General features: G+C 41.6%; 2 protein-coding genes across 2 annotated transcripts; both read right to left on the bottom strand.

Moving 5' to 3' along the window:
- Positions 1 to 37,101: 37,101 nt before the first annotated feature.
- On the bottom strand, positions 37,102 to 134,724 carry ATP13A5 (ATPase 13A5). Its single transcript, XM_038748787.1, has 31 exons — positions 134,662 to 134,724; positions 119,390 to 119,563; positions 115,503 to 115,649; positions 115,114 to 115,184; positions 114,939 to 115,019; positions 111,308 to 111,377; positions 107,596 to 107,730; positions 101,887 to 101,959; positions 101,577 to 101,705; positions 97,990 to 98,160; positions 94,114 to 94,271; positions 93,239 to 93,427; positions 91,284 to 91,345; positions 86,861 to 87,011; positions 82,294 to 82,380; positions 81,853 to 82,009; positions 80,996 to 81,113; positions 74,747 to 74,871; positions 71,704 to 71,864; positions 70,604 to 70,726; positions 69,484 to 69,563; positions 61,468 to 61,510; positions 60,368 to 60,477; positions 57,897 to 57,993; positions 56,721 to 56,793; positions 51,838 to 52,012; positions 48,188 to 48,390; positions 43,042 to 43,130; positions 41,605 to 41,685; positions 39,320 to 39,557; positions 37,102 to 37,187 (listed from the first exon to the last, which is right to left on the bottom strand). The coding sequence occupies exons 1-31, from the start codon at positions 134,722 to 134,724 to the stop codon at positions 37,102 to 37,104; spliced, it is 3,720 nt and encodes a 1,239-aa protein (XP_038604715.1).
- A 22,473-nt stretch (positions 134,725 to 157,197) lies between these two features.
- On the bottom strand, positions 157,198 to 283,492 carry ATP13A4 (ATPase 13A4). Its single transcript, XM_038749077.1, has 30 exons — positions 283,355 to 283,492; positions 251,635 to 251,808; positions 233,035 to 233,181; positions 226,441 to 226,511; positions 226,265 to 226,345; positions 223,828 to 223,897; positions 221,973 to 222,107; positions 219,530 to 219,602; positions 217,726 to 217,860; positions 216,375 to 216,545; positions 214,301 to 214,458; positions 211,339 to 211,527; positions 208,012 to 208,073; positions 203,798 to 203,948; positions 202,009 to 202,095; positions 200,805 to 200,958; positions 199,074 to 199,185; positions 192,336 to 192,460; positions 190,069 to 190,232; positions 187,698 to 187,820; positions 183,917 to 183,996; positions 182,070 to 182,112; positions 179,051 to 179,160; positions 175,899 to 175,995; positions 173,661 to 173,733; positions 173,018 to 173,192; positions 168,038 to 168,237; positions 167,327 to 167,415; positions 161,731 to 161,811; positions 157,198 to 157,899 (listed from the first exon to the last, which is right to left on the bottom strand). The coding sequence occupies exons 1-30, from the start codon at positions 283,472 to 283,474 to the stop codon at positions 157,687 to 157,689; spliced, it is 3,663 nt and encodes a 1,220-aa protein (XP_038605005.1). The 5' UTR covers positions 283,475 to 283,492; the 3' UTR covers positions 157,198 to 157,686.
- Positions 283,493 to 288,358: the final 4,866 nt, after the last annotated feature.

Raw genomic sequence — 288,358 nt, 5'->3', positions numbered from 1 at the left:
GAGAGGTCAGTGAAGATGCTAATGCTGTAGTCAAGGCAGGCAATTATAAGTGCTTCGGCCAGGGCATTAGCAGTTCACATAGAGAGGAAAAGGCAGATTCTAGAGATATTGTGAAGGTAGAACTGACAGGATTTTGTGGCAGATTGAATGTGTGGGTTGAATGAAAGAGGTGAGCTGAGAGTAATGCCACAGTTACAGATTCATGGCTCCATTAAACATCTGAGATGCAGCTGTATTGCCAAGTAGTTATAAAGGAGCAGAGTGCACCATCCCAGTCTGCAGACGTGGAGCTCAAATTATGCAAGGTTCTCTTCCGGTGTCCCTGGATGGATACTTGTGAGGAGAAGTGGTAAGAAAAACTAGCTTGTGTATCCCTCCAGGATGATTCCATCATGTTTGCTCTGTTACATTATTTATCAACCTGCAGTACACCGAACCCATAGCTGGCATTATGCATTTACTTCAACAGCCCTCCTGTGAAATAAGGAATACATTGTTGATGCATTTTGGTCAATGAAGCAGAAATAGGATGCTTCAGAAACTGAACTTTCTTTTGACTCTCATCACACTGTTCTTCATCCACATATTCCTTTTTTTTACTATTCTCACCCCAATTCAGGAACGACTTTCCTTCCACATTTGTCAAACTTGGAAAGGGACTTTCTTTCAGGCCTCATCTCTGATTGGACTGAGTTCATTCATTCATTCAATCGTATTTATTGAGTGCTTACTGTGTGCAGAACACTGTACTAAGCGCTTGGGAAGTACAAGTTGGCAACATATAGAGACGAGTCCTTGTTGAGCTCTAATGGGGGAATGTGTGCTGACTCCATCATCCTGCTATACTCATATATTAAAGCAGTAATAAACTAGATGGCATATGCTTTATACTTTCCAGTTTCAACACAGATTTTGAAGCTGAATATCAAAAGTCCTCAAAATATTAGGACTCATAATACACTACCTTTTTATGGCATTTGATAAGTGCTTACTATGTGCCAGTTACTGTTCTAAACTCTGGGGTAGATATAACTAATCAGGTTGAACATAGTCCATTTTTGTTTTAATATGGTATTTGTTAAGCACTTACTCTGTGCCAGGCACTGTTCTAAGTGCTGGGGTAAATAAAAGCTAATCATTTGGACACAGCCCCTGTCCCACGTGGGGCTCACAGTCTTAAACCCCATTTTACAGATGAAGTAACTGAGGCACAGAGAAGTGAAGTGACTTGCTCAGGGTCATGTAGCAGACAATAGGGGATTAGCATCCTGGATCCGAGTTCCATCCCACAAGCTAATCACAAGCTAATTTAAATGTCTGTCACCCACTTTAATCTCTAAGCTCCTAGTGGACAAGGATTGTGTCTACCAAGTCTATCATATTGTACCCTCCCAAACACTTAATTCAGTGCTCTGCATATAATAATGATAATAATAACAACAATTGTGGTATTTTGTAATAATAATAATAGCATTTATTAAGCATTTACTATGTGCAAAGCACTATTCTAAGTGCTGGAGAGGTTACAAGGTGATCACGTTGTCCCTCGGGGGGCTTACAGTCTTAGTCCCCATTTTACAGATGAGGTAACTGAGGCACAAAAAAGTTAACTGACTTGCCCAAAGTCACACAGCTGACAATTGGCGGAGCCGGGATTTGAACCCATGACCTCTGACTCCAAAGCCTGTGCTCTTCCCACTGAGCCACGCTGCTTCCCATGTGCCAAGCACTGAACTAAACACTGGGGTAGACACAAGGTAATTGGGTTGGACACAGTCCCTGTCCCAAATAGGGCTCACAGTCTCACTCCCCATTTTGTAGATGAGGTAACTGGGGCCCTGAAAGTTAAGTGGCTTACTCATGATCACACAGTATACAGGTGGCTACTTACGTCTCTTTTTAAAGAAATATTAATGCATCTTGGATATTTCTATGTCATTCTTATAGGAACTGCATTTTTGATGTATGCAGAGCACTTGAAAATGTGGACTTTCTGTGCAGTAATCTAGAGCAATATGCACTGGCCTGCCAGGAAAAGGGAGCTAACCTGGGAAAGTGAAGAAAGGAGTCAAACTGTGGTAAGAACTCCAAATGAAGACCTATATTTGAAGAAACTATTTTTGGTCATTTGTGCTGATCTGAAGTTACACCTGTGGATTTGAATCACCACTTCCATGAAGCACAATACTGTGTAGCTGCATGCATAGACTGTGGCATGATTAGCTTAGAAAACATGGTCTGCTGTAGTTGACATTAATATGACACGTATTCAAGTGCTTAAGTAGAATAATTACTTGTAATTGGTTATTAGTGTTAACAGAAGAAGGACACCAGTGTATTCATTTATCCAGATGAGGTAACTGAAGCACAGTTTGTTAAATGACTAGCCCAAGATTAGTCAGTGAGCTGGGGCCAAAACAGAATTAGGACAGCCATGTTTAGTACTGACAAAGTTTTCTGTTCACCTGCCAGTATTGCATACATTTTGTCCTTGTTGTTAGGAGGTTTTCAGGCATTACAGCGTGACCATACAAGGACAGCATTGAGGATGTGGCTTAGTGGATAGAGTACTGGGAAGGGAGTCAGAAGGACTTGGGTTCTCTGCCACTTCTCTGCTGTGTGACTTTGGGCAAGTCGCTTCACTTCTCTGTGCTTCAGTTACCTTATCTGCAAAATAGGGATTAAGACTGTGAGCCTCATGTGGGACATGAACTGTGTCAAAATTGATTAGTTGGTATCTATCCCATCACTTAGCAACACATAGTAAGTGCTTAACAAGTACCATCAAAAAAGATGGAAGGAACACTTGAGTTTCATCTTCTAGTCTGGGGTTTGGATTTCCGTGGGGTGAGAAATGTGTTGTTGGTCTTTTCAGCCTTAGTCTCTGCTGGAAAGGAGGTTAAACAAGTCCATTCCATCTCAGAGATCTGAATGCAGGAAATTGGAAGTAGTATGGCCTAGTGGAAATAGCATGGACCTGGGTTCTAATCGCAACTCTGCCACTTGTCTGCCATGTGACCTTAGACAAGTCACTTAATTTCTCTGAGGAGAAGTTACCTCCTCTGTACAATGGAGATTAAAAGTTTGAGCCCCATATGGGACATGGACTGTATACAACCTAATTATTTTTTATCTACCCTGGCATTTAGTACAGATCCTGGCACACACGGTAAGGGCTTAACAAATGCCACAATAAAGGGGGGAGATTCCTGGGTCCTATTTTTGACCCTGGGGTTGGAGTTTGAAAACAAACTGTATGATCAAACAAGAACCAGCCTTCAAAATTTGAGGGGACGTGCTCTTACCCACAGTATATCTAATACTGGGCATGACATTGTATACATATTTATTAAAGCAGACTTGTGTTCTGCCTCAAAATGGGCTCACAAGTTTTTTCTTAACACTTACCATTCACATTCTCTCTTGAACATTTGGATGAAAGCATTTAATTTTTTTCAATGCTTCCATAACAAACTCTTCATAAGAAATGAAATTTTAATGAAAGCATTTTATTAGTGTTGCTTTCATGATTAATATGATTTCTTAATTATTAATCAAGTCTATCTTAATGGAAAAAGATATTTAAAGAGTCTGGTTTTGACATCAATAATACACAAATTTCTCAACATAAATATTTTCTCTTGTTAATCTAAGAAGATGTCTTTGGGGCATTTCATATACCTTGGAGTTCAACTATAAAAAATGACCTGAGGCACTTTTTAAAAGGAGTTCAGAATGAGCTAATTATATCCTAGGGATGAAGCTCACTAGGAACAAGTGAATGGTAGTACAATTAGGTACATAAAGCAAATGATATTTATTGAAGCTGTAAGAGAAGGACCACTACCTAGCTATGAGGTGATTATTATCACACATGTAAGAGAGAGAAAACAATTCTTCCTCAGTCATCACTGGTGCGACCATTGCAGATGACTGTACAAGCTACATTTTTCAAAAGATGTTGAAAAACTGAAGAAAATCCACAAAGACTTGGAAGTTATCCTGGAGAAAAGAAAGCTAAGAAGTGGCTTCACTCTTCCCCATGTATAGTAGAAGTTATTAGAGAGTTCTCCATCTTCTCAGAGGACTGTGCAAGAGAAAATATCCCTAAATTACAACTAGAACAAGACCCTAAACTCATTAGGGGCAAAGAACTGTGTATGCAGTTCTATACCCACTGACCACTTAAATATTTCATTCCAGCCTTCCACAGGTTTTACAAAATAACTTTAGAATCAGTTGCCTATTTTATCTGTCATCTATTTTAAAGTCTCTTTCCCCTGCAAGTCTGTAAACTCCTTGAGGGCAGTGATCAAGTCTACTTACTCTATTATACTCTCCCAAACACTTAGCATAAATGCTCTGCACACAGTACACACTTAAACCATATGATTTACCGATTGAACATGCCCACTGATTCCCAAGGGTTTAACCAGTGTCCTTCATCATCATCATCAATGGTATTTATTGAGCACTTACACTATTGAGTCCAATGTACAGAGCATTGGACTAAATGCTTGGGAGAGTACAAAATAACACAGTTGGCAGGCATGTTCCCTGCCCACAAACAGTTTATAGTCTAAAGGGTGAGCCAGACATTCATATAAATGAGCCCATTGTTGGGTAGAGACCGTCTCTATATGTTGCCAACTTGTACTTCCCAAGTGCTTAGTACAGTGTTCTGCACACAGTAAGTGCTCAATAAATACGATTGAATGAATGAATGACTATAAATGCATAATTTACTCAGTAAGTCCTCAGTAAAATATCACTGACAGATTGTTAGAAAGACTGAAGCCCTACTCGATTATAGAGTGACCAAATTCAGAAAAAGGCTTCTGGGAGATGTTTTAGAATCTCCATTTCTACTGATTATTAACCAGAGGATAGATACAATCTGTCCTGATGATTTAGCCCTGGCCTTTGACTTGATGGGAGGTAAAATGGACACTTGATTAACCTTGGCTTCCCTGTCAGCTTTGTGATTTTATGAAATTTATGATATTGATATTTATGATATTGAGAAGCAGTGTGGCTCAGTGGAAAAGAGTACGGGCTTTGGAGTCAGAGGTCATGGGTTCAAATCCCGGTTTTGCCAATTGTCAGCTGTGTGACTTTGGGCAAGTCACTTAACTTCTCTGTGCCTCAGTTACCTCATCTGTAAAATGGGGATTAAGACTGTGAGCCCCCTGTGGGACAACCTGACCACTTTGTAACCTCCCCAGTGCTTAGAATAGTGCTTTGCACATAGTAAATGCTTAATAAGTGCCTTTACTATTATTATATTTAGAGGTTGCATCCTATTGTCACATTATCAAGTGAAGCATTGACTCCAAGTTCCACATGCTTTCCATTTTTTTCTAAAACATAAAATATATTTCCTTGATTTTCCTTCTTGTACAATAGGAGTAATAATACCTGTCCTTATCTTCCCCATGAAATGTTAGATAGTACTGTTTCTTAAAAAAGAGGCACTTTATTAATCAAGTTTAATATCTTACCTTTCTTTTTATTTGACGCAAACTCCAACTGTAAATCATTTAAGAAGAAATGAAGCATAGGCATTATTGAAGATTCTGATTGTTAGCCTGACAATTCGAGACACTCCATTACATATACTGAATAACACTGAGGTGGAAGTAACAAATACAGAATATGATGAGGTTTCAGAAAGGCCAGCTCTGACTTCTTCTTTTCATGTCATACAAAACACTTAGTTAAAAAGTGGAAATCCAGTCCAATTTCAAGATAGAGAGTTAATTGCCACCCTTCTAAAATCACATCTCCTCCAAAGGACTTTGACTAAACTCTCATTTCCCCAGTTCACCGTCCCTTCTGTGTCACCTGTGCACTTGTCTCTGGGTCAATTAAGCACTTGATATTCACCCCACCCCTAAACCCACAGCACTTATGTATACATCTTTGTATTCTGTCATTCCTCTGGGAATATATTTAAATGTCAATCACCCACTTTAGACTCTAAACTCCTAGTGGGCAAGGATTTTGTCTACTAATTCTATCATATTGTACCCTCCCAAGCACTTAATTCAGTGCTCTGCACATAATAATAACAATAACAATGATTATGGTATTTGTTAAGCGCTTACTGTGTGCCAGGCACTGTTCTGTGTCCTGTGCAAGGCACTGGGGTAGATACAAAGTAATTGGGTTGGACACAGTCCCTGACCCACATAGGGTTCACAGTCTTAATCCCCATTTTACAGGTGAGGCAATGGAGGCACAGATAAGTGACTTGCTCAAGGTCACACAGCTGACAAGTTGTAGAGCTGGAATTAGAACGCAGATCCTACTGACAAATACCACTGATGGACTGATTGGGTTTGTAACACTAAATCATGGCTGTTAATTTTCTTTTGAAGAATTGATGTGTCCACCCAACAGCAGATACAGCTGTTGTATGCCAGCTTGCCCCGCATCTTGTAGTGATTTAGCAGCTCCCTCTGAATGTGAGATGCCCTGTCTTGAAGGATGTGAATGTCTCCCTGGATATGTTCTCAGAGGTTTTGACTGTGTACCATACTGAGAATGTGGTGCTTCCTATAGCAACGTCTATTATAAGGTATGCATCGAATACTAACTCTCCCCTTTTGTCCATCTAAAGTTTAAGCTCACGGTCTCCTTGTTCACATCTTCTAGTCAGTGTAGCATTTCAGTTGCAATTTTGAAGTTGATATGAATTAATGGAAACTGCATTGAAATGAATTCGCAATTTTACAGAACAGCTGCCTAATAAAACTGGAAATTGGGATAAATAGGTGCTAACAGTGATCCATTTTCATTATCATCACGTCTTGATTTAGTACCTACTTTCACTATGTGCTATGATCAGGGCTGGATTAAAACTACAGTGAGCTCTGTTTTTTTTGTTGTTGTTGTTTTTCTTATTTTGGGGTCCCCAAGTGATTCGTGCCATTATTGCATCATAATATGAATGGAGCAGTGTAGTGATGCCATTACACTTCCTCTCAACCTCAACTCTCTCCTATATTTTCTCCCTTTTGTCTCATCCCTGGAAGGAAATGAGAGGACTGCATCTAAGCCTCAGAGCCAGGGAATGGTTTGGGAATTGGAAGGCCTGCTTCCAAGCAGCCAAATCTAATTTACTGTCCATCCGATCCACTGCAGTTACACTTCCTCTCCACAAGATAGACAGGAAGATCATGCAAGCAATATTTGGGGAGGAGAGGTAAGATCTGGGGTCTTACAAGAAAATCCTATTTGACCAAGGGACACAACTCCAACAGAGAGGAAAAAAATATTATAGTTCACGTTTACTAGCTGAATAAATTTATGTTCTGGACAATTCTTCTTCCTTCACTCTTTAGGCAGGGGATAGTTTCATCTCAGAAGACTGCTCTAAAAAATGTTCCAGTTTGGAAGGTTCTGCTATTTCTTGTTCTGAAATGCAGTGTCAGCAAAATGAAAACTGCAGCATAGCCAATTTCCGCCGTGGATGCTATAGATGTAAGTTACAAATCACCTATATATCCGTGCTATTTTTGAAAGAATAGCAGTGAGTTTAGGAATTTTGAAGTATCCAAGGACACTCATAGCTTCAGAAGCAAATGCTTAAACTCTCCACTTGCTTCTTCATACCACTTTTCTACTTTTCATGCTGTAAATTCAACCATATTAAAAGTTGTAATTTCTGCTCCTTATGTCATATATCAGGCCATGAGATATCGTTTATAAGGTAAACTGGTACAGATACAAAAATCATAAATAAAGACAGAGTATATCTTATCAGTTCCACAAATCTCTAAGACAGAGACTATGCTCTGAGGCTATGGCAAGAGAAAGGAAAGACTACTGTTTGGATGACATTTTGCTAGAGTAGGCCAAGGTAACTAAAAGTATCCCTTTAAAAAAGAATTCCTTGGTCACTTTTCTGATGCTAAATACCTTGCTCCAGGATACTCTATTAATCAGCATAGAGAACTGAATTTTCCACTATTTTGAAAGGTGTATGAATTAATCTTTATGAGGCTCTATGGGCTAAAGTTGTTTTGAATTAGAAATGCAGTTTTGATCTGTGTGTCTCTACAACTTCTGTGCCCTATATATTTACTGTGTAACTGTATATATTCTTGTGGAGGAATCCAGATCAATGTACATTTTGATGAAGTCTCCTCTCAAGAAGGACTAATAAGCCTCTCTGTCCCTGAGATTTCAAGGAATGAGTACCTGCTTGAAGGAATTCATTATTTCAGTGTACAAAAACCTGCTTTTGTCTGCTAGGCACTTTAATGAATGTTGATTTATTTTATCTTTATCTTTACATATCTGCAAATTACGTTATATGCCTAATGAGTTTCCATAGAAATCGTAGCTTTACATAGTGTTATATAGGAATATATTTGACATACTACTACTCTTAACTTTATCCACTCCTTCGTGCCTTAGCTTATCCTTTTGAAAGAAGACATTGAGATTTTTTGTAAGACATTATGCAAGTTCTGGCCCATATTTCATAGACCACATGAAATACATGGGTGAGAAGCTTTTATAAATATATTCTGCATTACATTTGCAATTAACTTATAATTTGTTCAGCGGTTGCTTATCTAGTTGGAGCATTATATAGAACTTTGTGTTTTCTTCCTTCTCCTTATGGTTCTTTTCCTTTTTGGACTTTAATTGTTCAGCTGTCATTTTGCTACTGGTAGCAACTCTCATTAAATATCTGTGAGGGAAAGATATTTGAATTATCAGTAGAGGTAAGTGTTTGTAATATCTGTGCATATCCTGCTCTATAACCACACCAAGAAAGCACTGATCCCCATGTGACACAATTTTGAAATTAGTCCTAGGATTTTAAAGTCCTGTTGCAGGCTTAATGTAACTTAGAACCAGCGTAATTGTGTACTGAAAAGGATAACAAACATGACTTTGAAAAGATTATGTTCCTGTCAGAGTAATCAAATTTATTCTGTCAGAATAGCAAACCTGACAGGCAAAATTGAAAGATATAGCATTTTTGATTTGAGAAAGAATTTGAATTATGTTCCTCATGTCGTACTCAGCAAATTACAGAAATCTAGTAGAAAGTAGAAAAACATGATACGTGGGTCCGTAACTAATGAGAAGGTCACGTTCTAAATTAAGAACAATTGGCAGCATCACACTGGGGTGAGGGTCTTAATTTGTTGCAAGTGTAATTTTAAAGTTACTTTATAAATGGGCTCTGTTTTATTTTTACAATATTCTATGTAACCTATAACAGAATGTAGAAAGAGAAGTAATGGAATAGAAAGCATTTATACATTTATAAAAGGCATCCAGGTAGGGCTTTGGCAGTTAGGCAAAACTTTAGGGAGGGTAGGATTCAAATTTAGAATAACTATGTTCTGATGAAAAAAATACATTAAAATTAACTACAGTGAAGTTTGTTAGAGAACACTTATACAGGATGAACAAAATGTATAAATTCAAGTGGGAGTGTTTTTGGCTTCATGTAAAAGATAAAAGTCTATGGGTCACAGTGGATTACAAGGTGAATATGAGTCAAAACAATTTATTCTGCTGGAAATAGAGTCTTAATATAATAGGATGATTACCTCATTTTTTTTTCAAGCTACCCTATTCATGCATCCAAGAAATTGGTCACATCATAAACTAGAGATTTAACACCTCTTTTAGTTTGAGTTAATCCATTGATCTGTTTCTTTTCTTCCTAGCTGATTCCTGCCTTATAAAATCTTGTATGAATGGGGGAACATGTTCTAAGAATTCCACTGAAACCAACAACTCTTCCAACTTCTACTGTGTATGTCCTGCATCTCATGAAGGTCCTTTTTGTGATATTGAAAAGTCAAAAGGTAAAATAAGTATATATGTATATATATATATATATATATATACACATATATATATACACACACACACTATTTTATATACATAAATAGTTTTGATGTTCACTACAAGGGCCAAGTGTTAATTATAACTGTGGGGCGGGGGTTCATGAATGGTTCTAATTTTCTCTCTTACTACCTATCATAGGTAACACATTGGAAGGGCAATTTAAGAATTTGGGTGTCTATACTAATATAGCACCTAAGGCTATATTAAAGCCCCAATCCCCAACAATAATTACTGAAACTTACAGTCATGAGGAAATGGCCTCATATGCAGTGCAGTAAGATTTATTTGCTAACTGGCAGAGAATCCATGCTTCATGTAACTACAGGATTGGCAATTAGTGAGCATCCAAAGGAAAGCACTCCCAATTCTCAACTCTCCTTTGCATGACAGGGTTTCATCCCCAGCCTGCCCTTTGCCACGTTCTCTAGAGAAGCCAGGGTTGTACTGTCCTGAGGAAGTCTCTTTGCTGGTCCTGAGCCCCACATAAACACCCTGTTATTCTGCTCTCCTTGTTAGCTCCCAGGGCAGATTGTCCTATCTAGAAGATGGTCAGAACATAAGCTTCTTAATGACAACAGCTCCTACTTAATTTTGTTTCTCATGGTCCTAGCCACTCTTTCTCCAGGAAACTGGGATTGTTGGTGTATCCGAAGGCTAAAAGGGTTTTAAAAGGAAAATTGTGTCTTTAGCTAGCAAACACAAAACTCACTGGAAGATAGTAAAGCAATTGTCTACACCCATTGACTCCAGTTCCTCTCCTCCAATTCCCCTCTTGACCCTCTCCAAACTAGATGCTGCCCACTTCACTCTGCAGAAACTTCCCTGTTGAAGGTCACAAATGATCTTCTTCCTGCCAACCAAAGGCCTCTACTGCACCCTAATCCTCCTCGACCTATCAGTTGCCTTTGACTCTATCGACTACCCCCTTCTCCTGGAAACTTCATCCAGCGTTGGCTTCAATAATGCCGTCCTCTCCTGGTTCTCCTCATCTCGCTGGCTGCTCATTCTCAGTCTTTTTTGTGGGCTGCTCCTCTGCCTCCCACCCCCTAACTGTGGGAGCTTCAATACAGCTTCAATACAGAGTCCCCTTCTATTCTCCATTTACTCCCACTCCCTTGTAGAACTCATTCACTCCCATGGCTTCAACTACAATCTCTATGTGGATGATTCCCAAATCTACATCTCCAGCTCTGATCTCTCCTTCTCTTCAGTCCTGCATTTCCTTTTGCCTTCAAGACACCTCTACTTGGATGTCCTGCCAACACCTCACACTACTCATATCCAAAAGAGAACTCCCCATATTCCCACCCAAATCCTGTCTTCCTCCTATCTTTCCCATCACAATAGACATCACTGTGAGCCCATTGTTGGGTAGGGACTGTCTCTATATGTTGCTGAATTGTACTTCCCAAGCACACAGTGAGCGCTCAATAAATACGATTGAATGAATGAATGAATCACCACCATCCTTCCTGTCTCACAAGCCTGTAACCTTGGCATTATCCATGACTCATCTCTCTCGTTCAACCCACATATTCATCTGTCACCAAATTCTGTCAGTTCAACCTTCACAACATCAGTAAAATCCATTCTTTCTTCTCCATCCAAAATGCTGCCATGTCAATCCAGGCACTTATCCTTTCCCACCTTGACTACTGTATCAGCCTCCTTACTGACCTCCATGCCTCCTATCCTTCCCCTTTCCAGTCCATAAATCACTCTGCTGGCCAGATCACTTTTTTGCAAAAATGTTCAGTCCACGTTTCCCCATAGGCTTTAAAGCACTCAATCACCTTGCCCTCTCCTACCTCACTTCACTATTCTCCTGCTACAACCCATCCCACACACTTTGCTCCTCTAATACCAACTAACTCACTCTACCTTGGTCTCATCTGTCTTGCCGCTGACTTCTTGCCCACATTTTGCCTCTGGTCTGGAATGCCCTTGCTGACGATCATTCTCCCCACCTTCAGAGCTTTATTAAAAGCACATTTTCTCCAAGAAGCCTTCCCCAACTAGGCCCTAATCATCCATTTTCCCACTCCCTTCTGCATCACTCTTACACTTGGATTTCAACACTACATTCAGCTTTCCCTCAGCCCCACGGCACTTATGAACAAAAATGTAATTTATCTATATAAGGTCTGTCTCTATCTGTAGGCTCATTGTGGGCAGGGAATGTATCTAAAAACTCTGTTATATTGTACTCTCCCAAACAATTAATACAGAGCTTTGCATATAGTAAGCCCTCAGTAAATAATATTGTTTGATGGATGAATCAGTGAATCAGTCAGTGTATTGTCTGAGTGCTTACTCTGTACAGAGCACTGTACTAAGCAACTGGGAGAGTACAATAGAATTTCTAGACTGTAAGCTCTGTGTGGGCAGGGATTGTCTCTATTGCTGAACTTTCCAAATGCTTAGTACAGTGCTCTGCACACAGTAAGTGCTCAATAAATATGATTGAATGAGTGAATTAGTAGACATGTTCCCTGACCACGAGGATCTCACGGTCTAGCGGGGTAGACAGACATTAATATAAACAATTTATGGTTATGTACATAAGTGTTGTGGGGTTGAGGGTGAAGTGACTCTCAAGTGCTTAAAGGGTGCAAAGCCAAGTAAAAGGATGATGTAGAAGGGATAGGGAGTGGGGAAACGAGGGCTTAGTCAGGTAATGCCTCTTAGAGGAGATATGATTTTAATAAGGCTTTGAGTGGAGAGAGTGGTGGTCTGTCATACATGAAGTAAGCATGTTGTGGGCAGGGAATGTGTCTACCAATGCTGTTGTATTGTATTCTCCCAGCACTTAATGCAGTGCTGTGCCCCTAGGCCGGCATTGGAGGTCTTGAGGAGTGATGTAACATGAACTGAATTTTTTTTAAATGATCCAGGCAGCAGAGTGATGAGAGAACTGGAGTGGGGAGGGAGAAGAGGTAGGGTGCTCAGTGAGAAGAATGATGCAGTAGTCAAGGCAGGAAGTGAAAGGTGTTTGGAACAGTGTTGTAGCAGTTTGGATGGAGTGAAGAGGGTGGATTCTAGTGATGTTTTGAAATTAGACTGAATATGTTGGTTGAATCAGAGAGATGAGTAGAGGAAAAGGTCAAGGCCATGGACTCTTGAGACAAGAAGGATAGTGGTGTTGTCTACTGTCATGGGAAAGACAGAAGGAAGACAGGATTTGGGTGGGAAGATGAGCTCTGTTTTGAACATGTTAGATTTGAGATGTCTGTGAGACAACGAAGGAGTGATGTCCTGAAGCCAGAAGGATATATGAGACTGCAGAGAAGGAGAAAGGTCAGGGCTGGAGAGGTAGATTTGGGAATCATCTGCCTGGGGATGAGAGTGGAAGCCATGTGAGTGAATGAGTTTGCCAAAGGAGTGGATTTAGATGGAGAACAGAGGGGACCCAAAACTGAGCCTTGAGGGACTCTCTCAGAGGGTGGAAGGCAGAGGAGGAGCCTGTGAAAGGAACTGAGGCACAGCCAGAAGACTATAAAGAGAACTAGGAGAGGACAGTATCAGTGAAGCCAAAGTTAGATCATGTTTCCAAATAAAGGGGTGGTTCAGAGTGGCGAAGGCAGCTGAGAGATCAAGGAGGATCAGGATGGATCAGAGTCCATCGGATTTAGCAAAAAAGAGAGGACAGTTTCTGTGCATTGAGGTTGGCGGGGGGACTGATTGGAGGGGAGTAAGGAGAAAATTTAAGGAGAGGAAGTGGAGGCAATGGATATAGACTACTTGCTCAAGGAGTTTGTAGAGGAAAGGTAGCAGGGAATGGGATGATAACTGGAGGGAGCTGTGGGGTCAGGAGGGTTTTTTTTAGGATGGGGATAATAAAAATGACAACAATAATAATAATTGTGGTATTTGTTAGGCGCTTACTATGTGCCAAGCACTATTCTAAGCTCTGGGGAAAATGCTAGTTGATCAGTTCTCAGATGTGGCTCACAGTCTCAGTAGGAGGGAGAACAGGTATTAAACCCCCATTTTGCAGAGGAGAGTATTGAGGCATAGAGAAGTTGTCACTTTCTCAAGGTCACACAACAGACAAATGGCAGTGCTGGGAATAGAACCCAGGTCCTTTGACTCGCAGGCCCATGCTCTTTACACTAAGTAACACTGATTCTCTGGTATATGAGTATGTTAGAACGTATGATCATGAGGGGATACATGAACACGTTTGAAAGCAGTGGGGAAGAAGTCATTGCAAAGTGAATGGTGAAAAGTGAGTGAATGTCATTCATGCAGTGAATGAATGCCAAGACAAAAGGGAGTCTAGTTATCACAGCCTCACTAGGAAGGTAGAATTTGTACTATCCAAATTCCTTGAATTTCAGGTCTGGTCAAAAGTATTTCAGTCTCTTCACCTTTAACTTTACGCTAAATATACGTTTCTTTGATGTCATTTGACCAGGTTTGAGAAAATTATTTTAGTGTTAAAGAAAATTCTACCTGACACATTATCTAAAAGGAAAGAATGTTCAACAGTGAATATGTTTATGTTCATAAAAAGTCAGGGAAAAAGATTTCTCTGGACTGAACTCCAACTGAACTAAAAATATTGTCTTGTCTTAACTGTGCTATTTGAAGCATGGTTAGTAGAAAACCACTGAAAATCCCAATATCTCATTTTAACCAATTGGCTCAGTCTTCCCCGGTGCTACACCTTTTCTCAATAGTTTAACCTGTTTTATTTGTCTTCCTAGAAAATCCCTGAATCGTGTGAAAAACAAAAGTGCCTGGATAATCAACAAACCGAATAACTAGTTCCTGAATGTTCAAGATAGCCAGTTAGATACAAAAGCATAACTGATAGATTTCTATACTACATATTGACATTTTTTATTCTTTCTAGGTGAGTTGAATAATAAAAAGACGGCCCTCTACATTGCTGTGGGAGTGGTAGTAGGGATATTTGTCCTTGGGGCACTTATTTCACCACTTGTGTACCACGTCTGTTCCAGGTATGATTTTTTTTTTCAGTTTTCCCGTAAACTCAAACATAACAAGGACCCTGAATTATCATTTTTCTTTGTGAATAAACCTCAGAAGCATGAACAGGTGGTGTGATCCCTGTGTATCAAAAATGAAATCTCCCCAAATAGTTTTAATTGCCACATTTTCATGAATAATTTGTCTGGATGATGGCCGTGGCAACACTAAGTATGCCGGCCTAAACTCTAAGGAATCCCAAACACGATGCTACACTCACACAAACGGCTTTTCAGTTACCAGTAAATAACCTTGCAAGGAAGCAGAATGGTCTAGTGGAAGAAGTGTGGTCTGGGAGTCAGAGGACCTGGTTTCGAATCCTGGCCCTGCCACGTGTCTGCTGGGTGACCTTGGGCAAGTCACTTCTCTGTGCCTCAGTTTATTTAACTTTAAAATGGGGAATAAATTCCTCTTCTTCTACTTAGTCTGTGAGCCCCATGCCGGACAGGGATTGTATTCAACCTGATTAGATTGTACAGGCCCCAGTGCTTAGCACAGTGTTTGACACATAGTAAGTGTTTAACAATTACCATAAAAAGAAAAACAACCTCAGGAAGCTCAGCTGAACAATGCTGCCAGTTGTCAGCCGTGTGACTTTGGGCAAGTCACTTAACTTCTCTGTGCCTCAGTTCCCTCATCTGCAAAATGGGGATGAAGACTGTGTGTTCCACATGGGACAACCTGATCTCCTTGTATCCACTCCAGCGCTTAGAACAGTGCTTTGCACATAGTAAGTGCTTAATAAATGCCATTGTTATCATTATTATAGCATTATTATATATTATAGAGAAGCAGCGTGGCTCAATGGAAAGAGCCTGGGCTCTGGAGTCAGAGGTCATGGGTTCGAATCCCAGATCCCCCACATGTCTGCTGTGTGACCTTGGGCAAGTCATTTAACTTCCCTGAGCCTCTGTTACCTCATCTGTAAAATGGAGATTAAGACTGTGAGCCCCACGTGGGACAAACTGATCACCTTCTATCCCCTCCAGCGCTTAGAACAGTGCTTTGCACATAGTAAGCGCTTAACAAATGCCATTATTATTATTATTATTATAGGATGAAAATGGTATGTAAGTGGGAAGGATTATTTTCACCCACTTACATTTCTGGGTAAGGAGCTTAAGAATTTTGTTCACTCACAATTTTAGCAGACTTAATTTCCTTCTACTGGCTGACCTAAGAAATAAATAAAGGTTGACACTGATGCAGGGACTGCATGGCATGGTGGATAGAGCTTGGGCCCGGGAGTCAAAAGGTCAAGGGTTCTAATTCCTGCTTTACCACTTGTCTGCTGTGTGTGGCCTTAGGCAAGTCACTTCACTTCTCTGGGCCTCAGTTACCTCATCTGTAAAATGGGGATTAACACTAAGAGCCCTATGCAGGACAGGGACTGTGTCCAACCCGATTTGCTTGTATCCACCCCAGTGCTTAGTACAGTGCCTGGAACATAGTAAGTGCTTAACAAATATCATTGTTATTATTATTTGTGTGGGAACATGTGAGATGGTAGGGAAGGGAAGGACAGTGGTTGTGCAGGAAAAGGAGGGAAACCAGTCTGGGAAATCTTGTCCTTCCTCTTCCCTGCATCCCACATAAATCTCAAAAGGTTCGGTCCCCTACCCCAGCTTCACCTGCATTGCAGAGCTGATATTCTACAGCCCTTTGGTCATCCACTGATAATATTGCTGTATCTAGGGAGTCCCGAAGCCTGTTTCAGTTTGTTTCAAAAACGAGGACTATATTTATCTAAAGTTCAACCTGTAGTGTGCTCCCTATCTGCATAACAGGGTAAACATTCTTTCTGTTTTGTTGTCTTACAGAAAAAAATCCTCAAACAAGGTTTGAAGCCTCTTCCATAAGACAGCCACAAAACCCACCTCTTGCATACCTAGTCCAGCCTGACTATGAATATGTTATCAATGCTGCTTTGGTTTGTGGTCAGTGATGGCATTAATTATTAATTATGACATTTATTAACCTTAATTAGTTCCAGTTTTCCTATCTTTGATCTTTACCTTGTTTCAATAAATATTTTTAGCTTCCAAATATTCAAATGTCATTTAATGACCCTACCTAAGAGTTACCACACTTTCAGAGGTTCCAAACCTACACCTCGGGAAGCCCTGAGAGTTCTGTTTCTGGGCCCTACATCCGACCCCACCTCTTTGCCACCTTCCCTTTACTCCCCATTCTGTTCTTAATGTAGATCTGGGGGTGTCCAATGATAGGATATTGCAGTGCAGTGTAGCGCAGTGGATACAGCATGGCCCTGAGAGTCTGAAGGTCATGGGTTCTAATCCCGGCTCTGCTACTTGTCTCATGGGTGATCTTGGGCAAGTTACTTCACTTCTCTATGCCTCAGTTACCTCACCTGTAAAGTGGGGAATTGAGATTGTGAGCCCCATATGGGACAGAGACTGTGTCCAATCCACTTTGCTTTTATTTACCCCAGCACTTAGTACAGTGCCTGGCACAAAGGAAGCACTTAGCTAATACCATTATTATTATTATTGGGTTTGAAACAAGCTATAAGTGTGTATGAATGGAATGAGAGCAGGAGAGAAGCGAGAGGGTGAGACCAGGAGGGATAAGAGAAGAGAAAGACGAGCAGGAGTGGCAGGATGAGAGAACTGATAACGACAGAATCAAGAATGGGAGTCAAGAATGGGAGGGAAGAGAACAGGACACCATGATCAAAAGGAGTGAGAACAGAAGGAAAAGAGCCACAGGAGAAAGCCGAGTGGGGTATAAGTAGAATGAAGAGGAGAAAGGCAAACACAAAGTAGATCTTAGGTTCTCCATAAATAATTTGCATGTCAGGTAGGAACCCCACAGAACTGTTTAAAAAAAGGTTAAACACACAGTATCACAAAAGGAACCCCTGCCAAAAATCAGTTCCTATCACAACTCAGAGATCTGCTGCACATAACTATTGCTTACACCAAGTTATTTTGTGAGACTTGGAGGCCAAAAACCAACAGGAACAGATGGTGCAAATAGCAAACTTGATTTGTGCAAGGGATGCTCCTTATGCATATGACGAAGACACTGTCAGTTCTGAATTACCTCTCTCAAAGTTACTTGTTTCAATTTTGAGTTTTAAGATTTACCTTTTAAAAGCTGGAATATTGTCTTCATTTATTCTCAGTTTAGTATTTGGTTAGTATGAAGAACAAAGAGATATGGAGTTCCCCCTCAACTCCTTGTGCTGTCTATATCTACCTACTTAGTAATGAGAAGACACTGGACAGCCATTGAGAACATATTAAAATAGAAGCAGCTTGCCCTAGTGAAAAGAGCATGGGCTTGAGAGTCAGAGAACCTGGGTTCTAATCCTTGCTCCACCATTCTTCTGCAGGGTAACCTTGGGAAGTCACTTAATTCTCTGCATATCAATTTCCTCGTCTGCAAAATGGGGATTCAATACTGTTCTCCCTCCCAGTAAGCACTCAATAAATATGACCAGCTGACTTAGAACAGTGCTTTAACACATGGTAAGTACTTAACAAATGCCATTAAAAAGTAACGTTCTCCCTCTCCCTCTTCTCTTTTCTAGTCTGTGAGCCCCTTGTCGGATAACGGACTGGGTCCAATCTCACTAACCTGAATCTACCATAGTGCATAGTACATAGTGAGTGTGAAGCAGCGTGGCTCAATGGAAAGAGCACGGGCTTTGGAGTCAGAGATCGTGGGTTCTAATCCCAGCCCTGCCACTTGTCTGCTCTGTGATCTTGGGCAAATCACTTAACTTCTCTGGACTTCAGTTCCCTCATCTGTAAAATGGGGATTAAGACTGTGAGCACCTTGCGGAACAACCTGATTACCTTGTATCTACCCCAGCGCTTAGAACAGTGCTTGGCACTTGGCACATAGTAAGCGCTTAATAAATACCACCATTATTATTATCATTAACAAATGAAATAATAATAATGCTAATTGATAAAAATGGTTTATTAAATATATCGAATTCTGTCAACATATTTAGGTTATTTCATGTACATTCAGACTCTAGAGCTACAGAGAAGTATTTTTACAGGGATAAATATAAATAGAAGGAGCAGGGGTCATTCTTCCAACTTTTCTACTAAAAAAAAAAGAGATTTAGGGGACCACTAGAGTCAGGAAAAAAATATGTTTTTTCATTACACCCTGAGTTTCTCAGTAATTACATAAAAAACACCTGGTCCTTGCCTGATTTTTATAATCCTCTGTAATCTGTAAATTTATAGCATTCTAACCTACTGAACACTGTATCTCTGTGTGTGTGTATGTGTTTGCACATGCATGGTGTATTTTACAGAACCTTGCAGGTTTCCATGGATACACACATTTTTAGTGTTAAAAAGGCAATTACTATTCCCTTGCGTGCTATTTAGGGGCCTTTAAGGTTTAAGAAGATTTAAGCAGAGATGTAGCACTTCATGAAACTATAAAAATTATCGAAAGTAGTGCACCACTTTCCTCTGGGACAGCAACCCTGAAAATTGCTTTGATTCGCTTTATTTGTCATTTTAATTTGCCTCTTTCAAATAAAACTTTAGACATACACAGGTCATCTTGTCAGCATTAGCAAGTGCCAGGTGTACATGTTCTTGACAAAAGTGAAATCTCATATTATTAAACTATTTATATTCTCAAAATGTGCAAGTAGGAACATGCATGAGGTTTTCTTTATCTTAGTGCAGGAGTCCACAACCTAAGGCTCAGGAGCCATATCTGCCTCTTTGAAGAATTAAATGTGTCTCTCGAACTGGGGCCAAGGGCCAAGGTATTTTTTAAATGGTATTTGTTAAGCACTTACTATGTGCCAGGCTCTGTATGGAGCACAAGCTAATTAGGTTCGACACAGTCTGTGTCCCATGAGAGGCTCAAAATACTAATCCTCATTTTATAGAAGTATTTGAGGCACAGAGAAGTGAAGTGAGATGCCCTAGTGAGATCCAACAGTCAAGTTGCAGAGCCAGGATTAGAACCCAGATCCTCTGACTCCCAAGCCCATGCTCCTTCCACTAGGCCATGTTGCTTCTTAAAATTTAAAATATGTGACATTAGTAATAATAATAATGGCATTTATTAAGCACTTACTATGTACAAAGCACTGTTCTAAGTGCCGGGGAGGTTACAAGGTGATCAGGTTGTCCCATGGGGGGCTCACAGTCTTAATCCCCATTATACAGATGAGGTAACTGAGGCTCAGGGAAGTTAAGTCACTTGCCCAAGGTAACACAGCAGATGTGGTGGATCCGGGATTTGAACCCATGACCTCTGACTCCAAAGCCTGGGCTCTTTCCATTGAGCCACGCTGCTTCTCTATGCCAGTGGCAGAGAAACTTATGCTCTCACAAATGTCTAATACAGGGCTTGGCACTAAATAGGTGCTCAATAAATGCTTTCTATTTTATGGCATATGTTAAGCACTTACTATATGGCAGGCACACAGAGAAGCAGTGTGGCTCAGTGGAAATAGCCCGGGCTTTGGAGTCAGAGGTCATGGGTTCAAACCTTGGCTCCGCCAATTGTCAGCTTTGTGTCTTTGGGCAAGTCACTTAACTTCTCTGTGCCTCAGTTACCTCAACTGTAAAATGGGGATTAAGACTGTGAGCCCCCCGAGGGACAACCTGACCAACTTGTAATCTCCCCAGCACTTAGAACAGTGCTTTGCACATAGTAAGTGCTTAATAAATGCCATTATTATTATTATTATAGATATAAGCTTATCACTGTGGATAATGTTTTTGTCCCACATAGGGCTCACAGTCTTATTCACCATTTTACAGATGAGATAACTGAGGCCCAGAGAAGTTAAGTGACTTGAGCAAGGTCACACAGCAGTCAAGTGGTGGAGCTGGGATTAGAATGCAGGTCCTTTGATCTCCAGGACCATGCTCTAGCCAGTAGGCCACTTTGCTTATCGAATTGAATGGATAACATCTGCATAGTCAGGCTCCAAAAATACACCTGAACCTCTTAAGGAAGAGAGGGCCATTAAGGCATGCAATCTAGCATTGTTTGTTCTGAGCTGATGTTGTCATGGGTTTAATGGACAACTCAATTTTCTGTTTTTCTACCAGTTACATTGAACTTTTCTTAACCAAGCACTCTTTATCATCAATCGTATTTATTGAGCGCTTACTGTGTGCAGAGCACTGTACTAAGCGCTTGGGAAGTACAGGTTGGCAACATATAGAGACAGTCCCTACCCAACAGTGGACTCAGTCTAAAAGTCCTTCTTTACCTGAAGGACTTTTTTATCTGGCAGGGATTAAGAAGTAAAATAAGGTAATATAGTTCATTTTAACTTTATTGTTGAACTTTTAATCACAAATATCCCGAAGTGAAAAGATAATTTATCATCCAATCCTGACTGAATAACTTTCCCCATTACACATTCATGAACCCATAGTGCAGGGAAAACTCTGGTGATTAAGAGCCTGATTAGAGAAAACAAATTAACCTGGCAAACATAATAAATATAGCCCATAACAGAAGGCTTTTTATAACTCTTCACAATTGTTCTCCGGTATAAAATCGTGAGTTGATACTTTTTCTGGCAATTCAGATGAAATAGGAAAAGACTGAAAGCACAAAGAAAGGACTTGAGTTCTAATCCTAGGTCTGCCGTTTGCCTGTGGTGTGTCCTTGTTCAAGTCACTTTACTTCTCTGTCCCTCAGTTCACTCATCTGTAAAATGGGCTTTCAATACCTGTTCACCCTCCTACTTGGATGTGATCCCCATGTTGGAACAGGAGCTGTGTCCAACCTGATTATCTTGTATCCACTCCAGTACTTAGTGCTTGGTACATGATGAGTGCTTAACAAATACCACAATTATTATTATTATTATTACATATCTCTACAAAGGAGCAAAAAACCTCAGGGTCCATTGTAGTTCCCACTAGTTATTCTCCCACCTTTTACATGTCTAGCTTGCAAGCCCATGTCAATGTGGACACTCTGGTGGTCTAGCTGTTAGGATGTTCTGGTTTACTGTCCAGCGAAGCTACTCTACCCTGAATTACCACTCTATTGCAGTTGAATTGGTAGAGAAGAACCCAACTGGTGATTTTAAACAGGAGATCAACTGTGAACAAAAGGTTGGCAAATTCCTCAGTAACCTCATATGGAAAATGGGGATTAAGACTGTGAGCCTCACATGGGACACCCTGATGACCTTGTATCTCCCCCAGTGCATTGAACATTCACTGATGACCATTCACTTTTTTCTCTTGTTCAAAATTTTGAGATGTCCCTGGTTGCCAGGGAAACAGTAGGTACATTTAATATGGAGAAGAGAGACAGAGAAGAGAGTTCCAAAACAGGGGACAACATTGAGCAACATAGCCAAACCCAGCCAGGAACGGAGGATTAGACACCAGGCGGCACACCTGAATATGCAGGTCCCTTGGATTGCTTGGCAGTAGTCATTCAATCAGTCAATCAAATTTACTGAGCATTTACTGCTGGGCAAAGCACTGTACTAAGCAATTGGGAGAATTCAATACAATAATAAATGGACACATTCCCTGCCACAGTGAGCTTACAGTCCAGAGGGGGAGACAGACATTAATATAAATAGATAAATTACAGACCAGCAGGGGCTTAGCCTCTGTTGTCTCCTTCCCCAAAGATGCCACCTACTTTCTTCTCTTCCCACTGCCTCACACCTCCCTTACACCGCATCCTCTGCCTGAATGCGGACTACTCTGTCTGCCAATCACATGCCAAAATAGTCCCTGGCAACAGAGCAGAACTACAGGGAGGGGAGGAAGTTCCACCGCAGGAGGGGCAGAGATGGTACAGGAAAAAATGATCCTTCCAGATGGCACCTTGCATGGCTGAAGGCCACATTGTGAGGTATTTGTGAGATGTGAGCCCTTACCTTAAACCAGCTCTGTAAACTCCATCTGTTATGGACTCTAATTACCTTAACAATGGCAACAGAAAGATTAATGGGTTCTCCATTGATGAAGAATCACACACCATTAGTTTTCTTGAGCAATTCGGCAAAGATAAAAACCTCAGAACACAAAATAATTGGCACACCATCCAACTGGCATCTTATTTGATTTTATTATAACTTGGCAACTATATTTATAGATCTTCTGAAATCTCAACCCTGTACATATTTCTCTGCAGGCTACAGTCATACTCTGGCATTTTAAACTCATATAAAACTTCTCATAAAAGCAAAAACAAAGAACAAGGAACTCTATATATGTATAATAAGCCTCAAAGTCCATTCTAAGTTCCACTACTTCTTCTCCCACATTTATATGTCTGTCTTACAAGAACATAGTGTGGGGCTTCCAGTGCCCTAGCTCTCAGGCTGTGCTGATTTACTGCCCAGAGAGGTTACTATATTCTGAATTATGCCTCTATGTTATAGAATAGAAATAGCAGCGTGGCTCTTTGGAAGGAGCCTGGGCTTGGAAGGCACTTGTCAGCTGTGGGACTTTGGACAAGTCATTTCACTTCACTGTGCCTCAGTAACCCCATCTGGAAAATGGGGATTAAGACTGTGAGCCTCACATGAGACAGCCTGATGACCTTGTATCTCCCCCAGCGCATAGAACAGTGCTTGGCATATAGTAAGCGCCTAACAAATGTCATTATTATTATTATATTATCATGATCAAGGTGCTATGTGATCAAGGTGCTATTTGCATGAGAGGCTCTCAATTGTGTTATGAATAAATCATAATCGCATTTATTAAGTGCTTATTTTGTTTAGCACGAAAAGCTCTTGGAGAGTACAATATAACAAAGTTGGTAGACATGTTCCCTGCCCACAGTGAGCTGACAGGGTGCCCCTATCTTACCTACTTCCTATTTGAGGTGTTGATTTACTACCTGCTAATTAGCCATGTTCCCTCTGATTGACATCTGCCAGTCACAGAGGCAGCATGGCCTCGTGGAAAGAGTATGGGCCAGGGAGCCGGGGGACCTGGGTTCTAATCCCACCTCTGTCACTTGTCTGCTGTGTAATCTTGGGCAAGTCACTTAACTTCTCCGTGCCTCAGTTACCGTGTCTGTAAAATGGGGATGAAGACTGTGAGTCCTACATGGGACAGAGACTGTGTCTGACCTCCTTCCCTTCCTTTTTATTTTATTTATTTTTATGTTATTTATTTCCTTCCTATTTATTTTATTTTGTTAGTATGTTTGGTTTTGTTCTCTGTCTCCCCCTTTTAGACTGTGAGCCCACTGTTGGGTAGGGACTGTCTCTATATGTTGCCAACTTGTACTTCCCAAGTGCTTAGTACAGTGCTCTGCACACAGTAAGCGCTCAATAAATACGATTGATGATGATGATGATGATGACCTGATTATCTTGTTTCTACTCCCATGCTTTAGTACAGTCCCCGGCATATACTAAGCGCTTAACAGATACTATTATTGTTGTTATTATTATTAATCGGATGCAGGCATTGTGACTAGGAATGGCCGAGGCTCACAGTGCTGCACCCTGGCTCCTTGGAGTTGCGGGGAGACTGGAAGGGGGAGAAAGTTATCCTAAGAGCCTCACACAGTCTCAACGCTATGTCCTGGCTCTTCGGGAATTGTCGCGTCTTGCAAGATTTATAGGCTCCCAGGGCCTCCACGTCTCTAGAGAACAGAGAGGAACAGGATGGGGTCTGAGGGGAGGGGACTATACTGCCACTGCTGTCGCTCTTCCAGAGGACTAAGAGGACACTCAGGAGGTTGCAGGGTGCCATTCTCCCTCCCACCCCTCCAGAGAACAGAAAAGAGGGGTGTGGAGGGACACTGAGAGCAGCAGCGGGAAAGAGAGGAGCATGGATCACACAATTCCCCACCCTCCCTTTTCCCTGCCCTGCCCTCTTGTCATGAGGCTGGCAACTACATTATTTAAGCCACCTACACCATCCATGAGGCAACATGATAAAGCTGCTTCTCACTGAGTCATTTTGAAGGACTTCGCCTCGTATACAGGTCACAGGTCAAAATGTGTTAATCCTTTGTGGAACCGATTATGGTTTCTTCACTTCTTCCACAAACTTTGGACCTTGTTCAAGGTGCCATGTGGGCATTGCCTTTGCCTCCAGATATTTCCATAACACTGTGTGGTTCTGTGAGTCTGGTTGATGTCTCATCAGTTTTTTAAATATAGTGTTTCCCAGCAAAATCATCTGTGGATCTAAGTCTTTTGGAGTTCACGGAGATGGTTCAAACTGATTCAGGGGTCAGTACAAAGGATGGGTCTTAAATTTTCTACTGAGCATCTGGAAAGATCTCCCTCCACTTATTACCAGGTTAACTAGGAGGACCATTGCAGTTAAGCTACAGCATTATCATCATCATCATCAATAACCATTTATTGAGAGCTTACTGTAGAGCACTCTACTAAGTACTTGGGAGAGTTCAACAGAGTAAGTGGACATTACAGGGTAGTTCCCTGCCCACAGCTAACATGATCTGGGGAAAATATCACAGGACTAAGAGTTCTGAAACCCGGGTTCTACTCCCAACTCTGGCACTTGCCTGCTGTTTGACCTTGGGCAAATACCTTGATTTTTCTGTAACTCAATTTCCCCATCTGCAAAAATAGTGATTAAATACCTGTTCTTCCTCTCCTTTATACTCCCCATGGGAGACAGGGACTGTTTCTGAGCTGATGGCATCTAGCCTAGTGCTTGGCATGTAGTAAACATTCCACAAATATGGCAGTATTGTAGAATTTATGAATGGAATTGTGAATAATTAATCATCAGTGTGTACAATTAAATGAATTATCCAGAATTTGGGCTCTTTTGCTTTCCATAGGGATTTTAAATGCGATCATTATTTGTTGTAAACTCACTGAGAGCAGGGACTATATACCATGCTTCTATTGTATTGTCCCAAGCATTTAATTCAGTGTTTGGCATGTGGTAGACACTCAATGAGTTTTACTTCATTTGAGGAAAAAAAGTCCACACATTCCCCAGGATACGAGTAATTGCTGCAATAGTAATAATAATAATTGTGGTATTTGGTAAGCACTTACTATGTGCCAGGTACTGTAGTAAACGTGGGGTGGGTACAAGCAAATCATGTTTGACACAGTTCCTGGCCCGTGTGGAGCTAAAAGTCCTAATTCTCATTTTACGATCGAGATAACTGAGGCTCAGAGAGGTGAAGTGACATGACCAATGTTACACAGCAGCAGTGGCAGGGCCGGGATTAAAACCCACTCCTGTCAACTCCCAGGCCCGTGCTCTATCTAGCCCTTTGGTCCCATATCCTTTGGGGGGACGCACGGTGAGTGGCTCTCTTGAACTTGAGCCACTTGTCCCCACTCTCCCATTCTACTTTAGGGGTGGTAGCTCTCTGGGATGGGGTAGGTCAGCAGAGGGGCCAGGGATCTCATGAATGTGGGACCTGGGCTAACTCAAGCCCAGCCACCTGCATCAACACTTTCTTCTCCTCTGCTTCTTCTGCCTCCCCACCCTCCTCTTCCTCCTCCATCACCAACCCCCTCACAACGTTGGCTTGGAAACTGCTTTGAACAAGACTGAAGAGGGCCAAATGAGAGAAGCTCTTACTAGAACCTAAGCGGAGACTACAGCTGCCTTCACGGCTGTAAGGGTTTCAGTCACAGGACTTCAGTAGTGCCAGTATGTCTGTTGCCAGATAAATAATAATAATAATGATGGCATTTATTAAGCGCTTACTATGTTCAAAGCAATGTTCTAAGCACTGGGGAGGTTACACGGTGATCACGTTGTCCCATGGGGGGCTCACAGTCTTAATCTCCATTTTACAGATGAGGTAAATGAGGCACAGAGAAGTTAAGTGATTTGCCCAAAGTCACACAGCTGACAATTGGCAGAGGCAGGATTTGAACCCATGACCTCTGATTCCAAAGCCCGTGCTCTTCCCATTGAGCCACGCAGGTATATTTAATTCTGAGCATGCACTAGAAATAGAAGTGCATGGCAGGTGTGATTTAATGAACTGTTGAAGATGTCGAGCATCAGTAATGATGATTTCCCATTTTGACGTACCAGCTGGAGCCCAGGTGCTGAAAAGGGCATGGGAAGAAATCCAGTGGTCATTAGGCTCATAAGATAAATCTCAGGTTCCAGCTGCAGCTGCAAATTGCTGATTTTAGTGTGTGCAGATGGACCGAGGTAGAACACTTGCCCGGAGCAAAGATAGATTGGTGGAGCTGAACAGCCAACACACTGCCAATACCCTGCCCATCAAGAGAATGGGGCCAACTGGCACAGGTATTCGACAAACAGGGTGGGTATACTGGGCTCTCATAATGATTAGTCACTCCCAGTTTAGTGCTGTTGTATTGTATGCTTGTACAGTGCTCTGCACAAGGAAGCACTCAATAAATACAATTGAATGAATGAATAAATTGACTAGTTTATGCAGTTCTATGATTAGCTTGTGATCAGAGTCAGACTTCTTAACCCCCAGAAAATTGTCATGCTTTTGGGTGAGGCTTCAGAGTCAGACTTCTTAACCCCCAGAAAATTGTCATGCTTTTGGGTGAGGCTTCTACTTCCAGGGATTGCTAATATTTGATGTCCTAAACTGTGAACTCCTTGTGAGTAGGAACTGTGTCTACCAAATCTGTGTCCTGATCTCATCTATTCATTCATTCTGTACTAAGCGCTTGGGAAGTACTATCTCACCACTGACCCCCTTTCCCATGACTTCCCCCTAGCCTGGAACTCTCTCCCCTTCCACATAAGCCAGACCACCACTCTTCCCACCTTCAAAGCATTATTTAGGTTACATCTCCTCCAGGAGGCTTTCCCCTATTAAGCCTTCTTTTCCCTCCTTTCTGTGTCGTCTGTGAACTTGGATCTGTGACCTTTTGGCATTTGATATTTCACCCCACCCCACAGCATTTATGTACATATCCTTAAATTATATATTATAGATTACTTATTCATTTAGAGAAGCAACGTGGCTTAGTGGAAAGAGCGTTGGCTTGGGAGTCAGAGGACGTGGGTTCTAATCTCACCTCCACCACTTATCTGCTGTGTGACCTTGGGCAAGTCACTTAACTTCTCCATGCCTCAGTTACCCCATCTGTCAAATGGGGATTAAAAGTGTGAGCCCCATGTGAGACAACCTGATTACCCTATATCTACCCTAGCGCTTAGAACAGTGCTTGGCACATAGTAAGCACTTAACAAATACCATTAATTTTTTTAGAGGAGCAGCATGGCTCAGTGGAAAGAGCATGGGCTTGGGATTCAGAAGACGTGGGTTTTAATCTCACCTCTGCCACTTATCTGCTGTGTGACTTTGGGCAAGTCACTTAACATTTCTGTGCCTCAGTTACCTCATCTGTAAAATGGGGATTAAAAGTGTGAGCCCCATGTGGGACAACCTGATTATCCTATATCTGCCCCAGCACGTAGAACAGTGCTTGGCATATAGTAAGCGCATAACAAATACTGTTAATTTTTTTAGAGAAGCAGCATGGCTCAGTGGAAAGAGCACAGGCTTTGAAGTCAGTGGTCATGTGTTCAAATCCCGGCTCTGCCAACTGTCAGCTGTGTGACTTTGGGCAAGTCACTTAACTTCTCTGTTCCTCAGTTACCTCATCTGTAAAATGGGGATTGACCATGAGCCCCCCCGTGGGACAACCTGATTGCCTTTTAACCTCCCCCATGCTTAGAACAGTGCTTTGCACATAGTAAGTGCTGAATAAATGCCATTATTATTATTTATATTAATTATATTGTATTTATGTATTATAATGGTTAATTTATAATAATACTTGTTAAGGACTTACTATGTGCCAAGCACTGTTTGATTCAAGTCAATCAGATTTGAAACAGTGCCTGTCCCACATTGGACTCACGCTCTTAACCCCCATTTTACAGACGAGGTAACTGAGGCCCAGATAAGTTAAGTGAGTTGCCCATGATCACACAGCAGACAAGTAACAGAGCCAGGATTCAAACCGAGGTCCTTCTGGCTTTCAGGATTGTGCTCTATCCATTAAGCCACAATATTTCTCTGTCTTCCCCTCTAGATTGTAAGCTCATTATGGACAGAGAAAGTGTCTGGTAATTCTGTTGTATTTTCCCAAGTGCTTAGTGCAAGTGATCTGCACTTAATAAGCACTGAATAAATACCATTGATGATTGATCGATTGACAGGAACAAAGGGAGAAGAGCAGTGGAACTCAATGACTGGCTTTTACACAAAATATCCTCTGATAATATGTAAGATACCCACAGGGGCTACCAGCTAAAATTATAAAGCTCTATTTTTGATTGTCCAGAGAGGAATATAGGTAGTATGCAGCTGGAATTTTCTCCTAGCATGATGAAATCCTGGTCACATGTGCAGTGATAAGGGGGTGAAACTACAGGGGCATTAGCCTTTTGCTTTAATTCTAACTACACATATATCTCATAATTGATAATTCACTTAGGACCTTTAACCACTGATCAAATTGGAGTTCTAAAAGACATGACCAAGGCATGTCCTTATTCCCCCTAGTAATTTTGGTCCCATTCCTATATTGCAGGTGAAATACCCATCTTCAAGTAAAATACATTTCCTTTCACAGCCAGGGAATACTCATACTTCATTTTCGATAGCCAAGTAGCTAAAGATTTCCTGCTGCTTGAAGATTGTTAGGTGGGTGGTTATTTTTTGGATTTCCATGAAGTTTATAGCCTTTTACATCAGTTGGATAGTTTGCATTTGGTGATACCACTTTGATAGTATATTGATTGAAGGATTCAGCACTTGACTCTCAAATACTGTTAAAGACCTCTGATATTAAGAATTGTAAAACAAATGATAAGGCCAAAAAATGATAGCGTTTCCCAAGGTTTCAGTAGATCTATTGTTTTAATACTTTAGATAATTTGGATATTAAATCACTAGTTGGCTTCATTTGTAGAAAAGTAGTTTTTATTCTATCAGAATGAACAGAAATGAAGAGCGGTCTCTTAATTGCAGGGTAAACATTGATTCAGCTTTGTAGCTAGCTATTATTATTTATGTATAAAACCTTCCTTATTTATTTTTGTTTCTCAGCATATGCTTACCCATGTGATGTATTGTCTTCGAATATTACGGCAGATATATATATGTGTGTGTGTGCGTGTGTATGTATATATATACAGATTATGTACATATCTATAGATTACATATTAACACACATGCTGACATATATAATGTAACCTTCAAAATAGCAACCCTTCTAGCTTCTTTTTCGAAATAATTAATCCCAAAGAAATTCAACTCAACCTGCAAAGTTTGTTATGCACTCACTCACATTTACCAGGGCTGCTTCCCAACCCTTATAATGGTCTTAAGGAACTTTTGGATTAAAAAATCAGGCATGTCTCGATGACCCGAAGAAACAAGATTAATCAAAAAAAATCTTGTTTTGTTTCCCCTTTGTCATTATGTTCTATTCACTATTGTATAAACACAAGAGTTTATACAAGTTTACACAAGAGTGTTGGTCAATTGGGGAGAGGGGATATTTTGTAGTTTATATTTTATAGATCATTTTCTATATCTCATAAGACCAAATTCTCCTCTTTCCCCATAATTGGCCCTGGTAATGTGGGGAGACAACATTCAGAATAATTCCAGAAAAAGAATACTATTTCAAATGAATTGGGACTCTAGTACAATGATGATAAACAAGAATAATAAGAAATGAGAAATGAAGAATGAATTTGCTGTCAACAGGCAATATTCAATTCAAGTAATTTGACTAAAATACCACATTTATAATACTCTACTGTAAGAGCAATCAATTAAATGAATTCCATAGTTAAAATCTAACTATAAAATTAACACACTGGAAGACTTACCAGGCCTCAGGGTTCTGGTTTGGATGAAGGAACAGAGATCTATCTCTATCATGCTAGAGAAGTTTTCAGATATATACAAATGATATGATATTTATGATTCATTCTTATTTCTTAGCAATTTCTTAGGTCAACCAGAGGTGTGTACTGCTTTTTTGTAATGGAGATCTACTGATGCCTCTTAGCCTGACATATTGGACTAAGCAGCACAGTGTGGAGTTCAGAGCCTGGGCCTGAGAGTCAGAAGGTCTTGAGTTCTAATCCTAGCTGTGCCACTTGTCTGCTATGTGACCTTGGGCAAGTCACTTCACTTCTCTGTGCCCCAGTTACCTCATCTATAAAGTGGGAATTGAGACTGTGCCCATGTGGGACAGGGACTCTGTCCAACCTGATTTGCTTGCATCCACCCCAGGGCTTAGTACAGTGCATGGCACATGATAAGTGCTTAACAAATACCACAATTAACGCTTTGTTCCTGGGGAGAGGCCTTGGTTATGGGTTATATTTTTATAGTAGGTTCAGTTTTCTTCCTCTAGACCAGGAACTCCATTGGATTTTTTTTTAACATACCAAAAATATTCTATTGTATTATGTGATGTTCTGAGTGATCTTGGTAGGAGGGAGATGGGATGATAATTTGAGATAGCTGCAGGGCCAAGGGAGGGTTTTTTTTTGGATAGACAATAGATGAGCATGTTTGAAAGCAGTGGGGAAGAAGTCATTGGAAAGTGAACAGTTGAAGATGATGGTCAGAAGGTAAGAAGAGAAGGTGTAAGTATTTTGATGAGGTACGAAGGAATGGGGTCAGAGGTGCAGGCAAAAGGGGTAGATTTTGAGAGCAGGATGGAGATTTCGTTGGAATCTGCTGGGAAAATGTGACAGTCAAAGAGGGTGCAGGAGGAGGGTGACCCTTGATAGGAGCCAGGGAGAATTCAGGGAGAGCATGTTTGTCAAGTTCACTTTTCTCAATAAAATACATAGCAAGGCCCTTAGGGGAAAGAGGTGGGGGTGACGGGAAGGCAGGAGGTTTGAGGTGGGACTTAAAAGTCTGAAACTGCTGGCACAGGCAATGGGCACAGGACTCAGTACGTATGGAGAAGGTTGTTGCTGGGTGGATGAAAAGGCAGAGTTAAATCAGATAAGGGTTTATTGGAGATGGATGAGATCAGCCTGGTATCTGGATTTCGGCCAGCGGTGCTCCACCACTCATGCACAAAGGTACAAGAAGTGTACTTTGGAGGTGAGCCAGGCCTCTGGGTTGGTGGTATGAGATCTCCATAAGGATAGGGGAGAGAGTGAGTTGAGTTCAGTGGAAAGGGCAGTGTTGAGGCTGTGGATTTGTGTGCCAAGAGAAAGTAGGTTGCATATGGAGACCAAATGGGATGTGATGATTTAGGAAAATTGGAAGGGGTCGAGAGATTGAACATCTCCGTGGGAGAACAGGATAGATTTTGCATTCAGGCGGCGTGTTGGAGAGAATGCAGGTCAGGATTTAGATATGCACTAATGTTTCATCTGCAAGAAATATTTGTTTGCAGTAGCCGTTAGTATATAGACTTCTTAAAATTTTAGTGAAAAGGAATAATTGATTTTTATAATGAAGCTCATGTCAGTATAATAATTTAACTTAAAACAACTTTAGCATTTCTGCTACCCTGGAAGCAATCTATCACATGAAGTACTGCAAACAGACTGCACTTAATCAGGAACTTGGGGCATTTTATATTCTCCTTTTTGATGGTTACTGATAGAAATAGACAAGTTGACTGAGTGGTTTTGGTGCGCAGAGAAACATTTGAAAGCCACTGCAGAGGGACCTTCAATTTGGAAATAATTTATTCACAATGTGAATTAAAACATCTCCATTTCTTCTATCAGATATTTGAAGTGGTTTCAATTTTTTTTCTTAATGATCCTATTTCATAGTCAGATCTAGCAGATTGGTAAAAAGCTTCAGATATCGGGGAACACCAACCTAAAGAAAAGTTAAAATGACATCCCATATCCTTCAGTAATTTAGTCATAGAACTAGGTTTAGAATTCACAGCAATCTCAATTTCTAAGCCACTGTTTCAGGGACTGAGTCAGGCTATTGCTATCTCCCTAACCTAAATTCTCTTTTGCAAAGGAAGGTGTCCCAGCTTCAATTACAGTGTCAAATCAGTATTCAGAAAGAAGACTCTCATGAGAATGCAGTTCTTGAAGGGTACATTTGGAACTGACAGAGAATTTTTAAAAAATGATGAAACACACCTTTCTCCTTTGGAGAAAATCATGTGATGCAGAGATTTAGTGGGCAAGAAGCATCTAATGGCTGACGTAAGAAGCTTCAACCTGTCATCTTGGAATTTCCATTTTCAAGAAGTCTAGGGTCTGCAGAGGGTAGCTTCATGGTCTGAGCATCAATTTATCGCCATGGGAGCCCAGATCTCACCATTCTTCCCCAGCCTCCCAAGTCCCTCCATTTCCTCTGTCCCTTCTCCCTCCCCAACAATACATACACACACACACATGCACACACAAACACACACCACCACCACCACCACAACCGCCCCCCGCCTCCACAACCTCCATTTCCCCCCATTACCCCAGAACCCAGCAACAGAGTTTGAATTGTGGCTGTTTAAAAGTAGAAGCAGTATGGCATAGTGGAAAGAGCACCTGCCAGGGAGTCAGAAGGTCATGGGTTCTACTCCAGGCTCTGCCACTTGTCTGCTGTGTGACTCTGGGCAGGTCAGTCATTTAACTTCTCTGTGCCTCAGTTACCTCATCTATAAAATGGGGATCGAGACGGTGAGCCCCACTTGGGGCAGGGATTGTGTCCAAACCAATTTGCTTGTATCCACCCCAGTGTTTAGTGGGGATCGAGACGGTGAGCCCCACTTGGGACAGGGATTGTGTCCAAACCAATTTGCTTGTATCCACCCCAGTGTTTAGTACAGTGCCTGGCACATAAGTAGTGCTTAACGAATACCATAATAATTATTATTATTATTATTTGCCTAGTGCAAGTGATCAGGACATTCATTCACTCAATCATATTTATTGAACGCTTACTGTGTGCATAGCACTGTACTAAGCACTTGGAAAATACAATTTGGCAACAGATAGGGACAATCCCTACACAGCAGCAGGCTCACAGTCTATAAGGGGGAGACAGACAACAAAACAAGTTGACAGGCATCAATAGCATCCCCCCCAAAGATGGCTTATTTATTTAACTCTTAACTATCTACTCCTTTGGCCATCAATTATTATATTTTAAACCATCCTATTGTCTGGGATGTTTTTTTTTTTACTTATTCACTTATTTCGCTTTTTTCACTTATTTTTAAAGTGTCTTTTCCACCCCATCTAGATTGTAAATATCTTGTAGGGAGAGAGCGATGTCTGAATGTTTGTTTTTAACCAAATTCTGAACACTGTGCTGAGTACAGTGTTAAGCACAGAGTAAGCACACAGTAGATACCATCATCACTACTACTTGTCAGTACCTGTGAACACTTGGTGCTGCTTTGATAAAGAGAAGTTCTGAGTAGGTAACCAATTTATATTGGAGAAAAAAATACTAGCTTAGAGGTCAATTTCCTGAATGTATGGGGCTATCATCTTCAGAAAGACCCTCAGTATCGGCAGTTGCAGGAGCAGTTATACGAGTTTATTCAAGTTGGACACAGTCCATGTCCCTCATGGGGCTCACAGTTTTTGCTTGTTTGTTTTTAAATAGTATTTGATGAGCACTTACTATGTGTCAGGCACTGTACTAAGTCCTGAGGTAGATATAAGACAGGTTAGACACGGTCTGTGTCCCATACAGGGCTCCCAGTCAATCTCCATTTAACAGATGAGATAACTGAGGCACAGAGAGTTGTGATTTTTTTTATAAGTGGAGAAAAGAAATGTATTTTTCGCAGGTGTTTTATCATAGTTAAACCTGTTTTAGATACCTGTTTGATAACTGGGAAAAGATTGTCTGGACAAAACGTTTTTATGGGTTGGTAAGTATTCTGTACTTTAATACAGAATAATTTACTGAATTTTATTCTACATGGAAATTTCAATTTTACCCATTTCTTGAGAGAAACAGCTTGGCATAGTGGATAGAGCAGGGAGCTAGGAGACTAATCCTGATTATACCACTTGTCCGCTGTGTGACTTGGAAAGGTTATTTCACTTCTCTGGGCCTCAGGTAACTCATCTGGTAAATGGGGATTGAGAAAGTGAGTCCCATGTGGGACAGAGACTGTATCCAACCCGATTTGCTTGTATCCATCCCAGCATTTAGAATGGTGTCTGACACATAGTAAGACCTTAACAAATACCATAATTATTATTATTGTTATTTCTTTTTCCTATTTAAAAATAAGGTAACTGTCTATACATATTCATTAATTTTACCATAGTGGTAGGTTAACATCTCTGAAAACATTGTTGCTCCCTTTGTTCTCGCTCCATATAACAGACAATGTGCCAAGAATAGTTCCAATTTCATTACTAATGCAGTCACACAAATTTGTATTGGCATGCTACAAAGAAGGATGGAATGGCTGAATTAATTCATTTACATCCCAAATGTGGTCATGAAAACACACTCCTTCACTAAGAAAAGTTGTTACAGTTTCATGTTTTAAATTCCAGAGGTCTGCCAAAGTCCATGAATATGGAAAAATGGAATAGAAAAAATTGATTTAAGTATTGTTTAACTTTTATATACATTCCCTGATGAAAACTATTGTTTATGTTTAAGATCTTGGAGTTGAAACATGAAATGATTCAGTTTTTATTAGAAAACTCAATCACAGATACTGTGACAGTAATGAACCCAAATCACATGCCTCAATTATATGTTTTCTATACTCACAGTGAATAAAATAAGCTATCTCCCTTAATATAGAAACAGCCTTAAAGATGCAGCATGTTCTATCAGTTTTAATATGAATTCATTTCTTTGATCAGATGGAACTCAAAATAATTCATTTACTCAAAAAATTCATCTAATTCATCTTAGATGAATGGGGTGATATAAGGCTTAAATTGTAGATTGTATTTTCCATTACAGACTAACAGCAGTTAGTGCCATTGGGTTTATCAGTGCTTTTTTTCTTTGAAGGTATGATTATATGCAAAAATGCAAATAACAAATGAAATTGGGACATAAATGTGGAACACCCTTAATATGGCTAAAGCCAAAATTAGATTAAGCCCATTCGCATTTAGTCTTAACTATAGAAGCTGTTCAGATGACCTGCAGGAGTGTGTAATAATGCAAATTTCCTGGTAGTTTGTTTGCTTAATGGTATTTGTTAAGTGCTTACTAGGGGCCAGGCACTGTACTAAGCACTGTGGTAGATAAAAGATAATCAGGTTGGACACAGTCCCTGTCTCACATGGAGCTCACAGTATTAATCCCCATTTTACAGATGAATACCCTGAAGCACAGATAAATTAACTGACGTGCCCAGGATCACACAGCAGAAAATCAATCAATCAATCATATTTATTGAGCGCTTACTGTGTGCAGAGCACTGTACTAAGCGCTTGGGAAGTAAAGTGAGTGTGGTGAGCAAGAGTATGGTCAGCAAAATGGTCAATAGTAGATTGATATAAAATCATGGACAATCAAGGTTAGTCAGCACGTACACTCTCATAGCCAAAATGTTTGTTCTACTATTAAGCTTGTATATTCAAAACTTTGGTAAGAGAAAGCTGTGTCTTTTCTTCTTGTACAACGGAGACTATTTTGCACTTCGGAAATGCAGGGAGAACCATTTAAATATGATTCAGAAAGAAATGTTGAACACAAGCTGGAGGAGATATCCAACTGTAAAATATTTTTCTAGAAAATATTTTTCTTGACTGTTTCAAGGGAGAAGAAATTCAGTGTGTGGTCATATCCAGTTGTTGGCTCAGGTGTATGAATTAGAGTTTCACCTAGGTACTCAGCTATATTTCTATATGGAATAATGATTATCCTTCATGTACAAAATTTCATTCCAAGTATGTACCAACCAAAAGTCATGAAAGAAGATTTGTGTCCTAAATAGAATGTTCTAAAAAGTGAATGATGATGAAAACAGGGTGATAAACTGAAGAGTTTTCAAAATGTTTCCAGAGATAAAGCCAATTTGCTTTCTAATCACATGCATTGATTTTGTTTTTGAATATATTTCTTCTGTGCTCTTTGGTGTTCTACATTGTTTCTATTTTTGGTAGGCCACTATCAGCAAGCTGCACTAAAAAAAAATTAATTTTCAGTATTGTGTTTTAGCTGATCATAATTAACAAAATACGGTCACAAATGGCCAAGGAACTTTCCTCTGAAGAAAAGATACATACCAAATTGAAATACTATTTTTAGTAATTTGGCGCTGAAGGCCACACAAGCTAAGACTTAAAAAAATGCCAGATGACCTTAATACAATTTTTGCTCAGTTGTGGTGGGAATTTTCTCTATTGAACTGGATTTACATGAAGCTGAATTTAAGGTAATTTGATCAACTAACGAAGAAAAATATATTCAGTTGAGTAAGTAGAAACATTTTGGTATGCATACAAGGGTGTGGTTCACATGCATCAGTAGGACAGTTATATGAAGCTGTGTTTGACTCCATGGGAGTGAATAAATAAAAGCTTAAAGTTTCGGCCTGATGCTGAGGTGAATAGGCAGCTGGGGCCACTTTAGAACAACTTGCTCTTTTGTTAGCTTATGCTGGGTCTTAAAGCCCTTACGTCTTCCAATCAATCAATCAATTACATTGAACAAGCATTTGCTGAATGTAGAGCATAGTACTGTACACTGTACATGTTAGAGAAGCAGCGTCGCTCAGTGGAAAGAGCACGGGCTTTGGAGTCAGAGGTCTTGGGTTCAAATCCCAGCTCTGCTAATTGCCAGCTGTGTGACTTTGAGCAAGTCACTTTACTTCTCTGTGCCTCAGTTACCTCATCTGTAAAATGGCGATTAAGACTGTGAGCCCCCCATGGGACAACCTGATCACCATGTAACCTCCCCAGTGCTTAGAACAGTGCTTTGCACATAGTAAGTGCTTAATAAATGCTATCATTATTATTATTAAGTGCTTGGAAGAATACAATATAACAGACTTGGTAGGCATGTTCCCTTCCCACAATAAGATTACAGTCTAGAGGAACCTCTCCAAAATGACAGGTTTGGGACATCTGCTTTTGTCTACCCCAAGTCCTTGTACCTCTCTATATACCGTAACCCCTCAATTGAAATCCAGGAATGTCCCTGAAGGCAAGGGGGTCACTGGACACCCCCATCTTGAGTGTGGGTTATAGAAAGCTCATGGAGAAAGCATTCCCTTCCATGGCTTCCCAAGCGCTCACATCTCCCCAGCACCCAAAACTTCTCCGCCAGCCTTAACCACAGGCAGACATCAAGATCAAGTGCCTCAATATCGTTTACTAATATTCTTAATTTGGTAACAATAAAGCCATATTCTAGTTCAAACTGCCTTTCCCTAGCTCTAACACTTTCTTCCCCAGGATTCCCTCGCTGAACTTTCCAGATTCCAACATATACATTCCACTGGTCCTTTCTCCTCTTCTCTTGGGGCATCCCAAATTCCAGGCTCAGCCTTCCCAGGTCTTTCAGGTGCCTGGATAGCTAGATGTCATTTCTTCCCCTCAGGGGCAAGAATCTCACTTCTCTGGAATCTAAATCTTCAGAGTTTCCTCACTTAGGATCATCTTCAATCCCTCCCAGTATCCCAAGTCCATCAAGGAAACAGTCACCAGTGGTCTCTGTGTACTGCTCTCCCAGACATACATGAACTCTTGCCTCAAGATGGTCAAGGTTTTTCCTTGACAACTTATGGTCTACTTCTTCCCCAGTCTTTCCTTCTGCTTGGCTGCAAATCCTGTCATGTAATGCATTAATACACTTTCCTCAGGCAAGGGGACCAGAAAGTGACCCTTCATCAATTCCGTTTCCCCATCCTGAGTGTGGAGGGTAGTTGGACTGACCATCACATGGGTGTAAACAAATTATTTTTATATTCTATATTGTTAGGCTTAACACAGTAGTCAATCAATCAATGGATCAAGCAATTTATTTAGCATTTACTCCATGCAGAGCATTGCAGTAAATGCTTGGGAGAATACACTATAGTTAGTAGTTGCGATCCTTGCCCTCAAGGAGCTTACAGTCTAGTGGTAAGGAAATGCTTTAGGATCCTTGGTACATGGATACTTTTGACATTTAATATTAAAATATTCATAGATTGGTTGCAGCTTGGCTTAGTGGATAGAACATGGGTCTGGGAGTGAGAAGGACCTGGTTCTAATCCTGAATCCATCACATGTCTTCTGTGTGACCTTAGGCAAGTCACTTATCTTCTCTGGGCCTCAGTTACCTCACTGTAAAATGGGGATTAAGACTGTGAGCTCCATGTGTGACAGGCCCTGTATCCACCCTGACTAACCTGTACTTACCCCAACACTTAGATCAGTACTCGGCACATACTAAGTGCTTAACAACTACCATAATCATCATTATTATTATTATTATTATTATTATTATTATTATTTTTATTATGTTTATTATGAAAGCACAACAATCATTTTTACTCTAAATTAGTAAATTGATTAAAGCCTGGTCCAAAAATGACCTTCTGTTTCCGGGCCTATGAATGGCGGTTTCAGTGTGTGAGTCTGCTCCGTGTGTTCATAGGCTGGGTTGCTGTAGAATCCATTCTTGTCATCTCCTGAGTAATCTGTTCTGTTTGTGGGAGGCCAGTTTGGGTCCTGTGCCAGCTTCCTCTGCCACTTTCTGTATTGGCTTTCAGAGTAGAGTCTAAACCGCTTCTTCATCATCAGCCAGAATGATCTGTTTTGAAGGATAGCATCCTGAAAAACCAAGTTTATTTATTCACACCAACGAATAAAATGCTTTTCATTTCCTATGAACTACACTGCTGACACGAGTAGTAGTGTTACCCAGTTTAAATCAGAATTTTCATAATTCATACAATGCTCTTCTCTGGAAACATATGAAAGGAGCCAGATTATAGCAACTAACTTGATATTCTGACAGGGGGCATTGGATTAGAGAATGAAGAGCTGTCCTGGGCTTTGAGTGGACAGTGACCAAAATGCAGGAGGGACACCTCTTGGTCAAGTTAGATGAAAACCAGGACTAGTTTGCTTTTTCACTAGAGAGCTAACTCTTGAATAAGAAGCACAGACTAGTTTGCTTTTTCACTAGAGAGCTAACTCTTGAATAAGAAGCACAGCCTCGGGAGCTCTTACTGTACCCAGTACTTACATTTCTCCTTCATCACTCTAATCAACCCAAACTGGGCCCATGCTCTTCTTCTAAAGAGCCAAAGAATTATGTCTAAAGTCCTCTGAGGCAAAGGATGGAAATGGGAGCTGAACATCCTGAAATCTCTGTCTTAATTTCTGGCATGGAGGGGAAAGGAAGAGGGAAAGGAAAAGATCCATCTGCATGAATGAATAAGTGTGCATTCTGGATGTACAAAGTAATGATTTTACATGTTCTGGTCTTAATCATAGCAAACATCAAGCTGTAAAAGCAGAATTCACATAATTTAGCAGCTTGTGATTCACTCAGACATTACTTTGGGAAGTAAATAAAAGTAGTTGGGGAAATAATAATAATTGTGATATTTGTTAAGCACTTACTATGGGCCGAACGCTGTTCTAAGCACTGGGATAGATACAAGGTGCTCAGGTTGGACACAGCCCCTGTCCCACGGGAGATTCTCAGTCTTAATCCCCAATTCACAGATAAGGTAACTGAGGCACAGAGATGTTAAGTGACTTTCCTAAGGTCACACAGCAGACATGTGGCAGATCGGAAATAGAACCCATGTCCTCTCACTCCCAGTCCCGTACTCTTTCCCCTAGGCCACGAGGTTGACCGAGGGAAGAAGAGTTGAAAGAAAAGCAGGATCTATCTTTCCTCCTTCATTATGCTGGTGTTCAGTGGGGAATTGGAAAGCTCTATGGTTCAGAGTGAAGTGGTAGAAAGGGATGATTCTACCTCTTTATTCTGTTTAATTTCTTGCTCTCCTTTTCCTCTCCTCTCCCTTTCTCCTTTCCTTTCCTCTCCCTTTCTCTTTCTCTTTCCCTGTTTTATACCTTTTTCTCTTCCTCTTTTCTCTATTTCCTCCCTTTCCCCCTCTTTGTCTCCTCTCTCTGCCCAGCAGGGAGTTCATTTAAATCTGCAATCAGATTTTATTTCTCCAACCGCTTTCCTCTTTCTTCTCTCTGTCATCCATTTTTCTAAATCACCCTTTCATTACACTGATTCCAGTGTTTCCACTTCCCTGCAGGGGTATCTGCTCCAGCTACATTTACAGTAAAATACAGTATTTGTAGAACTTATTGTACTTCCTTTGCAGTAAAGCCTTGGTCCCAATTATTATGAATTCCCAATTTAGTGTTTAACAAACACAGGATGCTTCACAATAGAAGCCAAATCTTTACCCTAGCTCTTTCCCCAAGACCACAGTCATCTTTCCTAAGTGAAATTGACTGAATTCTCCCTGACCTGCCAGTCGTTGTCACCCCAGGTTTGCTCCCCATTATAAATCTGGCCCCTATTATATTGAAACTTGAAAAGGAACAGTAAATGGGATTGACCTAAAACAAGGCTGTTGGCATTTAGATAAACTGATTTGCTGTGTTTCTGCATAGACATTATGGTGGAGTATTTGGAGGAAGGGTCAGTGCATTCTAAACCAAAAGGGCACTAAGCAAATTTATTTCTTTAATATGGATGGATCCAAGAAAATATGATTATTAAAAAAATATAATTTTGAAAAAGCTATCATTCTAAAGAATGAGGAAGAATAAAACAGTTCACCAAAAACCTAGACTTTTCCCAAAAGGTTTTTTGGTTTTATTCAAAAAGCAGAGATTCACTTACTTCTACCAAGAAGGCTACACAGAAATGAATCACGGCAGACCCCAACACAGAAACTCGCCATGAAGAGCTTGTTGGAATTAACTGCCAGGAAAAAAAAAGGTTGTTTAATCACCCTAAACAAGTTCAGATCCCTCCTATTTCATTGTCACTTTGTTACATATAACTCATTTCCCTCTTTCTCTGGATGGAAACAAGAATTCAATTCTCAAGAACTCCCATAGAATAAAACAGTTGAGATCTGTCATTGTAACATTGAATTGAAAGGCTGATGGTAGTATAACTTTCACTGCCCGAAACTAGACTCTGAAATTGCTAGACTCAAACTTCCAGTTTGGATTTTTCTCCCCCGTTTACATGTAGAATTTCCTTTTTACAGTTGAATTAAGAGGAAGGCTCATTTCAAAGCCATAAGACACTTTTCAATTTGTTTGATATATGCAAACACTCAGCCATATGTACCTAATTTGACATATCACTTTTTAAAAGATGGAAAATACAAGTGGAATAAATGCTTTAATATATAATCAACATGTAGAAATACCAAGCCATGTCCAGCGGTGACTGCATGAGGCAAACCCATGTGCCTCAGTGGCCCTAATGATATTTAACAGTTTAGCTAACCAGTATTAGGAGGATTTCATACTTTTTCCAATTGCACTTCAACATAGGCTGTGAAACATTAGTTTGGAGTGCTTCCTTTTTTTCTGTGAGATTGGCTATGGGGCAAATGCTTGATTAGCCTGAGAGTCCACCTGACAGACAGTTGATTTTCCCCTACACCTGCTGATGTTTGACCCTGGGGATTCCTTTGAAGCCCCTCAGTTGGCATGAGAAGCAGCGTGGCTTAATGGAAAGAGCACGGACTTGGGAGTTAGAGGTCATGGGTTCAAATTCTGGCTCCACTAAGTGTCAGCTGTGTGACCTTGGGTAAGTCACTTAACTTCTCTGTGCCTCAATTACCTCATCTGTAAAATGGGGATTAAGATTATGAGCCGCATGTGGAACAACCTGGTCACCTTATATCCTCCCCAGCTCTTAGAACAGTGCTTTGCACATAGTAAGTGCTTAACAAATGTCATCATCATTATTATTGGTATTAGGGTTAGACTGCCTGAAATTTAAGCAGTTGTATGAACTGGATGGTTTCCAGGGTCAAGCCTGAGGTGATCCTTGTGGCACCTGGCTTTCAACACTTGTTTTATTGTCCAGCACAATCCTCTCTAATATTAGCTTCAAACCAGTTTTGAGATTTGCCCCGTACAGATTTCAAGCATAATCCAGAATTTTCATAGGGAAAATTCCTGTGGAAAAACATTCCTGACCAAAGTAAGCATGACCAATATTTCAGAGTGATCAATGGCTGTCAAACTACTTTTCAAAGTATCTTTCGATGACATTTCAAATTGCCCGTAATTTACTTTTCAGCATAATGCTTACCTGCATTGCACCACATACTACTTGATTGTCAGTAAAGTAAATGAAAATCGTAAGACCCAATGCAGCTGCCAACAGAAATGAAAATATATCTGGGGAAACAAGAGTTGATGGCTCTTTATCTCTTTGGATACCAAAAGTATTTTCATTTAGCATTCACTGCTAGAGCACTTTCCAAGATCATTGATTACATTCTGCGGCATTACACACACCCATCAAGAAAACATCTTTTACTATTAGAGAAATTAGGATGAAAGACTTTATAAAATCACTTTCTCATAATTGTCTTAAAAGATTCAACTTAACTGCTAAATTTCACACAATCTTTAGGTATTATTTGTAATTTTAACAGTAATATCATTGTTGAACCTTGTTCCATAAAAATCCTTAGAACTAATCTACATCTATATAAAATAGAGGCAATGTTGTTTTCAACAGTGAAAATATACAGTATAGAATTAACCAAGCCATACTACCATAAATCCGTATTTCTTCCCATATTTTTCTCTGAGGAAAGTAGAACCTAGACACAACCATCTGTCAGGAGTGTGAAAACAGGGAAAAGAGGACTTGTTTAAAGATGCTAGTCTTAATTGAAGTGTTTAAAGTTTCTAGATGGGTTTTTGTAATGTCTGTTTTCTATCATTTCTATCAGAAGCAGTGTGGCTCAGTGGAAAGAGCACGGGCTTTGGAGTCAGAAGTCATGGGTTCAAATCCCACCTCCACCAATTGTCAGCTGTGTGACTTTGGACAAATCACTTACCTTCTCTGTGCCTCAGTTACCTCATCTGGAAAATGGGGGATTAAGACTGTGAGCCCCCCATGGGACAATCTGATCACCTTGTAACCTCCCCAGCGCTTAGAACGGTGCTTTGTACATAGTAAGTGCTTAATAAATGCTATCATTATTATTATCGTTTATCTGACTTTCAATAACTAAAAACAATAGCAAATGACAACTATACCCAAAGAAAAAGTTTAAGAAAGAAAGTTACAGTAACAATTCAAAACCAAAAATACTATACCATAAACTCAGATAAATGTTTTTAGCCTATTGGAAATTTTGTTAGTTGCATGTTTTAATAATTTGAGATCAATCCATACATCTTCTTTTCATTTTAGATATTTGTACATATATCCTTTCAGAATGAAACTTCATCAAAATTAATTTTTTAAAAATTATATCTTCTATTTGAAGATTCTTTGTAACTGTCTCTAAGCGATCTATTACCCAGTTACACCCAAGAAATCATAGTTTCTTTAGCTTTCTATAGCTCTATAACTAAAGACCAAAATGTTATATAAGATTAGCTTTTCAAGGCTCATAACTTCAAAAGGTTAACACATTTAATTTTAACTGAAGAAATATTAATTTTCATTCACTCATGCAAATACTTTAGTGATTTTATTTCTTATGGAATTAGCCAGGGTCACAGAGTACAACATTACCTTATTACTGCAATTCTAGAATTCTAATATGTTCCACAGCTAGATTATTATTTATTTTCTCCTAAAATCTACCCTCTAATCCAACCCTTCTAATTCATCATTTATGCAGGTTTAAATGGGCATTCAAAAGTACAGTAAAATATAGCCCCCTCTATTAGTCCTAAATGATTGGTGAAGAGGTAGGATTCAGGGAGGTAAATAGCTTGCTTATGTTCCAGAACGAGCCTTGCTAAAACTGAATAATTTCAGTGAACATAGGACAGAATGACACCCAAATGATTACAGCAAAGAGCAGTATGGGCTAGTGGAAAGAGCATGGGCCTGAGAGATAGGGATCCTGAATTCTAACCCCGCTCCATACTTGCCTGTGGTGTGATTTTGGGCAAGTTACTTAAAGCCTCATTTAAGTAAGTAATTCTCTTTTTCCTCATCTCCCATTCTCTTCTGCGTCTCCCTGACTTGCTCCCTTTTGCTCTTCCCCCCTTCCAGCCTCAAAGCACTTATGTATATATCTGTCATTTTATTTATTTGTACTGATGTCTGACTCCCCCACTGTAGACTGTGAGCTCACTGTGGTCAGAGAATGTCACTGTTTATTGTTGTATTGTACTTTCCCAAGCGCTTAATCCAGTGCTCTGCATATAGTAAGTGATCAATAAATACAATTGAAAGAATGAATAATAATAAAAATAACTGTGGTGTTTGTTGAGCGCTTACTAGAAGCCGCTCAATGGAAAGAGCACGGGCTTGGGAGTTAGAGGTCATGGGTTCTAATCCCTGCTTTGCCACTTGTCAGCTGTGTGACTTTGGGCAAATCACTTAACTTCTCTGTGCCTCAGTTCCCTCATCTGTAAAATGGGGATTAAGACTGTAAGCCCCACGTGGGACAACCTTGATTACCTTGTATTCCCCCCCGCCCCAGTGCGTAGAACAGTGCTTGGCACATAGTAAGCGCTTAACAAATACCAACAGTAGTAATAGTAGTAGTAGTAGTAGTAGTAGTAGTAGTAGTAGTAGTAGTTGTTGTTGTTGCCAGGAACTATACTAAATCCTGGAGTGGATAAAAGCCGATCAGGTTGGACACGGTCCCCTTCCCACATGGGGCTCACAGTCTCAATCTGTGATTTAGAGATGAAACTGTTCTCTTTCTTCCTTAAACTGTGAGCCCCAGTTGTGTTACGAACTGTGCCCAAAGTGATTATCTTGTATCTACCTCAGTAGTTAGTACAGTGTGTGGCATGTAGTAAGTGCTTAACAAATGCCACTATTATTAATAATCCTATTGAATAGGAAAAACAGGGGCAAACTTTAGCATTGACCCAAGCAATGCCTTTTTAAGTAGGCATTACAGGTGGGTAAGGATCAAAAGAGTCACAAAACTGCTTTTTGCAAGCCTTGAAATGTAAATATTATAACCAGATGTGCTTGCAGATGAAACCAGAAAAGTAGGGCAATTGGTTGCTTTTGTTGACCCCAACCATCTGAACATCATGTTACCAATAAAGAGGTCTCCAATACCACTCATCAGCCTTCTGGCAGGAATATTCCTACATCCTTTCACAGCCTATTTGGGTGAATATTCAGGTTTCCATCGAAGTGCAAAATGTACCCAAAGCTCATTTTTGTACTTCCCAAGCGCTTAGTACAGTGCTCTGCACACAGTAAGTGCTCAATAAATACGATTGATTGATTGATTTTTGTAACCTTTCCCTTATTGAAAACTACATTTACCAGAATCCTCTGGAAGATTGAAGCCTTCCAGGAGGAGGCAGGCCTAGCCAATAGGAGTAGAGGAAAAATTCAGCCAATCAGCAAGATGGGCAGAGCTTATAAATTAAAGAGAGGGAAAAATTTATTTTTCTTTAGGATGCTTTGTTATGCTGCTGTGTTCTCCACATCATGGCTGAATTTGGTAAGTATGGCTCTTCCAAAGCTTGTGTGATTAAGAAATCTGAGCAATTGTTGGAAGTTGTGAAATGCTTGAAGATTAAGGATGGGGACTTAGATTAAGTTTTAAGTCTTTGCTCTCTCTTTGTACTAAAAACTAAACCTCTGGGTCTGCTACCTTTAGATATGATTTAGGCCTATTCGGAGCAACCACACGTTTTTCTGTGGGCCCTCTTTCAACTATATTTGCCCTGCTTTCATTGAACACCAGCTATTAATCTGTGGTGCAGAGGGAACAATGAGAACAATGTGGTGGAGAATGCAAAATCTAAAATTGAAACAGGCTATAGTTGAAAAACCTCCAGAGAACAGTTTCCACATCCTTTCAATAATCAGTTTATGTGTTAATCCTCCCAATCAGGAAGCGAGTCTCTCACTCCCCTTGTTATATCAGTGTAAATGGAGAACAACTGATCATCACCATCTATTAACTCTTCTATTTGAAGAATTCTTGTAAGTGTCTCTAAGGTACCTAATACCCAGCTACACCTAAATCATTTTTTATGGTATTTGTTAAGCGCTTACCAGGTGCCAGGCACTATTCTTACCTCTGGAGTACATACAAGTTAATCAGCTTAATTATTTTGCAGATGAGATATCTGAGGCACAGAGAAGTGAAGTGATTTTCCCCAGGTCACACAGTAGGCAAGTGGCAGAGCTGGGATTAGAACTCATGACTTTCTGATTCCAAGGCCTTTGCTGTATGCACTATGCCATGCTGATTTAAGTGGCCCGGGACTGAAAGAAACGTCCTCAGCAGCACACTGTTGTTTTTTTTAAAAAATCTGCCAGTTTGGGCATGCTGGTAAACTAGTATGGCTCTGGAAGGGATTGGGAATGCATAGGGGCTGCATTGTGGAAGGAATGGAGGCCGTTGTTGGGTAGGGATTGTCTCTGTTGCTGAATTGTACTTTCCACGCTCTTAGTATGGTGCTCTACACACAGTAAGTGTTCAATAAATACTTCTGAATGAATGAAAGCTCTCCCAAAGCTCCAGTTCCTTAGGCTGATGAGGGCTCGAGTACTGGCTTCAGCCAATTTCCTGGCTTAGTGTGTGCTGATAGTCAGCAGCCACAGCCAACCCCACACTTATTTTTTTTGTGTGTGTCCCCCTCCCATTGAGCCTGAGTCCTGGGAGTCTTCTAGACTATGAGCCCGCTGTTGGGTAGGGATCGTCTCTATATGTTGCCAACTTGTACTTCCCAAGCACTTAGTACAGTGCTCTGCACACAGTAAGCGCTCAATAAATACGATTGAATGAATGAATGAGGCCTTGGAGGAGTTGTATGCCTAAGGTGAATGCGTGTGGCATCACTGTAGGCTTCTTCAGTGGCTCCCAAAGTGCCTTCTGCCTTGGAAGAGTGTTAGAGCAAGTTGGAAAGGGGACCAAGAGGGGTTCACACATCTAACTCTGGATATAGATTGTGCAGCTCTTTTCTCTCACTGCAGACCCTGATTAAAAGCCAAGTAGTGCCTGAACAGGGAAGGGTTGGAGGTTAATCTGAAAAGGGCAAGGTGAGGAGGGAGGAGGAATTGGCTGAAATTTGCCACCTTCTATATAACCCCTGCTTATCATAACTTTCTCCACCTTCAGTGCCCACTTGTCTTCTGGGAAAAGTTAATTTTGGTGGTCGTAGTTGAACTTCCACAAAATGGTCCTCATGATTTCATTACAGTAGACTACCTGCCCAATGCAACAATGTCCCATGTTTGATAGGAAAGGAAGAAAAGCGGAAATTTAGCGAATACTTACAGTTAGTGTAGATGGGTTTTCTGAATGGTCTTCCTTTAGAAAAAATGAATGCTACAGTAATGCAATTGATAGTAGTGATTGGCCACAGTGTGGAACTTTCAAAACTGAGAACTTGATCTGAAGCCCAAGTTGCATTTCCTGTCCAGTTTCTGACCAGGCTGGCATTCGCAGAGTAAATACTTTGGTTTGTCAAATGGCACCCACTGCAAAAGAATCATAAACACTTATGGTGCTTTTCACTTCTGTTCTTCAGGGTGTGACTATTATAAACATAGGGATTCAAATTTACCTCTCTGGTCCCACTGATACACAAGCAAACTGTGTTTTTCTTACATCTCCAAAAAATACTGGAACAGTAATGAACATGAGCAGAATTGCTCTCATGCTGCTGCTACATTAAACTCTGCTGTAGAGAACTATAAAGGACTGAGAGAATTGATTTCATATATTTTATGGGTTTCTCTTCTCTCACATATCTCTAATCATTTTTATTGGTTTGTTTAAAATTCAGCAAATAACCATTGTATATATTTGTGCTTTCCCAATCATATATCCCTTATTTAAAAATTACTTTAAATTCATTTTACCTAACTAGTTTCACAGCAAAGAATACACTGAAGTTCTAATGACCCAAGTGAAATTATATTCTGAGAGCAGATTTTCCCACTGTAAACAACCCTTGAAATTAGAGAGGGGAAAAAACTGTACCAAAAACAAAATGGAAGAATGGGATTATTTGGAATAGGCAAAAGCAAAAAAAAAAAATACTGCCAGATCTATTTGTTGACAGTATGTAATTGAGGATCATCCACCTATCACTTGAGTATCATAAATCAAAACATCACAAAAGTCAGTCTTCATTTTATGATGCTTATTGCACATATACTGATAGAAATAATTCTGCCACTTTGTGATTGGTGCTTCTGATGCTGCTGATAAGACGATAACTCACTTCCTTCGAGGATCATCCTTATATGATCAAAATGCTTTCCATCCTAGAAATATTGCCAAAGAAGCATTTCAGTATCTGTAATAAAGTCAGTAGTCTCATATATTTTATAAGTGCAGTTTCAGAAGGTATATTTTAACCAATTCAATTTGGTTTTCTAAGAATTCACCTAAGAATTTAGAGCAGGGTTTAATTTTTAATTTCAGGAGCTATTTAGCTAGGCTAATGTCCCTTCACTTTAAATACGGTTTCAAGCTTTCTTTTCCTTTTGTACTTTTAACAGCATCAACTATATCAATCAAATACAGAGGCAATCTGTTTTGACTCCAGAAAGACCTTCTCAATGACATAAATAAACTGGGAAAATGTGGTCCAGAACACACAACTAATGAATATTCAACTGGTAAGAGGATCATAGACAGTGGTTATCAGTGGAAGCATCACTTGATGCTTCACAGGAAAGAGACATAGAAATGGTGGAATTTAACATCTGTAAATGGTGAAGCAGAGAGCAGTCCAAACAGTTTTGGCAAAATTCAAAGCTATTGAAGACTTAGAATAGGAAATGATTAACAGCTGAAGAATTGTATTCAGAGTGATGGTGTTTTGATTACAGAGGTGGTCAAGTCCAAACAGATTGATATTTAATTAGCAGTGTGTAATAGTATATCTGAAGAGATAAAACAAACCTCATAAATATAAAATGAGAGGGAATTGCCTATATGTATGAAAGTCAGGAAGAATGTTGGGGGTTATGGGTAAATAAGATGATTACGAACAATAATATAATGCTATAGGGGAAAAAGCAAGCCTGGCCCTGGCTTGTGTTTGTTGGATGGAAGTTTGTAAACTCATGAGATAAGTCTTCCATTAAATGGAAAGCAGTATGGCCTAGTGTAAAAAGCATGAGCCAGGCAGCAAGAGGACTTTGGTCCTAGTCCTGACTTTGCCAATTGCTTTCTGTTTGACCTGAGGCAAATTGTTTAACTTCTCTGTGCCTCAGTTTCCTCATCTGTTAAATAGGGATTCAATACCTGTTCTCCCTCCTACTTAGACTGTGAGCCCCATGCGGGACAGGGACTGTGTCCAACCTGATTAACCTGTATTTACCCCAGTACTTAGTACAGTGCTTGACAATAGTAAGCCCTTAATAGATACCATTATTACTGGTAAGACTAGTCAAACAATGGAATTCTGAGTCCAGTTCTAGGCTTACATATAAATAGGTATAAAGAGACCTGGTAGAGGGTTTGAAAAATTGCAAAGACAATGTTTGTAACATTTTCTCACATTTCATTTTCTATTTGGATAAGACAATGAATAATAAACTTCAGAATGGTAAAGAGCATTTGCAGAAAATGATAACCAGTTACTCCAAATCTCCACTAAGCATAGAATGAGAAATGAGATCATACTTCAGTTTAGGGGATATAAGAACATATTTTTTAACTAAGAAGTATATTAAGCATTGGAATTAATTTTTGAGGGAGAATGTGGAATCTCTTAGGTCTTTAAAAATAAGGGTAGAGTTTCATGTGTCTCTTCGAGCTTAAGTATTACCATGCCTTAAAGCAAGAGAGTGGATCTCTAAGGCCCCTCTGTGGGTATGATAACAGGTTTGGGCTTATTCTGAATACCTCAGAAGACTAGAACCATTTGATTCATATTTTTATTATGATTACTAAGTAAGTGTATTACTGTCAGTTGTGCTCTAGCACATATTTGTTTTTTTTTTAAACAATTTACACATTGCACAGTGGCAAAATACACAAATGTGTTCTGGTACAGCACAATCCACAAACTGGCTCCTACAGATTTGTTTTAGAAGGAAATTGGGGAGGGGTGTGTGTGTGTGTAAGCGACAGATATATAGGTCTAGGTATAACACTGCTACACTTTCCAGGTTCTGTCTGACTGTTCTGTACACACAGATTATATAGTACCTTGGGTTTCTTGTTTTTTGGGGTTTTTTTTACAGCTTGATAATATTTAGAAAACAGTAAATTGACATGATGATGATGATGGTATTTAAGTGCTTGCTATGTGTCAAGCACTGTTCTAAGCGCTGGGTTAGATAAAAGTTAATCAGGTTGGACACAGTCCCTGTCCCACATGGGGCTCACACTCTTATTCCCCATTTTACAGTTGAGGGAAATGAGGCCCAGAGAAGTTAAGTGTCTTGCCCAGGGTCGCACAGCAAACATGTGGCAGAGCTGGGATTAGAACTCACGTCCTTCTGACTTCTAAGCCTGTGCTCTGTCCACCAAGCCATGCTGATTCTCGTGAGTGGCAGGAGGTAAGGCATAAAAAATCATTTTTGAATTTGCATCAAAAATATCTGCTTAGTGATATTTTTAACCAACTACTCCCTAACATGTTAATTTCTCACTGAATGAATAACTACTGTAATACATTTTTTCCATAACATGAGATGGTTCTAAAGTACAGCTAGTGCATTATAGCAGAAATGACTGTTTATTTTAAAATTCAAATGAGGATATACAAATTTCCTTCATTCCATTAAGGTATTTGTTTGATATTAACTATTTTGTACAATAGTCCAATCCTTAAGACTTGAGAGACTTTACTTGGCCATTGGGTTTGATAAGCGCTTAGTACATTGCTCTTCACATAATAAGCACTCAGAAAATGCCATTGATTGATCAAATTATGACCAACACCAAGAAAAAGACTCTTTTACCTGTCGCGATACACTTCACAGTACCAAGACTGCTGTTTCACAAAGAGGAAGGCCCAGATCTGCACAATAGCAGTGAATAAAATGTTCAGCAAAACAGAAAGTAGCAAAGGCGGAGAAGTAAGATGTCCTGCTGGTCTGTATGGAGCCAGCTTTGGGTATGCATGAGTTGAACTCACTGAAAGGAAAAAAATATGTTTTCCTTTTCACTTAGGCAATTCTCTGGCTGAACCAAAAACTCTATTTCATTCATATTCTTTGCCCTCAATTCTCTCTCACTCCTGGTAATTAAAAATCAAGAACGACCAAATGGATTCTTCATTGGCAAGCTATACTGCCGGAAGCTATTCTTTAAAGTGATCCAAATGCATGAGAACATTTCCCCTTAAACTCTGGCATTTCCCATGCTGTCAGCAAAACCTTTTAAAGGAGATAAATCCAGCATATATATAATGTTTTAATTTTACTAGATGTCATTTACACAGAGCTCCTTTGAAATTCCATGTCATCTTAAAAAATACAGCATCTTTATTTGACCTAATAAAAAACAATCTCTACTCAGAATTCTATAATCTTTGAGGTGAAAATGCAGTGTAGACAGTTTGTGCATCACCTCTGCGATGTTCTCTAAAAGGCTTTCCTGCTGTCCAGCACATCCTGGCTAAAACTCCTCACTCTCGGCTTCAAGGCTGTCCATCACCTCGCCCCCTCCTACCTCACCCCCTTTCTCTCCTTCTCCAGCCCAGCCCGCACCCTCCGCTCCTCTGCTGCTAACCTCCTCGCTGTCCTCGTTCTCGCCTGTCCCGCCGTCGACCCCCGGCCCCCGTCCTCTCCCTGGCCTGGAATTCCCTCCCTCCACACATCTGCCAAGCTAGCTCTCTTCCTCCCTTCAAAGCCTTACTGAGAGCTCACCTCCTCCAGGAGGCCTTCCCAGACTGAGCCCCCTCCTTCCTCTCCCCCTCCCCATCCCCCCTGCCCTACCTCCTTCCCCTCCCCACAGCACCTGTATATATGTTTGTACAGATTTATTACTCTATTTTACTTGTACATATTTACTGTTCTATTTATTTTGTTAATGATGTGCATCTAGCTTTACTTCTATTTATTCTGATGACTTGACACCTGTCCACATGTTTTGTTTTGTTGTCTGTCTCCCCCTTCTAGGCTGTGAGCCCATTGTTGGGTAGGAACCGTCTCTATATGTTGCCAACTTGTACTTTCCAAGTGCTTAGTGCTCTGCACACAGTAAGCGCTCAATAAATATGAATGAATGAATGAATCTGAGCAATAATAATAATAATAATGATGGCATTTATTAAGCGCTTACTGTGTGCAAAGCACTGTTCTAAGCGCTGGAGAGGTTACAAGGTGATCAGGTTGTCCCACGGGGGGCTCACAGTCTTCATCCCCATTTTCCAGATGTGGGAACTGAGGCACAGAGAAGTGAAGTGACTTGCCCAAAGTCACACAGCTGACAGTTGGTGGAGCTGGGATTTGAACCCATGACCTCTGACTCCAAAGCCCTTATTCTTTCCACTGAGACATGCTGCTTCTCAATAGGATTGCAGATTTTTTGTGGAGTCAAGGGGAAGGAGGGAGGATTCTAGAAGACTGGTTACCTTGGGGAAGTAAGATTCCAGCATCCTCCAGAAGGCACTAGAGTCCCTTTGGGATTTTGGGATTTTGAATGGCAGTTTGGGCCTGTGAAACTTGATTAGGTTTTTTGGCATCCCCAGCAGCTAGTTTACAAATCGATCCATCAGTGGTATTTACTGAATGCCTGCTATGTGCAGAGCACTGTACTAAATACTTGGGAGAGTGCAATACAAAAGAACTAGCAGACATATTCCCTGCCTATAATAATAATAGTATTTGTTAAGTGCTTAGCATGTGCCAAGCACTGTTCTAAGCACTGGGGTCGATACAAGGTAATCAGGTTTTCCCACGTGGGGCTCATAGTATCAATCCCCATTTTACAGATGAGGTAACTGAGGCACAGAGGAGTTAAGTGACTTGCCCAAGGTCACACAGCAGACAAGTGACGGAGCTGGGATTAGAACCCACAACCTCTGGCTCCCAAGCCTGTGTTCTTGCCACTAGGCCATGCTGCATCTCAAAGCTACTGAAATGAAAAGGCTGAACTCTGTAGTGAGTTTAGGGGACGTGGAGTCAGCCCGTTGTTGGGTAGGGATTGTCTCTGTTGCCAAATTGTACTTCCAAGTGCTTAGTATAGTGCTCTGCATGCAGTAAGTGCTCAATAAATGATTGAATTCTGGCAAGTTCCAGAACCTCACCTGCTATCCCATCATAATAGCCTGTAAACTCTTTGTGGTCAGAGAACATATCTGCTAACTCTGTCATATTGTACTATATTGTATTGTACTCCCCCAAGCTCTTAGTAGAGTGTTCTGTACTTATTAGGCACTCAATAAACACCGTTGATTGATTGGTATTCGTAAAACACTTGTTCTGTACCAAGTACTAGGCTATAAGTGCTAGCAGAGTTGCAATAGAATCAGATGAGACAGTCATTTTTCCACATAGGGCTCATAGTCAATGGGTAGAAGAACTGATATTCCATCCCCAGTGACAGTTGATAAAATGCGTGACCTAGTGGAAAGGGCATGGACCTGGGTGTTAGGTAACCTGGGTTCTAATCCTGCCTCCACCACTTGTCTCCTGTGAGACCCGGGGCTTGTCACTTAACTTCTCTGTACGTCAACTGCCTCATCTGTAAAATGGGGATAAAAACTGTGAGCACTATGTGGGACAGGGACTGTGTCCAACCTGATTATCTTGTATCTACCTTAACACTCAGTACAGTGCTTAGCACATAGTGCTTTAACAAATAGTATTTAAAACAAAAAAGATGAGGAAACTGAGAAACAGAGCAAGTAGGTGACTCGCCTGAGATCGCACAGCAGGCAAGTGGATTAGAACCCAGGTCTCCTAACTCCCAGCCTGGCTAGACTACTTACTGCTGTTCTCTCTCTAATGCATCCCTTTAAGAGATGTCCTCAAAGCTCACAGTAGGGCTCTTTCCCACTCCTCTCTGACTCCTCTCTCTCTTTACCAATCCATCTCTGACTTCCTTCTTCACATATGTTTTTCTGCCATACCTCCGAACAGCTTCCCTGCAGGGCCTCGATCCGATCATTCCTGATACTGTGTTACCATCTGCCAGGAGACAGGTCTGTCTCTCTTTACACAGTCATTCCTCAAGGAAAACGTGGGTACTGAAAGCAGTTGCTCTGCATTGCTAATTTAAAGGCAGAAATACATCACCATGATGCATCACCGTGCCTGGACTTTTTAATTTGAGTCCAATTTTATAATTTTCTTAAAGGACCTTTTAGTCAGTTTTAATTGGCCAACATCATGCCACGTTATGATCTATTTTCCTCACTAACGTGGAGAAAAGCAACCCAAATATTAAGGCAGAAACACCGTGGTGCATATGGGGAAGAGGGATTGCTTTATCATCCACCCTGCATCAGGAAAAGCTCTCAAGTGTAGAGTGCATTTACTCTTAAATAGGCATAATATTTAGAACCCTTGATTTTTTTTTTAAATACACAGAGCTAAAGGGAAAGGGTATTTCACACATAATGCCTGTGAAAATGGGGCTTGGAAATTATTTTAATGACAGTCACTTAAATAAATGAAAAATGAAAGTAACAGGAAAGAAGGTGAGTGCTGATAGGCTTCATCTTATTAGCTAGCACAAAGATAATGATACTGGCATATTTTGCTCTTTAATTTTATTTGCAGTGGTTACAGATAGATCATGAAAAATCCCTCAGAACAGCTGGCACCATAAAATTCTGATTATCAATGTGCAAGCTTATATAGATTAGAGTATGATGTTTATGCGTTTAGGCACACACAAAGTAGGCTCTTATGGAAATCAGTCCGTTAGTGGTTCTGATTGAGCATTTACTGTGTGCTGTGTGCACAGCTTGGGAGAATACACAAAGTTGGTAGACATGTTTACTGCTTGAGTGATGAAACCTTTAAGCTTTCTGAACTAAAAGTTTGTTTTTGCATTTCATGGTATATAAGTGCTTAGAATGTGTCAATCACTGTTTTAAGCTTTGGGAAGCAGCGTGGCCTAGGGAACAGAACATGGACATGGGAAGGGCCTGGGTTCTAATCCTTGTCTGCTGTGTGACCTTGGGCAAATCCCTTTACTTCTCTGTGCCTCAGTTTCCTCCTCTGTAAAATGGGAATCAAGACTCCGAGCCCTGTGGGACAGAGGCAGGGATTTCCTTTTATCCACCCCAGCGCTTAGTTGAGTGCCTGTTACAATACCACAATTATTATTATCATTATTCATTCAATTCTATTTGAGTGCTTCCTATGTGCAAAGCACTGTACTGAGCACATGGGAGAGTACAAAATAATAGACTAAAGGGGGACACAGATATTAAATTACAGATAGGGAAAATGGCAGAGTTTAGGATATGTACATAAAGGGTTTGGGACTTGGGGTGGAATGAATATTAAGTGCTTAAGGGTACAGATTCAAGTAGGTAGATGAGGCAGAAAGGGAGAAGATAAGGGAAATGAGAGCTTAATCAGAGATGGCCTCTTGGAGAAGATATTTAAGTAGGGCTTTGAAGGTGAGGAGAATGGTGGTCTGTAACATATGAAGGGGAGGGAGTTCCAGGTCAGAGGAAGGGTGTGAGCAAGAGGTCAGTTTTGAGATGGATGAGATAGAGGTACAGAAAGAGGTTGGCATTTGTGGAGCAAATTGTGCCAGCTGGATTGTAGTAGATGATCACCGAGGTGAGGTAGGAGGGGGAGAGGTTATTGCTTGCCTTAAAGTACCCAGAATTCTACAGTGAATTATATAGGTGCCAGAAAGCCTTGATTATGATACTTACTTGTCAAACAGACCAAAAGGGTAATACATATATCTTGCATAATATACTGGTAGTTTCCAAAGAGTTGCAGTTGCTGAAAGGAAAAAACAAATAGATGTGAACAAGATTTGGATGGTAAAATGCACACATACCATCATCATGACCCAACAATCCCACCCAATAATTAGGAGGCAAGGATTATTAGCTCTATTTTGTAGGTAGGGAAAGACTAAAGGACTTCCCCACCCAGATAGCCAACAGCAAAAGCAAGTGTTCTTTCTGGCTATAGATGTTGTATTTTTTCTTGTAAATTTAGCACTGATGCTTAACTCTCCCAGGTCAGGCATCATAGTCCAGGTTCCTAGCTTACTAATGACATTCTACCTGGATTTCAGTTTAGACTCCAGAGGAGGTGAATACTCTCTGTGCTTTTATGCCCACCCTTGTGAACGAAATCACAGTAGGTTTTCAGGTCACACTACCTACTTAGTCCCACTAAGATTTCCATGTAGAGGAACAAGTGAATATTCTTTCTAAAATAAAACTGAAGAGCATTTGATCATTTTAATGCTAATAAGAATGAAGACCACCCCACAAGAAGTCTTCCCTCCCCCCTCAAAAGGGAAAACATTTTGACAATTTATAATTGTTTTTCTCCTTAGGAACCACCAAATACTGAAAGATAGTCACTTATTTCTGCTTTTTCCTTGTGCAGCAGACAGCTTTTGCACTGATATAGAAGTAAAGATGGGTTTCATTTTGGCTTTCCAAAAGTTCTGACACAACACAGGCTATTTCTATTTATTTAAAAATGAGTTTGGGCATATGGGGATTGATGTGTATTTAGGAATAACAGCCATTAGGGCCATGATACTGGCTTCATTTTTCAGAGGAGGAAGTAGAGGAGCAGAGGAGAAAATCTCATAGGTTACTGAGACTTTCAGAGAACATCATGAACAGATCCCAAAAGGATACAGTAGTTTATCCAGAAATCCAGGTTAGAACCATCATTAATCCCAGGCCCAAGATTCCCAAATCCCATTTTCCAGTGGCTCCGGATACAGGTTGATATTAGAAAATCATCTTCAAAGTAAAATATGCCACCTTATTTCCTTAAGAGCCACACAAACATACATCCAGGAGGGTGGGGGAGACCTATTTAATTAGCCTTTAGAAAAGATGATCTTAGATTCATACCCAATATAGCAGTGATGTGCCAATAAACTGAATTATGCCATACAACGTCAGATATTTAAAGACGCCAAAGGAAGAAACGAGGGCAGCTCGGCCTTCCCTGTGTAGGAAGAAGCAAAAAACAAGTAGTTATACTTGGCCCACATCTCCCAAACTCTCGTGTTTTTAAAAAGAGATTGACTTCTTAAACCCAGGTCATTTATACCGTAAACGTTTTTCTGTAGTGTCTTGATTGTAATCATGAAGTGGTGATAAAATTTTAATGTATACCTTAGAAAGGGTGATATTTTTGTTTTGGGGGGTTTTTGGGACCAATTCTCACTAAGAATTCTAGGGTGATAATCAAAGATATTGTGAATATTTACAATAATAAAATATATAGTAATAAAAGCAACCACCTTATAGGAAAGAAATATTTTTTCATTAGTATAAGCAGGAGAGACGGTGGATGGCCTAAAGATTACAATTGGGATGGATAGCACAAAATGGGAAAGGGTAATATATCAAACTGTGAAGACTCAGAGACAATGAAATGGTCTACCAGGGGAAAAAAAATGAAAATTCTAGTACTTAGAGCTCAAACTGAGAATGGCCTGTACACAGGGAGAGCACAATCTTGCTAAAAATGAGAAGGGTTTTGATGAATCCAACTAAACAGGGCTGAACCCTCTCTACATTGCATAAATCAAAGAAACATGAATGAAATACATTTCCTTGCAGACTAGCTGCTGATTACTAAAGAACCTTTCTAAAATACCTATAGAGAGGTTGATACTGTAGATACAGGGAAGCACTGTGGTCTAGTGGGAAGAACACGGGCCCAGGAGTGGGAGGACTGGGTTTTAATTCCGACTCCACTCTTTGCTGTGTGACCTTGGGCAAGTTACTTAACTTCTCTGTGCCTCATGTACCTGACCTATAAAATGGGGATTGGATTAAGACTGTGAGCCCCATTGAGGACATGGACTGTGTCCAACCATAAAAGCGCGTATCTATCCCAGCGCTAAGGAGGGTGTCTGTCACATAGGAAGTGTTTAACAAATATTGTAAATAATTCTAAAGAAACCTGATTCTCCACTTTTCAAGGGGAAGCAGGTTGATATCAAACCTTGCTGAAGTCTCATAATAATCTTCTGTTGCTTTTCATGGAGACAGAGGTGACTCCAGCATGGCCTATCGGAAAGAGCATTGGCCTGGGAGCCAGAGGACCTGAATTCTAATCCCAGCTCTGCCACTTTGCTGTGTGACCTTGGGCAAGTCACTTCGCTTCTCTGTGAAGTGTTGCCTCATCTGTAAAATGGGGATTAAGACTGTGAGCTCCATGAGGGTCAGAGACTGTGTCTAACCTGATTATCTTGTTTTTACCCCAGCGCTTAGTACAGTGCCTGGCACAAATTAGGTGCTTAACAAATACCATAAAAAAAATCACTTTAGGACCTTGTGGACTCACTGTGCATCTTCTACTCCATCTGAGACACTCCAAAAGGCAGAGGGGATGAAAGTGGAGGGGAGGAGGAGACAGAACAGTAGAGTGTGTGTGTTTTAAGGGACTGTTAATAGTATTCCCTATTACATAGCTTCAAGGGCCAGCTGACACAGTCTGGATAATCCTAGTATAGTGGGGGATGTAAAGACATGAATTAAACCTAATGTTAAAGAGAATACTGTATTCTGAAGGTTCTTAAGGCCCTGTGGATAGTATGTGTGTGCGTATGTGTGTATATGTACACATTTTCCACTGAAATGTTGTTAATTTCTGCATGGGAACAAATCTACTCTGACTCATCCAAATTCAGAGATTTGATGAATGAAGGGGAAATTGGTGGGAAATTTGAAGCCCCACAAATGCAGACTGCATTTCTGCAATAGTTTCATAACCTGTACATTAGAGAAGTAGCGTGGCTCAGTGGAAAGAGCACGGGCTTTGGAATCAGAGGTCACGGGTTCAAATTCCGGCTCCGACGCTTGTCAGCTGTGTGACTTTGGGCAAGGCACTTAACTTCTCTGTGCCTCAGTTACCTCATCTGGAAAATTGGAATTAAGACTGTGAGCCCCCCGTGGGACAACCTGATCACCTTGTAACCTCCCCAGTGCTTAGAACAGTGCTTTGCACATAGTAAGTGCTTAATAAATGCCATTATTGTTATTATTATTATTACTATTATCAACTTCTTGGGAGGGTTTGAGGGAAAATGAAGTGGAGAACTAAGCAATGACCCTTTGGAACTGATCATCATAGCTAATTTGAAAAATTCAGCCCTAATCCAAACAACCTTTTTAGTCAGAAGCCAGGAGTGTTTTCCTCTTGAATTGCCTGGATCATGGCTACTGTTTACTTAATTGACCATGGTTATTCCCTGACTTGATGTCTTTAAGTGTCTGGAAACATGGGTCGTATATGTCATATGTCAATGATTAGAATTATGGCACAAAATACAGCTAAAATGTAAAGAGAGGAACCCTCTCTAATTTACCTGATGAGGTGGAGCACACATTCTATATTTGAGACTTTAGAGGTGAAGGGGGAAGCTACTGATGCCTCCTGCTCTGACAGTGAGATTCCAGCATGAGCCATTTTCAAAGCCTGAAATGAAAATATCTTTTTTTACACCAGCAAACCCCACGAGCTTCGCTATTCAGTCCTTTCTGACAGTTTACAAATGCACACCATGAAGCCTGAGACATTGAATTACATCATTCAAAGTGCCTGTTTCTCACGCCACATCTCACACCAAGTTGATTTGAAGAAAGCATTCCCCAGGTATTTGAAAGGAGAGGTCAGTATTTTCCTTCTTGAACTTTTCTGTGGGATTCTCTTAAACATGCTTATGTCTCCTCTCAAGCCAAATAACTGGCTGTATAGACCATAGCTGCAATTAAATTAATGACTTTATATAAATGCATCCTTTCATAACAAAATGTTTAACCTTTATATATCTTTATATACTATATATATATACTTTTTTAACCTTTCTATATAGCTCTGGCTAAATGTGGCTGTGTGTGTGTATGTGTGTGTGTTTGTGTCCTTTTGAGCTTATGGATGTTACTAATATTACGGTCTTAACCATTCATGTGAATATGATTGAAAAGATTGTGGTAACTGGCAAACTTCCACTCATGTGAATGTAAGTCATCCTTTGCTCTGCTGATGCACTTGCTCCTTGAAGTACCTAAAATTTTTTCCCAGTGTTATGAATATTTTTATTAAGAATCCAAATGGTGTATTTAAAGTCATCTTAAATATCTTGTTAGCAAAAGCAGTAGTCATTTATCACCCATTTCTGTTATTTAATTGTATGTTAAAATATGAGTGAAATCAACAAATCTAAAACTGGGATTCACCTCTTCACTTCCTTAACTTATTCAAATGTTAGTGATGAGAAACAAAATGGCTGGGTTTGAGTTTCTTCTCTTTTCCTTCTCCTTTTATATTCAGAAAGAACTAATAAATTAAATAACCAAAAGAAGCTTAGCCACAGGGAGTGAGGGGGGAGAGAAAAGCAAACTGCATGAACAATCCACTGAAGAAAAGGGAAATTTAACTAGATTAATGGCAATAATTTTTACTTACCCCACAGTCATTTGCTCCATCACCGCACATGCCCACATAATAGCTTAAGGGAAAGGGACAAGGAAAATAAATCATTCAACTCTGCATTGGTATAATAGTATACTTATTGTTCTAAGCACTAAGGTAGATACAAGCTAATCAGGTTGGACACAGTCCATGTCCCAGATGGGGCGCACCGTCTTAAAGCCCATTTTGCAGATGAGGTAACTAAGGCACAGAGAAGTTAAGTGACTTGCCCAAGAACACACAGCAGGCAAATGATGGAGCCGGAATTAGAACCAGGTCCTTCTGATTCCCAGGTCCATGCTCTATCCACTAGACTTGAACTAGGAAGAATAAAATGTTTGTATAGATTACTGATCAGGAGTAAATTTTTCAGCCACAATTCCAACTACTGCTAGACTATCACCGTCATTGGTGACATCATCCTAAAATTGAAGAACTGAATGCCTGTGAAAGCAAATAAGTATCCAAATTTGTCGTGCCTTAGGAAGATGACACTACTGATTTAGTGAGATCTTTTCCATGAGTGACTGAAAAACCTTTTCACAGGCTGACAATCCATTCCTCGTCATTTGAACCCAGTTCTTGGCCCTGGTTATGTTGTCTGCCACCTGACAGGTCTGTCAATCAATCAATCAATCAATCGTATTTATTGAGTGATTACTGTGTGCAGAGCACTGTACTAAGCGCTTTGGAAGTACAAGTTGGCAACATATAGAGACAGTCCCTACCCAACAGTGGGCTCACAGTCTAAAAGGGGGAGACAGAGAACAAAACCAAACATACTAACAAAATAAAATAAATAGAACGGGGTGCCTAGCAAAGCCTTTGAGCAAGGAGGGCAGCACCTGCTTTCCTGGCTGCTTTGCCTGCAGCTGTAGTCCTCTAATACCCCACTTCCATATTTCACTTTGATAGACTGTGCCTTCCTATGTCTAGGAACATTTATTCTGCTCCCTGTTGTGTATGCATGCCCTTTCAATTCTCCATTCAGCAGCTGGTATCATCCATTCTTTTCACATGTTCTACCCAACAATGCTTGTTGCGATGAACATTGGCTCAGTGAGCTGAGTACTTTCCAGGGTTTTGTTGTTGGAGAATTGTCCTGGCATTTGATGTTGAGTATTGATTGCCAGCTTTCATTTTGAGCCCAGAGTTTCAAGGGTGCATGGCTGGGGAAAAAAATCAGAGTTCTTCAATATAAACATATTCATATGCATTGTGTTCTCCTAAGCCCTTAGTGCAGTGCTCTGCACACAGTGCTCAATAAATATCACTGATATAAAAATAACCAACAAAACAGACACAAAGACACAGAAGTACGGGCACCCGCGAAGATGTATGTAGAGACATACACAAACACACAAGGCCAGGGATGTGGACATAAAGTCACCTGGGTCCAAGAAATTCGACACACATGTATATATGTGCATACGCACATACATGCACACACACACGCAAAAGGTCAAGAAGTTGTTTGTTGAAATATCTACAGGGCCAGGAAGGAACGTGGACACACACACAGAGATGGACACACAAAGAGTGTGAGAAGAACATCCAGAGAAAGCACTGGGTGCTGTTTGGGCTCTAGAGAGCTGTTCTCCACTGAGGCGACTGGGGAGAGAGTCTTGTTGTAGGTTCAACTTCTGGTCGTCCGCTTCTTACTGAAGTGTCCGGGTGGGGAGGATAGGGTGTGCAGCCCTCCCCAAGTTTAGGTTAGGGAAGAGAATAAGAGTGTATGAGAAACACAGTAGCAAGTGACAAATTAAAGACATACATATAATGCTAAGGCATCTGATAGTACACATGGCCAGGAAGATGAGGATTAGTTGTGACTACTTAGGAAGGTTTTGGGCTATCTGTCTGCCGAATACAGTACTAGACATTTGGGGAACATGCAAAGAAAAAAGACCATGATTTCTGCCATCAGGAAACTTAAAATCTGAGGTGGATGCAAGGAAACACAAATGAATAAGTGTGCCATAGTTAATGTGAGAGAATCAATCACATTTATTATTATTAAGAAGAAGAATGGTATTTAAGTGCTTACTGTGTGCCAGACACTGCTTTGAGTGCTGGGCAAGATACAAGATAATCACATTGGAAACAGTCCCTGTCCCACACAGAATTCAGTCGTTATTTCCATTATATAGATAAGGGAACTGAGGCACAGAGAAGTTAAGTGACTTTGCCCAAGGTCACACAATAGACAGGTGGAGGAGCCAGGATTAGAACCCAGGTCCCTCTGACTCCCAAGCCTGTGCTCTATCCATTACACCATGCTGCTTCTCTCTTTATCGAATACTTACTGTGAGCAGAACACTGTACTAAATATTTGGGGGAGAGTTCAAAACAACAGATTTGAAATACATGTTCCCTCATCATGATCATCAATCATATTTATTGAGCGCTTACTGTGTGCAGAGCACTGTACTAAGCGCTTGGGAAGTACAAGTTGGCAACATATAGAGGCAATCCCTACCCAACAGTGGGCTCACAGTCTAGCTTACAGTCAAGAAGGGGAGACAGACATTAATAGATTAAATTATGGATATGTACATAAGTGCTATGGAGCTGAGGGAGGCATGAATAAAGAGTGAAAATCTTAGTTCAAGGGCAGTGCAGAAGAAAGTTGTAGAAGAGATCTAAATAATAAACAGAGATAAATATGTGAGGATGAGGAAATTAGCGGCTGGTATAAACCCAAAGAGTAGAGTAATAATCGATTAGAGAATCCTATAGGTGCAGTGGTTTGGATCCTGCCTCCACCACTTGTCTGCTGTGTGAAGTTGGACAAGTCACTTGACTTCTCTGTGCCTCAGTTTCCTCATCTGTAAAGTGGGGATTAAGACCGTGAGCCTCATGTGGGACAAAGGACTGTGTCCAACCCGATTTGCTTGTATCCACCCCAGCTCTTAGTACAGTGCCTGGCATATAGTAAGCGTTTAACACCTGCCAGAGTTGCTATTATTATCTCTTGTGAAGATGGCTATGTGGCCCTGCCAGCATCAACTTTCTCCTTTGGTTTTCCTTCCCAATCTCCAGCCAGTAACCTTAGAGACCAGTGATGGGTTGGTCTCTACAGGTCCCTGACCCAATCTCTTACCTGCACCCATTGGTGCCCACTCTAAAATGGGGTGGAGCACACTGGATTCACCTTCACATCTTTTGGGGCTCGCTCTTCCCATCTGTTGTAGCCAGAAAGCAGCAGGAGCATAGCAGCTCTATACCTTGCACTGTGGTGATGGGAACGATAATAATATAACAACAACAATCGGGGTACTTGTTAAGCACTTTCTATGTGCCAAGCACTATACTAAACACTGGGACAGATACATTATATACCAATCGGTCCCAGTCGCTCTCCCACCTGACACTCATAATCCCAGGGGGAGGCAGAAGAGCTATTGAGCCAGTGGTGGAGGAAACGGAGGCACAGAGAAATTAAATCACTTACCCAAGGCCACATAGTGGGCAAGTGGTACAGCCGGGATTAGAACCCAGGTCCTCTGACTGACTCCTAGCCCAGTGCTCTTTAATGAGAAGCAGCATGGCTTAGTGGAAAGAGTATGGGCTTGGGAGTCAGAGGTCGTGGGTTCTAATCCTGGCTCTGCCACTTGTCAGCTGTGTGACCTTGGGCAAGCCACTTCACTTCTCTGTGCCTCAGTTACCTCATTGGTAAAATGGGGATTTAAGACTGTGAGCCCCACGTGGGTCAACCTGATCACCTCATATCTACCTCAGCTCTTAGAACAGTGCTTGGCACATAATTAGCGCTTAACAAATACCATCATTATTATTAAGTACTTGCTCTGATGGCTGGCAGGATGCAGCCTCTTTGTGTAGGGGTGGTCCCTCCCTTTGGCCACTGACATGGGGATAAACTGCCCCCTCAGTCCCGCTAAAAGACGCAAGCAATAGCAGTGCTGAAATCAATCCAGAGGAGTTGAAGTTGCCAGACCTCTGAGAAGGGTCTAGGGGCCTGGACTTTTAGACTTTTAGACTGTGAGCCCACTCTTTTAGACTGTGAGCCCACTGTTGGGTAGGGACTGTCTCTATATGTTGCCAACTTGTACTTCCCAAGTGCTTAGTACAGTGCTCTGCACACAGTAAGTGCTCAATAAATATGATTGATTGATTGATTGGACTGGCCATGATGAATCCCAGCACCACAGCACTTATGTGCATACTTGTAATATATTTATTTGTTTATAAATGTCCGCCTCCCCCTCTAGACTGTAAGCTCATTATGGGCAGGGAAGGTGTCCATTTATTGTTATACTGCACTTTCCCAAGAGCTTAGTATAGTGCTTTGCACACAGTAAGAGCTGGATAAATACGATGGAAATGAATGAATGGGTGAGCTAAACATCTGGCAGCAGTGGAAGGTGACAGGACTGCCACTTTTCTGGATCTCGCCAGGGTCTGGGGTGGGTAGTTCCCCTCCATGCAAAGTGGGACGCCATCACAAGGGCCATCTGGGCAGCTTGGGGGCCCTGTATGGATCCGGTGTGCCAGGTAGGGCCCCACAGACACAAGTGTCTGCTCATGTCTGACCCCCATATAGTCATCTGTGGGTGGGGAGGTTGGGGAGGTCCAGTGGGGATCCAGCACCCTGGGAAGAGACCACTGCCTCACTGCACTGCCCAGCAGTGTTTGCCCTGCCCTTTGGGGTTTGGGCACCATGTCAGCTGGCTTTGGATCACGACAGTGGAAGAGACACTCCCTGTGAAAAATTAGGAACAGGGACATGAGAATTGACCGTCTGTACCCAAGGAGCGCCACAGCGCGACGTTCATTGATCCTTCTTCCCAAGTAATCCATGCCAGACCTAACACCTGTCAAAGACCACAAAATGATGGTGGAGACAGAGGCGAAGCATCACTGTACACCTTTTACTTCATTTTCCTCCATCTCCCTCTCTTATGGTATTTAAGTGCCTACTTTGTGCCAGGCACTAGGCTAGACACAAGCTAATCAGGTTGGACACAGTCCATGTCCCATTTGGGGCTTACAATCTTAATCCTCATTTTACAGATGAGGAAACTGAGACACAGAGAAGTGAAGTGACCTAAGGTCACAGAGCAGACAAGTGGTAGAGGCAGGATTAGAACCCTAGTCCATTGACTCTCAGGCCCATACTCTAACCTCTAGGCCACAATGCTTCTCTTTCCCCCTCTAGTTTTCTTCCCTCCAGGCCTCCCCCCAGTTCAAGCAATCCATCAGTCAGTGATATTTCAGTGCTTACTGTCTTCAAATCAATGGTATTTATTGAGTGCCTTCTGTGTGCAAATCAATGGTATTGAGCACTTTCGTTGTGCAAAGCACTGTACTAAGCACTTGGGAGACTAAAACACAGCAATAGTAATGTACCCCCCACCCCACCCCACTAAACTCCAAATGAAAACTAGACATCCCTCCCCACAACTCTGGGTTGATTGTTGATCAGGTCAAATTTTCTCAGGATGGCTCTTGGGCTCTCGGTTAACAAGGCACGCGCCTGACTGGCCATGAGCCTGGAGATGAATGCAACCTCTCGAAGGCTCGGAAACTGCTTGCCACTTTTCACCACAACACGAGCTGCTAAAGCACCAAGCAGTTTCAGTGTCCCCTGCGGCATCTGGGAAATAAATTAGTAGGTAGACACATCCATATATATTCCTACGGCATTTGTACATCCTGGACAATTCGCAAGTCAGTGAAACTGAGAAATTGAACTTCTTCTCATCTGTCTCTAATTTACATACTCAGGCATGAGTAGAGACAGAAGCTTGAAATAGAGCCAGGCACCATTTTCCATGAACTCACATACTGTTTAAAAATGGAAATCAATAAGAACAGCATGTTTTTACTTTCTTGGACAGTTTTGTAAACAATGGTGGGTATTTAGACACAAATTGCACACTGCACATACTTGAATGAAAGCACAAGGTTATAATTAAAACTAATTGATCGAATAACAATCTTTTGTCTCTATTATTCTTCAGTCAATTATATTTATTGTGCACCTAAGGTATGCAGAGCACTGCACTAAGTTCTTGGGAGAGTACAATATAGCAGAGTTGGTAGACACATTCTCTGTTCATAATGAATAATAATGATGGCATTTTTTAAGGATTTATTATGTGCAAAGCACTGTTCTAAGCTCTGGGGAAGTTACAAGGTGATCAGTTGTCCCACGGAGGGGGCTCACAGTCTTAATCCTCATTTTCCAGATGAGGTAACTGAGGCACAGAGAAGTTAAGTGGCTTGCCCAAAATCACACAGCTGACAATTGGCGGAGCAGGGATTTGAACCCATGACCTCTGACTCCAAAGCCCATGCTCTTTCCACTGAGCCATGCTGCTTCTCGAAACTTACAGTCTGAAGGGGGAAACAGACATTTATACATTAAATCTTCACAACATCGCTAGTATTCACCCCTGTCCCACATGGGGCTCACACTCTTAATCGCCATTTTACAGATGAGGTAACTGAGTCACGGAGACCGAGAAGTGAAGTGACTTCCCCCAGGTCACACAGCAAACAAATGGCAGAGTCAGGATTAGAATCCAGGTCCTTGCGCTATCCACTAGGCATATTGTTTCTGGACAGGAGACTCCACCTTCATCTTCTAGTGATTTGCCATTTAGTGCTGGACTAGATTCCCTGACCCCAAATGAAGCTGAATAATTCCCTTAGCAATTATATGTCCACTTTTTGCACACTTCTCCAAAAATGGGAGTTGATGTGATTTATGCTGGCAGCAGAGAAAGGAAACTATGGAAAGAGGAATGATTTGTGGAAGACTTTCAATCACCAATCTTGTTTTTCCCTTATTCTGTTCAGGATTTAGGAAAATATTCTGTAGGAAAATATTTCTCAGGAAAATATCCTGATAAAGTGTTGGTTTGTCCTGGATTCAGTATTTTAATTAGGAGTAGAGGTACTTTCAAAATTGGCATTCAACATGGAGAAAATACTCATACATCCCAAAAATTAGCTCTTTCAAATAATGTAAACTGACAACTTGAGATAAATAGCTACCTGAGTTATTGGCTACCACACCATAAAAAGCAGCCTTTGCAACTTCCCCAAACATTATGAAAAATAATTAAAAAAAAAACCTCATAGGGACATGCATCTGCCAGATGCATCTGCTACCTGGTGGGAGCTTAGCTCTTTCTTTAGCCACATCCTTTGTATTATCAATGGTATTTATTCATTCATTCATTCAATCGTATTTATTGAGCGCTTACTGTGTGCAGAGCACTGTATTAAGCACCTGAGAAGTACAAGTTGGGAACATATAGAGACAGTCCCTACCCCACAACAGGCTCACAGTCTAGAAGATGCAGAGCACTGTACTAAGCACTTGGGAGAGTACAATACAACAATCAGGAAACATTGCCTGCCTATTTACTCATTCAATCGTATTTATTGAGCGCTTACTGTGTGCAGAGCACTGTACTAAGTGCTTGGGAAGTACAAGTCAGAAACCTATAGAGACGGTCCCTACCCAACAACGGGCTTACAGTCTAGAAGGGGGAAGGCAGACATAAAAACAAGTATGCGTTTGCCTAGACTGTATGCCTATAACAAGCACACAGTCTAATCAATCAATCAGTCATATTTATTGAGCGCTTACTGTGTGCAGAGCACTGTACTAAGCGCTTGGGAAGTCCAAGTTGGCAACATATAGAGACGGTCCCTACCCAACAGTGGGCTCACAGTCTAGAAGGGAGAGACGGAGAACAAAACCAAACATACTAACAAAATAAAATAAATAGAATAGATATGTACAAGTAAAATAAATAGAGTAATAAATATGTCTAGAGGATCTTACACTCTAAAGGGGGAGACAGGTGTAGATGCAGTTGTAGGTGTTAGAACACATCTACCAGCTCTATTATATTGAAATCTCCCAAGTGCTTAGTACAGTGCTCTGTGCAAAGTAAGCACTCAGTAAATACAATTGATAGATTGCATAAAGAAACCATTTTCACACAATCACTATTCTGCAAAGGGACCTACTTTAATTTTTGAAATTCTTCCACGAGGCTTGATTTCTGCCCTGGAGACATTCTAGCAAAAATGGTCCCATTCACCAGTATCTGAAAAGAAAAATGCAACATCCAGACTAAGTGAAGACTTGAGAAGGTCCCCATTTCTCCCCCTTTATGCATCACTAGATTGTGTACACCAAATACTAGGAGAGAAAATTAAAATTCCTTGAATATTTCATTCATTGTGCAAGATTTCCAATACTTAATGTCATTCTGAATCGTTGATATTATTCCGTATTTCTAGATCACCACTCCAGAATAAAGAGACCTTGTCAATGCTGTAATCACTAGCAGAAAATGTAGAATGATCTTCCCTCTAAACTGTTCTGGCAGGTACTTCATTACGGCAATAGTAATTATAATCATACTTGTCAAATTGAAGTGCTTATTTTGTGCCAAGCATCATACTGAAAGCTAGGGTAAATGCAATATATGCTGAGTGGATACAGTCCTGGTCCTACCTGGGCTCACAGTCTAAGGGAGAGGGGGAATAGGAATTGAGCCCCCATTTTACAAATGAGGAAACTGAGGCACAGAAGTTATTACAGTATTAGCACTCAGTCCTAGAAACACAGCAGTTCTCCTTTCACCCCTCCCAACCCCATTAAACTCTGGTGAAAATCCAGGGGACTTTTTTTTTTTTAGTTTTCCATAACTAAATTGACTGTTGTACAATGTGTGTTCTGAATGGCTCCCAGCCCCCAAAACCCAAATATAAAAAATCAAGCGAGTGATGGCAGATGCTACCTTCTATTGTTGGCATGATTGTCAACCTGAAATGGGTTTAAACCACGCAAATAATCTGACCCTACCTGGAGCCCTCATTGTTAAATTTTGCAGAGTGGACAGGGATAGGACAGACCTGAGGGTTGCATTGTGTGCCAGGTTCTGAGGTTATTGGTTTCAATCCGGGAGTGCTATATAATCAGTTATTCAGGCTGGAAATCGAGGTGCCAATCTAGACACTGTTCTGCATCTCGTCAGGCATCTTTACCCTTTGGGATCATCCAGTTGGAGCCCTTCACCAGCCTGAATGCCGCTAACTCAGCGAGCAAACTGTAACCTATGATATGTTATCTTGCACTTACCTTTGGGAATAGGCTGCTGAAATGCTGGGAAATCACCTGGTATGATTTGCCACTCATTGCAAAATGGTAATTTTCACTTCCACCTCCAGAATGAGAATCTTCCCTGATATTAATGCATGTTTCCTAAAACCAAAGAGGCATTATGTCTACCCCTGAGTCTTAATATATGCCTGATTACTATGTAGATTTACAGTTTATATTATGCAATAATTAGTATAGGTCAAAATATTAAGTAAATGGATATGCCTTTAGGGTATAATTTGATAGCCTACTATAATTAAGCAAGACCATTAGGGTTTCTCAAAATGATATGTAGCGTGGTCTCGCTAAAAGAGTACTTCACAAAATCTTTACCCTGCGGAAACTACAGAATTTGATTAATCTGTTGGGTATATTAGATTCTGCTAGGTTTAAATAAATTGCTTCAGGGAGCCTAAGGAATGCTCCCAGATTGTTTTTTTTTCAAGCCATTAAACTGTCTTCCTAGATTCTACTGTATTGTTCTAAAATCAAGCTGATGAGGTAGGGCATGTTCTTCATATCATGGTATTCCTTAGTGCAGTATTGCACTTCATATTATAATGCCTCATATTATGATGGAAAAGTCAATTTATAAAACAGCATTTATCAGTGTATTCCTCTTGAGAGCTCTTGTTTAAAGACAGTTCTTCATCTTCTAGTAGTGCCAGTAGTTTTCTGAAGAAAACATATAGATTGTGAGCTCTGTGTGGGAGAGGGACTGTTTCCAACCTGATTATCCTGTATCTTCCCTAGGGCTTAGAACAGTGCTTGGCACATTTATATTTATTTATCAAGTATGCACTTAATAAATACCCCACATTATTATTTATTATTATTATTAATAATGTTGTCCATGCCAAGTCCAATTCTGTCTTTCAAGGGGATACCCTCCCCACTCTCCCTGCACCCTAACGAAACTTATAAGTATTAAGTCAACTAGAGAGCTTTCTGAGAGGTTGCCTAATATATGTTGCCCAAAACACTCAGCTCAATCCTGAAATAAGAGTAGGCAGAAGAAATGTAAAAAAGTGACTTATTGAACATACTTGTTTTGGAGACTGTTTCTCATGATTGCTTACGTGGTCACCAGGGCTGTTATCATCGTTTTCGATGAGCTTCCAGGTAATGGATGCAGGGATGAATTCTTCTGGTTCCTTTGCTTCAATCAGGATAATTTTATTACCCTTAGGAATCATTTCAGAATTTTTTGCAACAGTAACGGCTGTCTGAAGGTTGTCACCTGGATAATACATAGACCATCTTTATTTTGTATGTCTAGTGCAAAAATATGTTGCTATTCGTTTGGCATATGCTGATTCATGGAAAATAGATCTACTCTGAAAAATGACATCATAGACAACTGGGAACCACTAACCCCTCTGATCCTCTAAAGTCCCAGATTTATGAAATACTCACTCATTTCAGAATTCCACTATGACCGTGTTGGCTTGAAAACAGAGGTGGCTAATTTTTTTGTCTAGAGGACAACTTCTTGACTTCCCCAGTGTGGAGATGACTTTGTGGGAGCTCATCTCCTTCCAGTTGTTAAGGTGAGAGCTGGCAGGAGGGAGTGGATAGGCTTAAAAGGTGGAAGAGCAGCCATTTTCACCTATGGCAGTTTCCCCATAGAGCCAAGCTGATCGCAGATTCATTCATCAGCCCTAACATGGTGTGAACTCAATCACAGTCAGGTCCAGGGATTGTGCCCCCTAGTCCCTCCTAATCACCAGTCAAAGAACCACGGATTTTTTTCCTGGAGAAATACAGAAGAGTGGCAGACTTGGGGGTTGTCTAGACTGTAAGCTCATCGTGGGCAGGGAATGTGTCTGTTTACTGTTGTACTGTACTCTTCCAAGTGCTTAGTACAGTGCTCTGCACAAAGTAAGCACTCAATGAATACAGTTGGATTGAATAAATGCATTCAGCCAATCATATTTATTAGTGCTTACTGTGTGCAAAGCACTGAACTAACCACTAAATAATGATAATAATAACAATAATATGGTATTAAGTGCTGACTATGTGCCAAGCACAGCAAAATAATAATAATGGTATTTGTTAAGCGCTTACTATGTGCCAAGCACTGTTCTAAACTCTGGGGTAGATACAAGTTAATCAGGTTGTCCCATGTGGGGCTCACAGTCTTAATTCCCATTTCACAGATGAGGTGATTGAGGCACAGAAAAGTGAAGTAGCTTGCCCAAGGTCACATGGCAGACATGATTAGAACCCATGACCATCTAACTGTCAGGACAGTGCTCTATCCACTAGGCTCTATCCACTAGGCCCCAATATAACAAACACATTTTGACTGATTCCCAAGCCTATGCTCTTTCCATTGTCACACTGCTTCTCTTAAGTACATGGGGCTCACAGTTTTCATTTTCATTATACAGATGAGATAACTCATACCCAGAAAAGTGAAGTGATTTGGCCAAGGACCCACAGCAGACATGTGGCAGAGCCAGGACTAGAACCCATGACCATCTAACTGTCAGGACAGTGCTCTATCCACTAGGCCCCAATATAACAAACACATTTCCTGCCCACAGCGAGCTTAGTCATGTTGCGTATGGAATTATGACCAACTCTGTGGCAAGGTCCGCATCCCTCTTCTGACTGAGGATGCCGCAGACGGGGGATGTGATTTTCCAAACATGCCTGAAGCTATTTTAATGCAGTATCCCTCAAGTCATGCTCATTTCACATTAAACTGGAAGACTTAGATATGTTGCTTGGTGGAGCAAGGGAGCCAGGGGGTCAGAGTTCCCCTTGCTTCTTAGGATGCTGGAGGTTACAGGATAGGGCCTGATTTATCTGGAATTCTGCCTCCCATCACTGGGGTTACTACACCTCCTTCTAAGACTACCAGGGAGGCCACTTCTTCTGGTTAAGGAGAAAGGAAGGCTCCGCCTGTTTCCTTCCGCCCCTGAGCCAATTTCTTCAGTTTCAGGGAGGAGAGCTGGGAGTGAAGTTTGTCTCCCATCTCAGACTGCAGCCTTGGGAGATGGAACCTGAGCCATTTGGAGACTGGTCACTATTCGGTCCTCCTTATCACCCACATCACATGGAGTAGCAATAAATACTGACAGAGAACTCAAGGGAAGAAGCCCATGGAGTAAAAGAAACAAGTGAGGAGATACACTGAAATGGGAATCAGGACATCTGATGCATCTGATGTGGTTTTAATGTGAAATGAGCATGACTTTTAATTTTGGTATTGAAATACTATGTGCCAAACCCCCATACAAAACACTTGGGTAGATACAAGATAATCAAGAGAGAATAGCTGTCCCAAAGAGGCTTACCCTCTAAGTAGGAAGGAAAACAGATATTGAGTACCCATTTTACAGATTCAGAAGCCAAAGCAGAGAACTTAAGCGAACTGCTCAAAATCACACAGCAGGGAAATAGTGGTGTTGGGATTAGGAACTGGGATTAGAAACCAAGATTTGATGTGTCATAACCCTGGTGTATATGGATTTACCATTTCATTTTAGATATCTGGATTGTAATGTTGGTGCTCATATAATAATAATAATAATGATGGCATTTGTTAAGTGCTTACTATGTGCAAAGCACTGTTCTAAGCGCTGGGGAGGATACAAGGTGATCAGGTTGTCCCACATGGGGCTCACAGTCTTAATCCCCATTTTACAGATGAGGGAACTGAGGGCCCGAGAGTTAAGTGACTTGCCCCAGGTCACACAACGGACAACTGGCAGAGCGGGGATTTGAACCCATGACCTCTGACTCCCAGAGTCAGAGCACCAAGCCCGTGCTCTTTCCATTGAGCCACGTTGCTTCTATGAGCCCTGACACTTCTTATAATACAAACTATTGAAGTAAATACATTTGGAGCCCCCACAGCATTTATGGCTCCACTTGATTCCCTCGGAATGTAGCAAATATTCCTTTTGAGGCAGGATCCTAGAATGCCAGCCAAGAACCGTGTATCTTTTCAGTAAAAATTTGCCTATGCGTACTGAAAAGCTTTATCAAAATACACGTGCTTCTTTCTGTTTGTGTCAGTCACTTCAGTTATTGTCCTGTATCTCCATTACAATGGGAATTAAGCATTCTGGACATATTAAGGCAGAGAACTAGGACCCTTTTAGATACCTGTGATCATAACTGTCCGGATCCGAGCACGACTGAGTTCTTGCAAGACTGGCTTGGTCTCTTTTTTCAAGCGATTCTCCATGACCAGAAAGCCCAGGAATTGTAAATCTGATTCCACTTGCTCCCTTAAAATAAGGACAACAGCACTAATTAACATGGATTCCACGTGGTTTCCATATAGGGCCTCAGTGTAGGAACCATTTTGGTCAGTGGGAGAGGTGACAGCGTGTCAGTTTATTGCATCGCAGAACGCGACCTCACATTTCACACTCAAGCCCCAACTTTGGCCATCAAAGAAGAAGATTAGAATTGAAAGTACAGCTTTCTATCCCCACCTCCAAGCTCAGACAAAGCCAGATGGGGTTTCTAGGCTGGGCAGTGGTCTTGCAGTAGTACCACCAGCAGGGTTCAATCATTTATTCATTCAATCCCATTTATCAAGTGCTTACTCTGTGCAGAGCACTGTAGTAAGCACTTGGGAGGGTGCAATACAACAATAAACAGATGCATTCCCTGCCCACAATGAGTATACAATCTACAATATATTGATTAAGCACTTACTTTGTGCAGAGCACTGTACCAAGTTTCAGGGAGGGTACAGTAGACTTAATGGACAAAAAACTTACAGTCTAGTGGATAAATCTTTGGCCTAGACCATGTGCTCTCACTCCCCCCGACCCTCTTTTGTACCAACTTTGGTGGTGGCATCAGTGAGAGGTGGATCAGGTAGGGTTTATGTTAGACCAGTTTGGGGTATGTGCTTTAGATTTAACAAAACATACAACCTCACCTAGAGGTGTAAAATTGAGGTACTGCACCCTGACCTTAGGTTATAAGTCATAGATTGACGTTTTTTTCATAGAATTATAGGGTTAGAAGGGACATCCAATTGTCTCTGGGGTATCGCTTCCATCTTTTGATGAACTTCACCAAGACATGCCAGATAGGTGTAACCTATTGTTTTTAAAAAGCTCTCCAGGGAAAGCTCCTTAACATCCTTAAATAAGTCCTTCAATTATTCAGCAATCTGTATGTTTAGAATTGCAATGATAGATAAAGAAATAGAAAGGCCTGTTCATCCTTTGGGAAACTGTCACAGTGTTGGGAGCTGTGTGATATCAGATTCCAGACCAAACTAAAGTTTTAAAGAGCTGTAGTGTTGTCCAACCTCCCTAATAATAATAATAATATTTTTAAGCTGTACTATGTGCCAAGCACTATTTTAAGCACTGGGATAGATGTTAATCTGATCCCACAGGAGTCTCCCAGTCTAAGTAGGAGGGAGAACAGGTATTGAATCACCATTTTGCAGATGCAGGAACTGAAACAAAGAGAAATTAAGTGACTTTCCCAAGGTCACACAGCAGACAAGAGGTGGGGTTGGAATTAGAACCCAGGTCCTCCAACTTCCAGGCCTGTGCTCTGTCCACTTGGCCACACTGCTTCTCTTGATAACTGTAAGACCTAGACCACATACAAGCACCGTATTGAGCTCCTTAAGCAGTTCCACCAGTGTTCATTTACAGTCCAGGTTCAATGTCATAAGACAAGAGAAGCTCACTAATACTTAATTTCTGGAACACAGACTCTTAGCATCAAAGTTAAGCTTACCTTAACAGTTATGCTGGGTGGGACACGAGAGGAAAATGCAAGAGCAGAGTTCCCAAACAGCTGCTGCTGAATGGAGACCCGAAATCGAGAAACAGAAAGGAAGGAGAGCAGAGGAAGCATTTGCCTCTGGGACAGACCCGTGTGGCACACTGCCATTAAGAAGAGTGGCTTAAAAGCTTCACGTGGACAGAGAGAGTAGGAGACAAAAGAGAAAATCGCAGGGATAGAGAGGGACTGGTGTTGCAAATATTAAGCCAAACACAACAAGGGACAACCCTTTTTGTGTGCCCAATGTGGCTGGTGCTGTGGATCCACCATTGGCCTTTGCATTCATTCAATCATATTTACTGAGCGCTTACTGTGTGCAGAGCACTGGACTAAGCACTTGGGAAGTACAATTCAGCAACAGAAGCAATCCCTGCCCACAACGGGATCACAGACTAGAAGAGGGGGGAGGGACATTAAAACAAGTAAACAGGCATCAATACAAATAAGTAGAATTAGAGTGTGTGTTGCTGTATATTATTATATCATATATAAACAGGCATCAATACAAATAAGTAGAATTATAGTGTGTGTGGCTGTATATTATTATATCATATATAATATATGTATATTATATATATAATAATGATGGCATTTACTAAGTGCTTACTATATGCAAAGCACTGTTCTAAGAGCTGGGGAGGTTACAAGGTGATCAGGTTGTCCCACGGGGGGCCTCACAGTCGTAATCCCCATTTTACAGATGAGGTCACTTTGGCACAGAGAAGTTAAGTGACTTGCCCAAAGTCACACAGCTGACAATTGGCAGAGCTGGGATTTGAACCCATGACCTCTGACTCCAAAGCCCAGGCTCTTTCCACTGAGGCTGCTTCAGTCAACCACACCCACTCACACTTTGCAACCACATGCACACTCATGGGTGAGTTTCACTGTCAGTGGTGTTTTCTTCGAATACACAAGACGACTATATCTACCTTATCTCTATCTAAGAAGCAACGTGGTTTAGTGGAAAGAGCACGGGCTTTGAAGTCAGAGGTCATGGATTCAAATCCCAGCTCTGCCAATTGTCAGCTGTGTGACTTTGGGCAAGTCACTTAACTTCTCTGTGCCTCAGTTACCTCATCTGTAAAGTGGGTATTAAGACTGTGAGTCCCCCGTGGGACAACCTTATCACCTTGTAACCTCCCCAGCGCTTAGAACAGTGCTTTGCACATAGTAAGCACTTAATAAATGCCATCATTATTATTACCTTTAGAACATTTATATTTTACTAATCTGAATCCTTCTACTTCAATTTATGGTCTTTTTTTCTTCAATGGATATGGAAAACAGCTGCTAGCCATATTTCATAGCATACCGTTGACTGCCTCGAAGACTGGGGAAACAATCATAAAACTAGATGTGCTTTGCAATTTAACATTACTTCTCACTCTTTTCAACTATGAAACAATCAAATTGTCCTGCCTCTTACCCCATTAGGTCTATTTCAAAGATGGATAAACTGAAGTCTAGAGCTAAAGTGACTAATTCATCTCAGAGCTGATCAATAAATCATCCGGGGACGAAGTGAGCAATTTGATAGACACAATAGGTGGCTTTATCCCTTGGTTGAGACCAGGTGAGCTGAAACAGGTCATTTACCTGATTCTGGCTTCCAGATGCCAGCAGTGATGTTATGAGGGAGACAGCAATAGTTGCTGTAGAAATATAAAGATGTGTCAGGCTCCTAATTTATACCAACTGAATAAATTACCATAGCTAGCCACATTACTTAATGGCCAATTTACCCCTGGTGATGACCTAGAGGGGCCAGATAATTTTGCATGTAGGAATCTGGTACTGTAGACTAGATAACTGATTTTATTTTGAGAAGCAGAGTGGCATTGTAGATAGAGTATGGGCTTGGAAGTCAGAAGACCTGGGTTCTAATCCCAGCTCTACTACTTATCTACTGTGGGTCCTTGGGAAGTCACATCACTTGTCTGGCCCTCAGTTACCTCATCTGTAAAATGGGGATTAAGACTGTGAACCCCATATGGGACAGGGACTGTGTCCAGCCCAATTTGCTTGTATCCACTCAAGCATTTAGTACAGTGTCTGGCACATAGCGCTTAACAAATGCCACAATTATTATTATTATCATTGTTGTTATTACGATCAACTTTAAATCACTGAAACAGCCATTTGGATTCTCTCAATGGTTGGGGACCTTACCAAGTTTTGGTAATCATTCACTTGGACTACTAGGAAATCATTTGGAGCTTTGCACTTTCACTGAACTAAATAGATCCTTTAGGGGCTAAATGGCCAATTTACCCCCTTGAGCCTGATTAATGACTAATTATCCCCATTGAAGGCTTAGAGGGGACAAATCATTTTGCATTTAGGAATGTGGTATTGCAGACTAGATCATTGGCTTTATTTACTTTTAATTGAGAGAAGACATTCAGTTAATAACAATTATGGCCCCATAGCTCTTTAATATAATCTCTATATTGCTGCTTCTCTTCTTGGAGAAGCAGCGTATCTTAGTGGAAAGAGCACAGGCTTGGAAGTCAGAAGTCGTGAGTTCTAATCCCGACTCTGCCACTTGTCTGCTGTGTGACCTTGGGCAAGCCACTTAACTTCTCTTAGCCTCAGTTACCTCATCTGTAAAATGGGGATTAAGACTGTGAGCCCCATGTGGAATAACCTGATTACCTTGTATCTACTCCAGTGCTTAGAACAGTGCTTGGCATATAGTAAGTGCTTAGCACATACCATAATAATAATAATTATTATTATTATAAGAGACTAATAACCAAATAAAAAGTAGTTAAGGACAATTTCAACATATAGTTACAGTAACCTCTCTCTAGTAATCATTGAAAATGCATCTATTTATCCTTAAAGAACTCAATGTAAGGGTTAGTTTATGCCCTTTTTCCATTCCTTTTGGTCAGTTCTCAGTGGGCCACGCCTGGAGTTCAAGCATATCACTGAAAACTCCAAATCCCCATCCGTTAGAAAAAAATACCAATTACCCACTTGGATAGAAACAAGACAAGTGGGCTTCATTCAGTCCAATTCCTCTGCTGAGCTGCTTGCTTTCCTACTAAATTATGTCATGGCAGACCACACTCGGCTGTGCAAATTGAGCATTTTTTAGGCCCAGCAGGGTGGTGAAATCAGTCAAGGCAGCATGTGTCAGTGTTGCCTAGCAACCAAAACTCAGGAGCAGCAGTGTCAGGAAATGTGACAGATTCTGCTGGCAGAAGCCCAGTTAGGAACAGGGTATCACAGGGTCAGAAGGAAGAGAACTGGACAGGTGGAGAAGGGAACAAAGGAATAAGATGAGTAGTTTCATCAGCATCACATAAGAGCCATATGTATCAGCTGGCAAGGCAGTATCAAAAACAATGACGCCCAAGAAGACTTGCAATTCACCATCATTGAGGCAGTGCTTGTTTCAACATACCGCTGCCGAACGGGTCCAGGAGAAACGATACCCAAGCCGGAGTAAGCGCTCAATAAATACCATTAATGATGGTGATTGATTGCTATTGTATTGAATTCTCCCAAGCTCTTACTACCATTTTCTGCACACAGTAAGCACTCATTAAGTACCACTGCTGTTAATGATGAACTGGTTGAACCCAAATCCAAATTTTAAGTAACCAAGGCCTTGGGTAGCTGTAGCATTGGACACTGGATGTTTCAGACTTCACTATCTCATGGCTGTCTTATTGCTGTCTTCTTGTAGCACTGTTTCACTACTACATATGGAAGACACATGGATAATTAGCTCTTTGAAGTCAGGGATTGGATCTACCACTGTATTGGTCTCTCCCGAGCCTTGGGTATTCACTACGCAGGCAGATCTCAACCCCTTAAACATTTGATATTCTCCCCACCCTTACTTCCACAGCCCTTAAGTACATATCCTATTCTCTCCCACTTCCCCTATCTGAAATGTATTTTACTAGACTGTAAACCCTCTGAGGGAAGAGAACATGTCCGCTGTTTCATTATACTCTCTCAAGTGCTTTGTACAGTGCTCTGTGTACAGTAAGCGATCAATAAATACCACTGATTGATTATTTAGTACAGTAATCTGCATGAAGTACTTAATAAATATCATTGATTGAACCAATGATTAGCCCAGAGCTCTGCACAAAGTGTTTAATAAATACAACTGATTGATTAAGAAAGAGGAGGAAGTGATAAAAGAGGCAATAAGTAGTTCAAAGGACAGTGCTCTGCACACAGTAAGCGCTCAATAAATACGACTGAATGAATGATATGTAACCATGATCAGAAAAGAAAACAAAGTCAGCAGCGAAAGAGAAACTGGGAAAAAATGAAAAAGTGAAAGGATAAAAATGGCATAATGGTAGGAGGCTTAGTTTTAAACCAGGTGGAGCACGTGAATGAGAACTTAATTGGTCAACTCCCAAGTGATTTCACGTGATTATCTGTTCATGATGTTATCTGACCTTGCAAGATATCTGTTGAAAATACAATTCATTAGATGATATTATGGTATGTGTGTAAGTATGAGAATGAGTGAGTATAGCATGGTATTTTCAAAGATGAAGAGATAATCTATAAAGATATAGGAACATTCTGTGTTCCAGCTATATGTCACCTTACCTGGTTAAACCATCCACTTCGGAACTGTTCTTTATCTTCAGATGTTTATGCGCCAGCGCGATGACACGGAAACCTTGCAATGTATAAAATTTCAACACCTTTGTGAAATTCTGGGGAACTGTTGAGATGAATAGGAGAGTGACGAATACCAGGTCATTATGAAGGCTTCTGAGGCTTACGAGTGGCAATTCATGATTTAATCATTCTGATAACTTTTTGATCTGTTACTGATGTTTTCCTTCCCTCTTCATCTGAAAACTTCTCCGACCTCTTTGAAGTACCTATGGCCCCAGCAGTGATGTGTTATAGCTTTTCCTTGGCTAAATACTAGGGCATAAGGTAAGGATTCTTGGAAAATACCATTTGTTCAGAGCTTCTTTGCCTAAGCCTGCAAAGAGGTTCATTCAGAGCAGGAAGAAAAGAAACTGAGAGGTCAGGCTAGAGTTAAAGAGGTCTGTGCATGCACTTAGGTTTTGTGGTGTCATTTTGAGGGAGAAAGGACTGTGGGTTAAAATTGGTTTATTTAACTTTCCTACTTGCTGCCTCATAAGAATGGAGCTCTGTCTGGATTCGAGTCCTTGCTGGGCTGGTGGGAAATTTCCAGAACTTAGTTGAGTGAAGTACATAGACTGTAAACTCATTGTGGGCAGGTTACCTGTCTACCAACTCTATCATATTGTACCCTCCCAAGTGCTTAGTACGGTTCTCTGCATTCAGTAAGTGCTTAAAAAATACGTTTGATTGACTGATATCCTTTAGGTTGTGTTTGTTTTGGGGGAGTTGGGTAAAGAAGGAGTTTGCAGAAAGGTGTTTTGGCCTACAGAAAATCCAAAATCCAGAAAAGAGGATGTTGATACCTGTTTCTGGTCTACAAAATCTTGCCACCATTTCTGGTGCTCCTTTCATATATGCTTCGAAATGATGCTTCCCAATCTCCTGAGTAATGACTGACATCCTCTGCAAGCTTGAAGAGAATGGAAATTGACACAAGATGGCGATTGCTTCTACTGGAGCCTGGGAAAAAGTCCAAAAGGAGGCACTATTGACTAGAATAAATTTTCAGTCCCTCAAAATCCCTGCCTACCAACAACACTGTTTGTTGCATATGAAAAGAAACTATTAAGTTAAATTTAGCATCAGTATTGTATATCAAATCTATTTAACACTTAACGTGGTCATTAATGGTAGGGAAGCCAAAAATAGTTTAGAGTTGGTGAATCAACCAGACTCAAAGAAAATTGATGGTGATCTTATAACGATATACCAGTAATTCATGTTTTCAGTGGAGCAACTCTTACGTGACTGGCTCTTGAGCCTGGTTTTATAATTACACTTGAAGCTGATATTCCAGTCTCATGGTCAGCCAGGCTGGAATCTTCCATTTCCTGTGTAAAAATAGAGAACTCATTTGATGTGCCTTTAGAGAAGAGTCATAATTTTGGAGAGCTGAAACGTTGTTAGCAAACCTATTATAAGTCTTTGAATACTAAACGACAGAAAATGTGTCTCTACTATGTCACTAGGAAGTTACAATGCTTACTAGAGATCTGTTAGCTGAAACGGTTCTTACTGACACATTGTTGACCTGCCTTATGTGACAGTTTTTTTAATGGAAGCACATTTGATCCGTCAGTTTATTAGAAATATGTGGGGCATTCAGAAAATTAAAAAAAAAAAAACCTAGCTCATCTCATTAGAGTTTCTTTCATGTGCTCATCCACTGTTGTTAATAATTATGGTACTTGGGTGTTACTATGTGCTAAACACTGGGGTAAATGCAAGTTAATCATGTCAGATGCAGTCCTGTCCCACAAGGGGAAGGTCACAGGTTAGACTCCCATCAGTACTTGTAGGTGGGGCTCCTTGATCTAAGAAGGCTGCTGGGATGTTGCATTCCAGTTGCATTTCAGTACTGGAGCAGCAGTGTTGCCTAGTGGATAGAGTATAGGCCTGTAAATCAAGGAACTAGGTTCTAATCCCGACTCTGCCACATCTTCTGTGTGACTTTGGGCAAGTCACTTTGCTTCTGTGGGCCTCGGTTTTCTCATCTGTCAAATGACGATTAAAACAGTGAACACCATTTGGGACAGGGACTGTGCCCAATAGGATTCCCTTGTATCCACCAAAGCACTTAGAGCAGTGCCTGGCACAAAATAAGTACTTAATAAATACCTTATATTATTATTATTGTTATTATTAGTGCAGAGGTCTCTTTTTTCCAGAAGCTCGATATTTAGCTTTCTTTATAGTTTGGGTACCACATTCTAATGTATCTGTTGAACTGATAGTTGCTTTTTTAAAGTGGTATTTGTGAAGTGCTTAGTATGTGCCAGACACTATACTAAGTGCAGAGGTGGATAAACACTAATCAGGTTGGTCACCGTCCATATCCCACATGGGGCTTACAGTCTTAATCCCCATTTTACAAATGAGGTAAACAGAGAAGTTAAAAGACCTGACCAAGGTCACACAGCGGACAATTGGCAGAGTCGGGAATAGAACGCAGGTCCTCTGACTCCAGACCTGTGCTCCTTCTCTTAGACACCACTGCTTCTCAAGTTTGTGTTTGGAGAGAATTAGATGTTGTTTAGTCAAGCACTGACACTTGACATGGCTTCAGTAATTTGTGCCTCGTATAAGAGTCCACTGATGATAATGGATGCAGCTCTTGGATGCAGTTCCATGATAACTCATCATTATAATAATAATAATAATGATGATGGCATTTGTTAAGCACTTACTATGTGCGGAGCACTGTTCTAAGCTCTGGGGGGGATACAAATTGATCAGGTTGTTTCATGTGGGGCTCACAGTCTTAATCCCCAGTTTACAGATGAGGTAACTGAGGCCCAGAGAAGTTAAATGACTTGCCCAGGGTCACACAGCAGACTTGTGGCAGAGCCGGGATTAGAACCTATGACCTCTGACTCCCGAGCCCGTGCTCTTTCCACGAAGCCACGCTGCTTCTCATATGCTTCTCATATTATATGTATTTCTCAAATTATAGAATTTGTGCAGTGTGTGGCTTTACAATGTGGTAAAATATCAGTAATATTCTGCAGTTGGGGACATTTTAGACTATCCACCATCCATCCTACTTAGTGACACCTTACTATGAACAGGGCACTGTACTAAGCACTTAGGAGAGTACAATAGATGAATTACTAGAGCCAGACCCTGTCTCAAGGAGCTTACAGTCTAGCAGAGGAGATGGACTTTAAAACAGATTACAGGTAGGGGAAGCAGCCAAGAATAAAGATATGCACAAAAAGGATGAAGTGTGGGGTGACTACATAAATACTGTAGGTTATAACACTACTAATTGTGGTATTTAAGTGCTTGCTTTGGGTTAATAATAATATTGGTATTTAAGCACTTACTATAGGCCCAGCACTGTTCTAAGCACTGGATAAGCACTGCAATAAGCTAATCAGGTCTCACGGTGAGACTCACAGTCTAAATAGGAGGGAAGGGAGGTATTGAATCCCCATTTTTCAGATGAGGTAACTGAGGCATAGAGATGTTAAGTGACTTTCCCAAGGTCACACAGCAGACAAGTGTAGGAGCTGAGATTAGTATCTATGTTCTCTGATTCCCAGGCCTGTGCTCTTTGCTTTATGCCATGCTGCCTTCTCAAATGTGGGGGTGATGCTCTAGGGAGAGAAAATAGGATGGCAGAGATCTGGGATTTCTCAGGGGAGGCTTTCTGGAGGAGATGTCACTTTTATAGGGTTTGGAGATGAGGAGAGTAGTGGTCTGTCAGATGTGTTTATGGGGTGGGGGAAATTCCAGGCAACACTAAGGAACGGAGTTGTAAAATGGATGAGAGAGATACCTTATTAACTATTTATTCATTCATTCAATCGTATTTATTGAGCGCTTACTGTGTGCAGAGCACTGTACTAAGCACTTGGGAAGTACAAGTTGGCAACATATAGAGACGGTCCCTACCCAACAGCGGGCTCACAGTCTAGAAGGGGGAACTAGTGCTTTCCCCCTTCAAAACTCCTTATAAATATCAAGTAATGGATTTGTGATGGAGGAGTGATTTGCATAAAAGACTTTTGGTTGGCTTATGAATGTTTCCCGGCATCCTGTCAAGCCTACCAATCCCTGGTGGAAGGGGTTGAATTATGACCCGACAGGCCATGTCCCCCATGATAGATATCTGCCAAGCATTTAACACAATATGATTCCAGCTGCTCCCCCAGTCCACTCCCTGGTCAATTCCAGAGGTACCACATGTACATCCCCCTCCACCCACACAGTCCCTCCCAGAGGGGCAGGGGGGCCGGGGGCTATGGAAGGGAATGCCCCCCCAGGGTACAGTCCTTCCCGAGGAGCTGGGAAATAACCACTTCGGTTTGTCCTCCACCTCCTCTCTGTGGTGGCACTGGTGGCCTGGATTGGGGGGCTTATTGCGCAGACGTGGCATAGCAGCAGCAGTATCTGGCAAGGAGAGACCTGAATTCCACCCGTCCCACACAGTAGCCCTTTCAGCTCCACTCCCCAAGGATCTAGGGTGGCTGCTGCTGCTTTGATTTTTTCCATCCTGCTTCTACTTTCTGTCCGGGGAAGTTGTGACAGCCAAGACAGTGCAGTCACCTCCAAGCAAAATGACACACCAGAGAATCTATCCCCCTGCCCCTGAGGTCAGTGTGGGGTCCTCCTGTCCACTCCTCATCCTCAGACAGGCTCCATCCCCCTACCCCTGCCATGAGGGATCAACTCCAGAGGAAAGTCCCACCTCCTCCTTCCTGGGTGCCACCCCCTGGTTGCAAGATCAGGCGATTTTATAATTGAAACTATGAAGATAATTGATCAGGAGCTGATATAAATCGCTTGTTTAACAGATCATTTTGAAGGATTTTACCTGACAACGTGCTGGAATGCAAATTGCGCCCATCCATCGTGGAAAGCTCACTGTGATCAGGGAATGTGTCTGTTTATTGTCATATTGTACTCTGCCATGCACTTAGTACAATGCTCTACACACAATAAGTGCTCAGAAAATACGATTGTACAAATGAACCGACATAATCGGTTTCCTTCTCAGATTGGGTTTCAGTAGGACACAAGAGTCTGGAATCTGGGTTCGGACTGAGAATCTCAGCTGTGTTGGGTGAACTGGATCAGAAAATTTGTCCCATGCTGGGCTAGTTTCTGTTGTTAAAGTGACGTAGGAGTTTTTTTGGAAAGCCAAATGCTCCTGGATCGATCGGGGGGGGGGGGGGAATCTCCTTTTGTCTGAATAACCTGGGTTTGATTCTCTAAGCAGCTCTGAACTCACTGAATTATTGTGCAATTTACCATTTCACTTTTGCAAGGTTTGCCTGTCCTAAGGAAATAAGTAAGCTCCAAGGCAATGAAAAAGGGCAAAACACCAAAAATCTTGTCTTCAGCTTCCTGCTTCTGCTGCCTATCGTAAATTACTTGGGTGAATCACTTAATTCCCCTCAATCAATTCTCCATCTGACAAGAGCACAAGAGTACTAGACATTTTAAGAGGCAAGTTCCCTCATTTCTCACTGACAAATTCCTGCCTAACTCATTCTCCATAATAATAATAATATAATAATGGCATTTATTACTATGTGCCAGGGACTGTACTAAGTGGATACTAGCAGAGCAGGTTGGATGCAGTCCCTGTCCCATGTGGGGCTCACAGTCTCAATCCCCATTTTATAGATCAGGTAACTGAAGCACGGAGAATTGAAGCTACTTGCCCAAGGTCACACAACTGACAAATGAATATGCTCTCTGATTAATTGTTAGGTTGTCCAACTGTACTCTTTTAGAAACCCCTTGGAAATTATTTTTCTGAAGGTTTTCCTCAGCTGGAAAATGATTAAATCCCATCCTTACCCAGTTGGTGCCCTCAAACATTTTTAGGTCCAGTGGGTCTCCCTGGATTGTCCCCTCCAGAATGATCAGAGAGTGGCAGCTGGCCATTGCACCACACAGTGGTCCCCAGGGGAGAGCCTTGCCCGAAGTGAAGCGGTGGACTTCCTGGAAGCTGTTGGAAAAAATGACAGATAATTCATTCAGTTCATTCCATCTTATTTATTGAGCACTTACTGTGAGCTGAGCACTGTGCTAGGCGCTTGGGAGGAATTAAGATAAATGATCATTTCTTATCATGTGTCCACATTGTTGTACTCTTCCAAGTGCTTAATACATTGCTCTGCACAAAGTAAGCACTCGGTGGATACCACCGATGATGCAATCCATAAAATACTCAAGTCCTGAAGGATGAGGAAATGATGCTAGTTGGGGGTAGCAATATTTACTATTGAAAATGCAGACTATACTGCCCCTAAAAAGGATATAACATAGCCCTGAGGTCAGTGGAGATTATCCGTAGGTGCTGACACTACGTGTATGGGGAACTTTTAAGAGTTCTTGTTGAGAACATAAGCAGGCTGAGATTTAGACACTGTGTTAGGTGAACAGAATAGGATACTTTACATATTTTTCCTGTATTTGCTATTATCTAAGGTCCCACTGTTTTATTCGTGGAAACAACTGTGGAAAAGTATTATGTCTTGGTCTCAAACCTACTTTTTGTGAAGCTGGCTGACTGAAATCTTCAGAATTTCATTTTTCAGTCTCATTCCTTCTTGTTCTACTTGTTCCTCACTGGCCCATAACCAGTATCCTACTGGCCCATAGTTATGCATTGACAATCCTGTAGCCTTAAAGGACACACTTAGGAACACCCCAGACACCCCTTATTATTTGAATCTCCCATATGATCAGGCTGAGAAATCAACACATTTCCAAGATACCAGACTAAAAGGTTTCAAGGCAGTGAGTGCACTTAAATTCTCACACTCCCCTCTACCTTAAAACATGTACTTATAGCATCATCATCATTTATGTTATTCAGCCCTTACTGTGTACAGAACACTGTACTAAGTGTTTGGGAGAATATGACACAACAGAATTGGTAGACATGTTTCCTGCCTATCAGGAACTTACAGTTACATATCTGATATGCTCTATTACTTCATCCTATGTGTAATTTAGTCCAGTGTCAGTTTCCTCCTCCAGATCATAAAATCTGGGAGACCAGGGATCATGACTACTAATTCTATTGTTCTCCTTCAAGTGCTTAGTGCAGCACTCTGAAGCACTCTGTGTACAGGTGCTTAAGAAAGAAAAACTTAGGTTGTAGTGCATGAATACCGGTGAAGGTCTGTGGAGTGTTTGGATCTGGAAGCAAGCAGTTAACTGTCCTTTCTCCAAATTCCTAGCTTCACAAACCAACATGACTGAAAATAATGATAATAATAATGATGGTATTTGTAAAGCGCTTACTATGTGCGAAGCACTGTTCTAAGCACTGGGGGGATACAAGGTGATCAGGTTGTCCCATGTGGGGCTCACAGTCTTCATCCCCATTTTACAGATGAGGTAACTGAGGCTCAGAGAAGTTAAATGACTTGCCCAAAATCACACAGCTGACAATTGGCGGAGCAGGGATTAGAACCAATGACCTCTGACTCCCAAGCTCAGGCTCTTTCCACAGAGCACGCTGCTTCTTTAAAATAAATGAAAATGAATGGGTAAGGTGTCTGGGGGAGAGCAATCAACAGTAAAGGAGCACCTGTAAATCCTATACGACCAGCTCTTGGGGTGGACAGGAAATGAATAATTCAGGTTAAAGAAGGTATGAATTTCTTTATAAACTGGACATAATCAATGGTATTTATTGAGTGATTACTGTAGGATGAGCACTGTAGTAAAAGCTTGGGAAAGTAAAATGCAACAGAGTTGGTAGACATGTTACCTGCCTGTGGGGAGCTTACAGACTAGTGGGGGAAACAGATAATAAAAGAACTTACTGATATGCACATTAAGTACAGCAGGGCTGAAGGTAGAGTTACTATCAATTGCTAAAAGAGTACAAATCCAATAAATGGGAAAGCAGACTGGAGAAGGGGAAATGAGGAATTTTGAAGGGAAAGCCTGTTGGAGATATAATATTAAGGAGGTTCGGTTGGTGGAATGAGTGGCAGTCTGTCAGATATGAAACAGGATGGAGTTTCAGACTAGAGGGAGGGTATGGGTAATGGGTCAGAGGTGAGATAGTCGAGATCAAGATATGGTTGAATAGGCTGGTATTAGAGGAGTAAATTGAGTGGGCTCGATTGTAATAGGAAGTCAGTGAGGTAAGTAGTGGTGGTGAGCTGACTGAATGCTTTTTAAAGCATTGATATGTGGATGGGCAACCACTAAAAGCCCTTGAGGAATGGGTAAGCATGGACTGAGTTTTCTTTTTTATTTTTTAAGAAAAGATTCAGAGAGCAGAGTCAAGTGTGCACTGGACTGGGGAGAGATAATGATAATAATGATAATAGCATTTGTTAAGCACTTATGATGTGCAAAGCACTGTTCTAAGCACTGGGGGGAGGATACAAGGTGATCAGGTTGTCCCACGAGGGGCTACAGTCTTAATCCCCATTTTATAGATGAGGTAACTGAGGCCCAGAGAAGTTAAGTGACTTGCCCAAAGTCACACAGCTGACAATTAGTGGAGCCAGGATTTGAACCCATGACCTCTGACTCCAAAGCCCATGCTCTTTCCACTGAGCCAGGCTGCTTCTCTAAGATAAGAGGCAGAAGGCCAGTGAGGAGGCTGATTCAGGATAGACAGAATACAATAGGTGCTTAGATTATCATAGTAACAATTTGGAGAGGGAAGGGGGGATTTTAGCAATGTTGTGAAAGTGGAACAAACGGGATGAATTTGTTGACAGGTAGAATATGTGAGTTGAATGAGAGAGATGAGTAAAGGACAATGCCAAGGTTATGGACTCGTTAGACAGGAAGGATGGTTGTGTAATCTACAATGATGGGAAAGTCACAGAGGGGATAGGGTTTGGGTGGGAAGATGAGGAGTTCTGTTTTGGGCATGATAAATTTGAAATGCTGGTAGGACATCCAAGTAGCAATGTCCTGAAGTCAGGAGAATCAATCAATCAATCAGTCAATCAATCAATCAATCAATCAATCGTATTTATTGAGCGCTTACTATGTGCAGAGCACTGTACTAAGCGCTTGGGAAGTACAAATTGGCATCACATAGAGACAGTCCCTACCCAACAGTGGGCTCACAGTCTAAAAGGGGGAGACAGAGAACAGAACCAAACATACCAACAAAATAAAATAAGTAGGATAGAAATGTACAAGTAAAATAAATAAATAAATAAATATTTATTTATCGTATTTATTGTATTTATTTATTTATTTATCTATTTATTAAAGTCGTATTTATTGAGAGCTTACTGTGTGCAGAGCACTGTACTAAGCACTTGGGAGGTACAAGTTGGCAACATATAGAGACAGAGATGCATGACTGAAGAGACGGAGATGGAGAAGTAGATTTGAGAATCATCTGCATAGTGATGTTTGTTGAAGTGGTAGGAGTGAGTGATTTCTCCAAGAGAGTAGGTGTAGATGGAGAATAGAAGTGGACCAAGCACTGATCTTTGAGGGACTCCCACAGTAAGAGTGTGGGAGGCAGAGGAGGAAACTGTGGAAGAGACTGAAAAGGAGTAGCCAGAAAGGAGGAGAACCAGGAGAAGAGAGTGTCAGTGAAGCCATGGTTAGAGATATTGTTTCCAGGAGAAGTTGGTTGTCTGCAGTGTTGAAGGAAGCTGATAGGTCGAGGAGGGTTAGGATGGAGTAGGGTTGGTGACCTTTGAGAGGGCGGTTTCTATGGAGTGAGAGGGCCAAAAGCAAGATTGGAGTGGGTCAAGGAGAGAATTGGAGGAAAGGAAAATGGAGGCAGTGGGTGTAGACGACTCTCTCAAGAAGTGTGGATAGGAATGGTAAGAAGAAGATGAGCAATACCTGGAGGGAAGCAGGCTCAAGGGAAGGAGTTGAAGAATGGGGAATACATGAGCACATTCGAAAACAATTTGGAAGAAACCATTGGAAAGGGAACAGCTGAAGAAGGTCAGGGAGAGAAGAAGAAAGGGGAACATATTTTGATAAGGTGGGAATGGTTGGGATTTGGAGGCACAGGTGAAGGAGGTAGATTTTGAGAGGCACAGGAGATCTTCCTTGCTCCCTTTATTCACCACCCCCTTCCCACAGAACTTAGGTACATATCCATAATTTATTTATGTTAATATCTGTCTCCCCCTCTAGACTATAAGCTAGCTGTGGGCACGGAAAGTGTCAATTTGTGTTGTATTCTCCCAAGAGCGTAGGACAGTGCCCTGAGCACAGTAAGCGCTCAGTAAATACAATTGATTGATATTCAGCAAATGCATCCTACCTGTTGTCTGCAGCAGGGACAGTTCCCCATAGATCCAGCCCATCTTCTGTTAGGGTGCCAGTCTGAAGGAAAATAAGCACTTCTAAATGCAAACATTTACAACTGAGGGCACTTTATTTAAAACATAAAAGCCATTTTAAAAAATGAAGTATGTGGAATTGGAAAAAAACCTATTGACCTTAAGCCTTAGCTTGAGGAAATATTGTTCAGAGTATAGCACAAAAGAATATTTAAATCATCAACATTAGCGTAACAGTTGGGTAGTTCAAGTCAAAAGCATACTTTAGCCTGCACTGCAAGTCAAGGACCAAAGCAAGTAACAGGTTTCAGGATTAAAGGAATATTAGCTCCTATATCAAACTGCTCAGTCACTTAGAATAGGTTGTTGTTCTGCATCCCATAGAAAAAGACTTTCTGTCTTTATTTTTTCCTCCTGAAATTTAAAAACAGCCTCATTGTCTATACACTTCAATTGAATTGTTGTTATTCAAAATTGGAAGTACCATTCCAATATAGAACCAATCTTTTCCTCCCATTGTCATTTCCTTGTTTTCATAAAAAAATCATTTTAGAAATTCAGATGTCTGAAAAAATTATAAACTGACAGAAATAAAATTTAAACTGAATTGATTTAATGTTAAAAGGGAAAATAATGCAGAAGTACTCCAAACAGAGGCCCAGATTCTTATGTAATTAATAGGAAAAAAGTAAGGATTAGTCTAATGAACAGCATATACCAATGTCAATGAGGGATTTTTCTTATTGTAAATACACCTATAGGTCAAATACAGTCATATTTTACAAACCAAAATAATGTGAAAATTTGATTTTTGTCACTTCTGGGTCTTTTAAAAATATAAAATGATGGTTGTGGTTGATGGACAGGTTTTTATACTACAATTAGCAGAAACAAAAAGAATGAAACAGAAGAATGGAGTCAAGTTATTTCTTTTTCTAGTCCAGTCACAATGATCATGGTTAATCAAACCTTTAGTTGACAGCAGTCTAAAAACATGAATTGTTTGGCATTCCCCTATAAGACTTTGAGGCAGAAAAATGTACCAGATCAGCTTTTGAGGTCCATTGCAGTGGTAAAATTTATAGTTAACATATGATTCATTCATTCATTGAATCGTATTTATTGAGCACTTACTGTGTGCAGAGCACTGTACTAAGCTCCTGGGAAGTACAAGTTGGCAACATATAGAGACGGTTCCTACCCAACAGTGGGCTCACAGTCTAGAAGGGGGAGACAGAGAAACCAAACAAAACATATTAACAAAATAAAATAAGTAGAATAAAAATGTACAAGTAAAATAAATAAATAAATCTAATTTGGTTCCTTAAAGTACCACCACTGGCAAATAATATTAAATGAAGGGTTGTGTTTTGGAAATAAGGATTTCACGGACTTATTTGAAACCCAAGCTTTATCTTTCAATTCATGCCATTAAACAGAAAACACATGCACTACTAATGAAAAGCATAGTGGTGCCACATAGAGAAGAAACACAGCCTCCTGGGAGTCAGAGGATGTGGGTTCTAATCCCAGCTCCACCAATCAATCAATCAATCAATCATATTTATTGAGTGCTTACTGTGCGCAGAGCACTGTAATAAGCGCTTGGGAAGTACAAGTTGGCAACATATAGAGACAGTCCCTACTCAACAGTGGGCTCACAGTCTAAAAGACTGTCTGCTGTGTGAGCACGGGCAAGTCACTGAACTTCTCTGTGCCTCAGTCACCTCATCTGTAAAATAGGCCATAAGACTGTAAGCCCCATGTGGGATGTGGACTGATTAGCTTGTATCTACCCCAGCTCTTAACATTGTGCCTAGCACATTGTAAGTACTTAGCAAATACCGTTCTTTTAAATCTATTTTTTAGCAGATATGACCGATTTCCAAGCCACAAGAGCAAAAGAACCATCCCCTCAAAAAAAAAAAAGTCATACTTTGTCAAAGCAAACAAGGTTTATTTGTCCACACATATTGATCCTCTGTGGGGAGATGCAGAAAATTTTCCTTTTCCTCAGTCTCTTTTGAGCATAAAAAATTCCTGTCGTCAAAGCAGCTGGTAACACCGGAGGAAGGGCGACAGTGAGAAGAAGCAGGGACATGGTCACCGTCTCCCTTGCTGACACCTGTAGAAACAGTACCAGACAAATGGCCACTGTCAACAGGCAGCTGAACACAAACCGTGCATTGAAGTGGTGAAATCAAGAGCAATCAGGAAAAAGAGAGAAATGAGAACTCTACTCATGAGGCCTGATTGGGACTGCCTTTGAAGATTCATTTTTACTTTGCTCATCAATGCAGGTAGAAACCACAATTATGAAATTTCCACTTCCCAGTGTGAAACACTGTGTCACAGTCGGTCTTAGCAACTGTCCTGGGGCTCTTTGTCTCTGCCACCCTTTCTGTGCTTATCGCCTGCCCTCCCCCATACTGACCATGTTCTAAAAAAATCATCTGTTCCTTTCTTCCCTGCCCAATATCCACTCCCCAACAGAGTGAGTCTTGGGAGACAGGGTACATTGTGAGGTAAATTATCAGTATGGTGGAATGGTTGAGGGGTGGGGCAAGGGAGAGGTCAGAGAGGGCAAAGTGGTCAAGTGGGACATCAGGAACAGAGGAAGAGACTAGCAGAGGGCCAGAAAAGAGGACTGAATTTGGAGGGATTCTTTTTCTACTTTTAAAAAGAGATTTGGGAAAGGAAGGACGGGGGACTGATGCGATTCAGTCCTATTTGGTATAGTACCAGGTTTTCGAGAGTTCATATGTGACATTATCCAATAGCTGGCAAATAGATTCTGTCTCTAGTACTCACTTTGTTATACATATATATTCCAAGAGCGTAGAAAAACCCAGCAACACCAAGTAAGGCCAGGAAAATGATGAATTTGAAGGCATCGTTGTACAATTTAAAATTCAAGGGCCGAGGATAAAGGATGGATCTCACCAAGTCACCTTTGGCCGTATTGAAACCTAAATGAAAATAATTGCAGGTTGAATGCATTCTTTAATGACAGTATTCCTTTTAAAAAGTGTAGACGGCAGTTAAGGGAATCATTTGAGCAATCTGCATAACAAAACAGAATCAATCAATCAGAAACATCTGTCTTCCAAAACTGTTTTATCAACTGTTTTTATTACAGTGAAAGTTTATATGTGACACTTTGTCAACTGGAGAACTTCTGACCTCATTTCTGATATCCCCCAGTTCAAATGCTGAAACTACAAAGTGCAATTTATGCACTTTGGTATTCACCCTAGCCCCACAAAACTTATGTAAATATCTTTATACTCTCCCACTTCCCCTATCCATAATTGATTTCAATGTTATGTCTCCCCCTGTAGACTGTAAGCTCCTTGTGGGCTGGGATCACATCTACCAACTCTGCTCTATTGACCTTTCCCAAGCACTAAAAGTACAGTTCTCCGCATTATAGTAAGTGCTCACAAAATGCCAAACGTTGGTTGATTTATTGAGACTGATGCCAAAAATCATTTGCTACTGAAGTATTTCTGAAAGCAGACTTGGCTAAATAAATTCCTTGTGGAGAGCATCTTTTTCCAGTGGAAGAAGGAGTGTATAATAACCAGTTATATCTTTGAGTCGCCCTGGATGCTAGGGAAGGAACTGCAAAGTCAACCTATATATGCCCCCATAGTTCACCCCGATACTATTCCCAGCATGTCCTAGCAGGGCTGCTTTAGGCAGCTCAAGGACCAAGCAGACAGTTCTTCCTCTGCCTTCACTCAAGTCACCAATGTCTCCTTCTTTGGCTGGTCTTCATCAATCAATGGTATTTATTGAGCGCTTTTTGTGAGCAGAGTACTGTACTTAGCACTTGGGAGAGTACAATATAATAGAGCTGATAACACTTTCCCTGCCCACAAAGAGCTTACAGTCTAGAGGTCGTCCACAGGCAACTCTAAGCCTGCATGGCAGAGTCTGCCACACTCACAAGCCCATTGCTGATTATTCCTTGTAGACCTTCAGTGGTTTCTGTCAGGGATTAATTAGGGGATTCTCTCTATGCAAAGGCCCATCCTTGTCGTGTTTTGTTGAGGAAATAGATGCAGTGACCACCTTGAAGGAAGCCCGCTCTGATGTAGGCCTCCCTGACCAAATTCAGTCTGACATGCTGGGCCATTCACCATGACACTGAGGAGTTCGCTCAGTGGGCTTTGTTCTGAAGGAGTTTGAATTTCTTTAGAAGGTGAAACATGAGAAACAAATTTAGAAACGGTGAAAAGGTTAGACCTGTTCTGTTTGTTTGGGGAATGTTAAAATGGGCCGGTTTTATCCCAAGTTCTTTAGAAGGTGAAACAGGAGAAACAAATTTGGAAAAGGTAAGACCTGTTCTACTTGTTTGGGGAATGTTAAAATAGTCCAGTTTTACCCCAAGTTCCTACCCCCTTGCTAATTCCCCTCGGCTGGTGATCTAGACTTCTTTCATTTATTCATTCAGCAGTATTTATTAAGTGCTTACTGTGTGCAGAGCACTTTACTGAGCACTTGGGAAAGTACAATATAACGCTAAAGAGTGACTGGATTTAGGGCAGAGCGCCAAAGTACTTTAACAAATAATGGCCTGATTTTTCCTCCTAGGACCCGTGAGGTGGTGAAGGTATGAGGAAGAGCTGTTGGGTGGAGATAATTGCAGGAAAAGCTAATATTTGGGTTTCATCAACCTTTAAAACTCCATGAAACCTGAACCCAACCCCTGATTTCTACCACCACTTGGGGGACCAACTACCCTGGATCACTGATGTATCACTAGAGCAAAAAGAAGTCTTTGTTACAGATAGAATGATGGAGAGTAATGCAGCATGACTGCTCTGTCTGGAGGAAATGCCAGTTGGCTGCATAGATGATAATAATAGTGGTATTTGTTCAATAGTAATAATAATATTAATGATGATGGTATTTGTTAAGCGCTTACTATGTGCAAAGCACTATTCTAAGCGCTGGGGGGGATACAAGGTGATCAGTTTGTCCCACGGGAGGCTCACAGTCTTACTGTTTTACAGATGAGGGAACTGAGGCTCAGAGAAGTTAAGTGATTTGCCCAAGGTCACACAGCAGACATGTGGCAGAGTCAGGATTTGAACCCATGACCTCTGACTCCAAAGCCCATGCTCTTTCCACTGAGCCATGCTGCTTCTCTGATCTAATCTATGTTCAAAGATTAATGTGTGCCAAACACTGTATTATTCACTGTGTAGCTACAAGTAATCAGGCCGGTCATCATCATCATCACTTGTATTTATTGAGCGCTTACTATGTGCAGAGCACTGTACTAAGCGCTTGGGAAGTACAAATTGGCAACATATAGAGACAGTCCCTACCCAACAGTGGGCTCACAGTCTAAAAGTAAGTTTAAAGCTAGTTACCATTTACTTCATTGTTTACATGGTCTAAGGAGTGGGAGGTCAGGTTTATGATTGAGGAAACTGCACAGAGCAGTCAAACGATTTGCCCAAGGTCACTTAGAGAAGCAATGTGGCCTCAGGGAAAAAGAATGGGCCTGGGACTCTAAGGACATGGGTTCTAATCCTGGCTCTGCCATTTGTCTGCTGTGTGACCTTGGGCAAGTCACTTATCTTCTCTGTGTCTAGGTGACCTCATCTGTAAAACGGGGATTAAGACTGGGAGCCCCATCTGGGACATAGCGTGGCTCATTGGAAACAGCATGGGCTTTGGAGTCAGAGGTCATGGGTTTGAATCCCAGCTCTGCCAGTTGTCAGCTATGTGACTTTGGGCAAGTCACTTAACTTCTCTGTGCCTCAATGACCTCATCTATAAAATGAGGATAAAGACTGTGAGCCCCCACATGGGGCAACCTGATCACCTTGTAGCCTCCCCAGCGCTTAGAACAGTGCTTTGCGCATAGTAAGCGCTTAATAAATGCCATCAAAAAAACAAACAAACAGAACACATAGACTGTGTCGAACCTGATTATCTTGTTTCTACCCTAGAGCTTAATAGAGTGCCTGGCACATAGTGAGTGCTTAACAAATATGATTGAAAAGTCACATACCAATCAAGTGGCAGAGCTTGGTTCAGAACCTGCCGCTAACCTCCTCACTGCCTCGTTCTCGCCTGTCCCGCTGTCGACCCCTGGCCTGGAATGCCCTCCCTCCGCACATCCGCCAAGCTAGCTCTCTTCCTCCCTTCAAAGCCCTACTGAGAGCTCACCTCCTCCAGGAGGCCTTCCCACACTGAGCCCCCTTTTTCCTCTCCCCCTCCCCATCCCTCCAGCCCTACCTCCTTCCCCTCCCCATAGCACCTATATATGTTTGTACAGATTTATTACTCTATTTTACTTGTACATATTTACTATTCTATTTGTTAATGATGTGCATCTAGCTTTACTTCTATTTATTCTGATGACTTGACACCTGTCCACATGTTTTGTTTTGTTGTTTGTCTCCCCCTTCTAGACTATGAACCCATTGTTGGGTAGGGACCGTCTCTATATGTTGCCAACTTGTACTTCCCAAGTGCTTAGTATGGTGCTCCGCACACAGTAAGCGCTCAATAAATGCAATTGAATGAATGAATGAATGAACTTGGGTCCTCCAATTCCAAGGCCTGTGCTCTTTCCACTGGGCCACATGGGCTCAGATTGTGAGACCAACTTCCCTGAAACTCAAGTACATACAGCTGAATTCAGTTGAAGAGAAATCTACTGACCTGTTTGCAACACCACAGCTCGCACTGGTCCCTGCCCTGATGGCCTGGTCTGGATGACCTCTGTCCCACAGAAAAGGACATGCCTCCGATAATCCTCAAGGCTGTATGTCTTCCAGGACTTAGTATTCTCTGCATGGGGCAATGGGGTCTTGGTCACGGGAATACTTTCTCCTAGAGAAGATTATGATTCATCAATTTGTTTGGGTCCTCAAGTAATTATTATTATATTATATTATTAGTATTTAGTATTCACCAATTTCAAAGTAGCAAATGAATTTTACAGTTGTTCCTACCAGATAAGTAAAACTGTTACCGCAGAACTAAGCACTTTAAAGGAGAACAGCAGCAAAAGGCAAATTCTTTGCCTTCAAGAAGCTTACAATCTAATGGAAGAGGTGGGCAGACACAAATTATTTGTAAATAGTAGGAAGAGGACAAAGAAGACTATGGTACATGCTCCGATATATATCACATGTACTGATATGTATCACCAATTGAAATAGTAGCCTATTCATAAATCTTAGACCGATGAAATAGTACAGTAGTAGGTTTTGCCCATTGTAATAATAATTGGGGTATAAGCACTGTACTGTAGTAGACTCTGGGCAGAATGTAGTATAAGCAGAAGGCAAAAGATGATGGAAAAAAAAGATGAAGAAAAAAATAGGATAAGGAGAGGAGCCAGAACTGGAGGAAATAAGTTTGTCAGAGAAAACTGAACTGCTGTGTAACAGAGTGGATGAAAACATAAAGCAAGGCAGAAATGAGATAACGTATGTTTTGTCAGTTGAGAAGGTTGATAGCTGGACTTTTCTGAATGTTAGAATTATTCATTAGTTCTCAGCATTTTTGTATTTTGTTATTTCTCATCCAGTGTTTTGAATGCTGTGTTCCCGACAGCCTCAGGCTCTAACCTTGGCCTAGTGGACAGAGCATGGGGCTTGGGATTCAGAGGTCCTGGGTTCTAATCTTGGCTCCGCCATTTGTCTGCTATATGATGTTGGACAAGTTACTTACCTTCTCCGGGCCTACCCCTAGATTGTAAGCTTATTGTTGTATTTCTAGACTGTGAGCCCATTGTGGGCAGGGTTTGTCTCTGTTGCTGAATTGTGCTTCCCAAGTGCTTAGTACAGTGCTCTGCACACAGTAAGTGCTCAATAAATACTATTGAACGAATGAATGAATGAATTATACTCTCCCAAGCACATAGTACAGTGCTCTGCACAGAGCAAGAACTCAGAGAAAACGATTGATTAATTGACTGATTTCCTTATCTGCAAAATGGGGAGTAAGACCGTGAGCCCCATATGTGACAGAGACTGTATCCAACTTGATTAGTTTGTATATAGCATTTAGTATGCATAGTAAGAGCTTAATAAATACTATTAAAAAAAACTGAGCTCCAGAATCTTGTTTCCCCTTACAGGAAAAAATCCCACAACTTAAAATGTAATAGGAGACGTTATGCATTATTCATTCTTCTGTGACATAGTGACTTTTGTCGTACTAAGGTGCACTAGAGGTCTTGGTGTACAATGGGTGATGGGCTGTCTTTTCAATCAGATGAAAAACTGCAGTTATGGAGTTTTTTCAGATCAAACAAAGGACTTTTGTAATGGTTATGTCCCCGGAACTCTTGGTTAAGTCAAGGAGACCTTTTGAGAATGCCAAAGGTAGCGCCGCACCCAGTTCTGCTACAAGGAAGGAGAGTGGGGGAAAAGAAGGCAGGGAATTAGCTGGTCTTGCTTTAGCAATTTTCCCTTAGCTTCATTTTTCATTTTCTGCCAGTCAGGTCATTGTTCATCTTCCATCTCTGCAGACAAGGGGAACTCTGAAACTGGAAAACTGTTGTACTTTTTCAGCATGGGCTTTTCAGTGGAGACTGAAGTTGCTTTGGGGTCTCTGGTTGATATTGGCAGGTTCCATAGCAATATCTTGAATGGAGGGTATGATGAATATGCAAATCTTAGTCATTACCATTATGAGGTAGTTAGATTTCAGAACATTAAAGGGCTATTTTGTAATTATACTGAAGATTTGTACATTTACTGCTTTCCCTTTTCTCAATTTGAAATTAAGCAAATCCATTTTTAATGTGAAATCTGGTTGTGTGAAACATTTTTGGAATAGATAATGAGCATTTCTTATGCTTTAGATGATGCAAATATTTGAGTAGCATTTTTTGTCTCCTTTTGACTACTTGGATATGGGAAGATTTCACAATTTGTGGGCAAGAAAGACCAACTGTTTTAATAACAGTGTTGTTATAAACTTCTCCTTCATTATATGCTGTTTAGATACTGCTTTTCTTTGACTGTTTGAACAGTTATATTGTATGTTAATTCCCACAGTACAGGGAATCAGCAGACTTAAGTAGAGCAGTCACATTAACAACAGTCAGCAGTTGCTCTCTAATTCTCTCTGGGAAGATTGATTTAGTGGAAGGAAGATCATCATGGTAGTGACCATGTATTCCTTTTGGTCCTAGAATGCTACAGCTTCTGAAATCTTGTTGGAATTGGTGAACTGAATGTTTGGGGGGAGATAGTTATAAATTGTTATTTTTTAAATCAGAAATGACAGCGAAGTAGTAAGGTAGTCACCAGGAACCAAAGATGTGTTTAGGTGCAATTGCGTTTCCTGCAGAGAAGAGAGAGCCATTAAGTTTGGGGAAGCTCACTGTGGGCCGGGAATGTGTCTCCCAACTTTGATATATAGCTATATTGGCATAGGAGAGAGTGAAAGGTGAATACTCAAGTTTACTGCATGGAAGGAGGCCATGGTAAACCACTTCCATATTTTTACCAAGAATATGCTACCAGAATGATTGCAGATGGAGTTGGGGTGTTCCGGAAGAGATGTGACCATGGCGTTGCTATGCGTCAGAGACAACTCGACAGCAAAATACAAGACAAGACCTTCCCTAGTGCATAGTAGAGTGCTCTGCACACTGTAAGTGCCCAATAAATAATAATAATGGTATTTGTTAAGCATTTCTGTGTGCTAAGCACTGTTCTGAGGGCTAACATAGATACAGGGTAATCAGGTTGGACACAGTCCCTGTCTCACATGGGGCTCACAGTCTTAATCCCCATTTTACAGAAGAGGTAACTGAGGCACAGAGAAGTTTAGTGACTTGCCCAATATCACACAGCAGACAAGTGGCAGAGCTGGGATTAGAACTTTTGTCCTCTGACTCCCAAGCCTGTGCTCTTGCCATTAGGCCATGCTGCTTCTCCCAATAAATACAATTGATTGATTGAAAAGGTAGTGAGGAAATAGGATTTGATTCCCTTAGATGCTTAGTCATTACCGTAGACTACCTTTCTCTCTTCTGCCATGAGCAAAACTGCAGGACTGTTGAGAGGGTGAGGGCAGGGTTTTTGAGAGTGCACACTGGCCATCCTTCTGACCTCTGAGTGGTTTCCAAAGATAATCATGGAAGAATGTAAAGAATATGCACTGTCAATAGTATTGATAGCATTTAGTGAGCACTCATTGTGGGCACTGCACTATACTAAGCTCCGAGGAAGAATAACCAAGTGGGGATAAGGCACGGTCCCCGTCTCTTGTCCCTCGCCTCATACCTGTTAGCATGCCTTCATTTATTATGCAGCTCCCATCAATCAAGATGGCATCGCACGGCAATGAAAGTTTTCCTTGAATAATAAAGATATCACCGGGAACCAAACACCGTGACTCCAATTCCTGTAGACCTAGGGAGTAGTGAAAACTAGATAAGGATTTGCTACTCTCATTTTATTTATTCTCAATCTGCTGAAGAGCACATTACCATTTACTAAGAATGTTTTTTCAAGTAAATTTATGGTACAAGTAGGACCAAACTCCTAATAAAAATGTTAGAACACTGACAGAACAGTGTAAACTAGAACCCACCTTGATCCTTTACACAGATTGTAACCTGCACTTTGTTGTGATCCTCAACAAGATTGTGCAGTTTTACTGATTGCTGTAAATTACAAAATCAAAAATTAAAAATGGGAAACTTGCACATTAGCATTCTAAGAAATAAAATCTAGATCAGCGACCTAGTAAAATCTGGCAGAATTGTTTTTTCAGGTCCCCACTTCCACTCTATTTTCCTGTCTCAAATGCACTTTTTACCAAGTCACCAGTAGCAGGAGAAAGGGACTCCAGAAAGAACCAAGAGGAATGCTTTTCTTTAAAAAACAACTACAACGAAAAACAAACAAAAAACAGATGAAGTCAACAGGCAGTCCAATGTGATCTGACAGAGAATCACCTAAAAACAAAAGTCTTTTGCAAAGGAAACGTAGAATTCAAACTTAACATTGTTATTATTAATAGAGACAAAATATAAGATGCCAGAGTCAGCCCCTGGTTGACTAGAATGCCTAGGAGGCTTGAGGTTCATCTTCTTATCTTGTCTTCATAATAATTGTCATATGTTGTTGTCATCTCCGACCCACAATGACTCCATGGATACATCTCTCTGAACGCCCCACCTCCATCTACAGTCATTCCAGTAGTGTATCCTTAGAGTTTACTTACTCAAAATACGGAATTGGTTTGCCATTGCCTCCTTCTGCACAGTAAACTTGAATCTCCACCCTTGACTCTCTCCCATACTGCTTCTGCCCAGTGTAGGTGAATTTTAATTTGTAATAGATTGCCTTCCACTCACTAGCCACTTGCTAATCTAGGAATAGAATGGGTATGCCTCTGGTTGACTCTCCCTCCCATAGCAGAGACTGGTAGAGTACTGGAAACTCTCTAGGAGTGAATGATAGTAATTGTCATATATATTAAGCTCCTATGTGCCAAGAACTGTACTAAGAACTCTGTTAAATATAAGATAATCATCTCTGACAAGGTCCCTGTCTCACATGGGGCTCATAATCTGAATATTCAGATCCTATCTAGGTGTACACAACTCCCAAATTCCAACAATTTGAAACTTTTTTCAAATTTGAAACTTTTTTCAAATTTCTGAAATGTTCAGTTGGCTTCAAAAGGGCACCAGGAAGCTTTCATGATACAACACAAGAATTATTTGTTTAGATTAAATTTCCTGGACAGGTGAGGGTAGGCCTCTTCTGATTGGGTCTGGTTTCTACTGTTCAAGTGGGAAATATTTATCATAGGTATGCAACTGCTTTGTACTGGAGTCCAGAGGCCTTTGGCAATGGTTGTGCTTTGGAAAGTATACTAAATAAGATAAATAGTTCTTAGATGAAATTTCATATATTCATGAGTCATCATAGGATAAACATAAACTTTGAAAGAGATGTTATTATTGTACATGATAGAGTGGGTAATTGAATATATCAGATTTCAATGATAAAATTTTTGCCAAATAAATATTGGGGGTTTTGGCGGGCTGTTGATTTTGGCTGATGTTGCTTTTCTGATTTGAAAGCTCAGCTGAGCTAGTGGCCTGAATTTTCATGATTGATTTTTTTCCTCTCCTGGTTTAGCTGCCTGATTTGCCAAAGAAAGCAACCTCCAAATGTACACTTTCTCCCACGCATCCACTTCTCCCTTCTGCAAAACCAATCTCATCCCTTTTTGGGACCTCACATCTTCACACACCCTCGACTTACCCCATGTCATGTCTGCCCTATCTTAAAAAAAAAACCCTTCCCTTGATCCTGTTGCTCCTCCCCTGTTCTCTCTACCTCTCTCCAAACTCACATCTCCTACTGCCTTCAGGACATCTCTACTTGGATGTCCTCCTGTCACCTAAAACTCAAGATGCCTGAGACAGAGCTCCTTATCTTCCCTCCCAAACCCTGTCCTCTCCTAAACTTTCCCATCATTGTGAATGGCACAACCATCCTTCCTGTCTTACAAGACTTGGTGTCATCCTTGACTTCGCTCTCTCGTTCACCCCACATATCCAATCCGTCACCAAATCCTGCTGGACTCACCTTCACAACATCGCCAGGATCCTCCCTTTCCTCTCCATCCAAACCACTACCACATTAGTACAGTCACTATCCCAACTGGATTACTGCATCAGCCTCCTTTCTGACCTCCCAACCTCCTGCCCCCTCCACTTAAGTCCAGACTTCACTCTGTTGCCTGGATTATCTTTCTACAGAAACATTCAGGGAATGTCACCCCCCTCCTCAAAGATCTCCAGTGGTTGCCTATCAACCTCAATATCAAACAAAAAGTCTTCACTATTGACTTCAGTGCTCTCCATCACCTTGCCCCTTCTTACCTAACCTTTCTTCTCCTTCTACGACCCAGTCCGCACACTCCACTCCTCTGGTACTAACCTTCTCACTGTGCCTTGATCTCACCTGTCTTGCCGCTGACCCCTGGCCCACATCCTACCTCTGGCCTGGAAAGCCCTCCCTCCTCAAATCCACCAAAAAAGCACTCTTCCCCCCACTTCAAAGCCCTACCGAAGGTGCACTTTCTCCAACAGGCCTCCCCAGACTAAGCCCCCTTTCCCTCAACTTCCCCTTTCTTCTGTGTCACCGTGCCTTGCTCCTTTTGCTCTTCCCCCCTCCCCCATCCCACAGCACTTATATATATATACATATTTATAATTCTGTTCATATTGATGCCTATTTACTTGTTTTGATATCTGTCTCCCCCCTTTTAGACTGTAAGCCCGTTGTGAGCAGGGATTGTCTCTCTTTATGGCTGAATTGTACTTTCCAAGAGCTTAGTACATTCCTGTGCACACAGTAAGCGCTCAATAAATATGACTGAATGAAGGAATGAATGAATGAATATCCAGTTATTGGCCCATCTCCTTCCTAACATTCTTCTCCAAACTTCTTGATTGAGTTGTTTACACCCACTGCCTCAAGTTCCTCTCCTCCAATTCTCTCCTTGACCCCTTCCAATCTGGCTTCTGTCCCCTTCACATTACAGAAACCACCTTCAGAGGTCACAATCTCCTTCTTGCCAAATCCAATGGCCTCTACTCTATCTTAATCATCCTCAACCACTCAGCTGCCTTCAATACCGTCGACCACCCTCTTCTCCTCGAAACATCATCCAACCTCGGCTTCACTGACATTGTCCTCTCCTGGTTTTCCTCCTATCTCCCTGCCAGCTCATTCTTAGTGTCTTTCATGGACTCTTCCTCTGCCTCCCACCCCCAACCTGTGTTGTCCCTCAAGGTTCAATTCTGGGTCCCCTTCAATTCTCCATCTACAAGCACCCCCTTGGAGGATTCATTCACTCCCATGGCTTCAACTACCACCTCTATGTGAGTGATTTGCAAATCTCCATCTCCAGCCCAGATCTCTTACCCTCTCAACAGTCTCACATTTCCTAATAATAATAATAATTCTGTTATTTGTTAAGCACTTACTATGTGCCAGGCACTGTATTAAGCACCGGAGTGGATATGAGCAAATCAGGTTGGACACAATCCCAGTCCCATGTGGGGTTCACATCTCAAACCTCATTTTACAGATGAGGTAACTGAGGCACAGAGAAGTGAAGTGATTTGTCCAAGGTCTCACAGCAGGTAAACGGCAGTGGTGATAAGAACCCATGACTTTCTGACTCCAAGGCCTGTTCTGTATCCACTACGCCACGCTGCTTCTGCTGCTCCTTCCTTCAAGACTCTCCACTTGGATGTCCTGCCATCACCTCAAACTTAACATGACCAAAACAGAACTTCTTATCTTCCCACCCAACCCCTGTCCTCCCTCTGACTTTCCCACTGTAGACAGCACCACCATCTTTTCTTTAACAAAACCCCACAACCTTGGCATTATCCTAGGCTCAATTCACTGATTCAACCACATATTCAGTCTGTCACTAAATCCTGTCAGTTCAACCTTCACGACATTTCTAAAATCCTCCCTTTCTTCTCTATTCAAATAGCTACCATGTTAATCCAAGCATGTATCCTCTCCTTCCTTTATTAATGAATCAGCCTCCTTGCTGACCTCCCTACCTCCTGTCACTCTCCATTCCAGTCCATACTTCGCTCTCCTGGCCTGGGTAATTTTTCTATAAAAACATTCAGTCCCTGTTTGCCCACTCCTCAAGAATTTCCAGTAGTTGCCTGTCCACCACCGCATCAAACAGAAATGCCTTACCACTGGCTTTAAAGCACACATTCACCTTGCCCCTTCCTACTTACCACACTGCTCTCTTAGTACAACCCAGCCAGAGCACTTCACTCCTTTAAAGCCAACTGACTCACTGTGCCTCGATCTTGTCACTGACCTCTCACCCGTGTCCTGTCTCTGGCCTGAAATGTCCTCCCTTTTCATATCGAAGAGACAATTACTCTCCTCACTTTCAAAGCCTTACTGAAGACACCTCTCCTCCAAGAGGCCTTCCCTAAGGCCTCATTTACTCTTCTCCCACTCCCTTTTTCATTGCCCTGATTTTCTCCATTTATTCACCTACCCCCCTTCAGCTCCAAAGCACTCGTGTACATACACCTAATTTATTTATATTCATATCTTTCTCCCACTCTTGACTGTAAGCTCGTTGTGGGCAGGGAATGTGTCTACCAACTCGGTTATATTATTATATTGTACTCTCAAAAGCATTTAATATACACGCTCAATAAATACAGTTGATTGATTGTCAGTGGCTGGTAACAGTAGTGCATGACTACATGCAGCCAGTCAGAAAGAGATTATCAAAGATTGCCACTGAATGTGTGAATGTGTTTCCTACCGACAGTTTCTGATTGCATAGTCTCTTCAGTTCCTGGGGGTTACAATCTTCCTTAAAGCACTGTAAGCTCTTTGAGAGCAGGGATCATGTCTACCAATTGTACTGTACTCTCCCAAGCACTTAATACGAGCTCAGCACAAAGTAAATGCTCAGTAAATAGCACTGATTGATTTCTTACTGCCTTATGCCAGGCTGGCATATTTGCTGCTGCTGTCTTGAAGCTATCCACAGCCATTTCACCTTGTCTGAGGTTTTGTTTCACTATTTCTTTTAAGATTTTCTTTTGGCTTCCACCTCAGCGCTTAGAACAGTGCTTTGCACATAGTAAGCACTTAACAAGTGCCATTATTATTATTATTATTATTATTAACATTCACCCTTACCACTCCTGCCCCACTCAGTTCACACTCAGCAGGTACTGGATATTCTGCTATTTTGCACTCTCCTCACATGTCCAACAGGGCACAGATATAATGTGATTAACATTGATTCAAGGCTGATGAATTTGCTTGTGATCCTTTCTTGCCATTTGATTAAACTGTGCAATGTAGGTGGCACCGATGTTATTGCATTGCTGACTCCTGTCCAACTATTGGTTTCCCTCTGACCCCTAGATATTGATCTTCCTGGGTTTAGCTAGACATTAACTCTCTTCAAACTGTACAGTTTGGCCACCCTCATCATGTTACTCTGCACAGCAGTGTCCTTTGATAAGAGAGAAAGACTAGCCCACATGTCTAATAGCCCACAAAAAATCATGCATATCAGAGCAGTAGAATGAGAAACAAAATTTGAATTATTTCTTGCGGTTAGAGCATTATTACATGAATTTGCAGAAAACATTTTTAAATGGAGCAGCTGAAAATTGAGAGGGTGCCCTAAACCTCACTTCCTGATCTTGGATTAAAGCAGATACCTGGACAAATACAAAATAAACAACTTCTGAAAAGGACTTACCTGGCGGAGATCATATACACTTAAAACGATAGAGAGGATGGACAGGATGATGATAGCCATGGAATATTCAATATAACCTTGAGACAACCACAGAGTCAAGGTGAAAACTTGAAACACATAAAATGGATTTAAAACCTGCAAGCACAAACACACTTGTCATTTTGAGAAGCTATCGTTATCGCTCAACCAAGTCCCAACAGTCAAAAAGAAACATCACTTTTGTAAAGCATTTCTGAGGTTCCTTAGCCATCTAGAATGTCTCAGATTTATTATAATTCAATTATTCAATCATATTTATTGAGTGCTTATTGTGTGCAGAACACAATACTAAACATTTGGGAGAGTACACCGCAATAAACAGACACATTCCCTGCCACAATAAGCTCACTCTTAAAACTTCTCAGTACTTGTTATCTACGTGGGACAAATAAATGTCCTTATTGAGACATCATGTGGTCTAAGCAAAATGATTGACAAGCTGTCTTTTTCAATCAAGCAGAAAAATTGAGTTTTAGAAATCATTTGTCGAATGAAACAAATTTGCCATAATTGCTTAGTATTTTGTATTTTCTAAGCAGCAATGCACAAAAATGACAACCCTCTCCTTATGGGCTTTCTCAAATTCCTTCTAACAATTCCATGATATTTGCTTTAGGAAGTGCAGATAGGACTTGTCCTTGCTCTCCCTTTGGTCTGAAACTCTCCCCCCCGCCACCATTTCATATACAACTCTCCCCACCTTCAAAGTCATCATCATTATCATCATCAATCGTATTTATTGAGCGCTTACTGTGTGCAGAGCACTGTACTAAGCGCTTGGGAAGTACAAATTGGCAACATATAGAGACAGTCCCTACCCAACAGTGGGCTCACAGTCTAAAAGGGGGAGACAAAGTCCTACTAAAATCATATCTCCTCCAAGAAGGCTTCTCTAAGACTTCACTTCCCCTACTCCCTCTCTTACTTCCATGTTGCCTGTGCACTTGGATCAGTACTTTTTAAGCACTTGATAGTCACCCCACCCTCAGCCCAACAGTACTTATGTGCATACCATAATTCATTTTAGTGTCTGTCTCCCCCTCTAGACAGTAAGATCCTTGAGGGCAGGGGGCTTGCAGGTGAACTCTATTATATTGCACTCTCCCAGGCGCTCAGTACTGCACTTGGCACACAGTAAGCGCTCAAGAAATACTACTGATTGATTAATTGACATTTTCTTTGAAGGAATTTCTAACCCTCTTCTGACAAAGCCCCAGGCTACTCACTTTTAGGGCAAGATATGAAGAGGAACTTCCTACTTGATCTACCTAGATGGAGTGGAACTATCAGGTGGTCTGTTTGTTAGTATTGCTGATGATTGAACTATTTTAATCAATCAATCTTATCTATTGATCACTGTGTACCTGTATTAAGCACTTGGGAGACTGCAACATAAGAGTTGGTAGACACTTTCCATTCCCACTGGGAGTTTACAGTCTAGAGGGGAAGCTACAGATTTTATTGTTTACACACTGTGCTGGACACAGTTTTAACAAGCTAATGACCACTGTACCTTTCATTTAAGGATATTGCAGTCTTTTACACTACTCTCACTAGTCAGTCAGTCAGTGGTATTTATTGAGTGCTTACTATGTGCAGAGCACTGTACTAAACGCTTAGGGGAGCACAATATAACAGAAACATTCCCTGCCCACAATATGTTTCCAGCTTAGAGGGGGAGACAGACATTAACATAAATAAATACATTTCTGCAAAACCCATAGAGCCCAGGCCTAATCACTATTCCAACTGAATAGGTGGAAAAATTGAGATCCCTGGAAGTTAAATGACTGAAATGACTCTTTCTAGGGCACCCAGAAGCAGGAGTCCCTCTCAAATTCCAGACTCCTCACCCCCATTGCATATATATCCCATCAACTATTGTCTCATTATATCTCATAATTTCAAATCATGAGTAAATAGTAGATCATTTATTATTCATTCTGTCATCTCTATGGTCTAACTATACATCTTCCCAGGTTTTTACTATCTTCCCCCAACCCAATCAATCTCACCCTTAATTATTTCACCCTCCCTCTGCAATTCCAGTAAAGAGAACATAACTAAAGGGAAGGTGGAGATAGAAGTCCATAGTGTGAGTCAAAAAGCTCATTCAGAGTTCGTTAAGAGATTTCATCTTAGAAGATGTCTCTTGGGAATGATAAATGGAATGAAACATCAGCTCAAGCCAATTTTTCCCCCCTTTATAGTCTTCTAGTCATCTAGAGTGTATAAATGAAATTCTATTTTAATCTTGGCGTGCCCTGACATCTGGATATCAAGCTAATAGGTTCTTGAACACTCATTATCAAGCTGCTTTTTTGGGAAAAAAATATTTTAAAGCATGCAGATATTTTTCTTTTTCTATTTTTAGTCGTTTCAGAGCAGTAACCTATGACATTGTTTCAGCATTAACATATTTTACTGACAAATGATAGCTGTTCTGTTGGTGTAGTACAAAATCTTCTAATGGAACTAGAGAACATGAGGAGAAGAACTTGTATTCTGATTTTCTGTGTCCTTGGTAGCACATTGAATCAACACTAACTCAAGGGAAGAGCATTCCCTAAACCAGGAGCAGGATAGGCAAGATTGAGGTATTGGTGAATAAATTGACATTAGAGGAATGAAGCGAGCATTTTGGGTGGTTGTAGGAAATCAGCGATGTAAGATAAGAGGGGGCAAGCTAATTGCTTTAAAGCCAATGGGAAGGAGTTTCTTTTTGAAGTGGAAGTGGATGGGCAGCCACTGGACTTTTTTGAGGGGTGGGGAGATAGGGACTAATTTTTTTTTTTTTTAAGAAAAGTGATCCAGACAGCTGAGTGAAGGGAGGCTGATGCATTTGTCAAGATGGGCTAAGATAGGTTTTTGGATCAGCATAGTAGCAATTTGGATGGAGAGCAAAGGGCAGATTTTAGTGATGTTTTGAAGGTAGAACTGACAGGATTTGGTAACGGATTGAATGTATGGTTGAATGAAAGAGATGAGTCGAAGATAATGCCAAGGTTATGGGCTTGCGGTTCATGGAGGATGGTGGTGCTGTCTACAGTGATGGGAAAGTCATGGAGAGGACAGGGCTTGGATGGGAAGGTGTGTTCAGTATGACTAATGATAATTGAGGCATTTGTTAAGCACTTACTATATTCCAAGTATTGTACTAAGTGCTGTGGTAAATTCAAGATAATCAGGTTGGACACAGTCCCTGTCACCACATGGGGCTTACAGTCTCAGAGGGCAGGTAAAAAGGTATTGGATCTTCATTTTACAGATTAGGAAATGGAGGCATAGAGAAATTAAATAATTTGTCCAAGGACACGTGGTAGGCCAATGTCAGAGCTAGGGTTAGAACCACTGGGGCACATTGGCAGCAAATCTAGTGGCATCTTAGTGGTCTGTCAGAATTGGTGTAGCTTCCTAAGGAACCTGATTTATAATCATGGAAAAGCTAAATCAGGGGAAGCATTTTGCTCAACAAATAATTTCCAGAGGTTCTCATTTTCAGGAAATGACAAAAATACAATGCCTGGCCTCACTACTTTTGTTCAACAAGCACTACAACAAGTTTGCCCTGAAAACCCATAGTGAAGGAATCTTTAAAGAACATTTTTACACTGATTCAAGCTTTTAGGCAGAAGGGTTATCCCTCTCTCAATGGCCCCTGTAAACAGGTTACCTGTTTAAAAAGTAACTTCCAAATAGGTTGAATTTCAACCTCAATGGCATTTGGTCCACAAACAAATCTCCTGCAAAAGATGGTCAAATTATTAATATTAGAAACAAAGCTATTGAATTTTTTATGATAGGTGTTAAGCGCTTACTGTATTTCAAACACTGTCCTACACTCTGGGATAGATTAAATAATAATAATAATAATAATAATGATGGCATTTGTTAAGCGCTTTCTACGTGCGAAGCACTGTTCTAAGTGCTGAGCACTGTTCTAAGCGCTGGCTAAATAGGTCAGACCAGTCCCCATTCCAATGGGGCACTCAGTCTAAGAATTGAAAATGCTAACTAAATAATCATGAAGAACCACTGTTTCCTTGTTAATCCTTTGACACTATTATTGAAAATTATGTAAAAACTCCTTTTGCCTATCAGATCAAGCCTCTAATTTAAATCAGGGTCAGGGAGTTGAGTGTAGAAAATAGTGAGGATAACTGAGGTAAAACAGAGTAATTAATCAGTAGTATATATTGATTCCTTACTGTGGGCAGAGCCTACATAAGATGGAGGAGAGTAGAAGAGGGTGATCTGGTTTGAGGAAGCCTCACGAGGTTGGAACTCTGGAATTGATGATCAGGAGTCTAAAACTGATATGTGCAATGACTAACAACACCCTTGAGAGAGGGAAGTGATACAATTTGATTGTCTTCAAAAGAGAATTTCTTCTACTAGAGATGAAAATGGATTGGAATAAGGAGAAAATGGAGGTTGGAAGACCAGCTCCTTTACAGGCAGTCAGTCAATCATATTTAAGGTATTTAAGCTTGCATGGAGGATGGTAGCTGTGTAAATAATAATAATAATGGTATTTGTTAAGCGCTTCCTATGTGCCAAGCACTGTTCTAAGCACTGGTGTAGATACAAGGTAATCAGGTTGTCCCATGTGGGGCTCACAGTCTTAATCCCTATTTCGCAGATGAGGGAACTGAGGCACAGAGAAGTTAAGTGATTTGCCCAAAATCACCCAGCTGATAAGTGGCAGAGCCAGATCAGAACCCACAAACTCTGATTCCCAAGCCCGTGCTCTTTCCACTAAGCCATGCTACTTCTTAGATATAGATTTGTAAAATATTAGAGGAAACATCAACACCACTTTTGAGGGGCAAAAGATTGCTCTAAGATTGAGAGCATGAGGGCAAGGGAATATAGGACCAACAGCCATGGTAAAGTAAGTAAGGAGCGGGAATTCTGATGAGATGAGGATCACAGTTTTAAACATGTTGAACCTGTTTCTCTCCACAACTAGATGAAAAAGTTTCCGCAGTTATGAAGGGAAAGGGTAACGTTTCCCCCAGTATACCCTGGGCTACACTCTGTCAGAACATCATGAACCTAATAGGTAGTGTAGATATTTAAAATAATAAATATGGAACACACACAGATCCCTGACATATTTCTCCTGCAGCTGTGGAAATTATTTATCTGGTGATACCTGGGAACAACTGGGATGGGACCTACTGCTTCCAGAAGCTACCAAAGACTAGAAGCTGGCAATGATGACCCACCCCTTAATGACAGTAGAGTGGCAAGGGAAAAAAAAATCTTGGGTACTCCTAGGGAAGGTTAAAAATCTGATAATCTCTGAGCACTAGCATAACAAGGCCATCCAGTAGGACGTTGATTGTTTCTATGTGGTTTCCATCACCAAGTTTCAGGGATAGATGAATTAAATGCAGGTCCATATTTTCTGGATCAATCATTTGAAATAGTAGGCCTACTTTTACCTGTAATTATTTTGTACTTTCTACACTTTTGAACTATTTATTTATGTATGAAGTGTTACATGCATCATCTTCTTGGCATGTTGTGTGTAGATAGTCAAAGGATCCATTAAGGGATAGGTTGTTGAGTTATCATAAAATGGTAAAAATTGAAGGGTGTTTGATATTCAGCTCTTGAAGCTGGTAACTTGTGTCCTTGAAAGATGAATGTACAGGTTTTAGGGCATGTCTATCATAAGGTTGAGGCTGAATTGAACATTAGCTCCTCTCTAGTCTGTAAACTCCTTGTGAGCAGGAAATGTGTCTACCAACTCTGTTATATTATACTCTGCCAAGTACTTAGGAGAGTGTTTGGCACAGAGTAAATGCTCAGTAAATATGACTGGCTGGTTGATTGACTGAGGATGAATTTTAAGGCTCCAGGAAAGAAAAAAAATGCCAGTCTCCTTGTTGACCAGAAAGAACTAACTTCTTAGCAAATAGTTATGTGAGCTATGAGTTGGGATATGCCAACTTTAGCACTGATCCTTAGAAGTGGCATTTCATCAATTTCAGGTTTTTCTAGGGTGTCATTTCTTCATGAACAAAGTTGAAACATTATATTTATAAATACTCTCAATCCAGATGAAGGATTCAGTGTGGATGTGTCAGGTTATGAGTGGATTACAAATGCTACAAATTCCTGACTGCAAGGTGGGGATGGAAAGGCTGGAAAAAGCTGTTTAGGAATGGAGATTTGAAAGAGAGATCACATTTTGAAAAATTCTCTCCTCATTTTTTTTGATAATGCCAGGAGATTTACCCATGATTCTCAAAAGAAATGTGACAAGAAGGAAACTACATGGAGGCTACTTGGACTAGTGGTAAGAGCTTGGGTCTGAGAGTTAAAGGGCCTGAGTTCTGATTCCAGGTCTTCCACTTGTCTACTGGGCGACCTTGGAAAACTCATTTAACTTCCTTGTGCCTCAATTTTCTCATCCAAAAAATGGAATGAAATACCTGTTCTCTCTCTCTGTCAAACTGCGAATACCATGTAGGACAGGGTCTGTATCTGACTTGATTATCTTGTAATTGCCACAGTGTTAGTACAGTGGTTAGCACATAGTAAGCATTAAACAAATAGCCCTGTTATTATTAGTGAGGAAAGCATCTTTCAAATGTTACATTCAGCCCAGATTTTCCCTTTGGACTCGACAGTGTTAAAATAACGTGTCATTCTGGAATGCTCTGAGTGTTGTAGGGAAGAGAAAAGGAGAAGGGAAGGAAAAAAAAAGGATGGGAATTGATGGGAAAAGGGAAAAAAAATCTATTCCACACTTGGATTTTCTCCAACAGCTTGGTTATTGCTAAAATGCAGCCAGAAAATCGGTAATATCCCTGTTCATTAGCTTTAAGCAACTGTCACCCTCTAACTCACCCAAAAAGTGGTGTGTTAGTGAGGCTGTTTTATGGCCACAGAAAGGCCATTGAACACACCCCAGAGAAAACCCTGGAAATCATTCCTGCTACCTTTGTCCCCTTCCTGCCTCTGTTCCTCTTCCTTCTTTGGTCTTTAGGGATAATATTTGGGCATGGGAATGATTTTTAGAGATTCTACGCCTGTATGTGCAGATATGTGATGCATGAGAATATCTGTATTTTACATCCCTGAAGGAAGCAAGATGCAATGCCTGAAACACTAGCCCATCCTTTTGCCCAAGCCAAGTGGGAAGATTTGGGTTATTCTATTCAAAGCATTCAATGAATTGAGATTAATCCTGGTTGAGGGAAGATTAAACCCTGAACAACAAATATCAGCTATTACTCGCATCTAATTCATCCAAAGCGCAAACTTTCAAGAAGTGCTATGAACTGTACCTAATTTCTTGCTCTTCACTGGTCAGACCAGCTCCAAACATATAATGTATATCATAACAGGAGTAGCTGTCATTTAACAACCTAGGAAGATAGAAGCAAGAAAATCTCAGCTGACGGCCTTCCAAAATTGGTGGGTGTTCCCCTGCCACTATAGCAAATAATCACAGAAACTCACCCAACTTTCTGAAACTGTTCCTCGGAGGTGTTCCAAACATACCTGATTTTCTGCACCTGAATGCATCGCACCTACAAAAACAAATATTATAGCACTAATGTTATACAATATTTAAAACTTGTATGTAGTAACAAAGGGAGGTTTTTAATAAATCGATCAATGGCATTAACGAAGTGCTTACTACATGCCGAGCACCGTATTAAGTGCTTTGGAAAGTGCAATACAACAGAATTGGTAGACATGATCCTTGCTCACAAGGAGCTCAGTCTAACGTTTTTCACTTGCAAACATGTTCTTGCCCCTTGATTTCTGACAATGGCAATGACAAAGGAGCTTTCAACCTCCCAAGGTCAAGATATCTTGAATGACAGTTAATCGAAACCACTTACCTTTGATTCTGGATTTGACATGATTTTGTTTATGATAGAGTGCTGGTCAGTAACCAGAGACTCATTTTCATTTTTGTTCCTAAGAGCCTTCAGCGTAGACAAGTCGAGGTAGATCACTTTCTTCCTTGTGTACTTCTGAAATTCATCCTAGGAAAATACCATCCATCCAGGTGAACTATCAAGGCTTCTTTGTATAGTGGTGTGAACAGATTTTTTTTATGGTATTTGTTAAGCACTTACTATGTGCCAGGCACTGTTCTAAAAGCGCTGGGGTAGATATAAGTTAATCAGTGCATGTCCCACATGGGGCTCCCAGTCATAATCCCCATTCTACAGATGAGGTAAATGGCAGGGAATTTGTGTCTTCCCCAAGGTCACACAGAGGACAAGCAGTGGAGCCAGGACTAGAACCCAGGTAAAAATGATAATAACTATGGTAATTGTTAAGTACTTACTATGTGGCAAGCACTATTCTAAGGTCTGGCAAAGATACAAGTTAAACAGTTTGGACACAGTGCCTGTACCATATTGGGCTCACGAACGTAATTCCCATTTTATAGATGAGGTAACTGAGTCCCGGAGAAGTTGACTTTGCAAAAGTGACACAGCAGAAATATGGCAGAGTTGCAATTAGAACCCAAGTCCTTCTGACTGCTAGGCCCATGCTCTAATCACTAGACAATGCTGCTTCTCAATGCTTCTCAAGACATCAACAGACTTCCTGCTTCAGGCAGAACAGAAACACTTGTAATTTAGGGGACTTCCTCTCATCCCACAAAAGGCCTCTGACAGGACCCATTTGAGTCCCACTTTCAGTCAGAGTGGCAGGAAATTGTTTCCACTTGCTCACCTTCATTTCTCTCTCCTTTTTTTTCCTACTCTTTTTTGGTGGCAGCAGCAGTTGCCATGATGCAAATCAACAGACCCCTTTCTTGGCATGTTCACTGCATCATGTCTCTATTGAGACAACCTTTGAGAATCCTCTGAGAAATGTCCTGATAAATCAATCAGTCAATCAATCACTGGTATTTATTGCATACTGACTGTGTGTAGAGCACTGTACTAAGCACTTGAGATAAATTAATGGCATTTATTGAACATCTACTGTGTGTAGAGCACTGTACTAAGTGCTTGGGAGAGTGCATTGCAACAGAGAGCATTGCAATGAGATAACAGTTTAGACAGGGAAAAAGACATTAAGATACATTATGTATATTTGCATAAGGGTTTAGTATAGTGTTCTGCATGTAATAAGCACTCCATAAATAACACTGATTGATAAATATTATGGGGCTGGAGATGAGATGAATAACAAGTGCTTAAAGGTTAGAGATTAAAGTGCATAGATGATGCAGAGTAAGGGAAATGTGGGATTCATTGGGGAAAGTCTCTTAGAGGAGATATGATTTTAGTATGGCTTTGAGTTGAGGAGCATGGTGGTTTGTCATATATGGAGGGGGAGGGAGTTTCATACTGAAGGAAAGATTTGGGCAAGAGGTCGTTGGTGAGATACATGGGAATGAGGTACAATGAATAAGTAGGTAGATGACAAATGAGCGAAGTGAGTTGGCTGGTTTGTAATACAAGATAAACCAGGTCAGGTAGGAGGGAGAAAGCAGATTGAGTGCCTTAAAGCTGGTGGGAAGGAGTTTCTGTTTGATACAGAGGAATTGGCAACCAGTGGTATATCTTGAAGAGTGCAAAGACATGGACTGAATTTTTTTTAGGAAAATGATCAAGGCAGCAAGATGAAGAATGGACTGGGGAGAGGAGAGTTAAGAAGCAGAGTGTTCAAGCAGGAAAGCTGCTGTAGTAAAGATAAGGTAGCCGAAGTGCTTCAATCAGTTAGGTATCAGTTTGGATGGAGAGGAAGGGGTGGACTCTTAGAGATGTTTTGAAGGTAGAACCAACAGACTGAGTAATGGGCTTGAGTGAGAGCTACGAGTCAAGGGTAATGCCAAAGTTATATAAGGGCTTGTGAGACAGGGAGAATGGAGGTGTAATCTACAGTTATGGGAAAGTCAGTGAAATGACAGAATTTAGGTGGGAAAGATGAGGAGGCCTGTTTTGGACGTGTTCTGTTTGAGATCTCAGTGGGACATCCAAGAAGAGTTGTCCTGAAGGCAGGGAGAAATGTAAGGCTGAGGAGAGGAGAGCGGTCTGGACTGGAGAAATAGATTGGGGAATCATCTGCATAAAGATGGTAAATGAAACCATAGGAGCAAATGAGTTTTCCAAAGAAGTGTATGTAGATGGAGAATAGAAGGGATCCAGAACTGAGTTCTGAAGTACTTCTACAGTTATAGGGTGGGTGGCAGAAGAGAAGCCAGGAAAAGACCAAGACAGAGTGGCCAGAGAGTTAGGGGGAAAGGGAAGGGTTAGTGATGCCAAAGTCAGATAATGTTTCCAGAAGAAGGGGGTGCTGAAGGAAGCAGAGAGGTCAAGGTGGATTAGGATGGAATAGAGGCCTTTGGATTTGGTAAGAAGGAAACCATTGGTGATCTTAAAGAAGAACATTTTTCCTGAAGTAAAGGGGGCAGAAGCCAGGTTGGCAAGGGGTTGAGGAGAGAGTTGCTCTGCACACAGTAAGCACTCAGTAAATATCATTGATTGATCGATTGAGAGTTGGAGGAGAGGAAGTGAAGACAGCAGGTTTGGACTACTTACTCAAAGAGTTTGGATAGAAATGGTGGGAAAAAGAAGCAGAAGCAGCATTGCTTGGAGGATGGAGCATGAGCCAGGGAGTTGGAGGACCTGGGTTCTGATTTCAGCTCTGCCAATTGTTTGCTGTGTGACCTTGGGCAAGTCCTTTAACTTATCTGTGCTTCAACTGGTAGGTGTGGATTAAATACCTGTTCTCTCTCCTGCTTAGCCTGTGAGCCCCATGTGGGACCTAATTAATTTTTACCTACCCTCGTGCTCAGAACAGTGTTTTGACACATAGTAAGCACTTAACAAATACTATTATTTTTAAAAAAGCCCACCTTTTTCTAATGGTCAGGGCAGACAACAGCACTTCAGTCACTGATTGACTCAGTTGATGGGGGCATGGGATATGATGGTGATTGGCAGCCACTCTCTATTTTCTCCTTATTTCCAACTCTCCTTTTAACTTCTCTCTGTCCGCCCAACCACACTCAGTCCTTGCCTAACTCCTCCCTTTCTTTTTACCTCTCCCTTTTCTTTTTTTGTTCCCCTTTCTCCCTCATGAGCTTCAAAGAAACTGACCACCTTATTTTAAATTCACAGTGGAAACATTCAAATAAATCCTTCAGTAAGGAATTGACACCCCTGAAATGGAGTCAGGGCTTAACACCAATTTTGTTAATATGTTTTGTTTTGTTCTCTGTCTCCCCCTTCTAGACTGTGAGCCCACTACTGTTGAGTAGGGACCGTCTCTATATGTTGCCAACTTGTACTTCCCAAGCGCTTAGTACAGTGCTCTGCACACAGTAAGTGCTCAATAAATACAATTGAATGAATGAATGAATAAGTGCTTCTAGAATGGAATCGTTCCGAAAATACCAGCTTAGAACTGTCCTTCTCACCCTGGAAAATTCTTACCCTAATCATCTTTCACCCTTTGTCTCATTTGGCTTTATAAACCTATGAAAATGTTAACTCACTGTGGGCTGGGAATGCCTAGCAACTGTTATACTGTACTCTCTCAAGCACTCAGTACAGTTCTCTGCACACAGTAAGCACTCAGTATGACTGATTGACTGAATTTGGTGAAAGAGAAATGCTGATGGCTTATCTCAGTAAAGCTCAAACATGGAAGAATCTCTACAATGCTTTGTAGTATTTCTGCTTATATGCCCCCCAAAATGATCGTAGTGGGAGCACATTCGCAGCATTGTAATAGAAAGTTAAAGGGGAAAACCCACCGTTGTCCTAAGCAATACAGTGTCTGCTTCTTGCAGTGGACATGGAATGCATTGTGCCCAAACATTCCATTCCGGTCTCCAATATAGAGCCAGGAGAAGAATCCCACAGGACAAGATGGATCCAGCCATGCATAGGGCTTTCCGGAAGCATTGTGTTTGATAACCAAATACCTCCTATGGAGCAAACAATATGTGTATTGTCATAAATGTGTATATATATATATAAAATACACATATATTTAAAAATGAATTGATTCCCCAAAACACGAGTTAACCGTGGAAGCAAATCTGTTAGGAGAGGAATCTGGGATTTAGCTTACTAGGAGTTAATAGCTGTCAGCATATCTAATTAACATAATAATAATAATGATAATGATGGTATTTGTTAAGCATTTACTATATACCGGTCACTGTCTAAGTACTAGGGTGGATATAAGGAAATCAAGTTGGACACAGACCCCTGTCCCATTTGGGTCTCTCAATCTCAATCCCCACTTTACAGATGAGGGAACTGAGTCACAGAGAAGTGAAGTGACTTGCCCAAGTTCAAGCAGCAGACAAGTGGCAGAGCCAGGATTAGAACCCATGACCTTCCGATTCCCAGGCCTTTGCAACAACATGTTGCTTTTCACAATAATAACTGCGGTATTTACATGCTTATTATATGTCAAGCATTATACTAATGTGTAAGGGTAGGTACAAGATAATCAGATCAGGCACAGACCCTGCCCCATGTGGAATTAGAACATGAATCCCTATTTTACAGATGAGGAAAATGAGGCCCATTGAAGTTAAGTGACTTGTATGAGGTCAAACAACTGCTGAGCGACAGATCAGGATTAGAACCCGGGTCCTCTGACTCCCGGGCCTATGCTCTTTTCACTGAGCAACTCTAATTCTCCTTGAAAGTTTCATATTATTCTACTGGTACAGGGAGCTATACACAAGGGAGAGCAACAGAAGTTGCAACTTGAGCTCCAAGTAAAAATACTTGCCAGAGTTTTCCCAACAACTGCTAAACATGAGCGAAGTAACCAACACTAAAGGTGCTTTCTTCAGGGAAAATTTCTTTACCCTGGCCCAGCTCAAATTTCCCCTTGATCTGTAAAGCCTAATGGCGTATAATCCAAATTGAATGTAAACTAAGGCACAAATTAGAAGAAATTATAAATGTAGAATGAAGGTTAGAATTTCAAGTTTTTTTCCCATGGGTGTAAAGTTCCCTGGATGCTGAAGGCATCTGAAAATGGGACAAGAAGGGTTTATTTATTTTGGAGTTTAACTCAATGTTCAGATTTTGAATGCCACATCTTTTAGTATATTCATTATTATTAACAAAAGAGATGATCAGAACTCATTCTGCCATGTTTTTCATGCTCTCTCTTTCTCCTTTCCACCTATGGGAAATCTCTTCAGACCCACTTCTGCACCTCCCACCCACCCTAGGTAGGGGTATATCTGTGTAGCAGTGGCAATACGGTCCCAAGAATGTGGTGACGATCATCTGGGCTACGTTTTTCTCTCTGTCCCAACCATCCCTTGAAGATTACCAGCAGCTTTTCCAAATCTTCAACTCTGTGTTAAAGATGCCAATCCTTCCACTGCCTGTTCCTAACCCTGATGATCTTGCCAACTACTTTGTTGATAAAATCGAAGCCACAAGGAGCCAACTTCCCACTGTCTCCCCACCACCAACCTTCTACTGCTGCTGCCTCCTTTTTCCAACACTTCTCAGCTCTCTCTCAAGAAGGGTCACCTTCCAGCTTTCTAAACCAATGCCCTTTATCTACATTCTTATTCTAGCCCTATCCACCTCCTAAAATCAATACTTTCTAATCTCCTCCCCTCCCCTGCCTCTATGCCATTTTCAGTCTCTCACTCTTCTGGCCATTTTCCTCTGCCTTCAAACATGTTCGTCTCACTCATATTAAAGAACCTTTTCCCCACTCCAAGGTCACCTCCAGCTATTGTCCCATCTCTCTGCTCACATTACTTTCCAAAATATTTGAACAGAACCTCTACACCCATTGCCTTTATTTCCCCTCCATCACTTCTTCTTGCCCCGATTTTGCTACCAAGAGTGAATTCTCTAAATGACTGCTATGATCTCCTTATAGTCAAGTCCATAGGGCTATTCTTTGTCTTGATTCTCCTTGACCACTCAGCTGCTTTTGACACAATGGATCACTCTCATCTCCTAAATCATTATCAAGCCTTAGTTTCAGTGGCATCATACTAACCTAGTTAGTTACCTCTCTGACCATGCCTTTTCAGTTTGGTTTACTGGCTCCTCCTCTACCTCTTGTCCTCTTACTGTGGCCATCCTGCAAAGCTCTCTTATGGGTCTCCTACTCTTCTCATTCTATTCTGCTGTTTGTGAACTATCCACTCACATAGCTTCTGCTATGAACTCTATGTGGACAACTCCCAAATCTATCTCTCTAGCCCTGACTTCTCATCTGATCTGAAATCCTATATTTCCTCTTGCCTCCACAATATCTCCACTTAGCTGTCATATTAGAGCCTCAAACTCATTATGTCTAAAACATCTCATCTCTTAGAGAAGCAGCGTGGCTCAGTGGAAAGAGCCTGGGCTTGGGAGTCAGAGGTCATGGGTTCTAATTCTGGCTCCACTGCTTGTCAGCTGAGTAACTTTGGGCAAGTCACTTAACTTCTCTGGGCCTGTTACCTCATCTGTAAAATGGGAATTAAGACTGTGAGCCCCAAGTGGGACAACCTGATCTCCTTATATCCCTCCCAGCACTTAGAACAGTGCTTTGCACATTGTAAGCACTTAACAAATACCATCATTATTATTATTATCTCATCTTTCCTCGCTAAACCTACTCCTCCTAACTTTCTCTTCTCAATCAATGATACTTCCTCATTCCCTCTCCCAAAAGCCCACAGCTTCAGTGTCATTTTCAACCTTTCATTCTAATTCAACTCACATTCAATCTACTGCCAAATTCTGCCAGTTCTTCCCTCACAAAATCTCCCCATATCTAATCCTTCCTCTCCCCTCAAGAAGCTACTGCTCTGGTACAAGTGCTGAACGTATCATGGTAGGAGTCTTGGATCATCCTTCTCACTAGTCTCCCTGTCTCTAGCCTCTACCATCTCCAGTCAAAACAACATGCTGCTTCACAGGTCGATTTCTTAAATAATACTTGTCACACATCTCTCCTCTCCTTTCAGCTCGACTCCTGTGTCCCTCCACATCAAACATAAATTCCTCGCAATTCACTTTATGGCTCTGTACCAGCTCAATCATGTCTGCCAACTCTATTATATTGTATTCTCCCAAGTTTATTATGGAGAAGCAGCATGGCGTCGAGGATACAGCACAAGCTTGGGAGTCAGAAGGTCATGGATGCTAATTCCAGCTCTGCCACTTGTCTTCTGTGTGACTTTGGGAAAGTCACTTCACTTTTCTGGTCCTCAGTTACCTCATCAGTAAAATGGGGATTGAGATTGTGAGCCCAACATGGGACAGGGAACTGTATCCACCCCGATTTGCTTGTATCCATCCCAGCACTTAGAACGGTGCCTGGCACATAGCAAGTACTTAAAAAATACCATTATTATTATTACTATTAATAATAATAAAGAACTCTGTACACAGTAAGCACTCAACAAATGCCATTGATTAATTGATAGATCAATCCTACTATTAAAACTTCCAGATCCCTGTGGTCTCTGTGGTTAGTGCTGAACCTCTACCCCTCAGCAACATGAAAGAGGGGATGAACTTTTCCAATCTGTGCTCTTTGCTCTCTTCTGGCCATTTTCTAATTAGCGAGAGAACTTTCCATTTGGAATCAATGCATTGTCAAGCTACCGAAACTGAGTTGCAAACAAGTGCAGCTCATAGGAATCACAGCTGATACTGCCAGATGTACTTTCAGTCACTAAATTCAGCTGCAGATTCTTCTCACTGGTACAGAGAGGCCTTTTATCCTGTGCTGCTTATTGGTAAATATGAGTGCTTTGGAAATGTTTGCACTATTGAATGACTCATATTTGAAGGATATAATAATAATAATAATGCTGGCATTTATTAAGTGCTTACTATGTGCAAAGCACTGTTCTAAGTGCTGGGGTAGATACAAGGTAATCGAGTTGTCCCACGTGGGGCTCACAGACTTAATCCCCATTTACAGATGAGGTAACTGAGGCCCCAAGAAGTGAAGTGCCTTGCCCAAAGTCACACAGCTGATGTGGCAGAGCCGGGATTTGAACCCATGACCTCTGACTCCAAAGTCCGGACTCTTTCCACTGAGCCACGCTGCCAAAGTCCGGACTCTTTCCACTGAGCCACGTGGGCACTGGAGTAGAATATTATAATTTTAATGCAACCATGTACATTTTTAGGGTGATACTGCACAAACGCTTTAAACAACTATTTATTGAGCTCCCACTGCTTATATTTAATAATGATGGCATTTGTTAAGCACTTACTATGTGCAATGCACTGCACTTTACTATATAATCCAGGTTACTGAGTTAATCGCAAATAGAAAAAATAGTTCAAAATTCCTGAAAAAGTACAGAGCTTAAATAAATTATCCCTCTTTGGGATTAGCTGGACTGTGTCACTCAGAATGGAAGATAATTTAATATCGAATGTAATGTTGCCCTTTCTTTCTGCCTGTCTTGAAAATGCTATCTTTTTAAATATACCAATGATAACTGATATATTGAGTCACATTCTGAGTTATTTATATGGTGCTTATTACCAAAACTCCTAAATATTTTAGCTAAAAAAATTACATTTAACACATGGAAAATATTGGTGGGTGGTGGGTTTTTGCATGGCTATTAGATGGGATTAATAATTCCTTGATTCCTCTTTCAGACTGCCTAGTTACACAGTCAGAAAGACTGATACTATCACCTTTGGATCCTTGGCACCTTGACCTAACAAGAAGGTAGAGGGTTCATAGAAGCAGAGGAAGATAAATGGAAAGGGACAGAGAAACAGAGACTCAAAAGGGAGAAGAGGGGGGAAAATATGGTATTTGTTCATTCAATTCATTCACTCAATCATATTTATTGAGCATTTACTGTGTGCAGAGCACTGTACTAAGCGCTTGAAAAAAAGCCAGGTTCCACGGAGATTTGAATTCGGATCGCTGAATTCAGAGTTCAGAGTGCTAAGCATTATACCATGGAACCAGCACTTACTATATGATGAGCACTGTTCTAAGCCCTGGGATAGATACAAGGTAATCGGGTTGTCCTACGTAATAATAATAATAATAATAATAATGATGGCATTTATTAAGTGCTTACTACATGCAAAGCACTGTTCTAAGCACTAGGGAGGTTACAAGACGCTCAGGTTGTCCCACGGGGGGCTCACAGTCAATCCCCATTTTACAGATGAGGTAACTGAGGCACAGAGAAGTTAAGTGACTAGCCCAAAGTCACACAGCTGACAACCGGCAGAGCCGGGATTCGAACCCCTGACCACTGACTCCAAAGCCCGTGCTCTTTCCACCGAGCCACGCTGCTTCTCCACATGGGGCTCATAGTCTTAATTTCCAGTTTACAGATGAGGTAACTGAGGCACAGAGAAGTTAAGTGACTTGCCCAAGGTCACACAGCAGACAAGTGACAGAGCTAGGATTAGAACCCGTGTCCTTTGACTCCCAAGCCCGGGCTCTTAAAGAGAACAGGGAGAGGGATTGGGTTGCTTACCATCCACCATGCTCACTTGGCTGCTCTAACACCAATCTACTCATTGCACATCAGTCTTTTCTACCTCACTGCCGGTCCCGCAGCCATGTCCTCCCTCTGGTAGCATGGCCTAATGGATAGAGCATCCTCCTGGGAGTCTGAAGGACCTGGGTTCTAATCCCAGGTCACCACAGGAAGGGAATATGAAGTGTAATGGTGAGATTCTTGCTCATTTGCAAGACGCAGTGCTGCTTTGTGAAAAGAGCACAGTCCTGGGAGTCCGAGGATGTGGGTTCTAATCCCGGCTCTGGCAGTTGTCTGCCGTGTGACCACGGACAAGTTCCCTCAACTGAAAAATGAGGATTCAGTGCCTGTTCTTCATCCTACTTGAACTGTGAGCCCCATGAGGACTGTCCAACCTGATTAGCTCGTATCTAAGTTAATAGAGACAGCGTAGAATAGTGCTTGACACATTTGTAAGCACTTAAAAAATACCCTAATGAATAAGTTAAAAAAATTGGCTCCTAATATTTAAGGTAAATCACTCAAGAACAATTATTGGGAATTGGTAATATTCGGAGATCCTCTCACTGGAATAAGGAAAAGAAAAAGAATAATTGGCATTTTGACAAAGTATATAAACTTAGATTATCTGAGACTCATTGTTCAGTGAGAAAAAAAATGTTGGGAACAGTACTTTCACTTAAGCGCATTTACATATTTATTATTGTAACATTCCTTTCTGCCAAATATAATGTATCATTTTTCACAGGAATTTGTAGCTTCAGATGAGAGTTTGGTTGCTTGACTAAGAAAGCCTAAATATGGTGGATGCATATGGGGTCTTTTGAATCCATATTCTAATTAAATGATGACATTTGCCTAATTAAATATTTTTTATAATGGTACTAATTTCTGTTGCTCTAGTCATTAGATTATTTCAATCGTGTCAGTCTGTACTTTCTACAGATTGACTGTTATATTGGGATACACTAACAAATTCACCCGCATCACAGGTTTGAACAGAAAGTGGACACTGTCTGGATTTGGCTGTCCTGAGAAATTCTGGGGATTTATAAGCACAAAAAAGCAAATTCTAGAGCAAAAACATGCAAGCCAGGGTCAGTCCGGAAATTTTACAAAGCAAGGTGGAGGCAGTAACCAGCTCAGAGTGCTTGAGAAAATTAGAACAGTGACAATGGGTTTAGGGGGCCAATCTAGGAAAATGCTAGGAAGTGTCACCTGAACTCTAAGACTGAACAGGAAGAACTGCGAAACTGGGATGACCTGAGAAGACATACTATGAGGAGAAGAGAAGGAAAGGGGAGGAAGGAGGTAGCATTTGAGTTTCTCCTTCAGGGAGCAATGAAGGGAGAGGTTGGGAAGAGGGTGTATGGGGGAAAAAAAATGTCTGCATGATGACCGATGGCAATTCTGGCTTTTGCCTGGGGGGAATTGGTCAGCTAAGGAGTGGGAAGAGTTGTTCCAATGGGTTGTTCCTTAAATGTCAGTATGGAAATGAATCAGAGAAACATGGATGATCATTTTGAAGTCAGTTTTCACTAAATAATGGTCTATGAAGGCAGGTATCTATTGTACTTTCATTCAATTGGATTTATTGAGTGCTTACTGTGTGCTCCTAAGCACTTAGAACAATGCTTTATATGTGGAAGATATTCAATAGTTTTAATAGATTTTAATTGATTATAATGCAGAGATTGCCTCCGTGAAAATACTACATTAAGGAAAAGTTCCATTATGGTACACCCTAAATGGCACTGCACACATGCACACAACTATTTCTACCCTCAAGGCCTTGTATTCTACCCAGACAGACATAACTTGTCTGAAGAACGTTCCCTAATTCCTCTATGTCTCTCTATAATGCAGAGTAAAGGTATACAGTAAAGGAAGATAAACTGTATATGTTAAAAATGAACTGGAGAGAAATGAGCAGTGGAAATATTTCTGTCCCATAAGACTACCAGTCAATCAATAGTATTTATTGAGTGTTTACTCTGTGCGAAGCCCTGTACTAAGCACTTGGGAGAGTAGACACAATCTCTCAATTCTGTGGGGAAGACAGATGCTAAGAAAAATTATAGGTAGAAGGAAGACGTGGCATATAAATCTATGTAATAATATCAATAATTATGGTATTTGTTAAGCGCTTACTATTTTCCAGGCACTGTAATAAGCACTGGGGTGGATGCAAGCAAATTGGTTTGGACATAATCCCTGTCGTGCAGAGGGTTCACAGTCTTAATCCTCGTTTTAAAGATGAGGTTGCTGAGGCACAGCGAAGTCAGGTGACTTGCCCAAGGTCACGCAGCAGATAAGTGGCAGAACCGGTTTTAGAACCCATAACCTTCCGACTCTCAGGCCCATGGTTTTATCCACTATGCCATGTAGTTAACTCCTCCTGGAGAAGGAGTGAGTATTCAGGTGTTTAGGTGAGGGGAAAGTGTTGAAGTAGCAATAAAGAGGGAAATAGTGGAGAGATGCAAAATTGATGAGGGAGGGTTTTCTTCTAAGGACCAAAGCAAAGAGAAGCAGATGTTGATAAAACCTAAAAACAGTTTTGGCTTTACTACTATTTAAACAACACTGTTGCATTGCATTTGACTATACCTGATGTGAACCTAAAGTTGTGTCCTTAAAGTCCACTTTCAGAGTTAATCATAAAAGTATCATTATCTGCCCCACCCATTTAAACAAAAATTAACAGTATAAGAAGTTTTATTCTTGGGAATTATTTGATTAATTTAATCTCTTCATTCAAAGTGGAATGAAACTCCTGATAATAAGAAATGGCAAGGGGTTTTAGAATCCTATTGTCATATTTTCTGCCCATGCACTAACTCTGTTAGGTCTTTCAACTTCATCTGCCTCCTTCTTGTGAGTTCTTAGAGGCTCAGTTAATTGCTTTTAACGGTTACCTGAAGATATTTTAAAAAATAGGAAGAAATTGAACTTGAGCATCAGGAGATGTGGGTTTTAGTCTCCGGCCAGATTAACTGTGTGATCTCAAGAAAACCATTCAACATCTTTAGTCCTCAGTTTCTTCATCTGTAAAATGGGGAATGTGATATCCATGCCTCCCTCACTTTCAGGGATGTTGTGAGAATTAAATGAGATTATTGGTGTTAAAATGATTTGGAAAAATGAAATTGTCATAGAAATTTAGGTTAATTTACTAAGGGCACAAGGTATTTTCTACTAGACCTTATCTTTAATTCAGGGACATAATTCATTCATTCATTCATTCAATCATATTTATTGAGCGTTTACTGTGTGTAGAACACTGTACTAAGCGCTTGGGAAGTATAGTCTGAGAGGAGAATACTGAAAATAAAATAAATGTATCTATCACTCAACTCCAAAATCAACAGCTGTTTTTTTAAGAGGTCACCCATTTAGTATGCCGTTGATGGCATTTGCTATATGAAGTCATCTGTATGGGGATAAAGCAGCTTATGTTACCTTGACTTGAAATAAAGTCCTTTATCTTTAAGTTAAATAGAAACCAAAGTTTAAAAAATATTGGTATATAAAAGGTTTTCTCACAGAGCTTTCTCCCGCGGGTAAAAAAAAAAAAAAGCAATGACAAAAAACGGCTCTATCCTCTTTATCAGTATGAGCTCCAAAGCATGAGCCTAGTATTTACTTTTGCCCTATGCATTTTAATAAGCTTTTCTGATTCTACAGTAACAAAGATGTGTTAAAATTCCTGGGAGGCGGGAGGGCGGTTGGCTGGTCACTGGGAGCATTTCTTTGCTTGGACTCTTTGAGATTAACCAACACAAAAGATCTTGATTGTGTCATTAAAAAAGAGCAAAATAAACTAAACAGTGAACATTCAAGAAAACAGATTCTAGCCCCAGCTCCAAAACTCATTCACTTTCAGACCCCAGGGAAGTCATCTACTGCTCATGTATTAGATTCTGGGCTTAGTATGTTCCAGAATTTAGTGGGACACTGCCCTCTGGAAATGGCCATTGATTCATTCAATCGTATTTATTGAGCGCTTACTGTGTGCGGAGCACTGTACTGAGCGCTTGGGAAGTACAAGTTGGCAACATATACAGACGGTCCCTACCCAACAGCAGGCTCACAGTCTGGAAGGGGGAGACAGACAACAAAACAAAACAGATTAACAAAATAAAATAAATAGAATAGTAACTATGTACAAGTAAAATAAATAGGGTAATAAATCTGTACAAAACCTGATAACCCGTATAGACTGTGAGCCCATTGTTGGGTAGGGACCGTCTCTACATTTTGCTGACTTGTACTTCCAAAGTGCTTAGTACAGTGCTCTGCACACAGTAACTGCTCAATAAATACGATTGAATGAATGAATGATAACCCCACTACCTCTGGGTCTGACAGTTCAAACCTCTGTCATCCCTGTGATTGACAGGTCATATCCCTGTAACCTCTGAGTTTGGGCAGGTCATAGCTCTGCCACCTCTGGGATTGACAGTTCATAGTTCTGTCATAGTTCTGGCAGTTCAAGGCCTTGAGAAGCAGTGTGGCCCAGTGGCAAGAGCCCTGGCTTGGGAATCAGAGGACATGGGTCCTAACCCTGGCTCCACCATTCGTCCGCTGTGTGACCTTGGGCAAACCACTTAGCTTCTCTGTGCCTCTGAGAAGCATCGTGGCTTAGTGGTAAGACCATGGGCTTGGGAGCCAGAGATCGTGGGTTCTATTTCCGGCTCTGCCACTTATCTGCTGTGTGACCTGGGGCAAGCCACTTAACGTCTCTGGACCTCAGTTACCTCATCTGTAAAATGAGGATTAAGATTGAGGATTAAGGGATTAAAATGAGGTGAGGCCCACGGGGGATAACCTGATGACCTTGTACCTACCTCAGTGCTTTAGAACAGTGCTCGACACGTAATAAGCGTTTAACAAATACCATCATTATTATTTATTATTAAAACCCTGTCACTTCTGGAATTGACAATTCATAGCCCTGTCACCTCTGGATTCGACAGTTCCCAGTCCTGTCACCTCTGGATTTGGCAGTTCATAACCCTGTCAACTCTCAGTTTGGCAGTCCATAGCCCTATCACCTTGGAGATAAATCTCCAATAAAGTTCATAGCTCTGTCACTTCTGGATTTGGCAGATCATAGCTCTGTCACTTCTGGGTTTGACACTTCATAATCGTGTCACCTCTAAATTTGGCAGTTCTTAGTCCTGTCACCTCTGGTTTGGCATTTCACAGCCTTGTCATCTCTGGGGTTGGCAGTTCAAAGCCCTGACATCTCTGGGACTGACTGTTCATAGTCGTGTCACCTCTGGGTTTGGCAGTATATAGCTCTTTCACCTTTGGGATTGTTAGTTCATAGCCTTGTAACCTCTGGGTTTGGCCATTCGTTGCCCCCGAACTCAGGGTTTGTCATTTCAGTTATGAAAGTAAAATTGAAATATTTAGTTTAGATTAAAGATCTTAGATACAGTATTATACTAGTGGGCTGATCTTATAAATAGATAAGTATATTGTTATGATTGTGTATACTTCAGTGTTATTGCCCTTGATAGTAATGATAATAATGCCAGATATTCAATGTCCTTACAGATTTTAAAGGTAAGGTTAAGTTATCATTTAAGCCCCAACCCACTTTTATTACAACTTGACCATTGCTAATCAATCAGTCAATCAATCAATTGTATTTGTTGAGTGCTTATTGTATGCAGAGCACTGTATTAAGCGCTTAGAAGAGTACAAGACAACAATAAACAGACACATTCCATGCCCACAATAAGCTTACACCCTAGAGAGGGAGACAAACATTAAAATAAATAAATTACAGGTACATATATGAGTGCTGTGGGGCTCAGGGGTGAATAGAAACTGTGAATTCACGTTTCAAGAGTCTTCTCCCAAGACAATTCATGTTAATAACTAGCACAGAAGATAGTGCAGAGAATATCAAGAAAATGACTGTCAAACAGTTGCAACTTGGAATGAATATTAGATTGCTAATGATTTTGTTTGTTTCTTGGAAGAAAGGGATATGTTTCTATTGAGAAGCAGTGTTTCCTAGTAGAAAGAATACTGTCCTGGAAGTTAGAGAACCCGAGTTCTAATGTCGTCGACTTTGCCATTTGCCTACTGAGTAACCTTGAACAAGTCACTTAACATCTCTGAACCTCAGTTTCTTCTCCTGTAAAATGGGAGTTAAATGCAAATTCTCTCCCCAACACAAATAGACTGTGAACCCTTTGTGTCACAGGAACTGTCTGACCTAATGATCTTGCATCTACCCCAAAACTTAATACAGTGCTTGGCATATAGCAAGCACTTAACAAAACCACATAATTATCTAATTTTGATTAGCCTGACACTTAGAAATCATTGGTTCTCTTAGTTGCCTTCCAGTGTTGCCTCACACACAACTGATTCCTTTAGGTCCAATTTTCTCTCTTTGAATTCGTACCACCGAAGTACTTGATCTTGAGCACAAAGTGGAAAGAAAAAACTAGATGAATCACTTATGCAGATTCCTGAACTTCAGAAATTGGTGTGAGATCCCTGAATCATTGCTTGCTTGTTGAAACATCTTCAGAAATTATAAAGAGGTCTTAAACTATGGTGTTAAGTTCTTCTTAACAATGGTCTGAGGTACCTAAATATGAGAAACTCGGGCCACTTTCAAACATGATCTAATTGATCCTCATAGCACCTGTGGAAAGGCAATAGGGAACAGGTGATTCAATCCCCTTGCTGCTGAATAGGGAAAATGAAACAAGATATGGTCAGAACTGATAAATGCCTGAGGTAGCTTGTGGGCACCAGTATAATTTTTATTCCTCCAAATAAAAAGGTAGCCCTCTCCACCTTCTGGTTTGTTGGCTGCAGAGCCATAGGTCTCTTATCCCAGAGACAGGAGTCATTGACTCTTGATTTCTAGCTCCCTCTAGACCGTAAACTTATTATGGGAAGGGAACGTGTCTGTTAATTCTGTTGTATCGTACTCTCCCAAGTGCTCAGTAGATCAGCACTAAATAAGATGGATGGATGGTGTTCATTTATTCATTCAATCGTATTTATTGAGCACTTACTGTGTGCAGAACACTATACTGAACACTTAAGAAGTATAAGTCAGTAACATATAGAGACAGTCCCTACCCAACAAGGGGCTCACAGTCTAGAAGGGGGAGACAGACAACAAAAACATGTAGACAGGTGTCAGAATTGTCAGAATAAATAGAATTATAGCTATATGCACATCATTAACAAAATAGAATAGTAAATATGTACAAGTAAAATAAATAGAGTAATAAATCTGTACAAATATATATTCCCAGACTGAGGGCTCAGTCTGGGAGAATGAGGTAGGAAAGGGGGGATTGGGAGGAGGAGGAGAGGGAAAAGGGGGCTCAGTCTGGGAAGCCCTCCTGGAGGAGGTGAGCTCTCAGTAGGGCTTTGAAGGAAGGAAAAGAGCTAGTTTGGTGGATGTGTGGAGGGAGGGCATTCCAGGCCAGGGGAAGGATGTGGGTCGGGTGTCGATGGCAGGGCAGGCGAGAACGAGGCACGGTGATGATGTTAGCGGCAGAGGAGAGGAGGTGCGGGATGGTTGTAGAAGGAGAGAAGGGAGGTGAGGTAGGAGGGGGAGAGGTTCAAGTATTGTCACAGATTGCTAACTAGATGGCTCTTTGAAAGACACAAAAATTTCTCTCCAAGGTAGTGATTTTTTTAGGTCCACCGCCTTATTTTCTCCAGGAGGGTGTACAGGTTAACAAAACTTTCACAGTGGATATTCGTGTTTTGTGTGACTAATAATTGTATTTGCTAATCGCTTACTCTATGCCAGGCACTGTACTAAATTCTGGGGTGGGTGAATACCAGCAAATTAGGTTGGCCCCGGTCCCTGTCCCACATGGGGCTCACAGTCTCAATCCCCAGTTTACAGATGGGTAACTGAGGCACAGAGAAGTGAAGTGACAATCTTATGACTCCCAAGACCGTGCTGTATCTATTAAGCCATGCTGGACTCTGACAAATACAAGCTAGGACTATACAAGGAAGGAGCTCCTTCTAACACTCATTCCATCTGCTGTTTTCAGAGACAACGTGTAAGATATCCTGAAAGAAAATACTGTTCCTTCTGGACTAGGTGTCTGGCAAATTTATGCCATGCCATCTTATCTATGCTGTAGATTATTTTTTATCTGTTGAAGGGAAGAAACACCTGGTCCGTGCCTTTCCTCTTATATGTTAGGATTTCTCTATGCCAGTTTATGCCATGTTGTTTACTGTTTGGGTGATTGTAAAACGTTCACGATTGAAAGCCTGAGGCAAAAGATTTTATTTCTTCTAGCTTGCTGTCAGAATTTGTTTAAGTTTTCTGAGAAGAGAAAATGTGCTGGGTAAGAATGTTTACCTGAAGACTTGATATTACACTTTAACCCTAGTGCTATCCCTCACCCCGCTCTCTCATTCCAACCTTAGTTCATCCAAGGTGGGCTCAGGACTCCAGCCCTCTCTGTCACTCCAACCTTAGCTCTTCCAAGATAAGCTTAAGGCTCTGCTTTGAGCCGAACGCTGCTCCCCTCCAGAGTTTGGCACTAGTTCCATTCCTCTCTCCCTCTTGGTCGACTGGCCTCACCACCTAGGTTGTCTCCCCAGTCTTTAATAACAGTAATAATAATGATAATTTTGATATTTGATAATCGCTTCCTATGTGCCAGGTAGTGTACTAAGTGTTGGGGTGGATACAAGCAAATAGGGTTAGGCACAGTCCCTGTCCCACATGGGGCTCACGGTCTTAATCCTCATTTTACAGTTGAGGGAACTGAGGCACAAAGAAGTGAAGTGACTTGCCCAGGGTCACACAGCAAACTAGTGGCAGAGCTGGGATTAGAACCCAGGTCCTTCTGAATCCCAGGCCCTTGCTCTCTCCACAAGGCCACGCTGCTTCTCATGTTGCTTTGGTGCCTGCTTCCACAGAATGCCATCAGCGCCCGGTACGACTCACCACTGACTACCTTTTCTTATGACTACCCGAACTAAGGATTTGTGGAGGAATAGAAAATGTTTATAAGGAGGTTACTGCTTCGCGTGTGCTGTCCAATGCACCTGGAAATGCCAGACAGACACTCTTCTGTTATTACCTTCGATTTTAAAAGCTCCGTCTGCCACGGGCTTAGCATTCTCAAACAAGGACAGAAAAAAACAAACACATTATTAATGCACTGAGTAGGCTATTTTTCAAATACGTTGCTCCTCCCCCTCCAGAGGCATTACAAAATGATTAACAATCAGAGAAACACACAATATATAAAAGTTAAAGCATTGTTATATATTTAAGATACCCTATTATCTCTGAGTTGATGCTTCATAGTGCCGTTAATGAGTGCAGAGACAAAGGGAAAGCAACATTTCCCCCTTGTTAAAGCGTCTACAATATTGGTCCCCTTAGTAATTGAGCTCAGGTTAAACCCCCACAGACTTGTGAATTATCCCTTTTAAGTACAAACTTTAGAACTATCACCTTTACAGAATCTTCTGGAGATTTAACTGTTCCATACAACAATGAACATTTGCCAAAAGAAAATATAAATAGGGCCAAAACTTACCAATTCATCACCTTCTCCTTTGTTGAGAAATGTCCAGTGGTTCTTCTTGCCATTTTCCTCCATCTAAAGTTTTGCTTTTCCCTTTCAGGATCTTCTCCCAAGTGTTTCTGTGGAAAATAGTTGTGAGCTACCGGGATTAATTTGAATTTAGAACCGTAAATAGCTTTCATCATTGCTCTCCAGTCCTTTTAAGATCTCCCAGAGCACACCTTCCTTATTAGACTAACAAAAGAGGGAGGCAAATTTCCTTGTCACAGCATATTGACTTAAGTGATGTATCTATTTCACACTCTTTAGTTTCTTAGCCAGATCAAAATACCTGACCAAAAAACTAATGAAAGAATGACTGAACTGGAAAACAAATTTTCATATATATTAAAGGATGACTCGATGTTTCAGCTTAAGGGAGGTGACAATAAAGAAGAAGAAGCAGCGTGGCTCAGTGGAAAGAGCCCGCGCTTTGGAGTCATGGGTTCGAATCCCGGATCCTCCACATGTCTGCTGTGTGATCTTGGGCAAGTCACTTCACTTATCTGAGCCTCAGTTCCCTCATCTGTAAAATGGGGATGAAGAATGTGAGCCCTACGTGGGACAACCTTATGACCTTGTATCCCCCCCGGCGCTTAGAACAGTGCTCTGCACATAGTAAGCGCTTAACAAATGCAATCATTATTATTATTATAAAGGAAACTTCTCAATGAAAGAGATGCAATTCCTTGGGTGGAATGGGGGAAAGGAAAAGTGAGGAGTGACAAAATGAATGGTGATTGGTTAGACACCCCTGTCACATGAAGGGATGAGTAGCAAGGAGAATAGGAGCCAAAAGTTCTTTCTTGTGCCTGTGTCTTTCCATCCCTTGGCTTTGTTTCTTTCCGGATCTTTGGCACTCTCTCCCCAACTTTCACTATGTTCTGTTGACCTCTTTGCTCGCTGTCATTCTCCCTTGGCTCAGACCCCTCTCTTGGCCTATGTCCATAGCAAAACTCTTTATCTCCCATCATCTCTCTCCTTTCTGACCTCCCTGCCTCCTGCCTCTCTCCATTCCAATTCATATTTCGCTCTGCTGCCTGGATCATTTTTCTACAAAATCTATCAAGAAATGTTTCCCCACTCCTCAAGAACCTTCAGTGGTTGTCCATCCACCTCCATATCAAACAGAAATTCAGTACCCTCGGCTTTAAAGCACTCAGTCACCTTGCCCCCTCTTACCTCACCTCACTACTTTCCTACTACAACCCAGCCGGCATGTTTCACTCCTCTAATGCCAACCTACTCACTATTTCTGGATCTCATCTATCTCGTCGCCAACCTCTCGCCCACATCCTGCCTCTGGCCTGGAATGCCCTCCCTCTTCATACCCAACAATTACCCTCCCCGACTTCAAAGCCTTACTGAGGACATATCTCCTCCAAGAGGCCTTCCCTGACTAAACTGTCACTTCTCTTCTTCCACTCCCTCTATGTTGCCCTTGCACTTGGATTTGCTAACCTTTACTCACCCCTCCCTCATCTCCACAACATGATGTACATTTCTCTAATTTATTTCTTTACATTTTGTCTGTCTCCCCATCTAAGCTGTAAGCTTGTTGTGGGTATGGAACACATCTACCAACAGTTATATTGTTTCATTGTAGTCTCCCAAGCACATAGTATACACAGTAAATGCTCAATAAATAGGATCAATTGACTGATTTTCATTTCCCTCCTTCCTCTCTCCCCCTTCATTTCCCACTTCCTTCTTCCCCATCCTAACTCCTAGAATTCTCACCCATTGGTCCCCACATTTAAGATGAACTGTTGGCACTCTCCCAAGTGCTCGGTACAGTGCTTTGTACATAGTAAGCACTCAATAAATACTATTCATTGATTATCTCCCACCTGGATTGACGTTTCTGCTCTTCAAATTCATCTCCTCAAAGAACCCATCATCTACCTCCAATCATTCCTTTACTCTTCTTGGTGCTTGGACATCTCCAATCCTGTTTGTATTCTGTAGCTCCGGTAATGAGGGAAGTAAAGAATAACCAGTGGATATAATAATGATAGTAATAATGGCATTTAAGTGCTTACTATATGCAAAGTACTGTTCTAAGCACTGGGGCGATGCAAGGTGATCAGGTTGTCCCACGTGGGGCTCACAGTCATATCCCCATTTTACAGAAGAGGTAACAGGCTCAGAGAAGTGAAGTGACTTGCCCAAGGTCACATAGCAGACATGTGGCGGAGCCAGGATTAGAACCCATGACCTATGACTCCCAAGCCTGTGCTCTTTCCACTGAGCCACGATATGTAACATATGTCAGTAGAAAGTATCAAGGGAGAAGACACCTATTCTCATTCATTCATTCATTCATTCATTCATTCATTCACTCAGTCGTATTTATTGCATGCTTACTGTGTGCAGAGCACTGTACTAAGCGTATAGAAAGTACAATTTGGCAACAGATAGGGACAATCCCTACCCAACAACAGGTTCACAGTCTAGAAGGGGGAGACAGACAACAAAACAAAACAAGTAGACAGGCATCAATAGCATCAAAATAGGAAAATAGAATTATAGCTATATGCACATCATTAATAAAATAAATAGAGTAATAAGTATGTACAAATATACACAAGTGCTGTGGGGTGGGGAAGGGGTAGAGATGGGGAAGGGGTAGAGCAGAGGGAGGAAGTGGGGGTGATGGGGAGGGGAGGAGGAGTAAAGGAAAAAGCGGGCTCAGTCTGGGGAGGCCTCCTGGAGGAGGTGATCTTTCAGTAGGGCTTTGAAGGGGGGAAGAGAGCTAGTTTGGTGGATGTGAGGAGAGATGGCATTCCAAGCCAGAGGTAGGACATGGGCCAGGGGTCGAAAGCGGATCAGGCGAGAAACGAGGCACAGTGAGGAGGTTAGTAGCAGAGGAGCAGAGTGTGCGGCTGGGCTGTAGGAGAGAAGGGAGGTGAGATAGGAGGGGGCAAGATGATGAAGAGCTTTGAAGCCAATAGTGATGAAGTTTTGCTTCATGTGAAGGTATGAAGCAAAAGATAGGCAGAAGGAGAGCCACCTGGCCTTTTCCACTACAAAGCAACTTTTTTAGATCCTCTCTCCATGTCCCCCTGCCCAGGCAAGTCTTTGGGATCATTCTGGTTCAGGGATCTTTTATCTCTGTCCCCTTCTTCCACCCAGACAGACTGATAATCAAGGGCTCAAGACCTTTTCATTTGAATACAAAATGCACTATGCCTATCTCTGTTTATCTCATGTAATATATTTATGACTTTGATTATTCCAGTTCTTAAAAGCATTCCCTGGTCATTAGCTAGCAATTCACTCCTTTGGATCATTAATGGACCATTTAATGCCTTGAAGTAGTGTTTGCACAAGGTAAGCACAGCTTAGCCAATCATTCAATTGTACTTAGCCATTACTTACTCCATTAAGAGTGTTTGATAAAATAGAATGGCAATAGCTATATGTTCCCTGCCTTTGAGGAGATTACAGTCAAATGGGGGAGATGGTCAGTAAAATCAATTACAGATTGGGTAAGCAACTAAGTTTAAAGATATGTACATAAGTAAGGGGTAAGCAGCAGGGAAGAATATGGGGTGGGGGAGATGAGTCATTACTCAAGGAAGGCTTCCTAAAGGAGATATGATATTAGTAAAACTTTGGAGATGGGGAAAGGAGTGGTCTGGCAGTTGTGAAGGGTGAGGGATTTCCAGGTATGAGAGAGAAAGTGAGCATGTAGTCAATGACAAAATAGCTGAGTGAGGCACTGCGATGAAGCTATTTTACAGAAGTGGAGTGAGTTGGGTTGTAGTGGGACAGGAGCAAAGGTAATGAGGGGCAAGAGCTAAAAATCCTGCTGGTGAGGAGTTTCATCTTGATGAAGAAATGAATGAGCAGCCGTTGGAATTTTGGGGAAGCATAGATCACTGTTTTAGAAAATGGATATGGGCACCAGTTTGAAGTATGAAATGGAGAGAGGAGAGGCTGGAGGAAGGTGGTCAGTGGAGACTGATGCAGTAGTAGAAATGAGTTCGGTTTTGCACACTTGGAATTTGAGGTGACTGTGTTACATCCATGTAGAGATATCCTGAAGGCAGGAGGAAATGTGAGGTAGCAGAGAAAGATTAGTGCCAATTTGATTTATGACCCGTTATGAATATTTAAATGTTGGAATTTGATTGCATCAAATGATAGGCAGATGAATCAAGTGAATCAGATCACCTCTGCAGGAAGGAAGCAAAGGACATGGCTCACTAACTTGTACTAAATCAACCCCTTCAGCTGGATGGAGGAAGATCAGATAGGGGTGCCCAAACACATCCTTAATCCAGTCAAACTCCCTTTAGGCAAATATCTCATCTATTGGGCACCCAGAGAGAGGTCAGGGCTGGAGAGATAGATTTGGCAGTCATTTATATAGAAATGGTAGCTGAGAAATCAAGAGGATTAGTAAAGAGTAAAGCCCATTAAATTTAGTAAGGGGGAAGTTATTGTTGACATCGGGGAGAGAAGTTTCAGTGGAGTGGAGGAGCAGAAGCTGTATTTCAAGGTGTCGAGGAGGGAGCTGGATGAAAGAAAATGCCTGCAGTGCGTGTAAATAACTTGTTCAAGGACTTGGAACAGCAGTGCATAGGCAGCAATACACCATGGAGGCTGTTAGGTTTCTGAAAGAATGAATGTTTCTCTCTCCCAAAGTGACTAACTTACAACTATACAGTACCTAAAATGTCAGGAGAATTGGCCTCCCACTTTTTATTACATTAGGGTTTTTATGCTATTTTATTTTTGTCTTGCCATCCTTTTTAGACTCAGCAAATCCTCAGGGGCAGGAATTAAGTGGGTTTTTTTCAGGATCATCATCAACAGTATTCACTGCGCGCCTACTTTGGCTGAGAACTGCACTAGATGTTTGAGAAACAGAAGTAAAAGATATCATCCCTTTCCCTGATTGGTTTATAATCTGGACACCTCACTACAGTATCTCGTTTAAGTTATGTCTTCTGTTAGTGTCCAATAAATATTTGCCGATGACTATTGTTGAAATGTGGTGTTGGAGAAGGCTTTTGCAAATACCATAGTCTGCCTGGAGAACAAACAAATGGGTTTTGGGGCAAATTAAGCATATTTTGGGCACATCACCTGGACTAATTCTCTGGAGAAAACACTAATTCTAGGAAAAGTCCAGAGAAAACAAGGAAGAGGCAAATCAGTAGCTAAATGGATAGAAACCACAACAGAAGAACCATTGGCAAGGTTACGGATTATGGCAGAAGATAGGCTGTTCAGGAGAAACTATATCCATAGCATCACCATGAATCAGAAATGACTCAACGGCATTTGATAATAATAATAATAGTAATAATGATTTTGTTGATCAGTCAGTGGTATTTATTGAGCACTTACTGTGTGCACAACACTGTATGAAGCACTGGGGAGAGTACAATAAAACAGAGTTGATAGACATGTTCTCTGCCCATAATGAGTTTACAGTCTAGGGGGCAGACAGACATTAATATAAATAAATAAAATACAGTTGTATACATAAGTGCAGTGGGGCTGAGAGTGGGAATTGGGTGGGGTGAATATCATCTAGATTCTTGAATCATTTGTTAGAGGCATCAGAGAATAAGAAATCTCAAGAACATGATTTTCAGTAGATAGGTGTGAAATTAGATGTTTGTCCAAATATTCTGGGCAAATTCCTCTATAGTGAGGAATTGGAATGGAGCTGCAAATCTATCAGTCGTATTTATGGAGTGCTACTGTGAGCAGAGAACTCTACCAAAGCACTTGGGAGAGTAAAATATAACCGTATTACAGAGTTGGTAGACAAAGCCCCAGCCCACAATGAGCTGACTGAGAAAGGTGTGAGCAATGATCATTCGGCAATATTTCACATCCCTAGCACGTGTTCCAATAATTAGGGAAGTCTAAGAAAATGGGGACAGGTAGCATTCTAATTGAGTTTAAAATATATAACGGTAATAATGTTTGAGTAACATATGCCAAGCACTAGGGCAGTTACAACATAATCAGTTAGACACGGCCCCTATACTTTATGAGGCTAACAGTCTAAGGAGGGAGAACGGGTATTTTAATCCTTTTTCCCCAGATGATGAGAGGTTAAGTGATTTGCCCAGGGTCACACAGCCAGCCAATGGAGGAATCAAGATTGAACCTGGTTGTTTTGACTTAGTTCTGTGCTCGTTCCACCTGGTCACTCTGCCTCTAAAAAATCGAGAGGGTTTTAAGTTGGGTAACCTTGTTGGAGGAAATTTCTGTTCTCATTTGTCTTTTGTCTTTACACAGCTGGGCAGAACTAGGAAAACACTGTATGTATGCCACTGGCCGGATATACAGAGAACATTCTCCCAGGTTTGCAAGGAGGACAAAAATATTTTGCTCCCAATTAATGACTTTGCTGTGTTCTATTTTTATAAATGAAGTAAGGGTTTTCAGGCAGAAAACAGATTTCCCACACAAGAAACAAATGTTCTCTGAAAACCTGAGTATTTCCGACATAATGTAGGCCCTTTGGTAGTGATCGTGAAAGGAAAAGAATGGAAGAAATGCTGGTGTTCAGCTTTTGAGAAAATAGTTGGCCACGGGTAGTTTCAATCTGCTGAATACTTGGATTATAGTATATTTACTGTGCATCAAGGAAGCCTTCAGGATCCTTCTCATCCCAAATTTAAGTCTGAGATGAAACGAAAGGTTCAAATGAGCAGAGAACTGTAATATTAGATCCACTGTGTAGAGAGCGGGAGAATAAGACAAGGAAAAGGCTGGGCTCTGAGGCCTCAGCAGTGACAGCATCCAGTTGTAATTGGTCACAAGTCTGGACTTTCCTCCTGTGACTGCTGTGGATTTTTGGATCCTTTTTCTCCTCATTTGTAAAGCTACTATGTTCTCTGGAATTTTCAGTTCAGTTACAGGCCTCCCATATGTAGCTTTGTGGCCTAGTAGAGAGAGCATGAGATTGGGAGTCAGGAAACGAAGCAGCGTGGCTCAGTGGAGAGAGCACCAGCCTGGGAGTCAGAAGGACCTGGTTTCTAATCCAGGCTCCGCCACATGTCTGCCACGTGACCTTGGTCAAGTCCCTTCATTTCTCTGGGCCTCAGTTACCTCATCTGGAAAATGGAGATTAAGACTGTGAGCCCTATGTGAGACAGGGACTGTGTCCAACCCAATTACCTTATAACTATCCCGAGCACATAGTAAGCACTTAACAATGCTGCAATTATTATTATAATTAATATAATATATAACAAATAATATATTATTAATCATATAATGATAATTAATAATAATAATAATCCTAGCTCTGCCACTTGCCTGATGTGTGCCCTTCAGCAAGTCACTTCCCTTCAGTTTCCTCATCTGTAAAACAGGAATTCAATACATGTTTGTTTTTGTTTTTGTTTTTTTAATGGTATTTGTTAAGCATTTACTCTGTGCCAGGCACTGTGCTAAGCACTGGAGTAGATCCAAACTAATCAGGTTGGACAATGTCCCTGTCCTAAGTGGGGGTTTCACAGTCTTAATCCCCATTTTACAGATGAAGTAACTGAGGCGCAGAGAAGTTAAGTGGCTTGGCCAAGGTCACACAGCAGACAAGTGGCCGAGCCAGTATTAGAACACAGGTCCCTGTGACTGCCGGTTCTCCCTCCTACTTAGACTGTGAGCCCCAGGTGGAACAGGGTTGGTATCTGAACTGATTAACTGTATCTAGCCCAGCACTTGACATGTTCCAAGAGTTTCTGCTCTTTGTGAAGTGCTTGGCACAGAGTCCTTAAGCATTGAAGAAATACCACTATTGCTATTATTATTATTATTATTATTAGTAGTAGTAGTAGTACTACTACTACTACTACTACTACTAGTGGTAGTTGTAATGGCAACTTTACATGTTACCTCCCAACTCTGGGTCTATCTCTGGGAAATACTTGGAATATCCCCCTTTAAAAGTGTGGTTACAATCCATGGCCTTTGAAATAGAGAGGAAAAAAAACAAAGAAAAGTTTCACTTGAGACTACTATTCTGAGGGCAAACCCTTCAATGTCAGACTTTTACTTTGTCACTTTCTTCCATACCATGAGTTCAAGTGCTTTACAAATTCTAGCTCATTGAGCTTTCTAGTATTCCTGTCAGGTAGGCCAAAGTTTTTAAAAGTCTCAATTTATAAAAAGAAGTAGCAGGCAGAGAGGAGATCAAGAGATGTGTCCAAAGTTTCAGCGCGGGGCACCAAGGCAGATGAAATTGAACTTATTGGTTTTGATTCAGTTCAGTGGTGAATCTCCTGAATTACTCAGCACAGAGAAGGAAGAAACACTCTTCAAGAAATGTGATAACTGTTCTAGACTGTGAGCCTGCTGTTGGGTAGGGACCGTCTCTATATGCTGCCAACTTGTACTTCCCAAGCGCTTAGTACAGTGCTCTGCACATAGTAAGCGCTCAATCAATACGATTGAATGAATGAATAACTGGAATTTCTTTCATGCAGATTAAACCCCCAAGTGTTTTAAAAACCAAACAGGAGCCAGTAACCCATAAACCAACTAATCTCCCCTGCTGGCCCAATGCCCTGTTGTTTCATTTATATTTGAGAAACGACTTAACTCTTTTGTTAAACTGTTCCAATCATTCCCAGGACAAAAGAAGCAGCGTGGCTCAATGGAAAGAGCATGGGCTTGGGAGTCAGAGGTCATGGGTTCAAATCCCGGCTCTGTCAATTGTCAGCTGTGTGACTTTGGGCAAGTCACTTGACTTCTCTGTGCCTCAGTTACCTCATCTGTGAAATGGGGATTAAGACTGTGAGTCCCACGTGGGACAACCTGATCACCTTGTATCCTCCCCAGAGTTTATAACAGTGATTTGCACATAGTAAGCACTTAACAAATGTCATCATCATTATCATTATTATTATTAAAAGGGTTTGGGTGAATACCAATAGGCTGAAACTTTTAGTCAATCAAGCAGTTCCCTAGTGTCACACAACAGCCACCATTTGAGCCAGAAGAAGTACCCAGTGCATGAATTCTGAAAACTATAGTTCTACCTGACAGAAATGAATCCAGAGAAAGAAAATTGTATAGAGTAGATACTCAATAAATAATTATAATAATGATATAGTAAATCAATCAGTGATACTTATCGAATACATACCTAGTGATTGTGAAGCACCGTACTAAGCAAGCTGCTGAATTCAACAGAACCGGGGGGTGCACCCATCCTTCAAGGAGCTTGCAATCTAATGGAGGGGACAATTACAAATATATAGAGGCATGCCAAGAAGTAGTCCATATTTTACCAATAAATCTATGGTATTTATTGAGAACTTACTGTGTGCAGAGCACTGTACTAAGCACTTGGGAGATAACAATATAACAGAGTTTGTAGATCATCATCATCATCAATCATATTTATTGAGCGCTTACTGTGTGCAGAGCACTGTACTAAGCACTTGGGAAGTACAAATTGGCAACATATAGAGACAGTCCCTGCCCAACAGTGGGCTCTCACAGTCTAAAGATGCATTCCCTGCCCACAATAAGCTTACAGTACCAAGGTGAAATAGCAGAATAATTAATTGAATATACCCAACTGGAGGCAGGTGTGCTTTTTTTTTTTTTCCTTTGTTACCTCCCATTCCTCACTGACTGTTCTGGAGATGATGAAGTAATGAAGCAAAGCATGGCATAGTGGATAGGATATGGGCCTGGGAATCAGAAGCTCATGGGTTCTAATTCTGACTCTGTCACTTGTCTGCTGTGACACTTTGGGTAAGTCACTTCACTTCTCTGTGCCTCAGATACCTCATCTGTAAAATGAGGATTGAGACTGTGAGCCCCAAGTTGGGATGGGACTGTGTCCAATACAATTTGCTTAATATCCACCCTAGTGTTTAGTACTGTGCCTGGCACCCATTAAGTGCTTAAAAAAAACCACAATTATTATTTTGAATTTTGATAGCCCCGACCTCAAAATCATCCTTGGAAGTATCAGCTCTATTTTACAGCTGAAGAGATGGAAATCCAGAGAGATTATTTGAGCAGGGATATTTGGTGCCTGGCTCTTGTAGAGGAAGGAGAACCAGTGTCTGCTGTATCACTTTGCTTACTCAACTAAAAGCTGCTAATAAAAATACCACAAGCCTCTGTCTCCTTCAGATGTGGAAAACATTGCTTTAAAGGCATGTGTCTCTATTTTTGGCTTACCCACCCAAACAGTGGACAACCATCTTGTTTGAGAAGCAGCATGGCTTAGTGGAAAGGGCACGGGCTTGGGACTCAGAGGTCATGGGTTCTAATCCTGGCTCCTCCGCTTGTCAGCTGCGTGACTTTGGGCAAGTCACTGAACTTCTCTGTGCCTCAGTGACCTCTTCTTTAAAATGGTGATTAAGACTGTGAGCCCCACCTGGGACAACCTGATTGCCTTGTATCTCTCTCAGTGCTTAGAACAGTGTTTGGCATATAGTAAGTGCTTAACAAATACCATTATTATTATTAGTATAATGTTTCACTTATTGTTTGCCTTGATTAAAACTTTCCCATCCAGGGATCATAATTTTGGTTCTGCTAAACTATTCTGCCTAAGGTATCAGATCTCTTCCAGTGAAACGCAATAGTACATTTTGTCCAGCCAAGAAAAGCTATTACCTATTTTCAAATACTTTCAAAATGGCATTGTTAATGTTTCATCTCCTTAAGCCAAGTGTGTTGAACTTTATATGAGCACATTATTTGTTCTACTACGTGAAAGGTTTGAACAGTGAATAAAATCACCGTGCTGATTGCCTTACTTATTTGAAAAGCATTGACATTTGTCACCATACAAGTTGCCCCACTATCTCTAAGATGGTTTGTCATCATGAGGGAGCTCCGGACTCAGCGCAGCCCCAAATATTGTGGAATGCAAGCTCCGGGAGACTTCCCTTTCCCCTAAATGGCTACACTGACTGTGGCCCTTTCTTGGGGAGTGGATGTCTAAACCAAAGAAGGTCTGGGAAATCTACTCTCGTTTGGGAGAAATCTGTCCCAGAACCAGTTCAGCAGACCCCCAGGAAGTTGCAACATTTTTCTGACTGCTCTCGGGGTTCAGATCTGTTCTGGGATGCTCTGAGATGTCCTGAATCAAGTCCCAGGTCCCTCATCAAAAACAATGAATTTGAAACAAGTGGTCCATGGGATTTGGGATTAGCTTTGACTTCAGACCAGCCATAACCCCGGAACAGGGATGTTCCAGGCCTCCGGAGACCTCTCTTGATAGAATAATAATAATAATGATGGTATTTGTTCAGAGCTTGCTATCATCATCATCATCATCATCAATCGTATTTATTGAGCGCTTACTATGTGCAGAGCACTGTACTAAGCGCTTGGGAAGTACAATTTGGCAACACATAGAGACAGTCCCTACCCAACAGTGGGCTCACAGTCTAAAAGGGGGAGACAGAGAACAAAACCAAGCATACTAACAAAATAAAATAAATAGGATAGATATGTACAAGTAAAATAAATAAATAAATAAATAGAGTAATAAATATGTACAACCATATATACATATATACAGGTGCTGTGGGGAAGGGAAGGAGGTAAGATGGCGGGGATGGAGAGGGGGACGAGGGGGAGAGGAAGGAAGGGGCTCACTATGTGCCAAGCACTGTTCTAAGCGCTGGGGTAGATACAGGGTGATCAGGTTGTCCCACATAGGGTTTACGCTTTTAATCCCCATTTTACAGATGAGGTAACTGAGGCACAGAGAAGTGAAGTGACTTGCCCAAGAACACACAGCAGAGAAGTGGCGGAGGTGGGATTAGAACCCACGTCCTCCGACTCCCAAGCCCCTGCTCTTTCCACTAAGCCACGCTTGTCCAAATGCTTAGACAGACCATGACCAGTGTAGATTTAATTCTATTTGTTTAGCTTTAATTGTATTTGTTCTGACAACTTGACACCTGTCTACATGTTTTGTTTTGTTGTCTGTCTCCCACTTCTAGACTTCACAGTCTAGACCATCTCTATATGTTGCCAACTTGTACTTCCCAAGTGCTTAGTACAGTGCTCTGCACACAGTAAGCGCTCAATAAATACGATTGAATGAATGAATGGTAGTGACTGTAGAAGTAATTGGGAAGCAACGTGGCCTACTGGATAAAGCACTGGCCTGGGAATCATAAGGAGCTATGTTCTAATTCCGGCTCTCCCGCTTGTCTGCTGTGTGACCTTGGGCATGTCACTTCACTTCTCTGTGCCTCAGTTATCTCCTTGGTAAAATGAGGATTAAGACTGTTAGCTCTTATGGAACAGGGACTGTGTCCAACCCAATTTGCTCTCATCTACCCTAGTGCTTAGTATAGTGTCTGGCACATAGTAAGCGCTTAACACAAATATCACAATTATTATTATTATTGTTATTAGTATTGCTATTAGTATTTAGGTGTTTGTTTTATAGTATTTGTTAAGGGCTTTCTATGCTTCTAACACTGTTCTAAGCACTGGGGCAGGTATAAGTCAATTAGGTTGGACACAGTCCTCATCCTGCTTGAGACTCACAGTCATACGTGGGGGGGGAGAACAGAACAGGAATTAAATCTCCATTTTTCAGTTGAGGAAACTGATGCACAGAGAAGTTAAGTGACTTAGCCAAGGTCCCACAGCTAGCAATTGGCAGAGCAATTGACAGAGCTGGGATTTGAACCCAGGTAGTAATAATAATAATAATAACAATAATAATAATAATAATAATAATATTTTTAAGCACTTACTATGTGCCAGGCACCAATCTAATCAAAGCACTGGGGTAGAGACAAGCTAATTGGGTTGGACACAATCCCTGTCCCACATAGGGTTTACAGTCTTAATCCCCATTTTACAGATGAGGGAACTGAGGTCCAGAGAAGTGAAGTGACTTGCCCAAGGTCACACAGCAGACGAGCAGCGGAGCCGGGATTAGAACCCACGTCCTTCTGAGTCCCCTGCCCACGCTCTATCCCCTAGGCCATACAAGTCCTCCGACTCCCATCTTTCCACGAGGCCACGATTACTTCCCAATGTACTAAGTGCTTTTGGAAGTACAAAGCAGGCAAATAACACATCATCCGCCCTCAAGAAGCGTACAGTCTAATAGGGAGAGATAGACATGAAGTATTTGAAATAAAATAAAAAATTGAAAGTACAAATGAATCAAAGTGCAGAAGTAAGTGCTGAGAGTGGGTAGATGGCAGTCCAAGAATTGACTAGTAGGTTTTTGTGAATTGAGATACTGAAAATTGATTGGAGGAGGTGGGCTGTCACATTCTCATCTCCCTCCTGACCTCCTCCTTGTCTTCCTCCTTCCACCCTCACTCTCCTCCTTAGTACCTTTTCCTCTTGACTCAAGGAATGATTGTCTGGGGGAGAGGGACCGGGGAATTGTGGTTTGAGAACTCTGGGGCAGGAAGAGAGGAAGGGAAGAGGAAGCTGTAGCTTCTAGACAATTTCTAGTCACCCCGAGAATGTCCCTTTTCCCTCATGTTTGGATTGACATGTCCTGCAAAGCTCTGCCCCTGTTTGTTAGGCATTCAGCATCATCAGAGAAGCAGCATGGCTCATTGGAAAGAGCCCGGGCTTCGGAGTCAGAGGTCACGGGTTCAAATCCCAGCTCCGCCAATTGTCAGCTGTGTGACTTTGGGCAAATCACTTCACTTCTCTGGGCCTCAGTTCCCTCATCTGTAAAATGGGGATGAAGACTGTGAGCCCCCTGTGGGACAACTTGATCCCCTTGTAATCTCTCCAGCGCTTAGAACAGTGCTTTGCACATAGTAAGTGCTTAGTAAATGCTATCATTATTATTATTATTATTATTATTATTATTATTATTATCTAGCTATGGACCCAACAGCCATTTTCCGCTATGCAAACTTTTACCAGTAAAAAATACTTTAAAGCCCATAATGATTTTCATAGTGTCTTAAAAATAATTCTCAGCATTTGGCCACCTTATGTGTGAGTGATTCGGGGCTAGAAGTTGGTAGTGTGAAAGAGATCAAGGATAGGGGATGGAAAGAGAGTTGAGATTGGTGGAGAAGGCAGGGTTCATTCATTCATTGTCATTTATGGAGCACTTACTCTGTGCAGAGCTCTATACTAAGCGCTTGGGAGGTACAAGTTGGCAGCATATTGAGACGGTCCCGACCCAACAGCGGGCTCACAGTCTAGAAAGGGGAGACAGACAACAAAATGAAACACGTGGACAGGTGTCAAGTCGTCAGAACAAATAGAATTAAAGCTAGATGCACATCATTAACAAAATAAATAGAATAGTAAATATGTACAAGTAAAATAAATAGAGTAATAAATCTGTACAAACATATATACAGGTTCTGTGGGGAGGGAAAGGAGGTAGGGTGGGGGGATGGGGAGGAGGAGAGGAAAAGGGGGGCTCAGTCTGGGAAGGCCTCTTGGAGGAGGTGAGCTCTCAGTAGGGCGTTGAAGGGTTGAAGCCATTTGTGTTCCCATCAGCAATGGGGAGGAAGGGAGAGAGTCCAGACTGGAATAAAAGGAATGGGCCTAAAGCACGGAGGTTGCCGAAGAGGGGTTGTGGTGAGTGGGCTGATTAGAGGGTTGGGGTTAGATTGTGGTAAATCAGAGCTGCTGAGGCTGGAGATGATACAGTGCTTTGAGATGATTAGTACTTATATGTGTTTGCATTTCCATGTGGCCGAGGTGGGGTGAGAGGCAATGTGTGGTTGGGAGGTCACAGAGAACACCTCTAGACTCTAAGCTTGTTGTGGGCAGGGAATGCCATTTACCAACTCAGCTCTATTGTACTCTCCCAAGTGCTTAGTACAGTGCTCTGCACACAGGGAGCACTCGATAAATGCTATTGATGGAAACATCAAAATAGGGGCTGAGATGATGTAGGATGAGGGTATGAGAGGGGAGCTTTGTAAACAGGGGAGGGGGAAGAAGAGGAGATGGTCATCAAAGATGGAAGGTAGAGTGAGTGTTCCACAAATGACAGGGGAATGGAACTGGGCAGGGAGGGTGGGGAAGGGAAGGGAATGTGAGGAGAGTGAGGAGTGGAGATTCAAGGGAGAGGTGAGAAGTACAAAGGAAATGTGGGAGGTCTGGGAAGAACAGGGATGAGGAAACAGGGAGAGGACAGCATGGTGGGGTAGACCATCCTGTACATGATCATGAAGCAGTGTAGCCTAATGGAAAGAAAATGGGCATGGGTGTCTAATCCCACCTCTGCTATTTCTCTGCTCTGCAGCTTTGAGTAAATCACTAAACTTCTCTGTGCTTCAGTTACTTCATCTGTAAAATGGGGATTAAGACTGTGAGCCCCATGTGGGACAGGGACTGTGTCCAATTAATTATCTTGTATCTACCAGTGCTTAATACAGTCAGTGCCTGGCACATAATAAGTGCTTAAGAAATATCACAATTATTAATATTGTGATCACTCCTTCCCCAGCAGTCCAGCTGCTAACTGCCGCAGTCCCCTCTCCGCACCTCCCAACCCCCTTACAACTATCAAAACTATAGGATGGGTTTGGTCACTGGGCAATCTGCGATGCCCTTTCTTCATTTAAGGGAGAGTGGAGATGGAACAGCATATCTTCTGGTAATGGAGAGAGGCGTAGTAAGTTCACCAGGGCATTGCTTATAGGATTCATCTTTCTGGGGAATGTCTGGTCAGTCAAGAGGTAGACTGGAAGGTGAGAAATTCCTTTGACTTCACCTGCCCAGTGAGTGTGTAATACTAGCTAATGGATAGTCATCAGTATGTTGTGTAGCACAGGGTAAAGGACCTTATGCTAAAATACCCATTGTATCCTCATCACTAGATGACATCCATGGTGTTGCTATGTAACTCCACAGTATAAGACATGATGTGACGGTAGAGTTAGTAATCATGACCCTGGGTGGCGGAAGTGTCTGCTGTATTGTACACTCCCAAACGCTTAGTAGAGTGTCCTGCATATAGTAAGCACTCAATAAATACCAAGGATGATGATAGTAAATATGATTGATCCCTGCCTTCCAGGGTTTTGTAATATCACACAAAAGAGAGTCACTGTATATAAGGGTAAGCAATATAGTGTAAGGAGATGTGTCTTAAGTGCACCTAAAGGAGGTGCTTAGGTGATGCAGAATCAATCAGTGGTATTTATTGAACATTTACTTTGCAGAGAGCACTGTACCAAGCACTTGAAAGAGCACAATGCAACAGAGTTGATAGATGCATTCCTTGCCCGGCGAGCTTACAATCTAGAGAGACAGACATTGCTATCAATAAATAAATTACTAATATGTACATAAATGCGGTGGGCCTGAGGACTGAGTGAATTCCGAGTGTCCAAAGGGTACAGATCTAAGTGCAGAAGCAGAGAGCTGAAGGAAAGGAAGGTGGGAAGATGAGAACCCCCGGAAGACATAGTTTAAAATCCACGGCCAGGCAACACTTATCCCCCCTCCACTTTAACTACATTCAATGGACTAGCCCCGGATGCAGTCTAAGTAGATTTAATCCCTGCTCTTAAATAGATTTGGAGGAAACTGGCTCAGTAGCAAAAGCTTAGGTCTTTGTACCATTATTCTCATTGTGTGTGTGTGTTTGGTGGACAGGTGTGGAGTAAGGTTTGATTCGAGGGAGGGGGTAGGGGAAGTTTAAAAGGGACAAAGAGAGAGATGTATTAATTTAGGCTTGTTGTTACATGGATGGATTTCACTGGATAGATCCCGGCAAGGTAAATGAAAACCTGAAGGGCTGGCCTAACCTAAATTCTTGATAAATGAATAACTCCAAAGGAAAGATTCTCAGCCTTTTCCTTTGCCATTGGGTGCAACTATAATACCCACATTAAAACGTGATTAATTCTACATCCATGGTGGTCTGGACCCTTTTTGTTTCACCTTGAGAAGAGGGTGGGGAAGAAGGGAAAGCAAGTTTTCTCTTCCTAGTTCTGTGGGAAGAAAATATTTGAGAAATTTTTTTTGCTCAAGAATTCATTCATTCATTCAATCGTATTTATTGAGCGCTTACTGTGTGCAGAGCACTGTACTAAGCACCTGGGAAGTACAAGTTGGCAATATATAGAGACGGTCCCTACCAAACAGCTGGCTCACAGTCTAAAAGGGGGAGGCAGACAACAAAACAAAACATATTAACAAAATAAAATAAATAGAATGAATATGTACAAATAAAATAAATAAATAAATAGAGTAATAAATATGCACAAACATATATACATATAAACAGGTGCTGTGGGGAGGGGAAGGAGGTAAGACGGGGGGATGGAGAGGGGGACGAGGGGGAGAGGAAGGAGGGGGCTCAGTCTGGGAAGGCCTCCTGGAGGGAGGGAGAGATAGCAGGGGCAGAGATGTAGATTTGGGTGTCATCAGCGTAGAGATGATAGTTGAAGCTGTGGGAGCGAATGAGTTCACCAAGGGAGTGAGTGTAGATAGAGAACAGAAGGGGACCAAGAACTGAACCTTGAGGAACCCCTACAGTAAGGGGATGGGAGGGGGAGGAGGATCCCATGAAGGAGACAGAGAATGAACAGCCAGAGATAAGAGGAGAACCAGGAGAGGACGGAGTCTGTGAAGCCAAGGTTGGATAGTAAGGGGGTGGTCTACAGTGTCGAAGGCAGCTGAGAGGTTGAGGAGGATTAGGATAGAGTAGGAGCCATTGGATTTGGCAAGCAGGAGGTCATTGGTGACCTTTGAGAGGGCAGTTTCTGTGGAATGTAGGGGACGGAAGCCAGATTGGAGGGGGTCGAGGAGAGAGTTGGTGTTGAGGAATTCGAGGCAGCGCGTGTAGACGACTCGTTCAAGGAGTTTGGAAAGGAATGGTAGGAGGGAGATAGGGCGATAACCAGAAGGTGAGGTGGGGTCAAGAGAGGGTTATTTTAGGATGGGAGAGACATGGGAATGTTTGAAGGCAGGGGGGACAGAACCAGTGGAGAGTGAGTGGTTGAAAATGGAAGTTAAGAAAGGGAGAAGGGATGGAGTGAGAGATTTCATAAAATGAGAGGGAATGGCTCGCTGGGATTGGGATTGCCATGTGACTTGCCTGATTGTGGATTTCACTGAAACTTTCAGGGAAATAGTGAAAATCTTTTCTAGAGGAACATATAATTTTTCTGTACATCAATGAAGACCTCATTGCTTTAGCATTGAACCTTTTAATAGCATTAATTTTCCAATCTTTTACGTGACCGGCATGTTGAAATATGGTCATTCATGTCTTCATTATACTCTGCCACTTTCCCTTTCTGGAATTTACTTTGATGTTTGTCCCCTGCACTAACTGCAAGACCCTTGAGGGCAGGAATTGTGTCTACCAGCCCTATTGTACTGTACTCTCCCAGTTGCCTCGTACAGTGCTTTACACACAGCAAGCAATGAAAACCATGGATTAATTGATTGATCATTTTGAGCCTATTGGGTAGGGTCTAATTTTCTACAGGGAATTGCATTTCTTGCAAAGCTGTGTGTTGAGAAGCAGTGGGGCCAAGTGGAAAGAGCATAGGCACGGGAGCCTGAGGATCCGGGTGACAATCCTTCTAGGCTGTAAACTTATTGTGGGCAGAGAATGTGTGTTATATTGCTATATTGTACTCTCCCAAGTGCTTAGTACAGTGCTCTGCAAACAGTAGGCAATCACCTGTCTGCATGTTTTGTCACCTGTCTACATGTTTTGTCACCTTTCTACATGTTTTGCTTTGTTGTCTGTCTCCCCCTTCTAGACTGTGAGCCCATTGTTGGGGAGGGACCATCTCTGTATGTTGCCGACTTGTACTTCCCAAGTGCTTAGTACAGTGCTCTGCACACAGTAAGCACTCAATAAACACAATTGAATGAATGAATCAATACAATTGAATGAATGATTGTTAATCCTGCTGTGCGAATTGCTTGCTCTGTGACCTGGGGCAAGTCACTCAACTTCTCTGTGCCTCAGTTTCCTCAACTGTAAAATGGGGATTAAAACTATGAGTCCCATGTAGGACAGGCAATGTGTCCAACTTGATTAACTTGTTCTATCTCAGCACCTAGAACAGTGCTTGACATAGAGTAAGCACTAAACAAATACCAATAATAATAATAGTTTTGAAAGTAGCGAGGAGTGCAGCTTTGGTTTTCAGACAAGATGCAGATAATCAGAGGTAAAGTGTATTATGTATTTCAATGTTACGATGATAACGGAGAAGCCAGCTAATTTTTACTCTGAAAATGGGCAATTTGAGAAAGCAGGCCAACCATGTTTCATATGTTTCAAGCAGCGTGGCTCAGTGGAAAGATCACGGGCTTGAGAGTCAGAGGTCCTGGGTTCTAATCCTGGCTCCGCCACTTGTCAGCTGTGTGACTTTGGGCAAGTCGCTTAACTTCTCTGTCCCTCAGTTCCCTCATCTGGAAAACGAGGATTAAGACTGTGAGCCCCATGTGGGACAAGCTGATCACCTTGTATCCTCCCCAGCACTTAGAACAGTGCTCTGCACATAGTAAGCACTTAACAAATGCCATCATTATGTTTCCCAATGCCAGGAAGATCACCCACCCTTGTTTCAACCCCAGGAGTTGTACCCTATGGGCCAGAGATGTCACCCCCGCCATCACTACTTTGGTTCCAGTACAATGTAATAAAGTAAACATACTGAAGAATTCCAGGAAAAATATTACTCCAGCTCCTGTTTATCTGGAATCAAGTATGGGCTGAGGGCATGATCAGAGGGCACAGCACATTTATTGAGGTTATGATAGAAATAATTTGCAGAAGTTTTGTTTTTCTTTTAGGAATTTATTCATTAATATTCACAGGAATTCAATGTTGCCTATAGAGAGAAGAAGCCCATTAAAGGGAGTGAAAAATAAACCTGCCTTCCATTTCACAGTATGGCTTAGTGAGCACAGACCTAAGAGTCAGAGGACTTGAGTTCTGAAGCAGCGTGACTCAGTGGAAAGAGCACGGGCTTTGGAGTCAGAGGTCATGGGTTCAAATCCTGACTCTACCAATTGTCAGCTGTGTGACTTTGGGCAAGTCACTTCTCTGTGCCTCAGTTACCTCATCTGTAAAATGGGGATTAATACTGTCAGCCCCCCGTGGGACAACCTAATCACCTTGTAACCTCCTCAGTGCTTAGAACAGTGCTTTGCACATAGTAAGCACTTAATAAATGCCATCATTATTATTATTATTATTATTATTATTATTATTATTAATCCCAGCTCTGCCACTTGCCTGCTATGTGACTGTGGGTAAGTCACTTAAGTTCTTTCACCTCAGTTTCCTCACTTGTAAAATGGGGATTAAATACTTCTTGTCCCACCTACTTAGAATGTGGGACACAGGGACTGTATATGACCTGATTACCATAGTGCTTGAAACATGGTAAGTGCTTAAAAAATACAATTAAAGCCAGGGATCAAAGAATGTAAAATCTCTTAAAATCTCCTAGAATCTTAGCTCTGGTACCTTCTTAAGTGCAGGTAGAAGAGGCTGGAAAATGAGTCTGCAGTGGCAAAGAGAAGAAGAAGGGGGCCTCTTCAGGCCCCCTGTCCCTCTGTCTCCCTCATCCCTTTCCCCCAATGACCTGGCCACCTATTTTACTAAGAAAATTGCCTCTATCAGGTGTGAGCTCCCTAAAATCGCCCCTGCTCTTCCTCAGTCCCTCCCTGCTTCCAGCCCCCTCTTCAATTCTTCCATCCTTCCCAGCAGTCTCTCTAGAGATCTCCTGCCTCCTCTCAAAAGCCACCCCATCCACCTGCACATCTGACCTCATTCCTTCGCACCTTATCAAAACTCTTACCTTTTCCCTTCTTCATTGAATCATATTTACTGAGCACTTACTGTGTTCTTCTTCCCTCCGTAACAGCCATCTTCAATTGCTTTTCTCCAATGGCTTCTTCCCCACTGCTTTCAAACATTCCCATGTCTCCCCTTCCTAAAAGAAAGCCTCCCTTGACTCCGTGGCTGCCTCCAATTATCACCCTCCTACCATTCCTCTCCAAACTCCTTGAGTGAGTCATCTACACCTGCTGTCTCAAATTTCTCTCCTCCAAATCTCTCTCCTTGATCCCCTCCTATCTGGCTTCCATCCTCTTCACTCCACAAAAAACACCCTCTCAGAGGTCACCAATGATCTCCTTCTTGCCAAGTCCAGTGGCCTCTACTCCATCCCGATCCTCCTCTACCTCTCAGCTGCCTTCGACATGTGGACCACCCCCGTCTCCTGGAAATGTTATCCAACCTTGGCTTCACTGACTCTGTCCTCTCCTGGTTCTCCTCCTGTCTAACTATTCACTGTCAGTCTCCTTCATGGGTTCCTCCTCTGCCTCCCACCCCCTAACTGTGAGAGTTCCTCAAGATTCAGTTCTAGGTCCCCTTCTAGCCTCCATCTACACCCCCTCCCTTGGAGAACTCATTCATTCTCACGGCTTCAACTACCACCTCTATGCGGATTATACCAAAATCTACATCTCCAGCCCTGATTTCTCCCAAGCACTGAATACAGTGCTCTGCACACAGCAAGTGCTTAATAATTACGATTGAATGAGTGAATGGAGCTATGCAGTTCCTTTGCATTTTGAAGCTCCAGTCACTAGCGTGGCTCAGTGGAAAGAGCACGGGCTTTGGAGTCAGAGGTCATGGGTTCAAATGCTGAGTCCACCAATCGTCAGTTGTGTGACTTTGGACAAGTCACTTCACTTCTCTGGGCCTCAGTTCCCTCATCTGTAAAATGGGGATTAAGACTGTGAGCCCCAAGTGCGACAACCTGACCACCTTGTATCCTCCCCAGTGCTTAGAACAGTGCTTGGCACATAGTAAGCACTTAATAAATGCCATCATTATTATTATTATTTGTCTTTGAGCATTAATTACCAGGGGAAGAATCTGTAATACAGCAATAAACTATTCAGGAAGACTAGTTGTTGCAGGTAATGATTGTTGTATGATTATTTGGGTGATGTTAAAAAAGTGTTCAGTTCTGTAGAAATCTCATTAGAAGTAAAGCAAACCTATCTCCAAGTCCTTAAAGAGGGAGAGGAGGAAGGGTTCTCATAGAATTGAGTTGAGGGATAAAAAAAGCAGGAAAGAGCAGCCATGGTCTCAACTCTGTCAGCCCCACATCTTCCATTTGTGTCACCCCAAGCATGGCCCCTAACTTCCCTCACACATCTTGGACACAAGGACACATGTGAAATCACATTCAGAAGAAACAACATGGTGGAGGTGGATAGATCACAGGCTTGAATGTCAGAACGTTGTGAGTTCTAATCCTGACTCCACCACCTGTCTGCTGTGTAACCTTGAGCAAGTCACTTCACTTCTCTGCCTCAGTTATCTCATCTGTAAAATGGGGATTGAGACTATGAGCCTCACATGGGACAGATTTTGCATCCAACCCAATTTGCTTGTGTCCACCTCAGCACCGAATACAGCACCTGGCACACAGTAAGTGTATAACAAATATCACTATTATCATAATCGTTATTATTATTATTATTATTATCATTATTATTATTATTATTATCATTATTATTATTATTATCTGTGAAGCTGGGAATGGAACCTAATGTATTCAGGTCCTCTGCACTGTTTTTTAACCCCTGCACAGTGGGGCGACATCTGAACTCCTGTTAGAATCCGGCCTGCATCTGATCTATATCCTAGATGCAAGTGTGGTTACAGACAAACTAAGGGAGCAGCCTACTCCTGGAGATAAATCTGTTTCTGTTTTTTGGGGGAAGGAAATTAAACTTATCTCTACTTGTTGAAGAATCTCCTTCTGAAAAGATCTTTCAAATCAGCAAATATTCTGTCTGGGATGGATAAGGATCCCTAGCTAAGGGCAACTAGGTAGAGATAAAGTGGCCAAAGGAAGGGAGAAATGATAAAGAGAGGGTGGAGATTGCCTAGAAGATTTGTCATGGGCCTTTACAATTCAGAGAGATGATTTTTCTTGGCATTGGTATCTAATTAAGAATACTTTTGCAAAGTAGTGAATTCCCTTTCTTTACTGTCTTTCTGTTGAATCTCTATGACCAGTTTCCTCATGATGTTTCTTCATTGCTCTCAAACACTGGGTTGCTGTACGACACGTCTTCGTCATCCTCTGGCATGTTAGAAAAGAATGTTTTGTTTAGCGGCGGCCAGCTTGGGTCATTTGCCAAGGCCCTCTGCCATTTTCGGTACTGACTTTTTGACTGGTACCCAAAACATCTTTTCAGTAGGATCCAGAGGCCACGGTTTTCAACGACGACCTTCTGCAAAACAAAATAATGGTTAGCACTTGGGGAAAGAGATTCTCCCAGCTCTTTTCCTCTTCCATGGAGGTGATTTGTGCAATTTTTAATTATCCCCTGACTCTTAGAGGCCATTAGAGTACCATTTGCTCTTTGGCAGTAACCTGCTTTGTAGACAATTAATCTTGCTTTAATATTAATTCGGTCCTCTATTACTGCCTTTGATAGAGATAAAAAGAACGTGATCCCTCATCTGTAAAATGAGGATTAAATAACTGTTCTCCCTCCCCTTTAGACCGAGTCCCACGTGGGACAGGTGACATGTCTGACCCGATTATCCTGCATCAACCCCAGTTATTACAGTGCTAGACACCTAGTAAACACTTGACAAATACAAAAATTATTATTATTTTTACTGTTCGCGACATGCCTCTAAACTGTAAACACTGTCTTCTCTATCCTAATTTCTCCATTCCAGCTATTTGGCTATCTTAATGTTGCCCATCCTTCACTTCTGCTGAATCCGGTATTCAGCAAAATTCAATACCTCTGTGCTCCAATGAGATTATGGAGATGCATAGTTAATGCATTCAGTGGACAATTTAGGAGTCCGCTGACTGGGAATTCTCCCACAGTGAAGAGCAGTGAGATCCCAAAACATTTTTAATGAGTGATTAGCCTGCCATTTTACAGTTGAAGATAATGGTTTCCATGGTGGGCAGGGAATGTTTCTATTATACTGTTGTACTGTACTCTCCCAAGCACTTAGTACAGTGCTCTGCACAAAGTAAGCGCTCAGTAAATATGATTGATTCTTTGGAAGTCTGTGGCATTTCCTCAGGAGTCCCTAAATTGAGGCACCAATTGAGTAGGTTCGCTTTCTGGTTGTATTGGCCATTTGGTGGGAGAGCTTTGCCATGTTTCATGCACCTGACTAACTGGTGGGTTCATTTAAAGTTGAAGTAAGTTATGGTTTGGTTTTGGTTCACTGGATGGAGACGTGTCAGTTGCTTATAATGGGAGTCTCCACCATTTCACCAAGGAGCAGTTAACTCTTGCAATAATCTCTTGCAATCTGTTGTTTGAGATTATTATTGTTATTATTATTATATTTGTTAAGCACTTACTATGTGTCAAGCATTTTTAAATGCTGGGGATGATAGAATTTGGACACAACCTGGCCCCATATGGGGCTCTCAGTCTAAGTAAGAGGGAGAACAGGCATTGAAACTCTATTTACAGGTAAGGAAACGGAGGCCCTGAAAAGTGAAGTGACTTGTTCAAGGTCACACAGGAGACATGTGGCAGAGCCAGCATGGTTTAATGGAAAGAGCCCGGGCTTGGGAGTTAGAGGTCGTGAGTTCTATTCCCACCTCTGCCACTTATCGGCTGTGTGACCTTGGGCAAGTCACTTAACTTCTCTGTGCCTCAATTACATCATCTGTAAAATGGGGATTAAGACTGTGAGCCCCACGTGGGACAACCTAATTATCTTGTATCTACCCCAGTGCTTAGAATAGTGCTTGGCACATAGTAAGTGCTTAACAAATGTTGTCATTATTGTCATTATTATTATTAGAGCTGGGAATAGGACCCAGGTCATCTGACTCCCAGTCCTGTGCTCTTCCCACTAGGCCATGCTTCTTCTGATTGAAGTTAGGATAAACTTCATTTTTTGACAAGGTGAAAATCTGCTATTAATGCTCTTGGATTTTTATTCTAATCAGAATAGTTTTGGAGTTTGCAGCCAAAAGCATTTCATAAATACACCCATTTCAAATGGTGCTTCCTGCTTTGATAAGACGACTAATACTTAAAGATTGTTAAGCCATCTTTCAGCCAAATGTCCTCAAGAAGTTCACTGATGCTCAGGAAGCCTGGCTTTTCTAAAATAATAATGATGGCATTCGTTAAGTGCTTACTGTGTGCCAAGCACTGTTCTAAGTGCTGGGGAGGATACAAGGTGGTCAGGTTGTCCCACTTGGGGCTCACAGTCTTAATCCCCATTTTACAGATGAGGTAACTCAGGCACAGAGAAGTTAAGTGACTTGCCCGAAGTCACACAGCTGACAAGTGGCAGAGCCGGGATTTGAACCCATGACCTCTGACTCCCAAGCCCGTGCTCTTTCCACTGAGCCACGGTGTGAGCCTGTCTTCTAGACTGTGAGCCCATTGCTGGGTAGCGACCGTCTCTGTATGTTGCCAACTTGTCCTTCCCAAGAGCTTAGTACATCATCATCATCAATCGTATTTATTGAGCGCTTACTATGTGCAGAGCACTGTACTAAGCGCTTGGGAAGTACAAATTGGCAACATATAGAGACAGTCCCTACCCAACTGTGGGCTCACAGTCTAAAGGGGGGAGACAGAGAACAAAACCAAACATACTAACAAAATAAAATAAATAGAATAGATATGTACAAATAAAATAAATAAATAAATAGAGTAAAAAAAATATGTACAAATATATATACATATATACAGGTGCTGTGGGGAAGGGAAGGAGGTAAGATGGGGGGGATGGAGAGGGGGGCGAGGGGGAGAGGAAGGAAGGGGCTCAGTCTGGGAAGGCCTCCTGGAGGAGGTGAGCTCTCAGCAGGGCCTTGAAGGGAGGAAGAGAGCTAGCTAGTACAGTGCTCTGCACACAGTAAGCGCTCAATAAATACGATTGAATGAATGAATGAATGAATCAAATGACTCATCAGCTTCTTTCTCTTGAGGCTACTTAATAAATATGAGGTTAGATACTCCTACCAATCAGCGGCTGAGTCTGTCTATGGCATTTTCATTTTTGAGAGGATTTTTTCGCAGGAAGGTTTCCTTTTGGACTAATATCTGATCCAAGAAAAATCTAATGCCTAGTGCCAAATTAATACTGATGGAGAGATTGCTGCCAGCCGACAAGACAAATGTTTACAGAGCCACATGAGAATTTACCCAGGGAACTGTGGCATCAGGACAGTCGGTCACCCAACTGACAGAGCAGTTCAGCCCCATTTCCCCATGGTGCCTATCAGTCTGAACTAAATCAAGATCTAAGAAACCAGAGTATCACCCACAGGCTGGTAAATGGACTCATCACAGGAGACACTTGGCCCTATACCCTTGCGCATCTATTAACTGGGGAAGTAACATGGCCTAATGGATAGAACACGGGCCTTGGAGTTAGAAGGACCTGGCTTCTAATCCTGGCTCTGCCACTTGTCTGTTAAGTGACCTTGGTCAAGTCACTTAACTTTTCTGTGTCTCAGTTACCTCATCTTTAAAGTGGAGATTAAGACTGTGAGCTCCATGTGGGAGAGGGACTGTGTCCAACCTGATTAAATTGTATCTATCCCAGTGTTTAGAACAGTCCCTAATACATAGTGAGCGCTTAACAAATACCATTTTATATATATGTAGCTCAGTGACTCTTATGACATTGCTGTTCTGGACAAAAATTGCCCCAGTAGAGCATGGCTAGGTATCTGTTTATTGTTGTATTGTACTCTCCCAAGTACAGTGCTCTGCACACAGTAAGTGCTCAATAAGTGGTGAGTGAAGAGGGAGGAAATGGAGTTCAGAGAGGCATATGCTCCAGAAAGGAAAGGAGTCAGAAAATTATGCTGTAGGAAGAAAGGAGGGGATCAGGAGGTTGGGGATGGAGGGGGCCGAGAGAGGGAATTCCATTGTTCAGGAAGCAACAGAGCCTTGAACGGTTTCTGAGATACAGAAGAAGAACTGCTTTTGGAGAGCAATCGGGAGAGGGGAGCTCCAAGACCTTGAAGCCAGTTCTGACTGTCCAGGACTTTCTCTTTTTTTCAGATATTCCCTGAGGGAACACTTAATGGCTAGTTACTCAAATCCACTTACCTCGAAAATCAAGGACACAGCAAAATTGACAACGAGCATAATTGTAATGTACAACCTCCATAGGATGGGAGTGCATACAAGCTAGGGAATAGGAAAAAATGAAATTAAGCAATAAGCTGTGATTCTCATCTGTCTACATTGGACTTCTTTATTGGTCAGTGCGTGACACTAATGAAATGCTTATTCTTCTAAGGCTTGGTACTGTATCGAATTAGAGCCGACGGCAGAATGCCAGGACAAGAGTGATGTGGTGTCCAAAGATTTGTACAAGTAATAAAATTACAAAGTGGAAGGAGGTCATCTTTCTTTCTTCCTCCTACACCATGCTTGAATCTCCTTGTTATCCTTGGCTATCGTAAAGACAAGCAAATTTTGCTCCCTGAATTCAATTCATTCTGTCAGTGGCTGGGTAGAAGTGAAAATGACTCCATATTACCTTCAAGCTTCATTCACTAAGATGCCTCATTCTTCCTGAATGCTTTAGGTCAACCCTGTTGCCTAGATGACCCGTGGTCAGGGCTACTACTAAAATCATGTTTTGAGGGAATCCACAAACAAAAGGCATTTGGTCAACCTTTTCAACCTTGGTGGAGAGGGAGATTCATTAGCATCTTGACCTTGGGTAAGTGATTTAACTTCTCTATGCCTCAGATTCCTCATCTGTAAAATGGTGATTAATTATCTCCTCTTTCTCCCCTCCACTTCGGCTGTGAGCACCATGGAGGAGAAGGGCTTTGTCTGACCTGATGATATTGAATCCACCCTAGTACTTAGCACATAGTAAGCACTTAACGAATACCACAATTACTTTTATAATCCAGTGTTCATTAACCATCCAATCTAAATTCCTCAGGATGGTGTATACCCCTGTATCTTTTTGTCTACTTTTCATGGAAATAGAGATTGGTGGATCTTCAGCATCTGGGAAAGTACTCTCACTGTAGTTGATGACAGCTATGAAATTGTCTCTCAAGCCATCACTCTCCGAGCTCCTAACCATCATAGTTCTCTGGGCCATTCTGTGCCCCAAACTCAAAATGCTGAGCTCTGGTCAGATTAATGTGAATGGAGTTGTTTAGTCACATGGTAGTAGCAAGTGACAAAAAAGTGGGTCTCACTGTCTTAAATGTAAATTGCAGCCTGAAGTGAGGCCTCACACCATCTCGATTTTCAGAATCTCACCTGAGCTATCCCTGCCCCGGCATGGTCCAAATGGAGGTCCAGCTCACCTAACCTCCTCATTTTGTAAAACATGCTGGCCTTATGAAGAGAGACAGGAGAGCGGAAAGGTGGAAAAGGGGTCAAGAAAGAGGACTTTACCGTCGTTATTCTTATTGTTATTTTATTTGTTAAGCACTTACTGTGTGTCAAGCACTGTACTAGATTCGGGGATGAATACAAGTTAATCAAGTAGGAAACAGTCCCTTTCCCACTTGGGGTTGACAGTCTAAGTGGTAGGGAGAACAGGGAATTTTCAGAAGAGGAGAAGGGAAGAGTGTGGTAGCAACAGCAGCCCTGACTGAACTAAACTGTGTGATTAGGTTGTTGCTGCTGCTTTCACCTGAATGGCACAGTAATAATAATAATAATAATGATAGCATTTATTAAGCGCTTACTATGTGCAAAGCACTGTTGTAAGTGCTGGTAGCAATGCTGGCAGTGGTGGCTGTTTTGGAAGTGGCAGTGGCCCAGATTAGGATAGGCCAGAGCTATGGCCACCATAAGCAGCTCCTAGGTGACACAGTTAACATGAGGCTGAAAATGGGAGTTTCTGGTCATGGGAGTTACAACAAGAAAGGAATGATGTGACTTTCAGTCACTTGGCTGAAAGGGTCAATTTATTCAAGAAGCAGCATGGCTCAGTGGAAAGAGCCCGGGCTTGGAAGTCCGAGGTCATGGGTTCAAATCCCACTCTGCCACTTGTCAGCTGTATGACCTTGGGCAAGCCGCTTAACTTCTCCGTGCCTGTTACCTCATCTGTAAAATGGGGATTAAGACTGTGAGCCTCACCTGGGACAGCCTGATCACCTTGTATCCCCCCCCAGTGCTTAGAACAGTGCTTTGCACATAGTAAGCGCTTAACAAATACCATCATTATTCTTATTTATTGAACACTTTGTGCAGAGCACTGTACTAAGCGCTTGGGAGAGCACAATAAAATAATAAGCAGGCACATTCCCTGCCCACAATGAGCTTGCAGTCTAGAGGTCATCACAGCTGTGGTAGCAGTAATGACATCCTCTTCCTCTCTCCTGACACCTCTCCCCCCTGTAGTGTCAATGGGTCAGGGGCACGGACTTTTCATTTTGAGCATGTGGATGAATGTGGAGATGGAGCTTTGAAGGGCCAGTCATTAGGGGTAGGGCTTTGGGGAAACGGAAAGAGGATGGGAAGCAGGAAGAAAGAAGGGAAGGAAGAGGAAGTAAAAAAGGAGGACTGCCTTCTCCTTCATCACTGCCTCCCCCTGGCCCTCCCCTGGCATCAGTGCCCAAAAACTACGACTCCCTTCACTCCTGCCCCTCTTCTGAATCTATTATCTCGGGAGGACTCCCAGCCCACACCAGCCTCCATTGCCCCCAGCAGCAGAGCAACAGACAGAGACACCCACTTGGCTCCCTCTCTGATAATTTTTCAAATCCAAGGATTAAGCAAGCTATCTCTGCTGCACGCTTCCTGCCCTAAAAGCTGTGGGGGTGAAGCCAATGGTGTTGCCTACCAAATGCCAAGCCTTTGTGAGTGAGCATCTGTGGGCAGGATAATGATAATTACGGTATTTATTAAGCACTTTCTATGTACCAAGCACTCACCTAATCTCTGGGTTAGATACCATACCATCAGGACAGACACAGTCTCTGAACCACAAGGGGCTCACTGTCCATGTAGGATGGAAAACAGTAATTAATCCACACCTTTCCAATGAGAAAAGTGAGGGAATGAGAAGTTAAGTGACTTACCCAAGGGCATACAGTAGCCAATCAATCAGTAGAACCCAGGTCCTCTCAGGCCTATGTTTATTTTTATTTTTAATGGTATTTGTTAAGTGCTTACTTGGTGCCAGGCACTGCACTAAGCACTGGGTTGATACAAGCTAATCAGGTTGGACCCAGTCCACGTCCCACATGGGGTTCACAGTCATAATCTCCATTTTACAGATGAGGTATCTGAAGCACAGAGAACTTGTGACTTGCCTAAGGTCACCCAGCAGATAGGTAGGTGCTAGAACCAGAACTAGTTTACACTGCCTCATCGCCCATTGCCCCAACCAAAAGCAGATCCTAACCTAGATCCTTCAAGTGACACAGGATAATGACATTAAAAACGTGCATCCCCGTTTTGATATGTCTGATCTTATTAGTCAGGAGCAGCAGTTCTGTTTAGTTAATGGAACTGATAAAGTCATGACGCTAGGACCTTGTTTCTCTTGTTAAGGTAAATGTATGCTGAAGGAACGAGTCCGCATCTTAAAGAAACTTACATCTAACAAACACTGAAATTTAATAAATATCAAGCAACCCGGTTGATGAGGCCCAGAGAGGTGAGGTGACTTGCCAAGGTCACAGAGCCGGCAAGTGGCGGAGCTGGGATTAGAACCCATGACCTTGTGGCTCCCAGGCTCATGCTCTATTCACTAAACCAGGCTACTGATGGGTTGTTAGGATTTTAATTCTTTCATTTATTCATTCAATCAAATTTGTTGAGTGCTGACTGTGTGCAGAGCACTGTACTATGCACTTGGGAAGGTACACGATGGGGGCAGGGAATGTGTCTGTTTATTCTTATATTGTACAATATAGAGTAGAGTACAATGTAACAATAAACAGACACATTCCCAGCCCACAGCGTGTGCTTTCCCAAGCACTTTGTACAGTGCTCTGCACACAGTGCTCAATAAATGCAATTGGATGAATGAATGAACGGAAGTAGTAGACGTACCCTCTTCACAATGAGTTTACAATCTAGGGGGGAAAAGGGCATTAATATAAATTAATAAATTACTGCTATAACAACAGATGTGGTACTTGTTTAGTGCTTACTATGTACCCAGTGCCTGGCACATAGTAAGCGCTTAACAAATTCCATTATGTGCCAGGCACTGTACTAAGCGCTGGGGTGAATACAAGCAGATCGGGATGGACACAGTCCCTGTCCCACATGGGGCTCTCAGTCTGAATCCCCATTATTCTGTGGGGCCGAGGGAGGGGTATATAAAGGATCCAAGGCCAAGTGCAAAGGTGACACAGAAGGGAGAGGGAGAAGGGGAAATGAGGGCTTAATCAGGGAAGGCTTTAATAAGGCTTTACTACTTGAACCTATCTTTACCAGCAATACAATATTTTTAATTTCCTTAGATGAAAAGGAAAGCTTAGCAGTCTAGCAGGCAGGGATCGTGAGAAGCAGCGTGGCATAGTCGATAGGGATTCAGGTTGTGGTTTCTAATCCCGGCTCTGCCACTTGTCTGCTGTGTGTCGCTCGGCCTCAGTTACCTCATCTGTAAAATGGGGATGGAGAATGGGAGCCCCATGTGGGACAGAGACTGTGCCCAACCTGATCTGTTGGTATCCACTTCTAGACTGTGAGCCCGTTGTTGGGTAGGGACTTTCTGTTGCCAAATTGTACTTTCCAAGCGCTTAGTACAGTGCTCTGCACACAGTGAGCGCTCAATAAATACGATTGAATGAATAAATGTGATTGAATGAATAATAATAGAATGATAAAACAGGAACGATTTTTTTTTTTATTCAAGTGCCATCTAGTGACTAGTTTCTGTCACTGAGGGTTGATAATGTACTAGATGGACGCAATTAGTATTCTGAAGGTTGTCTGAAATTTGAAACACTTTGCAGCTATATGTTTTGCAGCAATTAAAGCTCAGAGCCTACCATAGGTCTTCAGTATGTTCCCTGACTATTGACTCAAAGATTATATATCTCGGTCGGATTTTCATTTAGGGTAACATTAAATTATTTAAACTGAAACCTCGATTATGAGTTGAAAATAAGAGCTTATGCTTTGCCGAGGTCTATACTTATTACATATTTGTATTTTCTAGCCTCCAGGGTGCACATGTCTGTCCTAGTATCGCAAAATATGTCATTCTTTTTCAAAGAGCAAGTGTATTAAATAAGGCCCCATGGAATCTAAAATGTCCTTCCAAAGTCAATTTTGGTTATGTTAAGTGGAAGCTAATCGGAAACATACGAATGTATTTTACCTTGAAGTATATGTGGCTTTGAAAATTAATAGATGTGCTCTAGGCAGAATTGTTTTAAACTGCTTCAGAACACCATTTGAAAAACAGTTTGTCACATCTATAAAAGATAAAATGTCACTAGATATGTTCATTCTTATAAGGATTCTTAAAAATGAAAAATGTTCAGTATATCCAGGTAGGATCAGTTCTGTTTTAGTAAAGCAAACCCATGTCAAGTTTAATTTCCCGTCTAATTTAATAAACAATATTGATGATCAGCATGCTATTTGTCACCGGCATCCAAAAAAGCGAGGTTTTGTTAAGGCGAAAATCAATTACAGACAAAGGATGCACTTTGGAACAAGGTTTTGCAAACAGATCATGCCACCATTAAACAATACTTACATCCATCCTGTCGTACAAATCCGGTATATCAGCAAAGAGAAGAAATATGCACACACCCAACTGTATCCCCAGCACAAGGAGAAATATATCTGATGGAGACAAAACAGAAGTCAATTTTGTATCCTGGTTATTTAAAATGATGAATTCATTGATTAGGGGACACTGAATGACTTTTCATGCAACATTCATAGCATTAAACCCCTCAACAGATTGACTATGGGAGGGAAAATCCATCACCATTTTAGTTATTTCTATTTCCTTTGTATTAAGTTCAATTTATTTGACACAGGAATTTCTTGAAATGTGCATGTATATTTTGAAAATAACTGTTCAACAAAATCAGTTAAAGTAACAGATTAATATTTACATAATACCCAATACAATACCCAATGAATTTCATGTAGTCAGGGAATTGAATTATCACCATCATGTTTGCTGTAAATGATTTTAAGTGCAGTGAACAGGCTTCCCTCAAAACTCAGGTTGGGGTAAAAAAAAGTTATGTATTATCTCGATTTTATTGATCCATGTATATACATATGCAGACAAATTTATCAATATACATACATATATGCACATATATGTATATTGATAAATTTGTCTCACTGATTAATCTTCTCATCTAGGTTCTTCTGTCTTCCCTATAAAAAATCAGAATGACAATGGTTCTTCATATGATTATAAATGTTAACATGTTCATGTGGTACTCACAATTAGTATAGATTGGTTTCCTGAAGGGTTTTCCTTTGGAAAACACCAGAGCTAACATGATGCAGTTGATTGTGCCTAAGAACCATATTGTTGTGTTCTCATAGCTTTTGAAAGCGTCATTATCATTTCTTGCTACAGACTCCGTGATGTTTAGAGCAGCAGGACTCTCAGAGCTGTTTGTCTTTTCCACGGAGCAAGCCCTTAAAAGGAACAGAAAGGAGAAAGTTATGGGAAAAATCATATAATTACATTGTGAAAGTATGATACTTACATAAAAAAGTAAATTCCCCCCATCCCTGAAGATTTCAGTTGTATTTTCATAGTTCCTCTTCCCAACATGCTTCCTCAACTATTATCTTATTTTGTCAGGCAGTCAAATGGTATTTATTGAGCACTTACTGTGTGCAGAGCTCTGCACTATGACCTTGGAATGTACACTCAAGTAAGTAGACACAATCCCTGCCTTCAAAAAGCTTCTTCTAAACAACTTCTCAGAGAGATAGTAAGAAATTGATATTAACATCTCCATTTTACAGGTGAGGAACAGCTTGACCTAGTGGAAAGAGCATGGGCCTGAGTCAGAGGAACTAACTTCTAATGCTGTTCTTATCCATTGCCTGCTGTGTGACCTTGGGCAAGTCATTTAACTTCTCTATGCATTAGTTTCCTCACCCGTAAAATGGGGTTACATACCCGTTCTCCCTCCTACTTAGATTGTGAACCCCAATGGGGACAGGGACTGTGTCCAACGTGATTAACATCTATCTACCCCAGTGCTTAGGAAAGTGTTTGGTGCATAGTAACCATTTAACTAATACAATAGTAATGATTAATGATAATAATAGTAGTAATAATGATTAAAATATGGTAAATGAGACTCCTCCTCTCAGGATCGGACCTGGAGAGTTTCCAGTACAGTTTCTACTACAGAAGGAAAAGTCAAGCAGAGGCATTCCCATTCCATTCCTAGCTTGGGCATTGGCTAGCGAGAGGAAGGTAATATCTGCTACAAGTTAAAACTCACCTGTGCGGGGTAGAAGAGACACAGGAGAGAACTGAGGGCAGAGACTCGAGTTTACCATGTAGAAGAAGGCAATGATAAACCAATTCTGTATTTTTACCAAGAAAACTCTAAGGATACACTACCAGAATGATTGCAGACAGGGGTGGGGCGTTCTGGGAGAGATGTGCCCACGGAGTTGCTATGGGTTGGAGACGACTCAGCAGCGTAAGGCAAGACAACACAAATTGAGACTCATAGAGGATAAATGATTAGCTCAAAGATAGAGTCAGAACTAAATTTGAATCTCATGATGTGTAGCTCTTTCCATTATAGTTTGCTCTCATCCACTCTCACATACACTGGGGAGCCTTATAGTTTCCCAGAGTACTATGCTCAGTATTGGTCATGGACAATTTTATTATAGTTAAATCTAGCGCAATAGATTTGAACCAGGAATAGAGAAATTTAGTTTCTAATCCTAGTGGGTGACTTTTGACAAACCACTTTACCTCTTGCTATCTGGTAAATAAGGATAATTAGAGCTATAACAGGAAATTCTGTAAGCAGTTAACTTAATGAATTGCTCACCTTTCTTCCCATTTCCACATAAAGTGGATTTAGTCAACAGACTCCTCTGAATGATATTTCTCTGCCTGTTAATGTTGGATTACTTCTTCCCAACTAGGAGGCGAGAGAGAATGTCTGTGATTGTATGGAGCACTTCACAGAGCTGTGGGTAGTGTGATTTTCCGCCCTCGTCAGCCCACCCAATACTGCTCAAAGAGTCCGTGACACGGGAGGAGAGGGGGATTATGAGAAGTTTTAGCACAAATGCAGAATTGTACTCCCGCCAATCAGTCAAAAAGTTCTTGGAGGAATTGAGTTGTATTCCTTTTGCTCCTCAAGGGCCCGACTCAAGAGTAGTAGCAGCAGTCATAGATAAAGTGAAGCTAGCTTGCCTCTAGCTTAATAGAAACAGCTTGTAACATCTTTGGAGTTTTGTGTGAACTTTGCTTAAACTCTTAGGAGTTTAAAGTTGTATCATGTTATCTAAATACATTTTCCTAGGTCTTTATAAAGTTATGTTTGACAAATATTAGGGCAAAAGTTCTTTATTAATCTGTTTCTTATATAGGTTCCTCTTTTTTAATGTTATTTGTTAAGCACTTACTATGTGCTAGGCACTGTATTATGCTCCAGGGTAGATACAAGGAAATCAGCTTGGACATAGTCCCTGTCCCACATCTCAGGATTAATCCTCATTTTACAGATGAGGTAACTGAAGCACAGAGAATTTATGTGACTTGCCCAAGATCACACAGCTGACAAGTGGTGGAGCCAGAATTAGAACCCAGGTTCTCCTGACTCCAAGACCCATGCTCTATCCACTAGGCCACCCTGCTACTCTAGAGCAGTGGTCAGCAGCCTTTTGGTGCAGAGGAGCCAAATCAAATGAAACCCTTGAGCAACTGGTGTGCAGAGAATCAATTATATAATTAAAATAAACATGAATGTTATAATGTTAAGGTTTTAAATAACCCATCCTCCACTTTGTCATCAACATAATAATAATAATGTTGGTATTTGTTAAGCGCTTACTATGTGCAAAGCACAGTTCTAAGCGCTGGGGTAGATACAAGGTAATCAGGTTGTCCTTCCTGGGGCTCACAGTCTTCATTCCCATTTTACGGATGAGGGAACTGAGGCACAAAGAAGTTGTGACTTGCCCAAAGTCACACAGCTGGCAAGTGGCAGAGCCGGGATTAGAACCCACGACTTCTGACTCCCAAGCCTGGGCTCTTTCCACTGAGCCATGCTGCTTCTCCCTGCTTAGTAGCAGTTGGACTGGATTAACCATCTCCCTTCTCCCCCTCTATACTGTGAACTCACTGTGCACAGGGTATATGTCTGTTTATTGTTCAAGTGTACTCTTCCAAGCTCTTAGTACAGTGCTCTGCACACAGTAAGCACTCAGTAATTATGACTGAATGAATAAATGACCTATACTGGGGAAGGACCAGGACTACCTGGCCTTCTGGGATTCCCCAGGTGACATAATAATAATAATGATAACAGTAATAATGGGTATTTGTTATGCACTTACTATGTGCCAAGCACTGCTCTAAGCACTGGGGTAGATACAAGATAATCAGGTCGCCCCTCCTGGGGCTCACAGTCTTAATCCCCATTTTACAGATGAGTTAACTAAAGCACAGAGAAGTTAAATGACTTGCCCAAGATCACACAGCAGACAAGTGGTGGAGCCAGGATTAGAACCCACGTCCTCTGACTCCCAAGCCCATGCTCTTTCCATTAAGCCACACTGCTACTCATGTGATGAGTGATATGATTATGTCACGCAGTGCGATGACATCATTGCACCACGTTTATAGTGCCTTATAGCAACCACAATTCATAGGAAAGGAAGTCAGTATTGGAGATAAGAGGATGGTGGGGAAGAGTAAGGAGGGCTAGAGAAGAGCAGCGTGGCTCACTGGAAAGAGCACGGGCTTTGGAGTCAGAGTTCAAGGGTTCAAATGCCGGCTCTGCCAATTGTCAGCTGTGTGACTTTGGGCAAGTCACTTCACTGGGCCTCAGTTTCCTCATCTGTAAAATGGGGATTAAGACTGTGAGCCTCCTATGGGACAACCTGATCACCTTGTAAACTCCTCAGTGCTTAGAACAGTGCTTTGCACATAGTAAGTGCTTAATAAATGACATTATTATTATTATTATTATTATTATCTTGATGGACTAGTACAAGGAGAGGTTAGTCCCTCCCCACAACGCTGTTCTCTCTCTCCCCTACCCTCATCTTTCCTCACCCCAGGGATGTGAAAGGGCAGTTCCCACATGGTGGGAATGGGCAGCAGATAACAGGGACCCTCCGTCACCACATGGACCCCCGAGTGGTGAGCCAGGTTCCCTTACCTGCCCCAAAGGGCCTTGCAGTAAGGTCTGTGGGACAGAAAGGTCCAACTCTCCCCAGTTCGATTCAGGGCATTATTTCTCCCCACTCCTTGCCCAGTGACGTGTTTTAGCTGTGCTTTTCCAGTGTGGGAACAGGGGAAAGTGTTCCCAGGGCTAAGTCCTGCCCCTGCTCTGGCCCCTGCTCCAGCTTCTCCTCTTTTTCTGTCTCACAATCCCTCATCACCCTCCTTCCCTCCTGGTGCTGGAGAGCTACCAAGCCTGCAGGAGCTTCCAGAGGGTTGAGGATTCTCCTCCACAGTTCCCCTTCTTGGGGAACTCCCTGACTGAATGGAACAAAGCTTGGATTTCCCAATCCAACTGACTCAGAATGGGCAGTTCAGGGCGTGGGTCTGGCCACACTCCAGGGCCCTAGAGGTCAATAACCAGGTCCATAAACTTCTGGGTTTTGGTACCAACCTGCCCCATCCCGCAGAGTGTTGACTGTTGCTGACAGAAGGGTCAGGGGGTCCTGTTGCTGATTGCCCTATTCCCCAGTGGACTGGATAGAGCCTAGACACTCCCCACCATCTGCTGTGGCTTTTAGTCAGTCAATCATATTTATTGAGCATTTTCTGTGTGCAGAGCACTGTACTAAGCACGTGGGAGAGCACAATATAACAAGAAACAGACACATTCACCATCCACAACGAGCTTACAGTCTAGAGGGGAAGACAGACATTAATAATTTTATTGGATACAGCGGTGTTGCCATGCCCAGAAATGGTATGGTTGTGGGATCTTGGGAAGGGCTCTCCACCTTTGTCCAAGGCCCGGGATGGCAGTTTTAAATGCCTCTCTCTTTGGCTCAAGAACCACATTTGATGCTAAGAGCCAGACATGGCTCTGTAGTCACAGGCTGCCAACCCCGGCTGAGTCATCCCAATTCCTGTGAGAGGCACGCCCTCTCAGAAGCTTAAGCAATCATGCGTCTGCCCTTCGAAATGTCCATCCCCGTTTATTGCAAGATGACAATTGTCTGAGGTTGAAATGTAGACCGGGGGAAGTACCTGTAGATATCAAATGAGGAATACCACGGCTGTTTCTGGACAAGCACAAAACCCAAAATTTGCATGGCCAGGCTGAAAAGGACATTGAGGATCACAGATAACAGCAGAGGTGGGGAAATCAGTCTCCCTGGAGGTCTGTAAGGGACCAGCTTGGAGTAGGCACCATTCAAACTCACTGAAACAAAAGAACAAGGTGTCAGGTAACTTGTGATGCAACTGAGATACTGGAAATATAATACCGAATTTGCCCCATAGACACCCTGAAGCTACTGCTGTCCATAAGAATGTTCTTAACTGCCAAGAGTATAGCTTTATTTCACCACACAGGTAGTGACTATTGCCTGTTCAGGTGAAAATAGAGAAGACCTATTTTCCATGTTGAAAGCTGCCAAATGACTCAACAGGACGGCAAGTCATTTGGTCTTGGGTTCCCTTCTTCCTCCCTTTCTGATTTCTGATCTTAATCTCTTATTTCTGCAATTTAAAGCCAAGATCTCCACCCCATTGGGAACTCTGGAGACACACTATGCAAGTTTGATTGACTCTTGATTTTGTGCTGACCTAAGGATTTCCGTGTTCTTTTAACTCGGGAAAATGAGGTGTGGCTTTGACCTATATTCCCGAAAAGATTTGCATTGCTTACTTGTTACACCAATTAGAGTAGTAATAGCGAGATCCTGGAACAAAAATTGATAATTTGTAAGGCTGTTAATTTCCTGAAAGAAGACACAGAAAGAAAGAAAAGTTAAAAGAAAGAAAAGTAAAAAGTAAAAAGAAAAGTTAACTCTTTTCACTAAAGATTCAGTTTTAAACACTCTTAATTCAGTTCAGTTATTTCCTTAATACCTAGTAATATATTTTACTCAAGTCTTTTGGTCCCCCAATCATTTATTCAGTCATTCATGGAATCATATTTATTAAGTACTTACTATGTGCAGAGCACTGTACTGAGCACTTGGGAAAGTACAATACAACAATAAACAGACACATTCCCTGCCCCAATCCTGGATTCTAACTTAGTTTGGACATAAGCCTTGGTCTAAGGAGAGAAGCTGCTTCACATTTTGTATGTAGAGGTCTACAGAACAGAGAGAAGCTAGTTACATGCATTCCCTGCAGGCTTTCTGCCCCTCTTGCAGTCTTTCTCCCCAGTCCCTCCTCTTTTCAGTGATATTTGTTAAACACTTATTACATGTCAGACACTGTACTAAGCACTGGGGTAGACACAAAATAATCAGATAGGACACAGCCCATGTCCCTCATGGGGTTTACGGTCTTAATCCCCATTTTACCAATGAGGTAACTGAAGCACAGAGAAGTTAATAATTTGCCCAAGGTCCCACAGCAGAAAAGTGGGAGAGCTGGGAGTAGAAATCAGGTCCTCTGCTCTCAGGCCCGTGCTTTTTTCCACTAGGCCACATTGCTTCTCGAGCTGGATTGTGAACTCCAGGTGGGACAGGGACTGTGTCCAACTCGATTTGCAAGTATCCACCCAAGCACTTAGTATATTGCCTGGAAGAAAGTAAGTGCTTAACAAATATCATCATTATGTATTAAGGTTCTCCACCACGGAAGGAAGATCAAGTTCAACATCCATTTTTTGTTCATTTTGCACTGTGGAGATCCAGTGAGCACTGTTCAATTTTGAATCTCAAGTTATGCAACTTTAAACCAGAGAAGGAACAGTGCAGTCAAAGAGGACTCGAGATCTCCGAGTGTTATTTTTTGGTAGCAATACTGATAATCAACTGTGTTAATTAATCTCTACTATATTTAAAGAGGAGACACCTATAACTTTTCAGTGTAAGCAGATTCTTGTGTGGGATTCTCAGGCCCTGAGATGTAACCCTGTCAAGATTGGAAAGAAATCCTTCGTTTAATGTGCTCAACTAAATTCTATTCTTATTTCCGTTACAGGTTTGTCCCATAATACTGGGAAAATAGTTCAACAGCTTAGTAAAGTGCCCTCTATTTAGCTGGTTCTCCATAATTGTTCCCTGATGATGAAGATGGAAAATCATATCAGCACCTACTTGTTTCACTAGGCTGTTGTTAAACCCAATTAGAAAATGTCTATAAAAGTTCTCTGTAGCCCTTAAAGAAAAGTACAATATGAAGAGAGAATATTATTCTCAAAACATTCCTGATTTTTTTCTTTTTTAGATTCACTTTTTCTCTCTCAACACTACAGACAATAATTGAGTCTCACATTTTAGAAAAGGGGACTTATAGTTTCCCTTTTGACCAAATAGTAGTAAAACAGGCTGCAGATAATAAATACAATTCTTCAGAAAAATTCAACCGTTTAGAATTGAGATGTATCCCAAAATGTCCAACCCAACTGAGCTAATTCAAAGTGCAGAAATATGCACACATTAAGTTCAAAACCAGTATGTTCCACTGTATTTAACACACTTCTGCTTAATGCTTTGGTGAACATAACAGTAACTTGATTTCCAGAATATTTAGCACCAGGAAGCTATATACCAATGGAAACTGGGACCTACACCAACGGAGTTTGGTAAATATAGTTGTATAAATCAGTCTGGTGGAGAATAGGGGAATAAATATTGAGTTCAGTGATATTTGTACTTCAGGGTGAAAAGAGATAGGATTGATCCAAGACATTTTTCTGATCCAATCTCATCTGATTATAGTCTTTGTTTAAGAAGACTATAGAAAGAGGAACAAAGATTTTAATGTTCTGCTGGAAATATTTGTCCTTTCTGGTTGAACAACATTTAATGTTTAAGCACTTAATACAGTACTCTGCACACAGTAAGTGCTCAATAAATATCATCGATTGATTATTCAAGATTTGGGCCTGGTTGCTCATCTGTTTTCCTTCTCACTGACCAAAAGACTAGTTTCTAAGTCATACCCAGTAAAGCAGCAGAATACCATGATATTGAATCATGCTGTACAGAGCCATGTACTTAAACATACAAAATGAAGTAACGAGAGCAGCACGTCCTTCCCTGTTTAAGGAAAAGAAATGAGGGCAATTAGTCCGGGTGATTTTGTTGAACCTGTGAAAAAAATAAATTTGTGTGGAACTTAGATCACGATCCAGGTGACATTTTTCCTGACCATTTTGGAAAACTCCAAGTAATGGGGCATAGGAGTCAAGGATCTAACTGACTTTACTTATAGTCTCTCAGAAGAAGTGGTATTCCCCAAAAAGAAATGATTCTGAATTTGTTCATTTATGGATACCATGGGCCCTGATCTGTAACTGATCTATGGATCTTTTTTACCACAGGAGCTATTTATGTAATAATAATGACTGTGATATTTGTTAAGCACTTTCTCTAAGCTGAAGGGTAGATACAATTTAATCCTGTCTGACACAGACCCTGTCCCACAAGGGGCTCACAGTGTAAGTAGGAGGGAGAACAGGTTTTGGATTCCATTTTACAGATGATGAAACTGGGACATAGAGAAGTTAAGTGACTTGCCCAAGGTCACACAGCAGACAAATGGCAGAGGCAGGATTAAAACCCAGGTCATCTGACTCCCAGGTGCATGCCGCTTATCAGCTGTGTGACTTGAGGCAAGTCACTTAACTTCCCTGGGCCTCAGTTACCTCATCTGCAAAATGGGGACGAAGACTGTGAGCCCCATGTGGGACAATCTACCCCAGTGCTTAGAACAGTGCTTGGCACATAGAAAGCGCTTAACAAATACCAACATTATCATTATTATTATTGTGCTGTTTCCACTAGACCATGCTGCTTCTCTAATGTACTTATATTCATTTCTCAAGGACTTTCTTTTGTTGGGGAGAGAGGAAGGAAAATCTGCTTTTGGGGAATCCAGAGACTAGGACATAAGAAAGAAATGCATAGCCCCCTAGGCAGTATTTTTTCCTTCTTTAGACCAATAATAATTATAGCAATAATAATAATAATAACTGTGGTTCTTGTTAATCACTTACTAAGCACTGGGGTAGATACAAGGTAGTTGGGTTGGACACAGTCCTTATCCCACATAGGGCTCACAGTCTTAATCCCCATTTTCCAGATGAAATAACTGAGGCCCAGAGAAGTGAAATGACTTGCCCAAGGTGACATAGTAGACAAGTGGCAGAGCTGGGATTAGAGCCCAGGTCCTCTGACTCCCAGGCATGTGCTCTAGCCACTAAGCCATGCCATTTCTCTGAGATATGAACATGTCAGGCCGCCAGTTCCTGGGGGAGTGCGGCTGCACGTTTGCTTCTTACCCTTGTTACCGCAGAAGTAATCCTGTCTCGGGTAGATTGCACAGGCAAACATTAAAAGAAAAAAAAAAAAGACACCTCATCCCTCTGTAATAAGACCATTCCCCTGCTTCCCACTTATCCTTTCCCCACAAGGATGTGAATGCAGTGCACAAACAGGTCTGCCTCTTTCTCTAAATGGGACAAGAGCCAGGAGGTCACACCTATAAACAATATGGTAGGTGAACAGACTGTAAATGGGCTAATTTCACCACAGTTATACATCTCTCGTGTTCTTAATTGAAATGCTATGTTTTGCCAACACTAGATCCAACAACTCATTGTTGAATTACATCAACCAGCCAAAGTCTGTGAATAGCCCAGTGCTCTGTGCGGGTGAGTGGAATTAATTTCTCTTTCTAGGTTAGTACAACAGCATCGCTGTCGCACAAGTACTCTGAAATGGAGCCAAGCCCTTTCTTGCGTGGTGTAACATTGCATTGGCAGAATAGGTATAGCACTCAATCAGTGGTCTTTTTTGAGCGCTTACTGTGTGCAGAATATAGCTTTAATTCTATTTGTTCTGACGATTCTGACAACTGTCTACGTGTTTTGTTTTGTTGTCTGTCTCCCCCTTCTAGACTGTGAGCCCGTTGTTGGGTAGGGACCGTCTCTATATGTTGCCAACTTGTACTTCCCAAGCACTTAATACAGTGCTCTGCACACAGTAAGCGCTCAATAAATATGATTGAATGCAGAATCCTAGGAAGAGTACAATAGACTGGAAGATAATGATACTAAATTATACATTTGCAGAGCTGCTCTAAAACTACATCAGAGAATAATTAATTTACTTTCTAAAATGTATGTTTGCGTGATCTGTTATCTTGTGTGAACTCTCCTGCTTCTGGGATTACTCCCATTCTGCTCTTTATATTGACATTTTGGTTAAGCCGACACTGTTCCAAGCCAGCTGCTAGAAAGCTCACCCATCTCCTGAAACAAACTGTACTATTCATCTATCCCTTCAGATAGGGAACATGGAAAAGATAGCTCACCCCTTTCTTTGTATCCAGTGACAGTAAACTAACACTGTACTTTTTAATTAAGTTTTCAGGTTGGTTGAATTTCAAATCCGTAGGCCCAATTCTGCTCCTATATAACTCTTTAGGGGATTACTATAGAATTATGTAATGTCTCCTACACAAGGAATTTGGGAGGGTGACACAGGATCTTGCCAAAAGGCATACTATCTAACTCAAGTAAAATGCTAAAGCTTGCATTTCACAAATACCACAGTGATTATAAGGCAATGAGAGATCTCTTTGTGATGGAACCAGAACAGGTTTCAAAAATGAAGATGGGGAAAAATAAGTACACTAGTGGGCAAAATAGGAGGGATAAAGAAGAAAGATTTAGGGAAAGGAATGAAGCAAGTCTTATCTCCAAGTATCTAAGTAAAGGGTTGAGCAGAGAATCGGCATTTTTTCAAATGGAAGGAATGATGGGATTTAAATTGTTGACCAAATAATTACCATTTTTAGCTTTCTATCTTATTAAAAACTCCATTTGATGTGGATTGTATGCCTTTTCTGCCTTTCATAGCTCTTTGATATCAGTGTGTTCAAGCAGGACAGTTGGTTTGAAGAGCCTAAGTATTTCACTGCAATCCATTGAAAAGCAGTTTTTCAGCATCACTGCACAAGTGATTTAACTACAGTTATTTAAGCAACTTCTTCTGCTCAGGTTCTTGCTCCTTACCACACAAAACTGCATGGATTCTAGCTCTGAAGTGTTAAAGAAAGTAATGGGGGTCTGTGAAGGTGCTCACTTACTTGATGAGGTGTGGCACACACTCTATGTTGGGGGTTTTGGAGGTGAAAGGGGAAGCCACAGACGCTTCTTGTTCTGACAGCGAGATCCCAGCATGAGCCATTTTCAAAGCCTGAAATGCAAGCATCCTGCTTAGTACTTGTGCATTCTTGGACTGTTTCTGCACCATTTCTAGTGCATATATTGGACAGACAAACCGGCCTGGTCATTTCACCCTTTACCGTTTTTATCTTTCATTTCATGACTAACAAGTTGGGTGAGGACAGGACACTTGCATTCAGCCCTGAATTCATCATTGACTCACTGGCCATTCCTCCACAGGGAAAGGATATTCTTGGAAGGAATTTTCCAGAATCCCCCTGCCTTTCCCATCATTGCATTCTGCATCACCATCCTCCCTCTCTCACAAGCCCATAACCTTGGTCTTATCCTCGACTCATCATTCTCATTCAACCCACATATTCAATATGTAACCAAATCCTGTCAGTTCACCCTTCACAATATCCCTAACATTCACCCTTTCCTCTCCATTCATACTGCTACCATGTTAACCAAAGCACTTATCCTATCTGACCTTCACTACTGCAACAGACTCCTTTCTGACCACCCCATCTACAGTCTCTACTTCAGTCCACACTTCACTCTGCTGCCGGATCATTTTTATACAAAAAAGTTTATTCATTGTTTCCCCACTCCTTAAGAACTCCAATGGTTGCTCATCTACCTCCACATCAAACAGAAACTCCTTCCCATTGGCTCTAAAACACTCAACCACCTTGCCCCGCCACCCTTACCTTACTTCCCTGATTTCCTACTACAATCCAGACCTCACTTCACTTCTTTAATGCCAGCTTACTCCCTGTACCTCAGTTTTGTCTATCTTGCCACTGACCTCTCTCCCATGTCCTGACTCTGGCCTGGAATTCTCTACCTCTTCACATTCAGCATACAGTCACTCTCCACACCTTCAAAATCTTATTGAAGACACATCTCCTGCAAGAGGCCTTCCCCAACAAGGCCCACATTTCCTCATCCCCTTCTCCCTTCTGTTAGCCCTTATTCTTGGATTTTCACCTTTTATTCACCCCTCCCTCAGCCCAACTGCACTTATCTACATATTCATTATTTATTCTTTATGTTGCCAATTTATAAATATAAATATTTATATTTATGTTGCCAATTTGTACTTCCCAAGCGCTTAGTACAGTGCTCTGCACATAGTAAGCGCTCAATAAATACGATTGATGATGATGATGATGGTTCTTTCATATTAATATCTGTCTCCCCACTAGACTGTAAGCTCAGTGTAGGCCGGGAACATGTTTGACGACCCCAAACGCTTAGTACAGTGCTCTGCTCAAGGTTGAGTGCTCAATAAATATGATTGAATGGTTGATTGAAAGGAATTTTTGAATGGAATTTTTTTTTGCCTTTATTCTGGCCAGGGTGAGCTTAACTTTAGGTGTCAAACTTAAGCTTAACTTGTGTCAACTTTAAGTATGATTGATACTCCTCCTCAGCTCAAACTTCTCCAGCCCAAAGTCTGGTTCCCTCACCATACTGCCACCCTCAGTGATGGAAATCCTTAGGCACAGCTCACAACCAGCTGGATAGTTTTTAAAGGGAACAGGCAGGTAAGTCTTGAAGCTTGGAGGTTGACCTCCGTCCTCCCCAGCTCTTTTATATGGATTCAGAAACTAGGTAGTCTTGTGGCAAGTTGAGGGATAGAGCACAGACACCCAGTCTTCCTGAGCAGTAATTAATCAATCGTTCAATCAGAGGTATTTATTGAGAGTTGTCTGTGGGCACAGCATTGCAATAAGCGCTTGGGACAGTACAGTACAATAAAGTGGAACAGGCGTGATTCTTAGTTAATTTGGAGGCCCATATCCACGATAGGACTCAATTTTAAGAACACATTCCCTTCCCTACTTAAGTGAATGCTTTTAGATTGCTTATGCCTAATTGTGACCAAAAGGACTTTATTATCTAGTACCTTCCCAACTGTAAAGTGCAGTTTAAACGTTATCTATCATACATGGCCAAACGTGGCCAATTGATCACTTGTGGAACGGGTATTTGTAAATATTTGGGTCTTTCCTGATGAATAGGCAATTCTCCTGGGACATTTGTGCAATATTTCTGCTAATCTGTTGAGCAAGCCATTTCAAATCACCAATAAATTACTGAGTTTTCTCTCTCAGCTAATGCCTGTTTTTCCCACTTCAAACTGAATGGGTGCTTCATTTTGCTATTTTGAGTCTTCAGGGTAATTAAACTAAGTCCCTTAAATCCTAGCAGGGCTAAGTTTTCCTCAAATGTGACACCCCTCTCCTAGTGTTGCAGACATCCTTTGGGTTTTTGGAGGGTTTTGTCAAACATTTTATGTGATAATACTGCGAGGCAGTCATGGCTCTTAAATTAGAAGCCTTCCCTGATTAAGCCTCTTCCCTTACTCCCTCTCTCTTACACGTCTCCTGTGCACTTGGAGTTATACCACTTAAGCATTTGATATTCATCCCACACTTATCCCCCACAATATTTATGTACATATCCATACTGTGTTAATTTATATTAATGTCTGTCTCTCCCTCTAGACTGTAAGCTCCTTGTGGGCAGGGAACATGTCTACCAACTCTGTCCGAAGCACTTAGCACAGTGCTCTGCACAAAGTAAGCACTCAATAGATGTCCTTCATTGATTGATAGCAGATCAGTTTTTATAATTGTACCTTTCCTTTCCCCAGGATTGCAGGATAACAAGGATTTTAATATAATTGTAACTATGCTATTCATATTGCATAAATGTTTAAATTTGACAGTACGGTTGTCCTGTGAAATGCAAATAGTTTGTGACCATGGTCAAATCCCTTCCCCTCTTTGAATCCCAATTTCTTCACCTGAAAATAGTTACATAACATTCACAGGATAATGTGTATAAAGGGTTTTGAGTACAAGTATTTTTAAGAACAAAATATATCAGTGATGAAAATCATTTCACAGAATTGCAGTTTCGACTTACCCCGCAATCATTTGCCCCGTCACCACACATACCTACGAAATAACTTAAAAGAAATAACATTGAGAGATGGTTAAACAAAGGAGCAATATCGGCTACATAGCCTTCAAATGAAAAAGACCTAAAACCTGGAAACACATTTTGAAATACATCTTGACTTCCTCCATGGCTTTACTCATTGTGTGATTTGTTTTAAGGGAAAGAGTTGCTTGAGAACCTTGTGTTGATAAGCACTGTGGCTCACTAGACTAAGCAATTATCAGTGGGTTCAGATTCAAATTTTCCACTTATTTTATATGTGACTGTGTGGGTCTCAGCCTCTTTGGTTTCAAGATGGGTATCCTAAAATATAGTCTGAGAAGCACAGTCCAAGAGGAATGGTCTCTTTTTAATTACAATGATTCCATATTGCAACTTAAGTGACGCTTAAGCTAAGGGTCCAATCATTTGAGAAGCAGCGTGGCTCAGTGGAAAGAGCACGGGCTTTGGAGTCAGAGGTCATGGGTTCAAGTCCCACCTCTTCCAGTGTGACTTTGGGCAAGTCACTTCACTTCACTGGGCCTCAGTTCCCTCATCTGTAAAATGGGGATTAAGACTGTGAGCCCCCTGTGGGACAACCTGATCACCTTGTAACCTCCCCAGCACTTAAAACAGTGCTTTGCACATAGTAAGCACTTAATAAATGTCATTATTATTATTATTATTATTATTATTATTATTATTATTTGAACAGAAACCCAGCATGCCAGGATAGCTTGAATGGTGTTACTCCTGATAGAAAAAGTGTATCACATCATGACTTTTTGATCTCTTCCTCCCTTCAAAGCCCTACTGAGAGCTCACCTCCTCCAGGAGGCCTTCCCAGACTGAGCCCTCTCCTTCCTCTTCCCCCCACCCCACCTACGCCCTACCTCCTTCCCCTCCCCACAGCACCTGTATATATATTTGTACAGATTTATTTCTCTACTTATCTTACTTGTACATATTTACTATTCTATTTATTTTATTTTGTTAATATGTTTTGTTTTGTTGTCTGTCTCTCCCTTCTAGACTGTGAGCCTGCTGTTGGGGTGGGACCCTTTCTATATGTTGCCAACTTGTACTTCCCAAGCGCTTAGTACAGTGCTCTGCACACAGTAAGCGCTCAATAAATACAATTGAATGAATGAAGGAATGATTGATTGAATTTTCCATTGCCCTAAAGACTCCATTATGTATAAAGAGAAATTTGTTTGACAGCATCTAAACAATTTGATTTGTTTTTCCACACAGATACCATTTAAAGACCAAAACTAATTTTCCTGGTTTTAGAAGTATATGGCAAATTCTGTGTTTTTGAAGGTGGGAGACAGGGTACCTACTGGACTGGGCAAGTGCTTAGTACAGTGCTCTGCACATAGTAAGCGCTCAATAAATACGATTGATTGATTGACTGGGAGAGTCAGTGGGAGGAAGGTGTCTAGTAGACAAATGTTGGATCTGGTGCTAGAAGTGCAAAAAGCACCTGACATATTTTGAGGTTTTATTAAACGTTAAGTAGAAGGACCAGCATGGTGGGTTGCTTTGGGATTACCCAGTTTGTCAATCAAGACTTTGGGATTAATGTATTCTCTGCAGGTTGTCTGGTTTCTTACTGGGGAGGGCACATGTTTGACAAAATTAATATCTGAGTATTTGAAGGTCCAAAAGACTTGGATTTCCCTACTCGCTATTCTTCCCCTTTAACAGCACTTGCTACCTATTCAAATAGCAGATCCAGAATGAATGATTGCTCAGGAAGGTAATATCTCAGACTCAACTGACTTGCATCCCCTCATCCACCTGCAAGCCTGTATTTGCAAAGAACCTACTCCAATTTCTGAAATTCTTCTACCAGGTTGGATTTCTGCCCAGGAGACATTCTGGCAAAAATAGTTCCATTCATCAATATCTGAAAGGGAATCAAAAACAAATGAATTCCTTGTGAAAGTGATAATATTCACATTACGGATTTTATGCATCACAAAACTAACAGGTTAATGAGCACAGATAGGAAGGAAGGAAAATTTTCCGGCTCCATCACATGGTACTTCACAAGGATGTGAACTCTGTGGCCTGGTGGAACAAGCATCAACCTGGGAGACACAGGACCTGGGTTCTAATGCCAGCTCCACCACTTGGCTGATGTGTGACCTTGGGCAAGTCACTTAACTTCTATATGCCTCAGTTCCCTTATCCGCAAAATAGGGATTTTCATTTATTCATTCAATTGCATTTATTGAGCGCTCACTGTGTGCAGAGCACTGTACTAAGCCCTTGGGAAGTACAAGTTGGCCACATATAGAGACGATCCCTAACCAACAGCGGGCTCACAGTCTAGAAGGGGGAGACAGACAACAAAACGAAGCATATTAACAAAATAAAATAAATAGAATAGTAAATATGTACAAGTAAAATAAACAGAGTAATAAATCTGTACAAACATATATACAGGTGCTCTGGGGAGGGGAAGGAGGTAGGGTGGGGGGGATGGGGAGGGGGCTCAGTCTGGGAAGGCCTACTGGAGGAGGTGAGCTCTCAGTAGGGCTTTGAAGGAAGGAAGAGAGTTAGCTTGGCGGATGTGTGGAGGGAGGGCATTCCAGGCCAGGGTGATACCTGCTCCCCATCCCACTTGAGCCCACAGTTGGGTAGGGATCATCTCTATATGTTGCCAACTTGTACTTCCCAAGCGCTTAGTACAGTGCTGTGTACACAGTAAGTGCTCAATAAATACAATTGAAGGAATGAATACATACAATTGGGGGAAGCAGTGTGGCTCAGTGGAAAGAGCCCGAGCTTTGGAGTCAGAGGTCGTGGGTTCAAATCCCGGCTCTGCCAATTGTCAGCTATGTGACTTTGGGCAAGTCACTTAACTTCTCTGGGCCTCAGTTCCCTCATCTGTAAAATGGGGATGAAGACTGTGAGTCCCCAGTGGGACAACCTGGTCACCTTGTAACCTCCCCAGCACTTAGAACAGTGCTTTGCACATAGTGAGCGCTTAATAAGTGCCATTATTATTATTATTATGAATGAATGAATGACTGTGAGCCCCTTGAGAGGCCTGACTGCCTTGTATCTAACCCAGCACTAAGTACAGCGCTTGGCATACAGTAAGTGCTTTTTTTTTTTCCAATTTTAGAGAAGCAGTGATGCATCTAATGGATAAAGCATGGGCTTGGGAGTCAGAAGGACCTGGGTTCTAATGTCAGCTCTGCCACTGTGTCTTTTGCTTGACCTTGAGCAAGTCATTTAACTTCTCTGTGCCTCAGTTACCTCATCTGTAAAATGGGGATTAAGACTGTGAGCCCCTTGTGGGACATGGGCTGTGTCCAAACTGATTACTTCGTATCTCCCCAAGGGCTTAAAACAATGCCTGGCACATAGTAAAAGCCTAACACAAACAATAAAAAAGAACAAAAAAGAGTGGAGGTGAGAACTAGCCAACAACTAAATATTGCTTAAACATTCATACTTTAAATTCAACCACCTTTTTGATGTCCGTGCTTTAAGATATGGGTGGATACAGAAGATAACAACCTGGATTTTCTCAATTATTAGGAAAATAGTAAACCCCCTCAGGCCTGTAAAATATGAAGCACTCTTGAAGTGAGTGAAGTGTAAAATATGTGTAAAATATAAGCACTCTTGTGAGCACATGACCTATTGGAAAGATCACAGGGCTAAGAGTCAGAGGACTTAGTTCTAACCCCAGCTCTGCTACTTGCCTGTAGTGTGGCCTTGGGCAATTCACTTTATTCTCTGACTTCAGTTTCTTCATCTGTAAACTGGGACTAAATTCCTGTTCTCCTCCTTGCTTTGATTTTGAGCCTCATGTGGGAAAGCGACTTTTTATCTTGGATCTACCCAATTAATCAATCAATCATGTTTATTTAGCTCTTACTGTGTACAGAGCACTGTACTAAGCACTTAGGAGACTACACTATAACAATGTAAAGAGTTGGTAGACACATTCCGTGCTCACCTTCCCCGCCCACAACTGAGTTTACAGCCTAGCTCAGTGCTTGGCACATAGAAAGCACGTAATAAAAACCGTTATTATCATTCCTTCCAGACAAATTCTGCTAATCAATCAATCAACCGTATTTATTGAGCGCTAACTGTGTGCAGAGCACTGTACTAAGCGCTTGGGAAGTACAAGTTGGCAACATATAGAAACAGTCCCTACCCAACAGTGGGCTCACAGTCTAAAAGAAGGTGGACCCAAGGTGTAGGTGAGTACTTAATAAAGAATACCATTCTTTGTTAATGACATCTAGCTCTCCAGTGGAACTACTAAATTGGCTGTAGTCTCAATAGGGAGAAAAGCGGGAAAATCGATCAATCCCTGCTATTTGTTCAGTGCTTATCATGTGCAGTGCACTGCTCTAAGAGCTTTGAAAAGTACAAGAGTTGGTAGAAAAGATCCCTGCCCATAAAGAGCTTAAAGTTCAGAAGAAGTGAAGAGCCTCTTTGCTGAGGTTGCAAAGTAATATAGAATAAGAGAGTCAAAATATCAGCAAATTCTCTCCTGGTTGTGTTAAGAATGAGGATGATTGCAAGGCTCTGTTTACAGGGAAATAGATGGGCATGTAAGGAACCATGGAGCACTGTTACTCCCAGACAAACAGCTTGGTTCAGTTGAAAAAGCACGGGGTTGGGAGTCAGAGGTCATGAGTTCTAATCCTGACTCCGCCGCTTGTCAGCTGTGTGACTTTGGGCAAGTCACTTAACTTCTCTGTGCCTCAGTTACCTCATCTGTAAAATGGGGATTAATATTGTGAGCCCCACGTGGGACAACCTGATCACCTTGCATCCCCCCAGTGCTTAGAACCGTGCTTTGCACATAGCAAGCGCTTAACAAATACCATGATAAAAAAGAAAAAAACCCTATTGATCAGGAGACGTTAGGTGTCAAAATAGACCCATCAGGAGTCTCTATGAAGGACAGTGATATGCAAAATAATGAGTATTCCTGAAATGCCAGAATGCCAACCAAGTAATGCAGAGAGGCTCAGTAGAAAGAGTCCGGCCTTGGGAGTCAGAGGTCATGGGTTCTAATCCCGACTCCGCCACTTGTCTGCTGTGTGACTTTGGGTAAGTCACTTCACTTCTCTGGGCCTCAGTTACCTCATCTGTAAAATGGGGATTAAGACTGTGAGCCCCACGTGGGACAACCTAATTACCTTGTATCTACCCCAGTGCTTAGAACAGTGCTTGGCATATAGTAAGCCTTTAACAAATTCCATCATTATTATTATTGGTGATAGTAAATCTACCTTATCTGGCCCAAATAGGCTCTTCTGGGGATTTTTTTTAAATCTCATTTACATTTCCATTTGGCCATAGGGGGCCTCAAACAGAGGCAGATAAAAAGAAATAAGGAAAAGCAGAAACTGAAAAAAGCTTGAGTCCAAAATTGTCAGATAGCATGAGATGATTTGCAAGTGTATTCTAAAGTCATGTGAATTATTTCAGTGTATCTCATTTAAAAAGTCATGGCCACCAAAATAGCAACACATATAAGCCCTGCAAAATTTTTCCTGGAAAACACTCCTTTAAAGTGGTTACTGCTGCAAACTGAAAGTGAATTATTCATTATGCTATGAAACTTACTTTGGGCAGCAAATGGCTGAAATACTGTCCTATAGTCCGATAGGATTTTCCACTCAGAGCAAAATGGTAATTTCTTCCTCCATCTTCAGTGCTGATTTCTTGCTCCACATTAATGTAACTATCCTATAAAACAGATCATGAATATTGCTTGACTTAAAACATTCGTAGAAAGGTGCGAGCTTTCAAAGAGAAAGAAGTTGGACCAAGTAACTGCAAGATTGTCTTAACAAATACCATAATGATAATAATAATGATTAGCCACACTTCCTAAGTAACCACTATTTCCTTGAAGTGTGACTGTTATCATGTCCTGTTTTCCCACTGCCAGACCTGATTTAATCTGGACCAAGCAGTAACCTTGGGCAAGTCACTTAACTTCTCTGTGCCTCATCTGTAAAATGGGGATTAAAAGTGTGAGTCCCACATGGGGCACAATCTGATTTCCCGGTATCTACCCCAGTGCTTGGAAAAGTGATTGGCACATAGTAAGCACTTAACAAATACCATTATTATTATTATTATTATACCAAACTCCTTTTACTTACGTTATCAGCAAAGGACCCATTTCGAGAGATTTTAGACAAACCAGATTTTAGAAGCAACACATAATCTTTCTGTTGCAGGATATTGTTTACAATAACTTGAAAAAGGAATTTTGTGGCCCAAGAAAGCATCTACCCTTTCCTCTCCATCCATACCGCTACCCTGCTCATTCAAGCTCTCATCCTATCCCGTCTGAACTACTGCATCAGCCTTCTCTCTGATCTCCCATCCTCATGTCTCTCTCCACTTCAATCCATACTTCATGCTGCTTCCCGGATTATCTTTGTCCAGAAACGCTCTGGGCATATTACTCCCCTCCTCAAAAATCTCCAGTGGCTACCAATCAATCTGCGCATCAGGCAGAAACTCCTCACCCTGGGCTTCAAGGCCGTCCATCACCTCGCCCCCTCCTCCCTCACCTCCCTTCTCTCCTTCTCCAGCCCAGCCCGCACCCTCCGCTCCTCCGCCGCTAATCTCCTCACCGTACCTCATTCTCGCCTGTCCCGCCATCAACCCCCAGCCTACATTATCCCCCGGGCCTGGAATGCCCTCCCTCTGCCCATCTGCCAAGCTAGCTCTCTTCCTCCCTTCAAGGCCCTGCTGAGAGCTCACCTCCTCCAGGAGGCCTTCCCAGACTGAGCCCCTTCCTTCCTCTCTCCCTCATCCCCCTCTCCATCCTCCCCATCTTACCTCCTTCCCCTCCCCACAGCACCTGTATATATGTATATGTTTGTACATATTTATTACTCTATTTATTTATTTATTTATTTTACTTGTACATATCTATTCTATTTTATTTTGTTAGTATGTTTGGTTTTGTTCTCTGTCTCCCCCTTTTAGACTGTGAGCCCACTGTTGGGTAGGGACTGTCTCTATATGTTGCCAATTTGTACTTCCCAAGCGCTTAGTACAGTGCTCTGCACATAGTAAGCGCTCAATAAATACGATTGATGATGATGATGATGATCTACCCAAGAAGCCCATCAGGCGACACTTGTGAAATGAGAGAATTTGATTCACTGAGCCAGTTCTCCACAGTTCCTAGATCGCTGCCCGGTAACAGCCCTTACTGCTATAGGTCCTAGAATACTTCCCTCCTGTCCTGAAGGAGTTAATCAAGGAGTTAAAGCTTTTCCATAAATACATGGCTGTGCTTTGGTCTTCCCACATCTGTAGAGCAGCACTGAAAGTATCTTTTGAGCCATGCTACCCCATTAGGTGGTGACACCTAGACTGTGAGCCTGTCTTCTGGACCGTGAGCCCGTTGTTGGGTAGGGACTGTCTCTATATGTTACCGACTTGTATTTCCCAAGCGCTTAGTACAGTGCTCTGCACACAGTAAGTGCTCAATAAATACAATTGAATGAATGAATGACACACTTGGCATCATGGAGCAATAGTGATGAGAATGGAGAGGGGGACTGTTACCATGAACAGCTTCTTGAACACCCTACTAAGCAGGAGCCCCTCACCCTGGGGCTTATTTTTATGCACTCGTGCCCACCTGGGTGGTGGGTATTAAGCCTTGGGGAAGAGCTCAGTGATGGGCACCTCTAAGTTATGGGTAGCACAGGAACTTTATAGGACTTAATCAACTTCTATTTACTCCTTCACTTAGTACAATGCTTGGCAAACAGTGAGTTCTTAATAAATTCCACTGTTATTATTATTATTATTGTTTTTATTAAACACAAAGTAGGCTCTCCCCTCCCTCCACATTAGACTGTGGGAGGCAAACTTTCATAGACTGCTTGTCCTAAAATGTCTCAACACAATGTAGACGATATTTAACTGATATTCCCGGCATAAAAAGTCTTTTTATACATACGAGACTTCTATATTCAGAGGGCTTTCTTTCTTCGACTACTTTCCAGTTGATGGACGCTGATGAAGATTCTGCATTTTCATTTGCTTCAATGAGAATGACTTTCTGATTTTCAGAAATCATCCCAGATTTTCTGGCTACAGTAACAGCTGTCTGAAGGTTGTCACCTAGGAAAGTCATCAGAGGGATCGTGTGGCATTTACATTCTTAGTCAAAATGAGAGTGTTCGAGGCAATCCGTGTCTGACTGATGGTTTGTAAATGTCTATTTGGGATTGAAAATGTCCCCTTTAATAGTATGTCTGATTGTGACAATGCTGTAAAATGGTTTCAGGCTCATTTCTAAAGTCCATAATGGACTCTGTCAGTGCTTAAGATTTATTATTCAAAGAAAAAGAAATATCTGGAGATTGTTATTAACATTTCATATTCACAAGCAACCTCTGATTTATTGTAGAGCTGGATATCCAGTGTGTGAACTATCCAAATCTTTTGTTTCTCTTCCATTTCCTTCCGGCTGCCTACTTTTTGGGACTCTGACTGCAAATTCACACCTATTTCAGCATGAATATTAGAAACATAAAGAAGTAAAACTCAAACCAGACATTTTTATTATTTGCTAGCACTTTTGCTAGAATGTCTGGAATGGGAAGAAGTTGAAGCACTAGAATAAAATGAGAGTTTGGGATTTTAATCATTCATGCTCTCTCTGTCCTTGATTACCGTGAATAATCGTGAATTGATTATAGTTATTGGCCTCATTCCTGGCTATTTCATACCTTATGTTCCTTTGCCTCAGAGAATTCATATAATCAGGGTTTCATATTATCAAAGCTAAATGCGAACTGCAAAGCAATGAACTCCAGTCTATGGACTCCCATCCTCAATGAACGTTGTCCACTATAGTAGGAAGTGTAACACAGTTTTTTTCTTCTGCTTCCTGATCTTAATAAAATAGCAATATCCCCTTAGAATAGCTCCTGAGGGAATCCTTACTCTTTTCATTTATTTCCCTTCTCATAGTTCCTGTCTTGCAATCAAAGGTCCCAGAATAGAATTTCTTAACTTGGAGACTGGGACTCCTTGACAGTTTGCTAGAGAATTATTCGAAGAGGTCACAGAGATAGAGCTGCAGCAGCACCAACCCGATGTTTGCTGAAAACAGTGACAAACTGTGGCCTTATGAATTGGGTGACCTGACCAACTGACCCTTCCCCATAACCCTAGAATGGGAAGTAGCATGGCCTGGAGTCAGAGAACATGGGTTCTAGTCCCAGCCACGCCACTTGTTAGTTGTGTGACCTTGGGCAAGTTAAATCACTTAAGTTAGGTCACTTAATTTCTCTATGTCTCAGTTCTCTCATCTGTAACATGGGGATTAAATCCTTCTCCCTTCTTCATAGATTGTGAGCCTTTTGATGGACAGGGACTCTGTCCCACCAAATTATCTTGTATCTACCCCAGTGCTTAGAACAGTGCCTGGCTCGTAATAAGTGCTTAGCAAGTATCAAAAAAACAACAAAAAGAAAAACCCTTCTTCTTCCTTCTTTTCCTAATGGCCCAGTGGAATGAGCATGGGTTTGGGAGCCCCAGGTTCAAGTCCAAACTTTGCCACTAGCCTATTGTGTGCCCTTGTAAATGTAACTTAACCTCTCCGGGCTTCAGTTTCTTCACCTGTAAATTGGGGGTAAAATTGCTTGTGAAACATGCGTGGGACCGGAACTGTATCAGATCTCATGACTTTGTTTCTGCTCTAGAGGTTACCAAGCTATCAAGTAATGATATTTATTTAACACTTACTATGTGCAGAGCACTTTACTAAGTGCTCGGAAGAGTACAATGCTTAGTAAATGTCACGGTGATGGCTAACATTATGACTGTATGTTACAATGCCAGAATAGAGATTTTAAACAAAGGAACTCCCCAAAGCTATTTGGTAATAGCTTTAATTGCAGGAACGTTTGTTTTTTCCCTTTCTTCAATTAATAGGTGATTCATGCTAATACTGGAGGTGGGGAAGTGTCCATGTGGATGTGGCCTAAAGAAAGATAAAAATTTTTGTCCAGGTGTAATTGGTGGGGTATTATAACCAGAGTCCCATATTTTAATACATATTTTAATGTAACCAAAAATAGCCTTTACATGACATTGTTTTTAAAGTCCATTTTTCCCTGACCAGTATTGAGAGCTTTCTAACTCAGCATTCGTCAGTTCACGGTATCTCTCCCTTCTTTTCTTTCTACATCAAAAAGAGGAAACTGTATTCTATACCTGTGATCATGACTGTCCTGATCTTGGCAGAGTTAAGTTCTTTCAAGACTGGCTTCGTCTCTTCCTTCAAGCTATTTTCCATGATGAGAAAGCCCAGAAATGTCAGGTCTGACTCCACCTTCTCCCTTGGAGCAAGCAAATGAAAGAATAAAAGTAATGAAATAAAACAAGCTGGGTAGTTAAAGTATTTCATGTAAAAGCATTGCAGAAATATAATCAGGGAGAGAGTAATAATAATAATAATGATTGTGGTATTTGTTAAGGGCTTGCTATGTGCCAAGCATTGTGCTAAGTGCAGTGGATACAAGCAAATCAGGTTGGACACAGTCCCTGTCCCACATGGGGCTCACAGTCTTAATCCCCATTTTACAGATGAGGTAACTAAGGCCCAGAGAAGTGAAGTGACTTGCCTAAGGCCACACTGCAGACAAGTGGCAGAGCTAGGATTAGAACCCATGACCTTCTGACTCCCAGGACCATGCAGCAGCGTGGCTTAGTGGAAAGAGCACGGGCTTGGGATGTGTGCTCTAATCCCAGCACTGCCACTTGTCTGCTGTGTGACCTTGGGCAAGCCACTTAACTTCCCTGGGCCTCAGTTAACTAATCTGTAAAATGGGGATTAAGACTGTGAGCCCCATGTGGGGCAACCTGGCTACCTTGTATCTACCTTGTATCTATCTTTAAGTTTTCATTAAAGTTAGGCACTTTTGTCTATTAGGTCTGGGTGTTGTAAAAGAAAACCTTTCCAGATTGATTTCACTGAGACCTAGGGACCTCGAGCCGAGATAGGAACAAAACATCCCCTGCTGCAGAACACTTCCTGAAATTCAGAGAGTAGCAGGGAAGAAAGGGTCATTCACTCCTGAGCTTCTTTATGCGGCATAGTATGGACAACAGGGGTGAACAGCACTCCTGCTCCTGGAGAGCTGCCATATTTGTTGCAATAACATAAAATGTGAAGTGTCACGGTCTAGCAGATTCGTTCAGGCCTACAAGTAGGAACCCTGGGTTCTTACCAGTGTTTAATTTGTTCTGGGAGAGATGCCAGAGTGCTAAAACTAACCAACTAGCACCTCTCCTGCTATCGAGTAAATTTTCTCTCAGGCAGAGCGCTTGGAAGGATGAGGGAGATGAGAGGAAAATTGAAGAGCCGACGCTCTGCTCCTTTCACTTACTGTGCCTCTTTGGTCCAATCTCCAGGAGACTGACAGGGCCAGCAAAGGCCAGTGAAGACATCGCCCACTGCAGTTAACCCCCAAAGTGCTGCGATTCCTCCTAGATGTGCCAGGGCTCTGCCCACAGGTGCCAAGAATGAATCCTGGTGACCCCTGGCCCAAATTAGCACTGGGCCTAATCCCAGGTCTCACCCTGTTGGCCAAAACAACCCAGAGAAAATCCTCACACCTCCCAATACCTTGGGAATTTATTCGTAAAATGTATGGGTTAACTCCTCTATTGCTCTGTAATTAAGGTGAAGTTTGGGGCCTAATTTTGGCCCTTCTCTTAGAATTAATAGGTGTTTAAGAAAATGACACTACCCTCAGCCACATCATTAGATTGTAAACTATTTTATTGTGGCATTTATTAAGCATTTACTCTGTGTCAATCACTGTTCTAAGTGCTGGAGAAGATACAGGATGATCAATTTGTACTTCCCAAGCGCTTAGTACAGTGCTCTGCACATAGTAAGCGCTCAATAAATATGATTGATGATGATGATGATGATCAGGTCAGACACAATCCCTGTCCCACAGATGGCTCACAATCTTAGGAGGGAGAAACTGAATCCCCATTTTAATGGCTGAGGAAACTGAGGCACAGAGAAATTATGTGATTTGCCCAAGGCAGCGAGCACTTGGCAGAGCTGGGATTAGAACCCAGGTCCTGTGACTACCAGGCAAATGTTTTTTTCACTAATCCAAGCTGCTATTTGGAGTCAGAAACCGTTTCTTCTACTTTTATTGCATGCTACCCAATACCCAGTACAATTCAGAGCATTGCACATGTAGGCATTCAATAAATACTGATAGTGATCATTACCAAGGCGGTTGCCTCCCTTTCCCTACTCAGTTTGAGGTCCTTCTTTGTGTGGCTCTGGGCCACTCCCAGGCTTTGTGGGCTATGTAGGACAATAAAGTCTCTCTACTCACTCCCTCACCTTGCTCCTCTCCCACTACAACCCAGCCCACCCACTTCACTCTTCTGAAACCAACCCACTCATGGAACCTCTCTGTCATCTGTCACACTTTCGACCCAGTGATCATGCCCTCCCTGCTTCTCAGAACTTACTCTGGCTTCATATCTGACAGACCAGCATCTCATCCATCTTTAATCAATCAATTGATAGTATTTAACGAGTGCTTGGTAAGTGCAGAGCATTGTATTAAGTGCTTGGGAGAACATAATACTATAGAGTTGGTAGACACATTCCCCACCCACAGGGAACATAAGTCTGGAGGGGGAACCCTACTACAGCATATCCCCTCCAGGAAGCCTTCCCTGATTAAATTCTCATCCTTCTACCCTGTTTTCCCTCTCTTCTTATTCACGTCTCATTCATGCATTTAGTCCCATCACCTAAGTCTTTAGGTACTAACCCCACTCTCACAGCACTTATGTATGTATCCTCATCAATCAATCAATCCTTTTTATTGAGCATTTACTGTGTGCCTAGCACTGTACTAAGCACTTGGGAGAGGACAATAGAACAATTAGTTGATGCATTCTTTGCCCACAAGAAACCTTACTATAATTTATTTCAATATCTGTCTCCCTCATTAGACTGTAAATTCTTGGAGAGCAGGGATTGTGTTTGCTGTACTCTCCCAATGCTGTGCACCGAGTAAGCTCACAATAGATACCACTGATTGATGGATTGGCACTCCATTGTTCTAAATCAGCTCTGGGATTATTTTGAACTGTGCATGGCTTTCTGATACAGCTTCAAGCCATGGACAGATCAACCGAAATCCATATTGACCAAAGTAGCTGTGAGAAGGCTTTGAACTCCTTGCTAGGAAAGAGAGTCACTTGGATCAAATGATCCAGGGAAGACTTCAAACATTGAAGGAGAGCTCAAAATCCACTTTGGGACTTGATTTCTTTTCGTTGTGATTCCACACACTGAGAAATTCAAAGCTTGCTCTCAGTAATTATTCTGTTTATTCTCCTGCTACTACTCTCCTGTTAATTTCAAAAGAAAGAAGAGTAGTAGCAAACAGTGTGTGAATGTGAGAGCAATTGCATGTGTGTTGTATATGCTTAAGTGAACTCTTCCAAAATCGTGTTTCCCGGAACTAACCTCTCACCTCCACGTCCATTACTGTCACTCTAGCATCCATGCACTTGAGTCTTCACTCCTAAGCACTTTTGGTACTCACTTCTCCAGCCCCCATAGCACTTATGTACATATCTTTAAACGCTGTTGTTTTCCCCACCTGTAATTTATTTAGTGTCTCCCAGGCTGGACTGTATATTCCTTGAAGGTATATTCCTTCCTGGACTATTTATTTCTTGATTGTGTCTACTAACTCTCAGGTGCTTTGCACTGACTAAGCCCTCAAAAAATACTCTTGATTGATTGATAGGTTGGCCTCCTGAAAGTTAGGGAAGGAAAGAAAAAAAGTGAGTGGGTAGGTTGCATTGAGTCTGTGAAGAAGTGTGTACGAGTATAACTATATATAGGAGTACAGGTGATTTGTTATAAAAAAAGTTTTTCATTCAGAAGCATGAAATGTATAAGGAGGTTGTCTTTCTTTTGGGATTATGTTGGTTTTGGAAAAGTCTAATAATTGATTTTTAGTAACTCATGAGGGAAAAACAGCACTGAAAAGGCAGTTCATGTGATCATAGGAAACAGGGTCATCACATTGTCCTATATTGGAAAATATCTGCTGACTCTTATTCTTTAAGGCATTATTTCAGAGTGGGATTTGATCCCAGCCAAGAAATTTTTTTTAAAAGGCTGAAGAGAAAAACTGGAGTAAAGGAAAAAGAACTCTTCAAAGGATCTGGAATATTACAATAGTGTATCATATTTCCTTTTGTCCTTTTCTTATTAGTCATTCTTTTGTGCAGCTCTTAATGCTTTTATGCCAACTCTTAATGTGTTTGAATATATCCAGTAGAGAGTGGAGCAATATTAAAGATGTGTTATCTTCCCTGTTTATGCAGTTAACACCCCTAGAATTCATATGACTTTAAAAGGGGTGAAAGTGGAGTGAAATTGCATATTACCTTAAATGGATTTGTAATTTCAGTTCTGGCATTACACCGGGTACCATGAGAAACAGAGTATTTAATGCCCCTTTCCAGTCACAAAGCTAGAAGAATTAGACTAGCTGGAGATACATTTTTTATTGATTTAGTAATGCCTGTTGTTGGGTAGGGACCATCTCTGTATATTGCCAACTTGTACTTCCCAAGCGCTTAGTACAGTGCTCTGCACACAATCAGTGCTCAATAAATACGATTGAATGAACAAGTGAATACACAAATACAAGAAAGAGGAGGAGAAACCTAATAGCTATTAAAATTTCCTTTTGAAACCTCTCTTGCCACTAAGGCATATCATTGGCTTTAGACAACTCTGTTCCCCTCTAGACCTAGGCTGGACTGTTCCTAGAGCATTTTTTTTTTTGTAGCTCAAGGGACTTTAGACTGCTCTTACCTGGCCTGAGCTGTCTCAGGGGATATTTTGGATGTGTGCAGGGCCCATGAGATATCAGTACACATCTAACTTCAATTTTAGAAGTGTATTGTAATCTCTTGACATCCAAGCATTTTATCCTCCTCACCTCCTCCAGGAGGCCTTCCCAGACTGAGCCCCTTCCCTCCTCTCCCCCTCGTCCCCCTCTCCATCCCCCCATCTTACCTCCTTCCCTTCCCCACAGCACCTGTATATATGTATATATGGTTGTACATATTTATTACTCTATTTATTTATTTATTTTACTTGTACATTTCTATCCTATTTATTTTATTTTGTTGGTATGTTTGGTTCTGTTCTCTGTCTCCCCCTTTTAGACTGTGAGCCCACTGTTGGGTAGGGACTGTCTCTATGTGTTGCCAATTTGTACTTCCCAGGCGCTTAGTACAGTGCTCTGCACATAGTAAGCGCTCAATAAATACGATTGATTGATTGATTGATTATCCTTTCCAGTAATAGTGAGAACCAACCTAGTGGGGAAGCTAGGGGGAAGTCAGCGGAACCTCTTTCTGGTTGCCCACAGTCAGATCTCTTTCCAGGCCCTTGGCTACTTCTCCCTGAATTTTCCCCAGGCCAGCTTTCTCCCCATACCCCACACCCTTCTGACACTGCTTACCCATTACTCAGAAACTCCTTGTACATGCACAACAGTTTCAGAGAGCTAATTAATATCGTTACTGAAATACTGCAGTAGAGTGTTTTGTAGGGAGACAGTATGGACTAGTGGGAAGGGCATCAGCCAGGAGTCAGGAGATCTGGGTTTTAATCCTGGCTCCACCACTTATTGCTTTTGTGACTTCCGGAAAGTCAGTTAGTTTCTCTATATGTCAGTTTCCTCATCTGTAAAATGGGGATTAAATTCCTGTTCTCCCTCCTACTTAGACTGTGAACCCCATAGGGGACAGGGACTCTGTCTGACCTGATTGTCTTGTTTTTAAGCACTTGGCACATAGCGAGCACTTAGAAAATCCCACAAATAATATCATTGTAATGTCATTGGCAAATAAGGCTTGACCAGCTCCGTAGCATAAATCTGTTTGATCTGTGGACACTGTTCAGGGCTTGAATAATCACGGAGATTTATGTGTGGTCAGATACATCAATCCAAATTCTACAGTGTGTAAAATACTCTCTGAGAATCAATTAGGCATTTTTGGAAGCTGCATGAAGTCTTTCAGGCCATTACATTATCATTTAGGATCCTGAGGCAATAAAAAGTGCTTCCTAGTGCTCTCTGCTTCCACCTACTACTCCATTTGTAAGCTCCACCAGGGCTGAGAAAAACTGGCATGGCATTTCTTCATGAATTATGGCAGGAAGGGCAAGAGAATGTTTGAGAGGAAAAATAGACCTTAGAGAACCCAACATATTCAAGTCACCCCAATTTACTTTTTTGGTACTTCTCTTTACCTAGTCACGCTCCTGCTACTTCACTTTCCTTCATTCTTTACCTCTTCTTTTGACCCATCTTATTTTAAACTGTTTAAATGTTAGTAAATTGTGTTCAGGTTAGAAGTCTTAAGTTTCTCTGAAGCTTATCCAGAACATTATTGCTGCTTAATAAACCTTAACAATCAACCAAACATTGATATTCATGTGCAGCAGTACAGTAGTGGCTAAACTGAAAAGGCTTTTGAAGTTATGCAAGACTGTTAATGATTAAATTAACTAGATCTAATAGAAATAATTTTGTACAGGAAGTGGATACTATTTTTTGCCTTTAAATACCCCAATTTCAAATTTTCCAGTTTAATAACAATCTCTCAAATTGTCTCTCATGAGCCTTCCTGGGATTGTGAAAACCCATTACCTAGATTTCTTTTGTTAAACAAGGTAGGCATATTTGTGTAATTCATTATTTTGTAATTGTTTTTAGGGAGTTTGTATGCAGATAGCGTGTTGCTTTTTTCATAAGCATACTAAAAACAACGTACTCAAGAAAGAAAGCTTGTGAGTAGCAGTATCCGAGGTTGTCTGCTGGCCCACTTAGGTTTCCATGGAAACATATGAAAATAGCCTGATGTGTTTACCTTGTTAAGGAGATTCCTTGGGCGTCTATCTCCATTCTTTTGTACGCCAATCCAATGACCCGAAACCCTTGCACCGTATAAATCTGCAGTTCACTTGTAAAAGTGGTTGGTACTACAGAAGAAAATAGAGACCTATTAATGACATTCATTTTAGCCAAACTGTCTGCTAAGTACTATAGAAAACACAAATGAATATAGTTTGGGCTGTATTGATTCTTAACCAATAGACATATTTAAAGAGAATGCTGGAATACTATTAGACTGTGAGCCCACTGTTGGGTAGGGACTGTCTCTATATGTTGCCAACTTGTACTTCCCAAGCACTTAGTACAGTGCTCTGCACACAGTAAGTGCTCAGTAAATACAATTGATTGATTGATTGATTGGAATCATTCAATTAGTAGCATTTATTTAGTACGTACTACATGCAGAGTACTGTACTGAGCCCTTGAGTAGCCTCAATGACTGTACAATCTAACTGGTGAGAGAGACACTAAAATAAACTATAGTTAGGCTATAGTTAGGAGGGAGGACTAGAGTATATGCAGCGTGGCTCAGTGGAAAAGAGCACGGGCTTTGGAGTCAGAGGTCGTGGGTTCAAATCCCGGCTCCGTCACTTGTCAGCTGTGTGACTTAGGGCAAGTCACTTCACTTCTCTGGGCCTCAGTTCCCCCATCTGTAAAATGGGGATGAAGACTGTGAGCCCCACGTGGGACAACCTGATTACCTTGTATCTACCCCAGCGCTTAGAACAGTGCTTTGCACATAGTAAGTGCTTAACAAATACCAACATTATTATAAGTGCTACAGGAAGTTGTCAGCCCTTCAGGAATAAATGTCAAGAGAGGTCTGTCTCCCTCTCTAGACTGTAAGCTTCTTGTGGGCAGGGAATGTGTTCACCAACTCTACTGTATTTTACCCTTCCGAGTGCTTAATACAGGGCTCTGTACAGTAGTAATCAATCAATCGTATTTATTGAGCGCTTACTGTGTGCAGAGCACTGTACTAAGCACTTGGGAAGTACAAATTGGCAACATATAGAGACAGTCCCTACCCAACAGTGTTTGTACATATTTATTACTCTATTTATTTATTTTACTTGTACATATATATTCTGTTTATTTTATTTTGTTAATATGTTTGGTTTTGTTCTCTCTCTCCCCCTTCTAGACTGTGAGCCCACTGTTGGGTAGAGACTGTATATGTTGCCAACTTGTACTTCCCAAGTGCTCAGTACAGTGCTCTGCACACAGTAAGCGCTCAATAAATATGATTGATTGATTGATTACCTCCTTCCCTTCCCCACAGCACCTGTATATATGTATATATGCCTGTACATATTCATTACTCTATTTATTTATTTATTTTACTTGTACATACCTATTCTATTTATTTTATCTTGTTAATATGTTTGGTTTTGTTCTCTGTCTCCCCCTTCTAGACTGTGAGCCCACTGTTGGGTAGGGACTGTCTCTATATGTTGCCAACTTGTACTTCCCAAGCGCTTAGTACAGTGCTCTGCACACAGTAAGCGCTCAATAAATACGATTGATTGATTGATTGATTGATAGTAAGTGCTCTATAAATACTATTGATTGAGGTCTTCTGGGTTCAGATCAGTCTAGAGGGGTTGGATGGGGAAGATTCAATCATGCAAAGTGGTGAAGGTGATGACTTTTTCTGATATTTTGTCAAGTGGATCAGCAATCTTATCTCACCAGTCTAAATCACCTGTTTCTGGTAGGCAAAAGCTGGCCACCCTCTCAGGAGCCCCCTTCATATATGCCAGATAATCTCCTCCCACCTGCTTGACAACAACAGACATTCTCTGCAAGGAAGAAGAGAACGGGAACTGGTGTAAAATGATCATCCCTTCCACCGGGACCTAGAGGAGGAGGAGAAAAGTTTTCAGTGCTTGGCATATGACAAGCTCAACTTTAAAAGATGCGTTTCTCGCTCCTCATTTAAGGAGGAAACCACAAGGAATTGCCAGAAGTTGTTCAAAGCATGAATTAGCTAAAAGACAAAATAAGAAACAAAATCCTTCACCCTAACCAGGATCCTTCATTTCTGCAGTAGTCACTCAGGAGGCATCCTCACTAAAAGACCTGGAGTCCCCAAGCAGTTGGTTGAGTGTTCTAAGAGGGAGCCGGAGAACATTTGTGCCTTGGTTTTCCATCTGCTTTGCAATCCTGTAGAAGTTGCCTGTGCCATGTGGGAACTAAAAGCTAATTCTATCGGATACCCATTCATCAACTCCCAGAACTCTCATGCCAATCGACCAAACTGGATGCTTCTGTCCAGAGGAGGGTCCCATATCAGAGTTACAGAGGATCCTGAAATTCAAGATGAAAGAACCCTGATAGAGCTTGAAATGGCCTCTTAGGGCTTTTTTTTTAACCAAAATTTTCAGTGTTTCTTCATCCTCTGAGATCTATGGCTTCCCCCCAATGTACTGCTCTATTTTCTTTTAAAAAAATGGAAGAATAACTAGCCAAAAATTATGATCATAACCAAGCTTTGCTACTAGCTAAGAATAGTATGTAAGAGTCCTTGTCCCAGAAAGAAGACTGTTAATATTTCCTAATTGAGAGTTTCAGAAGCTACCACAGACAATACTCTTATAGCTACTGGGAAACTACACCAAGGACAAACATCTCTTCTGTTTCAGTCCACATCTTCACACTAGAGTCAGTTTCCGGCTGGTGGGTAAAACTGGTATTTGCAGGACAGGTTTTACCTGAACCTATTCCCTACCCCTCTCCTGTGAGGCTCATGGGAAAGGGAATCTTGGGATTAGGCTTGCCCTGAGATGTTGAATTTCTTACTACTTAAATAAAAGTGGCATAGGGTAGGAAGAACCACCAGACAAATATGGGAATTATGGAAACTGATATGTTGACTTACATGCGATATAAATCAGAGTAAAGCTTACCTGAGTGGCTGTGTGACCCGGTCTAACGACTACGGCTTGTGAAGTCACTTCTTTGCAGTTGGGATGACTCCGGTAATTGTCTATTTCCTGTTTCAGAAATGGGATGGATTTAATGCACAGGATTTAAACTTTGGCTCGGGCTTTTGGCACCTTCTAAATACTCTCAGTGAACAGTCCCAGATGACAACTAATGTGTGTTGGCTGTCTCCTCTTTTTTAGTTATGGAACTAAATTGGCTTGAGGTGAAATGGTTTAATCCTGTCAGAAAAGCTGCATTAACAATGCTGTGGAATGCAAGAGTAGACATTCCTGAATTATTCATGTAATTTATTCCTTTTTCTGTAGGGGTGACGTTTGTGAAGACTCTGAGTTTCTGAATAGTTTGACTGAGATAGGGAACACAAATGACCATTTTTTTTCCACAGACTACCTTTAGCATTTTATATATTCCCACATCCTTCCCTGGTATAATTGGTCTAATATGGATTGTAAGATCACTGGACAGGAAGATGGTAAATAAATCTCTGTTCAATCGTAAATACATCTTTGATAGTGATTAATAATGATGGTATTTTTTAAGGACTTCAATGTGCTAAGGACTAAATTAGCTACAAGCTAACTAGATCAGACAGAATCCCTGTCCCACAAAGGGTTCACAGTCTGAGATGGAAGGAAAATAGATATTTTATCCCCATTTAACTAATGAAGAAATGAACCACCGAAAATGTGGTTACTTGTCCTAGGTCACACAGGAAGCAAGTGGTAGAGAAAGAATTAGAACCCAGGTTTCCTGATTTCCAACTTCATGCTCTTTCCACTAGCCCACACTGCCTAGTTATTGATAACTTGGAACTCTAAGCCACAGGGGTCAGAATGCTTTAATAGGTATCTTGTTAGCGTTTCATACTCCCCTGAAACTGGATCTGATCAAAATTGTCATTCTGTAGTTGGGGCTCTGACAACTGTCAGCTGTGTGACTTTGGGCAAGTCACTTAACTTCTCTGTGCCTCGGTTACCTCATCCGTAAAATGGGGATTAAGAATGTGAGCCCTCTGTGGGACAACCTGACTACCTTGTAACCTCCCCAGCGCTTAGGACAGTGCTTTGCACATAGCGCTTAATCAATGCCATTATTATTATTATTATTATTATTATCTTCTAGACTGTGAGCCCACTGTTGGGTAGGGACTGTCTCTATATGTTGCCAACTTGTACTTCCCAAGTGCTTAGTACAGTGCTCTGCACACAGTAAGCACTCAATAAATATGATTTATTTATTTATTTATTGTTATTATTATTGTTATTATTATTATTATGTATTAGGGCAAGCAAGGAGGAGTTCCCAAGTAACCCAAGATAGAAGCAAATTAATGGTGATTTGCCCGATTCTTTTTGTACCTTCATTCCAGGTTTCTTTCATATTTGGCCCAGACGTGGGGACAAAATAATAATAATACTATGTTGCCAACTTGTACTTCCCAAGCGCTTAGTACAGTGCTCTGCCCACAGTTAGCGCTCAATAAATACGATTGATGATGATAATACTCCCATTTTTTTTCGTGTTGTACTTCCTTCCAAAATGCCCAAGTCCTTTAGCCCATTGTGTTTTCTTTCAGCCTCTACTGTAGATATGTCTTCAAACGGGACATTACAGATGGAAAAAGAATGGAAAATATTTGAGACCTCTTATTTAGTGAAGAGGCCCCTTCAGTAGCTATTGCCTTTCTTCATCATTCAGCAGCTCCGAGGCTCTTCAGTCAGTTAGAATGGATACAAACTAAAGAGTTACCCAGTTAGTGGCTTCAAACATTTTGAGGTCCAGAGGGTCTCCCTGGATTGTCCCCTCCAGAATGATCAGAGAGTGGCAGCTGGCCATTGCACCACACAGTGGTCCCCAGGGCAGAGCCTTGCCCGAGTGGAAGCTGTGGACTTCCTGGAAGCTGAAGAGAAGAGGGAAATAGCTTCATTTCTGAAATACACTTATTATTCATCTGGGGAGACTAAGAATTCCCATGTAGGAGGGACAGAGTAGTAACAGTATTTATTGAGCTCACGCCTTGTGTTGAACCCTGAACTAATCACAGGAGGAGGAAATTTTACTTGTTAGATGATTTGATCCTTCGCTTTCACTGGGGCCCCTCTAAACTCCCCTTTTTTTGCAGTACTTCTCTGTCCCTGAGGAATACATTCAGTAGTCCAAATTCATTGGAGAAGCAACGTGGACTAGTGGGTAGAGCACGGATCTGGGAGTTATAAGGATCTGGATTCTAATCCCGGGTCCTCCTCATCTGTTCTATAACCTTGGGCAAATCACATAACTTCTCTGTGCCTCAGTTATATCGTCTGGAAAAGGGAGTTAAGACCGTGAGCCCCGAGGGACGGGGACTGTGTCCAACCCGATTTGCTTGTATCCACCCCAGTGCTTAGTACAGTGCCTGGCACATAGTAGGTGCTTAACAAATACCGCAGTTATTATTTTGCTTCCTATTAGCTATGAACCTATCATTTCACAGGTAAAGGAAAAACTTTGCCTGCCAAATGTCTATTCCACAGGCTATTCCCTAGCCTAGGATTCTGTGAAATGCTGCCTGATTTATGCTGCAATGAGCAAAATCAAATTCGTAGTATAAGAAGGATGTTTTTTCTTCTGCAACTGGGTTCCACCCCTTTGACACACATAAAGTGCCGCCCTTCTCGTCGAAACTTCCCTTCCCTGCTCCTAGAATTTCACTGTGTTTGTCAAATATTAATCCTAACTGTCACACCTATTAGAATTCAGAAGATTCTGAATGCATTTTTTGTAATGGAATTTGGTAAACACTTACTATATGCCAAGCACTGTAGTAAGTGCTGGGATTGATGCAAGATAATCAGGTTGGACACAGTCCATGTCCCAGAGGGGCTCACAGTCTTAATGCCCATTTTACAGATGAGGGAACTGAAGTGTGGAGAAGTTATTTTCCCAAGTTCTCTTGAAGCTCATCAACTAACCAAATGCTTAGTATGGTGCTTTGCACAAAGTAAGATTTCAGTATATACTACTGAAAGCGTTTCTATAAGAATTTAATGGGAATGAATAGCTCCAGGTGGAAAGCAAGCATATTTTTAAAGTGTCAGTTCACCAGTTTTTAATTTTGATTTTCTGAAATCCTCTGGGAAATTTCAGGACATTCAGGATTTAAAAAGACTATTGTTGGAAGGGTAAATCTTAAAGTTCTCATTCTAATTCTCCACTGTACTTTCTCCATTTGTAATTTCTAGGCAGCAACTCCCAATTATTGAATTCTATGTCCTCAGATGGGTCCTTCCTGGACATTTTTAGGTTCATCTTCAGCACAAAAAATAATTTCTCAGTCTATTAATTTGAGGTTATACTATTCAATAAGGAATGAATGTTCCCCTTTATTGGCTTCTGTAATGGAAAAATTGAGTTGAACTCTTTTTCATCTTTGGTGCTTTGTAAAAGTAATCCTACCTATGGCCCAATACACTAGACCATAAGCAGGGTGTAAGAAGGACGAATTAATTCCAATCAGTCTATAGCATACACTTACTGTCAATTTTTTAAGAGTTGAAAAGTTACTTTTGTAAAGAAGTTTTCTTTATACAATATTGATACCAGTGAATAAAAGGAATTAATTTTTAAGTCTATGAGTTTTAGCATATTCCCCTTGTTATAACAATATATATGACATATATATGATATATATATATGTATGTCATTGTCCATGTCCTTTATATTGCTTTTGTATTTTTATTGTTTTATTCTTTAAGTGTCTATCTTCCCCCAATCCCCATATTGTAAACCCTGTGGGGGCCAGGGACTATGTCTAATTTTCTCAGTGCTCTGTTCCTGCTCAACACAAAGTGCTTAATAAATTCCATTACTATTACACAACGAAGAGCAAACTACATTAAGATTAGAGAAGCAGTGCAGTCTAGTGGAAAGAGCACAGGCCTAGGAGCCAGAGGAGTTGAGTTCTAATCCTGACTCTGCCACTTGTCTGTTGTGGGACCTTGGGAAAGTTACTTAACTTCTCTGTGACTCAGTTACCTCATCTGTAAAATGGGGAATAAGACTATGAGCCCTACATGGGAAAAGGACTATGTCCAACCTGATTATCTTATACCTACCCCAGTGCTTAATGTAGGGCCTGGCACATAGTGAGCACTTAACAAATACCATTTAAAAAAAGGTACTAACAATGAAGCCAGTGTTAAATAGCACAAAATGTATCTGTAGTGTGGAAGGAAAGGAATAATTCAATTGTGCTTAACTCTTGGGAATGTTATTTCCTTTTAGAAAATGAGACAAGAATATATACTATATATATATATATATATATATATATATATATATATATATATTTCCATTTCCATGGCTATTATTTAACAGTAATCAATCAGTCATATTCATTAAGTGCTTACTATGTGCAGAGGACTGTACTGAGCACTTGGGAGAACACAGTATAATAGAGTTGGAAAGCCTGGCTCTGCCACTTGTCTGCTGTGTGGACTTGAGCAAGTCACTTAACTTCTCTGTGCCTCAGTTACCTCTTCAATAAAATGGGAATTGTGACTATGAGCCCCATATGGGATAGGGACTGTGTCCATAGGCTATAGTCCTGTTCTTCCGTAGTTGAAGTCTAAAATTTTTAAAGTAAGGAAAAACCTATGGAGAATAGAACAGAGGTAACATGATACCCCCAATTGATAGTTTTTAAGTTATTTAAGGGTTTATAGTATGCCAAGCACTGTTCTAAGCACCACAGTAGAGATACAAGTTAATCAGATAGGTCACAGTCCATGTCCCACACGGGTATCACAGTCTAAATAGGAGGAAGAACAGGTATTGAATCTCTATTTTGCAGTTGAAACTGAGGGAACATGAATTGCCCAAAGTCACGCAGCAGGCAAGTGGCTGAACCAGAATTAGAACCCAGGCCTTCTGGCTCCTGGGCTAGTGCTTTAACCACTAGGCCATGCTGCTTCTGGATATTGAAAGCCCAGGGCAGAAGAAATAAATTTTTACAAATATCTAGTTGGTTAATGCCAGAGCAGATCTCAATTCAATTCTCAATTCAGATTCAGATCTCAATTCTCCCCCTCTCCACTCCCCCATCTTACCTCCTTCCCTTCCCCACAGCACCTGTATATATGTATATATGTTTGTACATATTTGTTACTCTATTTATTTATTTATTTATTTTACTTGTACCTATCTATTCTATTTATTTTATTTTGTTAGTATGTTTGGTTTTGTTCTCTGTCTCCCCCTTTTAGACTGTGAGCCCACTGTTGGGTAGGGACTGTCTCTGTATGTTGCCAACTTGTGCTTCCCAAGCGCTTAGTACAGTGCTCTGCACACAGTAAGCGCTCAATAAATACGATTGATGATGATGATGATGATGATGATGAATTCAACTAGGAACGAGGAGATTAGGGATAGCTGGGAAGTGTTTTCATTTTATAACATCTGTGACATCAGAATTCCAACCAATTTTTCATAAGCTTTCCTTTTCCCAGAGCCCAGGAGTTGGTTTGTTCACTCAAATTCAGGTAATGATTTCTTGGGCATTTACTTAGGCTATAGCATGGGATTTTTTAGATCCTGAAAGGCAACAACTCAGTGTTTCTCAGTAAATTATAAAGATATGATGCAATTAACCATTTATTAACATGTTGAGAGTGAATTATGTTTTAACAGTTATTAAATGTCAGGCTCACGATGGTTTGCCTATCATGGAGGATTAGAACTATAGCAGGAGAGATAGATCATTGAGCAAATATTGAAATTTCTTACTAGACTGCATTCCTACAAGTTAGGAAAGAGATAAAAGGGAATAACAATTTGACAAGAGCTGTTTTTGTGAGTAAGATTCAGATTTGGCTGAGTAATATACTGAGCAATTTTCTTCATTAATAGTAAGCCATGGTGAGGTGAATAATTTTGAGAGAGGATTGCTCAAACTATAAATCCTACTGGTTGTCCAACATACCTACCCATTTCTATCACAGGGTACCACTCCCCAAAGATCCAGACCATCCTTGGTTAAGGTGCCTGTCTAAATGGAAAGGAATGCTTACATTAATTCAGTTTGTGAAGAGTCGAGGGCTCCAAGAAGAACAAAACAGAGACAGATTTCATCAAAAGAAATGAATATCATGTTTAAGTGATGATGGAGTCATGGTTCTAAAATCAACCTACTCCCTGTTCTTTGTTCTCATCACTCCCATCTCTGACTTCTTGCTCACACTCTCCCTCCTTCCTGGAACTCACTCCCTAGTCTCATCTGACAGACCACTCTTTCATTCAGTCATATTTATTGAGCACTTACTTTGTGCAGAGCATGTACTAAGTGCTTGGGAGAGTACATTATAACAATAAACGGGCACATTCCCTGCTCACAACGAGCTTACAGCCTAGAGAGGGAGGCTCTCCAATTCTGATCTCCATTGTTCTCCACTGATCTCCAATTCTCCAAGGCCCTTCTGAAATCACATCTACTCCAGGAAGTCCTCCATGACTAATGACTCTCATTGTCCAGACTAAATCCTCCCCATCCCCACTTCTCATTTAAGTACTTCAGTGTCTCCAAATCATTTTCCTTTCCTCTCTTCAACCCCAGCCCCAAGAGCTCTTCAACCCCAGCCCCAAGAGCACTCCCTTCAAGGCCCTACTGAGAGCTCACCTCCTCCAGGAGGTCTTCCCAGACTGAGCCCCCTCCTTCCTCTCCCCCTCGTCTCCCTCTCCATCCCCCCGTCTTACCTCCTTCCCTTCCCCACAGCACCTGTATATATGTATATATGTTTGTACATATTTATTACTCTATTTATTTATTTTACTTGTACATATCTATTCTATTTATTTCATTTTGTTAATATGTTTGGCTTTGTTTTCTGTCTCCCCCTTCTAGACTTTGAGCCCACTGTTGGGTAGGGACTGTCTCTATATGTTGCCAACTTGTACTTCCCAAGTGCTTAGTACAGTGCTCTGCACACAGTAAGTGCTCAATAAATATGATCGATTGATTGATACATATCTTTAACTCTATTACCTCTTCCTATCTGTGATTTATTTTAATTTGTCTCCCCAACCAGATTGTAATTCCCAAAGGGCAGGGATTATATCTACTAATTCCGTGTACTCTCCCAAACACTTAGCACTATTGTTTTATTGATCTGTTGGTAAACAAATATTTATAAACATTTATGCCCCAGAAATAACAAGGCTTAGGAAATTTGTATTATGACTCAAATTTTCACTGACTTTAGGACTTTGCTGAAAACCTTTGCCATTTGACAGCTCTTCAATATGATTAATTGGGGATTAAAGTTAAGTTAATCTCCCACATTACAACTGTCCTTTTAGTTGACAGTACCAGAAGTGAAAGGGTCACAGATACTATTTTTCCCATTCATTTTGGCCCCATCTTATAATAGCGGGTGCTGCTAACTTTCCCTCTCTGAAGCCCCTCGTTAGCAACTGGAGAGCCAATTTTGCAAATAATAATAATGATGATCGTGGTATTTGTGTAGTGCTTACTGTGTGCCAAACACTGGACTAAGCATTGGGGTAAATACAAGATAATCAGATCTCTCTTGGCATTTATAATCTAAGTAGGAGGGACAACTGGAATTGAATCCCCATTTTGCAGATGAGGGAATGAGACACAGATAAATTGAGTGACTTGCCCAAAGTCACACAGCAGACAAGTAGTGGAAAAAGGATTAGAACCCAGGTCCTATGAGTCCCGGGGCTATGCATGCTGCTTCTCTACATGTAACCACCCTTACCACTCACCATAATTAAGTACAGGTAAGCTCTGGAAGGAGACAGGATCGTCTTTTCCTAGATTCAAAATTTGTTTCATTTTGTCTGAATTATCACTCCTTTTTTGAAGTATCCAACAACTTCCCTGTAGTTAAATGCCTTTTAATTAAAGTACTTAATGAAGGTTTTAAAACTGCCAATAAAAAAATAAAAAATTCAGTGGGCCTTGACAGATTCAGTAGCTTGGCTCAGGTGAAAGAGCGTGGGGTTTAGAGTCAGAGGTCATGGGTTCAAATTGCAGCTCAGCCGATTGGCACCTGTGTGACTTTGGGCAAGTCACTTCACTTCTCTGTGCTTCAGTTACCTCAACTGTAAAATGGGGATTAAAACTGTGAGCCCCCCGTGGGACAACCTGATCGCCTTGTATCCCCCCGTGCTTAGAACAGTGCTTTGCACATAGTAAGTGCTTAATAAATGTCGTTATAATTATTATTATTATTATTATTCAGATATATGTGGGGCTTATCCTATACCATTAAGGAGTGGTGAATGCAGGGTTGGCTCTATGTTTCCTAAAGCTTTCATGGGGCCTCTCCCAGATCTGTTACATCCTGGGTTCTGATCTGGGGGTGTTAAATGACCTTGCTAATTTAGAAGTGTGTCCCAAGTGGCACATGAAAGCCCCAAAGATCAACTCCTTGCTTACACCCCTATCACCCAAAAAGAAGAAGGGGCAGGAGAGAGTTTTAGAGGGGTGGGAGGAAGTCGAGTATCCTTGGAGTTTCTGCAGTACCACTTCTGGTTCACTCCATATTCAGTTCTGGAACCCTGGAGAAAAATAAATAGATCCTGGGGAGCTTGTTTCTTTTTTTTTATGTGAGGAAGTTTGACCGTGAGCCCCAAGTGGGTCAGGGACTGTATCTGACCTGATTAACTCGTATCTACCCCAGTGCTTGACCTGTAGTAAACACTTAAACAAATACCATAATAATAATTATCATCATCATCATCATCAATCGTATTTATTGAGCGCTTACTATGTGCAGAGCACTGTACTAAGCGCTTGGGAAGTACAAATTGGCAACATATAGAGACAGTCCCTACCCAACAGTGGGCTCACAGTCTAAAAGGGGGAGACAGAGAACAAAACCAAACATACTAACAAAATAAAATAAATAGAATAGATATGTACAAATAAAATAAATAAATAAATCAATAGAGTAAAAAAAATGTACAAACATAAATACATATATACAGGTGCTGTGGGGAAGGGAAGGAGGTAAGATGGGGGGACGGAGAGGGGGACGAGGGGCAGAGGAAGGAAGGGGCTCAGTCTGGGAAGGCCTCCTGGAGGAGGTGAGCTCTCAGCAGGGCCTTGAAGGGAGGAAGAGAGCTAGCTTGGCGGATGGGCAGAGGGAGGGCATTCCAGGCATTCCATAACAAGTATTATTACTAGTATTATTAAACGGGGAGGGAAAGGAAGACCCTGTGCCCCAATCTCTTGCTGTACTGGCATCAGTGCAGTATAATGAATGATGGCAATGCTATATACATACTTTATCAAAGCAGACAAGATTTAACTGTCCACATATGTTGATCCTCTGTGGACTGATGCAAAAGATGCCATTTTTCTTCAACCTCCTCTGAGCGTAGATGATCCCCGTCGTCAAAGCAGCAGGCAGAGCTGGAGGGACGGCAATGGTAATGACATCCAGTGCTTTCTTCACTATTTCCTCAGTTGGTTCCTGGCCAATAATGAAGGTGGTGGTCATCGGGAAGACAAACTTTATTTTTTTTAAAGTGGATTTGGTTGTAAGAAGCAGAGCTTTAAACTTTAACTGAATAAATCCTTCTCTGAGGTATTCCTTTTGACTCTCTGAAAGTGCTCATTTTTTCTCACTTACCAAAATCAAGACAGCAGGCAAGTGCTTTGATTTTCTAAAGCAGTGTAAACTGAGATTAGACCTATCTCTAGGTGATTGGGTCTACCTTTCTAATCTCCTGAAATTGATATAGTCTAAATGCCTATTGCAATTGTCCTTTAATATTGCTGGAAGAAGGAATGGAAAATAGCGGACTGAAGTGATCAAATTTCATTTTCCAGTTCCTAGAAAGCACCTGGAAATAAGATTAGTCAGCCATTCAAAAATATTTATTGAGTTTTCATGGTTGGCCTAGTTCTAAACTAAGCATTATTTTTTCCGAAAAGGAAACTTGTGTCAATGAAGTCCTTGAAGCAGTGTGTCCTACTGGAAAAAGCATGGGCCAAGGAGAGTCAGAGGATCTGGCTTCTAATCCCAGCTCTGCCACTTGCCTGCTATGTGATCCTGGGCAAGTCACTTAACTTCACTATTCTTCAGTTTCCACAACTGTAAAATGGGGAGTCAGTATTTAGACTGTGAGTCCCATATGGGTCAGGGACTGTGTCCAATCTGATTACCTTGCATCTACCTCAGTGCTTAAAACAGTGCTTGACACATTGTTAATGTTTTAACAAATGCCATTAATGGAGATTTCTGTGGGCAGAGAATGTGTCCGTGTTGTAGCGTACTCTCCCAAGTGCTTAGTACAGTGCTCTGCACACAGTAAATACTCAATATATACCATTGATTGAAGAACTACTATTTCGATGATGATGTCTGTGGTATTTGTTAAGCATTTACTATGTACTAAGCGTTAGGATGGATAGAAGCAAATCAGGTTGGACACGGTCCCTGTCCCACATGGGGCTCACAGTCTCAATCCCCATTTTACAGATGAGGTCACTGAAGCACAGAGAAGTGAAGTGACTTGTCCACTTCAGACACAGCAGACAAAGTGGTAGAGACAGGATTAGAACCCACAACCTTGTGATTCCCAGGCTTGTGCTCTTTCCACTATGCCATGCTGCTTCTCATAGCCAAGAAGTTTCACAAAGCTCTGCCGCCAGTCCCCCACAACCATAGTAGGTTTTCTACCTCTCCTGTCCGCTTGCCTTAATGCCATCATTCATTGCCATGGGGACCCTGGGCCCTGTTCCAGAACAATTTCTGGAGGCAACACTACTGTGGGGACAGGATTCATTCTGCTCTGGAACATAAACAATGTCACAGTGTTCTGGATATCGCCTCCGGCCCTGAACAATTCTCCAGTTGTTTCTGTTCTGAGGATTCTAAGAATATTCATATATACATACATAAATTATACCTGGGGCATATTCCCCGCATCACTTATAAAATGTGGATAGTTTAACAAGGGACTCACAGATGCAAAGTGTGGTGGATTTTTTTTCATTGCAATATGAATTTTAAAATAATTATGTTAAATTCAGCTTCTGGTCTCTAAGCTATTCCTTTGCCCTCTTTTTTATCTGTTTTGTAAGTTGTTTTTACTCCCCAGTATTTTTGCCTTATTTATCATCCATTCATTCAGTCGTATTTATTGAGCGCTTGCTGTGGGCAGAACACTGTACTAGGCACTTGACCTTATTGAACTTAACTCTGTTAACCACTGACTACTTTTACATCTGACCCAACATCATTTTGAATTTTAATTCTAGCCATTTATTTCTCCTAATCATTCATGTTATTTCATTATAACTGCTAATTCAAAAGAGTCCGTTCTCTAATCCTTTTTTGTTTATTGGTACTTCTTAAGCACTTACTATGCGCTAGACAGTACTAAGCACTGGGGTAGATACAAGATAATCAGGTTGGCCAAAGTCAGCGTCCCAAATAATAACAATAGTATTTGTTAAGTGCTTACTACTTGCCGATCACTGTACTAAGCGCTGGGGTGGACACAAGCAAACAGTGTTGGACAGTCCCTGTCTCACATGGGGCTCGCAGCCTCAATCCCCATTTTACAGGTGAGGTAACTGAGCCACAGAGATGTTAAGTGACTTACCCAAGGTCACCTAGTAGACAAGTGGTGAAGTTGGGATTAGAACCCAGGTCCTCTGACTCAAGGCCAGTGTTCTTTTCACTAGGCCACACTACTCCTTCAATCCAAATCAATGAGAAAATAATTCTTTCACTCCTGAGAACAAGCATTTATAGAATGCCTCTCTTTGTGAGTCCCCAAACTCTGTATGGTCTATTAATAACTGCAGTATGGCTAAATCTAAACAGCTGAAGGATTGGTCAATTATGACAGTCAAGAAAGCTCAAGACAAGTGGATATTTGACAGGTTTCCATTCTATTTACTTTTTTTGTGTGCCCTGATGCCATATCCTCTTCAAAGCAGAGTAGTCCTTGGTGAGTATCAAGGTAACCTTTTTATCTACAATTTTTTTCTGAATGGTCCAAATGACCATCCATTCAGACCTAAACCAAATTAATCAGTTGCCAAACCTTCGATTCATTTTAGGCTATATGAGCCCAGACAATGAATATGACTTTCAGTAGCTACTGTCTATAAACCAAATATTGAAAATGTTAGGAAAACAAAACAAAACAAAATACCGATCATTTTGGACAAGCCAGAGTGAATCTGAATGTCCCGTTCTGTACATTCATTTACACTCAGAAACAACTTACCCCACTTTTAACGTAAACACATATGGTGTAGATCATTCCAATGGAGGCAGCCCCTACGAGGCACAAAAGGAACCTTATAGCATCCCTGTAGAGCTTGAAGTTCATGGGCTTTGGGTAGAGAATGGACCTCACCAGATCTCCCTTGGCTGTGTTGAAACCTAAAATGACAAACACCAGTCTCACTCCCTTCCAACCAGCATTCTGTGCTGAGCTGTTTTTGTTGTTCCTTGGGATATTTTGGTGATAGTTGGGGAATACAGATTATACCAAAGATAAAATTTGTTTATTCTGGGCCATTAATTTTTAATAAAATATAGTCTTTTAGAATGTAAGCTCCTCTTCTGGACTGGAAGCTTCCTGAGGGCAGGGAACATGTCTACAGGCTCTGTTGTTTTGTACTCTCCCAAGCACTAGTATAGGGCAGTGCACACAGTAAGCACTCAAATAAATATGATTGATTAATTGAGTGAAACTTTAAAGAACAAAGAAAAAGAGATCCTAATGCCTGTTACCTTGGAATTGTCATTGACTCATTCCTTTCATTGAATCCATATATTCAATCTGGGCGCAGATCACTGGTGGAAAAAGCCCAGGGCTTAAAGTCAGAGATCTTGGGTTCTAATCATAGTTCCATCACTTGCATACTGTGTGACCTTTGAGCAATTCACTTAACTTCTCCGTGCCTTAGTTTCTTCAATTGTAAAATGGGGCTTCAACACCTTTCCTCCTTCCTAGTTAGACAGTGAGCCCCATGTGGGATAGAGACTGCATCCCGCCTGTTTAACTTGTGTCTACCACAACACTTTAGAAAAGTGCTTGACACATAGTAAATGTTTAACAAATACCATAATTATTACCCTATTATCTCACGAGCCCGTAACGTTGGTATTATTCTCGACCCGCCACTCTCATTCAATCCACATATTCAATCAGTCACCAAATCTAACATCTCTAGAATCCACCCATTTCCTCTCCTTCCAAACTGCTAACACGCTGTTCCAAACACTTATTATTTTCCACCTTAATTACGGCATGGGGCTCCTTGCTGACTGCCCTGCCTCCAGTTTCTCCCGTCTTCAGTCCATACCACATTCTGCTCCCAGATCATTTCCCTGAAAAAACGTTCAGTCCACATTTCCCCACTCCTCAAGACACTCCAGCGGTTGCCCATCTAACACTGGACCAACAAAAACTCCTTGCCATTAACTTTAAAGTATTGGATCAGCTCTCTCCCTCCTACCTGACCTAGCTTATTTCCTACTATAACCTAACCAGAACACTCCACTCCTCTAAAACCAACCAACTCTCTATACCTCAAACCCATTTATCCCGCCACTAATCCATAGCTTACCTTCTCTTTTGGATCTGGAACTCCATATCCCTTCATATATGACAGTCCACCCCACTCCCCACCTTCAAAATCCTCTCAAAGTCATCTCTCGTCCAAGGGGTCTTCCTCATTGTGGGCAGGGAATGTGTCTGTTTGTTGTTATATTGTACCCTCCCAAGCGCTTAGTACAGTGCTCTGCACACAGTAAGTGCTCAATAAATGTGATCGAATGAATGAATGAAGATGGAACCAGTCTGACTGGCAACCAAAATGCTATGGCCAAAGCATTCTTCTCTGAGGAAACCAATCCTCATCCCTTCCCCATCCTGTAATGTTTGTTTTGCTGCTTTTTCCATGGATGGACCATATTTTAACAGAGCCTCACATACTGTACATGTTTACATATTTACTATTCTATTGTATTCTATTGTACATATTTACTATTCTATTTATTTTGTTAATGATGTACATCTAGCTTTACTTCTATTTATTCTGATAACTTGACACCTGTCCACATGTTTGGTTTTGTTGTCTGTCTCCCCCTTCTAGACCGTGAGCCTGGTGTTGGGTAGGGACCGTCTCTATATGTTGCCAACTTGGACTTCCCAAGCTCTTAGTACAGTGCTCTGTGCACAGTAAGTGCTCAATAAATATGATTGAATGAATGATTACTGTGGCCTGAGTTTCTGAACCTCTAGAAGGGCACTGTAGCAGCTCGAAAAAGCAAAGGCTAAGCACACTAACCCGTTTGCAGTACCACAGCTGTTACTTTCCCTAGGCCAGCTGCCTTGGTTTGGATCACTTCAGTTCCACAGAAGAGAAGATGCCTCTTGTAGTCCTCTACACCATGAGTTTTCCAAGGCATGGAATTATCGTCCTTCGGCAATGGAGTCTTGGTGACCGGAATGCTTTCTCCTAAAGAAAAGAGCATTTCATTTGTGCAACTGAATGGTGTTTGGAAACCCTAAAATGGTAAAGAATCCACACGTTAAAAATGGCTGCCTTTTATCCCACCAGGAACCACACTCTTTTGGAAATAGATATTTAGCATCTCTAGAGCGCTAAGCATCAGATACATTTCTGAGCCTTTAAAATTGACCTGGGTCTTCAGAGGCACGAGAAGCTGGACTGCTAAGCTTGAAATCTCCTGCCTCATGAATGGAAAGGAAGTATAGCCTACCTTTCTGTTACACTCTCCTGAATCACGAATTGGAAAAGTTGGATTCTCTTCCAAATCATGTCACCAGATTACCACAGAATGAATAGGAACAAATCGATTTGCCTCCCAGGGTCTACAATTTTCCTACTGTAAAATGGTGATGATATCTCTTGTCCTGCTCTGTCTCACAGCATAAATGTCAAGTGAACTGCTCTCTGGGGATACCGTATACAGTCTTTTATTCAGCAGGGCCTGCATGCCCGGCACAGTGTTTGTTTTTTGTAAGCGAAAGAGTTCACAACTTGTCTCACTGTAAAATCACAGGGCACCCTTCAAATTTGTCAGAGGGCAGAGGATCCAGTTTGGGAGGCATTCTAAGTCCTTTGTATGTGCTCTTCACCCAGTAAGTACCCAGTGAATACTGAAAAATTCAGTGAAAAATACAGTGAAATTGATTTGTGGAATGTACATTATATAAGTAGCCCACATTGATATTATGAAAACTACCTTTTCAGACAAAGCTTGCTTTTTGTGAGGGATATTTTCTACTGTTTCCAGTGTACATTTTATTGCAGGGGAAGTGCACTAAGAAATAGAAGTTAGGGCATATTCACTTTATCAGGGCACTGAAACCATGTTCATTTAAAATCGCTGATCCAGGCCTATACTACTGTAGATCTTATTCCTCACTTAATGCACCATCACAGTGGACTCTGTTTTCTCCACACTCCTTTAGTCTTCTCATCATCCCTCTTTCTTTTTCCTCTTTCTTTCTCTTCTCTGGCCATCTACACAGTCGCCTTCCAAACTTTCTTAGCACTGCAACTGGAAGTTGTAGGATTGGAATGGCGTTTATTGTAAGTTGTGGGGTGACAGAGGAGTCTGAAGCGATGGCAGCATTACACAGATTTACTACTGAGGAAACAGGAGTCCTACCTGTCAGCATGCCTTCGTCTACGACGCATCCCCCGTCAATCAGGATAGCATCGCACGGTAATTGCATTTTGTTCCCCAACAGAACTAACAAATCTCCAGGTACCAGGTAGCTTGACTCCACTTCTTGGAAATTTCCTGGAAAGGTGATTAGACAGGTACTGGGTAAAAATGTATCTTTTCCCCACAAAGGCAATCCAAGTCCCTACTAATCACTTGACCTGAGACTCAGTGTAACTGGAGCTTTACAAAACAGAAAAAAACTTACATTCCTCTTCATGGTTTAGTCACAGTAAATGTTCAATAAATATGATTATTATCAATAATAATAATAGTAATGGCTTTGATCCATTTTTATGGGAAGATATATTAGATATTTATTTATATAAATGTCTGTCTGCACTCTAGATTCTAGGCGTATTGTAGGCAGGGAATGTATCTACCAACTCTCTTGTATCTTACTCTCCCAAGTTCTTAGTACACTGCTCCGCACACAGTAAGTGCTCAATTAATACCACTGATTCACTGATTGATTGGAAGACTGTCAAATAGTTTGGAGACGGTATGAACTAGAAGAAGGAGCATGAGACTGAGAGTCAGAAGATCTGGGTTCTTCTCCTAGCCCTGAAACTGGCCTGCTGGGTGACCTTGGGTAAGTCACTTCGCCTCTTTGGGCCTACGTTTTCTTATCTGTAAAATGGAGACAAAGTGGATTCTGAGTCTCTTGTGGGACAGGGACTAGGTCTAATTTGATAAACTAATAGCAATTCCAGTCCTTTAACACATAGTAAATACTCAATACAGGCCAAAATTAAATATGAAAAGAATGGAAAAATGAGGGAGGGGGCCATGTCTAATTCTAATCAGACATGTCTGCTTCTAATAAGAGAAGCAGCACAGCAAAGTGGATAGAGCATGGGCCTGAGAGTTAGAATATGATGGGTTCTAATCCTGGCTCTGCCACTTGTCTGCTGTGTGACCTTGGGCAAGTCACTTCACCTCTTTGGGTCTCAGTTTTCTTATCTGCAAAATGGAGATAAAGTAGATTCTGAGTCTCACGTGGGACAGGGACTTGGTCCAATTTGATAAGCTAATATCTATTCCAGTCATTTAACGCATAGTAAGCGCTCAATACAGGCCAAAATTCAAGATGAAGAGGATGGAAAGATGAGGGATAGGGACCGTGTTTAATTCTGATTAGACATGTGTGCTTCTAATTAGAGAAGCAGCATGGCATAGTGGATAGAGCGTGGGCCCGGGGGTCAAAACATCATGGGTTCTAATCCTGGCTCTGCCACTTGTCTGCTGTGTGACCTTGGGCAAGTCACTTCACATCTCTGTGCCTAAGTTACCTCATCTGTAAAATGGGCATTGAGATTATGAGCCCCACGTGAAACAGGGACTGTGTCCAGCTCGATTTGCTTGTATCCGCCCCAGAGCTTAGTACAGTGCCTGGCACATGGTAAGTGCTTAACAAATACCATTATTATTATTAATTCCCACTTGCCTATTCTTTCCCAGTGCTCATTATGCTACTTTGCACGCAGTAAACTTTCAGTAAATACTTTAACTGCTATTACTATGATATATGTTGCCAATTTGTACTTCCCAAGTGCTTAGTACAGTGCTCTGCACATAGTAAGCGCTCAATAAATACGATTGATGATGATGATGATGACTACTACTACTACTACTAGAATGGAAGAAAAAACTAACCAACCCTCAGATTTCAATTTCTTCTTACCTAAAGTCCGTGTAGTTAAATCAATTGAATTTGGCAGTTGAAATGGAATAGACTGGAACTCACCTTCTTTTCTTCTGCACACCTTGACCATGACATTATTATGCGATTCAACTAAACGGTGGAGTTTTACTGATTGCTGTAAGTGTGAAGGGGAACATAGGGAGAAATGCTCAAAACGTCAGGATCCATGGAAAGAAACATACATTTTCTCATTCATTCATGAAACAATTCAATCCCAGCTACTTAACTGGAATCATGACTGTAATGGTGACTCGGTCATTCTCGAGTATATTCAGGGTGGGTCTTTGGAGAACAGGAGAGGGGAACCGGAGGGGGATGATTTTGCCCTCTGTGGCGGGAGAAAGTGCATAGCTACCACCACACTCACAGATGCAAACAGGATAATCAAGCTCATTATGCTCAAGAATAAACCCACAATATTAGGTTTATATGATTTAGCCTAACAACTATTGCTAGAACACTTGCTGGTTTGACTGCTACCAGCAGATGAGTCAAATTCCAGTGGGAAGAAATACCAATATTATTTGAAATCTGGGCAAAGAAAAAAAAAATATGCATTTCAACTGCTGGAGAATGCTCTTCCTAGAGAGAGCTTCATTCTGGGAAGCACCGTGGCCTAATGGAAAGAACACAGGCCTGGAAGAGAAAAGTACCAGGGTTCTAATCCTAGTTCCACCTCTTGTCTGCTGTGTGACCTTGGACAAATCACTTCACTTCTCTGTGCCTCGGTTCCTTCATCTGCACTGTGGGAATTCAATACCAGTTCTCCCTCCAACTTTGAGCCCCATGTGGGTCAAGGATCCTGTCCAACCTGATTAACTTGTTAACCCCAGTTAGTACAGTGCTTGGCACATAGTAAGTGTTCAACAAGTACCGCAAGTATTAGTACACCACTGGGAGATCAGTATCCCTCACTGTTGATAATAGGGGGGTCTATATGGACTAAAGTTAATGGTAAGTGAAAAAAAGTCACATAATCTGTCTGTGTCTTATTAAGGATATCAAAGTATGGGGATTTCTTGCTAGAACATTTTGTTACAATACATTATGGAAAGCTTTTGTGAAGCGATAAGCTGTAGGGTACTCTTCTGTGAAATTGCATTATGTTTGTATGTTTATGTTTGTTTGTGTTTGTAGTGCCTCTTCAGTGGTCTGGAGCCACTCAATTAACCTACTTAACAGGTCCTGCCTGGAGTGGCTAACAGTTCTGGAAATCTCCCCCCATCTCATCTTCCCACTTCCTGGGTTTCTGGGGATTGCCTCGAGGAAGGAAGCCTGCTGAACAGGAAAGAAGGAGATGGCTACAGGTGGAAAAGCCAGAAATTCAATCTGCTTGCCAACTGGATAGCATGACACTTAAGAGTCCTTGGGTTAGGTTGGTTGTAGGTTTAGTGGCTCTAAATTTATTGACTCTATCAGCACAGTCCAGTATCGACTAACATTAGGTTGGCATGTCATGAAGTGCCACCCTTTACAGATTTATCCCCAAGTAGAATTTTCTACAGGAAAGTGATCTTCAAAAAATATTCCTAGAGTATAGTTAATATAGGATCTTTTTCTTATCCCTATAAGGTAACGGTTGAGAAAGAGAATACCTAGGAACACCCTTTAGTTGAGCATTTATGGGCCTATGTTGCTTAATCATTTAATTTCCTCCAGTAATCTTGGCATAGAGTTGTTAGGTTCTTGACTGTGGGTCCCCAGCTGGAGGAACGTTATGGAGATTGGAGTTGTGATGGAAGTGGAAAGAGGTGAAGAGTGCTGGGGTGGATGAGTTTAGAAGAGGAGAGGCCAAAGTTCAGTGAAAAACCCACTTGTGTGGAAGAGCTCTGCTGACCTCTAGCTCAGGCACATTCAGAAGAGACCTGGCTTCTCTGCTGTGCTTTTCTCCAGCAAGCCTACCATTGTTCTCCAGTGCTTTCCAAAATACAGGTGTGCTCCATCTCTCTTTCTCTCCCCCTCCCTACTCTTTCTCCTCCCTCTCTCTATCTCTGTCTCTCACTCTATATCTTTCCTTCTCTTTCTCTTTCTCCTCCCCCCACCTCTCATTTTCTCTCCCTGTATTACTCTTTTGCTATCAATTTCTCACTCTCTTTTTCTCTCTCTTTCTTCTTCTCCCTTTATACATTGAACTTGGATAAGCAACCAACCTCCTAGACTTATTGATACAGGGGATTTTCAGTTTTAGTCTCTCAGCAAAGAGAAAACAAAATACACTCATAAGAAGTATGAAGTTGGGTTTTTTGTTCAAGAAAAGATGTCTCTGTTAGTGATTAATTTTCCTTTCACCAATAGCATTTTCCAGTGAAATTAGTAGTCAAATTATGTTGTTGCTGAATGAAGATAACCTAGTTCTCAGACTTCTTTATGCTCTAGAACAGAAGGTAATAACAGCATCTCCTCATCTTCTCCCCAGTAACCTGACATTCAGTGATGAAGTCACTATCTTTCATTTTCTTAGGACACACATTTTTGAGGGACTAACCTGTCTGAGATCATAAACAGTTAAGGCAATGGAAATAAGGGACATGATTATGATGGCAGCAGCGTATTCCTTGTAGTCTTCACCAAACCACAAGCAGACACTGAAGAGTTGAAACACGTAAAATGGGTTTAAAGCCTGTTGAGGAGAGGAGATAGGAACAATATTTAAAATGTGGTTTCTATCCATTCAGTGATTCATTCTACCTAATATTTTCATGTTCGAGGTCGACGTTTAGGCATGTAACTAGATGGTAACTACATGTTCTCTTTAAAATTTGAGTTGGGAAATACAAGGATTAGTCTGGATTCTCAATAAATATTAAAATATTGTACTATAATAATCCCATTTCTGCCACCCATATTCCTCATACCTTCAAACTACAAATTAAATCTTATATTCTTTTGGGTACACATTGTTAGATTAAGATAGTTATGCTTCCCCATTAAGTACAAAAAAAACTCATTATGCATCTAAACCATTTCTTCCATCTTTATGTTTGTACATATTTATTACTCTATTTATTTTACTTGTACATATCTATTCTATTTCTTTTATTTTGTTAGTATGTTTGGTTTTGTTCTCTGTCTCCCTTCTAGACTGTGAGCCCACTGTTGGGTAGGGACTGTCTCTATATGTTGCCAACTTGTATTTCCCAAGCGCTTAGTACAGTGCTCTGTACACAGTAAGGGCTCAAGAAATATGATTGATTGATTGATTGATCTTTCATGCCTGAAATCCTGTGGAAATTATTTGATAGAGAAAGGTTGACCTATTACATTTGAGGCACTGAAGCAATGGCTTGGGTTAAATGCCTCTGGGCACATCAGTCAATCAATCTTATTTATTGAGCACTGCCACAGGTAAGTGCTTGATAGAGTACAAGTAGTTGTTCCTTGCCCACAACAATTTTACTCTAATGTGGCTTGAATTCTCTCCCTACAAAATAAGGGATGGAAGGGGTGCTAGCTGGAGAGTGAGATGCAAGTTCTGTTTCAAACAGGGCTTCTGATTTGGTAGTGAGATTGTAGAGCTGTAACAAGATGCAGCGTGGCCTAACATGAGACTGGGAGTCAGAAGGACCTGGGTTCTAATCCCAGCTCTGCCAATTGTCTGCTGTGTGAACTTGGGCAAGTCATTTAAGTTCTCTGTGTCTCTGATCCCTCGTCTGTAAAATGGGGATTAAAACTGTAAACCCCATGCGGGACATGGACTGTGTCTCTGTCTCTGTCTCCCCCTTTTAGACTGTGAGCCCACTGTTGGGTAGGGACTGTCTCTATATGTTGCCAATTTGTACTTCCCAAGCGCTTAGTACAGTGCTCTGCACATAGTAAGTGCTCAATAAATACGATTGATGATGATGATGATGATGTCCAACCTGATTAGCTTGTATCTAGGTAAGTGTTTAGTACAGTGCCCGGCACATAGTAGGTGCTTAAACAAATACCATAAAAAAGTCTAATTAAACAGATTTCTTGTTTCCTGTTCATATTCTGTTGACCGGAGTACTGAATCTATCTCTCCTATAACAAAGGATGAATTGTTCTTTATAAAGATTTCAGCAGCTTAGAACAGGTTGAACCACATAGTGTGGGAAAAAGGAACCCAGCTCTCAGCAAATAACCGAAGAGTATTTACTAAGCAGCCACTTGCAGATGACACCTCTGACTCTATTTCATAATGCATGTACTAATTGGGCCCTAATGTAGAATGTACAAAAAAATCTATTTTTTAACACTCCCTCTGATTTCCAAACTATAAATCTATGATTCATTTAAATGATCAAGTTGCTCCTCAGATCTCAATCTCACTGATAACCTTTCAGAAGGAAGTAAAAACAATTGAAAATCTAGATTACCTCCTTGGTGAGAAGCTTCCAAATTGGTGTAACTTCAACATCAATAGTGTTGGGCCCACATACTAATCTCCTGCAGGAAGGAAACATGAATCAATTACTACTAATAAAGGTTTCCTCACTTCACACATTCATCTGAGGCCCTAAATTGTCTTTAACATATTATTTTACAATGTGGCTCCTTTTCCCAAAAGATGAAATAGCCTATGTTAAAGGAGAACAGAGCACAGTTAAACATTCAGACATGAAGTTTTGTAAAATTTATTATTCCTCCCAGGGGGAGAGGCAGAACAAGTTGTCAAAACCTGAAGAAATCCCCTTCTTGGAATTACTTGAGGAGGTGGGGAGTTGACAAAAATATTCTCCCATCCCCTATGACAATCATGCCAGAAAAAGAGGCTGGGCCTAGGTTGGCCGCTGAACAATCACTCAGTCAATTGATACTATTTATTGAGTGCTTACTATGTGGAGAGCACTGTACTAAATGCTTGGGAGAGAGTACAGTACAACAGAGTTGGTAAACATGTTCCCTTCCTACATGGTTACAGTCTACAGTGGGAGACACATTAATACAAATAAATAAACTAGGAATATGTATATAAATCCATTGTGGCTGAGAATAGGATGAATATCAAGAGCTTAATGGCTACAGAGCCAAGTGCATAAATAATAAAAATAATAATAATGATGGTATTTGTTAAGCACTTACTATGTGCAAAGCACTGTCTAAGCACTGGGGAGATAACAAGGTGATCAGGTTGTCCCACGGGGGCTCATAGTTTTATTCCCTATTTTACAGATGAGGTAACTGAGGCACAGAGAAGTGAAGTGACTTGCCCAAAGTCACACAGTTGGCAGAGCCGGGATTTGAACCCATGGCCTCCGGCTCCAAAGCCCGTGCTCTTCCCCCTGAGCGACGCTGCTTCTCAATGACCTAGAAGGGAGAGGGAGTAGGGGGAAAGAGGGCTTAATTGGGAGAAAGCCTTTTGGAGGAGATGTGTTTTTAATAAGCCTTTGAAATTGGGGAGAATGGTAATAAGCCATTTATGGAGGAAGAGGAGGGAGTTCCAGGTCAGAGGCAGGACATGGCTGAAAGGTCAGTGGGAAGGTAGATGAGATCGAGGTACTGTGAGTAGGTTGGCATTAGTGGAACAAAATGTGCTGGCTGGATTATAGTAGGAAATTACTGATGGTAAAGTAGGAGGGAGCGAGCTGATTGAGTGCTTTAAAACCATCGGTAAGGACCGGGCTGTGCCCCTGTTTCCTCTTCTGTAAAACAGGGACTAAATATCTGTTTTCCCTTGTTCATTCATTCAGTTGTATTTACTGAGCACTTGGGAGAGTATTAAGCACTTGAGAGAATACAATATAACAATAAACAGACAATTTCCCTTCCCACAATGAGCTTACATTCTAGTGGGGACTGTCCTCAGACTGTACCTGGAACATGGTCTGATATGATTGTCTCAGTGCTTAGCACAGTGCTTCATACAAAGTGCAGAAAAATATTATTGTTATTATCATTATTATTATTATTGTTGTTGGGAACTCCTTATCTGCCCACCTAAACCCTGCCCTCCCCCTGCTTTTCCCATCACTGTAGACAACACTAATACCCTCCTTACTTCACAAGCCTATAATCTTGATGTTTTCCTCCACTCATCTCTCATTCCACTCACATATTCAATCTGTCACCAAATCCTGTCAGTTCTACTTTCACAACTTTGCTAAAATCCTCCCTTTCCTCTCCATTCGAAGTGCTACCATGCGGATCCATGCACTTATCCTATCGCCCCGGATTACTGCACCTGCCTCCTCGCTGGTCTCCTGTCTCTCCCCACTCCAGTCCATACTTTACTCTGCTGCACCGATCATTTTTCAACAGAAGCGTTCGGTCCAGTTCTCCCCACTCCTCGAGAACCTCCAATTGGTTGTCCATCCACCTCTGCATCAAACAGAAAGTCCTTACCTTGGCTTTAAAGGACTCAATCAACTCGCTCCATCCTACCTCACCTCTCTGATCGCCTATTACAACCCAGTCCGCACGCTCCGCTCCTCTAGTGCCAGCTCATCTATCTCACCATCGACCCCTTTCCTGTTCTTCCTCCAGTTTGGAATTCCCTCCCCGTGCTTGTACACCAGACCACCACTCCCTCCACCTTTGAAATATTATTAAGGTCACATCTCCTACAAGGCAATCAGCGCTCAGTGGGAATTAAGACTGTGAGCACTATGTGTAACAGAGACTGTGTCCAACCTGATTAGCGTGTCTCTACCCCTGTGCTTAGAACGGTGCTTAACCCATAGTAAGTGCTTAACAAACACTATTATTATTATTGTCATGGTTATCATTATTATTATACATTTCTACCACATTAACTGTACTGTTTTGGGTGGAAACAGCTGTTGATTCTGCTTCTGCTGCTGCTGCGTGCTGTACCTGAGCTCTTGCTCTTTTCTGGTCAGACCAGCTCCAAATTTCAAGTGTATCTTGGCAGCAGTGAGGTCATCTTCCAAACAGCTAAAATAAAAGAGGGAGTTTTTCCAAACCATGAGTATTCTGAAAAAAAACTTCTTCCTACACCATTTGTGCAGCTTGCTGGTGGCTAAACTCACCCAATTTTCTGGAACTCTTCCTCTGAATTATTCCAAACATACCTGATTTTCTGCACTTGTATGTATCTCACCTGAAAAATAAAAGCATCAGGACTGTATAGAAGGTACAGTGTTTGATATGCCTTTTAAAGTAAGCATGGCAACTGAGATTTCATGTATGATGACGCCGATAAAGATTTTGATCATAAACTTGTATTTTCTTCCAAAAAACAATGCAGAATGACAATTCTCTTAGCCGTTCAGTTTTCACATGTAATGTTGTGATATACTCAGGTGATTTGTATGAACAAGTCTGCATATGATGCTTCAGGTTCCCATTACCAATTACTTTGAGCCCTTTGGAATTATACTGTACACTCCCAAGCGCTAAGTACTGTGCTACACACACAATAAGCGATCAGTAAAACATGAGTGATTGAATAGATTAAGGATGCTAGGTTTCTACCAAGATTTATAGAATCCCTCATATGTCAATTATCAATTGCATTTATTAATCAAAATATATTGAGAATCATTGCTTATCATTATGTGGTAGTCATTTTTTTTATTTCCTTTCAAAAATTGGGGTAGGGCGATTATGCAGCAAAGGCAAATTTACTGTAAACTTAGGGTGGGCAGGGAACATGTCTACCTACTCTGATACATTGTACTCTCCCAAGTGCACAGTACAGTGCTCGGCACACAGTAAGCATTCAATAAATATGACCAATTGACTGACTCATTGATTAATATGCAAGTTAATGTGGTGCTTTGAAAATAGAAAAGGCGAGACTCCGAAGTAGAAGAGGAGCTTTCGACTGTATAACTAGAAATAGTACTCCTGTCTGCTGTTCTAGCAACTAAACTCTGACGTTTAGAGAATTAGAAAAACTTGTACATTCAACTAGGTATAAGAGCCCACAGTTAAGTAATTTCCATCATTCCAACAAATACTTTGACACAATTTTAATACACAATTTGGCTTTTCTGAAGGGAGTTGTGCCAGAAAAACTGCCATTAAGATTGAGGGACACTTTTAAGAGTAAGGAGATTTTAGAGGAGTCATGAAGATCAAACATTACCATAAAAGTGAGAGTTCAGTAAAGATAAAATTACAAGCCTTCAGTGAGGCCTGGAGCTGCAGAACTCTGAAGTATATTGGCCATCTCAGATGACAGGCAGTAGCGTGGTAATAACAATGGACCTATTGATTGGTCTGTAAGCAGAGCTTTTTCAATCACTCTGGATAACTGGGCAGTCATGGTGACCTAAAGCTCCCTCCCTTGACGGTGCTTCACTTCTGGGTTTTCTGGTTGTTCTGTGAACAAAGTAGGTCACAGTGAGGAAGGGAGATTTCCTCAGACTTCTAGAGTGTTGATGGGAAGCCAGTCGTCAACACTCAAAAGGTCAAAGAGCTACAATGAGGTGTAGGTAGTTTTTTTAATTATTATTATTCTCTCTGTTGCTTCTATATTCCCCTCCCCATCTTATTTAGGAAATGCACACGCCAAAGGAAATGTTCATGCCTCTAACACTAACCCATAATTGGGGCAATCCAATCTGAGAACTCAACAGTTGAGAAACTACTGATGAGCCTCACTTTAGTCACTACATTAACACTTTAACATGTGTTTATCACTGGGCCTCACTACTCTTCTAGCCCTTGTTTAGTGAATGAAGTTCATTAATTCCCCTGGACTAATCTCCAATCTCTACGCATATACTCCCAACTCTAACTCAGAAAACCCAATATTTATTTTGCTAGCCAATCTCTCATTTCCTCTAGCCTTCAGATTATCTCATCTTCCCTCCAAAATCCATTCCTGTTCCTAACACCTCCATGCCTGTTGTCAACACCATTATTTCTTCCTATCCCAGAAGCCTACAAAGAGGACCTTACTCTATTAACCTTCACATCCTGCTAGTTTTCTCCACAATATTTCATAGCTATCCCACTTCTTTACTATCCATGCACTTGATTAGATTACTGTGTTAACCTTTTTAAAGGCCTCTCTGCTCTCAACCTCCACTCTCTTCGGTTTATACTGCATACTGCAACCCAGATTACCTTCCTCGAACCTTGTCCGGCTCACATCTGGTGACTCATTTCCTTCCACAGCTGATTCTGGCAACCCATTTTCCTCCACATCAAGTCAAAACACCCGACCATTGTCTTCAAGGTTTACTTCCAGTTCTCTGCTTCTTATGTATCTGTCGTCTTTGCTATTCTCCAGCCCATGCCCTGCACCCCTCACAACCAAACCTTCTCCCTGGGAATTGCTCTCTCCTCTCTCCTTTAACCATCTCCATCTAAATAGAGATGTCCTGAAGGCAGGAGAAAAAGCGAGACTGCAGAGAAGAGAGAGATCAGGCCTGGAGATGTGGATTCAGGAATCATCCACAGAGAGATGATAGTTGAAGCTCTGGGAGCAAATGAGTTTGCCAAGGGAATGAGTGAGATGGAGAATAGAAGGGAACCCAGAACTGGCCCCTGAGGGACTCTTATAGTTAGAAGGTGGGAGGGAGAGGAGGAAAGAGACTGAGAATGAGCAGCCAGAGAGAGAGGAGGAGAACCAGGAGAGGACAATGTCAGAGAAGCCAAGGTCGGATAATGTCTCCCGGGGAAGGGAGTGACCCACAGTGTCAAAGGCAAATGAGGAGGAGGAGGATTCGGGTAGAATAGAGGCCATTGGTTTTGGCAAGTAGGAGATCATTGGTGACCCTTGAGAGGGTGGTTTCTGTGGAGTGAAGGAGGCAGAAACTACCACTAAATTGTTAGGTCCTTGAGGGCAGGGACTGGGTCTACAGATTCTACTGCACTGTAAAAAAAAATATAGCATTTGTTAAGTGCTTTCTATGTGCCAGGCACTTTACTAAGCCCGGGGGTGGATACAAGCAAATCGGGATGGACGCAGTCCCTGTCCCAGGTGGGGCTCACAGTCTCAATCTCCATTTTACAGATGAGGTAACTGAGTCACAGAGTTCCTACAGTTCCTACCTGTGCTTCTGCTGTCTGAAGCACTTAAGAAGGTGCTTTACATATAGAAAGTAATAAATAAATGCCTTTTATTGATTGGTTGAGTGGGAGTAGGGCAGTGAGAGAGAGCGCTGAAGGCCAAATGTTTACAGGTTTCTCGGGGCCACTCTGTGGTTCCCTGTGCACCAGGGCAAATGCAACTGCCCTCCCAGTCACAAAAAAAAAATGCTATGCGAGAGGACCTGCTGCAAAGCCAGAAAGCAGTAGAGAGCAGAGGGTGGACTCCGTTTCTAATCTGATTGCTCATGCCATATGGAACATAGCTTGGACTCTCAACTAAATCAATATTTTCAAACCATTTGGTAGGGCTTTTGATGCATTCTTCCCATTTACTGGTGTCAAAGGGCTAAAATCTTGCCCAGAACTTTCGATATTCATTCAGTTCATTTAACTGCCAACCTCACCCTACAGCAACTCAGTAATACATTTCCACAAAGAGAAATTTCTCAGATGGTAAGGGGATGATAGCACTGGCTTTGAGGGAGAGATATGTGACCTCTGAGGGATTTAACTACTTGTTGCTAGTTGTTTTAGAAATTTAGTATTGTGAAGTCTGGTCTCTCTCCCCGACAGGAAGGGAAGGAAGTGGATTTGAGAGTATGCTCTTTTCATCTTCCTTCCCTCTCCCTCCCCCTGACTTGGGACAGGGGTTGCTTGCCTGGAGCGACAGGACAAATCTGGAACAGAACAGTAGCTGAGACAGAGGCAGGACTGGAGAGTGCATAATAATAATAACAATAATAATAATAATGATGGTATTTGTTAAGCACTTACTATGTGCAAAGCACTAGGGAGGATACAAGGGGAACAGGTTGTCCCACATGGGGCTCACAGTCTTAATCCCCATTTTCCAGATGAGGTAACAGAGGCCCAGAGAAGTTAAGTGACTTGCCCAAAGTCACACAGCTGACAAGTGGTGGAGCCAGGATTAGAACCCATGACTTCTGGCTCCCAAGCCCGTGCTCTTTCCACTGGACCACGCTGCTTCTCTATATATCCCCAGAATCTTCCTGCACGTCTTCTTTGGTTCTTAGATTGCTGAATGGGGCTGCCTTCAGTCAGTGGTATTTATTCACCATTTACTTTGTGTAGAGTATTTTTATGGTATTTGTTAAGTGCTTACTAAGTGCTGGAATATCATACTAAGCGCTGGGGAGAGTATGCTACAATAGAGCCAGGTGGACAAGCCCAGGCTTGGCAGTAAGAGGCCCTGGGTTCTAAATCCAGCTCTGCCATTTGTCTGCTGTGTGACCTTTGGCAAATCACTTAACCTCTCTGTGACTCAGTTACCTCTTCTGTAAAATGGAGACTAAGACTACGAGCCTCATGTGGGACAGGTACTGTGCCCAACCTTGAATCTACCAACAGTACTTAATACAGTTCCTTTTACATGGTAAGTGCTTAACAAATACCACACACACAAAAAAGATTCCTACCCTCACGGAACTTTCTAGACTGTGAGCCCGTTGTTGGGTAGGGACCGTCTCTATATGTTGCCAACTTGTACTTCCCAAGCACTTAATACAGTGCTCTGCACACAGTAAGCACCCAATAAATACGACTGAATGAAAAAGGATAGCATTGCCTTTGTACACAAAGAAGGTGCCCGGCCCTGTGATAGCCAGACATTTCTTCCTTGCACAGGGAGTAGTAATAATAATAATAATTGTGATACTTGTTAAATGTTTACTCTGTGCCAGGTATTAAGAGCTGGGGTGGATACAAGCAAATCTGTTTGGACACAGTCCCTGTCCCACATACGTGAGAGAGAAGGAATAGAAGAGGGGGGAGGCAAGGAAAGCAATGGAGCTCTTCACCCTTCTATATAAAAATAACATATATTTCTTGATGAAATGAAGAGCGTAGAGCTAGAAGTCTCCAAGAGTTGGAAGGGACTTTGAAAAGCTAACCATGTTGGGTAGGCCTGGAGTCAAAGGTCGTGGGTTCTAATCCTGCTCCTCCACTTGTCTGCTGTGTGACCTTGGGCAAGTCACTTAACTTCTCTGTGTCTCAATTCACTCATCTGTAAAATGGAGATTAAGACTGTGAGCCCCAAGTGGGACAACCTGATTACCTTGTGTCTGCCCCAGCGCTTCAAACAGTGCTTGGCATATAGTAAGTGCTTAACAAAAACCATCATTATTATTTTATTATTATTACTAAGACTGGAAGCCCCATTTGGACAAGGACTGTGTCCATTCTGATTGTCTTGTATCTCCCCCAGTGGTTAGTGCAGTGCTTGGTGTGTAGTATGTGGTTCATGAATACTATATTAGCTCTTCAATCCATCAAACACAATTATTTATTGAGGGCCTATTGTGTGTAGAGCACTGAACTAAATACTGGGGGAGAACAATGGAATTAGTAGGTGTAGCATTGACAGTTTGGTTGTGGAGATAGACACTAAAAGAAATTTCAGATAGGGGAAAGTAATAACATATTTAGAGCATGTGGAGTATAAAGATATGTACACAAGTGTTATCCTATGGTGTACCCCCCTGATTCCTGGTTGCATATGACATAAACCACCCTAAAAAGATAACTGTATATGCTTTCTACTTAAAAATCTCCAAAAAAAGTTCCACAGCTTCCTTTGGTAGTTCATTCCAGTATGATTTGCTGCATTGGTCTATCCTGTGGCTATTCATCATTGTTTCACACAAGACTGAAGACAAAATTAGCAGCGTGGCTCAGTGGAAAGAGCACGGGCTTTAGAGTCAGAGGTCATGGGTTCAAATCCCAGCTCTGCCACTTGTCAGCTGTGTGACTTTGGGCAAGTCACTTAACTTCTCTGTGCCTCAGTTACCTCATCTGTAAAATGCGGATTAAGACTATGAGCCCCTCATGGGACAACCTGATCACCTTGTAACCTCCCCAGCACTTAGAACAGTGCTTTGCACACAGTAAGCACTTAATAAATGCCATTAAAAGTTAAAAAAATGTCTGGCCAAACTGGAAACTCTCATGAATGGGCCCAAAAAGTTTCTCTAGACTGTAAGATCATCCTCTAGACTGCTAGCTCATTGTGAGCAAGGGACACTTTCACTATCTCTGTTGTAGTGGACTCTCCCAAGTGCTTTGTACAGTGCCCTGCACATAGCAAGTACTCAATAATTACACCTGATTGTTTGACTCAAAGATGGGGGTCGGTAGCAGCAGTCACAACGGTGATGTCTGCTGAAGAGGAGGAGGAGGATGAAGAGGAAGAAGTCGAGCAGCCTCTCTATTCATCCACTCCCTTTCCTCTTGCTGCAGTGTCACTGCACTTCCTGCTTTGCTGTTGGCATTTTCCAATGCTTAAAAGTGTACCGTAGTATCCTAATTGTCCTTTGATTTTTAATTTGATCTTTACGTGCAAATTTGACTTCCTTCAGATAACTGCATCCCCAGTTGCAATCACCTGAATGAAAGGAGACGATATTAGCTCTGTTTTGCTGATTATGAAGTGGGGAGGGGGAAGGTTTGCTGAATTGCCAACGGTCATGATGTAAGTCATAGCAGTGAGTGAAACCTATAATAAGTGCCTATGTGGAAAAGGTTGAGATGCCTACATAATCTTCAGCTATAATTTGGCTTACCTTTAAATCAGGCTTGATTATGGCTCTATTTATGATGCAGTCTTCATCCATAATGAGTGGGTGGTCAGGGGTGAGACCAGATGAGCTGTTTAAAGCTGACAGGTAAATCCACATCACCTTCTTGCGAGAATAAATTTGAAATTCATCCTGAGAAAATAGATGGGATGAAGCAATCAGCAACAGTTTAATCGGTTCTCACAGCCGTCATTTACAAACGGGTTTGGGGGATTTTCTTGAGATCTTTGTCTAGAGCGGACTGTGGACTTGTTCCAGTTGGTGGATGATATGGAGAGCACCAGAGAATAGATTATCCTTATCTACTGGAGGAAATGGTCGTAACCATTAGCGGTAGGCATTTACCCAAACCACCAGTCTTAACAAGTTCTAGAACTGAGGCAATGATGTCTTCATGGCCCTCTCAAACCTTGGCAGGCCAACAAGACTCTCTCTCTTGGCAGACGATTATTACCATTCCTGTTAAGTGGTATTTTCTCTGCCATTTTCTATTCGGCAAAATTGCTTTTCATCGCAATAATCTTATCAGCGTTGCTATCCTCGTTTTAAAGATGAAGCATAGATAGGGAAAGTAATTTGCCCAAAGGTGCCTAGTAAGGTGATTGCAGCATCAGATTCTTCGTCATCCTTAGGCCCTTCCTGGATTTTGCCTGGTCCCTTATCTACCCTATTTCTCTTGGTCTTGTAGCATCTAGCCCTAAGAGCATCCTGCCACGTAGATACCAGGAAGGGAGATGGTTTTCTGAGTGACGCCGACTTCAGAGATCTATTAGAGGCCAAAGGAGGGCTGCCATCCCATAACAGCAGGGGAAGACTTGCCCAACAATCCCCTTGGTCCTGTTGCACAGAAAGCTGCAGCACTTGAAGATCTGAGAGCAGGAGTCAAGAGGTGCAGGGTGGGGACTCTTGAACGAATGCCAGGGCACCCCTTAAGGATTGAGGTCTGTGGGAGGGGCCTTGTCAGGAAGGGCCACACCTGCTATGATTATTGCTATCTTGGCTGGGGATCGTCTCTACCACACCCGGGGACATTCTAGCCACCCCTGGGTTCACCACAAAATAAAACTAGAGGCAAGAGGACTCAGGAACAGCGAGCAGCTTCTATGACAGGGGTTGGTACTCTTTGTTGAGGACAGCACCATCCCCTCTGGAAAGGGCTCTCCTCCAAGAAGCCTCCCTCCAAGAGGCTTTCCCAGACTAAGCTCTTTATTTCCGCCATCTGCCCTCCCTCTGTGCCAACTTTGCACTTGACTGGGCACCCCTTAAGCACCTTGATACTCACCACAGCCCTATATTACTTATGCATATATCTCTACTAATTCTCTGATCCCTAATCTATTCGACACTCCTTGTGGGCAGGGGTCACATTCATTCAATTGTATTTATTGAGCTCTTACTGTGTGCTGAGCACCACACAAAGCAATTAGGAGAGCACAGTATAACAATAAACAGAAACATTCCCTGCCTAATAATAGTAATATTCAATTGTATTTATTGAGCGCTTACTGTGTGCAGAGCACAGTACTAAGCGCTTGGTAATAGTAATAATAATTATTATGGTATTTGTTAAGCACTTACTAAGTGCAAGGCACTCTACTAAACGCTGGGCTGCATACAAGCAAATCGGGTTGGACAAAGTCCCTGACCCACATGGGGCTCACAGTCTTAATCTCCATTTTACAGAGGAGGTAACTGAGGCCCAGAGAAGTGAAGCAACTTGCCCAAAGTCACACAACAGACACGTGGAGGAGCCGGCATTAGAACCCAGGACCTTCTGACTCATTCAGTCATTCGTTCAATCGTATTTATTGAGCGCTTACTGTGTGCAGAGCATGGTACCCAGGCCCACACTGTCCCCTATACCATGCTGCTTCTCACAATACAATGTTGTAGAGCCTATAATCAGCTCTACCCGCTTTGTTGTACTGTTCTTTCCCAAGCACTCAGTACAGTGTTCATGCAGTAAGTGCTCAGTAAATACCATTGAGTGACCGAAGAAGGTGGCTGGGATCCAAAAGCTTGTGTTCTACAAATGCCTGGAGTCATGATGATGATTTGGATTGTGTCCCCTCTCTTCTCTCCTTACCATCTCCCCAGCTTTTTCTGAACTGTGCAGGCACTAGGAGTCAGGGGTAGCTGTGTTGCAGCTGTAGGATAGGAGGGAAGGTTGACCAGCCAAAAAGGGAAAAGAGGGGGAAGAGACACAGAAAGAAGCCCTTCTTTGTCTTCCCCCACATCTTAGCTCTGCCTCTACTCTGTAATAATACCAATAATACTTATGGTATTCGTTGAGTGCTTACTATATGCCAAGAACTGTTCTAGGCACTGGGGAAGATTCAAGTTAGTCAGGTTGGACCCAATCCCTGTCCCACATAGGGCTCACACTCTTAATCACCATATTGCAGATGAGGTAACTGAGGGCCAGAGAAGTGCAGTGACTTGCCCAAGATCACACAGCAGATATGTGGCGGAGCAGGATTAGAACCCATGACCTTCCCAGGCCTGTGCTCTATCCATTAAGCCATGCTCACAGCCTTCTACTCCAAGGGGACATAGAAGTGGAATGCCTTCAGTTATCTCCTCCAAGTTTAGGGAATTTTAGGGTCCACGGGCCCCAATTGTCCCAGCTCCTGTGCTGTGCCCCCACAGTTATCATGGCCACAGTTGCTATAGAGTATCTGGGAAGACATTTTGTTGACATGAGCCAAGATTTTTATCCCACCAGGTGCCTCCGGATCACCGGTGCCAGGAACTTTCTTGGACTCTGGGGATGAGAGCAGTTTGTGGTGACAGGAACTGTGCCTCCTCCCATCTCTCTCCTTCCCATGCCACTTCCATAACAGACCCGGGAAGGATAGGAGGTGAAGACTGCATTGGTCCATGCGGTGGAAAAGAGTGCAATACTGACTCCTTCTTCACGAAGGAAAAATTAAGGTGTGTATCCTACGCTATAACTATTTTATTTTTATTCGAAAGACTAGTGCTAAATGAGAATAAGAATAATGATGTTAATTGTGTTAATTGTATGCTAAAGCACCGTGCAAAGTGTTGGGGTAGATACACGAGAAATCAATCAGATTTTGTCTCTGTCCCATGTCTGACTTGCAGTCTAAGAGGTAAGGAGAGTAGGTAACTTATCGCCATTTTACAGGTGAGAAAACTGAGGTACAGAGAAGTTACAAGAGATTTTCCCCGGGTCACACAGCAGGCTAAGAACAGAGTTGGGATTAGAGCCAGGGGTTCCTCATCTTCAGCCCCGTGCTCTTTCCATGAGATCATACAGTCTCCGTAGGTGATAGAACTATCCCATCTCCCAAAATATAGGCCTGAATCATCCTCCAACTAGATAACCAATTAGTGGATAATTGCCATTAATTTTGCCTCTCAGCAGAATTCTTATTTAGATCATATAGTTCATATCAAAAGGAAAATATGGTCGCCAGTCATCCAAGCCATGCTTTTATCAGTGATACACAAATTCATTCTCTTCCCTTCTCAGTCTTGTCTTATGCTGTCTAGTCGCTTCCGACCCATAGCGACCCCTCAGACACGTCTCTCTCAGAAGGCCCACTCTCCATCTGCAATCATCCTGGTAGTGTATCCATAGAGTTTTCTTAGTAAAAATCCGGAATTGGTTTACCATTGCCGCCTTTCACACAGTAAACGCGTGTCCACCCTCAACTCTACCCATCTGCCAAGCTAACTCTCTTCCTCTCTTCAAGGCCCTACTTCAAGGCTCACCTCCTCCAGGAGGCCTTCCCAGACTGAGCCCCTTCCTTCCTCTCCCCCTCGTCTCCCTCTCCATCCCCCCCATCTTACCTCCTTCCCTTCCCCACAGCACCTGTATATATGTATATATATTTGTACATATTTATTACTCTATTTATTTATTTTACTTGTACATATCTATTCTATTTATTTTATTTTGTTAGTACGTTTGGTTTTGTTCTCTGTCTCCCCCTTTTAGACTGTGAGCCCACTGTTGGGTAGGGACTGTCTCTATATGTTGCCAACTTGTACTTCCCAAGCACTTAGTACAGTGCTCTGCACACAGTAAACGCTCAATAAATACGATTGATATGTATTGATACGCTCAATAAATACGATTGCCCAGCATGGGTGAGTTTTGACTTGTAGCAGATTGCCTTCCACTCGCTAGCCACTGTCCAAGCTAGGAATGAAATGGGTAGGCCTCTGCTTGACTCTCCCTCCCGTAGCCGAGACTAGTAGAGTACTGGAAATGAGAGGGTCCCTTCTCAGTACCAGAAAGTAAATATGTGCTTTTCAAAAGAGCCGGTGATACCTGCACTTTTGCCCTCGAAGGTAAACAAAAGCAGACCACAAATACGCTTTTTATTAAGAGTCACTATTGAAGAATTCTACTTCAGAATCTTTGCAAAATTTCATTTCAGAAAGCTTAAGGTATACAAAAGAATCTCTTTTGGACGTGACTGTAAGGAACAAGTAAGAAGGAAGCAGATTCTATCTCTTACCTTCCTTAAAACATATCTACTGTGAACAGGACTGCACTTTCTGGAACCTGAAATACCAGCTAGTTAAACAAGTGTGTCAAACAGATGAGGTTTGCAAATTAAATGCCTCAAGCAGATGAGGTTTGAAAGTTAAATACCTCAAGCGGATGAGGTTCTCAAATCAGAATCCAGCTTGTTATTTGGAAGCTTCAGATATTTATTTGCCCTTACTGAGCTTCAAAACGAGACTGCGATATCCCTGAATCAGCTACTAACGGTAGGAAAAAGGAAACTTCTGCGTGGAAGACCATGGGACTCAGAAGTTCAGGGCTACTCTGTTGTACTCTGCCAAGCACTTAGTACAGTGCTCTGCACCACTGATAATGAACTGGTCTCACATGTTTCTGTGCTTGATCTTTATGTCCTTTTGCATGTTTTTGTTATGATTTTGATATGAGCCCACTATTGGGTAGGGACTGTCTCTATATGTTGCCAAATTGTACTTCCCAAGCGCTTAGTACAGTGCTCTGCACACAGTAAGTGCTCAATAAATACGATTGATGATGATGATACGTTGTTGATATGCCACATACTAAGAGATTAAGCCATTCTTCATCAAATTTAAAAGGCCCCAGACTAAAATAGATTCTGATTCTGGTTCAAGGAGCCTTGCCTCGTATGGGTATTTCCAAGTCCTTCCCGTCCCCTAAATGGCCTCTGGGAATGGATGTGAAAAGCCTGGCTGAAACCCTTATAGAACACCCATTACCTGGGCCTGAAGTGGCCTCTAAGGTTCTCTTTTAAAAATAATAATAATAATAATAATAGTATTTGTTGCACACTTACTATGTATCAGGCACTTTACTAAGCACTGGGGTAGATACAAGATAATTAGGTCCCACATAATAATAATAATAATGTTGGCATTTGCTCAGAGTTTACTATGTACTATGCACTGTTCCAAGCGCTGGGGTAGATACAAGGTAATCAGGTTGTCCCACATAGAGCTAACAGTCTTCATCCCCATTTTACAGATGAGGTCACTGAGGCACAGAGAAGTTAAGTGATTTGCCCAAGGTCACACAGCTGGCAAGTGGCAGAGCTGGGATTCGAACCCATGACCTCTGACTCCCAAGCCTGGGCTCTTGGACGACAGCAGAGAAGCAGCATGGTCTAGTTGAAAGGGCATAGGCCTGGGTGTCAGAGGACCTGGGTTCTAATCCCTGTATCTGCTAGTGACCATGGGCAAGTGACTTCTCTGTGCCTCAGTAACCTCAGATGTAAAATGGAGATTCACTCCTACTCCCTCCTATTTCGACTGTGAGCCCCATGTGGGAGAGGAACTGTTTCCTACCTGATTAACTTGTACCTACCCTAGTGCTCAGAATCAATCAATCAATCAATCAATCAATCGTATTTATTGAGCGCTTACTATGTGCAGAGCACTGTACTAAGCGCTTGGGAAGTACAAATTGGAATAGCGCTTGACACCTAGTAAACCCTTGACAAATATAATGATAATGATAAAAATAGGTATTGATAAGTACACTAGCCCTGCAGCATTTATTTACAGAACCTCATATGCTATTATATTTCCTCTATAATTTATTTTAATGTCTGTCTCCTCCTGTAGACTTTAAGCTTCTTGTAGGAAAGAACCATGTCTATCAACTGCTGTACTTTCCCGAACACTTAGTACAGTACTAAGCACACAGTAAGCTCTCAGTAAATACCACTGATTGATTGATTGTCTGAGAGCTCACCTCCTCCAGGAGGCCTTCCCAGACTGAGCCCCTTCCTTCCTCTCCCCCTTGTCCCCCTCTCCATCCCCCCATCTTACCTCCTTCCCTTCCCCACAGCACCTGTATATATGTATATATGTTTGTACATATTTATTACTCTATTTATTTATTTTACTTGTACCTATCTATTCTATTTATTTTATTTTGTTAGTATGTTTGGTTTTGTTCTCTGTCTCCCCCTTTTAGACTGTGAACCCACTGTTGGGTAGGGACTGTCTCTATATGTTGCCAACTTGTACTTCCCAAGCGCTTAGTACAGTGCTCTGCACACAGTAAGCACTCAATAAATACGATTGATGATGATGATGATGATGATGATGATGATGATGATGTGGACTAGACGAGATAAATGAGTCAGTGGAGGAGCCAGGAGTTCAGAAGTGTTTAGTTGTATAGAGGCCAGGGTGTGGTGGAGACTTGGGGAAAAGCTGCTGTAATAATTGTGGTATGAGCCCACTGTTGGGTAGGGACTGTCTCTATATGTTGCCAACTTGTACTTCCCAAGCGCTTAGTACAGTGCTCTGCACACAGTAAGCGCTCAATAAATACGATTGATTAAGTAATAATAATAATGATGCCATTTGTTAAGCGCTTACTATGTGCCAAGTACTGTTCTAAGCGCTGGGGGGAAACAAGGTAATCAGGTTGTCACACAGCAGGTACGTTGCAGAGCTAGAATTAGAACCCAGGTCCTCGGATTTCCAGGCTCGTGCTCTTTTCACAAGGCCACACACTGCTGTATGACAAGGCCCCTAGAATCAGTGATCCCCCTTAGCATTTGAATACATTGAGGACCTTTACTCCCCTGACACCTCAAGGTCAGATCCCTTTTAAGTCATGAGCCTTGTGTTGAATATTTATTTATTTATTTTACTCCTACATATCTATTCTATTGATTTTATTTTGTTAGTATGTTTGGTTTTGTTCTCTGTCTCCCCCTTTTAGACTGTGAGCCCGCTGTTGGGTAGGGACTGTTTCTATATGTTGCCGACTTGTACTTCCCAAGCGCTTAGTACAGTGCTCTGCACACAGTAAGTGCTCAATAAATACGATTGATGATGATGATGATGAATAGGGGCTAGGTCCAATCTGATTACTTTGTATCTTCCCCAGATCAGAAAACAGCATGCAGCCCTTCCTGAGCACTTAAAAATACCATAGCCACCCAAACAAGTAAAATTCATATCTCCTGAATTCCCATTTATTATATCACTACCCTTAGATATCTTAGTTTATTTTGGCAACTCAGACCTCCTCAACAGCAGTATCCATCTGCCTCAGCTTCCAGAATGTCTGGCATCCATTTATATCAATTTTAAAAATATGCTTCTGGTATTTTTCCAGGGCCTAATATAAATTTTCAACATGCATTTCTTTCTACAACACCTTTGTTTACTTTAGATAGAAACCTGTTCTTAAGGGGTGGTTCTGTGGCTGTCCCTATTCATGGCAAAGTGAAATGGAAAATTAAGGTAATTACCTTGACAGTTCAATTCAAAAAACATTTGCCTGAAATACCTGGATAATTGAGACCATAGGGTACTTTCGATCTATATTATCCAGGAAGCGGCGTGGCCTAGTGGAAAGAGGATGATCCTGGGAGTCAGAAGGACGTGGCTTCTAATCCCAGCTTGGCCACATGTCTGCTGTGTGACCTTGGGCAAGTCACTTAACTTATCTGTGCCTCAGTTACCTCATCTGTAAAATGGAGACTGTGAGCCCTATGTAGGACAGGGACTGTGTCTAACCTCATTATCTTGTATCTTCCACCATTTTTTAGTACAATGTCTGGCACATAATAATTGCTAATACCACTGAAATGAAACAAATGAATTTTGTAGGCAATGATCACATCTACTAACTGTTGTATTGTGCTTTCCCAAGCACTCAGTACAATACTCTGCACACTAGAAGAACCAGCAAGGCCTCGTGGTTAAAGCATTAAAGCCTTGGACTCAGAGGAACTGCATTCTAATCCTGGATTTGCCACTTGTCTGCTGTGTGACCTTGGACAAGTCACTTCTCCGTGCTCAGTTACCTCATCTGTAAAATGGGTATTAAGACGATGAGCCCCATGTGGGATATAGATTGTGTCCAATGTAATTATCTTGTATCTACCCCATTTGTTCAGGACAGTGCCTGTCATATACTAAGTGCTTAAGTATATATATATAACTTTTATATATATATATAACTTTTATATATATATATAACTTATATATATATATAACTTTTATATATATATATAACTTTTATATATATATATATATATATATAACTTTTATATATATACATATATATAAAAGTTAAGCGCTTAATAAATGCCAATGAATGATTGAATGTGCCTGGTTCCCCTTTAATTCTCCTTCTACACCCACTCCCTTGGAGAGTTTATTCTCTAGCATGGCTTCGCTACCATCTCTCCCCACCTTTCAAGCCTTATTGAAGGCACACCTCCTCCAAGAGGTCTTCCCTGATTAAGCCCTTCTTTCCTCTTCTCTCATTCCCTTCTGCAATGCCCTGGCTCATGCATAGCACTTTCTGTAATTTATTTATTTATGTTAATGCCTGTCTCCCCCTCCAGACTGTTGAGTTAGTTGTGGACAGGGGAATGTGTCTTCCAACCCAGTTACATTGTACTCTCCCAAGCACTTTGTAGAGTGCTTTGCACACAGTAGGCACTCAGTAAATATGATTGATTGAAACAGATGTGTTCTCTTAGCTCAGTGACAGAGGGAGCAGCAGGAATAAGGAAGGCCTGACCACAAAGAATGGAGAAGAGAAGAGTGGGGTAGCATATGTTGCTGATTTGTACTTCCCAAGCGCTTAGTACAGCGCTCTGCGCACAGTAAGTGCTCAGTAAATACAATTGAATGAATGAATGCATTTGGAAATGAGGGAAAGGAAATGTAAATTTCCCAGGAAAAATGGAATTTTTGTGGCCTAATGATATTAAAAACATTTTGTAAGGCTGATTAGTAAAGAATGAGTGTGGGGGACAAAGTTGGGGGACAAAGAAGGGGGAAACAAATAGAGTGGGGCTTGGAAGCCACAAGCAGGCTTCAAAAAACTATGAGAATTGTGGGATTGTTTAGGGAGAAGTCAACCTGCTAGATTGTAAACTCCTGGAGGACAGAGATGTTCTCTACTCATTCTGTCATACTCTCCCAAGCACTTAAAACAGCACTCTGCACAGAGCAAGCATTCCATAAATACTGTTGATCACCTGATTGATGATGGGAATGTTATGAAAAAAGGACAACGGTCCAATGGCAGCAAAATCATCAAAAATAAGGAAAAGCAATGCATTTTTATTGAACATTTAAATGTCATTTAGTTTTATGAAATACTTTTTAGCAGATGGTTTTTATAAAAAACAAAAGGGAGAAAAACTTCAAAGAACTACGGTATCAACTCCAGTAGTCCGGTAGTCTGGACTTCAATCCACATGGAGTCTCTCAGAGCAGAGACTGATCAGAAACCGGGGATTCATTCAATTCATTCATTCAATCGTATTTATTGAGAGCTTAGTGCATGCACTAAGGAAGTACAAGTCGGCAACATATAGAGATGGTCCCTACCCAACAACGGGCTCACAGTCTAGATGAGCAAGGAAGGCCTGTTCCATAAACTATGAAAGTAAAAACAGGAAGTTTTACCCTCATAGCCAGAAATCCAATGTCAGTGGTGCCTATGTTGATTATCAAGCGATCAAGCATTGGTATTGATTGAGTGCTTACTGTGTGCAGAGAACAATACTAAATGCTTGGAAGCATATAATGAAGTTGGTAATCTCCTTGTGGGCATCTTCCAACTCAATCATTTTGTACTCTCCCAAGTACTTGCTATTTTGCTCTGCATGCAGTAAATGCTCAATAAATATGATTGATTTTTAGGTAGATATAATGATAATACTAATAACGGTATGTATTTAGCGCTTACTATGTGCCAAGCACTTTACTACGTGGTGGGATGGTTACAAGCAAATAGGGTTGGATTCAGTCCCTGTCCCACGTGGGGCTCACGGTCTTGATCCCCATTTTCCAGATGAGGCCCCGAGAACTGAAGTGACTTGCTCAAGGTCACACAGCAGACGTGTGATCGAGATACGGTCTCTGTCTTCAAGGAGAGTACTTAGATTCTGCACCTACAATCTCTGCGGCCCAAACTCTTCCAAATGTGAAGCCTTAAATCCTAACAGTCATCTGTTAAAGTCTAAATCTCACATCATGTGACAAGCGTAACAATATGAAAAATACCTTGTCGTTCTCATCATGTGACAAGCTTAACAATATGAATAATACCTTGTCGTGAGCTACACACTACAGCGTGAACTGGAAATATTAAATGAATATTTAATTTATTTGTACATATCTATTCTATTTATTTTATTTTGTTAGTATGTTTGGTTTTGTTCTCTGCCTCCCCCTTTTAGACTGTGAGCCCACTGTTGGGTAGGGACTGTCTCTATATGTTGCCAATTTGTACTTCCCAAGCGCTTAGTACAGTGCTCTGCACATAGTAAGCGCTCAATAAATACGATTGATGATGATGATGATGATGATGATGAAAGATAGGCAATATTTTTGTAGGTTACAGTAAAGCAAAGTCACAAAAATAATCCAATTACCTAGGACATAACACCGTGCTATAATAATTGCTTAAAATTCAAATGGACAGGAATAATGAACAAAATGCTATTAAAATTTGAAAATAAAAATATAATTACAGCATCCCTTATCCTTTTGAAAAATCTGACTCTTGGAGTTATTTAATTTGGGAAAGGGAGCAGAAAATGATTTGGGTATTATAGACTTTCTGTTCAATATGGACTTTTTTTGGTGGAAGTGATTTTGTTAATCAGAATCTGTGATAATGATCAGTAATCTTTTCACCATGGGGTTGATGATAAATACCAAATGCTGATTTTACACATGAAAAAGAGATATTCGGTACTTTTACTGATAAACATCTTTCAGGCCTCATTAATGGATTCTTCACAGCCCAGCTATTGTAGTAGAATCAAATAAAATGCTCCTTCCAAAATAGTGTCATTTTAATGAAAATAACCTAGTAGGGAACTTTTAAGCTATCAGTGCCCAAAGCATATTTTTACCTAAAGCTCCGATAATAAGAATTCTAGAAATAATTGAGTCCTCCTCTAATTACATAAAGGCTAATTTAGAAAGTCATTTATTTGGAGAGTATTTGGCATAGCAAATCCATTGAAAATGACACAGGAGAGCAGGTAATTAAAAATTAAAGCTGAAATAAAGATTAAAAAGGCCAGATTAAACTTGGTGCATGCTGTTCTGATTAGTCGAAGGGGGAGAGTGGGGAACCTCGGTAGATTTTTCTGGGTTGTAACTGGAGGAGCTGGTTGGATAGAGCTCAGTTCTGCAGTCTTCTAAGGGGCAAAGCTTCCATTAGCATCAACATCTTTAAAGTGTTTCCAGAATTCATGCTATATACCGAGAAGGCCCTGTCTACATTAATAATAATAATAATAATAATAATAACATTTATTAAGCGCTTACTCTGTGCAAAGCACTGTTCTACATTAGAGGAGTGTATCAGATTCCCAAAATACGTGTGACACTGTAGAATTATTTTGCTTCTGTTAGAAGCCCAGCATCATCATTCCAGACACTGGCATCTTGTGGCCCAGTGAAAACTGTCCCTCTGAAGTGAAAATAAAGCCTCTGGGCATATTCCAGTTCTGAAGGGATATAGTGTTGACTAAATGGATGCCATTAAAATGAAAGCCAAGGTGACATGCTCAACTCATGGCTGGCACAGTGACTACCTAATCAATCAATCAATCAATCAATCAGTGCAGCAACGCTTAGTGGATAGAGTACCGGCCTGCGAGTCGGAAGGATCTGGATTCTAGCACCAGCTCCTCTACTTGTCTGCTGTGTGACCTTAGGCAAGTCACTTTACTTTTCTGTACCTCTGTTACCTCATCTGTAAAATAGGGAGTAAGATCGTGAGCCCCATGTGGGACAGGGATCGTGTCCATCCAGATTATTTGTATCTACCCCAGCGCTTAGCACAGTGCCTGCCACATAGTAAGTGCTTAATAACTACAACAGTTATTAGTTACCTCATCTGTAAAATGGGGATGATGACTGTAAGCCCCACGTGGGACAACCTGATCACCTTGTATCCCCCCCAGCGCTTAGAACAGTGCTATGCACATAGTAAGCGCTTAACAAATGCCACCATTACTATTATTATTATTATTTATTGGGCAGTTACTATGTGCAGAGCACTGTACTAAGTGCTTGGGAGCCTACAATACAAGGGAATTAGCTGACCTGTTCCCTGCCTGTAACAAACTTACAGTAAAACTGTCAGCAACTCCGAGATAATAATAATAATAATGGCATTTATTAAGCGCTTGCTATGTGCAAAGCACTGTTCTAAGCGCTGGGAAGGTTACAAGGTGATCAGGTTGTCCCATGAGGGGCTCGCAGTCTTAATTCCCATTTTACAGATGAGGTAACTGAGGCACAGAGAAGTTAAGTGACTTGCCCAAAGTCACGCAGCTGACAAATGGTGGAGCGGGATTTGAACCCATAACCTCTGACTCCAAAGCCCATGCTATTTCCACTGAGCCACGCTGCTTCTCTAAATAATAATAATAATAATAATAATGATGGTATCTGTTAAGCCCTTACTATGTGCCAAGTACTGTACAAGATTTTGGGCCCACTCCAGGACTACACTCCTGACAGGTCCTATCCTGCCTTCCGTCTCTTCTTCTCTCCCTGACTGCAATCTTCAACTGCTAACTTTCCTTCCCCACTGCTTTAAAGTATTTCCACATATCCCCTGTCCTATTAAATCCCTCTCTGGACCCCATCACCCCATCTCCCTCCTACCATTCCTCTCCAAACTCCTTGAGCAAACTGTCTACACTTGTTGCCTCCAATTGCTCTCCTCCAAATCTCTCCTCGACCACCTGCAATCTGGCTTCCGGCCCTTCCACTTCATGGAAACAGCCTTCTTTAAGGTGGTGGTGGTAAAGACTTATTGGATAATATCTGGAAAGCCTCCTTGATTCTGAATAAATTAGGAACCTCCTATTATGTACTGTGACAGCCAGATCAGGGTTATTGGATAACATCTGGAAAGCCTCCTTTCAATCTGTATAAATTATGGACTTCCTACTAGGTAGTGTCCTAGCCAGGTCTGGGGTCCGGAACTAACAGCAGATCTTCAGATTCAAGGAGTGTTGCACTGACCAGTTGCACATCTTAGAAAAAAGAGCAAAGCTAATGTGATGGCTTTGAGGCCCACCCCAATGCTTGGATTTCTTTGTCAGCTCAGCACAACCAGATTGACGGGCCCACTCTGGAGTAGTTTTAGAGAAAGTCCAAGGGCTTTAACTGGTGGGCAGCTACTGGCCAAATCTACTGGCCACTACTGCATCCTAATCCTGCTTGGCCTTTCGTCTGCCTTCGAAAATGTAGACCACTCCCTTCTCCTAGAAACATTGTCTAACCTTGGTTTCGCCGATACTGTCCTCTCCTGGTTTTCCTTCTATCTCTCTGACAGCTCCTTCTCAATCTCTTTCGCAGGCTCTCCCTTGGCCTCCCACCTTCTAAATGGGAGGCTTCCTCAAAGTTCAGTTCTGGGTCCCTTTCTGTTCTCCATCTGACTCCCTTGGAGAACTCATTTGTTCCCACGGCTTCAACTACTGTCTCTACACAGATGATTCCCAAGTCTGTCACTCCAGCCCTGACCTCTCCCCTTCTCTACAATCTCTCATTTCCTCTCTTTCATTTCCTCTGTCTTTTGGGACAGTTCTCTTGCATGGTCCTCTGACGCCTCACTAAACATGTGCAAAACAGAACTCCACCTCTTCCCACTCAAATCCCATCCTTCCCATGACTTTCCTATCACTGTAGACAGCACTGTCATCCTTTCTGTCTGAAAAGTCCATGACCTTGGCATTATACTAACTCCTTTCTCTCATTTCACCCACACATTCAATCTGTCATGAAATCCTGTTGATTCTACCTTCACAATTTCTCTAGGATCTGGCCTTTCTTTTTTTTTTTCCTTTGGTATTTGTTAGGCACTATGTACCGGGCACTGTATTAAGTGCTGGGATAGATACAAACTAATCAGTTTGGATACAGTCCATGTCCCACGGGGCTCACAATCTTAATGACCATTTTACAGATGAGGTAACAAGGGCACAGATAAGTAAAGTGACTTACCCAAGGACATACAGCAGACAAGTTGTGGAACTGAAATTAGAACCCCGGACCTTCTGACTTCCAGGTGGACTGACTCCTGCTGGACCACCTCCATGGAGTATAATGATGAGGAATATCACTTTTTCCATGTCATCTTCCCGATTTTACTCACCTTGAATATGTGCCTATCTAGGGTCCATCCTCTAGACTTTAAGCTCTTTGTGGGCAGGGAGCATGTCTACCATTTGTTATGTTGTACTCTCCCAAGTGTTTAGTACAGTGTTCTGCACACATTAAGATCTTAATAAATAGGATTGATTGATTGCTGGATCCAGTTATAATCTACTGAACCCATGCAGGAGGGATAGTGACAGCATAAGCGAGGAAGAGGATTAAGAAGGCAGTCAGCCTTAAGGAGCTGAAGGAATGAGCAGCAATGGTCCATAGGGTGGTTAATTCTCTTCCTCCTTCTTGGACAATGTGCAGGTAGAGTGTACTACCCAAGAGAACATTCAAGTATTTGTCTTGCAGTGATAAGGTAGATGAACTTTCTACATTTTTCTGGTGGCTATGTAGGGAACAACCGCACTTACATTGTACCACTATGATGGCCCCAGTTCCAAGAATACTTGCTCTGAATTCAATTTTTTATGGTATTTGTTAAGCACTTACTCTGAGCCAAGCATCGTACTAAGGACTGGGGTAGATACAAAGTTACCAGATTGGACACAGTCCATGTCCCTCATGGGGCTCAGAGTCTAAATCTCCATTTTACAGATGAGGTACCTGAGACACCGAGAAGTCGAGTGACTTGCCTGAGATCACACAGCAAACAAGTGGCTAGTGATTGGAACCCAATAGGCCATGCTGCTTCCCATTAATGGTCAGATATCTTGGGACTTCGATCTGGTCTAAAGTGTTGTTATAGTTCTAGTAATAATAATAACAATAATAATCATAGTAATAGTGGCATTTGTTAAGTGCTTACTATGCACGAAGCACTGTTCTAAGCACTGGGGGGGATACAAGGTGATCAGGTTGTCCCACGTGGGGCTCACAGTCTTAATTCCCATTTTGCAAGCGAGGTAACTGAGGCTCAGAAAAGTTAAGTGACTTGCCCAGAGTCACACAGCTGACAATCAATCAATCAATCGTATTTATTGAGCGCTTACTGTGTGCAGAGCACTGTACTAAGCGCTTGGGAAGTACAAGTTGGCAACATATAGAGACAGTCCCTACCCAACAGTGGGCTCACAGTCTAAAAGACAATGGCAGAATGGGATTTGAACCCATGACCTCTGACTCCCAAGCCCTGAGCATGAGTTAATTGAGGCCTTTCAGGGTTTCCTCAACAGTTCATAATGGGGAGAACATACTTCTTCCTCTTTAAGATATCACATTCCCCTGATATAAGGAAAATACCAGGTCAATCATTCAATCAATTAGTGGTATTCACTGAGCATTTGCTGTGTGCAGAGCACTGTACAAAGTGCATGGGAGAATACAACAGAGTTCGTAGACACATTTGCTGCCCACAACGAGCTTGCAGGCTAGAGGATGAGCTTACAGTCTAGGCCGGCAAATAATTAATAATACAATCACACTGTAGTACTGAGAATAATAATAATAATAATCATATGCATACTAAAAGAGTCAAATGAAGTACTGTCCAACATATCCAGACTTAAGGAAATCAATGTATACCAAATTTGAAATGGAATACATCATTTTTTGTTTCTCCTATTCTTCTTTGCTTGTATTTGTTGAAGACAGATGCTGACCTCTCTTGATTTATTGATTTGGTTAGTAATAGTATGAGAGGGTATGGCGTTGGTCAATATAAATGGGGTTAATGCATAGTTTGAAAACAAATCAGGTCATGTGCAAGGATATGCTAAATACTGCTTTGCCCTCGCATAAGTCTGCCTTCATGCTGAAACTTGTGAAATAATTAGGGTTTAAGTTAAGCAAGAAAGGACAAGCATAATCCTATTTACCGACTGTAGGGGTTCTAATTGAGGAGAGATGCAGCGTGGAGAAGCAGCATGGCTCAGTGGAAAGAGCAAGGGCTTTGGAGTCAGAGGTCATGGGTTCAAATCCCTCCTCCCCCACTTAGCTGTGTGACTTTGGGCAAGTCACTTAACTTCTCTGCACCTCAGTAACCTCATCTGTAAAATGGGGATGAAGACTGTGAGCCCCCCGTGGGACAACCTGATCACCTTGTAACCTCCCCAGTGCTTAGAACAGTGCTTTGCACATAGTAAGTGCTTAATAAATGCTATCATTATTATTATTATTAGATGAAAATGGTATATGTGTGCTGGGAGAAGCAGACTCCCCTTTCATCTTTGAAGGACAATGAACAGATGGGTCACAGGTTTTTTCACCTTTCCAAGCGAAGGACCCCAAAATTTAGCATAATGTCAGCCCTATGTGGGTTAGGGCTGCAAAGCCTGGGCTTTGGAGTCAGAGGTCATGGGTTCTAATCCCAGCTCCTTCACTTGTCACCTGTGTGACTTTGGGCAAGTCATTTCACTTCTCTAGGCCCCAGTTACCTCATCTGTAAAATGGGGATTAAGACTGTTAGCCCCCCATGGGACAACCTGATCACCTTATAACCTCCCCAGCACTTAAAACAGTGCTTTGCACATAGTAAGCACTTAATAAATGCCATCATTATTATTATCATTATTGATTGACAGTTAGGATCTTCTTTCGGGATGCAGGTTTAGAGTTTAAGTCCATCTGAGGCAGTTTCATTTTCCCTGGTGGGGAAAGGCCTAATATCTGAATACCAGGAGGCAAGTGTGGTTTTTCAAAGACTACGGAATCATTAACCAACTTACCTCACCTCCAAGGGATGCTAGCGGTAAAACTGAACACCACAGAGGGAAAACTGGGGATAAATTCTTGTGATTTATGACGGAGTTGAATTTGTTTTCATTTAGAAATGTCTCTGGAATGCTTGCAGCCTTCTGAAACAAGGTCCCTACCGTACAGCAAATAAACCTTACCAAACTTCACCTAAAAGCGCTTAGTACAGTGCTCTGCACAAAGTAAGCACTCAGTAAATTCGATTGGATGAATGAATTACTGCTGAATTTGAACACTGGGGATGGCCACTTACTGGGGAGTCCTTCACTCACCAAGCTATGACAAGTTTACCGGGAGAAATGAATATTTAAGTTTAGACATGGTGAGTGTGGGTAGGGCTAGCCAACCAAGACAAGATGAAAATCCCGGTGATCCCTGGATAGTGGAAATCCGGGGCCCGAGGGTGGGGAGGGGCGCGGAATTGGATCCTTTCATCCTCCCCCAATCAATCAATCAATCAATCAGGGGTATTTATTGGACGTTTATTGGGTGCAGAGCACCGAACTAAGTGCTTAAGAGAGTACAACAACAGAGTTGTAGACACTCGCCCTGCCCAAAGAAAATGTGCTCACTTAATACTGTGGGCTCCCTTCCTTCCCCTATGCTTTTTCACATCCCGAGAACTCAATATGCGCAATAGATACTTGATTAATTGTAAAGGGGAAGTGTGGGGGATGAGTGATAAGAATAGGAAAGTTGGGAATAGTTGTGGGACTGACTAGGCAAGGTCAGATGATGCCCTGACAGGGGCTCCAGTAAGACTGAGACTCTGCTGAGTGCATTCTTCCCATTGGCTGAAATGGCTTCCTACCGAACATTTGCTTTACTCAGTAGCATTCTCAAACCCAAAGAGATGTACTGAGGGAAAGATTGTGTACATTATTTATGAGAATCATACAAATGCAGCTTGTGCATTTTTAATCTAGCGTCACCAGAAGTGTGCTGTGTCTGCGAAATGTATTTTCCTCTAAATATTCCATTTACTGACTCCCACTATGTTCAAAGTCAGTACGTATAGATGGACGGTTGAGAATAAAGACATGGAATTGCCCTTTATACATTTACATCTAAGGAGAGAATCTTGAGAGAGCTCCATCTAAGACATTTTCCTTAAATGATGCTTAAAGCAACTGGTGCTTGCCATCTGGACTTTGAAAATGAACAACCCCAACTCTTTGAAGTCTGTACATAATGAACAGGAATAAGTACAGCCCAGAGTGCACTTACCGTGGTCCTAAGTAATATGACATCTGCTTCTTGCAAGGTACATGGAATACATTTGGCCCAAACGTTCCAGGCCGGTCTCCAATAAAACACAAGTGGCAAGATCCCACAGGACAGTATGTATCCAGCAAGGCACAGGGCTTTCCGGAAGCGTTGAGTTTGGTAACCAAATATCTCCTGAAAAGCAACAAAAAGACACCAGAATTATTCTTCAACTTTCAAAATACGATATTTGACAAATCAAATATCACTCTCTAATGACTAACTCTGCCATCTTGTTTTATTTTTATGGTAATTGTTAAGCGCTATGCACCGGGAAATCTACTAAGCACTGGGCTAGATAAAAGGTAATCAGGTTGATATAGTCCATATCCCACCCCCATATTCAACCCCCAGTTTACAGATGAGGCAACTGAGGCACAGAGAAGTTAAGTGACTTGCCCTAGGTCACACAGCAGACAAGTGGTGGAGTCAGAACACAAGTCCCTCTGACTCTCAGGCCCAAGCTCCATCCACTAGGCCACACTGCTTTTTCTACTTCATGCTGATTAGGCAAGCATGAAAATCATCAGATGATAAGACATCGATTGGTCAAATATCACCACCTCTAATTAATGAACCCTCAAAAGTCACTCGAGTTAATTGTTGAACCTTTCCCTAACACAACTCCCTTTGAGCCTCGTATCCACCTTCTCTCCCGTATAAATTGGCTTTGATCCTATGTAGAGTTACAGCCTTTTCTCTTTCTACTACTCAGGCAGATAATCAAATTTACCATTCTTAATCCTAGCTTTAAACCTAATCATAACCCTAATAGAACACTTTGCTGTTATGGAATAATAAACTTTGGGATTTGATAATGATTTTATAATTTTGGTAACTAATTTTGCATCATCCAGAATGACATGTTGGACTGTTTGCCCCTCTACCATAGCAGGGGGCATACAAGGGGCGGTGCCAGACCTGGACATCTGGAAGATATCCTGCAGTCCCGTTTCCTCCTGAACATCAGAGACTACCCTGCTCTCTCCTCTGCAATGAGATGCGGATGAAGCGGCAGCCTGCATTCTACCGTCTTGGAATATCAAGGTTGGTTGCTGTGGCTTTTGTGACTGTTGGATTCCAAACATCCTTCCCTGGGCAGTGAGGAGGATGAAACAACTCCTTTAGTTAATCAGCCAATCAACTGTATTTACTGAGTGCAACTACTGTGTACATAGAACAGTACTAAGTGTGTTGCAGAGTAGAACTAGTAGATATTCATTCATTCATTCGATGGTATTTATTGAGCACTTATGATGTGCAGAGCACTGTACTAAGCACTTGGAAGGGTACAGTATAGCAACAGACACGCATTCCCTTCCCTCAGTGGCTTACAGTCTCTACCGCCCATATAGGTAGATGCAGAAGGACAACAAGAGAAGGCTAACAGATCCACACAGACACAGACACACACACACACATGCAATCAATCAATCGTATTTATTGAGCGCTTACTGTGTTCAGAGCACTGTACTAAGCGCTTGGGAAGTACAAGTTGGCAACATATAGAAACAGTCCCTACCCAACAGTGGGCTCACAATCTAAAAGACACACACACAGACACACGCACACCCTGTGTCTGTGTTGGTATCTCTGTGATTGTCCACTCTATGTGTCTTAACAGAAGCACAAACACACAGATTCATTCATTCATTCAATTGTATTGATTGAGTGCTTACTGTGTACAGAGCACTGTACTAAGTGCTTGGGAAGTACAAATCAGGAACACATAGAGACAGGCCCTACCCAACAGCGGGCTCACAGTCTAGAATGGGGAGACAGGTGTCAATACCATCAGAATAAATGGAATTATAGCTATATACACATCATTAATAAAATAAATAGAGTAATAAATATGTACAAATATACAAAAGTGCTGTGGGGAGGGGAAGGGGGGAGGGCAGAGGGAGGGAGGGGGGCGATGGGGAGGGGAGGAGGAGGAGAGGAAAGGGGGGCTCAGTCTGGGAAGGCCTCCTGGAGGAGATGAGCTCTCAGTAGGGCTTTGAAGGGAGGAAAAGAGCTAGTTTGGCAGATGTGTGGAGGGAGGGTATTCCAGGCCAGAGGAAGGACGTGGGCTGGGGGTCAATGGCGGGACAGGTGAGAACAAGGCACAGTGAGGAGGTTAGTGGCAGAGGAGTGGAGGGTGCAGGCTGGGTTGTAGAAGGAGAGAAGGGAGGTGAGGTAGGAGGGGTCGAGGCGATGGAGAGCTTTGAAGCCGAGAGTGAGGAGTTTTTGCTTCATTCGAAGGTTGATAGGCAACCACTGGAGATTTTTGAGGAGGGGAGTGACAAGCCTAGAACATTTCTGTACAAAGATAATCCGGGCAGCAGAGTGAAGTATAGACTGAAGCGGGGAGAGACAGAAGGATGGGAGATCAGAAAGGAGGCTGATGCAGTAATCCAGTCGGGATAGGATGAGAGATTGAGCCAGCAAAGTAGCAGTTTGGATGGAGAGGAAAGGGCGGATCTTGGCGATGTTATGGAGGTGAGACCGGCAGGTTTTGGCAATGACACCAAGATTGTGGGCTTGTGAGACGGGAAGGATGGTAGCACCGTCCACAGTGATGGGACAGTCAGGGAGAGAACAGGGTTTGGGAGGAAAGATAAGGAGCTCAGTCTTGGATATGTTGAGTTTTAGATGGTGGGCAGACATCCATGGAGATATCCTGAAGGCAGAAGGAGATACAAGCCCACACACACACGTTGCCTGTCCCCTTCTACCTCAGTCTCCCCATTGGTCCCCCACTGGCCCCCAGCCTCCTTCCACCAATGCCAGGCAGGCTGTACATGATCCCTGCTCTCAAGGTTCTTGCTATCTAGTGGGAAACAAAGACACTAAAATATATAAAAACATATAAAATAAACTACCGATAGGAGAAAGAAAGTAGTGTATAAGGATACGTCCATAAAAGCTACAGGGGTTTGTGTGCACTTAACTGTATATATGACTCAAAAGGGCAGAAATGGTAATTGGTTGGATATAAGATGAGAGTATTGGAAATTAATTAGGAAAGGCCTTTAACCATAGTTTTCTATTGCTCCTATGGTATTTATTCTTGTCCTTGCCTTTGTATGCTTATCTTTCAATGAATGCTTTATCGTTTCACCTTTCCTTATGAGTCAAAATTCAAACCTGTCCATCCTTTGTTTTAGATTATGACCCCCTCAAGAGACAGGGATCATGTCTAACTCTTCTCCCACCACCTACTTTTTCCCATCGCTGAATTCAGCACTTTGTACACAGGAGATGCATGACACAGAGGATTGTGGTTCTAATCCCAGCTGTGTGACCTTGAACCGGTCACTTAATTTCTCTGTGCCTCCGTTCCTTCATCTGCAAAATAGGAATCCAATACCTGTTCTCCTTCCTTCTCAGACTGGGAGTCCCATGTGGGATCTGATTATCTTGTATCTACTCCAGCCCTTGGTACAACGCCTGACACATAGTCAGCATTTAAAAAATACCACAATTATTATTATCATTATTATTAATAACAATAGTAAATACTATTCCTACTATTACTACTATTTGTCAGAGAGTAATTGATAAATATGGAAGGAATTAATGGCTCATTCTTAAAGTATCATATTTGTTCCCCAGTTCATTAGCTGACTAGTCTAGCACAAAGAAAACTTTCAATCACAAACGTCTCGGGATTGTTCATGCCACATTGCAGTGATATATATGAGCCCCGAAGAGACTAAAGGACCAGGTCACCCAATCACTTTCATCGGAACATTAGAGTACATTAGTTAATGAAATCTAACTTGAATTTTCTCTTTCATTTATTAGCATTTAATAGAGGGCAGCTATAATGCCAATATTTCTATCAACGTTCAAGTTCTCTCTTTTAGCTGTGAGCTTAGAAATGCATGATGTTAATTCCACTGACCTTTCTCGCCTTGTGAGAATAAAGCATAATAGCCTCATGATCCTCAAATGGAAGCTGCTACTTATATAATGATAACAGTTTCACTATAATTCGCAGTAGGTTCAGAAAGAATAAACGGATTCCTTTGGTGCTGTTAACATGCGATGTTCCAATATTGAAACTGTACCTACATGTTCTATCAAATGTCCATGAGGTATAACTAGGATGATACCACCATTAGTCCCAGCACAATTCTTTTTCAAAAATATTCCATTGTGGAAGAGGATACAAAGACCTATAAGAAAGCTTCATTTAGCAAGAAGTAGTCGATCCAGGATGTAAAACATGTTATTTATTGATCATGCCTACAATTTCACATGGTAATCTGACAAGTCATTGTCTTTCTCTGTTATCACAGAGGCTTGTGATTAAAACTGGTCAGGGCTGTAAGGTTGGGGATCCTGAGGAAGGCATTCCCCCAAAATCTATTTTTGACAGGGGGGAAGGAGGGGCAGGAGAAATCAATCAATCAATCATATTTATTGAGCACGTACTGTGTGCAGAACACTGTACTAAGCGCTTGGGAAGTACAAGTTAGCAACATATAGAGACAATCCCTACCCAACAGTGGGCTCACTGGAGTGGAACTCCTGGGTGCAATGTTAGTTGCTGTCAAAGGAACTTGACCGGTATCTTGCCCTGGGAGTCACAAGGTCATGGGTTCTAATCCTGGCTCCCCCACTTATCTGCTGTGTGACCTTGGGTAAGTCACCTCACTTCTCTGTGAGCCCTATGTTGGACAGGGACTGTGCCCAACCTGATTTGGTTGTATCCACCCCAGCACTTAGTACGATGCCTGGCACATTATAAGCGCTTAACAAATACCGTAATTATCAATCATTATTACTATTACTATATGGTCTTTAACCAACTCAAAAAATCATTTTAATCTGCGCTAGTCTGCAGTCCTGTTTCTTACTATTATTTCTGCTGCATTGTTTTAAAAGACAATAATAGTAATTGTGGTATTTTGCCTACTGTGTGCCAGGCACTGTACTAAGTGCTGTGGTGGATACAAGTAAAACAGGTTGGATACAGTCCCTGTCCCACAGAGGGCTCACAGAGAAGTGAAGTGACTTACCCAAGGCCACACAGCAGACGAGTGGCAAAGCCGGGATTAGGTCCCGGCTCCGCCAGTTGCCAGCTGTGTGACTTTGGGCAGGTCGCTTAACTTCTCTGGGCCTCAGTTACCACATCCGTGAAATGAGGATAAAGACTGTGAGCCCCCCGTGGGACAACCTGATCCCCTTGTAACCTCCCCAGCGCTTAGAACAGTGCTTTGCACATAGTAAGCGCTAAATAAATGCCATCATCATCATCCCATGATCTTCTGACTCCCAGGCTCGCCATGCATATAACCAGACTTCCTGCAGCATGCTTTCTCCTTGTCTAGAAGTTATTTCCCCAGTGATCAATCAATCAGTGGTATTTATTGAATGTTTATCATCATCATCATCATCAATCGTATTTATTGAGCGCTTACCATGTGCAGAGCACTGTACTAAACGCTTGGGAAGTACAAATTGGCAACATATAGAGACAGTCCCTACCCAACAGTGGGCTCACAGTCTAAAAGGGAAGTCTAAAAGTCTAAAAGTTTATTATATGCAGTGTTTCTAGACTGTGAGCCCACTGTTGGGTAGGGACCATCTCTATATGTTGCCAAATTGTACTTCTCAAGCGCTTAGTACAGTGCTCTGCACACAGTAAGCGCTCAATAAATATGAATGAATGAATGAATGTTTGGGAGAGTACAAAACAACAGATAATAACTGTTGGCAATATTGGGAAGCAGGGTGGCCTAGTAGATAAAAGCACAGACCTAGGAACCAGAGACCCTGGATTCTATTTCTGGCTCCGTCACTTTCCCGCTGTGTGACCTTGGGCAAGTCACTTAACTCCCTGTGCCTCAGTTTCCTCAACTGCAAAGTAGGGAATCAATACCTGTTCTCCCTCCTGCTTAGACTGCGAGCCCCATGTGGGTCAGGGACTGTATCTGTCCTGATTACCTTATAACTACCCAGTGCTTAGAACAGTGCTTGACACATAGTAAGTACTTAACAAATACCATAAAAATGGATTACAACAGCCTTAAAAAACTGTGAGATTTCACCCGCCCCAATATCCCTGTGATCCCATAATTTCCTTAACCTTATCCTTCTGTACTTTTGCCATAGTTCTTTTAAAGCAGAATTACTGAACATTTTCCAAGGGAGAGCTGGACATTTTAATCTATTTTGAGTCCTGACAAACTCCTTCTCTTTTTGTCTATTTTGGCATGAGTTTCTTAGATGCTCTTTGAGAGCGTGTGGTCAATCTTTGTAAATGTTATATTTGTTTAATGACATTTGTTAAGCTCTAACTATATGTCAAGCACTGTTCTAAAGGTGGGATTAGAACCCAGATCCTCTGGCTCCCAGGCCTGTGCTTTAAACACTAAGCATCACTGCTTCCTTGAGTTATTCTGAGTTGGCCTGTTTCGAGGTCATCTACATGCAGTTAAAGGCCAAGATTTAATATTGAATGTAATGGAATCTCCGTCGAGAACAACAGATGAGTTTTGCCTGTGACAACTGAGAACTTGGATGAAGGAATGGATTATAATATGTTTCTGGTGCAATTTCACTTGCGTTCCTTCTTCCCTGCTAGTAAATCCAATCAGCAAGTGGGAGAGCAGGTGCATCGTATTGTGAAAAAGCTTTCTTACAAGCAAATCTTATTTAAGGATAAAATGCCATATCACCATAATTCAGTAGGCAGCAATTCTTGATTCTGCAATGACTAAAATACACATTGTATCCCGTGGAACCAAGCAGTGATCAAGGTTAGAACTGAGTTCTCACACTGAGTGGATTAAAATGAGATTGTGGTAATCCAGTAACATTAACCCTCTTCACATGTTAAGTAAAATGATTTTAATTTTCCCTCCCCCAAGCCAGAAACTATCCAGCACAAGAAGGAACAGCACATGACTGTAATTAAAGGCAATGAATAACTAAAATACAGGAGATATGACTATGATTTATGCAGCTTAATTCATAGAGAAGAATATTTAGCCTAATTTCCTGTGGAAAGAATATAAAAGACATGTAAAGTATCAGATTTTTTGCCCTCTTGAACTCCTTTCTCATCTCATAAATCCTGATTGTTCAGGCTAATTTCAATCAAATTTGAGGAAGAACAAAGGGAATTGAAAGCCCAATAAGTCACCTATCAGAAGTCTATTTAAACACTTTCTAGAATCTAAAATTTCTTTCATCTAAAACAACATACGTCATCCCCCTTCTGCAGAAGAAACAATCAATCATAAACACAAGCACAGTTCTACTTATCTCATTAGGTTCACTTCTTTAAATTAAAAAAATAAAAATTGAAAGTATAGTTTCATTGAACTAGAGTTAAAATTTAGTTTTATGAAGCAATTTTATGAACATTTGCTGATCACTGCTACTCTCCTTCCTGGGCTTTGTTGCCCATTAGATGTACTGAATTGACTTATTATCTAGTTAATATAGATGTAACTTTCCACTTATCGTATTTAATCACCATTTAAAGTGAATTTTTTTTCCAGGCAATGTTCATTGTTCATCCATTAAAAAGCCTTTAAAAAGATGCATCACTAGCCACACTCTATACAACCACACCTGAAATTCTTGAATTTTCCTTTCCAATTCTGCAAAGAACTCAGTCATCAAAATAGTCTCTTTTCATTCATTCATTCATTCAATCGTATTTATTGAGGGCTCACTGTGTGCAGAGCACTGTACTAAACACTTGGGAGGGTACAGTATAATAATAAACTGACACATTCCCTGCCCACAGCAATCTCACAGTCTAGAGGGGGAGACGACACCAATATAAATAAATACATTACAGATAAGTACATAAGTGTTGTGGGGCTGGGAAGGGGGGATGAATAAAGGGAGCAAGTCATAGTGACGCAGAAAGTAGTGGGGGAAAAGGAAAGGGGAACTTAGAGAAGTCCTCCTGGAGGAGATGTGCCTTCAATAAGGCTTTGAATGGGGGAGAGTAATTGTCTGTCGGACTTGAGGAGGGAGGGCATTCCATGCCAGTGGCAGGATGTAGGTGAGGGGTTGGTGACGAGATAGATTAATTCACTCATTCAATCAATCGTATTTATTGAGCACTTACTGTGTGCAGATCACTGTACTAAGCATTTGGGAATTACAAGTTGGCAACATACAGAGACAGTCCCTACCCCACAACGGGCTCACAGTCTAGAAGGGGGAGACAGACAACAAAACAAAACATGTGGACAGGTGTCATCAGAATAAATAGAAATAAAGCTAGCTGCACATCATCAACAAAATAAATAGAATAGTAAATATGCGCAAGTAAAATGAATAGAGTAATAAATCTGTACAAACATATGTACAGGTGCTGTGGGGAGGGAAGGAGGTAGGGTGGGGGGGGGGATGGGGAGGAGGAGACAAAAAGGGGGCTCAGTCTGGGAAGGCCTCTTGGAGGAGGTGAGCTCTCAGTAGGGCCTTGAAGGGAGGAAGAGAGCTAGCTTGGCGGATGTGCGGAGGGAGGGCATTCCAGGCCAGGGGGAGGACATGGGCCGGGTGTCGACGGCGGGACACGCAAGAACGAGGTACAGTGAGGAGGTTAGCAATGGCAGAGGAGCAGAAGGTGTGGGCTGGGCTGTAGAAGGAGAGAAGGGAGGTGAGGTAGGAGGGGGCGAGGCGATGGACAGCCTTGAAGCCGAGAGTGAGGAGCTTTTGCTTGATGCGTAGGTTGACTGGTAGCCACTGGAGATTTTCGAGGAGGGGAGTAACATGCCCAGAGCGTTTCTGCACAAAGATGATCCGGGCAGCAGCGTGAAGTGTTGACTGAAGTGGGGAGAGACAGGAGGATGGGAGATCAGAGAGGAGGCTGATGCAGATAGATGAGATGGAGGTACAGTGAAAAGGTTAGCATTAGAGGAGTGAGGTTGTAGTAAGAGAGTAGAGTGGTGAGGTAGGAGGGGACAAGGTGATTTACTGCTTTAAAGCCAATGGTGAGGAGTTTTTGTTTGATGCGGAAGTGGATGGGCAACCAAGGGAGTTTCTTGAGGAGTGGGGAAACGAGCCCTGAACATTTTTGTAGAAAAATGATCCGGGCGGCAGAACGAACTATGGACCGGAGAGGGGAGAGACAGGAGTCTCTCTTTTGCCAGCTTAGTTTGTTGAAAGTGATTCCAAGATAACTGGGGTCAGCTTTGGTGAGATTATGTCACCCTGGTTGACTCCTCGGCTTAGATATATACGAAGAGTGCTCATTATGATTTCCATTATACAATCACCTTTGCATTTCAGCCAACAGGCCTATCTAAGCCGAGGTGTTTCCGATTCCATGGAAGCACACTGTAGGCTGAAGAGAATCCCAGGGTCGAATGCACTGTTGGAATTTATATATAGGGACCCCAACTCTGTAGGAAAGGAGGCCATCACTTCTGAGGGATTGGCACTGTGGAAGTGAAGCCATTATCTCTCCTTTTTTTATAGTATTTGTTAAGCATTTATTATGTGCCAGGCCTGGTGCTAGGCGCTGGGATAGGTACGACTTAGGTGGTATATAGTCCATGTTCCACATGGAGTGCCAAGTCTTAATCCCTTTTCACAGATGAGGTAACTGAGGCACAGAGAAGCTAAATGACTTGCCCAAGGTCATACAGCAGTCAGGTGGCACAGCCGGGATTAGAACCCAGGTCCTTCTGACTCTCATGCCCATGCTCTATCCACTAGGCCATGCTGCTCCTTTTCCACAGCCTTTGGAATAAGGTGGAACATGGAGTTAGATGAGCCTGAAAATGGAGCCTAGAGGGTGGAATCAACTTGGCCGAGGGTCCAGAGCAGAGGCCAATGTTCTCAGGTACCAGTGTAATAATAATAATAATGGTATTTGTTAAGCGCTTAGTATGTGCCAAGCACTGTTCTAAGCGCTGAGGGGGATACAAGATAGGTTGCCTCACGTGAGGCTCACAGTCTTAATCCCCATTTTCCAGATGAGGTAATTGAGGCACAGAGAAGTTAAGTTACTTGCCAAAAGTCGCACAGTGGACAAGTGGTGGAGCGGGATTAGAACTCACGACCTCTGACTCCCAAGCCCATGTTCTTTCCACTGAGCCACACTGCTTCTACTGTAGAGGCTCAGGGCCTGGACCACAGCTGGCACAGCAGCAGAGGATGACCTACCCACTGCCCTCGCTCATTTTTATCCCTCTCTTTTACCCTCCTCCAATTTTTTCTTCCTCTTTTTCACCCTTTGTCTTCCTTTTTTCACCTTTTCCATCCTTGACCCTCTCCCCGTTCTCTCTTCCACTCTGTCCGTCCACCCTTCCTGCGTTTCCTTTCTCCCTCTGCTACCTAGGCAGTACACTCCCAAGGATAAGCAGATAGACAAACCGTAAGCTCACTGAGGGCAGAGAACGTATCCACCACCTCTGTTATAGTGAGAAACAGCGTGGCTCAGCGGAAGGAGCATGGGCTTTGGAGTCAGAGGTCGTGGGTTCAAATCCCAGCTCTGCCAAGCAAGTCACTTAACTCCTCTGTGCCTCAGTTACCTCATCTGTAAAATGGGATTAAGACTGTGCACCCCCTGTGGGACAACCTGATCACCTTGTAAGCTTCCCAGTTCTTAGAACAATGCTTTGTACATTGGAAGCGCTTAATAAATGCCATTATTATTATTATTATCAAAGAGGCCTACAGATCCACAGCAATGGATGTGTGGCATTTACAACTTTTTACATGACTAGGCTGACTGGAAAGTGGCACCTAAACAAGAAACTTGTAGCTTTTTCATTAGTTGTATCATCCTCACTTGGAAGTCATATTCAGTTCTGAATGGAACAGCAAGATCTGACAATGAGGTCAGTTGACAAGGATTGAGGCAATGCTAAGCCATAACACAGCTGGGCTGAGTGGGACATGTGAGGAGAATGAATTATAGCAGGATGCTATGTGGTAAGATGAAACGGGGGAGGGAGGGCAGGAAAAGGAAAAATACACAAAAGATGTAGTAAAGCATAGTCTCAAACAGTAGGGGAAGGAGCATGGCCATGGGAACAGATCCGGGACCTGCGAGTCAAAGGATCTGGGTTCAAATTCCTCCTCTGCCATTTGCCTGCCGTGTGACCTTGGCATCTCTTGGTCCCAGTTTCCTCATCTGTAAAATGAGAATGAACTCCCTCCAACTGAGACTAGGAGCCCCATGCGGGACAGGGACTGTGTCTGATGTGACTATCTTGTTCTACCCCAGCAGTTAGTACTGGGCTTGACACAAAATAAGTGCTTAACAAATTATTATTAATGCGGTCTAGCAGCAGACAGACCAGTCTGGAAGATGGCACGCATAGATAGGGTGGCTCTTCTAGGGAAGAGACTTTTGGGACACTGAGAAATGTTGTTAATATGTTTTGTTTTGTCGTCCGCCTCCCCCTTCTAGACTGTGAGCCCGCTGTTGGGTAGGGATCGTCTCTAGATGTTGCCAACTTGGACTTCCCAAGCGCTTAGTACAGTGCTCTGCGCACAGTAAGTGCTCAATAAATACAACTGAATGAATGAATCCCCCCGCCCTTCCTCCTTCCCCTCCCCACAGCACCTGTATATATGTTTGTACAGATTGATTACTCTATTTTGCTCGTACATATTTACTATTCTATTTATTTTATTTTGTTTATATGTTTTGTTTTGTTGTCCGTCTCCCTCTTCTAGACTGTGAGCCCGCTGTTGGGTAAGGACCGTCCCTAGATGTTGCAAACTTGTATTTCCCAAGCGCTTAGTACAGTGCTCTGCACATAGTAAGCACTCAATAAATACAATTGAATAAATGAATCCCCCCTGCCCTACCTCCTTCCCCTCCCCACAGCACCTGTATGTATGTATATATGTTTGTACGTTCTTATTACTCTATTTATTTACTTATTTTATTTGTACATACTTATTCTATTTATTTTAGTTTGTTAATATGTTTTCTTTTGTTCTCTGTCTTCCCCTTCTAGACTGTGAGCCCGCTGTTGGGTAGGGACCGTCTCTAGATGTTGCCAACTTGGACTTCCCAAGCACTTAGTACAGTGCTCTGCACCCAGTAAGCGCTCAGTAAATACGATTGAATGAATGAATGGGAAACATTCATTTATTTATTTAATTGTTGCTAGTGGGTTTTTTTTTCATCTGTGCCCGAATTCTTACATTTTTGCCTATTGTCTGTTGGGTTACTTATGTAGGCTTCCCTTTCCCATTAAATTGCAATTTCCTCGAGGGCAAGAGCCATGTGTTTCTCTTCTTCGGTGTGTTTCTAAGTACTTGGTGCACGTTTAAAAATATGTTTGGTTTTTTCTACACTCTAAGCTTGTCGAGGGAAGGGAAAGTGTCTGTCAACTCTGTAATAATGTAGTCTGAGACTCAAGCACTTAGTACAATGCTCTGACATAGTAAATGCTCAATAAATTCCACAGAAGGTGATTCAGTGCTCTGCCTAGAGAAGATGCTCAATTAAAGCTGCTCTTTTAGCTACCTGGCCATTTTCCATATTTTCCATTTTGAACCGTATTCAGTTTCTTCCAAATGAATTTCTTGAACTGATTATCAGTTTGTTCTTGGCTGCAGGAAACTTCCTGTGACTTTTGAAGATTAGAGGCCATGGTAGAATTTAGCACTTACGATTCTTCGGTCAGCCTCGCATTTCAGCTTTTTTTCGTAATGGTATCTCTTGAGCTTTTACTATGCGCAAGGCATTGTATTAAGCATTGGGCTAGATATAAGCTAATCAGGTTGGACATGGGGATCACAGTTTTAATCCCCATTTTACATGTCTTTCTTCAAGCTTTCCAACTCTTCTGCTCCTTTCGAGCTCTTCCTTCCTATGTTTTTGTTATCTTTATAAATAAAATTCCAAACATCTTTACAAATCATCTTGATTTGGCCTGTTTTTCAGTAGCTGTTGGGCATGCCCTTTGCTCTATTCACTTTTGCTGTATTTGCCGATGATGTTAAGAGTGTTAAAATCACACTCTTAATCACTGTCTATTTCTCTGCAAGAGTCATAATCGAAGTTCAATTTGTGCACACACTTTGCTAAACTGGCACTTTGTGGATTCTTAAGCCTTTAATTTTACAACTTTCTTTGTATAATAATAATAATGGCATTTATTAAGCACTTACTATGTGCAAAGCACTGTTCTAAGCGCTGGGGAGGTTACAAGGTGATCAGGTTGTCCCATGGGGGGCTCGCAGTCTTAATCCCCATTTTACAGGTGAGGTAACTGAGACACAGAGAAGTTAAGTGACTTGCCTAAAGTCACACAGCTGACAATTGGTGGGGCCGGGATTTGAACCCCTGACCTCTGACTCCAAAGCCCGGGCTCTTTCCACCGAGCCACGCTGCTTCTCCAGTCACTTCAGGTCTTGTGCTCCAGTTTTCTTAACTGTAAACTGGGATTCAATACCTGCTCTCCCTCCTTCTTAGACTGTGAGCCCCATGTGGGACAGGGACTGTGTCTGACCCGATTAACTTGTATGTACCCCAGCGCTTAGAACAGTACTTGGGCAGTAGAATGGCCTAATGGAGAGAGCCAGACATGGGAGTCAGAAGGACCTGGGTTCTAATCCTGGCCCTGCCACTTGTCAGCCGGGTAACCTTGGACAAGCCACTCGGTTTCCCGGTGCCTCAGTTACCTCGTGTGTAAAATGGGGACTGAGACTGTGAGGCCCACGTGGGACAGGAACTGTGACCAACCCGATTAGCTGGTATCTACCCCAGCCCTCAGAACAGTGCCTGAAACAGTGAGCGCTTAACAAATACCATCATCAACAGTATTATTATTATTCATTCATTCAATTGTATTTATTGAGGGCTTACTGTGTGCAGAGCACTGTACTAAGCGCTTGGGAAATACAAGTTGGCAACATATAGAGATTATTATTATTATATTATTATTTATTATTATTATTATTTATTATATTATTATTATTATTACTTGATATATAGTAAGTACTCACAAATACCATAAAAATGTGGTTTTCTGCCTCGCTTAGAAGTCAAAGAAACTTCAAAGTGCATAATTTTGGAAATGCTGATGGGTTTGCTTTAAATTTTGTACACAGAAAAAATGTGATTTGTGTTGTGGAGGGACAGAGCCTCCCAAGAAGCCTCCTGATGCATTTTCCCCACTAGTGCTCAGTCGTTCAGGATCGTCCGTTGCCCACTAGACTCAGCACAAACCTGTGCTATCCCATCCTACCTCCGGAAGAGAAAGACAAAAGGCCATTCTTACTAGACATTTAAGGGCAAAGGGCAAAATAGGGGTAAGAAGCAGAACTAGCTAAACTAGCTGCCTGTGGCTACAGGGGCCTGCCAACATTCCTTCTCCGAGCAGGTGCAGATTTTCTCAGTCTAGTTAGCGGTCTGCAGGCATCGAGGTGTACTTCACTTTAGGACAAGTCAGGGCATTATCTTCTTGGTATGCAGAGAAGCGAAGCTGCAATAGGGCAGAAACCCCACCCTATTTAACCAGTTCTACTTCAGAAACGCTACTCAGTTTGTCTTCTTTGCACAAGTCAGTCAAGGTTCGGCCTATTGGTCATGGGAACCTTTGGGGGTGCAAGACGAAGTGGGAAAAGAAGGAGGAGAAGTAGGGGTTAGTGGTAGAACTGTGGAGCAGGCACTTTCTGGGCAGAAATGTCAGAAGCAGAGAGAGGAAACAAAGGCAACAGTCATCATCTGGCTGTTCACGGAGGTCGAATTTCGCTCTGAAAATAAGCAGTCATCATCATCAATCGTATTTATTGAGCGCTTACTATGTGCAGAGCACTGTACTAAGCGCTTGGGAAGTACAAATTGGCAACATATAGAGACAGTCCCTACCCAACAGTGGGCTCACAGTCTAAAAGGGGGAGACAGAGAACAAAACCAAACATACTAACAAAATAAAATAAATAGAATAGATATGTACAAGTAAAATAAATAAATAAATAGAGTAATAAATATGCACAAACATATATACATACATACAGGTGCTGCGGGGAAGGGAAGGAGGTAAGATGGGGATGGAGAGGGGGACGAGGGGGAGAGCAATGAGAGGCTGCAAGCTGTGTTAGTTTGCAACTACAGTATTCATTCAATCATATTTATTGAGCACCTACTGTGTGCAGAGCACTGTACTAAGCGCTTGGGTAGTACAAGTTGGCCACATATAGAGACGGTCCCTACCCAACAGCGGGCTCCCAGTCTAGAAAGGGCTAAGAAATTTCCTGTGAGAAAGGGGGAAATAGGTGTGGTAGGGGACATGGTTAGGAGGAGACGACATTATGAGGACCGGAGAACTCAGCTGCCAGAAATGTTCCTCTAGAGGAGGGTAGGAAGATTTAGAAACAGAGAGGCTGCTTGCTGGGAATTGGAGGGGAGAAGGTTTCCCTCCTCTCTGTGTGGCTCCACTCCCCTCATTCAGTGTCTCACTTTGAATCTCCACCATCTGTTTTTCTGTACTTCCCAAGCACTTAGTCCAGTGCTCTGCACGCAGTAACCGCTCAATAAATACGATAGAATGAATGGATGAATCTATACTTCTATTTATCTATTCTGATGGTATTGACACCTGTGTGTTTTGTTTTGTTGTCTGTCTCCGCCTTCTAGACTGTGAGCCCGTTGTTGGGTAGTGACTGTCTCTATATGCCGCCGATTTGTACTTCCCAAGCGCTTAGTACAGTAAGCGCTCAATAAGTACGATGGAATGAATGAATGAATGTTTCTTCTCCTCTTCCTGAATCACCATCAGTAGTAGCATGTGCTAATGCATGTGATATACGAAGCACTGTACGAAGCACGGAAGAGAAGATCCGGTCCATTGCCCACAGGGAGTGCACAATGTAAAGATGGGGAAATCATCCCCTCTTTTGTCCTCCCCTCTTCACCCCCAGCCTGAATACACTTAGCCAAAGTCCCCGACCTCCTGAAGTCCTTCCCCGCTAGAAATTCCCTCTCCTGCCCCACTTTAGACTCGGAAAAAATCCAGTCATTTGTCTCATGTATCAGGGTGTGTCAAACATTATCATCATCATCATCAATCGTCTTTATTGAGCGCTTACTGTGTGCAGAGCACTGTACTAAGCACTTGGGAAGTACAAGTTGGCAACACATAGAGACAGTCATCATCAATTGTATTTATTGAGCACTTACTATGTGCAGAGCACTGTACTAAGTGCTTGGGAAGTACAAATTGGCAACATATAGAGACAGTCCCTATCCAACAGTGGGCTCACAGTCTAAAAGGGGGAGACAGAGAACAAAACCAAACATACTAACAAAATAAAATAAATAGAATAGATATGTACAAATAAAATAAATAAATAAATAAATAGAGTAATAAATATGTGCAAACATATATACATATATACAGGTGGTGTGGGGAAGGGAAGAAGGTAAGATGGGGGGATGGGGAGGGGGACGAGGGGGAGAGGAAGGAAGGGGTTGAGTCTGGGAAGGCCTCCTGGAGGAGGTGAGCTCTCAGCAGGGCCTTGAAGGGAGGAAGAGAGCTAGCCTGGCGGATGGGCAGAGGGAGGACATTCCAGGCCCGGGGGATGACGTGGGCCGGGGGTCGATGGCGGGACAGGCGAGAACGAGGTACGGTGAGGTACTACATTACAGTAGTGAAGAAGTGAAAGGAAAATTTTACTTGTTCTTTGGGTTTTCATTCTGCTTCTTCAGATAGGAAGGCACATCAAATATCACCCTTAATTAAAGTCTGCCCTGGAAAATTGAATATAGTGTTGGACTGAGAAGGAAATTAGGATTGGCCACTTTCAGATTCTTGCCATTGTCAGATTCTTTAAAGAACTGTTTCTTGTACTTTTCATATTTTTCCCTAACAGAAAATACTAGAGGACAGAGTTAGAACACCACTTTAGAAAATTCAAAAGTTCTTTCTTGTTTTTCTTTTTCAAGCTTAAAGACTGTCTCTTCAACAAATTTCACTGGATAGTGTGCCCCACAGAGTCTGCTTGCCCACAAAGGAAAGCTGTAGGCTGGATGTGTAAAAGTGAATATTCTAATCCCAACTCAACCCTGGATTCTGTAGCTGAATCAAGATAGCCTTGTGAATGACTGAATGAATGCAACTAGGGAAATTTCTCCATCTGGAAAATGGGAATAATAATAATAATGATGGTATTTGTTAAGCACTTACTATGTGCCAAGCACTGTTCAAAGCGCTGAGGGAGATACAAGGTAATCAGGTTGTCATTCACTCATTAATTCAATCGTATTTATTGAGCACTTACTGTGTGCAAAGCACTGTACTAAGCATTTGGGAAGTACAAGTTGACAACATATAGAGACGGTCCCTACCCAACAACGGGCTCACAGGCTAGAAGGGGGAGACAGACAACAAAACAAAACATGTGGACAGGTGTCAAGTCATTAGAATAAATAGAAATAAAGCTAGATGTACATCATTAACAAAATAAATAGAATAGTAAATATGTATGAGTAAAATAAATAGAGTAATAAATCTATACAAACATATATACAGGTGCTGTGGGGAGGGGAAGGAGGTAGGGCGGGGGGGATGGAGAGGAGGAGAGGAAAAAGGGGGCTCAGTCTGGAAGGCCTCCTTGAGGAGGTGAGCTCTCAGTAGGGCTTTGAAGGGAGGAAGAGAGCTAGTTTGTCAGATGTGTGGAGGGAGGGCATTCCAGGCCAGGGGGAGGACGTGGGCCGGCGGGTCAATGGCGGGACAGGCGAGAACGAGGCCCAGTGAGGAGGTGAGCGGCAGAGGAGCGGAGGGTGCGGGCTGGGCTGGAGAAGGAGAGAAGGGAGGTGAGGTAGGAGGGGGCGAGGTGATGGAGAGACTTGAAGCCAAGAGTGAGGAGTTTTTGCTTGATGTGCAGGTTGACTGGCAGCCATTGGAAATTTTTGAGGAGGGGAGTAACATGCCCAGAGCGTTTCTGCAGAAAGATGATCCGGGCAGCTGCGTGAAGTATAGACTGCAGTGGGGAGAGACACGAGGATGGGAGATCAGAGAGGAGGCTGATGCAGTAATCCAGTCGGGATAGGGTGAGAGATTGAACGAACAAGGTAGCGGTTTGGATGGAGAGGAAAGGGCCGATCTTGGCGATGTCGCGGAGGTGAGACTGGCAGGTTTTGGTGATGGATTGGATGTGAGGGGTGAACGAGAGAGCGGAGTCGAGGATGACACCAAGGTTGCGGGCTTGTCCCTTGTGGGGTTCACAGTCTTTAATCCCCATTTTACGGATGAGGTAACTGAGGCACAGAGGAGTTAAGTGACTTGCCCAAAGTCACACAGCTGACAAGTGGCGGAGCTGAGATTAGAACCCACGACCTCTGACTCCTAAACCCGTGCTCTTTCCACTGAGCCACGCTGCTTGAGTATACAATGAAACTTGTGTTTGATCTTTCATTTAAGAAATTCTGGTGGAAGTGTATATGAAAAATGAGAAACATTAGAACTCAGAATTCCATACTTTTCATTTGAATTTAGGTGAAAATTTACTGTTCAGTTTTCTCTTCTGTCCTTGCCTTATTTTATGCAATTCACTGCCTATCCAAGGAGAATTTTTTCATGTCTATTTATGAAGATGCTAATTTACCATATATAAAAAATAACTATACCCTCTCTAAATTGATGAATGAAATAAAATCATTTTTGCTACATAATCATCTCAATTGCTGTTCTGTTCAAAAATTAATTTACAAGGGATGCAATTAATTTGACGTTGACAGAATTCAAAGCAATGAAAACATTTCTTTCCCCATTTGAGACCTTGAAGGTCCAGTTTCAGTTCAGAGAGATTTCTTTTTTAAGTTGAAACTCTATTCAAAATAGGTGTCTATTGTAGCATAAATAATGCAGTTGTATCTGCAGTGGATGGAAGCTAGTGCCAATAATAATGAGTATTCTAACTTTTATTTCAATCTTCTATGATACAGATGGCAAGTGAAGCAGCACAGGGATTTTTTGAGAAATGAGACATCAATGTCTTACAAATCATTGCAGTTTCCTGTTAGGAATCTGCTCATCTGTCAGCTTTCTGGCTGAAACTAATTTCAATTCACTTTCGTTTCAGAAACGATCATTCAAATTCACATAGTGTCTTTTGGGACGAAAGGCCTCAGGATTCTCAATAGACTGGACTTCAGTAACAACTGCACAGTCTGTGTGGACGTGTCTCGTGATAATGCAGAGCCAGGTCCTCCCAATCCAGGAAAAGAGTGAAAAGAGTGTATTTTGGTGCTCAGCGTCAAACCAAATGGTTCTGATCCCAAAGTAGATTTTTTTTTTTCTTTAATTTTACTATAATGCCCACAGGGAAGTGGGCAGTTGAGAAATTGTCCAGTTAATTTTGGTAGGCAATGCAGAGAGCAGATCCATTTGATATAATACAAACAGAAAAATTAATTTCCTTGAGAAGCAGCATGGCTCAGTGGAAAGAGCACGGGCTTTGGAGTCAGAGGTCATGGGTTCAAATCCCGGCTCCGCCACTTGTCAGCTGGGTGACTTTGGGCAAGTCACTTCACTTCTCTGGGCCTCAGTTCCCTCATCTGTAAAATGGGGATTAAGACTGTGAGCCCCCCCGTGGGACAACCGGATCACTTTGTAACCTCCTCAGCGCTTAGAACAGTGCTTTGCGCATAGTAAGCGCTTAATAAATGCCATTTTAAAAAAAAAATTTCTATCTGACCAATCTGGTTTGGTTATTGGGCAGCAGGAATTCCTGAATACCAGTCTCACCCTCTATTGTACAGACCTGACTGTAAATAATAATAATAATAATAATAATGTCAGTATTTGTTAAGCGCTTACTATGTGCCTGTCTACATCAGTCAGTCAATCAATTGTATTTATTGAGCGCTTACTGTGTGCAGAGCACTCTACTAAGTGCTTGGGAAGTACAAGTTGGCAACATATAGAGACAGTCCCTACCCAACAGTGGGCTCTACATGTTTTCTTTTGTTGTCTGTCTCCCCCTTCTAGACTGTAAGCCCACTGTTGGGTAGGGACCGTCTCTATATGTTGCCGACTTGTACTTCCCAAGCACTTAGTGCAGTGCTTTGCACACAGTAAGCGCTCAATAAATATGATTGAATGAATGAATGAATGTGCAAAGCACTGTTCTAAGCGCTGGGGTAGTACAAGGTAATCAGATAGTCCCACGTGGGGCTCACAGTCTTCATCCCCATTTGACAGATGAGGTAACTGAGGCACAGAGAAGTTAAGTGACTTGTCCAAGGTCACAGAGCAGACACGTGGCAGAGTCAGGATTAGAACCCACAACCTCTGACTCCCAAGCTCTCTTTCCACTGAGCCACGCTGCTTCTCAATACCCAGCATGCTCTTTAGTAGACTGAGTTCACTGTGAGCAGAGAATGTTTCTGTTATTGTTGTATTGTACTCTCTGTAGTGCTTACTTCAGTGCTCTGCACACAGTAAGCACTCAATAAATACAATTGAATGAATGAACATAGTAAGAATAATATTTCCCTTAAATAATAGATTTAATACCAAGTGGTCAGAACAAGGATCGTGTAGCTAAAGTGATCATTTATATCCTGTTGAATCAATAGAGCCAGTAAAGTGTAAGATAATAAAGGCCTCAGTCAACCTTTGTGTGTATTATGAGGGGGTCATCAGAAATTGCTTCTGAACCTTTGAAGCAATGGGTTCATACCTTTGTTCAGCCCTTGGGAGTTCAGTATCCTCTGCTATCTGGGGGTAGTTGTCCAAAGGCTACAAGCATTCAGTTCATTATAATCAATCAATCAATCAATCGTATTTATTGAGCACTTACTGTGTGCAGAGCACTGTACTAAGCGCTTGGGAAGTACAAGTTGGCAACATATAGAGACAGTCCCAACCCAACTTCAAAGGGGGTTCTAACCTGAGGGCAAAAGTACAAGTTGGCAACATATAGAGACAGTCCCAACCCAACTTCAAAGGGGGTTCTAACCTGAGGGCAACACTCTGCTGGTCTACCTTTTTCTTATTCTGAATATGTTTTTTATTCATTTAAGACTCCATCTAGTTATAGAGCAGAAAGAAGAGCAGTGTGGAGAAGATGCATGACCTACTGGATAAAGTACAGGCTTGGGAGCTACCAGTTGTCTGCTGTATGACTTTGGGCAAGTCACTTCGCTTCTCCGTGCCTCAGTTACCTCTTCTGTAAAATGGGGTTTAAGGTTGTGACCCCATGTGGGACAGGGTCTGCGTCCAATCGGATTTGCTTGTGTTCCCCACCACCTTGACCTAGCACTTAATACAGTGCCTGGCACATAGTAAGCGCTTAGTAAATACCATAATTATTATTATTATTATTATCATTATTATAATGATATAACATTTGGTTCTGTTTGGTTTTGTTCTCTGTCTCCCCCTTCTAGACTGTGAGCCCACTGTTGGGTAGGGACTGTCTCTATATGTTGCCAGCTTGTACTTCCCAAGCGCTTCGTACAGTGCTCTGCACACAGTAAGCGCTCACTAAATACGATTGATTGATTGATTATTATTGTTCAGCCACTGACATAAGAGATAATTGTCCCAGTCCACTTTGTATTCATTTAAAGACCCATTCCAGCCATCAGTGTAGCTCTCAGCAGCCACCTTGGAAGTAATCTTCTTCAATGCTGCCACTCTACTGACAGCTGCCATTGGAAAAAAAATATATCCTTGACAAGTACCCAAAAGGGAAAAGTGGCCCCAGAAGCAAGAGGAGCTCACTAGCTTGCTCCAGGGAAGATGGAAGAGCCAATTTCCCTTGGGGAGGCTACCAGTCTACCAGAATTTCTGTCACAGGCCCGCCAGAGGTTTGAGCTTGCCTTGAAAATAGGCTGTGTGCTGGGGAGCCAGGAAAGTGGGCTTTTCTACTGACCCGGCTCATAAATAGAGCTTGAAGGAAAAGAAAAACAGAATAGGCTGGTTCGCCTATTATTTCCGTTACCAAATTAAGGTAGTTGGACTGCTTATCCTCAAGCCACTATACGAGAATCCGGATTTTGTCAAAAGGCAGCAAGGGAGTTTTAGGCCCTTTGGAAATTAAGAATGGTATCCGTATCCTTCTTAAGCAATTCCTGAATTGAATTTTTATAGATATAATACTTTTCTCAGATTCTCAGTTAGTGCAAGAACATTCACTCTTCCTGTCCTATTTGTTGCTTTCCTTTTCAGAATGCTAAACAATAGAAATGTGGAGCCTGAAGTGGACTTAAACCTACCAAAATTAAGAAAGCATAAATGTTGGCTTATCCTGGAAATATGACTATGGAGGAAGAGGAAAATACAATACATTCAGTTCATTCAGCCACTCAGGGGTATTTATTAAGCGCTTACTGTGTGCAGAGCACTGAATTGACTTTTGCTCAAGTGCCAAGGGTTTAGCTTTCCTGTTTTAGCTAACTGCTTAGCATTATATATACGCAACTGATTATCTAGTTGATCACCCAGTTCTTTGACACATCTGCTATCTTCTGTCAGAGAAGAAAACAAAATGATGAGCGAGCTCTAAAAATAAATTGCATAAATTGAACAAGCCTCATGCCAAATATTTATGAAGAAGGAATATTAGCAGGGCTTGTTTGGGGCATGCCAAAAGACACAGATTGGAGAGATTAAAAAAACCTCTATAGATACTATTATAATTACTGATTCAGAGCTGCACATTCACAGAGTATTTGGAGCCAAACAAGACTCGAAACCATGTACTCCTTTTCCATCAAGAATAAATTTGAAGTGGTGGACTCTCCCATCCTATCACTGAAGTTAAATTTTATCAGTTGAGAGAAATGGCTGAAGAGTGAAAAATGGGTAGAAAGCAGAGAATAGACAAATAAATGATGCCATTATTGGGTCAGATTGGTTCATCCAGTTCAGTATTCTGTCTCCAGCAGTGGAAATAATTTTCTTGGAGGATTACCATGAGACAGAAAATCTAGCTTGCCCCTCCAGACCAAAAGCTCATTGTGGACAGGGCATTTATCTGCCAAATGTTTGGTATTGTATTCCCCCAAACACTTAATACAGTATTCTGGACACAGTAAGCCCTCAGTAAATACCATTGATGATGATGATGAAGGATGGTGATTAACAAATGACCGACTTAGACATCCTGCGAGATTGCTTCTCTGCTTTTATCTGCCTAATTTCAATACAGCTTCAGAGATAGTGACAAGCAATTCAAATAATTACTCGTTGCTGATGGATGACTAGGGACACAAAACTAAGAAGCAATATTAGTAGAAAAAGAATCACTGTTTTCCCACTGAGCAGGCTATTTTGACATTACAAATCTTTGGAGCTTAAATTGAGTGATGAAACCACAATTTAAGAGTCTATATTAGTTCTCCACCCAGCTGTTCAGAACACTTTGAAAGGTAAATGCCTAAAGAAGAGAAGACTGACCAGCTACAGCGTGTGAGTAAATAAGAGGATGTTAACCAGTTGTTGGCCTTATCTACTGTGGCCCAGAGAAATCTCAGTTGAACATTCCTGTTTCTCAGAGTGTTTAGAAGACTGGACAACGCAACCAAGGGGGATTGTAGAAAATATGTAAAAAGAAAACTGACAAAGCACTTAAGCACATATTCGTAGTTTATTTTAATATCTATCTTCACCTCTGGACGGTAAGCTCCTTGTGGACAAGGAAAGTGTCTACTGGCTCTGCTGTCTTGCACTATCCTAAGCAGGACAATTGATGATGATGATGAAGGATGGTGATTAACAAATGACCGACTTAGACATCCTGCGAGATTGCTTCTCTGCTTTTATCTGCCTAATTTCAATACAGCTTCAGAGATAGTGACAAGCAATTCAAATAATTACTCGTTGCTGATGGATGACTAGGGACACAAAACTAAGAAGCAATATTAGTAGAAAAAGAATCACTGTTTTCCCACTGAGCAGGCTATTTTGACATTACAAATCTTTGGAGCTTAAATTGAGTGATGAAACCACAATTTAAGAGTCTATATTAGTTCTCCACCCAGCTGTTCAGAACACTTTGAAAGGTAAATGCCTAAAGAAGAGAAGACTGACCAGCTACAGCGTGTGAGTAAATAAGAGGATGTTAACCAGTTGTTGGCCTTATCTACTGTGGCCCAGAGAAATCTCAGTTGAACATTCCTGTTTCTCAGAGTGTTTAGAAGACTGGACAACGCAACCAAGGGGGATTGTAGAAAATATGTAAAAAGAAAACTGACAAAGCACTTAAGCACATATTCGTAGTTTATTTTAATATCTATCTTCACCTCTGGACGGTAAGCTCCTTGTGGACAAGGAAAGTGTCTACTGGCTCTGCTGTCTTGCACTATCCTAAGCAGGACAATAACAAATGTCATTAATTGACTGATTCGAAAGTTAAGTCATTCTCTGCTTGGTGGTAGGAGACTTGCTCTCGTTTATCTCGCTGCCGACCCCTCGCCCACATCCTGCTCCTGGCCTGGAATGCCCTCCCTCCTCAAATCTGACAGAAATTACTCTCCTTCACATTCAAAGCCTTATCGAAGGCACTTCTCCTCCAGGAGGCCTTCCTAAGCGCCCGCCCACCCGTTTCCTCTTCTCACACTGCCTTCTGCGTTACTCTGACTTGCTCCCTTTGTTCTTCCCCCCACTTCCCTCCTCCCAGCCCCACAACACTTATGTAATCTGTAATTTACTTATTGATATTAATGTCTGTCGCCGCACCCTCTAGACTATGAGCTCATTGTGATCAGGGAATGTATCTGTTTATTGTTCTATTGGACTCTCCCAAGTGCTTAATACAGTGCTCTGCACACAGTAAGCGCTCAATAAATATGACTGAATGAATAAACGAATGGACCAAATGATCTTTTGAAATCTTGTTCAGCCCAATGGTTCAATGGTTATGTCTCAGAAAGGAGAATGGTGAAGATGGTGGTGGGAGAGGAAGACAGGAGAAACAAGAAGCCAGAAATCAAGCCAAATGTAAGGTATTTAGCTCTTTCAGTCTCATCGTAGATGTCCTGCCAAGCAGAAAAGAGACTAAACTATTGAGAATCAGAGAGAGAAGCATTAAAATGAATTCATGCTTGGTAAAAAAAACCCTGGTGCATACACGTGCGTATTCGATGACTAATAATTATGCTCTTTTTAGGCAGGGGGCATATTTGTGCTTCTGTTGAATTTCCCAACTACTTAGAACAGCATTGAGTAAATGCCATTGCAATTTCTACTGTTTGCTTCTTTAATGTAGTAGGTTCTATAGTTCTATTTTCTTCTCCAATTGTAGGTCTGAGGGTTAAATCCCTCCTCTATTTGGCCAGACTGGAGTTTATGGAATCAGCAAATTATGCTTCTTCAGAACACCGGTCTCTTTCATTTCCTTCTCACCTAAACCACCAAATGTCTCCTCATTTTGTGACATCTGACATAAAAATGCTCCACAAACTTTATGCTGTTTCTCTGCTGTGGATTATTTAACTCTGGATCTCATGGCCTTGCCAGAATCCTACAGGACTAAGAAAATTATTTTATCTTAGGTAATGAAGCTTTTATGAATAAAAGATCAAAATACCACAACTCTAAAATTTAAAAGCATCAAAAATCCAGTCCATTCTGATTTACAACTGAAGTAAATTATCCTGTACCCTAGTTTGCCTGATTTTACCTTACCTGGCATATATGTATTTTTATATATTATAGAAAGATAAAATGTATCTAAATCAAATATGCAATGCAAGTAGCAGTATGTTCACTTTGAAATATTTGGCCTATGTGATCTAAAATCTGCAAATATCTAAAATCTACACATTTCCTGGGCCTAGGGATTACAGACTTTTGATCTATTACACTGATTTCCTAATGAAATTCGAAGCAGTCAGATACAATACTGTCAGCAGAAAGGTGACTTACTATAAGATTAGTAAGTCTAATAGTCACAAGTATTTGTGGTTACTTTGATATTGGAATTTATAGGTACTGGCTAAGTTTTCAAAGATACATTAACTGCTATTAAAATGGATAACTCATCAGTGTTGGAAGCAGCCAACCGAAATAGCCCGTGACACCAAAGCTTAAAGGTCAGTAGGTCACCCAAAAATTGAAACTATGATTTGAGCATGAACTAAGTTGGGGAATCATTAATCTCTTCAGAGAAAATTCCTAGGGGAAAATTGCAATTATTGTGTGTTGAACAGGAGGAAGAGGTATGGCAAAACTATAGTTATTGGAAAAATGCCCCTGCTCAGGTGCTCCTGGTCTAATTTGAATGAAGAGGAATAGATCAATCAAACAATCAATGGTAATTACTGAATGTTTACTATGTGCAGAGCACTATTCTAAGCACTTGGGAGAGTACAACACAACAGAATATAATATAATATTAATAGTAATTCAATACAAGAGGGAGGATGGGTCAGAGGAATCTATGCTCATGTCTACAACAAGATCATATGATGCCAGAGTGAAAAGTTCACAGAACCCACCTATTTTTTAATTGCATTTCTGGTACCTGCCTCATCAGCCGAAAAAGGTGATCCATACTAATTGGCACTAAAGCAAATTTGTATAATCAAAAGTTAACTTACGCTTGGATATTTCAAATATGCACTCATCTCATTTGGTTTTTCTAATCATTTTTCCTTCTGCTTTCCAAATGCCCCTTGGATTGAATAAGCGGTAGTTTAGGTCATTGGAATTTGAATAGTTTTCTGCTGTAGGATTCTTTTTTTCCAATTCAGTTCAATAAGGCTGAAAACCTCTTGTAGACTAGACAGTATGGGTGTAAGGTGGGTTTCTTATAACAACTTATTTTGGATCTGTTGGGAGTGTGCCCCAGTTACAGTTGGGATGTGTGGATGGTGGAGACCTGATAGTAATAATGATGGTTATTTGTTAGGCACTTACTATGTGCCAAGCACTGTTCTAAGCACTGGGGGGAAACAAGGTGATCAGCTTGTCCCACGTGGGGCTCACAGTCTTTATCCCCATTTTACAGATGAAGTAAGTGAGGCACAGAGAAGTTAAGTGACCTGCCCAAAGTCACACAGCTGACAAGTGGCGGAGTCGGGATTAGAACCCATAACCTCCGACTCCCAAGCCGGGTTCTTTCCACTGAGCCATGCTACTTCTCTAATGCTGCTTTCCCATTCCCTGCCACTATTCATTCATTCATTTAATGGTATTTATTGAGCGCTTACTGTGTGCAGAGCACTGTACTAAGCGCTTGGGAAGTACAAATTGGCAACATATAGAGATGGTCCCTACCCAACAACAGGCTCACAGTCTAGAATCTACATCTCTGCCCCTGCTCTCTCTCCCTCCCTTCAGGCTCGTGTCTCCTCCTGCCTTCAGGACATCTCCATCTGGATGTCTGCCCGCCATCTAAAACTCAATATGTCCTAGACTGAACTCCTTATCTTCCCTCCCAAACCCTGCCCTCTCCCTGACTTTCCCGTCACTGTAGACGGCACTACCATCCTTCCTGTCTCACAAGCCCAGAACATTGGTATCATCCTCGACTCCACTCTCTCGTTCACCCCACACATCCAGTCCAGCACCAAAACCTGCCAGTCTCACCTCCACAACATCACCAAGATCCACCCTTTTCTCTCCATCCAAACCACTACCCTGCTGGTTCAATCTCTCACCCTATCCCGACTGGATCACTGCATCAGCCTCCTCTCTGATCTCCCATCCTCCTGTCTCTCCCCACTACAGTCTATACTTCACTCTGCTGCCCGGATCATCTTTGTACAGAAACACTCTGTTACTCCCCTCCTCAAAAATCGCCAGTGGCTGCCTGTCAACCTACGAATCAAGCAAAAAACTCCTCACTCTCGGCTTCAAGGCTGTCCATCACCTCATCCCCTCCTACCTCACCTCCCTTCTCTCCTTCTACAGCCCAGCCTGCACCCACTGCTCCTCTGCCACTAACCTCCTCACTGTACCTCATTCTCGCCTGTCCCGCCGTCGACCCCCGGCCCATGTCCTTCCCCTGGCCTGGAATGCCCTCCCTCCACACATCTGCCAAGCTAACTCTCTTCCTCCCTTCAAAGCCTTACTGAGAGCTCACCTCCTCCAGGAGGCCTTCCCACACTGAGCCCCCTTTTTTCTCTCATCCTCCCCATCCCCCCTGCCTACCTCCTTCCCCTCCCCACAGCACCTGTATATATGTTTGTACAGATTTATTACTCTATTTTACTTGTACATATTTACTATTCTACTTATTTTGTTAATGATGAACATATAGCTTCAATTCTATTTGTTCTGACGACTTTGACACCTGTCTACATGTTTTGTTTTGTTGCCTGTCTCCCCCTTCTAGACTGTGAGCCCGTTGTTGGGTAGGGACCATCTCTATATGTTGCCAACTTGTACTTCCCAAGTGCTTAGTACAGTGCTCTGTACACAGTAGTAATAATAATAATAATAATAATAATAATAATGGCCTTTATTAAGCACTTACTATGTGCAAAGCACTGTTCTAAGCGCTGGGGATGTTACAAGGTGATCAGGTTGTCCCACAGGGTGCTCACAGTCTTCATCCCCATTTTACAGATGAAGGAACTGAGGCACAGCGACGTTAAGTGACTTGCCCAAAGACACACAGCTAACAATTGGCAGAGCTGGGATTTGAACCCATGACCTCTGATTCCCAACCCCGTGCTCTTTCCACTGAGCCACGCTGCTTCTCTAAGAGCTCAATAAATACGATTGAATGAATGAATGAATGAATGAATAGAAGGAGGAGACAGACAACTAAACAAAACAAGTAGACAGGTGTCAATACTATCCTAGTTGGAGTCTGGGAAATATCCAGAATGATCTCCTAAATCCAAACCTTCACCCAACCCTGGATGACAGCAGGATGAGACTACAGGGAGTAGGGAAGTGGGAAAGCCCGAATTGTAATCTGACAAACTGACAGAGACTATGATGCCAGGGTTCGTGGAGTGAACACGGAACTGAGATTAGTGGTGTCTGGCTCCAAGCTTGCTGGGCTGGGCTGCCCAACCTCATTCCCAATGAGGTCCAGTTGACATTTCCTTGAAGTGATCCCCTTGAAAATGGGGCCAAAAATGAAATTTTCTTGCAAAAAGATACTCCCAGAAAGCACCCTTGTGCTGTGCAAGCTAGCTTTCTAAGCACCTAATCGTCTCTTCACAGTTCTTTTTAAAGGAAATGTGACCCAAAAAACTGTTTTCAGAATGTAAAAGGAAACAAGACTTTATGGGTAAATAGTAGTTTAGGGAGTTCTGAGTCGTTGTGTTTTTTAATGGTATTTGTTAAGCGCTTACTGTGCCAAGCACTGTTCTAAGCACCAGGGTGGGTACGGGGTTATCAGCTTGTCCTACGTGGGGCTCACAGTCTTCATCCCCGTTTTACAGATGAGGAAAGCGAGGCACAGAGAAGTTAAGTGGCTTGCCCAAGGTCACACAGCAGACAGGTGGCGGAGCGGGATTAGAACCCACGTCCTCTGACTCCCAAGCCCGTGCTCTTGACACCAAGCCACGCTGCTTCTCTAACCCAGATTGAGTTCTCACCCAGATTTTGTCAGTTATGAGACTTGGGCAAATCTAGATTTTAGGATGAGCAGGCAGTTATTTTCTTTATTCTATTTCAAGTAGCCCCCTTTTTTTATCTAGATATATAGAGACAGAACCCAGGACTCAAAATTCAGACCCAGAAGTGGGGAATGCATCACTGGAGAAGGAGTGTCTCAATCAATCAGTCTATCAGTCGTGTTTTTTTAGTGCTTACTATGTGCAGAGCATTGTGCTAGGTGCTTGGGCCATTGTGCCAAGTGCCAAAAACAGAATTAGCAGACACATACCTTCCCCATAATGAGTTTGAAATTTTTGCTGAACCTTCCACCTCCAGTAACTACCAGAACAAATTTCCCGACAACAATCATATGGGCGTGTGTGCTCACTTGCTAATAAATGAGGATAAAATATGGCTTGGCTCTGTGGAAAGAGACCGGGCTTGGGAGTCAGAGGTCATGGGTTTGAATCCTGGCCCTGCCACTTAGCTGTGTGACTATGGGCAAGTCACTTCACTTCTCTGTGCCTCAGTTCCCTCATCTGTAAAATGGGGATTAAGATTGTGAGCCCCACGTGGGACAACCTTGATTACTTTCTATTCCCCCAGTGCTTAGAACAGTGCTTGGCACTTAGTAAGCACTTAACAGATACCAACATTATTAAATATAGCTCACAGAAATGCTATGAGGATTTAATAAAAGGTATTAAACCTTTTCTGTAAAAATACTTTTGAAGAAGTGGTGGTTTTGTAAGTGAGACCTAATTGATGACTGCCGCAGATAGCTTTGAGGAAGCTGCTGAAGAATGTGGGTAAGCAATAGGCCAGTGCCAATCAAAATAAGTAGCAAAGTTGCAATCCTTCACTTCATTGATTCATTCACTCGTTCATTCAATCGTATTTATTGAGCGCTTACTGTGTGCAGAGCACTGTACTAAGCGCTTGGGAAGTACAAACCGATGACACAGACAATGTAGTGAAAAAGGAGAAAACATTAAGACCAAGGAAAGAGACCGTGCAAAGAAACGTAATGGTTTAAAGGTGAGGATCAAATATTGAATTTCATGAGGAAGCTGAAGGAAAGTCAGAAAAGGTAGATGATGAAAGCCAAAAAGTGGCCTAGAAAACAGCTTTCTAGTTTACATTTTGGAGAGGCTGAGGGAAAATAGTTTTCCAGATATAAACTTTCCAAGAACAGGCCAGCTAGAATCAGATATCATATTCTTTACAGGCTCATCACAAGTTCTGCAGCATTGACAGCAGAAAGGTAATATATTGAAGTCTCAGAAATGCTGTTGCTAGAGGAATAGGTAAGCAGATTAGACTTGAAAGACCAGTTTAAGAAATAACAAAGAATTCAATAGCCTGGCCTGACACAATTGTGTTAATTAACTGAGAGCATATTTCTCTAACACCTCGTTTTGATTATGTTCTATTTCTTTTTCATTCTGGAAAATTCAAAGTGCTGTTTACAAATAAATACCAACCCAATGCAAATGACATGTTTGTGAGTTTTTAAAAGCGCAAAACAAAGAGTATTATTCAAGTTAAATGAATCATTGGATGCATAGCACTCAATGGAGCAATAAATTCATCTTGAATTGTTCTAGATGTCCTCCTTTTAACATAAGAAGAAAATGTAATAAAATAATACCTGTTGACAGAAAATGTCAGTAATGTTTTAGTCTGGTAAATCAAAATCTACACACTTTGCTGAGAATTAATGTTAAGGAACAAGAAGGGGGAAAAGGGGAACCGGATGAATGCTAACATTTCATTAGTTTTTCAATAATTGTAGGCTGCTGTACCCCATTTTTTAAAATGTTACATGATCCGTGAGGCAATAAAATAAAAAGATTAAGGATCCTACTATCTATTGCTTTCTGAATAAGGAAACAAAGCTTGGGTGGCTATAAAAGCTTTCCTTCAGTAGAATGCAGGATTCCTTACATTCGCGTTTGAAAGTACAACATACATACCCATTCGATCATGTCTATTGAACGTTTACACCTATATTGAACAAAGCTAACTAGGTTGATGATGCTCAGTAAAAATTTGATTTCATCTTTTTTTCTTTCTCAGAGGAACACTATTCTTTCCAACCCGCTCATTGTCGTCCTACCACAGTTTTTCCTCTCAAAACTCAAAATCCTGACGGAAGTGTCACCAGGGTTTCTTTTCTTCATAACACAGGATCGGGGATAAAAGGCAAAACATGTGGATGAAATAGGGTAGAAACTCACCATTTCATTCTCCTCTCCTTCATTGAGTAAAGCATGATGACCCTTCTCATATTTCTCCTCCATCAGAAAGTGCTGAGTGCCAGCTGCTGGATCTTCTGAAGAATCACCTCCAGGACTCATAGATAGACTGCCTCTCCCTTGATCTGAACAGGTAAATGATCTTCCAGGAAAGAAGTTCTTTCCCAAACACACTCCTTTCCCATCCGCATAAAATTGCTTACGGAACAAAACTCCTCCCACAAACTACTGGGTTGGAAAATTGTCGCTTCTTGACATTTTGTTTCCCAGCTCTTTCTAAACTTGTCTGGAAGAACTGCTTCCCCCCTAAACATCCCCCGGCCCTATCCTATAAAACAATCATCCGCAGGCTGTCGAACTTGCGCCGTGACATGATTTCCAATTAGAACTCTAATAACACAGGGAAAGAGCTGGCAGGCAGATGACTGAAGTTCAAATATAGGGTTATGTAAGGTTAGGAGGTGTGTGTCTGCAACCAAAATTACATATTGTGCCACTTCAAGCTAAAATGTCAACCCACGGGTCGTAAATATTGTACTCTGTGGGTTAGGAAGCATGATTAATTCTCAGTTGCAAACCATAAAATCCTTTTGCTATTTACACCGTGATATATTGATAAAACACATTTCTCATTAATAAGCATATGTGGAAATTTTTAAAGCCTAAGAGAAAAGCATTCTAAGAAATTAGTGCGAACAAGTTGATTTTAGTTCCTGTCACTTTTCCCTCAAATCCGGACAGTTGAAATTACAGATGAAAAGAGAGAACAGATCATCCAAAATATTACAGAACTCATCGATTCTAGTTTTATGGTTTTAATAAGTTACTACCAGTGGTTAAGGACTGGTATCCCCCACTGTAAGCTCATTGTGAGCAAGGACTGTGATTGTTTATTGTTGTATTGTGTGCTTAGTACAATGAATGCTCTACAATTGAATTGTACAATAAATACAATTGAATGAATGAATACAAAGCAACACATTCAGACGTGGGCCACACTTCAGAAATACTATGAATTACTAGTAAATTAATTGTAAAATTATAAGTGACTTAATAGCACTACTATCAAATAGAAAAAAATAGAATTTGTTAATAAAACTATAATATGTTCTTGTGTTGTTACAAACGGTGTTAGAAGGTGGAGCTTCTACGAAACAGGGACAATTTTCTAGATATGTGCTGGGCAAAGAGGACAAAAGAGGGGAAGAGGCAGAGAGATCAGAAAGACAGAGATGTATGTCTGTCTCCCTACCTCTAGACTGTAAGCCCATTGTGGGCAGGGATTGTCTCTCATTATTGCTGTATTGTAATAATAATAATAATAATAATAATAATGGCATTTATTAAGCGCTTACTATGTGCAAAGCACTGTTCTAAGCGCTGGGGAGGTTACAAGGTGATCAGATTGTCTCTCGGGGGGCTCACAGTCATGTTTATTTCCTCCTCAGGAAGCAGGGTGTAGTGACTATTGTACTGTCCAAGTGCTTAGTATATTGCTCTGCACACAGTAAGCGCTTAATAAATACGATTGATTGAATGAATGAATGATTGAGACAGTTGCACAAACAGAAATTTAGGCAGGCAGAATTAGTGACAGACAAGAGGAAACAGAAACAGGGCAGACAGAAATACAAAATGAGAGACCGGGACATACAAACAAGAGAGATCAAGAGAGACAGACACACTCATCCATCAGTGATATTTATTTCTTTTAGACTGTGAGCCCACTGTTGGGTAGGGATTGTCTCTATGTGTTGCCAATTCGTACTTCCCAAGCACTTAGTACAGTGCTCTGCACATAGTAAGCGCTCAATAAATACGATTGATTGATTGATTGATTGAACACACTGTATACGGAGCACTGTACTAAGCACTTGGAAAGTACAATTTGACAACAAATAGAGACAATCTCTGCCCAACAACAGGCTCATAGTCTAGAAGGGGGGAAGGCAGACAACAAAACAAAACAAAACAAGTAGTTGGGCATCAATAACATCAATACAAATAGAATGATAGATTTATACACATCATTAATAAAATAAATAGAATAATAATTAGACTGTGAGCCCACTGTTGGGTAGGGACTGTCTCTATATGTTGCCAACTTGTACTTCCCAAGCGCTTAGCACAGTGCTCTGCACACAGTAAGCGCTCAATAAATATGATTGATTGATTGATTGATTGATAAATATGTACATATATACACAAGTGCTGTGGGGTGGGGAGGGGGTACAGCAGAAGGAAGGACTAGGGGTGATAGGGAGGGGAGGAGGAGCAGAGGAAAGGGGGGACTCAGTTTGGGAAGGCATCCTGGAGGAGATGAGCCTTCAGTAGGGCTTTGAAGGGGGGAAATGAGCTAGTTTGGTGAATGTGAGAAGGTAGGGCATTCCAGGTCAGAGGTTGGACATGGGCCAGGGGTCATTCCCCGTCCACAGCGAGCTGACAGTCTAGCGTTTACAGAGATGCTTCATAGATTATCTCCCTTCCTTTTACACTCACATACATATTGAGACCACAGCAGTGGCGTTGGCCTCAGCTCTCTCATGTCACCAGATCACCAAGTCCCGATTCCCGGGATCGCTGCTGCCCTACCCACGATCTGTTCCCAGCATGACTGGGACATGAAAAGATGGCAGCAGCAGCAGCAACAACAGGAGCGATGCATCAGAGAATGTCCTCCTTTTATTCTGCTCAACAGCTCAACTATCCCCTGGTAGGTTTGGGTGACAGGAGGTGTCCAGGGAGGGTCTCATTGTCTGGGGGGGTAATAATGATAATAATAACCGTGGCATTTTTTAAGCACTTACTATGTGCCAGGCACCATACTAAGCATTAGTAGATAGAAGCAAATCAGGTTGGATCCAGTCCCTGTCCCACGAGGGGCTCACAGTCTTGATCCCCATTTTACAGATGTGGTAACTGAGGCACAGAGAAATGAAGTGACTTACCCCCGGGACGATGTCGCTGATTGTCACGAAAGAATGGAATAATTGAACTGCTTCGGTCCGGAGTTCAGAGCGGATAATGGCAATCAATCAATTGGGCAGTCAAGCATGGCGCGGAGGATAGAGCATGGGATTGGGAGTCAAAAGGTCACGGGTTCTAATCCCGTTTGGCTGCTGCGTGACCTTGGGCAAGTCGCTTAACTTCTCTGTGCCTCAGTTGCATCATCTGGAAAATGGGAATTAAGACTGTGAGCCCCTCTACTCCAATGCTTAGAACAGTGCTTGGCCCATAGTAAACGCTTAACAAATACCATCACTTTTAGACTGTGAGCCCAATGCTGGGTAGGGACTGTCTCTATACGTTGCCAATTTGTACTTCCCAAGCACTTAGTACAGTGCTCTGCACATAGTAAGCGCTCAATAAATACGATTGATGATGATACCATCATCATTATTATTATTTATTGAGCACCTTCTGTGTGCAAAGCACTGTACTAAGCACTTAGAAAAATACAATGTAATTGGTAGACATTATCCCCAGTCACAAAGCTTTTGCAGTCTACAGGGGAGACTTACCTTAAAATAAAATGACAGATAAGAGAAATAGTGGATTATAAAGATGCACGCATAAAGTGCTGTGGATCTGGGGTGAGTATCAGAGTGATTAAGAGGTACACAAAACTTGAGTTTTACTCTGATTTTTGCCGCTCAATTTCACATGACCTTGTGGAAGTCATTTAATTTCTCTGTAACACTGTAATTGGCCTAATAATAATAATAATAACAATAATGATGGCATTTGTTAAGCGCTATCTATGTGCAAAGCGTTGTTCTAAGCACCGGCCTAATGGAAAGAGTACTGCTCTGACGATCAAGAGACCTGGGTTCCAATCTTGGTTCTGCTAACATGTGCAAAGACTATATGTGCCACACTGCTGCTTGCCCTCTTTATCATTACTCTCCGTGCCCTAACAGGAACGTGACTGCCAAGGATGAAAGAGAGAGACAGGGAGAGATTCTATTCAAGCCTCTAGCACTATAATCCATTTCTCTCACAGGTTCCTTCTTGATCTAGTCTCCAGGCGAAATCTCATCTATCACTGATGAAAGTTTCCATCATCACTACATCACGTTTTCTGTGCTTCAAGGCCTGGAGGGAATATCCTCTTTTTTTTTGAAATTACTTCCTAGATATCTAGAGTGTGTGCTGCTTGCAGATGGAAAGCACAAATAGCTCGGAAAATGTATTATTTTTTTAATCATGTTTGTTAAGCGTGAATTATGTGCCGAGCACTGTTCTAAGCACTGGGGCAGATACCGGATAATCGGGTTGGACACAGTCCCTGTCCCACAAGGAACTCACTGCCCAATAGTCTGTGAAAATTTCCTTTACAGTGTCCCTTTCAGCTTTCTTGAAAACTCCAATTATATTTCTCTAGATGTCTTGCCCTGAACCGTTCCAAGATTAATTTTTCTCTAGGTTAATTTATATTATTTTTACTTTCACACTACATAGTCCATAACCATAAGAGAAGCAGCATGGCTCAGTGGAAAGAGCCCGGGCTTTGGAGTCAGAAGTCATGGGTTCAAATCCTGCCACATGTCAGCTGTGTGACCTTGGGCAAGTCGCTTAACTTCTCTGAGCCTCAGTTACCTCATCTGTAAAATGGGGATTAAGACTGTGAGCCCCACGTGGGGCAACTTGATCGCCTTGTATCCCCCAGCGCTTAGAACAGTGCTTTGCACATAGTAAGCACATAGTAAGCACTTAACAAATGCCACCATTATTATTATTATAACCAGACTTGAGACTCATATGGACTAAAAAACTTTAGATCATCATTTTTATTTAGGAAAACCTCCTACATTTCATCTCTTTGTTTTTCATCTATTTTATAGCTATTCTGGAAGCACAACTCTTTTCTATAGCTTTGCCTCTTCATAATCTTAATCATCATCATCATCATCAATCGTATTTATTGAGCGCTTACTATGTGCAGAGCACTGTACTAAGCGCTTGGGAAGTACAAATTGGCAACAT

The sequence above is a fragment of the Tachyglossus aculeatus genome, chromosome 7, assembly GCF_015852505.1.
Source record: "Tachyglossus aculeatus isolate mTacAcu1 chromosome 7, mTacAcu1.pri, whole genome shotgun sequence".
Taxonomy (NCBI): Eukaryota; Metazoa; Chordata; class Mammalia; order Monotremata; family Tachyglossidae; genus Tachyglossus; species Tachyglossus aculeatus.
Note: the sequence above shows the minus strand (reverse complement) of the source record. Positions and strands in the feature narration are given on the sequence as shown.

Bases quoted from the DNA above. Each gene is read 5' to 3' on its own strand.
- ATP13A5 (XM_038748787.1), bottom strand. From the start codon at position 134,724: ATGGAGGAAAATGGCAAGAAGAACCACTGGACATTTCTCAACAAAGGA. The intron at 48,391-51,837 runs GTAAAAGAGTCT...ATTCTTTTGCAG, and splicing joins TGTGAAGTGTATCGCGACAG to TGGGTGCCATTTGACAAACC. The intron at 37,188-39,319 runs GTCATTTTTGGA...TTTCTTCGTTAG, and splicing joins CATAGGCCCGGAAACAGAAG to TTGATCAAATTACCTTAAAT.
- ATP13A4 (XM_038749077.1), bottom strand. From the start codon at position 283,474: ATGAGTCCTGGAGGTGATTCTTCAGAAGATCCAGCAGCTGGCACTCAG. The intron at 251,809-283,354 runs GTGAGTTTCTAC...GTTGCTTTTCAG, and splicing joins AAGGAGAGGAGAATGAAATG to GAGATATTTGGTTACCAAAC. The intron at 168,238-173,017 runs GTACTTCCCCCG...GTTCCTTTTAAG, and splicing joins TCCTCATTTGATATCTACAG to GGCTTGCTCCGTGGAAAAGA.